Below are 250775 nucleotides of genomic sequence, written 5' to 3'. Positions count from 1 at the left end.
TTTTTGCCATCCCTAGAGTTTATGTTTCATATCATTTCATGGGCACACTTCAATCAGATTGCATCAAAACTCGTGGCCTGATCCAGGGTGTTTTGACTGAAATGAAGATTAAATGTTACTCAAGATGATTTACAGCTCTCCAAAACTAGATCTGGATGGAAGATGAACCATTTGTCTGGCACTTTCCAAGCCTCAGGGGTAGGAAGTTTTGTGCAGATTTATATTTTCTATTTCTATAGTCTTACAACTGCTCACTAATGAGAACAATTTCTCATTTTTCGGTGTACACAGGACACCAGCATCACAGCCCTTAAACAATGGGGCTAGATATGAGGACAGCTGCATCTGTGCACATCCAGGGTAATGGATGGAGCAACCAGAGTCTGAATCAGTCCCGTGCACTCGTCTTTACAGAATCACCTCTCAGCCATGTCCTGTTCTGTGTTATCCAGGCTTGAATCACGCTCTAACACATCAAAGCTTAAAAAAGTTTAGTTCTCAATTCAAGTTTTTCCTGCAGGTTTTAGCATGCTTTTTCCTCTGTTTCCGAGGTGCATTGGAGCACTGTTACTGCAGGAGGAACATTACTGTGAGATCTGATGGGATTCACCAACCAAAATAATCAATAGTTCGGTATTTTGTGCCAGGACAGGATGCAGCACCAGGCATGGTCACTGTATCAGCTGGGTATTCAGATAGCAGAAGAAGCACTTCCTTTGTTCTGTTCATCTCCAAGGAGTTCTGATATTATTTATTCAAAGCAAAAAGGGGATAGACCCTTTGGTGAGTCTGTGGGGATAGGTCAAAGGGATTTGGTATCAAAATAAAAGAGGGGAGATTTAGATTGGATGTAAGGAAAACATTTTTATGATACATTATGAAGCACTGGAATAGTTTGCTGAGAGAGGTGGTGGATACCCCATCCCTGCAGACATTTAAGGTCAGACTGGATCAGACTCTGAGCACCTGATCGAGCTGTATGTGTCCATGTTCATTGAAGGGAAGTTGGAGTAGATGACCTTTAAGGGTCCATACAACTCAAATGACTGTATTGTTCTATGATTTACTTTTTCAGATCTAAGTAATTTTTAGGAACATCCCTTTATCTTTTTACATTTTCTTTCCCTCCCCCCCCCCCCCCCCCCCCCCCCATAGTCCTGATAGCCAAACAAGAGGGATAAAATATTAATTTCCTAAGGATTTGGTGTCTTGAGGTAAAAGTGTCAGCTATTTTTCCTGCTGCAGAATCAGGTGGTGCAGGAAATAGACAGTTTGAGGAGTCATGCTGTCCCACGAGAAGCATCTCCTTCCTTTGCTGTATCTTTGCACAGTACCTAAGCTATGGGACTTCCAAAGCTCTTCCACAGTATGAGCTGGAACCATTCTCAGTATATGCTTCATGAAACCACACCCAAAGAGAGTGCCTCAGTGCACTGCTTGTCTTCACAGTAACTTTAATTACTATTTTTTTTTACATGATTTTATAGTGTTGATTCACATCTCGCAGCACTTTGCTGCTTCTGACTCCCTCTCCTCAGCTGATGAGAACTGGGGTTGTGCATCTGTCTCTCACTGCTGTTGCATAAAGCAAATCCTCTATGTTGCATACAGATGAGACTTGGCTCGTGCTTGAGCGGCAGCCAGAAGGAAATCCGCAGGAATCACAGCTCCCCAGGTGTAAAAGGACGACAAAAAATAACAGGCTCGCAGTTTGCAGAGTGCTGGTGGAAGACACTTACGCCTCTCTATGCCAGCATTTGTGGTTTTGCTGCCAGCCCCACCACATCTAGTAGCGTCTTTAGCGAAAGGATGCTACGTTAAAAAGCAAAGCCTGTGTAATTGCTGCGAAGGAGCAAAGCTAGGACGGGTGAGCCCTCAAGGGTGTGAAAGCAGAGGGCTGTAGAAGAACCCAGATTTCACTTGCTTTTCAAACCCTAAACTGTTTTATTTTCAACTCAGGATCGGCAGTGGTGAGATTAATGGCTGGATCGTGTCTGTGTTCTCCAAAGTTTCTTGCGATAACGTCTGATCCCTGAAGATTATCTCTACATCTTCTTGAAAATCTTTCTATTTAAACATTGCCTTTTACAAAGTCTGCTTTCATTTGAGAGAGAGAAAAAAAATATTAAACTGTTTTGTCAGAGAAGAGACACGTATCAGAAAGGGGCTCTTTCTGCAGCATGTGCTCAGACCTCTCTCACTTCTATTTATGCTGCTTTTGAGCATAGGTACAGTTTACTTTCATCTGTCTGATGGATTTCTGTTGCTGTGATCCTTTATCACCTGGGAAAGGTGTCTGTGGCTCTTTCCACAACCAGAGAAACACAAAAGACCCCATCTCCTTTTGTCAAGGAGCCAGTGTCGAGAATTTCCTGCTTTCTCACTTGGGGGTAGTGACTGACCTGGAAAGAATGTCTCAATTGAATATATATATTTTTTCCCAAATGAAATATCACTTACCCTCTTCTTTGCAGCGCCAGTAATACAAATGGTCTCCAACCACTATAATTGCTTCGCGGCAGATTGAAAGAAGAAGGAGCAGCTTTGGTGATTTGTGGTTTAGAAGAATGTACAATATACGTGTCTCCAACTGATATTAAAGATGACAGATTGAAATCTGAACAACTGAAGATGTGCAGTGCCGATGATAAATTGCCCTCCAACTTTGAGAAGGGTTGGATCATGGCTCAAAGTGCAAGGGAAAAGCATGAAATGAAAGCCAGAGCACCAGCGCATAGTCTCCACAATTAGCATAAACATCCATCCTACATTTGTAGAGTGCTTTCTATTTCCACATGGATGTAAGTGAATTAGTGTGGTGGGGGTTGATAGCCCCATTAGATAGCTTGCTTTCCTTTAATGGTTTGATAAAAGGAAGGTGACAAGAAGATAGATAGAGGTAATACTCTAGGCTTCTTACAGTGGAACCATTATCATTAACAGCATTAATTAGCCTATAATACACTGCAGAGAAACATCAAATACAACCATTCTAAAGGGAAGTAACCTGACAATTGTTAGTAACATGATAGGCTAGCATTAGCTGATACTGATTACTGAATATCTTCCTAACCTGGCCTTTCAAATGGGGAAGAATTCCCACGACTGCCTTGCAGGGAACATTTCTAGCCAAGTCATTAAAAAGACACATGGCTATGGAAATGAGAGCCACAAGGTTGGTAGCAGACTCCAGAACCCTTGGCCATCAAGTCAGTCCTTCCTGTACTAGTCCAGTTTACCCTTTAGAGACTGTTTGCACCTAAGGGCGTGTTAAGATGGACTAAATTGTTTCTGCATCCAACAGTCCTTTCCAGCAGAAATGGGTTGTGCCATTGGAAAGCACCTCAAAGAGTCATGGGAAGTGCAGAAATTAACCCTAAATTTACCCGTAAGAGGAAATATATAGAGAGACATAGATAGAAGTGGAGTATTGCACTACACTGGGGAGTTTCAACATACATGTGCAAGGTTGATAAATTACATTAAAGGGAAATGCAGTTGTGATACTATTATCTCCCTACCCCAAACCCCAGAATTCCTGCTCAGAGGAGAAATTAGCTGTGTAATCAGGATGTCCTTATGGCAATTGTCTTTCTTTCTGAGGAATGTATCAATCCACAGAACCAAATCTGAACCGATGCTGAATCAGGAATTCCTGGTTCATAGATTATGCTCAACAGAAATTTATTCAAATGACTTTGGGGGGGTGGGAGGGGTGGGGGAGGAAAGCCACCCTAATTGAGGAGGTTTTACATCCCCCCCTTTGCTAATCATTTTAGCATTTCGTTTGAACATGACTTCTCTGTCCTAGCATCCAAACTAAATCTTCTTTGCTTAAAATTAAGCTCATTTCTTCCTATTTTTCTCCCAGCAGACCAGAAGAATTGCTCTCATCACATTTTCAAGTATCTTTTGTCTCCTGGACAACTATTATTCTATCTCCACTTGGCTTCTCTCTTCTTGGCTAAAGAAATACAATTCCTTCAACCTATTTTGTTGATTACAAAAGTAATCAAACTACCAGAGAGGATTTCCTTGCTCTTAGCACAAACTCTCACTCAGCAAGGAGTCCCAAGACCGTTTCATCAGGCTTTTTATGCTGCTTCTCCATCCTGTGTGCTTCTTTTCCCCAATAGCATGACTGTGCCGGAAGGAATATTGAGGTTTAATCTAACTGTTCTCAGCATGTCAAGAGTCTGAGCCATGGTGGGCTATGCAAAGCCTCCCTGGGTTCTGGGTAGGTCTTTGGATGCTGATGTCCAAGCTGTTTTATATTGCCTTCCCACCAGCATTTATCACGAGACTCTGAATCAGCTGTTGCTTTGAGTCAACCTTCATGGGGGGTTTCCAGAAAAAGATGGTAGGTTTGCTCATCCTGGACACCCAACAATAGGGAGGCCTACACTGATGAGTTACATGTACTTTATTTTAAGTCAGCTTTCTCGCCAACATCTCACACCCCAGCAGAAGGGAAGGGGTGTTCATTTATTTATCTATTTATTTGGCAATAGCAGCAAGTTTATGTTTCTGATATCTTGGGTGGCAGCACTATCTGTATTGAAACATTCAGTCTCCTGCACATCAGTCCAATCTGAATGAGCAGATCTTCCCTTAAGAATAAGAGAATTAAAAAATGAAACAAAGCGGGTGTTTGGCTGGTCAAAAAGCAAATGTGAGATTTTTGTGAAAATAAAGCGTTTCCAGAGTAAAGCAAGTGAAGGGCAAAATTTATATTAAAGTGGAGGAGAAAATGACAAATTCTGAAGAAGATCCCAAAAGTAAAGTTTATCCCTCAAAGGGATGAGTGTGAAATTGTATTTCATTGGATCCTGAAGTGGGTGCTTTGACCAAACAAATACTTCCAAGCCTCTTCTTGAAATTATCCTGCACCTGGTCTTTGGCAGATTCCAAGCTCAGTGGCCCTGCCCATCCATGCAGCTACAAACAACATTCACAATAAATGTTCATCCTTCAAGGAAGAGGACAAGTGAGATTGGACTGTCCTTCACTGACCAGATCTACAGCCTTCACAATTTCTTTGCAATTTCACTTTCTAGCCCTTCTGTTTCTGTACTGTCTCAAGCTGTCCTTTCAAGTGTGAACAGAAGTCTACTCTGAGTTCATGTCTGAGAAGCTCTCAGAAGTGCATGGATTGAGTACCAGGAGACAAGCTCATTGTGTTGGTGATATGTATTTCATTTTGTGCCTCAACTCTTACAACTATGTGGTACTGGAAGCAGGGAACAGTTCATACCATGGGGCAACATTTTTAAGCTGAGCTCAGAGCTTCATCAGTGAAATGCAAGAAAGAAATGCTGTCCTCTCTGCCTGGTCTAGAATTAAGGCTTGTGGTGGGGGAGAAGGGAAGAAATCTTCCTTGGGGATGCAAAATATGGAAAATGAAATAGAGCAAACAGCAGAGAGATTGACAGACGGAGCCTGATGGATCTATTGCTATTGACTGTAAGCTTGGTTAAGGTGGCAGTTATCAGCTATCATATCATCCCATCTAACAGTGGAAAGGAAATATCAATACTAAAATGTTAAAGGCACAACAACAACAACAAAAAAGCAGAGCAGAGAGAGGATGTGAAATAATGGCACTGCAGTGATTAAGACAGACAGATGGACAGACTGTGATGTTGCTGCAATGACTCTCAGCAGCGCTAGTAATGAAAGTCTACATTTCTCTGGGAGAAAATAAAAAGGAAGATGAATTTGCTCTTGTTCTGCCTGCAGCTCTGGGTAGACTGCAAAACAGATTTCCTGGGCTCTTGAAAGGGACTGCTTAGAGGAAATACCCAAGTCAGGGAGGTTATTCTCCTTTACCCACAAATTAGACCTAGATGTAGTATCTACACCTCCAATTTAGTAGGGAAGGAATGGATTCATACTTTTCCATATACATTATTAAGTCTTAAATGGCTTGAGGTCAGCGATTTCCCAAGAAAAAAAAAAAAATGTGTTTGGTTCTTTCTGCTTTGAACTTGATGATTTTCCATTGCTTGAGGTGAAAATCTTCCCCAAAATGTGTACATGCATGTTTGTGTATGCATGTGTAAGTGGGGGTCAGATGGGCACGTAGCATTGTTATAAATAAAAAGAAAGTAGCTGTCTTCTTGCATTGTGCTTGGAACCAAAGCTTATTTCCCTAGAGGTCCATGTGTCCCATTTTATTTATGATCTCTAATGGCACCATCCCAAATGATGGCTGCTCCACAGATGGGTCTGGTTCCCTGTAGGGGCCTGTCCCACAAGCACAGCTTTTCAGCAGCACCAACCACTTTCTCTTCCAAAAGCCACAGACTTCCATTTTTTCTGTATTTTATTGGCCAACATCTTCTTCTCTCCTCTGCAGTATGGTCTGGGAAAGATGCTTGAGAGACCACAGTGGAAAATGTGGTACTGAAACATCTGGGTAAAAGAGAATTGTTGAGGGACTATGTGTGGTTTGGTTTGGTTTGGTTTGGTTTGGTTTGGTTTGGTTTGGTTTGGTTTGGTTTGGTTTGGTTTGGTCTGGTTGTGTGGAAAACAATTTTTTTAGGGTTATTTTCAGCTGAGCTCACTTCCCATTTCTTTTCAGAATCACCCCTACTCCAAAAACCAAGCTTGTGTTGGAGCAATATCTGAGCCTGAGCCTATTCACCCTTATTCCTCTATTCCCAGATCAGCAACTGCAGTCCCAAAAAGACTATAAAAATTAATGGTGACAGTAAGAAAAAGGGATCTGCCCTGACTCTGCAATTCCCCTTCAAAAGCTGCAGGCAATGCCTGCAGTGCTGCTGATGAGACCAGGAGGAGCCCTCAAGAGAGCATCTTTGCCATCCCCATCCAGCTGAGAAAGCACCCATGTCCCCCTGAGCACCCCCAGAGATCTCTGCTTTATATTTTCCAAAGGAATAGGAGGGAGAAATACAGAGAAAATCTTATTTATACTGATGGTCAGAAGAGAGGCAAGGGGGACTGCATTCATACCCAGACACACGCAGCCTCAGCATCTGAGGCTTCAGCTCGGTTGCCTCCTAACTCATGTCAAGAGGCACTGAGGTGACAGCAGGCAGCTCCAGCCATCCCCCTCCTTCCCCCCACAGGCCTGGCTCTGATTCTTCTTGCTCAGCTTTCAAGGTTCTTTTGGTTTCTAAAGTCGATCCTTTCTGTATCCTACACCTCTTTTCCCTTCATCTTTCACTGGCGCTGGGAGAGAAACATGAAAGTTGGGTTTCCTCTGCAAAGCAAGGCAATAGGGGACCCATGATTGCGATTACAGCCCTTGAACTAATGATGTGTACAGACTCCAGATAACAGCAGTCTCCACTGGTAGGATGGGGATATCCTGTGTTGTCCTAGCTGTGAAAGAAAGAAAATCTGTTTTAACAGGGGCGTATTTCCTCAGCTGGCATAAACCAGCGTACACTCGATGCCTTTCTAAAGGCCAGGATGGATGACGATAGCCCCAGGATGATTTCCCACAAAGCTTCACAGAATCTGAATGAAACGAGCACGATTCATTGCAAGCCCTTAACAAAGCAAGCACACAGCTTGGTGCTTAAATTTCACCACCATCACCGCTATTTTTGTGTACAGCCAGCCAGAGCCATATTTATTTTTCCCAGCATCATCCCCTGCTTGTTTTACAGGAGCAGGACTTGACATACAGGGTGTCTGACAAATAACTTGCCCAGTGCTTCAGCAGCAGAGTCAGGAATCACAGCCTGGTACCGTGCAAATAAACACATCTGTCCTCTGGCTGCGTGGAAAAGTGCAGGCGTGGGATTTAAGGGGTGGTGTTGAACTGGGGATAGGGAGAGAGGTACAAAAAAGGAGCTGAAAACAGAGCCTGTGCGATGAATGTATTTGAGTGGGAGTCAGTGAGTTTATGGTAACTGCATCACATATTCACATTCATCTTTCTTTAAAATATTTTGAGTTTTCTTTACTCACTACCAAGGCAACTAATTCCTGCAGGAAAACAGGGAGAGCTCACACTGAGCAGTTGTAAACAGCAGCGAGCACAGAGCTGTGTGATTTTAGATGCACAGTAGCCAAGTGCCAAGCAGCCAGCAGGTACAGAGAAAACTTCTTGGCATCTGGAAATCTCCTACTGCTGACTCCCAGGCATGTATAACCCACTGACCATGCAACATGGTGTCCATTCATGTGCATGGGATCTCAGATGCCGATGGATTGTTGCTGGATGTGGTCAGTGCTGTTGATGTTGGCAGGCATTAAGCTCCTCACATGCGACTCCAGATTTCTCTTGCCCTGAAAGCAGAGTGAGTTATGTGAAGCATTTCAGCTCCCATCACTAATAGTATTGATCTGACAGTATAGGTTTCAGAGCAGAGGCTTGAACCTTTACAGCCCACACTGAGAAAGGACAGCCTTTGTGCATCCTGTGCCAGGCATCCTGCAGTGATCATAGCAGCACGGGGACAGCTTTTGATGTCAGCTTTCCCTGTGGGGCTCACAGACCTCGGGGAGAGAAGGGATGAAGCTCAGCTGGCTGAGCCTTGGCTTAGTTACAGCATCAATGGTGACCTTGTGGCCTCTGTGAAAAAGCATTCTCAGCCCTCAGGCTGGAAATGTTGGACACCTCTGTCTGATCTATCCACAGGCACTGACACAGACAAACAAGGTCCCAGCTCCGGGAAGTTCATGGAAGATGGATAACACAACACAGATGTTAATGGGCCATAAGGGAAGGCAGAAGAAAATGTGTGGAAGATACCAGTATCTGACACTTTCCTTTCAAATCTAATTGCTCCTTATCTGGTTGATAGAGTGCTTCCAACATCGGAAGCACAAATCTCCATGGTCTGAATGAAGGAGTGAGGACATCACCTGCATGACTGACCTATCTCTAACAATGATGCTTCAGTCTTGAGCTTGCAGCCAAATATTCATGACCAACAATATGCACAGACAAGAGCCACATTAACCATATGAGTAAGTTTAAAGCCACCATTGGCACTGCTCCTTGCCTGCTGTTGTGCTTCAAACCATAAATGTTAAGGGTGAGTTTCCATCCCACCAGTCATATCCTGGCCACTTGGCTCTTCTTTGAGACCAATAAGCATGAATAAGCACAGCTTATCTTAAATACACATGGTGAATACATCACTCAGGTTGAATGCTAGAAAAAGCCTCATCCTTCTCCAATGATCAGAAAATAAAAGAAGGATGGTTCGCTCTCATGCATAATCTGTATCATCCCACAATGAGACTTTACGTCAGATGAAGTAATACTGGAGTTATAGCTCATCAAAATGGAGTCCTAAGCCATTTAGGCACCTCATAAAATCCCACTTTAAAAGAAAAAAAATGTAGAATAGAGATAGTGAGATGATGAGAGAGAGAAGCCCACCACTGACTGCAATATAAACTCCATACCCACACAGATGGAGAGCACTAAGAAATATATTACTCTGCATGGCAGAACAATACCATCTTCAAGCTTTGAACCTTTCAGAAGAAAGTAGCTCTCCAATTATCAAAGGTAGCCAGAGATTTTTTTTGTGTGCTTCCTCTTGACAAGGCTGCTTTCAGATATCTTTAAGGTAATGGAGCTCCAGGACACACAGCTTGACCTTCTGGATGTGTTTTCTCTGAAGTGTTTCCTACCAACACCCAACTATTAAGTCCTCCAGATTCCCTCATCAGTTGAATTGTGGTCTCCATGGTCTAGCTTATGCTTTATTCTTCTGTATGTAGCATCACCTGTAAGGCATGAAAGTTTTCAGGGTTTGTCTGCTATGTCTCAAGTGGAGGTTTTGCAACAGTTTGAGAGCAAAACATAGAGTCATAGAATAGTTTGTGTTGGAAGGGATCTTAAAGACCACCTAACTACTACATGAAGTAGGCTAGAATTAACTCATTGGGCTCCAAAGGGAAAGAAGGAAGAAAATACGAAGAATGACTTGAGAACATCTCCAGAGGATTTGCACAGACGAAGAATGGCACCAGCCCCATACATGTTAAACCTGGCAGCTGCCCTATTTTTGGTATGGGCTCCTCCAGTATTTCTCCAAGGAAACAGGCAACCATCAGTTGATACAGCTTCCTGACATGTTGTAAATTCTCCTTATTATACTGACTGCAGTGGTCATGAGTTCCCTGTCTACTCTTACCCTCTCTGGGGAGCTTAGCACTTTGGGCAAGGTCTGATAGTTCCCCATGCAAAAAACACCTGTCCAGAAGTAGTACCACACTGTTGGTGCCAAGTGTGCAGGACCAAACCCTGCTTATCCCCAGGGAATCCACCTCCAAACAGGTTTTGAACACTCCCCTCCCACCCCATTTTCTGTCAATGCTCTGATTTCTCTTTCCTGACATATGCAATGTTGTGTGATTTCAAATTCTGGATAAACAGTGATAGCAAAGGAGATAAAAAATGCACTTAATTTTCTCTGTTAATAAGATACATGTGTGTAAGCCTGCCTCCCTCCTTCCCTTTCTTCTGAGCTTTCACTGATTCAAGGATCTGTTACTGGGTGCCGGTTGGAAACAGCTCCTCTGTGTTTACTATCTCTGCAGGAGATATTATTGTCTTTCACAGTGTAAAATCGTGTCTGTTTCCAATTCCAGCCTTCCTTCTTTCTCCATTTCCTAGCTAGAGAATGCTTAGATATCCAAATTATTTATTGAGATAAATCTTATTGCTTATCCTTCATATGCAAGGGTAATAAGCATGTGTGCAAGACTGGGGGCTGTGTTTGGATAGCCTACCCTGAGTGCCTTACCTTGATACTGCAATGATGCCAATATATATATATATGGAGGAGCAGGATCCTGGTAGCAGCAGGATCATGGTAGCTTCCCCTAGGGAAAGGTAGAGCTGCCTCAGTGCTGTCAAGACCTCACTATATAGAAGAGATTGGTGTGACAAAGGGAATGAAATGAATAGTTCATTTCATCAATAGAAAACACTGAGGGAAAAGGAGCTGAGGGGAAGGTTGTTGGTTTGCAGCCTTAGCTAATAATCTTTGCCACTATTTTGGGTTAGTTACTATTATCCCTAGCTAAGGAGACTTGCAGTAGTAGATGGAACAGTGAGAGTGTCCCATCTCATTGCAAAGAGCAATGAGGATCAGGGTCACAGCAGAGCTAAACAGTCAGAACCAGGATGGACCATCAGAGCAACTGTTAGTAGAAAACAGGCTGTCACCATCTCCCCAACTCTTTCTGTTTGCTGAGCCAGTGTTGCAGTTTTCATTTCCAGGCAGTAAGCTGGAAATATTTCCTTCTCTGTCTGCAGATGCCAAAGGTGCCTGAGCTGAGACAGAAGCTTTTGGGGGTGGTTCATCACAAAAGGCACCGCAATAAATGCTCTCAGTACGGGAGCAGTTCTGCTCTGAGCATCATGCATGCTTCCTGCCTTCCTCCGCCACACCACGCAGCAGCCTGTCAGGAGTGGGACAGTCATAGCCTTTGCCTGTCAGACTGTGGGATTTCTCTCTCTCTCCCTCTCTCTCTATTCCTTTGGTGCAATGCAGTATTTTCTGCTTTATCTGCTTCACTTGCCGGAGCCCTGTGAGTGCTGGAGAAAAATGAGGGGGTTGCTTTGCAAAGCCTCCCTGCCCACAGCTACTTGTCCTATTGTTGGTGGGTCCATGTTTAGTCCAGCAATTGGGCAGGAGCATGAAGACCATTTCTGCCCCACTTTTGCTGCCTGCTGTTCAAAAACTGAAGGCTGGGAAGAGAGGATCAGTGAAGACATCCGGTGGAGGAGCCCAGTTTCTAGGACATTTGCACCAGCCTGCAGCCCAGAACACATCTAAAAGTGTTTCTTCTTATTTCCTTGAACATTTATCTCAGGAGGGTTTTTTTGCATGGGTAACTATCAGGAGGTGTTCAAGAAAAGGCTAGATGTAGCACTGAGGGACCTGGCTTATTGGCCATAGTGGTGATGGGGTTAGTGGTTGGCTTAGATGATGCGAGTGGTCTTTTCCAACATTAATGACCCTATGATTCCATGAGTCTGTGAATCTGTGATGCTATGTTTGTCGATGTAGGGAGGGATAAGGGAAGTCACCAACAGTATGCAGCTTGTCACATGTAGGATGGAGAAAAAAACAGTTGGGTAAATGCTGATTTTTGCTGGCCAGGGAACGATCCACCTGTACTGATTAGTTCCTTTATGGTGGGCTGACCATGTTATCACCATAGAGAAATGGACCCATGGCTTGACCCTTAGACGTAATTCATAGAATCATAGAATGGTTTGGGTTGGAAAGGATCTCAAAGATCATTGAGCTCCAACATCCCTGCCATGGACAGTGTTACCACCCACCATATCAGGCTACCAAGAGCCACATCCAACCACGAACACCCCCAGGGATGGGGCATCTACAGCTTCTCTGGTCAAAAACATGTTTTGGTGTATTTTACTCTTCAAAATGATTGAAAATTTTAAAGCTACCCCCAAAAGTTATTTGGTCTTTGTCTCGGAGTTACAAGGTTACTAGTTAGGAAGTGGCAGGTGAACATTCACCATGGGACTCTGTGGGTCACTGTGACAGTTAGACTTGGGGATCCTGAATGCCTTTTCCAACCTAAATGATTCTGTGCTTCTGTAATTCTTTTCTAAGACTCTCTGTATATCTTTGGCTTTCTAAGTAGATTGCAAATTCAAAATGCTTGGGTAAACTTTGGGGGGGGGAAAGAGAAATTAAAAAGAACAGGGATTGCTGTTGCAGTTATTTCTGGCGTGTGCCCAGCAATGTATTTAATTGGTTGTACAAGACACAGCAGCAAACAGTGTGTAATTGCCAGCTTTGCACGCTTGGTGGACATGTCCTCAATCACCCTCGCTTCTCAGAGAAAAGGAAAGAAGGGGAGGAAGGAAGCGGATGGATGGCACCAACATTGTGTTTCTCTCCTCCTCGCTCCTGTCCACTCTAATGAGGAGCAGGCAGAATTTCTCCTTCCCCAACAGCCAGGGAGCTTGTTTGAAGCAATTTGGAGGCAATTGAATGAAAAGGAATAAATGAGTGAATATTGCAGTTTATGGATGGCTGAGTCAAACCCACAGGCAGTGATTAGAGGCCCACAGTCCCTCTTATGCTCACAGTAAGAAAATCACTGAATTTCATTCCAATTTAGCTCCAAACAGGAGGCGAACTTATAGTGGGCTGGGTTGTCAGTTATGCCACCTTTTAATATTCATCTGGAGGAAAAACAAAACAGATATATATATATATATATATATATATATTTTATTCTAAACAGTGTCAGTCAATTTAAAGCAGGTTTCCCTGGCTTCCATCCTCTCCTTCTAGCTGAGTTGCAAAGAAATGGGGGTGGAGAGCACACAGCATACACAAGTTCAACTTCCCTACCCTTTCTCCCACCTCCATTTGCCCCACAGATAGATAGTTCTCAACAAGGCTGTTTGCATAGCAGGTCCCTTGTTAGCACTATCTGTGCTGGCTCCTCAGTTTCTTCACCTGTTTACAATCAGCCTGGTGGAACAAAATCAGACTCAAAGAGTGGACAAGATGAGCATGCCATAAAAGAGCTTATCTGAACCTTAATTTCATCACTGCCTCTGCTACAGATTTTCTAAGTGAGCTTAGATAAGCTACCAGAAGGCTTCCCCCCCCCCAAACAAGTTTATGCTTGCTGCATTACCATCAGCAGTGCTGAAATTTACAAGCAGTGGAATAGTCAGACCAAAACACTCAGTGCTTCATTTGCCTTTGTACATGTACATGGAAATCTGGAGTTTCCTCCAGTGTGATACTGGGATGAAGACAGGGCTTGCACTAGGCAGGAAAATGCATCTCCATCTTTAAAGAATGCATGGTCTAAACATAAAAAAAAAAAAGAAAAAGGCAAGAAAAGGAGAGAGATTCACTGAAGGTCACCTGATATGTAAGTGGATTGGGCACTTATTACATCTATCACAGAATCACAGTGTAGATAGGGACCTCTGGAGATCATCCAGTCCAATCATTGTATTCTTAAGCTTGCTTCTCACATCAGTGTTACTCGAAAGATTTTGGTTTATTTATTATCAGGGAAAATATACAGTGAGATTTAAAATGTACTTGTCAAGATACATCTCTCAGAACTGTGTTTCCAGGTCTCATTACACAATGGCTACCATGGCATCCAAATCTGAATCCGCCACATCAATTCTACATCCATTTAGATGGGTAGGATCTTCCACACAGCTAAAAATGGCAAACACAACAGAAAACAAGAAAACAGATCCATGAACTTATTATACAGGAAAAACCCTCTAACAGTTTCTGACAAACCATCCAGGTGAGGAAGTCAAATTTCCCACAGTGTCCAACCTGTGGAAGCTCTCATTTAATACCAGAAAAGCAATAGTCATCAGAAGCTTCCACTGGATTTATACAAGGACTCGACTGTAACTTGCCGCAGTCTTTGTGTTTGCTCCTCTCATTGGGATGCAAGATGTTGTGGTCGGATTTTGGGTGGGTCTGCATCACACATGACGAACCGAAGAGCTTTACTAAGCAACTCCAATCATATGACATGGGCCAGGAGAGCTGAATATTGTCACTGTGCTGCTGCAAGCACCACTACTGCCAACTGCAGTGCATCAGGAGACACTTTCCCACCTCCTCTCTCCTTATGAACAGTTTGGAGATCAGCCATGTCCTGGAAGAGGGCCCAGATATTTACGTTCCTGGACCTTGGCTGATGGCAGGCAGTGTTTGGTTTTGAAAACAACTGCTGATTAAACAAAAATTCCCTGCCGAACAAACAAAAAGAATCCTTTCTTCCCCATTTTTTGACCATCGAGTTATATGCATTTTGCTGGGCAAATCTCTCCACAAACAATTCCAGCAGCAGATGCGCTGCTTTGTCTCATACCTGCACTGACGTTCCCAGAGAAATCATGGAGACAATGAGGGAGAAGTTCTTCAAATGGTTTAACTGACCCTCAATAAAACTTATAGATAAAGAGCCACATAATCATCAGTGCTCTCAGTCTCTGAAAGCTTTTATTTCAGTCCAAAACACCTTTGCTTGCAAAACAGCCTTCGCTGGTAATAGCCAAATATCCATCTTACACAGCCCTTTAGAATACTTTCTTTTCCTCAGTTTAGACCAGTGTCATGATCACTCTCCTGTAAGTTACCAATCTGACACCAAAATAGTTCTGTCCAAGAGGACAGAAACATTCTTTCCAATCCCAGCACAGCATTCTCTTACCCTACAGCAGTGCCATAAACATAGATCATATCTGTACTGCAAGCAACCAACCCCACTGCTTTCAGTTTTAATGCAGACTTTATAGAGTGTGGAGCTGTACATGCCCAAATCATTTAAGTCTAAAAAGAAGACAGTGTTTGGGAGCAAAGATAATTCATTTGGAAAATATCAATTAGACATTGACAGCCCTGTGTCTCTTGAGTAGCCCCTTTGTGCCTGCAGAGTCTTGGACTGCATGGACCATATTTCTCCCACCACGTTCTCTTGTGCTTGACTTTGGATTAAATTTGTGATACTATATTTTCAATGTAATCTGTTGACATAACACCGTATCACATATCTGGGGAGCAACCTAATAGATTTTCCAAGAGGCTTTGCAAACAAAGGTGTATTTTCTGAGTAGATCAGCTGATTACGGAGGTCATCTGAAAATCTGAAAGTTCTCAAGGATCGGGCACTTATTAAAATCAAAATTCTTTGGAAATCTCATACTATAACTTGTTCAATGTGTAGTAGAGACCTATGGCATACCAAGTCCTCGTGTTGCCATCTTCTAAATCCTCCCAGTGCCTTTCCATCCTCTTGTTTTGATGAAGCCCTTGGGTATATGATTATTCTATGCAGCTTTTCATCAAGGCATTTAGAAAGAGCAGCAAATCTACCACCACAAATTATTTTTCAAAGAACTCACATTTCTTTTCCAAACAACATCGTTTTCCAGTAGTATCTTCAATGCCAAAACCAACAGATTAGTGCCTCAAACCTGAAATTTTTGGATGGAAGTGCTGCTCAGCTGCCCTTAGCCCCATTTTCCCACAATGTGATAGCTGCCTGGAATACATTCCTAACAATATACCACCAACTCTTTTCAGGAAGACAAACTAGAAAGTCTAGAAAAATGGAGTAAATGTATCTAGGCACCATAATAATATATTAAAGCTAATTTTCCTATTCCTCAGCTTTTCTTTCCCCAAATTAGTATTTTCACTGAATTCCTTCCAAAGAAGTCTAAAGACAGAGGTAGGAACTTCTTCATGAATACAATGGTATTCCTTTTAAAAACTATTAATAAAACAAACAAACAAACAACTTTTTCCTAGTGTCTTTCTTTTGAAGAACTAACTTTTAGGTTAGCTTTTATGAAGGCTGCTAACTTAGGATCCCAGCTCTGAATGACAGAAAAGATACTGGATAAATTGAGAGAAGCAATTTCTTCTCTTCTTCCACTGTCATTTCTGATCCTCTCTGCTGAGACAGCCGGAAAGAGATCCAATCTGCTTTGGACAAGGGCCCATCTAACCTGATCAGCAGTCCCTGTCATTTTATTCATCCAACAACTGTCAAATATTAATATCCTTCAGTTGATCATTGGTCTAGTTTGGATTGACTTCTAATTCAGTGACCCTGAGGTGAAATCTTTGGTATTTCCTTACTATACATGCCTAAGCCAATGGAACTTGCAAAACATAATTACAGGAAAATACTAGTGGATAGCAATGCATCTGTACAGGTATTTTGGGTCCTCAACACCAAGGAGATGCTAAGTCTATTACCAAGGAGATGCTAAGTCTATTAAGGACACCTCTGAAGATTATGTGTTTTGAAGCAGCTAACAAAAAGAAGCATTATAGTGACATATATCTTGGCAGGCACCATGGAGCATTCTCCCCAAAGGGTTAGTAAATACCCTGTTCACTAGAATTATTTGAAACTGGGTTAGTCACAGTGAGTACAGAAACAATCTTATACTGACCATGAGGTGATTTCATAGGTCTTTCTATCTCTTATTTCTAGCCCTTGCTCCCTTGGGCCATTCATTTCCTCCAATGCAATTGCTTTATTTACTGCTCTAAGGCTGACTCGCTTCACTAATCTACAGAACAATGATGCTATCATTAGTTTTCATTCTAGCCACTTGGCCATGCCTCTCATTACAGAGCAGATGCTCACTATGGTTACCAAGAAAGAAGAGAGCTTCATCTGACGTCTACTGAACGTGATGCTGATCGACCTATCTTACCTTTCAGAAGACCTTCATGATGCATATGGCAGGAGATAGGAGAGCATACTCCCACTCATACCCTTTGCAGAGCATGTCTGATTCCAGTCTGGTCCCTTAAAAGACAACAGAAGCATCTTACAACAATGAAGAGGGAGGTGAGAAGCCCCCAGATGGTCATCCTCATCCACACTTCTTCATATTATTCCACAGAATAATATATAATAAACCTGGCTGTGTTAGGCCAGCCCAGAGATCCTCCCCAAAGTCCAATCTTATTTCCAACTACAGACAGCTAGAGAAATGTCTAGAGAGAAAGAATACAGAACTAAGCAATCACAGAATTCCCTGAATTCTGAATTAATTCCCTGAATTATCCATTCAAGACTCATTTTTCTTTCCATCATGGTTGTGCATCTTCAGTGGGATGGCACATGTGGTGGACAGGTAGCTTTAAGCAGACATATGTTCATATATATTATTCTAACTCAAATTATTCTAGAAAATATGGATACTTCAATTACGATGCCATTGGCTTAATGAACTTGTGTCCTTTTTGGAATAAGTAAAAACTATTCATATTTAGTGAGTGCTTTGGGCAGGACCCATTATTTAGAAATCTTTGTTGTTTCCAGACTCTGCTTTTGAACTGAGGTGATACAACAGAGGTTCAAAGAGTGATCTAGAGAAGTGCTGCCCTTAAACACTTGGGTTCATATGTCTGGTCACTCTGAGTACATAGGAAAATTTTTCCTATCCACTGGGATGAGAACAGGACTGCTTTGCTGCATTCAATTCAAGAAACACAAGGTTCAAAAGCAGCAATGAAGTCAGATAACAAATTGAGAAAAAAAGGAGAGGTGAGGATAAGAGAAATTAGCTCAGTTTGATGATGGGGATCAGGGCAGGTTTGCTCAACTGAAAATCCACACAGCCAGCCCCAATGATTCAACAGTGGAAACAGATAGGGAGACATTTGGGAGACATCTGAGATCTTGAACCTGTCATTTTCTACAATTTCCCCCCAAAATAACATAGGAAACTTCAGTTCCCTCCCTCCCCCTTTTTTTTTCCAAACTAGGATGAAGTTAGAAGCCCTGCCCATGTACGCATCTCAGTGGTGGAGAACAGTTTCCTGTATGAACTTCATGATGTGGATGTTTCAAAGCCAGACAAGATGCCTCTACCCACTTTGTGCCTGCATTTCGGACAAAGAAAAGCAGCTGCCTCAACATTCAAGCCTGCAATGTCGCCCCTAGTTAGACGGCTATTGAACTGCTGTGCCAGCATTTTTTACGGCAGTTTAAAACACTATCAAGGCGGCATCAAACTGCCTTTTACATCCAAACCCAAATGGCTATGGAATGGAGCCCAGAGTGAAATGCTAAATTGGATCCTATCAAATCAGCATCAGATCACACAGGCTAAGCGGTAATGAATGGCTCCTAACGATGGAGTTCATCATTATAAAGTAATGACAAAAGATACATAGCCATTGAGGTCTCCAACAGTGCAACCAGCCGCCACCCATCGCCTATCCCCTCTGCTCTGTCTGCTGCATGCTGACATTTTCCTATTAGGGTGAAGCTCTTTTCTGGGGAGTGTTTTTCTCCCTTTAACTGGCACCAGGTTTCAGGGCTCATTCACAATAAATTATTCAGTCTAAACAGTCACGCAATAAATCTTAAACAGGAAACAATAGATGATTCTCCCTTTAGACACATAGAGCCTACAGAACTAATCTCCTGCTAAGCAGTAGTATGTCCCACCACAGCTGCTGATGGCAAAATTTACAAGGGTAGCATTTGTTTCCTTATGTGCATGTATATTTAGATTGCCCCTGGGCCTCCCCTTCCCAGAGCAACACAAGGTAACTATCACTGCACTTGTGAACTTGTCACCATGGGAGAGGGAAACAGAGAGAAGTTGTGTCATCTCTCTATTTGAAAAAATACTCAGTGATGCAAACTTTCTGTTATTTCACTTACTGAATGAGAGCACTTAGAAGTTGAAGAAAGCGTAGAGTAGCTTTGGTAACTGAACTAGGATTAGCAGTGCTGTATATTCATAGAACCATAGAATCACTTGAGTTGGAAAGGACAATTAAAGGTCATCTACTCCAACCTTCCTGCAATAAACAGGGGCACCTACACCTAGAGCAGGGGCTCAGAGCCTTATCCAGGCTGACCTTGAATGTCTCCAGGAGGAGATCATCCACCACATCTCTGGGCAGCCTGTTTCAGTGCCTCACTGTCCTTATTGTAAAAACTTCTTCCTCATATTCAATCTAAAACTTCCCTCTTTTAGTTTGAAACCATTTCCCCTACAGCTGAGATTCAAGCCTTTCACATAGCTGGTCTTGCATTGATCTTCCTTTAAAATATGGCCTCAGCAAGAAGGCAATGCTACGGAAAGCAATTTTACCCATCTTGAATGTAGAAGTTGCATTTGGAAACAGGTGAAGCTTCAGGCCTACCTGTGGTGCTCAGATCTCTGCACTGTTGCCTAAGCCTATTCCTCCTTTATCCTCCACTGGAATTGAAAGCACAGACTAAGTCGATAGTATCTGGAGAATGGTGCTGCTCCTTAGAGAAGAGAACCAGCTCAAAACACAGAAAATCCCAGCCGTGGATGTTGTGCCAGAAACCAGATGAAATAACACTATGGCTAGCACAAACTTCGGCCATCCAGTGGAAATAGCTGTCAGTGGATCTTCAGCAAGTCGTATTTCCATTGGCTGAGGACTTGGCCTTCTGTGTTTAAATCTTTCATCACATTGCACACCCACTCCTTCCTGCCATCTGCCAGGCGCGCCATGCCCCGGGCCAAGTCTGGTGCCGGCTGCTTCTCCATACACAGCCCTCCCTACCCCAGATATGCCCAAGTGCTTCTGTATGCTCCAACTGCTTTTCTCAACCCAAGCAAAGAGCCAAGTTGGGAGCTCTGCTGTCATTTCCCCTACCCCCACATCAGCTGTAACAGGAGAGAGCAACTGCTTTGGCTTCTCTTACCTTTCAGGCCCATCTGGAAAACCTCAGACCTCATGCTAAGGGAAATGGAGGAGAGCCAACAGCACCTTTGTGATGTCACCCGGGAAGCAATTTATAGCCTGGAAGCAGGAGGTTTATGTGCATTCATGAAATACTCAGGGCTTCCTTGTTCTCCTTTATGGCTGCAGAGTCCTCTGGGAATGGCATGGACTCCTAATGGATGCTGCATTAGCTAATCCAGTGATTCAATTACTTCTAAATACTCTCTGGTGGCAGAGGCTAGTCTTCCTTCTCACTTACTGGAAATAGTTACTTTTCCAGGGGGAGGGGAGCTTCCATTATAAGAAGCATTCCCCTTTCTTTATACAGCATTGACTTTCCATAGGTAGTGCTCAGTCTCCAAGGGCATAGATAGATGCAGACTGACTTGAGATCCAGCACACCTCTCTTCATTGGGCCAGATGCAAATCTATTATTCTATCTCCAGCACCACAAAATCACAAAATCATAGAATCATTAAGGTTGGAAAAGATCATTAAGATCATCCAGTCAAATCATTAACCCATCGCTACCATGCCCACCAAACCATGTCTCTAACAGCTGTGTGAAGAAAGCTGATCATAGCAGCTCAGTACAAGGATGACCTGAATGTCACCAGTTTATGGGAGGTTGCAGACATGTGGCTACTATGGATGAAGAAAGAGATGACACAACTCTAGGCTTGTCAGACCAGAACAGCATCCAGATGACGTTAGAAGCTGACCCATCTATTTCCTACATAGTCATCCCTCAACTGAACACCACTTAGTCAAGGTCTCTAGATGGAATGACAGAACATGGGTATCAGCCTGGACAGACTCTTATCCTAGCAATCATGACTTATTTTGCTGTCCAAATTCCTTCTGCAGTTTTAATTGGGTGTTTATTCATTTCTTGTCCTAAGATCTGCCTTTGATGATGGGTACAATTCAATGGTGCATTCAGAGAGTCACTGTCTTTGGTACAAGCATAGGCAGCAGAAACTGTGTATCATACTGCAAATCCATGCTCTGTTAGCTAGTACTTTGCTGTATAGACAGAGCTTTGTAAGCCTAAGAAGAGCATTAGTCCTAGTTCTTGAAAGCACAAATGAGATGAAAGACAAATTCAGTGTGAATAAGATAATCATGGCAGCGAAGAACAGGACTGACACTGTAATGAAAGAGGGCAGTAACCAGATTCTGGTGAATACACACACAAAATACTGCACCCCTCTGGAAAGTAATCAGCCGGATCACAGGAGGGTCTGCTGTGTCTCAAGTGGTTTTTACATGATGAGGCACTTACTTGTTAGAAAGAGACAGAAAAAATGAGGAAAGATTTGCACAGAATGGGAGTATCAGTTGTGATTCCTTTTGATTTTTCAGGGATGAGCAATCAAAGGAAACCCACTTTTGGCTTTTCTTGCACATTGGAATTGCTATATTCGTTTTTGACCAGGGAAATGTTAGAGGATATACAAAAGACATTGTCTGCATAGCTCAAAAGGAAAATATAAAATCTCTCGAACTTTTACCAAAGCCTTCATATGGTCAAAGGCAAAAGATGTTCATACTTCTTTCACAGTCTCAACGAGCAGAAGTGATATTATATAAAAATACATATATGCACAAACACAAGTATATATGAAATATTCTCAAATCAGTAACACTTTACTGGGGAGAGGAATCAGCATTTCCAACACATTGTTGCAGAGCATGGAGTCAAGTGATGTGGAACTAGTTAATTACAATTTTAGTTAGTGTTTGTCCCAGGCTGGAGCTGTGAGGGAGGAATTGCTATTTGCAAGTGGTTTAATGCCCTGCTGCTGCTGATCCTGAGCTTCCAGCTCAGAGGGGCAGGACAAGAGCTGTTTGCAAGCAGTTAAGCTTGCTGCTGCTGTACAAAAAAAAAAGGTCAGCAGTGAGCATTTGCCTAAGTGTCTTTCCCAGGAGCATTGCATGAGAAGGCAATTCAAATCCTGGTTAATCTTCCCATCCAAACAGCACAGAACAGAAACCCAAGACTCTGGCCTTCAGCACTGTTCCAACACTTTCAGAAAACTCAAGCTCAGATATTAGACTTCTGTTTCCGGAAAATACAAGAAGCCTTTTGTATGAGGAGAACACTCAGGCTCAGTGCATGAAAGACTTTAAGATAAAGGCTGTCTCCAACAGGCTGTTTGGATGGAGTCACTTTGTATTGTAGAAGAACGGTTTTGGGGCTGGCTCTGTTTAATTCTTTACTGATGATCTGGATGAGGGAATTGAATGCCATCTCAGTAAGTCTACAGATGACATCAAGTTGGGAGGATGTGTTCATCTGCCTGAGGGTAGGAAAGCCCTGCAGGGGGATCTGCACAGGACAGATTGATGGGATTGATGAGCTGAGGCCAATGGGATGAGCTTCAACAAGACCAAGTGCTGGGTCCTGCACTTTGGTCACAATAACCCCACATAATGCTACAAGCTCGGAGCAGAGTGGCTGGGAGACTGTGCAGAGGAAAAGGATCTGGAGGTGTGGGTTGATGATCAGCTGAATATGAGCCAGCAGTGTGTCCAAGTAGCCAAGAAGGCCAATGGCATCCTGGCTTGTATCAGCAGTAGTGCAGCCAGCAGGAGCGGGGAGGTGATCATCCCTCTGTACTCAGCCTTGATGAGGTTGCACCTCAAATGCTGTGGCATTTGAAGAGGTATGGGGAGAAAGCACTGCAACACAGGTCAAGCAGAAGATGCCACAGATTCAAGGAGAAACAGCCTGAAAATTCAGAAACAGCCAAAAAAATATATAGTTTTCACTGTAGAACTAGTCTGAAGAGAAGAAATTATGTATGAGGAGTGATGGAATGGTGGGCTCACATTTGGTGGTCAAACATGCAAGATATAAAGAACTGGAAAAGGCTGCCCAGAGAGGTGGTGGATGCTCCATCCCTGGAGACATTCAAGGTCAGACTAAACAAGGCTCTGAGCAACCTGATCTAGCTGTAGATGACTGAGTTCATTGCAGAGGAATTGGCCCAGATAATCTTTAAGGGTCCCTTCCAACTCAAAAAAAGCTGTTGATGACTGAGGTCTGCTAACCCAGAAGCTACAGAGGTCTTGAAGTGTAGATAATCCCATAGTAGTGGAGACTATTCAGCCACAAGAACAGGAAATCAGGCAATGGACATGTCAAAAGGTAATTAAGCTGTTTCCTGTGGCATGTGGGTTTAACTTAGGGCCACAGTGAGGTATTTTAGTTCAAGAGGGGAATGTTTCTGACTTATGCTATCAAGGCTGTAAGACTTTCTTCTCTGCTGTCAATGTAGAGAAGCGAGCAGGCTGTGAACAACCACCCTACTGTACATACTCTGAATATGGAACTTACATTCTTCCCATAACTATAGGGAATCAAGATTTGGTGACCCCATACATCTCCATGGGGAAGCCTTCTGTGTACCACAGCTTATGCCTAAGCCATTCCTATGAATGTCAATGTGAAAATGGCCTTAATTTCATGAAATTTTGGAGGAACTAAATTCTGTGTTCCCACCCTGCAGCCATAAAGTACTTCTTAACACTCCATAGCAAACCTCAGGCACATACAAAGAACCACAGCCATAGAATGTGAGAGGAGGACCAAGGGCATTGCCTAGCACTGCATGTGCACCCTGTTGAAGGCAATGATGGAGTTAATACAGCTCCCATCTACATGTTGAGCAGGCAGCTTGCCAGAGGCTCGAAGTCTGGTAAATAAGCAGGCACATCTTGGCTCACTGGGAACAGATTGTTAACTCAGTTCAGCTCGGGGTGAGACACACTGCCGAGCGGCTGTCATTAGCAGAGAGGATTCAGTGGTCATGACTGCATGTCATTGCTGCAGCCAGAGCTGCATGGGACTGGAGACCTGGTAAGAGGAAATGGATTTGGCTCTTGACCAAGACTGGCGATACTTACTCCATAAGCACTCCCATTCCCTGTTTTGGTGTACCCTGCTGTTCAGTGGGTGTTTCACACTCCTTCCCTGGCAACCAGCCTACTAACAAGCAAGTCTGATACAGTCACTATAATTTCTCAAGGCCTCAAGACCTTCCCTTCTTGCTGATCCCAACACGACGACCACCAGATTTATAAGTATAGCTGTCCTGTGGACTATGGGACAGAGACCCCAAGCATCATCATCTTGGCTGACAAACCACAGCAGAAACAATGTACTGGGTGGTCAAGGTTGAACTGCAGCACAATCAGTTTAACTGAAGAGTTACACAAAAATAGCAAATCTTGTAGAGATGAAGGTGAAAGTAAAGGAGAACATCAACCACCCTCTCTCCAGGCAGTCAGCTCATCATAATGGCCAAGCCCACTCATGGTTACACAGCTTTCAACCTCTGCTCACCAAAGAAACATCTCCGCAAGATAATGGACAAGGTCCATGAGGGAATTGGTTTCTACAGTATCATTTCTGGGACTAAAACACTTGCTGGGTTTGTCTAGTGGAGCCACCTCATCAGCTCCCCTTCTAAAATTCCCCAAATCAGAGAACATGACTGTCAAGAAACGTGATTATTACAGGGGCAAATTCTGGAATACAGTCGGTTTAGAGAAGCAACCAGCAAGCCAACAGCTTGCCCTTGATGTTCTCTTGATCTGGAGCAAAAGCACTGAATTATAGACTTATTATCTGGGTTAAAGAAAAAATCCATCAGAAGTCATTGGCATAGGGCACACAGTGCAATTTGGAGCAGTTTCAGTTCAGTCCAGCAGAAGCCAGTGGGGACTCCATCTGCTCCAGCCAGCTTGTCGCAGTGCCTCGCTTGTAATTTATTTGTGTGTCCTCAGTGCAATTATGAGGATCTACATGGGAACTTTTTCTCCATTTTGTTTGCTCTCGGCATGCCATGAATTCAAAGCTACGCTTCCAACATCACGGAGTGTTAGAACAGCATCGGTTGCAGTGTCACGAAATCAACTGGAAAGTTTGCAGAGCCACAGCAAGACAAGCAGGCTCGTTTTTTGCAGCTGATAAAAAGCCTGAAGAGCATTTTTATTAAATCCATTGAGAGAAACACCAGGATCAGTGACAGAAGGGGAGAAAGGGTTGTTATGGAGAAAAATCCTCTCTTAAACCAGACAGACATCTTGGAGAGAGACTCAGCAGAGGCATGGTGAATTATGAAAAATTACCGACAGCTTCTAAGTAGGAAATGACCACAGCTCTGTAACAAACCATTTGTATAAAAAATACATATACACTAAAGCCCCACTAGGAGATGGAAATCAAACTGTGTAAGAATACGGCTCTATCACCGAGTACACAGTAATCAGCGAACAAGACTTCCTATAACTCAAACAGCAGAGCTTTTGGGGTAGAAAGGTTGTGAATTTTATTTCTGCCAAGCTGTGAGTAGCTATGATGCATAGCAGAGAAACAACTGTACTGAAAGCTTTCTTGGGCAGGATCTGTCTCATACCACACTGGCTATTTAGTTTGCTCTTAGATGATATAGTAAGGTACTGCAATAAGGAGATGAGTCCTTCTGCAGGCAGATAGGCTTTTCTTGCCAGCTAAACCCAAACCAGACCCCACCAGACTGATTTTCAGCAGCCAGCTTAGTCTCTATCCCTGACCAGTTGTAAAATCATAGAATTATAGAATCATTTGAGTTGGAGGGAACCTTTAGAGGTCATCCAGTCCAATTGCCCTGCAATGAACAGGGACACCTACAGTTTGATCAGATGCTCAGAGCCTGTCCAGCTTGACCTTGACCATCACATCTTTGGGCAACCTGTGCCATTATAAAGAACTTTTTCCTCATACCCAATCTAAATCTCCCCTCCTTTAATTTAAAACCATTTTCCCTTTTTCTATCACAATAGTCCCTCCTGAAGAGTCTGCCTCCTTTCTTATAGCCCCTCCTCTCTTATTGTCACCTGAACATGATTCAGCATTGCCCCCTACTTTCTCAAAGCCCTTCCTGAGCATGTTGCCTGATGCCAGCCTCTGCTCCTGCCCTTCTCCTTGATTTTAGTACACAATACCTTGATGGTGTTGTCACCTCCTACCTAAAATCTCAGCCAAATGCAGAGTTTGGTAGAAACATTGCCAAAGAGAGTAATGAGTTAACACTGAAGAAACTAAATGCAACTTGGCCAAGTGACTTTCCCTTAGGGAGCCACTGTGAAAGAAGTCTTCATCACTGCAGAGGATTTGACTGAGGCTCGGTGGAGTTGATCAGATAGAAATGATCTTTCACTCTCAGACCAGCCCTGACCCTCCCTCTCAATTCAGGTGGAGAAAGGGTTTGTAAAGAGAAATCTTTCTCCTTTTGAAATGCATCTTCTTCCATGCTACAAAGTGTTGTTCCCACCTTTACAAAGCCTGTGCAAAGTAGAAACAGGCAGCATAGCACAACATTTCCCTGGGAAACAGACTCCCAAGGAACAAGTTATACCATTTGCTGCAAGTGAGCTTTAAAGGAGAGGAAGCCTTTGTTTCTCAGATCCTTTCAGGTGCTGATCAATAATGAAGCTTCAAACCTCCACAAATACGCCTTTCCCTGAAGTCAAACCAAGCCTTAAGGCTGCCTTTGCTCTTTCTGATGATGGGCAGCCTTTCCTCCAGTCCTGTTCCATCACCTCTTTCAGAGTGGCTCTTTCAGAGGACCCACGGTCAGCACATTCAGTATTCAAGCCAGCAAACAGCAAGCCAATTAGCAAGAAGGGATGGCTGCTGTGGGAGCAATGACTGATCCTAAAAGCAGGTGAGGATGACATGGTGGTGACACAGGGAAGCCCATCTCAATCCCAGCTCCACATCCATCTCATTCATAATGCAACTGGGATGTTCACTTGCTTTTCCCTGTTGCTTTCGATGTCAGATGAACAGGAAAATCATTGATCGTTAGCAACAACAGATAGAAGGATCCCAAGGACAAACTTTATGTTGTATTCATAAAGTCATCTATCTTCTCAGGCCGTCTGTCTTCCTGTGGTGGTCCCACTCCATGTAGCATCTTTAAAAATACAGTTTTGATTTCAACAGTTCCAAAAATCAAGGTCTCCTTGTGCTAGACACAACACAGATTAAGCAGATCCTCTCTGTTCTGTAACGCTTAACATTTATATAGTCAAGACAAGGTGTGAAGGGAACTAGGGACACAGGGAGGTGAACCAACTTTCCAAAACCATGCTGAAAATTACTCTCAGGGATGAGAATACCACCATGGTATTCTCAGCTGTGGTATTCTTCTAAGAAAGAGTGGCCAGCACTGGAACAGGGAGGTGCCCAGGGAGGTGGTGGAGTCATCATCCCTGGGGGTGTTCGAGAAAAGGGTAAATGTGGCACTGAGGGACATAATGTAGTGGGTATGATCATGGTGGGTTGATGGTTGGACTAGGTAATCTTAGTGTTTCTTTCCAAGCTTAATGATTCTATGGTCTTCAGTCAGAGGCAAAATCTCTACAACGTGGTGGAATTGTCTCTCTAGTAGTAATAAGTTTAAATACTCCAAGCACTGAGTGCCTGTCATTCTTCCCATAGACTGTCCTGCACCCTGATCGTTAGGAGCTGATGTATTTAACATCTAGCTTGAAGCATTATTCCCTTTTAGTCATAATCTGGTTTCCTGTACAACAGCTTTCTTTCTTCTCGTTTTTATACACTCCATATATCTTTTCTATCTTAGGATGTGTCCCTGCTCGTCATTGCCTTGGAAAACTGCATATCTACTCCTTGACCCTCTCGTTGTTCCTCCCTGAGCTCACTCTGCTTTGTCAGTCATACAGGTTAATCATAGAATCACTTGAGTTGAAAAGGAACTTAAAGGTCATCTAGTCCAACTCCCCTGCAGTGAGCAGGGACACCTACAGCTTGATCAGGTTGCTCAGAGCCTGCTCCAGCCTGACCTTGGTGATACCATACCAAGGTACCAGTACTGGCACTACAGTCCTTTGGAAGTAGCTACACAGGAGAGAATGTAATTATTTGAAGATAATTGCAGAGAATGGTGCTTTCCATCCCAAAGACACACCAGCACTTCCCTGGTTACTGACCTGCAGTGCAGAGACCTTGCACATCATGGAAATACAATTAAGACTTTGTAAAGTTGGGTCGCCTTAAAGCAAGGCACCAGGCTGACAGCTTTTTCTCATCAAGTACAGTGGGATCAGCAGTGCCTTTCAGATACAGACCATCTCTCACCATGGATTTAGAAGAGTTAAACATCTCTGATCTCATTTACAGGGTTGGAACTATATGATCTTTAAGGCCCCTCCCAACCCAAATCATTCTATGATTTAGAACCTGTAAACACAAAACATAACTCCTGATATCAGTCCAACATTGTCAGTACTTTTGGCCAAAGCTTTATATAATTGCTGAATAAAAGCATACATTTGAAACAAACCTCTTTGACTGCACCATATAGTGATGAGAAAATCCTTCCTTTGGAACCATCCTAAGTACAGCATTGCCCATCTGTGCAGACAGAACCTAAACACAGACATCACTGTATTTTTTCCCCCTTCTTTTTTTAAATCTGGTCTTGTACAAAGGTAGTATGTATGCTCTGCAGAACTGGCAAAGAATTAGATCTCAAAAGGATCTTCATTTAGTCTGCTACCCTGTAATGCTTTTTACTAATGACTCAGACAAGGAAGATCATTGAATTTGCTGGAGATAATGACATAAGGGAAGTGGTTAAGACTCAGATGGACGTAACCATTTTCCAGGCTGATCGTAATAGAGGAGTATACAAAATCTAATGTGGCTAAGCATGAAGTGAAGCACAGGGGTAAGAATGGTCTTCAAGCTAAGTGCATTTGAAATGGTGCTGAATTAGTAATGTGAGCTAGATGTATCAACAGAATCAACTCTTCCCATCTTGCTCCAATGTATAGTGATGCAAAATAACGTCTGAGGGTCAGGCATCCCCAGGAGGTCAACAGGAGAAGCAGGTGAGGGCAACAGCAGGCTCAGCTAATGACCTTTAAGATAGTTAGAGGGAGACTCATTTGCTCCAGCTTTTCCTGATGCCAAGCATCATTCTCAGCTGCTACTTAAGCTGTCAGGCGACTCCGGCTGCTCACACCCTCTTTTCTGATCTTTATTACTTTGCCAAACTTTAATTGGTCCAGCTGATGCTTCCCAAGCTGGGTGTCTGCTGCAGGCAGGCAAGTTGGTTGGTTAGCTGTGTTATTGTGACAGAGGAGGTGGAGGCAGGAAGGAGGAGAAGAAACCCTGGTTTCAGTAAGAACTGAGTGCAACTTGTTCCAAAGCAAAATGCACCAAACAAAGCAATAATAATAAAAAAAAGAATCATACAGCTTTTGGAGGGGGAAAGCATTGCCTCTCCCCTGCTTTGGAGTAAGGATTTGATGTGAGAAAAGATTTTGAGTCATTTTGATTTCTGGGGAATGTTCCCACTCCCTGTGGGTTATACATTTATATATTTGTTAAGCTGAAAACCTCAAAAAACTCTGTTGTTGTTTGTTCCCATTTGGTCCAGAAAATGTTGTTAGTGCTTAGTGTCTGCATCCCCTGAGCAGTTTGTTTTTACTAACTTGCTCATTCCCCTCACCCATACCAGAAAGCAGCTGGATAAACCAGGAACACTTGAATGTTTGCCAACCCACAGAGCTAAGGGCTTCTCCTGCTACAGTCTCCTCTTACTTAGAGCAAAACTACGTCCCCTCTTATTTTGGAGCATAGGAAATTCTCCCCATAAACTCAATAATGCCTCTTCTTGCTTCCCAGGAAACATTTAAAGAAGGAGAAGAAAGACCATTATACAAGCAGAGGTGTTGGACAAGAGGATCTAGGATAAGATGGACAGACATCTGTTGCACTCCAAATCATGCCGAGACATCATTTTGGGGTAGTCCTAGTGAGCTTGGAACAAAAACTCAGCAAGGATTATGATAACATCTTGGTGACCACACACCAGTGCTGCCAGCCCAAGCTCTGGATCATTAGCTCTCCAGCACAGACACAGCCTTGTGATCCCATCTCACGTTTTCTCTGCTGTCAGCAGCCATAAAAAAGGTATTTATCCTTGCATGCCGATCAACAGAGAGTTAACTGTCATCCCACCGGGGTAAGAGCTCTATGAGATGAATCTGAGAGACATATTCTAGTCACAACTGAGAGAGGAGGAGAAGAGTTCTATGGGATTAATCTGAGAGACATGTTCTAGTGACAATGGAGAGAGAAGAGGAGGAGAAATTCATGAAAATTTAGCCTCTTTCCTTAAAAATAACTGGGAGAAAATAAAATGAGGATGCTTCCTACAAGACCAAGATAGAAGAAAACTGAAGTTTTAAAACTGAAACTAGGAAGTTCCAAAAGTACCAAAATACTTACGTAGGCTGCTGTGAAAGTAATGCCTCCTATTTAACTCCATGAAAATTACAACAGATACAATGAGCACCATTACACTATTTGAGAGAGCAAATTCTCAGCTACAAAATGCTGTTTTTCAATGTAGTCGTCATCATTAGCTATTTATTTTTGCCAGTGATGAAAAAGAACCTGCATGCTGTACTAATAATAATCTGCACCAGTGGAGGTAACCCGCTGTTTCACAGCTGCTATGACGGCATCATTGCTGAAATGCACTACCCAGCACTCAATATTTGGTCTCCATAAATGCTCAGCAAGCGCCAATGAGTATCAATGGGCATAATTTTTTTTCAGCAATGGGGGAATTCAATTCCACCCCTTTGTTTCATGCACACATCCATGCCATACACCATTTTGACAGATTGCTCCTCTGCTGCCACTGTCTGACGGCAACAAAATGTAACAGAATATTGGTTGGAAGGTTCAACCTCTACAGCCATCCCAACATCTGTTCCTGATGTCATGGGCCAACATCATAGTACAATAGGAGGCATTACTTTTTGACCAGCCCTTATGCTTTAACTCAACCTCCTTTATATACTCATATATCATAATTTTAATTACGTGGTTGGCTTAGTGTTCTTTCCAGAACTTGGCTTGCAGGATACAATGTGCTTATTGAATTAGGTGCTAAGTTTTCCCCTGCCATTCAGCAGATAACCCTATCCCTTAGTTTTCTGCACGCTATATGAATCTTGTTCCAAGGACAGGCTTATAAATTACAAATCCTTTTCTCTGCTGATCCTCCATGCCAGAAGTTTTGCTAGTGTGAATGAAATTATTTTCAAAACTCTTGTGAAATAAAGCTGTGGTAAAATCCTCACAGTAAATGCTAGGAGGGGAGACAGATAAAAAAACACTTATCCATTATGACTGTTTGATTTCAGCTTGCCATGATCCATTTCTTTTCAATAGGTTAGCTTTTTTTAGAGCTTTCTTTGTTAGATCTCTTAGGTGACATTCATTTTATTTGCAGTTTTAAGTGTTCAACATTTCTACGAAATAGACTGGTTGATCTCAAGGAATGTTCAACAGAGATTTTGCTTTGAATTACTTTCCCTATGTGCATGACTAAGGGATGTGTGTGGAGTCAGGGCTGGAGGAAGACTGGCCACAAAACAAAAACTGCGTGTTGAAGGAGAAGAATAATTAAGGCTGCAGTTAAAAAATAGCTTTAAAAATGAATCTGAGATTATCTTCAACAGATGAGAGGAGAAGAAGAAGAAGAGGAACTCCAAAATAGAACTATAGAATTATAGAATTCTATCTTTGAGGTCCTTTTCAACCCAGGGCATTCTATCCAGTTTCAACCCCCCTGCTATGTGCAGGTTTGCCAGCCACTAACCAGGCTGCCCAGAGCCACATCCAGCCTAGCCTTGAATGCCTCCAGGGATGAGGCATCCACAACCTCCTTGGGTAACTTGTTCCAGTGTGTGTCCACCTTCTGGGTGAAAAACCTCCTTCTAATATCTGACCTAGATATCCCCTGTCTGGGTTTTTATTGTCCTCAACCCCCTTCTGAGTGTTATCATCTTCAAGTGAGCACTCAAACTTTGTTACCAGTCATTCAAAACGCTATCCGAATCTTCAAAAGCCTTCATGCTCCATTTTGTTTTTCTATCAAGAAAAGGTTTTACAACAAAATTTAAAACCAGCTTCATATTTCTCTGTTTGAACCTCAGCACCAGCTTTTCTCCCTTTGGTACCTCAGTCACCTCAATTCTACCTGGTGCCAGTGGGCCCTGCTGCAGACCACATCCTTCATACCTCTACTGTGAAAGAGATAGGACCCTTTTGAAAAAATCAGGCATTAATGAGAGTTTTGCTTCCCTTAATGAGTCTGTAACAGTAAAGATTTGGTAAATCTTCATGTTTTTGGAGAAAATGCAGCAATGTCAACAGAAAAGAAGAAAGTACACAATTGCAGCATAACAGAGCTTGGCAGGGACCTCTGGATGTCCTGGTCCAGCTCTGACTTGGAATCAACTACAAAGTTAGATCCAGCTATGAAATTAAATGGAGTTGCTCAAGGTTGAGCTTTGGCTTTAGCAGAGAAGTAATCCCCATATTGGTGGAGACATTTGAGGTCAGGCTGGATGGGGCTTTGAAAAACCTGATCTAGCTGTAGATGTCCCTGTTCTTTGCAGGAGAGTTGGACTAGATGACCTTTAAAGATCCCTTTCAACTCAAATGATTCTATGTTTCCTGTGCAAAGTCTCACAAGCTATGGGACCCCACGGGCTCTTCTGTTTCTTCTCAGGAGGTCTGTGACTGTAAGCATGCTCCATTTTAACAAGAGCAGTATTTTGCCTTGTCCTCACCTGTGAGCCATGCATGTCTCCACCTATTGCTCTAATTTTTAAAAATGGCCTAGCATTATGAACTGTTACCAAACTTACTCTATGTTGCAAATGAGATAAGTGCAAACATTTACTCCTCTCTCTAAAAAAGTTCACACATTCTCTGTCTAAAACACCAATATTGAATTACATTCATTAGTGCATCCAAGATAATGTGATGCCAGAGAAATAAATAACAAGAGTGTAACCAGCCAGATATATTAGAAAGGGGATTCAGCAGGCCAAGCAAGCATCTCAAGAGATGCAGCCTACATGATAGCCTCTTGTCCTCTACCATTGTGCAATTAGAGCCTTTATCACAATGTGTGCACCCACGTGGGCACTGGCAAACAACATCCTGCCCTTTCCCAATTTCGGAGAGCTCATTTCTGTAGCCCTAATGTCCTTTTAATGTAGAATTTTGGACGTAATTATTTATTTACATGACCGTGTAGCCTGTAGGGTCTCGCTTACAAGAGTTGCGTGAGATGACTGCGATTACTCAGCCTTTGCAGAAGATGATTAAAACAGCGTGACTAAAGTGTTTAAAGTGATCTGTCCTAAAAAGGGCAATGCATAAAGTGCCCTCTTCCTGCACGCTGCAGCTGCTGTCTGTGCTCAGAGACAGATTTGTTAACTACGATGACAAAAGGAAGTTCTTTCTTTCCCTTTTCATCAGCTTGGCAGTAATCACATACAGCACGCGCTGGGTTTTACTCCTTCCAGTGGCCCACTTGGATTGTTGACTCATTTCCAGGCAGCTACACCTTCACCAGCCTCTTGACAGCAGCATGGTGGGAGACAGGTCCCCAAAGGCATAATTTGAAGACAGTATTTTTTACAGAGCTGTCAAGATGTTCTTCATTTGGGCTGCCGAGCCGTTATTACCCGTGACGTGTTGTAAGACAGAGAGGACCCAACTCGCGTCTCAGATTTCAGGATGAGTTTGCAAGACGGATAGAAAAAAAAAGCCAACACAACGCAAACCAAAATAAAAAGAGCTCTTCACATCAGCGTGGAGCTTATCTGAGCTGCAACTTGCCAAGTGAGATAAACGAGGGCCCTCGCAAATCTGATTATCGCCGTCATTTCTGAGGCTTGATACCATCTTTAATCCACGGGCCGCTATGAAATTAAACTGGCTGATCTGTTCAGATAGAGGCACGGGTTGAATAGCTGAAGGATGAAAAGGAAGGATGTAAAAGGGGAAGATGAAGGAATTTCCTTTTATCGCCTGGTTTATACTAAGTTGGCCTGAATATTCCTTGTGGGTGGTAGAGATTGGTAGGAGAGAAAAAACCCACAGAAATAGGAAGTCTCAATTTGGGGTAGAGGAGTCTTTTCCCTAAACAGCTACAATGTTTGTTCACAACCATATCTGAGGCAGCACTTTTAGCATTCACCTGACTTCTTTTTTTCCCCACAGAGGAATTTTGCTGTCTGCCCCAAAATGCTCAAGGAAGAAACAAAGGTGGAATTTAAAAGCATTCCCTGGTGCTTAAGAGCATCTTCCAGCTGGATGAAATGGCTAAAATGTACTTCTAATTTGCAAAATGATTCCTAAAGAGCTGCTCCTACCCCACCTGTGGGTCAGGTTCTAAACATGCTTTGTAAAAGAGTTGCTGTCCTGCAGGAAAAAAGTATCAGCACAACCACAAGACCTTATCCAGGAGAAAATGCCCAGAAAAGGGAGGAAGGGATGAAGCTGCATCTGAACGTGTTCTGCAAGGTGCAGTATTTGCAATTATGCTTATAGAGGGAACTTCATGAAGGGGATAGTTTTCCAGAGAGCAAAATCATATAACCATGATATAATAGAAATACAGAATGGCTTGGCTTGGAAGGGACCTTAAAGATCATCTAACTTTACCCCCCTCTGCCATGGGCCGGTTGCCCCCCATCAGATCAGGTTGTCTGAAACCCCATCCAACCTGACTTGAACTCCTCCAGGGATGAGGCACCCACTTCTCTGGGCAGCCTGTTCCAGTTCTCACCACCCTCTGAGTAAAGAATTTCCTCCTAACATCTAACCTAAATTTCCCTTCTTGTAGTTTAAAACCATTCCCCCTTTGTCCTATCACTATTAGACCATGTAAAAAGTCATTACCCTTCCTTTCTTTTAAACAAAATCCCTCCTTATAAATAATCCCCATCCCATCAACAGTCCCTAGGACGAAGTTTCCCAAGCTGTACCATACAGCAGATTTACCCTTAAAAACAATCTATCTTAAACAGAGAAAGAAAGGATTGTGTTCTTCCCATGTAGCCAAAGTCTGAATTTTCTGGAAGTAATGAACTTCACACGTTTCAGTGGACTTAGTCAGGTTTGCACTGATGTCAGTGAGATCAGAGGTTGGTCTCGGTGACACAGAGCTGGCAGAGCAGTCCTCAAATTGTCCCTAACACTGTGGGCTTCTGGTTTACTTCTGGTTCTGTCTAACTTCCACTGCAGTCCTGCCTGCTCTGCAAAAACAGAAACAGCAGGGGATGCAGGGAGAGGTGCATTGGGTTGGAAAGGCTTTCATGGAGGGAGATGGGTTTTTGTCGTCTCACCTTTGAAGAGATAGTGCAGCAGTCAGGTATTCAAGCTTGGCTTGTGTCTGCTTTTACAAATGGAGCGATGTGAAGAGCTATAAATGGAGGGAGCTTTTAATCTCTGAGCAAGCTACAAATCGAAGGTGAACCTCATTAACTTGGACACTTTGTGTGTTAAAAATGAGAAGCATTTCACCTAATTAGAAGCTCTTAATAGGTGTTGTTCTTTTTTTTTCTTTTTCTTTCTTTCTTTTTTTTTTTTTTTGCTAAATTATCATATTAACCAGCAGATAATTAACAAGCATTTTCTTAATGTGGTTCTCTACTGATAAAATCTCATTGTCTATAAATCATCAAGGCATTATGGGAAAAAAAAAAAAAAAGTGCTTTTAAATCATGCTGGGCATTATAGGCAAAATAGTACAGGACAATTCTAGTTGAGCAACTAGAAGGAAAAGAATCTCTGATCTGCTGGGGGGACACATGGGGTGTCTTAAGGTAAATCAAGCACTTAGGGCTGTTTTTTAGAACACTTTAGAGCACTTATAGGCATTAATATGTCATTACTGAAATGGCTTCCTTGGTGGTACAGTGTGGGAGAAGTTTGAGAGCAAATGCCACATTCAAATGATACTTCAGAAGAGATAGTGGGGTTTCCTCTAAGAAAAAAAAAAATCCAGTGAAAGGGAAGTGAGCCAAGATTAAAGCTTGGAGTTACCTTTTGAAAGTAGCATGGGATCTTTAATAACCATCTGCTGTTGGGACCTTGCACTGTGGGAAGGATGCACGTTCCAGCGGCACTGTGATGGCACATTGGGTTTGTGCTGCCTGAAAGCAGAGCTATTAAGGCTGCTTTCACAGGATAACCTCAAGAGCCAAGTTTGAGGAGCTTCCATAGCACCCAAATCTCGCAATCTCTTCCATCTGTGGTCAGCAGTACACATACATCACCCCATACCTTTCTTACAGTGCAGCCCAGAGTTGCTCAATATCTTCCTCGTTCTTCAGAACAACAGTGGAGTCGCCAGCAGCAATTTCTGAGATGTTCTGGTTGATTCTCAGTTGTATCCCTTGAACTGCTGAATTAATTTCTGCCTGTTCTCATAGCTTTCTAGTTCACAGCTCTGCCTTTTATATCACACTTACCTCTCTGTCTTCAGGGCAACTGGGGTGTGGGAGGTGTTTGCAGGGAGGAGCAGTGGCAGAGGATGAGCTGAGCAGAGTGTATTGCCTGTCTTGGACTTCTCTGTCTAAGTATTTCTGACACCTGGAAGCTGTGCTGGTTTGGAGTGACCCAGCAACAGTTTTCTTCTTGGTATCCAACAGTTCCCATTTCTTGCTGCTTGGGATCGTGGTCTCTAGCCAGCTGGTCTGGGTCAGAGCATGTTGTGTGTGTGGACAGGAAAACAGACTGGTAAGAAAAGTACAAAACTATGTGAACCAATTTAGAAGGAGAATAATAAAACAGAGAGAAAGCCTTCAACCCCTAACTGTTCCAGGGGTTTGGACATAGGATATGAATCCCTTCTTTCTGGTTCATAACCCATCACTATCCAGAAGAACCCAGCTGCCCTCATGAATAGTCATGAGTCTCTGGGCACAGAAACAGACCTCAAAGCCTTTTGCTCTTGTGGAAAGTCATGACTGCTTGAACAAAAAGAGACTCCCTTCCTAGAGCCCACAGTGTTGAAATGATGGTGTACACATTGTTCTGCAGCCCTCATCTCATCCAGCAAACACGCACAAACGTGTGCCTCCAAGGACCTCAGAAAATTAGTTTAGATATCCCAGCACTAGTCATGTGGCCGTGGTCTTAAACTACATAATGCAACAAGCTCAGAAAGGAACACGATGTCCCAGGTACTGTTTCCACCCATCTACAATTAGATGCATGAAAGGGAGAAGCAGAATCTCAATGCAGCCATGCTCAGTAGGTTCAATTGTGTACTGTATCCTAAGAGGAAAATGCTGGAGGTTTCCCAACCAGTGAGGAGACTGGATGGATGCTGGTAACATGGAGCTTGGCTCCTGCAGGCTGGAGCTTGTTTCAGTGTAGGGCTTTTGCATGGGATGCATGTGATGGCAGTTCTCTGGTTTGTCCAATGCTCCAGCTCTGGTGTCACCACAGAATCATGAATTATTTTGGGTTGGAGAAGACCTTCCTGATCATAAAGTCTAAAACATCAGCCTGACCAACTGAATCCCAACATTAAGCCGTGAGACTCTGTGGCACATTTATACATTTCTTGAATACCTCCAGGGATGAGGAATCCACCACTTCCCTGGGCAGACTGTTCCAATGCTTGACCATCCTCTCCATGAAGAAATCCTTCACGATACCCAATCTAAAATCCCTCTTGTACAACATGAGATCATGCCCAGGTCCAGTACTGGGTGGGTCCTTCTCTGCCCCTTCCCAGGGCACTCAGAAGGAGGGACAGATGTGGAGACAGGCTGTGGTGAGAATGGGTGAGCCACCAGCCTTAATATCTAATACATCATCGGGCTGCCCAAGGCCCCATCCAACCTGGCCTTGAATGCCTCCAGGGATGGGGCATCCACAGCCTCTCTGGTCAGCCTGTTCCAGCACCTCACCACTCTCAAAGTAAAGAACTTCACCCTGATACACAACCTAAATCTTCCCTCCTTCAATTTTAAACCATTTCCCTTTGTTCTGTCATTATCTACCCTTGGCTCCCCTCCTGTTTATAGGCTCCCTTTACGTACTGTAAGGCTGCAATGAGGTCACCCTGGAGCCTCCTCCAGGCTCAACATGCTCAGCTCCCTCAGCCTACCTTCATAGGAGAGGTGCTCTGGCCCTCTGATCATCTCAGCAGCCCCCTTCTGGACCCTCTCCAACAGCTCCCTGTCTTTCTTGTGCTGGGGGCCTCAGACCTGGATGCATTACTCCATCACCTCCCTGTCCCTGCTGGCCACAATGCTCCTGTCCTGCCAGCTTCTCTCTTTTTCTTCTCTTTTTCACCTCTGGGTTGCAGACAGCATCTCAACTGGAGTTACCCCAGGCTGCTGCTGAACCAGCTGTGACCTCTGCTACAGATATTTTTGGGGTGTGGGGCTGGCTGTGGAGTCCTGGCTGATCAGTGGGAGCTGCACACCCCCCACACTGCTCCCTCCAGCCAGCGAGGAGGTGGGCTGGGGAGCAGGATGTTGCTTTGGGCTGTTAGAGCAAATTTAGTCCGTGATTTATGAGAAGAGAAAATCCACTTGGAATTTAAAGCTGCTATTAGCTCCTTTCAGTGTGCATGTGCCTGCATGTATATAAAGTATATATTTAATATGAACCCTTATAAAAAAAACCACAACATAATAAGAAGAGGGGGGAGGACCATTTTCAAGCCTCGCGGGCACAAAGTGCTGAAAATGTGCAGCAAGCTTTATAATTACTGTGGCATTTCCCATGCGTTTGGCCACGAAAGCTCTGAATTGAATTACGTAGCATCTCCCCCCTCTGTCTCTGCACTCCTCCTTGAATCACAAAGCTCAGGAGCTCCATTTGAATCTTCAGAAGGAACACTTTTAGCGAGTAAGATTATCAGCACCGACTAACCACCCACGTGTCCCTCACTGTAATCCTTATGCCTCAAGAGTAGGGAACAGAGCCACGTCGACCTAATCCCTGTGTCATACCTTGAAGTGTGCGTTGTGGAAGGGGAGGTGGGGAGGATAGCACTATCAAGAGCAGATTGCATTAGCCAGCACCTTGTGATGCATGATCTCTGGTAACAGATGCTGGGAGCAAGGCAGGAAGACATTCAGGATGCTTGGGTCCCTACGGATGGCATTGCAGAAACCATGCAGGGGTTTCCATAGTCCCCACTGATGGGACTATATGAACACTCCATCTTATCATAGAATCACAGAACCATGGAATGGCTTACCCAAAAGAGTCCAAAATCCAAAACATCCAATATCTCCTTTAGAAAAGGGCTTATCCATCATGTTACATGCTGGCCAAGAGGTGAAGTCACTTTCCAGCCTACAGGGAACACAAGTTCCCCATGCCAAGAGTTGTAGGATGGTGGGAAAGGAAAGATGCAGACACCCAGAGTATTGGTGGGGAAGGAGAGGAGTGATATGGTGATTTGCTGGTGCATTTCTTATATACAGACATGATATCAAGTAAACAGAAACAGAAGCTCTTAAATCCCCTACCTCCCCATTACAATGGAAGGAGTGCATACTGTGTGGGGAACTTGCACTGAGGCTCAGCACTGCCTCATTGAAACAAGCTCCCTTGGCATCCATTCTTGTAATCTAAACTTGCTCCACTGATATTAGATTGCACCTCAATTGCAAAGGCAGAGGGCCTTGTTCTCCTTTCCCCAACCACTTCAAGCTCAGCCCCAGGAAAGAGGAGCTGCTCCAGTCACACTGCAGCCAAAGCAAACCAACAAACCAGCCCTGCTCCCCCCAGACAAGGGAATATCTCTCTCTTGCTGACATGCTCGCATACGCACATACTTATTCCTGCTCTGTGACTCTCCAAAGGGAGTCATCACTCTCCTCAAAACACTCTCCTGTAGTCAGTGGTGATGGGCAATGTAATAATACCTTTTATTGGGTCAATACATCAGCTGGAAAACAGAAGCTATTCCTTTCTTCAGGTGATGGCCAAAGAGTGACCTATGTGAGCACATCGGCCGGTATATTATAGCTGTTAGGCAGGCCCGATAGGCAGGATGGTATATTTACTTCTCTTCGTTTGTCTCTCGGTGCTTTATTGCATTTCCTGTTTTGTGAGCAGCCTTAATAAAACATCTTTCTGAAGGGCTCTCTGCTGCGTAGTAAATATCCTCCCTCATCCACCAACTTAGATAGGGATCAATCAATCAGAGGAGGCCCCCTGGGTCCGAAGGGTGCATCATTCAAGGTTAGGGACCAGACAGGCAGGGGACATCAGAAGGACTGCAGTTTTTCTGCTAGGAATTAACCCTCTCGTTGCTTGCCAAATGAAGAACAGAAAAGAAGATGGGAGAGTCCTGATCAAGCTGTAGGTGTCCCTATTCAGTGCAGGGGAGCTGGACTGGATGACCCTTAACATTCCATTCCAAATCAAACGATTCTATGATTCTATGATCTTTTGTGCTCAGCAGGGTTTCTTTAAGCAGCCTGGAGGATAACAGGCGTCCCTGAAATCGGCCATCTGGGTGGCTTGGTACAAGGAGCTGTAACACAGCAAAACGCCTTGGGCTCTGCTGCCAGTAGACATCAAGATCTAACTATGGATGGAGGGATATCCTGCATGCAAGTAGTTAAGATCCTTCTCATTCTGAGATGGCTCAGGACCAGGGCGTAGTAAAGAAGGCCTGGCATGAAATTTTTGCTTCATGCTGCTTAGGAACCACATTAAATGTCTTTTCTAGCAACAGCCTGGTGGTGCAGAAGCCTCCCAGTGTGAATCCAGCCTGGGTTCTCAGCACTGGACCAGGTGACAAAGTATCTCTCCAGGTATCTCTCTGCAAGGAGTTCTGTTAGTGATGAAACCTTGACAACAAGCGTTTATTGCTGTCTTTGTTTCCCAGCTTTGCAAGCATCTCTCATATTAACTCTTCAGTGCCTTCCAGAAAGCAGAGAACAATGTGAAAGACTAATTTATTGCTGCATTATGAATACATTAAAATTCTGGTATATGGCTTCAGTGCCAGATGGGAATGTGAAAGCTCTCATGTAAGGAAGCTGTAACCTTAAGTAATGATGACCTTTTAAATAGTTCGTTATAGGGTCGGAGCTTGGCCACCACGATGGGAGAGTTCACTAAGCAGTTAATCATCTTAGCGAAGTCCGGATCTATGGACAGGAGGAAAGTGGTGTGGTTGTTGTATAAGTTACACTTGAGAGTCATTAAAAGCTTGCTTTTTGCAGGAAGAGTTGTGTTTTAACAGCATTAGCTCCCAGCTCCACAAGGCAAGCCCTTGTGCATTATCCTTCACTGAAGCTGCAGCTATAGATTTCATCTTATAGTTTCCTATGGATAATAACAGCTCTCAGACATCCTAGAAGAGGGCTTCCAATGGCAAGCAACACACAGGAGCAGGTGATGCAGCCAGACTCGGTAGTGAATTAAAGCTGAGCGCTCTCCAGCTGGATGGAGGACAAGAGGCTGCATGCTGGATAATGTATTCTCCGGCTGCATTTTGTAATTGGGCTCTTTCCATACTGACTGACAACCAGCACAGTCTGCAAGAGTAAATCCAACACATGCTTTCACCTGTAGCTGTTGTGACAGTGTAGCTGGCTTTTTGGTGAACTGATCTATGCTTTTCCATTGCCATATCTGACAGCAAGCTCAAATGCTGGTGTCAGGCTCATGAAGAGTTGTCCTAAGAGGTGGTCAATGTTTGGTCACAGAAGCCCCTGCCTTAAGGTCACAATGTTTGGTCACAGAAGTCCCAGAGTTACATAGCTATGTAACTTTGCCCAGCTCCACTCTTTCTCCCCTGCATGTTCCTATGTCTCTGTGTTTCTTTTCCCCAAAGCAGCTAATCATCAATGCTGCTGTGACCTCCCACCCCAGGCCTCATCTGTATGGCGAACCCAACTTTGATGCTCAGCAGTGGCCCAGATTAGTGGCTTGTAAACAGAAGCATCTTTGTGCCCAAGCCCTGACCTTTGACTCAGCTCCTGATCTCAGTGGATTTGATGTGTCCAGCTATTTGTCTTGCCACTGGCCAGAAGGAAGAATAGGGGAGGAGAGGAGGCACGCGACTGGGAGCTGAAGGACTGGGGCTCTATTCTTGGCTCCACTGCAGACTTCCTCCCCAACCCTCTGCAAAATGAGTTACTCTGTCTATTCCTGGGTTGCCCAGGGTCGTACCCTGCTGTGATGAATATCCACTGGCAGTGCTCAGAGCAGTAGGAGGATCAAAGGGTGGATGATGCAATTTGGAGCTTCTATTGCTATACTGAGCCTAAAATTCTCATCTTGGGGTACATTGGTCTTATTGCTGTCCCTCTATTTATTGCTCTTGCCAACACCCACCATCTCTGCCCATCTCCTGTTCACCTCCCACCCTCCAGCTGGTCCCCTTCCTTCCCTGCCCCATTTCCTCTCCTCTCATCTATGGATTAAGAAGCAGATTTAGTCCATTTCTGAAGTGGTGCCAACTCCCACATTCTTTCCAACCTTTGTCTTCTGTGTGTATCAGCTGTCCCACAGACCTGCAGTCCTCCCATAGTGCAAGTCCATGCAGAAGCCCTCTCTTACAGAAGACCAACATATTGCTTTATCATTACAGTCATTGTTTACAGTACTATAAATTGTGTCATCTGGAAAAGGGACAATTAAAATAATCAATTGATGCGGGGGTGGGGATTCACAGAATCACAGAATTGTAGGGGTTGGAAGGGACCTCTAGAGATCATCGAGTCCAACCCCCCTGCCAAAGCAGGAATCTATCAATTCAATTCAACCATTCAATCAATCTAAAGCAAGAAAAAAAAAGGCATAATGGTGGGATGGGAAACTCACACGGATGACATACACTGGCATAAGGCTGAATGGAAACATGTCAGTCAACCCATCACCACCATGTCTACTAGACCGTGTCCCTTAGTGCCATGAACCATGAACAAACCAAGACGTGCCAAATATACAGTTGGGAAAGCCATTTTAAATTGAAATCTAGGAAGGAACGAATCCTCTCCAACAACAAAAAAATATATAGAGATATCTAAATCAACACAATTTTGGCAGCACTCATGATTCAGACTGCCAAACCCAACAGGTACAACCTCCTGTTCATACAAACCACAGACCCCTCTGACTCCTTTCCCTGGTAGTACAGCTGTTCACTCAAAATCTAGTTGTGTGCAAAAATGGAATGTTGTAGTTATACATTGGTGGGGGGTTATAGTTGTAGTTATACATTGGTGGGGGTTGTCACTGAGCGTTATCACCACCCCGAGGTGGTCCTGCAGGGATGGGAAGGATGCATCCCAACTCTGTAGGACGAGACTGATTAAAGGCACTAACATGAAAAAGGTGTCACAACTGTTGTATCCAAGTTTTGGTCAGACATCCACAAGTGATCTATGGATCCCAGAACAAGAAAGATCCTTTGGGGTACTGACATTAGAGCAGGAGGATGCTTAGGTGCACTGGGACTACTGCCTTGAAGAGACCAGGGCTTGCCAGCTGCTTCATCATCAGGTCCATAATTACCTTTCTTTTGAGATAATCATTCACAACTGTATTCTAAACCATCTGGTTTCAGATCAGGGGAAGAGAGAGCTGATCATAATCCCATCCTGGGAAGGGGTGTTGTCCCCCAGGATGGATACAGGCAATGGTCTGCCTCTACTCTTCAGCCCTCAAAAGGTCAATGTCCATATTATTAGAATGCCTTTCAAGGTCCAGATACAAGAATAATTTAACCAACAAAGGATTAATTGGTTTCAGGACTAATTAAGTACATACACTCGGCTTTGCTTAATCAGTGAAATTTCCAATGGCATTAAAATGTCTAAGAATACAAATCCCCAGAGATTTAAAGCAAATAGTTAAAATCAACTTAGATCCAATTATCATATAAATCACTAATGACCTGTGTAAATTGGAAGCTCTTTGGCTCAGCCTCTAGGGAAGAATAAACCTGATAAAAATGAACATGCTACCTGGATTAATACACAGGCTCTGGGGACTTCACTGCAAATATTCCAATAGGACTTTTTCAGTGACATGACAATTTATTGCAAAATGCCACAATTTCAAAACAAAGAGTTTTCAAGGGAAGGTTGTCAAGGGAAGGTTTTCATGGAACTTTCATCAGGAACTTTCATATCTCTGTGAACAGCGTCCAAAGCTATATTAACCCTAGAAGAGCCAATTATCCATGGCTGGGCACATTCACACTGAATACTTTAACTGGAGGGCAATTACTTATTTCCAGTCCTGTCTTCCCACTCTGCCTTTCAACTCATCATCATGGTCACAGTCTGATATTTATTTTATTAATAAATAATGAAAAGAAATAACTAAGGGCCTGAGTTTTGATCTAATGAGGAAGAACTTGCAAATGTTTACTGCATGCACCGAGATATTCAGGTCTAGTTTTCTTAGTTAATAATTAAATGCAAATGGTGGTAGACTAGCCCATCCATTTTGCCAACCCAATACTCAGCCTTCTTCTCCATTCATGGCAATCCCAGGCCACAATTTAGGAATGGAGGTGTGTGAGAAAAAAATATTGATGAAATATGATACAGTTTTTCTCTATCCATATCCCTATCTATGCTAGTGTTTACATTTGCCAAACCACAATACACATTAAGAAGCACGGCCAATAAATGAGTATTCAAACCCTTCATCCCTGACTCAAATTTAGCCAGCAAATGCTCACAGTTAGAATACCCCCATTTCATACAGATCCAACAGTTTCCCAGATTACTTGCTTTGCTGTGTGATTTTCTAATGATCTACCAAAGAGTTAACCTGAATGAAATGAGGCACAAATAAGATAAAGAATGAGCAGTAAATACCTTATGCACCATGGAATAAAGTGATTATAGAACTGTCCTTGGACCTTTGGCCATGTCTTATGGAACTACAGAAAGTACAATATTACATACCAACCTACATGAACTAAAACCACCCTAAATTATGCCTACTAAAGCAGCAGCCATACAAGAGTTGTGTTTGTATTCATGTTTGGGCTGTGCTCTTTGTTTTCAAGCACTGAGTTCCCCTTCACTCACCCTTTTACTTTTCAGGAATACAAAAAAAAAACCAAACCCTCCAAATGTGGCCTAAGCCTTAGCAGCTTGATGTCCTTCCTCTTCTCTTGGTGCATTAGAGATCATAATACAGTACTTGTGAGGACAAAACAGCTCATGAAAACATAAGCCCATGGCTAAACACAGCTCTGATACAGGCAGTTGCTTAAACTCTTCTGCGGAGGATGTAGGTTGCAGCAGACATCAGAGTAGATGGGAGAGGCTGAGCTAACTAAGGAAAGGAACTCAGGGAAAGATTTAATTGAAAGTCCTTGGGCATGATGACCCAAGGCTGAAGGCTGAGCAGATACCTTCAATGTAATGAAAGCAAAGGGTAGTGTAGACCTAAATCTTCTAGGAGACACTCTATTGGTGGCAGAAAGCCACCAGAGTGTGGACCTCCAGGCTTGCACTATAACAGGTCCTTGCAAAGCCAAAGTTTGCCTTTTGCAAGACAAAAGCAAGGTCTGATGGCAAGCAGGGCTTGAAAAGACTAAGAAAAAAATCAACTGGGCTGCACTGCATGTGTTGCAACGATGATTTCCTCCTGGTTCCTATGGTGAAATGAGACTCCAACATGAGTGTTGATGGGCTGACAGTTGGACTAGATGATCTCAGTGGTCTTTTCCAACCTTAATGATTACCCCAACTTTTACTCATTGCAATGATTACTTCAGATGAGCACCATGCTTTTAGCAGTTGCTCTCTTTCTACTCCCTTATTCCGCACCATCTCACCTAGCAAAATTATCCAACCTCATTTTATATTCGTTTGTGACCATTAGCTCACTGCAGGCAACACACACTGTGCTCACCAACCTGGATATTTGTCACATTAGGGAGTATAGGACAGTCTGAACTGAGGCCAAGCCAGTCCGTGTCTGCTTAATCTGAATTTCAAGATAAGTATATTTACATTTTCACAACCACCAAATCAGCTTCATGCAGTCAGAGATAGACAAGTTTTATACTTCAGGGTAGAAAACCACATCCTCCCCCACGCGACATGTCACATTTGGCCTGGAAAATGTGCTTTTCTCTGGGGAATCAAGTATTCATCTGTAGTCAGTTTCTGAGATAAAAATAGGTCAGACCTTGTTTTCCCCTAGGGCTTAGGGGGAAGGTTCTCTTTATGCTGGAAAATCCCTCAGTTGTATCCCAGGAAGCTGAATCTGGGGTTTCCTTGCATGTATTGCAAGTTGAGCATCTACCTGTACACACTTTCTGTGCCTGCCAGCTTTCCCAGGCTGTTTGTCTGAGGTATTTGGCTGTACCCCTTGATCAGGCAAGAATTTGCTCTGCTGGCTGCAATACTGCCAGCAAAACCCATAATTTCCAGGGGTAGTGTCCACAGGCAGGGCATCTCTTTGCCCATGCACACAATGAATCTTCACCGTAGTCAGGAGGCTGAGCCTTCCCCATCTCCTCAGCAGCCTATAAACACTGGGAAAGGAGGATTTCAGGAGGATTTGACGGTTGCTAAGCTACATGGTGCTGATCATTGCAAAGGTGAACATGGGTTTGTGCATGATAGGGTCCTGTACCCATGGCTGTCTGTCAGAAGAGCAGCATCAAATGCTCTGCTCTCAGCAAACACCGAACACTACATCCCATTGCTGGGTGAAAGAGCCGGCATTGCCTGGGGACAGGCATTATAATGCAAGCAAGGATGCTGGAAGATGCATCTTTAAAGAAGGCAAGGTCTTTATAGAGCTTATCCTCTTGCTGTAAGAAAAACCAAATGAAATGCCATTACATAAGACCAAACCCTTCTAAACCTTCAAACCTTTCCTTAAATTAAAAGAAAAAGAAAGATTTTAATCTGGAAAACCCCTCAACCGTCAAATTAATTCACCTTATAACAAACAAACATTCAAAAAACAACAAAGCAGAATTTCAAGACGAAGTGAACACAAAACACACCCTGAATGGAGGCGATGTGCATTAACTACAGCAGAGCTGAGACCCTGCACCTCCAACCCCTCACCCATCCCCAAAGGCAGCAGATGGAAGCCCACCAACATCGGGGCAGACCCATAAGTGAGCTCTGTCTGCAGGTTCCTCTTGTAGGTCCTTTCCAACCTTGTGATTCTATGATTCCTCCAAGTGGAGGCTGTTTCTTGGCTTTTGCTTTTTCCACCACTGGTACTTAATAAATAAAGCCAAATCAATACTCGTAATAAAGCTTCCTAGGCAGTAAGAAGGAAAGAGACAACTCAAAATTATCACTGTAATGGGAGGATTGATTATCCCTCCACTAACTGAGCTCTGAGATCTGTGGTCTTCAGCTCACAGATCTGACCTTTTCTTTAACTCCATCTGCTTATGGCCTTGCTGGCGTGGACATGTGTCTCACAGCTCACATTCCTCATCATGCAGACACCATCCAGGCACAAACAGGACACAAACAGGCAGACAGCCCCAGGACGTTGCCAGCTGCAACCTGAACAAGTTCTCCAACACACTGGTGCTTTTTCAATGCCCCAAGCCAGGAGATGCTCAAGGGTTGGATGGTGCCATGGGCTGCTTGATCTGATGAGTGGCAACCCTGCCCATGGCATGGGGTTGGAACTGGATGGACTTTAAATTCTTTTCCCACTTAACCCATTCTGTGATTCTGTTATTAGTGGTTACATAAAGCTGTACCATCTCTTGGCAGATGTTTCCAAAATCACACCAAGAGATGTCATACTGGCTTAATGGGGGAAAGTTTATGCCTGGGGTTAATTCTCACTGGAGATCCTTTTCATCTTACAACCATTTACAAAAAGTGTTTTCCATCTCCAGAGCAACACTGATACGTTAGCGGAGATCACAACAGCCTCAGAGCATCGCCACAGGGGAAGGAAAAAATTGAGCTCCTGCCTCTTCTGCAACAGCTCCCAACACAGGGAGCAATTAGTGCCCCTGTGCAAATTGCTCTCGGTTGGATCCAGAATGATAAAACCAAGAAGAGGTCTGCTGGTTTTTGTACTCAGACAAGTGATGGTATTTGAATAGCACTGTGTTTGATGAGGATTGGTGCTGGATGGTGATCCAGACATGTGCACATATGCTCCAGTATGGCTGCAGTCAGATTTGTTTCTAAGTTCAGTTTTTCAATACACCATCACTGGTCTGAGGTGGTGTTATGGCTCTTGCTTGCCAGACTGAGCTGGGAGCAGCTTTGGGTACCTTGAGTACTGTATTGTCACAAGGCATTCTCTATTGGGCATCTCTCTCTGTACTGTTGATGCAGAAGTTGGTGGGGGCTGTTCAAAAATATGTCAGGGCTGGATATGAATCTTGTTTTATGTGCAATGGATGCAGAACATGACCATCTCTATGCATGCAAGGGCAGTATTGGGTACTGATTTCCTAAGCTGGGCACAAAGTGTGCAGAAGTTTTGGCACGTGTGATGGACACCACGAACCTTCTGCCAAAGAATGAGAATTTGACATTAACTTTGGTTTTTGAACACTGGAGTATTTCCTTTTTTTGGTTGAAATGCCCACATAACCCAGAAAGTTATTGGAACAATGAGAAAAATAGCATTGAATGAGCACCAAGTGCTCCAGGTTCCTTGTCTGGGTTTCTTGAGAAAAGAAAGGAACAAAACCAAGCTCATAGGAGAAAACCAACATCATCTTCAAAGGTCAGGTACCAGCCAAGAAGGTAAGGACGGTGATTGTTTGCCCAAACAAATTTGGTGAGGCATTGGAACAAACTGCTTAGAGATGTGGTGGATGCCCCATCCTTGGAGACATTCAAGGTCAGGTTGGATGGGGCTCTGAGCACCTGATTGAGATGTAGGTGTCCCTGTTTGTTGTAGGGGAGTTGGGATGGATGGCCATTAAGGGTGCCTTCCAACTCAAATGATTCTTGGATTCTATGAAATTCCCACCCCAGTAATTCATCCTTCTAGGCCAGTTATTGGAGGATGTGCACCATCATTTGCTGCCTGTTTAGTGGGGATGGGGACAACCAGGGATCACAAGCTGCAGAGCACAGCAGAACAAAAGAGAGAAGAGGTGAATTTCTTTGTATTCAGGCTACAAAGAACTGATCAAAATGCAGCTGCGTTGCACCATTCACACGCCCAATGGAGATCACCCACCAGCCTGCAAGGGAGACAAGCTGTCCCAACATCCCCAGGTAAGCAAAGGGTTTGTTTTAACAATGTATTTTTGCGAGCCTAAACTGTTCCCAGCAGCCGATTTAGACCCACCACTGTCTGGCAGAAGCCCGGCCACAAGACCACAAAGGAGCAGCCAAGTCAAAATGAAGACAAAGCACTTGGGGGGTTTGATGGACGACAGGCAGCGCTGACTCCAGCCTGAGCTTCTCATGCAATATACAAACAAAGACACAAATCAATGCAAAGCATCTGAACTGCAGAAAGAAAGAAAATATCAACACATCTATCACACTCAGACATACGTTTGAGTCCAAATGCTGGCAGCACTTTTTATCAATGGCAACAGCTGGATTAATACAATCGTGGATGTAGGTGCGTCAAGATGTGGGGTCTCTCTCTGTTCCCTAAGATGCAAATAGGTGTCTCAAATAGATGCCTTCAGCATCATCACTGAGCAGCTCTCCATTTGGGACAATGCCCCACTTTACAGAAGGGAAAACAGGGTGATAACCACCCCTAAGGTTTGAAGGGGATGACAAAGTCAAAGGTGGATAATTGAAGCAATCAGTTGGGTATTGATTAGAAAAAAAGAAAACATTAAGCAGTGCTACATAGATAAAACAGCACAAGGTTACACCAAAATCTGCCAGGGATGAGCTCAGCTCTTAGCTGCTATGGGGGATCACTTCCCAGCCTGCTTCCTGCCATCCAGAAATGGGTCCTTCTGGGGACTGTGATCAAACAAGCACCCCAAGTCTTCAAATATTCCCTTATATGCGAGGATGGAGAACAGGTAGTGAACCCACAGGTAACCATACACCCTCACTTTCCTTCTAGCTCTGATGGGATGCAGGAGGAGATGCTTAGGGACCTTCTGTCCATCTCTCTGTGTGACCACATTATTAATGAGGTGGACTGCTCTGTGGTCTGTGTGACTGTTAAGGCAAGAGTCACGGGTTTATTAGGCACTGCTTATAATTGATTCTTTCTCAAGTTGTCCTGTTTTGTGATTAGCAGATTTGCATACAAATGAAGCATTACCTGGAGTCAACAAGGTTGGGTGTTTAGTTTGACCTGATAGTGAGCACTTCTTTTCCACTGTTCACAGCAAAACAGAATAATAGAATGGCTTGGGTTGGAAGGGACCTCAATGATCACCAAGTTCCAATCCCCCTACCACAAGCAGGGTTGCCATCAACTATGTTAAGTACTAGAAAAAACTCTATCCACTGACGTTCATCAATACTAACAATGTCTGTAGAAACCAAACTGGATGTGAGAACAGTGAGGTGGTGGGTGGTGTATTTCAGCAGTGGTGACAATGACAGTGGGTCACCTTGTAGCTGACATTTTGCTCTAACTGTGTTGTGCCCTTTGTATGTCGTTTCCATTGAAATAAATAGGCAGCATTACTTTTGGAGTGACCTACGTATATGTTGCCCAAGACACTTCCTCTTCACTCAGTGCACACAGGCAAACCAATAGGTCAGACAGCCATGCCTTTATATCTTGTCCAAGCTTATCCACCCCTCTCTTAGGGAAAATTCACAAAGAATAGTTCAGTGATGCTGGAGAGAAGGGCACCTGGACCAGCTGCTCTAAATCTTCACCAGAACCACAGAAGGAGACATACTTTACAATAATATGCCAGATCCCAAGCATCCCCAAGGCTTTCCAGAGTCAGATGAGGAGCTCAGAATCAACTCCAGTCTAAGGCTACAAACTCCTTCTAGTTTTGCAGCTCCTTAAGATCATTTCCCAAGCTCATCAGGAACAGAAGAGCTGAAGCAGGACCTCCTCAAAAGCCTGTGAGAATCAGCACAAGGATTAAACCTGATGTTCACCCCATGGGCATTCCCATGTATCATACAGATAAGTATCGAGGAGCACTAGTTCCTTACATGTTGTTTCCTTTCAACATGGTTTAGTGGGCATGGTGGTGATGGGTTGATGATCTTAGCTGTCTTCTCTAACCTCACTGATTCTATCCTTCTTACTGCTCCCGTCTGCAGCTTGTGTATGCCAGGACCAGGTTATTTCAAGTCCATCCCTTCCAGTGATGGGGACCCTATAATTGACTGACCTTCCACTATAAGCAACTGAAAGGCTGTGGACCAGTCCATCGGCTGCAAACCACAAAAGTACAAGAGATGCTTTGATAATAGCAAATAATTCACCTTTAATGGACGAAGTCAGAGCCTCAGCAGAGGCTGAACATCTGTCAGGAAAGAGTGAGGAGGGTTTCATCCTGTCCTAGGATGAGGAAGGACATGACATTCCTTTATTTCTGTGCATTTGTTCCATCTCTTCCTCATATACAAACACCCAAAGCAGCATCTCTTTCCACCACGTCTAGGTTCATTTGCTAGTATTTCCTTTCCACTGGCACAATGCTGACTAGGAAGGAGAAGGAAAACAGCGCACAACAGTTACCAGGCTCCAACACCTCAAAACTCCCACAGAGTTTTTTACCTGTGCTGCCCACCTCACCCAAAATCCGACATCTGATCCATCAGCTTTCCCTTGTTCTGCACCTTCACTATGGGAGACCCTCAGTACCACCTGATATATATTCAAATCGTAAATCTTTTTTTTCCCTCTAGAATAACTAGAATAAATATTTGCCTTTTCCATAAGAGCACAAATGAGGATTCACCGCTGGGGAGAGCCCAGCGGCTGAGAACAGATTTGTCCTTAGGTCAATGTAAACCCCATTGTCATTCAGCACCGTGACCCACCGCTGCCCTGACAGGAACAGATATATGAACCTACATCTATTATAGTAAACCAGACAAGGTCAGGGCACAGGATCAAACTCCAGCACAAAATTACGCATACTTTTAAGCTGCCGGCGGGCTATTTGTCACAGCTCAGACCACAACTAACAGCCTCCCAGGTTTGGAGGTCTGCATTGGCCAAGAACTCTTCCCAGAATATAAAATGGGTTTGGCCACTCTGTCTCAGAGCAAAGGGAAATTTAGGTATGTGGACACAGCTATGCTGCGTCTCAGGTCTGGGGAATGACCTCTGGGTCCAGAGGAGATGCACTAAGATAATCAGAGGACTGGAGCACCTCTCCTATGAAGACAGGCTGAAGGAGCTGGGCTTGTTAAGCCTGGAGAAGAGAAGGTTGCCCCTGTGGCAGAGAGGTTGGAACATGATGATCTCTGAGGTCCCTTCCAACCCAAACCATTCTATGATTCTATCATTCTGTGTCTCTGTGGAGTGGGACTGCTGCCTGGCAGCCCACAGTGGGGTGAATGGGCAGATGGGATGGCGGGGTGTGCATGGAGGGGGCTGTGTCTGTATACTGTCTCTCATATCTTCTGCCATTCAAGCTGGCCAGACTGGGGAAAAGAACATGCTGAGAAATTTTCAGTGTGCTGCCTGTCACCATGGAAACCCATTCCCCATCATCCCTGTGCTGCCTGAGGGAACACTCACATCACGGGGTGGCTGTAGGGCCCCAAGAAAGGAGCAGTGAATCCAATGCCTACAAAATATCCTTCTTAAGCACCACATAAACCCACTTCATCTAAGCATCACGGTGCCCATCCAAGGGCAGCTGGACTCTTTGTGCCACCACAAGCCTGGTCATAGAAAAGACCCAAAATTTAAAGGTAAGTCAGAGGCAGCAGCGTAAATCCCATTTTATGTCTTTGAGGAAGGAGGTGAAGGAAGAATGGGTCCAAATCTCATGTTTACTTCTTCCCCATCTATCACTTAAATCCCCTGACATCAGTCCTTGCAGGGCTGGAATGGCATGGAATGGGTTCTTTGGAGCAACACCGTTGTCTCTCCTTGAGTCGCTTCATAAATGCTTGGAAATAGTAGCAAACACCTGGAACCATGTATGTACGTTCAGATTAATACTCAATGGTCCTCAAGGGGAACTGAGCCCATGTTTGATGAGGATTCACATTTCGTAGGTGTTCTGCTGTCTTTTCAACATATTTCAGGGTTTTTGTTTTGTTTGTTTCGTTCTGCACTGTATTTATTGTGTATTTGCTGCTGTTTTACCAACTGCAAGAAATATGTAAACAGCGAATGATCAAAGCAATATATCTTTTATATCTAAAAGCAGGCAAGCCAGATGGAGTTAATTAATGAAGATGTTTAGCAAGACTAGAATTTAGCTCATATGCAAACAGGTTGTTCCCAGAAGCATCAATCTAATCCAATAAACAGTTTGTGGGGGTGTAAGAACTGCTGCTTTGTTCCTTCCTTTCCATAACAAAGAGCTGAGCAAAACTTGTGTTGTTGCTATTTAATCCCAATGAGAGGTTCTCAGCAAACAGCACCAAAAGGTAATTCTCAGCCCCTCCTGGAAATGTCATTTACTGTGTGCCTTGCTCCTGATGCTGGTGTTAGAGCAGTCGAGTGTTCACAGTGAATTCAATGCCTACCCTCTTTTCTGAGATTGCCAACAAGGGAGTTAATTATGGCCAATAGTAATGACATGGACATCGCTGCATAGCAGACTGCATCCAGCCAAGAATTCTGTTCTCAATCAGATGATAATTTAGGATGTTATGTCAGATTTTATCTTTATTCTACAGGATATTACCAGACATAAACTGTTATAATGCCCCAAGTGACAACCTGCTCAATCACTCTGAGCTGTGATCCACCCCATAACTCAGATTTACAGGCCAGCTTTACGCCACAGGTGATCGATCAATTATCCAGCTCAGGTTGCAGCACTCTGTGATGCCCACTTCTACTCAGACAGCAAGGAAAGAGGAGCTGGGAGCCAGGACACATAAATGTATGCAGACCTGTGTGCCATTCCTAAAAGCTCTCAATAAAGAGGTTATTGCTTTGGAGGTCTTATTAAATAGGTCAAACATCATTTCTACATATGAAATCATGAGTGGGGGGGGGAGCAACTCCAGCTTTTCCAGGGTGGGTTGCCATGCCAGGGCATCTCTGCTAGGCAGTGCCTTTACCGTAGCCATGTTTTGGAGACGATCCTCATGGGTAGAGGCTATTATAAAACTGTTTGTTTTGAGGGATGACTGCCCAGTAACCCCAGTATACCACCATCTTTCAGCTACCGCGGTCACAGCAGGCTACTGAGAGACAGCAGAGACCCAGATACCAACAAAGAGACTTTGCAAGAAATGAAAACATCAGGATCATTCTGTTTTATGGGTGTAACACTCCCACTTAACTCCTATAGTCGGGAGCCCAATAGCCAATGCTGCTTCTTCCTCCAATCCCCACTCCATCCCATAGAATCATAGACTTGCCCAGGTTGGAAATGACCTTCAAGCAAGTCCTTGTTATCCTCACATCCATCATGGCTATGAAAGGTCAAAAGTGTTCATCTTGCCCTCACTGCAGAGCAGACACCTGCCCAACTTCCTCGAGCTACAGCAAGCTTTCAAATCAAATGAGTCAATAATAGCTTTTAAAAATTATCATCAAGAAATGAAAGGCTTGGCATGCACATCCACTTAGGTAGCTGTAACTACAGCAAATTAACATGAAACTGAAGTCGGTCCCAAATGAAAGCTTCACTCTGAGACACTGGAGCCTGAAATGGCCTTTATGATGTAAATTTCTATTAAGTACCAGCAATCTTTTGTGCTTCCTTCTTTAGCATTTTACTTTCAGTTGGCTTTTTTCCGAGTCTATTTCAGCAGGAGATTTCCTAGACATGGGGACAAAGTCGCTGTCAGTCATGTTTCTATTTATGCTTTCTGAGGATATTGATGGTCAGATGAACTACAGACTGGGGCTATTTAAGAGAAGCGCGTGTGCTCAAGGCTTGGGTTGGAGATATCTCTGCTCTGATTTCCTAGGCTGGATAGTGTGGTTTCTTCTGTAAGTGTGTAGTGTGACCCAGAAGGGATCTGATGAGCTTCTAGTCCAGCCATCAACCCATCCCCACCAGACCCACTAACCATGTACCTCAGTGCCATGTCTGCCCTTTTCTTGAACACCTCCAGGGATGGGATGGTCCCATGGTAACATCCAGACCATTTTAGTCCCTGCTGCAGAATCTCAAGCACTCTGCAGGGATAGGTGATATTTTGGCATAATGGAGTCCTTGGGCAGTTGGTCAGAAGGTTCCTACATCACCACCTTTTTTAGGACAGGAGTTTCTTCCTTTTTTCCTCAGCAAAGAGAAAGGCATGAAATGAAAGCAGGTTAGAAAGAATTTCCTGGTGATATTTCATGCTGCCCCGCTCCGTTCTTTCCTACCCAAGCATTCCCAGCCTGAATATTGAGTAATCCGAGCTTCAAATCGCACATGGAGGTGATGGATTGCTGCTGAATGCAGGCTGAAGTTTTAAGTCAACAATTACTTTTCTCTGAAGACTTTTTCCCCACCAGGAACTGGGGAACAAAATACTTCTGAATTGTTTTCATGAACAATGCTCTCTTCTGCTCCATAACTAGAATCTTTAAAGGAAGCCGGGTTACGAATAGCTCTTAATACTGGGGGAAAAAAATGCCTGGTACCATGTTGGCATTTTCTGTTCATGCACCTCCTATATGTGCAGGGGATTAATCACCACTTCTAAGGAGGGCCAGAGCTGAATTATTAACCTCCAAGCACAAACCCAATTTAAAAATGAAAGAGCCCACTTAGAGGCTGCCTGGGAGCCCAGAGCCTTCTCCTTCCCCCCTCCTCTCCTGCAGTGGGGAGGAAATGAGCCCTCCCCAGAGACAGCTGAGATGGACCTGGGCAAAATGAACATCTCTGTAATCCCATAAATCAAGTGGAGAGGAACTCCTGTCTGGGGGAAGGGATTGCTTAAAGACGGGAGGCAGAGCCAAGGAGTGAATGTTAGGGGAGAGCACAGAGTGGCTGCTAACCCAAGGTGGGGCACAATATCAGAAACTGGATGTTTGGATCTTTGGCTTTTTAGCAACTTACTGTAGGGATCCTGCTTTTAGCAGGGGGAGGTTGGACTACGGTGATCCCTAGAGGTCCCTTCCAACCACTTAATAAAAGTTTGTTTTTACTTCACAGACATGGATTACCTATATACATCTTTCAGGGCTTTCATATGGGAGTCCGTTGGCATCTTGCAATCCTGAACAAGAGAATTACCATATTATGAGCTGTGGTCTGGAAACAATATGGGTGGCATGTGGTGCCACTGGGTATTGAGGACTGCAATGAGAACTGATATACACACAATGTGAGAGTAATATACACACAACACATTATTGGTGGATAGATTTAAAAGTGCCCCAAAATCATCTGCCCCAGTGCCTATGAAGCATCTTCCAACTTAACAGAGTATTTTCACAAGGCAGGGGAAATAAAAGCACCAAAAAGCTGAATGATGCCCAGCAATACTCAGAATAGAAATCTCAGTGAACCTGTTATGAAGCACTCAGAATGCCTTATGTGGACCAAAAATGATGCTCAGGTTGGTACAACCTGTGCCCTCTTGGAGAAGAAATGAGAGTGAGGCCATCTCCAAGCCTCCAGGCCTTGAGGTCATCCATCATCACTGTATGGTTGTGATGGGTTGATGGTTGAACAAGATGATCTTAGTGATCATTTCCAACCTCACCGACTGGGGATGTGATAAAGGTTTATAAATATCTAAAAGGGAGATGGGAGGGAAATGGATGAAGCCAGGCTTTTCTCAGTGGTGCGTAGCAACAGGACAAGGAGTAATGGCCTAAAACTTGAACATAGGAAGTTCTGTCCTAACATGCAGAAGAACTTCTTTATGGTAAGGATGACAAAGCACTGGAAGAGGCTGCCCAGAGCAGTTGTGGAGTCTTCTTCTTTGGAGACATTCAAGACCAATCCCTGTGTGACCTATTGTAGGGAACCTACCATATCTGGGGGCTTGGACTTGATGATCTCTTGAAGTCCCTCCAAACACTTGTAATTCTGTGATTCTGTGGTCTCATACTGTGTACTGGGTCCCATTGGATCAGTCAGAACCTCCAACCCAGCTAGAAAGAGTAAGGAAGGGGACATGAAAGGCCACAAAGCCCAAGAGGCTGACCCCAATATCAGGAGGTTCAATACAGCAAAAGGCACTGCCTCTCCAGGGAACCCTGAGTCACCACCATGCTTTGCAACACACAGTTTCGCGACGATATTTGGTTTCTTGGTAACAGCAGACCAAGCTGCAACAGCAGCAATCAGCTTCATTCTAAACACCCAAAAAGCTCCACGACGTCAGATTAAAAAGCTTCCACTTAAAGGGGAAAAAAACAAACCAACAACCCAACAACACAAGGCAAGACTTGATAGTGATTCATAATGACGCTGTTTTCCAGGCTCCCTAATGGGTGCACTCTCCATTGAAGGAAAATGCAGCGTGCATTGAGTGAATGATTTTGCTAGACTCTGTGCCACAAAGGCAGCACGCCCAGGTCGATAGGCAGATCCCAGAACACACTCTGCTTCCCGTAACATCATCAGCAGCCGCACATTACCCATTCTGAGAGCCTGGAGTGGATTCACGACGACCGTCTCTTGTTTTCCTGGAGGCTATTTAATATTCTCTTGCTGTTGACACCCTGCCTCTCCCCCGCCTCTTCTCTTCTGCTGCTTTCCCCCAAACCTGCAAGAGCAAACAACATCTGCATGTGTTTGCTATGGCAATCCCTTGAGATGGCAAATTGGGACCAAGGAATGGGAGCGGAGAGATTTCCTTCCTACTTTGTGCTATAGAACAAGCAGGCATTGCCTGCTGAGCAATGTTACCATCTGCCTGCTCTGACCTCAGTCCCCATGTCCCGTTCCCAGCATTTCTGCAGCCATTTGCAATAGTCCTGATAATAGAAGGGATTCACTTCTAAGCTGTAAATCCACAAAATACATACATGCTCTGCTCCTTTTGCCTTTTCTATGCTCCTGGAGGTATATGTGGATATCATTTCATTTTCAGGCAGATTTTCACTTGTTCACCTGATTCTAGGCATGGGAGCCTTAAGTAAAGCAGTGAATTGAAGAGAAAATGAGACCTTTCCCTGTCCAAAACCACTCACTCAGAGTATTTCCTGAGTATTTTTAGAGTATTACAGAGTACCTCCCTAATGGACCCGACTCAGCAGCTCCTCACCTCTGCACACACCTCCTTTATAAAACAACAGCCTCTGCTCCATAAAGAAGTGGAATATAGATTTCTTGTTTGCTTGTTTTTTAAGGAGAGTCGGATTTGAAGACATTCAAGCTGACTTTGACCTTTTCAAAGCTGCCCAAGTGTTAACAATATTAAAACTGAGAGGGGAAAAAAAAAATCCCCTCTATTTAATGTGAGAAGTGGGAGAGATGCAGTACATTCTCATGGGCAGTCTGGTAAAAAATGGGTTCCAATCCATTAAAGGGTCCCCAGCAGTTCATCTCCTTGACCCTCCCACCACACTTCTCCCACTAACCCCTTTGTAGAGCCAAACTCCTACACTACAATGAAATAAACTTCCAAACATCTTTGCAAGGAGAAGGCAATGTGGACTTCAAGGAATGCGAGAACAACTTTTTGATATCGAGTTTTATGGAATAGCAGAGGAGTGGGCTCTAAGTCCTTTCCAGCTCTGCTATTTTTATACAAGCAATAGATTAACATCAAGTAGAGCCTGCCTGGCTTGCAGTTTATTAGTGAATTTGATCCTCTTGCAGCCCCAACACCATCAGTGCAGTCACCCCTGCTCAGGAACAGCTGCTTTGCCCCTGACCGCCCTCGGGACCTGCAAGGGAAGAAGGTTTTCCTGTGTAGGGCAGTTAGAAAATAACCAAAGTTTCATATGACAGCTAAACAGAAAACCCTTCCAGCTGCACCCCGAGCTGGTAGAAATGCCTCTGTTAAAGCAGCAAGGCAGCCCACAAGCAAAAGGGTGTACAGAATCTGATACAAAGGGTGAGATAACTCAGTGACAGCAATGTTATGGGGACACTTAGAAATGGTTACCCAAAAGGTGCACCCAGCAACATGTAAAACCTTGGTAATAAATTCTGCATCACTCCCACACGTTACATCTGCTGCCTCAGTCTCCTGGCTGTGGCACAAGAACTTTCAGATCTCACTGCAAGGTGCTTCAAAAGCTTTTGGACATGAAGCAAACATAGTGTTTAAGGTTATTTTTCCTCCTGACCATCCCGTTTTTAGCAGCGCCATGCACTGCTTCCCACAGCAGACAAAGACGGGTTAACTCAGCAGGGCTGCAGTTCAAGGTGCTCGCTCCCTCCAGCACAAGGCTCAATGTGCTCCTCTTTCCAGCAGCTACTGGCTTGAGAAAGAATCGAACTAATTACCTCAGTAATTACTAAACTAATTACCTCTCTAATTACCCAGCGTCTTTGTTCACAGGGAGCAGACATTCTTGCAGAGGAGCCCTGGCTCAGCACCTCGTGCTCTTGGGAACCTGCCTGGCTTTTTCACCATGACTTGAAGACCAGGTCCTGCTCAGACCACATTCAGGATGTCTCTCTGTGCTTTGGGAAGGGATGGATGCTGATGATGCTCCTCTGCTGGTGTAGGTAAGTTTGCTTTGCAGTGTTTTGCAGCCAGGAAGCCTTAGGAAAGGCACGGAACCTTTGCTGCACAGAATTTTCTCCAGTGGGAATACCCTGAGCATGGTGCTATGGGATTACCACCACCCTGATGATCAAACCAGAGATGCAGTTGCCTCCGGGCCCTGTGTGATAATAAGATAAGAACAGCAACTGAGAGCAAACAGGAAGGTGACTTGAGATGACAGACATTCCTCACTAACACAGAGTTGAAAACAGCAGGGTGTTCACTCAGCAAAACCCAACATGAACGCTGCTGTCAAGTTGCCTTACCTCCCCAATTTCCTACTCATTTTCCAGACCTCCACTCCAATCTTGCCTTGGGCTCTTACGAGCTGGGGTCTGGAAGTGACTCACTGCTCTGCTGAACTTCAGTGTGACAGTGGGTGCTCAGCCCTGAAAAGAGCCCTCAGCTCTTTTAAGGAAGAATCATGGTTCTCATAGCACGGACATAAATGGTTTCATTAATTCCAATCACGATGAGGGGATGGTTTCAAATGTAGAGATATCAGAGGCTGAACACAGAAAGGACTTTCGTGCTGTAGGATGGACATGCACCTGCCGTGCCTTCTTCTCTCTCCTTGGATTACAAGGCTAACATTTCTCCATCTCTCGGTGATTCCCATCTACTGTGATGAAAAGCTGATTTCCAGGTGCTAATAGAACAGAAAGATACATATAAAGAAAGCACAAGAAATAATCAGTTTGCCTTGCCCAATCCTGAGCAGAATTAGCAGGTGGAGCAGCAGACTGCAGAGAAGAATAATGGCTAGAATTTCTGTTATTTCGGAAAGGGAAAACAACAATGATAGAAGAGGGAAGGGCTCCCTCTCCTATCAGGAATTCAGACAATGTAGGAGGTATAAATATCACTCAGACTGAACCAAGGGGTAGGAGAAATAACCCCCAGAAGCTGTTCTGTGAATGATCATTAGCGTGTGTGACAAAATGCCAGCCGGAGACTGAATTGTGCCAGCCAGCAAACTTCACAGTGGTAAATAGTTTTCTTGAGCACCACGGATTGACAGTGTGACAAAGACTCAGGGCTTCAGCTGTGGCTCACAACACCAGGAGCCGCCTGCTTTATAGATCTGACAGAAAGGACAGCAGGTGGATGGGGCAGATTTCTGAATTTCATTCACAGGTGTGTTTGTGTGAAGGACAAGAAGAAAAAAAAGATTCAATAAAGGCAAGGGTCTCTTCTCCAGTAGGAGACTTCAGCTTGAGAGATGCCATGGATCCATCAGATGGAGTCCACCTGAGACTACACTCCCCTCTTTTAGCTCCCTCAAAAAGCAGCACAGGACCTAAAAAAGAACAAAGCAGCAAATCTGTGCTGCAAAATGTATCCCATCCTCCACAGTCTTTGTGTGTTAAAGCTTGTTCCAAGTATCTGTTTAAAACTGTAATGCAGGGATATCTTAACAAGTGAAAAACAAAACAAAAAGCAAAAATGACTTTGTAAAGCTATGTGATGTCTCAGACACACATGACTCCTGAGGGAAGGAAGTCTAGTACCTAAGAGTCTAACACTGCTAAATTAGATGAGATAGCAGTGATCAATTTGACACTATTGAAAGAATTGTGACTTGTCCATAGAAACTGAGTAAAGAACAATGAAAAGCTTTAATTTAGCTCCTACCATACTGGTTTTCCATTTAAAACCTTCTGGGTACAACTGATTTTGTAAATGACCAACAGGAATATCTGCAATTATTCTTTACCATGGGTACGGCGCATCATCTCCTTCATCATCTCAATATAAGTGGTGCCAGAAGAGTTTAGCATTGGATATTAGGAAAAATTTGTTCTCAGGAGTGATGAGAGATTGGCACAGGCTGCCCAGGGAGGTGGTGGAGTCACCATCCATGGAGGTGTTTAAGAAACGTGGAGATATGGCACTGAGGGACGTGGTTATTGGGCATGGTGGGGATGGGCTGATAGTTGAACTGGATCATCTTAATGGTCTTTTCCAACCTTAATGATTCTATGACCTACCCTTCCTACAGAATATTACTCATATAGTTAATCCAAAAGATGGGAAGTGTCCCCATCCCAGGGAGATATACTGTTTCCTAGATATATCCAACACCACATCTCAAGTGTTTTCAAAGTCTGACTTGTGCACCAGCAAGTGAGAAGAAGGGAGGGAGGAAGAAGCTGAAGACTAAAGGGATTAGAATGCAGACATGCAGAAGGAGTGATGGCACAGGCAGAAGAGGTGGCAAACCAAAACTAACTCCAGAAACACTCAGTATCACTGCTCTACTTTAAAGGCAAAAGTTGCCCACAAAACAGACTATTTTAAGGACTACGCCCTATTTGCTGCAACCAGCATCCTCCAAGCTCCAGCAAAACATGCTAGAGATGACACTACTGACGATACAGAAGATGTTTAAAGAACACATCATCTCAAATGAAGCCTGAAACACAGTTGGAAGAAACCAAGCAAGCAAGACCGACTCCCATTGCTCAAGGCTGTCAGTATGGGGAACCAATAAACATTTGGCAATAACAGAGACCTTCCTTCCCGACATAGCTCTTCTCCTGATTTTACAGCATCATCTGGCCTTATAAACGTCTGCTTTTCCTCTATGCTATATTTTGCTGCCAACTTTAAGTCTGGCAAGGATGGATCTGCCAACTTCTTGGCTCTCTGTTACAAAAGAGAACATTATAAAGGAGAATTTGTGAGTTAGCTGATTTGTAAACACTGCAGCAAGTCACCATGTAAACATGTCGCTTATGTCCCTATTATTTCTCTCAAGCAGTTTACCTGGCACCTGGCACTGAATGCCAGGATTTTCACTTCCTTGTGCTATTACTGTTCTTTCCCAAGTAAAAAAACCCAATAACCTAGTTTTTTTTTTTTGTTTTTTTTTTTTTTGGAACGTTAAAAACAAAGAAGAACCCCTTAATTAAACAGTACTCAACAAGCGTCTCAATAATTAGGATAGGAGAAACACTAGCAGTATTCTGAATACAAATGAGATCCGCAGGTGCACTTGCAGTTGTACAGTAGGATGCAGTTCAAACGTAGCCAATTAGAGAAACAGAACAGGTAAATAGACAGCAGAAGGCTCGAGACACATTGCTCATTTGAAACTATTACCACGATGTAAAAGCCTTTTCTAAGATTGCTTGGTAAGATGAATACTGCAATAATTATCTGAACAGACATGATAAAATGAAACCAACCCCCTCCACATTAAAAGCATATGATTTAGCCCACCCAAAAATGTTACTTGTATTAAGAAGGCTTGCAGTTTCGGGTGCTGAATGCCCTTCCATTCCCAAGTACTTCCCAAGAAAAGCAACTGTGGTGGTACATGAACATCAACACGCTATCACATGGCATTGTTTTAGGCTGCTTTCATAGAAAACAGTAAGATGTAAGTAGTGTTCCTGAAACCAAGGCTGGTTTATGCATAAAATTCTATGCTGTAAAGCTTCTGTAATAACATCTGCTGGAAAAACATGAACAGCACAGCAACGGGAACATCATCAGCCTCTGAGAACTGGGAAGAGAGACAGAGTGAAACATTAATTTTGTTCATAAAATATATTTATTGTTGGTACAGAATGAGGCATATTCATCAGTACTTTATCAGAGTGAAGAGCACAACAGAATCATTTCACGAAGGCCGTGTTAAATCGTAAGCGTTGGATCATTAACATCATTCCAGCAGAAGGCCTGATGAGAGACTTCATTAGACTACATCATTTGCAAAATAAGTTAAAGTAAAATTTATGCCATTATCCACCATAAGAAAAACTTTATATAAGCAACAAATACAGTGAGGAGCAGCAGCTGACTTAGTCACAATGCACTGCCACATCCCGGCACACCAAGTGTTACATACCCATGCCTTTGACAGTGAGAAGTTTTGAGGAGATTCTGCAGAGAAATAGCAGCATTTGAAGGATATTTCCCCTTTCTAAGGTCAGTGAGAGGTTCTTTTCTTTTCCTTTCTTCAATCACCAATAAGTGGATTTTACTAAGACTGAACAGTGTCTTCGGATGTATGATTTCTGATGTAATAAGATATAGGTCTTGGCTTTTCAAATGGTCACACTGATTGAGCCGTGATGGCTGCTGCTCTTGAAATGGCTCTTCCAGTTCTTCTCTTTATTGGTCTGCCCTGTAAATGGGCTGTCATATCATTCTTGGGAAAAAATGCTCTTCTGCTGAAATTAGAGTTGATGGTCTTGTGCTTGATTTGGACAATGCCTTTATCCTCCTCTCCCAAGCATGCTCTGCTAAGAAAATGGTCAGAGGGGAGGGAAGAGAGAGAGAGAAACACATGTTTCAATAACTCCAAGTTATTCCAGAGACACACTGAATTTTGGTGACATTTCCTTCCCAGAATTTGCTTTTTTTTTTTTTTTTCCTTTTCTTTTCAATTAAAATATAGAAAAAGAAACATTGTCAACATGCACGTCATCGCAGGGACAGGTCACAGAGGCAGAACGGAGCTATTTGAGGGCTCAACATGCCAGACATTTGGAGGACTGAAGAGCTGCAGGAACGACTCCTATTCATCCATCTTAATGCTATCATAGCTCCAGTCATGCTATGGCTATTAAGGAAATTAAAATGTCTGACCTTACAATAAGATAAATCCTGTTCCCAGCAGTTACATACTGGAGGAAATATATCCCGAAGTCACACAGCACTAAGTATGTCCCCTACCTACAGCCTTCCTATATTCCAAGTCATCATCATAATCTTGATAGTCTGAACATGTCGCACTGAACTTACACTTCATTATTCACCTCCTGTGCACAGTCAGGCCACCCAGAGCTAAAAGGACAGATCTGTCAAGTACTCCAAGAATTATTCCTACTGCCACACCAGCAAGCTCTGCTACAGGGTCTTGACTTTATTCAGAGGTCCTGGCCTCTACCATGAAAATGCAGACTTGCAGGGATAATATGCAGAGCTCTGTTAAGAGCTTCCTACTGTCATGAACCTTAAATGAAGGGTCATTAGAAATGAGCAGATGTAAAGATACTACATCTCTAGAACAGAACTGAAAGCAAGATCTAGCATGCTAGAGATCATCTATCTGCACTCACTGGTGGGCTATGAAGTTGACCGAAGCAATCTATTGTTCTTGCTTTCAATATCCAGAAAGTAGGAAAGAAATTATTAATATCCTTGTAAAAAAAACATATGAAGGGGTCTGACAGTGTTTTTGGCTTATGTCAGGAGCACACCCAAATGTGACCCTTGAAATCTCACAGGAGACCTACAACAGCTGACTACTGGAACACTATTGGACCAGACTGGGAACTGCAGACCTGGCCAGAACAGAGTCATAGAATCATAGAATTACACAGATTGGAAAAGACCTTGAAGATCATCAAGTCCAACCGCAGCCTAACCATAGTACCCTAACTCTAAAAACTCTCTGCTAAATCATATCCCTTAGGGCTCAGGAAAATCAGCAATAAAGAGAATGGAAATCTGTTGTCTTTTCAGGATGAGAAGCAATGGGTTTAAGTTGCACCAGAGGAAGTTCAGGCTGGATATTATGAAATGTTTCTTCCCAGAAAGAGTGGTAATGTATTTGATCAGGCAGCCCAAGAGGTGGTGGAGTCATCATCCCTGGAGGTGCTCAAGAAAAGGGTGGATGTGGTGATTGAGGTGATGGTGGGTGGGCATGGGTCAATGGTTGGATTGGATGATCTTAGTTGTCTTTTGCAACCTTAATCATTCTATGATTTAAATTCTCACAGCCTTTCCAAAAATCATCTGGTGAAACACTCAACGATATCAAGCCGTGTTTCTGCAAGAAGGATTAAGATACATCCCAAGGAGTCGACAGTGAGCTCATGCAAAGATGCTGAATGTCTCTGTGATCACAAACAATATCCATAAGTTGTGATAGAGAGGTTCAGACTAACAGAATAAAAGGAATCAGTTTTATGTTTCCTCGCTGCTTTTATAAACAAAGACAGGGGAAAATTGTATTAATTAAGAAAACCACCCATCTCAGTTTACTGACAGGATCCCCTCAGAGATTTCTGTAGACCTGTTGAAGGCTATTTCTACTGGAAGTCTCCTTTTGCAGAGGTAATGCAGAAACTTGCTCCAAGCCATGGCTGGGCTGAACATCAACTTGGGGTAAATTTAGCACTGCATAAATTAACTCTGGAAATTCCCAAAAGAGAGGAGAAAAATGCTGTTACTTCTCTTCCATTTAGTGTCCTAGGGAAAGAAATCACAGGTATTTGTTCACTAAGTGCCTATTTCTACCCACAACATTTAATTACTTCACATATTTATATTATTTCCTTGATTTACTTATTTTTTTTTTCATGACATCAATGCAGGTGCGAAGCGAATGTGGTCTGAACCTCTCATAATTAACTTTCTTTAATCCAGGTAAGTGCTAAATGGTGGCCATAAAAGACAGTGTCTTTTTATTGCGTTTCAGTTCACAGCCGCACTAATTTAACATATTCTTCCATGATTCAGTGAGACAGTATCTAGTGAAAATACTGGAGAATGAGGCTGAATAAAATGGTTACTCTGACAAGGATGCATGATTGAGGACCACTCTGTCCTACAATTTACAATAATGGTTACAAGGCTGAAGGGGCTGAAGGACAGCATTTTGTAGCCAGGCTGTCAGACAACAGCAGCTGTTGCTATCATTCCATCGAGTACATTTCAGACCTAACCTGCCTGCAGACTCTTACACCCCTGTGAAATAAGAGGTCTAATAGGAAAATACTGCATAGATGTCATTAAGGCTGCGCTGCGGTTGTGTTTCCACACAGGAATTAGGACTCCCTGTAGCACAAGGAAAAATAAAACTGGGTATTTCAACAGCCACATTGTCCACATCAGTGAGCAGTAGATTAGGACAAGCAATACTAATGCCAGTGGCTGGTCCGTATTATTGCAGCTGCTGCAATAGCTGGAGATCCTTCAGCAGTGGGAACACAAATCCATAGTACAGGCAATCCCAATGTCTTCCCTTTAATGGCTCCATTAAGCAGTTTTTCTCTCTGCTTCTATTATAATAAAATACAAACATTAATAATAGAGCTTAATTTATATCGCTAGCTTCTCATGACTTTGGGAGAAGATTTAAACTGAAGATACAGCAATGTGTCAAACTCCTCTGAATTAACAGCTCTCTGGGACTTTCTAACAAGGGGAGAAAAGGACAGATAGAGACATGAGATTACAGACAAGATGAGAAATAAGGAGCATACAGAAGAGAGGGTGAGATAATTATAAGCAAGATAGGAAAGAAAGAGGAGTCAATAAATTCAATTTATGAAAAGCACAGAGTGTGCTCAGCCTGAGCACAAGTGCCCAGACTCACCGCCAGGAAATCGGATTAGTTAACTTATTTGGTTTTCAATATCTCGGTCTATTCCCTCTAGCAAATTTTCTTCTTTGTTTGTTTCTTGTAGCCAATGTCAGTTAACTTTTTCATTTCTGAATCCGCTATTTATCCTGCTCTTCTGTCTTCCGACCAAGCAGACATAATAGGTAATTCTGCAGTATTTTATAGCGGTGTTTGGCAATTATTTCAAAGTAACTGCTTGTCTGGACTTCCAGGCAATCAGCGAGTAAAAATAATTACAATTACAGCTGCAACATGCGGAGGATGAGCTCTAGAGGACTGATGTTCGTTATGAAAAACAATCATTCCTGCTTGCAAATATTTCCATCATAAAAGGCTTCTCTTTCTCTGTTATCATAAGAGAGAAACCTCTGAATTCTCATCTTGAAGCACGTGTGAAAGAGAATAAGAAGCATTCGGGAAACACTTTTAACTACTTGACAGGCTTGGCTGAAGATCTTCAACACAAAAATGTGTTTAAAAGGGCTCCGAAACTTAATGCTCATATTTATGCAATTTCCTTTCCCTGCACCTTCTGAACATGAATTAATTCGCCCTCATCGTAGCCTTCTGAAAACATTCCTACAAGATATAAACTTCAGTTATAGCTTAAATACGTATAATTAATTAAGATAAAATTTGCAGTTCCTGTTAAAATAACACAGAATTATAAATACGGTAAATGACTTTTCCAGATGACGCAAGCAGCAGTGATGCCAAATACACAACGACCTAATATAATTTACTAGCCCTTAATTTCTTCTTCTAAGAAAAGGGTAGGACTGTTTATGAGGATGGACAGTGATAGGACAAGGGGGAATGGTTTTAAACTAAGACAGGGGAGGTTTAGCTTAGAGATAAGGAGGAAATTTTTCACCCAGAGGGTGGTGATTCACTGGAACAGGTTGCCCAAGGAGGCTGTGGATGCCCCAGCCCTGTAGGCATTCAAGGCCAGGCTGGATGTGGCTCTGGGCAGCCTGGTCTGGTGGTTGGTGACCCTGCACATAACAGGGGGTTGGAACTGGATGGTCATTGTGGTCCTTTTAGGTCATTCTATGATTCTGTGATTCTACAGTGCCTCAAAAACATTCTTTTTTTTGGAAGCATCACACCGGATTTTGGAATACAAAAATCAGACTACGTGAAAGCTTCAAAAAAACTTCACATACACACCAATTCTTGTTTGCTATGGTAGGAAGGGACCTGGGCAAAACCCCCACCTCTCACACCTGGGTGTGTGAGCATGGAGCTTTAGAAAGGAGACCCTCAGGTATGATATCAGGAAAGATTTTTCATGAGCAGAGAGATGTGCGGTTCTAAAGGCAGCGAAGGAACACAGGACCTGAGCGCAGTAACAAGTGTGCAGGAGAAATATCCAAGGGTGTAACGAAAGAGGTAAATCTGAAAGGGACAGGTTGATCTCATTGATTTTTATACTTCGTTGTGGGTATCCTCTTGGGTCAAAGTTTTTACTGATGATAACAAGGTTTAATATCACGAGGTGATTTCAGAGCTGCCTGGACAGCCCCACAAATTGTCCTTGTCCTGCACTGCAGCACATTCACAGAACAAGCTGCAGCTGCTGAGCTTGTCATCCAGCACTGCCAAGCTGCCCATTCAGACAGGAGCAAACTAACTATATAAACAAAGAATTACAATAATAGCACCCCACAAATGAATTAAGTGCTGCGGAGTGCAGAAAACCCGTTAGCACTGCAACTGGCTCCCACAAAAATTTACAGAGCACTTAAACCGAGAGAAGCATTAACTCCTGGAAGATCTTGAGCAGTACAGGAGCAAGACTGCACCAGTTTAACTGCAGAAAGGTCAGGGTGAAAGATGATAGCCAAACTCTTTCCAGCGAGATGGGGGTCGGCCTCTTTTCACAGGTAACAGCAGTAAGACAAGAGGGAATAACCTTATGCTCTGTCAGGGGAGGTTCAGGTTGGATATTAGGAAAACTTTCATTTCATAAAGAGTGGTGAGGCACTGGCACAGCTGCCCAGGAAGGTGAAGGAGCCCCCTGGAGGCGTTCAAGAATGTGGAGAAGAGGCACTGAGGGACATGGTTAGTGGGCATGGTGGGGATGGGTTGACAGTTGGACTGGATCATCTCAGTGGTCTTTCTCCAACCTTAATGATTCTTAAAATTTATGATTTTCACATGATCAAATATTAACTCATAGATTTTAGCACAAACAAAGATTAAAAGACTTCTTCAAATACTTTCTACACACAGGGGGAATGGTTTAGGTTAGATAATAGGAGGAAGTTTTTCACTCAGAGGGTGGTGATGCACTGGAACAGGTTGCCCAAGGAGGTTGTGGATGCCCCATCCCTGCAGGCATTCAAGGCCAGGTTGCATGTGGCTCTGGGCAGCCTGGTCTGGTGGTTGGTGATCCTGCACATAGCAGGGGGGTTGGAACTGGATGATCTTTGAGGTCCTTTTCAACCCAGGCCGTTCTATGATTCTATGGTTATATGATTATATATGTAGCCTATAGGCATGTTTCCAAATGGCTTCTTTAAGAACACAACTGAGATCAACACACCTATGTATTTGAAAAAATCAAGCTGATGAAAAGGAATAATCTTTAGAACTTTTAGCTTCTTTTCAGAGGAACATTTATATAGTACTGTAATTTCCCTACTGCTGCCCTAACAAAGCATATATGTTTATAATCTAACCTAGCAACACGTAGAGTAGCAAACTGAATGTAGAGGAGGAGAGAGCAGGTAAATGTCTGTTAGAGCCGCTGAATACTTACAAGAAATCAAGACTTCCAGCTGGTGAGCAATCTAGTTTGAGACATCCATTCATTTGTTACTGAAAGTGGTGGTATTTATGACATGTAGTACCACTTACTTTAATCCCCTTGTTTGACTGCTAAATCTGCAGATACCAGGAAACATCTGCCAACAGTGTAAGCTCCTACCCTAAACAATGGTTTCCCAAGGGAAGAGATGGAAACCCTATCATTTAAGTAAATTGAAAGTGGACACCACAGAGCTTGTGAGAACAAATGCGCAGGGAACAGTGCTGCTTAACGTGTACAAGGGACTAATTGGATAATCTGACTGTTTCCTCTTATTTTTTTTTCCCTTCTACAATTACTCTAGTAGAAAGATTCCTACACTCACCTGTTTGGCATGATTGACACAATGCAGGTACTGGCTGGCCAGCGCAGAGCAGCTGAGGGTCTCCTGAGCATGTTGCTTGTAACACTGCAGAATTTTGTCCTGCAGATCAGCACAGACTGGTTGAGTCTCGTATCGCCTGAGGAAAGAAAGAAAAAGATGTTGGTTTCCTTCTCAAAAACGTTTTGGGAGAGAAGCAACTTTAAATAACAAAAGTGAGGGAGAACACTTTAAAATCACAAAAGGAAGACTGGCGTTTAGAGCAGGTTGGGTTTTAATCCAGATAACATCAGACCAAATGTGACCTGCTAGGACCGCAGTTGTCATCCTGATCCAGTTCTTGGTTCTAGCTGGCAGAGAAAATCAACATCCAACTTCATTTGAGGATGTGCTTTTTCTTTTCCAGTGGTGAAGCACTGCAACAGGTTGCCCAAGGAGGTTGTGGATGCCCCATCTCTGGAGTCATTCAAGACCAGGCTGGATGTGGCTCTGGGCAGCCTGGTCTGGTGGTTGGCGACCCTGCCCATGGCAGGGGGTTGAAACTGGATGATCATTGTGGTCTTTTTTAACCAAGGCCATTCTGTGATTTGAACTGAAGATCATACTAAGCATGTCTGATCTCACCTACGTTAAGAAAAATAGAGAAATGCAGGACTCATTAAGCTTCATAGCTGTCTAGTCCTGTGGCCATACAGTCTCACCTCTTATTAAATATTGCTGCTGCAGAAGACAGAAAGCGCCCACTGGGCTGACCTACAGAATGCAGAGAACCTGCTGCCATCAGCAAATCACACAATCTGCTTTTGCTGATCTGATGATAGCCTCTATTTTCAGCACATCCTCCTCCCCTTCTCTTCTACCCATCACCTCCATTGTAACCCTGCTGCCAGATGTGCAAGTTATTTAGGAATTTTGTCTGTTTTCTTTACTGTTTGAATTAATTACTCTTGCCATCTTTTTGGCTGATGTAATACACAAAGGAATGGAAACTATTCTGCAAAACCAAACCTTTTTTGGACAAAAATCATGTCATTTGTATTTATCTATATATTGTCACCCACGCAGTGACACAGAATTTACACAGGAATACAACTCCTATTTTAGAAGCAAGATGTTGGCAAAACGATAAAAAATGCAATGTAATTTTAAGCTAATCAGATATTTATTTTATAAACAGCTTTTGAGGTACTCATAATCTAAAATCACAGAATGACCAGGGCTGGAAAAGACCTCCAAGACCACCACTAAAACTTCCCCTCTAAACAACGTCCTTACTCACTGTTATACCTGTTTTACACCGAAAGAATTTCACTAGTAGGAAAAAAAAAAAGCACAACAACAACACATGAAACTTCATAGAAAAACAGCAGCTAAGGTTTATATAATACCATTTGTTTTATGTGTGAGAACTGCATACTTAAATACACTTTCCCATTTAACCTACTGGGAAAGCCAGATTGTTCTAACATCCATTGCAGCCCACATTATTTTTAGTCCAATGAGGTCGTAAAAAGAACAGGACTTATCAGCAGCTGCGTCCTCAGATGAATATTCTGTTCTTTCTTATTTTGCTGATTGGCCCGGGCAGATCTCTGCTTTAGTACAGTGAGAAAATGAAACATGAAGCACAATGTCGTTCTCCTTGGGGGAACTGACTTCTTGGCAATGACTCAAGATGTAGTACCAAAGAAGAAATGCAAAGTCTCCTTGATTTTACAGTATATACTGGTATAAAACAGCTCTCTTTACTCCTTTCATTCATTACCGTGCATTTGTGAAATACCTAAAACAGAATTTAAACGCAGTCCCCAGAGCTTAAAACGCTTCATGATCTGGAAGTTCAAACTTCTGTAGGCTCTTGCAGATGAGGATTTTCCCTTAATCCCTCCCTCTTCTGCTATCAGCGAGCATTTCAAAAGCGTGTCAGGCATCAAAATGTATGACCACAAAATGCTGAATGCTGACTGACTTCAGCAGAGTCTGTGGCTGTAATGGGGTGAAATAGGAGTAAGAGAGGAAGCACCGTGCATGCTCTTTGTAGATGTGTGACTCAGCTCTCACCCTCTGTTGATTGATTTTCCCTTAAGCCATGCCATCAGCGCCCATTCAAAGCCCACTTACTACTCCTTATTGGAATGCTCCAATGGACACTTTACAGTGCCCACAGTACCGGAGCACCATAAGATATGTTGACTTATTTTCATACCATCATTTCCCATTGGTGATGTTTCCAACCGTGCCCTCAGCCCACTCCTGCAACGCAGTCCCAGTGCTGGTCAGTGTAGCAAACAGGGCCACTTTCTTGAAGTCAACAAAGTCCATTTTCTTGGATTAATCTGTTCAAGGCGAGCACCAGCTCTGTATTGATCTGCTGTGCTTGTTACGCTCCCCTAATGCACTATTTGCACTTTTGGGAAAACACTAAATGAGATTACTATCTAACATTAGATGGCCATAAAGCATGCGGAGCAGGATCTCCTTTGCAGGAAAGAAGGCTGCAGTGTGCATTATGGTAAAGCAAGCAAAAGGTCTGTGATTGATTTCTGGCGGGTGATGGATGGCAGGACTCTCAGACAGTCGGTCAGAAACAGCCAACAGCAAGGAAACTCCTCAAAAGGGAAATGAAACATCTCCCTCACTGATAGCTTCTCCAGTGTTCCCGTAAATAATGATAATTTTACAGAATTTAAGAGTCTGGTGGGGTTTGACTGAAGATTTAGCTGGTAAGGAAAGGTAAGCAGTACAGAAACAGCAGTTATGAAGAATCTGCAGGGAAAACATAAAGATTTTTAAGACTTGAATGGATCGAGCAACGTGCTCAGGTTCCAGACCTGGCCTCACTGAAGCAGAAGGTTCCTTCTCTGGACTGCTTTAAGTCCTGATATGTGTATTTTGGAATATATAGCAGGGAAGTTTGTACTGATTTTTTTTATCATTTAGGAATTTCACAGTGATATTAAAGAAAACAATCAGAAAAATACATACTGTAGTGGTCAACGGGGGCTGAAGGACACTCTGACAGACCTCCATCCTCATTCAGTGCAACTCAATAACTACTTCCCAGAGTCAATACAGGTGAAATTTAAAATACCTTTCTCCTCCAGAGTCAATATGAACAGCAGCTTGCTCTGCGCCCCGCACCACACGGCATGCTTTTATTAACGTGTTTTTATTAAGTTTACAATTACTCGATCTGCTTTCCCTTTCCCAGCTGCTCCTCAAGCATCTCATCTGCCAGCAAAATATTTCTGTGTGCTCCGAGGCAGCCGCGCGCCCACCTTTTCCATCAAGCTGATGCACCGCAATCTCATAAAGGTAATGGGATGAAGACACAAAAGAAAATAAGAGAGAGCTTTAAAAAGAAATATTCTATGCTAAAGCACGGAGAGAAAATTTAATGAGAGTAACTTTGTGCTCATCTAGCCTCTCTCAAAGAGCATAGCTTATCATATTCCCGGGGGCTCCGAGAAAAGGAGCCCCTTCATGGCATTCAAACAAAATGTCTACTGAAGAGGAAATGTGAAATCACCCTGGTAAGTTTCGTGATAAAACTGACATTCTGACTGAAGGAATCTGAATGGCTGATGAGTTTCCAACTGTGCAGGTATCTGGCATAATCCCACCAGATCAGGACTTCAGGCAATTGTCATAAAATATAGAAAAAAAAAAATAGCAACAAAACCCAGCATGGATTACGAAAAAATCGTGCACTAAATGGCCAGAAGTATCCAGGGCTCAATTTGATTCCTCATTAAAATGCTGACACTCATCAGAAGCATCTGTTCTTCTCTGTGTAACCCTTGGCATCCAGTGCTAGCCCTGTGCTGCTCAATAAAATGCCTTGGGTCTGAGGTCAGGCAGCAAAGCACAGCACAACCCAAAACTATGTGCAAACTCTTTGCCTACAAATCAGCATGTGTGTGGCCAAATTAGAACTCAGGGACACTTTCCACCACGTGCACTATGCTGGGTGCCATCCAGGGAAGTGCTAGCTTCAAAATCCAGCCTTGCAAAGGAGTGTGCTACCTGGTAGACCCGATGCAGCAGCGCAGGAGAGAGCTGAACCCAATGTCCCGACCTGCTTTACTTGCTCCTGCTGCTGCTATCAGAGCCCAACAGTGCTGGGCAGCACACACAGTAAGGGAAAAGTCTGTTTCTGTCCTCAAGTTGCTTACAATGCACATAAAGAAGCAATGCACTGATGCATGGGAGTGCACAGGGGATGGAAGTTAGCATCATGGATCATTCGACATCAAACAGCAAACTGGAAATAACAGCAAAGAACTAGTAGAGCTTCAAAAGTGAAGACTCTCCTTCACCCACTGGAAGGAGGTTGTGGTGTGGTTGGCCTCTTATCTCAAGTAACAGCAATAGAATGAGAAGTAACAGCATTACCATCCTCTTCTAAGATTACCTCATCCCAGAAGAGTGAATTGCACAGGCCCACTGCTCAGTGAATTCACTGAACAGTATAGAGAACAGTTGCAAAACAGATAGCAGGGGGAAAAAAAACACATGAAAGGGCACATGGTAATGAAGGTCCTTTCTGCTGCACCATTATTTTTAGCTCTTCAATTAATTTACTCTTTATATTAAATAATCTTTTAAAGCTCTCTTCACACGTTAAATGAGTGATGACTTGCAAGTGAGTTATGAAACATGTAAAGCACAAACCAAACGGGTTTGCTCTTCTAAAGATCATTTGGAAGGAATACCACAATCTGATTTCTGAGTATCTGTAACTGATGTTATGAAGCAGTCCATAATCAAACTGTGCCCACACAAAGCCCTCCAAATTACCATGTGGGAAGCGCTGCCAGCATAAGATCAAGTACTGTGGAGTTGATTCTTGCTTTTATTTACTCTTGACAACATAGTGTGACTTTTCCAAAAGCTGCAAAGGAAAGAATCTTCCTAACAAATCTCTGTGGCGAAAGGGAAGTACAGTTGTTCCTGCTCTGTTAACATTCAATAAATGCCAAATGTGGATGGTACCACTCAACAAATGACTTCTGTAGAAGTCTGAGTACAACCTGAAGTTGGACTCTGATCCCTTCCAACTTGGGATATTCTGGTCCTACAAACTCTGCCCCCAGTATAAGCATTTTTGGTGCTATCAGGGATCAGCTCCTGTGTTAATGCTGCCCATGTTATTTTTAGACCCTCTGGCCTAAAATTCCAGCACCGATAAAAGCTCTGGCAAATGTTTGCCATCGTCTCATTTATTTCATCTCTATTAAGAGCAAATAAAAGTCTATTTTCAGCAGTCTGACCTCTGAAATTTAGGGATGGAGATGAGGAGGAAAGACAGATTCCAGCATATTCATATACATGCACCTCTTGAAAACAGATGATTAATTATGTCTAGAGTGCACTGAGTCAAGTTTAATATGCTGATGAAAACTTGGTTTAACAAGAGGACTGGTAGTCGGCACTTCGGCCTTTTTGGATGCTTTTTTCTTTGCCTGGTGAAGCTTAAGGAGGGAAGGTTTAGGTTGGATATCAGGGGGAAGTTCTTTACTATGAGAGTGGTGAGGTGCTGGAACAGTTGCCCAGAGAGGCTGTGGAAGCTGGTGGTGTTCAAGGCCAGGTTGGATGGGGCCCTGGGCAGCCTGGGCTGGTATTAAATGTGGAGGTTGATGGCCCTGCCTGTGGTGGAGGGGTTGGAGCTTCATGATTCTTGAGGTACCGTTCAACGTGGGCCATTCTACGATTCCCCACCTGGTAGGATAAGATAGCAGTTCAGCTTTTACAATAGGCAAAGTGGAAATGGTTCCTTGTAATGCAACAATTTATTTCTTGCATGCAGGGAGGAAGCAGCATCACAGATTAACAGAGAGAATTTACAATCTCAAATCTGGCAAAGTGCATAAATACAAGAACAACTTCAAAAAGTGATTAATTTCACATTTGCATGTGCAGTTACACACATTCTTACACCCCTTGTTGGGCTGGGACTTCCAGTAGGATTAAATCAGAATGGGATTCAGAAAAGATTTCCTGGTTGTGAATCCTAATTAAGCTGATGAACCAACTCTTCAACACTGTAGGACATTACATTAAGTAGACTAGGATCTCTCCAGCCTAGGTAAAGAATTGCAAATGAACATAAGGCACGTGTATGAAACCATCATTGGTGTAGGGAACAATTATTCGTAGAGGTGGCCAATGAAGTACTCTAGCAGCAGGTTTACAACTCAGGAGACAACTCAAGCCTTTTCTAAACAACACATAATGAAAAGCTGAAGTCACTGCAAGGGGATACTGGGGTATCATAAGCGCAGTTGGGTTCAGAAGCCAATTGTAAGGTACTGCCCATCAAAGGATTAAGAGCAAAAATGCAATGTTAGGCTCAGGAATGCCACACTGCACTACTTGTTTGGCACCCCTGTGTAATTCCCCTATTTTGTTCAGTTTTCCTGAGGTATCCACTCCTAGCAGCTGCCGATCAGCCAGAAGGACCTCTGATCTGACCTACTGAGACTGTGTATGCTCTGAACACCTTCATCAAAGAAATGAGGCTGCTGTCCATCCTGACAGACACCATTAATTGGAACGCTTTTATTTAAATTGATATTCCTTGAATTTTATTATCTCAAATAACTCCTTAATAAAATTCCCCTCCCTGAAGAAAACAAGCAAACCAGTAGCCTTAAAATACAAACACCACCCAATACACCAACAAATTATTATACAAAGGTACCTTACACACAGCTGGTCCTTGCAGCTGCAAGGGGAACCACATGCTGGAATTACCCAAATTGGGATGCACATGTTTAACCCTAGAGCTTGAAGAACAGTTTTCACTGAATACTAGGATATAAGCTCTAAATGCTAAAACAAACAACTACATGGATGACAGCAATGCAATTTTTAGACTTCTAAATGGGCATACACGCCTTTGTACTATAAAGATAATATAGCAAGTATAATCTTGAATAAAAATCAGCTTGGAAAGGCACAGTTTAATCTAAATGGAATACACTGTACCCATGTAATGTGAATACACGAGATAAATACAATAGAAAGAACTTCTTGATCTTGCACTGATCAAAACCAGCTTCTATTTTGGTAAATTAGGAGAGAATGATCATCTTGGATGCATGTAAGCCTGTCCAAGAACAAGGCAGAATGGGAAACAAAGAAATCGAACCATAAATCTGCTCAGTCTGATTTAAGCATAACCCCGTCCATCCACGCACACACAATCAGCATTGTGACGCCTGCGTTTCAAACCTCATTTTGAGTTTGCATGTAGCATCACTTGAGATCTGTCTCGTTACTCCTCCCAAGAAGTGATCTAATGAAGACTGGCAACATTTCACTCTCTCAGCTGTTTGTGAGCAGAGAAGTCAAAGACCACCACGGCCAGCAACACCAGGTGGTGCCATTTCTTAGAGTTATGAGTTTTGGGGTGCATCCTGGCACCGTACAGGTCTGGGTAGTGCATCTTCCAAAAGGAGCTACAGCAAACAGCAGGGAATTATTGCTCTCCTCAGATCCAGCCTGAGCTGATCGCAAAGCAGATTCAGTCTTTGTGAAATTTAATTGATGCTTTGGCTGACATTTCTGATAGATGCGTGATGCCAGTGGTCTGCAGCCACTGCTGTTCCAGGGCTATGTGGGTGTATTGACTAGCATTGCATACTATGTAAAAATACAACAAAATCTCTCTAGCTTTTAAAGAAAAAGAACATTTTGCAATAGTTTGAAATCTGTTTCTATACAAAAGCGGCGAAACAACACCATGGTAAACTATCCATTAAAGTGGACAAAACTATGACTTTAATTTTATTCATGTCCCCGTGTTCAATTTTCCACAGTAATGTAACATCACAGAGTGCGTGTGAAAGCGCATACACACAAAGAGAAGAACACAGACAGATCTGAGTAAAGACTAGCCAACCAAATGAGCAGCATAAACCAAATACACAACTGTGGATTTATTATTGCTGCGTATTTCCCAAGGGCTATACAATTCACTTCAGGCTTTGTAAACTCACGAGTAACATCATCATCCTAAACTCGTGATAATAAAATCTTCACAGCACCTTACACTACTCCACTAAAAAACAGCTTTCCTCTTATATAGGTGGTATAAAGTGTGTTGTAATAAGGAGACACATTTCTTATCTATAGCAAAGGTCAACTGCTGCACTAAATATGAAGCACCACAAGACACCAACTCGTGGCACATTATTATCCAAATATTACTCTCTTGAGCAATATATGTTTAACTATTTTATTCAGCCATAAGAGGCCTGAAAGCCTGCTACTGACCACAAACATAAGACATTTTATGAGGCAAAGCAGTGTGCAGAAAAAGCAATCAACAGTTAAACACTTCAAGCATCACTGCTCCCGTGGGCGATGATTACTGGAGGGAACTGAAGGTTGCAATCTTAAAAGTTAAGAGAGAGTAAAATAAATGCCTATTTTTCATTTGGGCATGAAGTTTTTAAACTAAAAGAGGGCTTGGATTCACTCTTATAAGATATGAAGACTATTTGTGCTTCCCCAGGTCTTGCACCAGGCTGTGGCGAGTCAATCTTTTTAGAAAATATCATCAGCTGTGCTGCAAAAACAATAATGTGTTAACAAACAAAGAGGAATAATCACCCTGTAAACATGCTGCTAAGTGGGTACTGGACCTTGTTGTAACATATCTTAGCTTTAATGTGTTTGTCTAATGCACTATTTAGAAATAAGGGAAAATATAATGAACTCAACATCCTTTCTAGCATCCCAGCGGGGAAAATGCACTGTGAACAAACCATGAACTGCGCTTTGAGAGAAGAGCTGTGAAGCACAGTGTTCAAGTTTCATTCTGTTATTTCTCCTGCTATGGTTCCACTGGACTGTTTTAAGACATGACAGTATTGGAAAAGCAGTTCAACACCAGAACGGTTTGGAGGGGGTATTGCCATTGCTATCTCAGATCTTACAAAGGTCTCCCCTAATGCATTTAGTGTGCACTAGCAGCATTAACTGGGCACTGAGTTACATGACTGAACTTTTATCTAATCTAAGGAAGTCATTTTAACGCTTGATGTTTTATAATCTTATTGTGTATGATTTCTAAGTAAGTTCCTATTTTTCACCAAAGTTTCATTTAGTTGGGCAGAGCAATGCTTTTATGTTTTATTACACTGGTATCATCTGCAAACTGGTTGAAGGTTCACTTGATCCCACTGTCATTAATGTCATTGATGAAGATATTAAAGAGCATCATCTTCAGCACTGACCCCTTAGGGACACCACCACCAGGTGTCACTGATCTCCATGCGGACACTGAGCCACTGACCATCATTCTCTAGGTATGATCTCACAACCAGTTCCTCATCCATTGAACAGTCCACCCAACAAATCCTTATCTTTCCAATTGGGAGAGAAGGGTGTTGTGGAGGACCATGTCAAAGGCCTTACTGAAGTCCAGATTGAAGGCATCAGTTGCTCTTCCCTTCGTCTGGTAAGGCAGTTATGCTATTACAGAAGGCCATTAAGTTGGTCAGGCAGTACCTGCCCTCAGCTGAGCCATGCTGGTTATCCTGTATTGCCTCCATCTCTTCCATGTGCCTTAGCATAGCTTCCCGGAGCATCTGCTCCATGATCTTTGGGGCTGACAGGCCAGTAGTGCCCTGGGTCATCCTTTCTATGATTTTCACTAGTTTTACTGCTAATTGCTACTATCTGATTCCACATGCTCCTGTTGTGACACACCTCCTTACAGAAGGAAAGAGAAATGAAGTAATTCTCCTTGTAATTCTCTACAGCTCGAAACTAGCAACCTCCACCATTACGCTGGGGGTATGGGTTTGGATTTTAAGGGCTCTAAATGTATCACAATCTGAAATAACCCATTCTGGAGAATGGGTAATTTCCAGTAAAATACCTCACTGATGGAAACTGTAACAGAAGAAGCAATTTTTTTTTCTGAACATCTTTCGTCTTCCTCCCAGTACCACCCCTGGAAGGCAGAAGTAGGTGAAACTGGAATCATCTCCTTCATTTTGTGGATTGAAGATGGTACGAAGAAGAAAAGGTCTTCTTTGGGGTATTGCCTATCTGAAACAGTAGGATTTTATCATCCTTATATACTTGATGGGAACGGTTGGTCCACTTTAACATGGTAGTGAGTGAAAGCATCCTAGCAAAGGTAAATAGAGCTCAGAGAGACAATAATGAAGATAATTATAGTTAGTTATTGTTTGGTCTACTTACAACCCTATTTTATAACGCTACTGCCAGCAGAGCTATTTTATGTGATGTCTTTTTCATGTAGCAACCTTTTCATAAATCAAAGGAAAAGCAATACGAGGCAGTTTCTCCTGCAGCCTGTTTGACAATAAAAGTTAACACTGAACCCTGGCTGTTATCAATCTTCATAAACGTGTCCATGATACGGTAAGCCTGTTCCATATTACACTGAGTTTGTTACTAATGCATGCAGAGGAACAACCCAGTGGCTCAATGTATCTCTTAAATGCCTGGAAACTGGGACCCGTGCTAAATGGCAAGGAAAGTTTTGAAGATTTAACCGTTTCTCTCAATTTCTTTAATATTCGATAAAATGATTGTCCTTTTCAGTGACCCAGAGTGTTTTACAACTAAGCACCTAACCCAAAGTTTTACAGAATCACACTAACTTGATTCAGTAGTACACACAACCTATTAAGGAGAGGAAGGGGTTATGCATGATATAAGATGCATATGGGTATTACCTGAAAAACTCACTTTGCTTATACAGAACAAGAGGCTAATGGTGGAGTCTGACCTTCACATACCCATGCTGCAAATGCTAAGAAAGAAGCAATAAAACTTTACTTGCCTGAACATAAGAGTTACCACGTACTTGAAGACTGCTCATGTCTGATGAGGAATTACATTATGCAGAGGGAAGGACCAACAGGTGTCCAGGTTTCACAGAATCACAGAATGGCCATGGACCATAGAAAGGACCACAATGATCATCTAGCTTCAACCCCCCTGCTATGTGCAGGGTCGCCAACCACCAGACCAGGCTGCCCAGAGCCACATCCAGCCTGGCCTTGAATGCCTGCAGGGATGGGGCATCCACAGCCTTCTTGGGCAACCTGTTCCAGTGAGTCACCACCCTCTATGTTTCAAATAAAGGCAAACTGCCATAATGCCATTACATAGATTTGCTCTACCATCAATGAATTCTCTTTAAGAGCCACCAAAACCTCCTTTGTAGACTATCCAGAAGAATATTTGCAATGTCTCTACCTAAAGAATATAAATATTTAGTGGAGGAAAGGTCTGAGCTAGATTTGTTCAGCACTGGAATTACCTGAAAAGCATTAAAATTCTATACTGGTTCCACAGACTACATATTCTTACTGAAAGGGTTCAGACAATTTCTTTGCTAAAGTACTGCATCAAGTTGAGGCAAAGAGAAAAGAACATATGTGATGGAACAAAAGGGGCTGCATTTCACCAGCCCAGCAAGAGTGAGATTTCATTAACAGTGTAGACAGAGAAGCAGTCTATTACACACAGATCTATAAAGGCTGTCTCACAAAATCTTTCGATCCTGATCTTCTTGTGCTTCCAGTAATGCATATGGCACAGCGCAGAAATTGCTACGCAATATTATCCAACTTAACACACCTCTGACAAAAAGGCTGTATCTATATAACATTTTTAGCCACAGACACAGAACTCTGATATTCTTAAAGATACACGTGTTAGCTTTATCTGTTTTGTTCAGCCCCATCCCCCGAGGCTTAATGTGTGATTTTGGACCCTACTTTGATTTTATATTGCAGGCATATTAATGGAGAGGCAGAGGTGAGAGGTGAGAGAGTACATTTTTATGACAATCATGACTATTTCTTTTTAAATATTAACAGGTTTTCCAATTTCAGTTATAGATCCTCCATAGAGGCACACAGTACTTGAATTAGCAAAAGCTACTAATTCTTAACTGTTCCATAAGCATTAAGAGGGAAAAATCTCCTTTGTGCTTTCTCATGTTTATTTAGGCTGAGAGGGTGGTGTGCTTTTCAAGCTTTCAAATGTGTGCCATGAAACATCAGTATCAGGCCTTATCTGGGCAACCTGATGGAGCTGTGGTGTCCCTGTGCCTTGCAGGGGAGTCAGACTAGATGGCCTTCAGAGGTCCCTCCCAGCTCTAAGGATTCTACGATTCTATAATTATATTCTTCAAAACCAAATTATTTTATATATATATATATATATTATTATTTTATGGTGGGATCAACAAAGAAAAGACAAAACGTCAGTACTTTTTGCTAGCTATAGATGGAAAAGTTTGGGGACTTCTGACCTCCTACCTGTAAATGAGGCCCAAATCAATGAGGTCAACAAAAAAAGATACACTATGTTATACAGAACAGCTTATAACGTTTATGTGAAAAAATGTCAATTGATGACCTTTTAATTCTAGACTCAGCTTTGGCTCATTTTACCTCTCTGATCTCAGTCCAGCCCCTTAAACTTAAGGATGACTGGATGCACTTAGGTGACACATATGATCTCCTTTCGTTATTTTTATTACAGTAGCACCTAGATGCATTAATTAAGGTAAAACTGAAAGTATGAAGTAATTTACTAGGCATTCTAGTACATAAAAAAGCACCAGTACTACACTGAGATATAAAGGCTTCTCTGTGGCGCAGTATCCATGTAGTAAACCTGCTGCCAACTGCCTGCTGCACTGTTTTCTTCTATTGCACAACAAATCAAACTGAGCACAACCTGGCAAACTTGTATTTAATTGTTTGAGCCCATCAGCAGCACAGAACAGCAGCAGACACAAACTTCCTCCTCCATCCAAACAGAAAAGTGACACCCACCACACAGCAATACGGTGCCACCCTTTTAGCTGCCTACAGCTGCAGCATCCCCAGCTCCAGGTGCTGACAGCTGCAGCTCTGCACTGCATGTACTATAGCACAAACGCAGGACCAGCTTCTCGAATGCTCCAGGTCTGATGGCTACTTTATGCTGAAGCTCCAACCACTCACTAAGGCTGAAATCTTCACTGTACTCTCCATGCTCTGAGATTCATTGTGATTTGGATTGCTGTAAGCAAACAGGAAGACAAAGAGCAATAATGGAAGATACAGTGCAATTAAAAGTGTAGCTCTTCTCAGAGAAAGAGCTATTAAAGCATCTCCATTCTCCACATGCCCAGTGTCAACTTCCAGTACAGGAAACATAAATAACACATCTGCCATTTAGCTTTCCATAATTACAGAGTAAGAAGGTGACTGGAAGATACTTGCTAGACCCCAAAGAAACTGTCCAATTTTCAAGTCCAGGTAATAATTTTTACTACAGGCAATTAAAGAGGGAAGTTTTACTTTTGAACTTAACCGCAAGTGAACCTGAAGCCAACAGTACAGCTTAAATCCATCGTAAGTCATCTTGATTCTATTTTTACAGATGTTATTTTCTGCGTATAACCACAGTCGGTCGCAAAGCATATGATTTGTTATTATCTCCCAAAATGTTTAATGCATACTTTGGCTTGACAATTTTGATTTCACTTAGATGGAGTCTAAACAGAATGCCTGTGGTCTGTTTTTTTCTCTACTGCCCAACAGTACAGGAAGGGCAAAGATGAAGGGGGGGGGGGAAGAAGTGCTTAATTACAAGTAGCAACAAATGAGAAGTAATGGAGGTGTTGTGAATGCAAATCAGCATCGCCTGATGCAGCAACAGCAGCACCAGTACGTGCAGCTTACAGAGTAATGAGATCGTGCTGATGTGCTGGCATCCTGCTTTGATCACTTCATCTTGTTCAAGAGCTCTGCTGGGAAAACAAAGGTCAGTGGCAGTGACCTGGCTTCCCACAGCTTGCACATGCACAAATATTAGTGACCGATGGAAGGTTGCTATCTTTCCACCCCACCGTTTCGGAACGGCTGGTTACATAGCTGGGGGCCTTTGCTGAGCAGGTAGCACACGCTCCTGCAATATGAAGTGTCGTGTTGGAACATGTAGAAGTAATTGGCAATTCATTCTTCACCCTCTAAGAGGAAAAACAGGTGTATGAGTCTTAAAAAAATAGAGCCGTGCCATCAACTCTGCAAAACCCGCTGCCTTCCAGAAAGAGAGGCTGCTGTGTGCTCAGAAGTGGGGGCTGTGAGATTTGTAGGCTTTGGTTCTGCAGATGGCTTAGACTCATAAAAACGTCCTTAAAAAGGTACTGGCAAATCTCAGCAACACGAGATTATAAAACAGAGAACAAATTAATAACAAAGGGAAGAGACTGTGGATTTTAACCTTCCCCGGTTTAATGCCCTAAGTGGGAAATCATTTATTTGTGTGCACACAAAATCCCAACAAAGGATGCTTAACGTATTAAAACAAGAGGCTTTAGTCCTTGAAAGGGAGTGGGGAGCCAGATGTACTGCATGGAGCACAATGTGCTAACTGCGCCGCGAACCGTCAGCGCTCGCCGGCTCCGAGAGGCTCAGGAAACTGCAGCCAGCAGCAAGAACTGCCCTTAATGAGTGCATCCATCAATTTTCAGGGGACTTGCTTGATTACCAGCACACAAAAGTAGGGAGCGTGCCAATTTAACTGTTGGCCACTGATGCATGAAGGAAGAGTTTCACTTGCTCGCTTTCATGAGAAGTCTATAAAATTACTTAACGCGGCTGTGTAAGCAAATAGAGAAAGCCCATGGTGTGCTGAAACACAGGCATGTGCTTTCTTCTCCTAACACACCAACCTGATGCACCTGAGGAGGAAAAGGACATTTGGATAAACAAGTGTAGTTTGCCCACATCTGTTAGAAATCTTATCCTACTATGATTGCTTTACCAAAAACTTTTTGTTATTTTAAGTACTAATTCATATCAAATAAAATTGTTAGTTATAGAATCATAGAATCATAGAATGGCCTGGGTTGAAATGGACCACAATGATCATCCAGTTTCAACCCCCCTGCTGTGTGCAGGGTCACCAACCACCAGACCAGGCTGCCCAGAGCCACATCCAGCCTGGCCTTGAATGCTTCCAGGGCATCCACAGCCTCCTTGGGCAACCTGTTCCAGTGTGACACCACCTTCTGAGTGAAAAACTTCCTTCTAATGTCTAACCAGAACCCTCCCTGTCTCAGTTTAAAACCATTCCCCCTTGTCCTATCACTGTCCACCCTCACAAACAGCCGTTCCCCCTCCTGCTTATACGCTCCCTTCAAATACTGCAAGGCCACAGTGAGGTCTCCCCGGAGCCTTCTCTTCTCCAAAGACTTTGTGCTGTACTGAAATTAATGTAATGATTGGTTTCTCAATTACAGAACATAAAATATCTAACTGTGTGAAAAGCCTGCGATGAGATGAGGAGAGCTTTAATGAATGTAGCCAGGATTTCCAAAAGGGAGACCAGGGAAAAAAGGATTAGGGCAAACACGGAAAGAATTGGCTTGAGCCTCTTAGCTAATGCCCTACCTACATTTTCAATCAAGGATTAAAAAAAGAAAAAAAAAAAAGAAGAAAAAAAAAGAAAAAAGTTAATCTAACTCTCAAAAATGGCATTGAATGCTTCTGAACTATCTCCAGCACAAATAAGAGCATTTAAAGTCGACATCGCAGTTCAAACATCGCAATGAAAACACGCACCCGTGCAAACAGACTCATGGTTCTGAGTTCTTTTACCACATAAATGCACAGATATTATGCCAGAATCCCCTGCTCCCACCTTTCTCAGGATGAATCTGCATCCAGCCAAAAAGCACGCAATTAATATTTCATCCAGCTCTGTCGAGTACTCTCATTCCTAATGGGTTCTATCGATCAAAGGGAGAAAGTTAAATATCTGTGTTGCTGCAGGGAAAACTGAAGTTGTCATTTATGAAGCGATCATTTTGTAGGTAAATGTACTGGATAAGGGGTTTATAGAATTTTGATATTCTAAAGCTGTTCAAAGGAAATTCTCCTATGCATGTGCATGGGTCGGATGAAAGCTGAGAGAGGGATAACTGCTGACCGAAGTCCTTCACCAAGCCATTTCAGCAACAGGCAAATCTATCCAAAGGCAGAAATTCATGACTCAATGAGTTGCAATCATAATATTAGATAATAATCATAGAATGGTTTGGGATGGAAGGCACCTCAAAGGTCATCTAGTTCTAACGCCCTTGCCATGGGCAGGGTTGCCAACCACTAAATTAGGCACCAGACCATGCTGATGGGGCTCCATCCAACCTGGTCTTGAATGCCCCCAGGGATGGGGTATCCACAGCCTCCCTGGGCAGCCCGTGCCAGCACCTCATCACCCCCTCTGAGAAGAACTTCCTCCTGACATCTACTCTAAGTCTCCTCTCTTTTAGCTTAAAACCAATTGTCCCATCACTATGCACTCGTTAAACAGTCATTCCCCACTCCTCCCTTCAAGGGAACCTTGAGACAAGTACATTAGCACCAAGTTCTGGCTGAAAGAGGTGAGCCAAAAAATTTGGTTTTACTCCTTTTACATTCAAAAGGAACAGGATTTGGGATGTACTAAATAAATAACAGAGGCAAAAAAGATTTGTAGTCTCTTTATCAACTTCTCTTTCCACCTGAAGCAGCTTAATGAATCCAAGCTGCTAGAAAACTAGGAAGGGTGACAGAGCCACATCCACTCCACAAAACACCATTTACACTTCTCTCATTAAGTGCAGTGCTCTGCAATGCTATCAGCCAACAGCACTGCTTAAATCTACCTAAGCAACTCACTGTGTCACCCTCTGTGTGGTGTGAACACAACTGTTGGTGCAGATACAGTGAAGCAGCCTTGGGGCACCACGGCTCCCAAAAAGCAGACAGAGCAGTGGAGCAGAAAGAAGGAATTCTAAGCTACTACAAAAAGCTGAGTTAACACTATTTAATGCTCCTAGCATAACCTAGACACACACAAGCCCTGTGCTCATCTGAGGGATGTTTTGGGTAACTCAGGACCATCGTCCCCAGCTGTGACTGATGGCATTGTTTCCAAACAGCACTGCGCTGAGCTGTGCTTCTCTTACTGACTTGCTGAATCAGATCTGACTAAGTCTGGTTGTGGGTTCTTTTCAGCTTGCTCTTGTTTCTTCAGTGTGAGACGAGGACACGACAAGTGCTTATGTTACAAAGATGATCACGTTATATTAAGAATGAATACTGAAATAATCGGTTATACATAAAGACACACACACAGAAAAGTCAATCCTGTTGCCATTTCTTTTACATAGTAAGGAAAAGGAATTTAAGAACGTGGTCAGCAACAGTATCACCACCAACACTACAACAACTGCTTTGTAACAAAGCACTCCAACGCTTTCTACACTTCTGAGGGAAGAAATGAATTCAGGATGCTTCTATTCAGAGTCCTGTCTTTGTGGTTGGACTTCATGCTCTTTGGTTGGACTTGATGATCTTTAAGGTCTTTTCCAACCTGAGCAATTCCATGATGCTTTTTGGCTGAGCAAAGGGACTCCACTCGAAGGCAAGAGTGAAGGCTCTGTCCAAGGATTTCTACATAGAGTTCTATATTTTCTATTGCTGGGTATTATGTAATATTTAGTAAATAATTAATACTCGGTGCTTATAATCTTAGCTTTCAAATGTAACTAATTCTAATTAAGGTGGCAGAAAAAGCTGTTTCTCAGCATCAGATCTGCACATGTAGATGGAGCAGCATCAACTATTTTCATGGGTACCAAGGATGGATTTCTGCGTTACAGCTTTGTGTCACATCATAGTTATGGAAGACATATACACTAAGGTACCATCAATATTCCTAATTTACAGATAGCAAAGAAGAGCCCATGAAAAATCACCATGTGTGCCCTGAAATGACCCAACATTCACAGTGCTTGGTCCAAAGTTGTCATTACAAACCTTATCTTCTCTCTGAACTGTTCCATTTTTATTTCTAGTGTTTATCACTGCTTTGTGAGACTGTGTCACTGTTCCTCATTTTATTTGGCTTCATCAAAACCTCGTCAGCTATGGTTTCTATTGTGAATTTTGGCAAAAACACAACTTAAAGGAATATTTTGTATATATTTATGTATACAACATAACAGTGCTTTATTTTTTATATCTTCAGCAATCATTAGCAAATCAAACTTCAAGACACAGCAGATAGTAACTAAAGGAAGGCATGATATTGAAGTTTTACCTAATAATCCTGCTCATAGAATCACAGAATGGCCTGGGTTGAAATGGACCACAATGATCATCCAGTTTCAACCCCACTGCTATGTGCAGGATCGCCAACCACCAGACCAGGCTGCCCAAAGCCACATCCAGCCTGGCCTTGAATGCCTGCAGGGATGGGGCATCCACAGCCTCCTTGGGCAACCTGTTCCAATGCGTCACCACCCTCTGAGTTCTCCATGTCCCAAATCATCCCACAATGAACTACATTCAAGGCCACTACAGCCTATTAGATCTGGTGGTTGTTGACCCTGCGCATAGCAGGGGGTTGAAACTTGCTCATCATTGTGGTCCATTTCAACCCAGCTCATTGTATGATTCATTTCAGGGACATAACCTAGTGGGCATTGTGAAGATGGGTTGACCGTCGGACTAGATGGTCCAATCTTTTCCAACCTTATTGATTCTGTGATTCTGTGTGATTCATGCTTTGCTTTGTACAATCACCACCAAGGCAGTGCAAATCCAAACAAACAGCCATGGAACACTGTTTTGCCAAGGAACCTGCAGCCAGAAGCAACTTTATGCTGGCTAAGAGAGAGCAGGACGGGAACAGCTAAATATTTTGAACAAGCGTTAGTGCGCAGTTATGAAGTGTAATCTACTGCAAGGAATCAAAAAACACAGGAAATAAAGGAGAAATATTTATTTTAGGCAGGATTTGAGCTCTCCGCTTACTCTGTTCCTAAATGAGTAATCAAGACGTTACTTGGCTCTAAACACCACGGGGGAATAAAATGTCACCATTGCAGCTGCCAAATTTCCCGCTACCAGCCCTTCAAATTAAGGGGGAAAAAAAATTATATGAATGTACAATTTCATTAGTGAAAAGTCCAAATCTTTGCCCAAAGCCTGGTTCTTCCTGTAACATCACATTCTTTTCTTCTTGTGTAAACTTCTCATTATAACAGAGACATCTTCATAATATAATAATTCTGGTTATAATGTAACTGCGGGTAACATAACTCCTACATTAGAAAAGGCAGCATGCCCTAGTAATGTTGTTTTAATGTAATTTGTGTACTGCAGGAACTGGCTGAACCTGGTCATTTAGAATTTGATCAATGTGAATTAGTGTCTTAAAGAGATGAACCATTTGATAATTCAGAATTTGATCAATGTGTATCAGGACCCCACGGAGATAAAACATTTATCATGAACATTTGGAATATCAGTCTAATCTAGGCAGCGCTGCAGAAGGTAATAAACAGGCATCAATAAGGTCTGCAGACAAAGTACAGAAGAGCTGTCAGTTCTCGGATACAAAACCTATATGGGATATTTGGTTATTCCCCTTCAATGGGCTAAACTATCCCTGTAGACTGAGGAAGCCACAGCTGACGTAATTTCAAGGACTAAATGGAGGAAGGAAAAGAAAATCCAGGAAATATTTAAGTAATTAACCACAACACTTTGCTCTTGAAAGAGATACAGCTTAAATAGTTGTAGTAATACAAGTTATCTCAATAACAGTTAGTAACTCACTGCATTGTAGATGCTTAAAATTGAGACTTTTATAATAATTCCACAATTAGATCTATTAGTCTCTCACTTAGAACCTGAAATCACACTGACACGCAGCACACTGGTTTATGCATTAACAAAATTCAGCAGTTCAACCTTATTTAATTCTCCTTTTACAGCCAATTAAACAAGCTCTTTAAACACCCCTGCTTGAAACTCTGTCCACAATCCTCACGTGCAATTAAACTGAACATGAGAAGTGCCTGGCGACGCCAAAAGAGCATCATCTTCAGGTCTCACTAAATCATTCATAATTTATCCATCAAGCTACACACAAAAGGCAGTGCTAAAATTACGTCTGCTGAATTTAAACCCTCAGTAAAAAAGACGTGCCATTTAAAAGGATTTTACATAAGCAAGAGTTTAAAATGGTACAGTAACATGGAGATTTTACGCCCTTCATCAAACCTATTCTGATTTATGTCCATATTTTAGACATCTTTTCTTTCTGTTAACGTTTTCCTTTTGCATTTAATGCAATGGATCAAAATCAGATCCACTCATCTGAAAGCTCCAAATAATTTTCAAGAAAAACTGGCCTGAAGTACAGAGAAAGCACTGCACTTCCAGTACTGAGGATGCAATGAAGTCTGGTCAAACAGCTGAGACCTATTATGTTCAATAAATGCCTGGATGCTGTACTGATGGCCATAGATTAGTGGGAGATACTGGTGATAGGTGGATGGTTGGACTGGGTGATCCTGGAGGTCTTTTCAAACCTTGGTGATTCTATGATAAATACTAAATATTTATCTATAAATAATAATCTATAAATACTATAATAAATCTATAAATACTAAATAAATATCTAAATACTAAATACTCTAGTATTTAGAAAATGAAGAACTGACCAATCTGCTCTACTGAAAGGAACCTCCAATTACCAAAGTCCTCTTTGTTAAATGCTCTTTCTTTTATACACACAGCCTGAAGCATCCTTCAAATGGCTTTCTTAAAATATGTAGCTGTTGTTTGACGCTGACTGGTCCATGAGCCAGCTCTTTGTATGCAAAAAGAACCCAGCAGCATTTGATTAATTCAGCAAATCGATTACATACCAGGGGAAAAAAAAAAAACAGATTTCAAAAAGTTTCCTACCTCTGGCCATAACAACACAAACCTATCAACTACCATTTCAAATAACAATAACGTCTCATTTTGAAATAGTACAAGCTAGATTAGGCAATAATGATGATTTAAAAACACGAAAGTAAGCAGCCACAACAAGGGAAGGAAAAATACCCCCCTTGATGGGGTTCTTACACAGTGGAAAATAATGACAATGAATGACAGCATACCAGGCTTCCCATCTGTAACAGAAAGACCTCCAAATTATGTTAAAATCGCACCAATGTCAATGGTCATTCTGTCCCTCTGACTTAAGGGACATAAAAATTCAGTCCACAGTTATATAAACTCTGCATCATTAACCAGCACAAAGATTTCACATACACACTTGAGAATATTAGCAACTCCTCACATTAAAATGATTTTATCTTACAGTTAAGTAGTTTCCATCACTATCAGCAGCTCAAGAAAAACCTTTTCTCCTCTTTCTCATCAAAGAGAGAAACAAAACAAAATAGAAAGCACAACAAAAAGCCTTCAGAAACCTAAAAACAGGAACAAAAATAATTCCCTTTGCACAGCATTTCTTGGTTACCGCTGAAACTATAAGGTTGTATGAAGTTCTCTTTGTATCCTCATTGAAATGATAAATGGTACCTTCTACCTAATGGATGAACTAGCAAAAAGGGAAGAGTCCAAGGCTAAGGGTCAGAGTCACTTTGATACATCAATTACTGCATCTTCATTTACCCATCCTCAGGACTAATAAAATTTATTTAATTTGACCTTCATCGGTAGGGGCAAAGTGAAGTTGCTAATTTAAATCCTTTCACGTCATGCAAGCACAGGATGAACGCTATTGTAATGCAAAGTTGGAATGACATTTTTGTTGTCCCAGCAGAGGAAAAAAAAATTGTTAAAGAATATATTTTTAGGATACTTCACACATCTTATCAAATACAGATTAATTAGGACATTACTGACTGCGCATCTAATTTCCATGAAGCTTATGGTTACTATGCACTGGCCTCCAAATTCTTCAAAATTCTCTCATCTGAACAACCAGTATTTTTTCCAAGACAGATTGATAGGATCTGTGATAGCAGAAATGGGAGTTAATATGCATTTTAAAATGGATAAGAATTCATTTACCTGCCAGGCTCAAAAACAAAGGTAGAAAAGACTTACTTGAACCGGGCTGACACTTCATCGGCAGCTTTTTGGTATTGCTCTGTGGTTACTTTGTAGAATTGGGCACTCTGTAAAGTTAAAAATAGAGGAAAAAAAGTCTAAGAGTTAATAATATGGTTTTCACATAATAGCTGTTAATATATGTGTGAACACCTGGTAAGTAACATTAATTTAGATATTTCACACATTTCAGTTGCTTAAAACCAAACCACCAACAAAAAGGAAACAAACACGCAAAGACAACAACCCAAGAGCCCTCATCTCTGCTATACTACAAAGCTTCACAGACATTTTTGTTAAGTAAGTAAGTGTGTCCTGCTGGCCCTGGAAGGTTCTGCAAAAGAGATGACTCACAAGAAGGAAACTGCAAAGAGAGACAGGGTACAATTCACACAGTTAAGCACTAGGAAATATTGCAACCTGTGAAGCTTCTCCACTAGGAAAAAAAAATCCAAATATTGAATCCTTACTTCTTTGTTTGAGTCTCTTTGTGTTACTTACACACACATCCCCAACTATTCTGCACACGATACTGATGTCAGGCTCCGAGAATGAACAATAAATTAACCACAGCTTGACTCTTCCTTTTGCTCTTTGCCTCAGCAACGCTGCTTGCAGACATTTAGTTTAATTTCCAACACTTCCAAGTTGCTTCAACCACTTCTGAGAATCACAGAGTGGCCTGGGTAGGAAGGGACCTCAAAGATCATGAAACTCCAACCCCCCCACAACACCAACCTCCACACTGAATACTAGCCCAGGCTGCCCATGGCCCCATCCAACCTGGCCTTGAACACCTCCAGGGATGGACGGGGCATCCACAACCTCTCTGTGCAGCTGCTCCAGCACCTCACCACTCTTATAGTAAAGAACTTCCCTCTGATATCCAACCTAAATCTTCCCTCCTTCAAATCATTTCCCTTTCTCCTGATATTATCTATCTTTTCATAGAGTTGACTCCTCCCCTGTTTGTAGGCTCCCTTTAGGAACTGAAAAGCTGCAATGAGGTCACCCCTCAGCCTTCTCTTCTCCAGGATGAACAAGCCCAGCTCCCTCAATCTGCCTTCCTTTGAAGGAGGCAGTGCTCCAGCCCTCTGATCATCTTTGTGGCCTCCTCTGGACTCTCTCCACCAGCTCCTTGTCTTTCTTGTATTGGGTGCCCCAGACTTGGATGCGATACTCCAGATGGGGCCTCACAAGGGCAGAGCAGAGAGGGACAATCCCCTCCCTGTCCCTGCTGGCCACTCCTCTGCTGATGGAACCCAGCTTGCCATTTGCTTTCTGAGATGCAAAAGAACAGTGCTGGCTCATGTTAAGTTTTTCATCCCTCTTCTGCAGGGCTACTTGCAGAGATTGTTCCTTCCAGCCTGTATATATGCCTGCGATTCCTCTGGCTGAAGTGTAAGACCGTGCACGTGCATATGATCAATTTCCAAAATGCAGGTCAGACAAGACTGAGTCATCAAGCAGTAAAACTTTTCTATACACGAAAATGGCAAAATTTCTCAGTGGGACATAGAATATTCAAAGACAAATCACTATAATGTTGTGATGCTTCATGTCCGGATAATATATACCTGGCATTTTTAAAGAGATTTTTATAGTCCTAGCACAGTTGGACTTAAGACGTAATAGCAATGGCACCTGGCTTCACAGTTGGAGGAATAATGAAAAGTTAAAGCAGTTCAAAAGTTCTCTGAAACATTATTTTTCCATGAATGGAGGAGCCAATAGGAGAAACAACACTGTGGAGAAGCACCAAGGTGTTCTTGGCACTTGCAGGATCCCCTTCTTAGTGTTGCAACTCTCGAGTCATCTGGCATCCCAGGAAGGCATGTTAACATGGCAACAAAACTCTTACAATTACATGCTGTGTGACTGCTGAAAAAGCCTTTTGAATCTTTATTTTAACAACCTACCTATTAATGCTACGGTTTAAGGTTATTCATTCCGTAACACAATTTTGCTTCTTTGGAGCATTTAGTATACATGCATGGAACAATACAGTACAGGGAAGTGTCATTCCAGTTCTATTTTGGGTAAAGCAAGTGCTTTAAGATATTTACTGAAGACACTGAAAAAGCAATGTGACCAAAACACTGCCAGAAAATAAGCAAAAGAGCCCTTAAAATGGAAAGCTCACTCTTTTGCAAGTGCTGAAGATGACAGTATCCTCGATCAGTGAGTTAGCAAACACGTCCTGAACAAAATGTACCTGTGTCAAATTGGGTAATGAGAAATGCAGGGAAGAAAGCTCGCTATGGTAGAAACATCTGATGGAAACTCCAAAGCATGCAGCGCTATCTAAAAAAATAAAAACATTTTCCCTTTCCATTTGAGGAAATCACCTTCCAAGGTCCTTCCATGTGAATTATGGACTTGATACATACAGAAATCACTGACAATAACACCAACTCTGAACACGGCTCCAATTGCATCGCCAGGCCAATATTTTACTGCAAATGATAACAAATAGTGCAGCGACTCCCATGGTCAAAGGGCACACACAGATCACAAAGAGCGCGGTGGTCTGCTGCAGCCTTGCTTCTGAGCTTCAGACCTAATCATTCACTTGTACCGAAATCAAGGCTTCCACGCATGCGACTCGGGGTCATTTATTTTTTCATAAATCACTGCTGGCCGGTAAGAAAATGAAAATGAAATCCTCCTCACACCAGTGACCCCCTCACGTCCCGCAATCCCAGCTGCCCAATGACAGCCGCGTCCAGGTTCCTCGGACATAGATGCAATCAATAGGGATGTGATTAGACAGCAGGCTGACTGCGGGGCGAGTGCGGACAGGTCACCATTTGAGATGATGAATAGCTCTCTATCATCCTACAGTCCCCTACGACGCTAACATTTACTATAATCTTATTTGGGTTGCGATTTGTCTTTCTTTGGCCTGATCAATAAAGATGAACACAACAGTTGTAAGGATCGATTGCAATTTTTTATCATTTTCAAGCATGAAGGAGCGTTTTTGACACAAAAACAATATTCTGAGCGTACTTCTTCTACTTTTTAATTGCAGTTCAAGTGATCAGCTGAGCTTCTATATATGCCAAGAAGTTTTAATCCTACAATAGACTCAAGCTATTGAGAAATCATTTGTTATTTTAGATAAAGTGTGCCATGTTTCTCAGATCAGATCTTCATTTGAAAGTCATTCAGTCTCTCTTTCAGAGAGATATTCTCTATAAACCAGAGAGGAAATATCATTTCAGAAGTCCTCTCAAATCCTCCTGATAAGAATGCAGTGGGCATTCCTCTAAACACAGAAAACACGGTGGTATAACACAGCACTGCTAACACAGGTATTTCCCCTGGTCTCTGTATTTATGTTGTGTATGTAGTCCAAATATGCATGGATTGCTTAGCCCCAAGCACAAGATAAAACTGTGGTCCAATACAGAGATTAGAAGCAGTGGCAGATTATCAGAGTAATTCTGGATTAGGATCACAGAATCACAGAATTGTAGAATAGCCCAGGTTGAAAAGGACCACAATGATCATCCAGTTTCAACCCCCCTGCTATGTGCAGGGTCACCAACCACCAGACCAGGCTGCCCAGAGCCACATCCAGCCTGGCCTTGAATGCCTCCAGGGATGGGGCATCCACAACCTCCTTGGGCAATCTGTTCCAGTGCATCACCACCCTCTGAGTGAAAAACTTCCTCCTAATCTCTAACCTAAACTTCCTCTGTCTCAGTTTAAAACCATTCCCCCTTGTCCTATCACTATCCACCCTCACAAACAACTGTACCCTCCTCCTGTTTATACACTCCCTTCAAATATTGGAAGGCCACGGTGAGGTCTCCCTGGAGCCTTCTCTTCTCCAAGCTTCATTTCACTTATATAGATAGATATCTAAAAAATATCTCTATAAATATCTAAAACCATGTAAGATGTTTAAGGTAATAAATGTGCCTTTCTTAAACATATGGAATCTACCTATATGTATATTTCAAGGATTCTCTTCATGGTGCTACTAAAATGGTAGCAAACAGTACAGCTGAGTTCCTTTTATCTTTGATTCAGGTCCCCTCGGAGCACACATTATAAAACAATCCTTGCTTACAGGCTTATGCAGCATCTTCCTCTCATTTATACTCTTCTCTTCAGCTGTATAATAGAACCATGGCTTTCTGCAGACCTTTATTATGGCCTTCTTTGTTGAAAGAAGTATGAAAAGTGCAGGAATTATGTTATGAAAGAGCCGAGGATCTTCCAGAAGGGAAGAAGAAATGTCAGGGTTATGGCAATTAATCATCATCCCAGATTATCTGGAAGACGCTATTTCTGCATCTGCTATGGAGTTCTTACACAATGTGGGTGTGTTGCTTGACTTTAATATCAACACAAAGTGGCAAATGTGGTTCTTGATGACTAAACTTCAGCTTGTTCAAAGAATCTAGTCTGATCACTGAGGATTCAGGCCAGCAGATCTCACACCTTACAGAATATGGAGAATAGTTTGAATTTCACTATCATTGCTCACACAAAAGGGGGCTCAGTAAGTAGCTCAACATAGAGATTTAAGATTTAAGCTGCTGAAATAGAGGGAAATTAACCTAAGAATCCAAGCCACCAGTGCCTTACCTCCCTCTTACAAGCAAAAATAGAACCTGGAGTAATTTTGATTTTAGCCACTGTGCATTTGTTATGTGTACAAAATAAAAGGTTTAGACTTAGGAATTAAGACATTTATTTTCAGTTCTATAATATTATAGAAATGGCAAAGCAGAAGGGCCTACCTCAATCTTGTGAAGTTTGAATGCTGTCAAATAAATAATGGATGCCACGCACACCGAGCACCATGTGTACTGAATAAGTGGGATCATATGGGGGATTCACAGCAATTACATGAGCAGGTGTGGTTACGCATTAGAGATTTGCATCAACTGCAGAAGCCCACTGCCTTCTATGCCAAAGTTTCCCAACTTGCAAGCGGATAAATACAATGTAGGAAACACAGTTTTGCTCCTCTGCTTATCCACCTGGGTTTGTATGGCCAAGGGTTCTTGCTATGATAACAAAAATCTAAGACAGAGAAGGGAGAACACTGCTTTAATAAATGCATAGATGGATACTTTTATAGTAATATCATTTCTGCTTAACTGGAACAGGAAAAGTTTAGGCACAAAGAACCAAAAAATGAACAAAAAAAAAAAACCCAAAAACACAAAAATGATCCAAAGAGGGCACAATTCTTGCTTCTGGGCACAAAATCCTTAGCCTTTAGGTCCAATATTAACAAATCAGCCATATTCAAAACACTGTCACTTTGTGTAACCCGGTGTTATTTACAGTGCAGGCAGTATGCAATTACAGGAGTTCTGTTGAAAAGCCTACAAAAACTCACAGCAGTGACTAATTTTACATGGGACTGTAATCCAATTAGCCTGAATAGCACCACCACATGTTAAGTAAGTTACTTCAGTGTTTATGGCTTGAAGACTGAGCAGATAACACAGGATGCAACCAAATTAAAACGACTGATAATCAGCGTTTGCTGCGCATCTCATTTAATATCCTTCCTCAAAAGAAAGGTCGGGATTTTGGTAAAAGCTTTAGAAAAGCCACCTCCAAAGTGTGGGAACAGAGGGAGATGTAGGCTGGCATTATGGAAGAGAAGCCAAAGGAAAGAGGCTTGCAATTTAACTTTAAATCTATCCAATTTCCCCTGATAAATACACAGAGCCTTAGCAAGGATAAGGCGTGCTGTAGCTCAGGTGGAACAAAATATGCTCTACAAAAAGAAGTATTCTCCTTGTGTTTGCCCTCAAAGAAAAAAAAACTTCCCTGAAGAAAAGTAAGAGCAGACGCTTCTTAAAGAGCATATTGTGGAGGAACAGGAGTATGATTATTTAACTAGACGGCTCTGATTTCAAAAGTCTGTGTAAGGAAATAAAGTCCCATAGAACTCGAGGAGGTCACCTGTTTTGTCTGCATGCGGGACCTCAAAGCAGAAGTGCATCTTTTACTCTCGGCTGAAAATCTTCAGATATCCTGGATGATCAAGTTCTGACAGATCTTGTGTCATCCGAGCTGATAAAAGGTTGTCAAAAAGAACCAAGAGAACTTGAGAGTCCTCATTTAATTTCACTAAAGATACATAACCTATATGCACTATTTTATAACAAATGTGTTGAAGCTGTTTTCACTGCAGATGTACCGCGACTTCTTTTTTTGCCACTGAAGTTTTCCTTTTAAGCCTCTTGGCTCTTAATGCCCTGATCCAATTCAATATGAACATAACATTCATGCATTCTATCTAAGGGTAGGTATTCTTTTTTTAATTTTTAATCTAATAGTTTTGTAGTTAACAGTTTATTTGACAAAGGAAATGTCGTGTGACTTCCACACAAAGGAGACAAATGTGGCCTTTGCTTCAAGTCAGTGCTTGAGAAAGACAAAAATGAGCACAGCTTGACTTCAGAGCAGCTCAGCACCTGCTCCACCCACCAGAGGAATGAAGAGCTTGGGCTGTTTGGCACCTTTGAGAATCAGGGGAGAATTTTTTAATTTAAAGACTTCTTTTTCCTTGTCATCCTCCCCCACCGAAGGACTCAAAGCATCGGCAGGCAAAGATTACCATGCTCCTTAAATGGCAAATTGGAAAGTTTTCTCTGCTTCTTTTTAATCCATTGCTGCTGAAGCTGGGCTGTCTTTTATCCCATAATTGAACTTCTGGCCATTTCATCTCAGTATCCTTTATGAACTCACTTGTGGATAACATGAAGTTTTGTTTTATTCATTCTGTTGACACACAGCCTGAGACCTATATGGCCTTCAATGAAAAGATTTCCAAAGCCCTTAGGAAGAAACTGTTCCTAAGCTTCATAGATATCAACCCAGCCTCAAGGCTGCCACAGTCCCCACTCTGTTTTTGCACCACAAAGTGGGGACCAGCAGCCAAGCACAGCCACACGTGCCCAAAGTGAAACATTACAGCAAAGAAAACCCATAGAGAACTGTGGCTCGGGTAGCAGGAGTCACTGCATAAGATGCATGATCACTAGTTCATGCCCCACTGTTAGGCACATAAAGTTGACCGCATGGATTATAAAGAAAAAGGCAAGAAATACTGCTGAAAGAAATGCCCTTACAACACGGTCATGCTTAATCTCTGATGCTGCCAATAAAACCAACGAACATGCAAAAAAAGAGGAAGAACTGGGGAAGAGGGAATGACAGTAAGACAATAAGACTGTCTATTGCAGTGCTAAACAGCGTCCATATATCTAAGTTTCAAATGATATTAACTTACTGCTTTATAAATATATGGCCATTTTTATTGCATCTTTATTTGGATTAAAAACCTCTATTTGTCTCTGAATTTATTTTAATAAGCCAGGGAAAGCCAAGCATGTAACATCATACAGATTCTCAAATAATACTGCATCTTTATTCCACCACAAATGCTATTAAAATGATACATGAAGGAAGTAATTTCTCCTGAAATCTCATCAAAACAGGCCTTTGCTTCAATTTTTAAACAAGTTATTTTCATAGAAGTTATGACCACTCTCATTCAGCCCAGCTGCACACTGAAGCCAACTGTTGCATTTTTCAGCTCCAGAGATGAAACAAGAAAGGTCCAACTCCCTATTTAGGGAATCTACCACATCTTATGCTTTCTGCTCTTGTTGGGCTTTTTAATGTGCTATTCTAAACCCATTCTGAATGAATGGCTGAACATGTTTGGTGCTGTTTTGCCTTCATCACAAGACCTAACTGGATGGACCAAGAAAGTTCTCCGTAACTGGTTATAGGGCTGAAAACACGAGTTATTCAGCTTTTGTGGAAATCTATGCAAACTGAACATATGAGAATGGCTGCTCTCCAAAGCAAACCGGTTTTCTAATTCGAGCTCCAGCATAAAGATAACTTCCAGAGTTTTGGGACTTACAGAAAAACAGCCAAGAGATTCCTTGATGGGAGACCACAACCACGGTATGAGGATGCTCAGGACTATTTAGAAACACTGACATAAACAAAAGAGATATGCACAAATCAGGGGACATGCTTTCAAAGCAGAAAGTAATGATAACCGCAAGAAAGAGGAGAAGTAGATGTAAGGTAGGGAGAGAGAAGACAAACTGTCAGAGAAGCTCTGTAATTCAGTAGAGCTCAGGTAAGGATCTGGGATTCTGGACTTACCCTATGGAGGACATTCAAACAACAAAGCCAAGACTTGTTTTCAGGGGTTTAATTTAGAATGCCTTGAGGTAAGTACATTCTACACTGGCTCAAATTCAAGTGCAAATTCCCCTCTCCTCTGCCCTTTACTCTCACGCCTTTGTAGAACTAGTATGGTCATCCTCCTCTTAGACCTGAAAGAAATTGGCTCTGGACCACAGTGCTCCACTGACAGATTGCGTGTCTGAACTACTAGAGACTGTAGGAAGGACTAAGGGCACCATCTCCATCAAATAACTTTCTACAGAGGGATTCAAAGTCAAACAGGTACCCCAAATAGAGCTGAAGATGTCAGAGACACTACTGCAACCTACCCAAACAAAGGAAAGAAACTATGGCATCTTGGCAACTGTCCTGCCAGCAGACAATTCACTTCCAAACGTGATTTCCTTTATCTCATTACATGTCAAAGACTATACATTCTGTTTGAAAAAGAGTATCCAAATGGTGTACAACACCTATCTCATTTATCAGCAGAAAATGGGCAAAACAGCTTTTGCTTCAACCTTTTCTTTTGAATTTCCAATCCTGTTTTTCAGGCACCGCTAATACCTTTAGCTGCAATTATTAATGCCTCTAAAGTTTTTTCCAAGATATGCTGCACTTCACGTTTCTGCCCTAGTAGAGCATTGATCTCTAATTTGTTAACACTCAGAACTGCCAAAGAAAATGAAAACCTTTGTGAAAAGGACAAATCTATTCAAAATTCTTACAGCTATTCAGCCAAGCATCTAATCTGCATGTAATTGTAGTACAGTCTTTAATACAAATGTTCTCAATCTTAGAGATGCATGTGTAAATGCACAACTATATTTACATCTCCTGCTGATGACAAGATGCCTAATCTAAATCATTCTTATTTACAACTTTTCTTCTAGTCTCACCCCTTTCCCTCTCACACATTATAAATTACATTCTCCCTAAGGGTATCTGTTGGATATTATTTTTACACAACCAAAAGCAGATTTTCCACCCACCTCCATCCCCAAAATGAAAGAAACTCAGAATGGCTGAGGTGGAAAGGGACCCCTGGGTCCATGTGGTCCAACCACATACTGTCCAAGGGGGCTGTGGATGCCCCATCCCAGGAGGCATTCAAGGCCAGGCTGGCAAACGCCATGTTACAGGGAACAACACCAGCTCACAGGCATATGAGGATGACCATGAGCCTTGAATGGCTGTCTATGTTGGAGAACTCAGTACTTTATTTCAATGTATAGAGTATAAATATGTTTCTTTCTCCCCAACTCCCCACCCCCACTAGCTGGATACAGTTATTTCAAATACGGTTATACAGAACTGCAATCCAGCACTGCAGATAGTTTTCATCATCAGTATGGACACACAGAGCATCCCATATCTAGTGCAGCACAAAGTCAGCTTAGCATAAGTCTTCTGTTATATTCATACACAGATGTAGCTCATCTGCTGCATGGATAACTCCTAGAAAATCCAGTGGTGTTACATGCAGGGGAAGTAAACTTGAGCTTCCCCAAGAAGCTGTTACTGCAAACTTATTACAAAGCTCCAAAGCCAATGCAGCCCCTCCAATGGACTACAGCAGCCATGATTTTGAGATCATGTTGCTCAGTCTCCATAGTCAGAGGAGCGGTGTGGGAAAATCACTCATTTCCAATGTTTCAACTCATTTAGTTATCTCATTAAAGTGCCCAATAAAAGAAAATTTCTTCTGTGAATTGCAGGTGAAAATCTGGCTGGATCATCAGTCTCCCCCTAAGAGTCAGTTACATACAGAGTTTCTCAAGTGTCCATTCCACAACATTCCCTAATGCTTCAACTAATGGCACAGAGATGAAACACACGCTCACCAAGTTTGCAAATAACACCAGAATGGAGGCACACACCCTATAGGAAAGGGGAATGAAATATAAACCGTTCAGTCTGGAAGAGAGCAAGACTTGGAGGGATCAGCTGGAGCACATTGGACCTGATGGGGCATGTCCAGAAGAGAGTGACAAAAATGATCCAAAGGAAAGAAGAATTCTCCTAATGAGGACAGGTTGAGGGAGCTGAGGCTGAAGAGAAGGCACTGAGAAGATCTAAGGAGTTTTCAGTATATAAAGGTGGCCTATGAGAAAGAAGGTGACAGGCTCCTTAGCAGGGTGATGTGATAAAACAAGGAGAAATGATTTCAAACTAAAAGAAAAGAGATTTAGATTGAATAAAAAGCTTTTCTTAAATACATGTGTAAGTAGTGAAGCACTAGAAAGAGCTTGTTCAAAGAGCTGGTGGATACCCTGTTCCTGGAGACACCCAATGTCAGACCAGACAGGGATCTGAGCTGATCGAGCTGTTCATTTCCCTGTTCATTTCAAGGGAGCTGGACTAAACCACTTTCAAAGGTCCCTTCCAGCTCAAACGATTCTATGATTCTATGACCTAGCAGCCTTAAAAGCCTGAAGAGGAGCTCATCATCAAGAAAGAAATGGGCTCCTATAGTGAGAAAACAAGAGCTACAGCTGCAAATAAAATCAACTGAGTTTCTGAATGGGCATGAGGAAAAATGCTTTCTTCCAGGTATAATTAAGAAGAGGGACAGGGACCCTTAGAGGCTGTGGAATCTCCAGCCTTTGTGGCTGACAAAGATCTGATGACAGAAAGCCCTGATCAACCTTGTCTGTCTTCAGTGGTGATTCTCCTTGGAGCAGAAGGTTGGACTTCCCATGGCCCCTTCCAAACTGAATAATGATATGGATATGCATACGTACACCCAGTTATGTTTCTGATACTGGAATGAAAATCTCCTTCAGTTAGTAGGTATTAGCAGCTGTGCATGAAATTCATTTTGTGGCTGAAGCCAAACATACAGAATTAAGGATTGGCTACATCTTCTTTCAAATAAATGAAAAATAGATGAAAATCAAAGTGAAAGCTCTGAATCCCAAAAACATCAACTGACTGGCAGCTGATGTATAACTAAAGCTAAGCAAAAGTCACAAAACTATGTACCAGTAACAGCTTTTGGTGATTATGAAGCGAATAAAGTACTTCAAGGATAGCCTCTTGTAGCTGCTTTAGACTGGTTTGAGCAGTGTGAAAAGATCAGGATTGCTGCAGTACAAATGCTGAGGATCACACGGATTTGTTTGGTAATGATGAGACTCCTACAAAATTATGTTTCCGATTCAGTCTACATTGAGAGCTATGCTGATAATTAGGTTAGCAAGAAATGAAATGAGGTATGAGCAAATTTAAATCAAACTAATGCGAGGCTTTTTCAGTGCTCTTACAGTGATGTATCCCAGAAGACCCATTTTGTTTGGAAACAGCCTTCTGAAAGAAACACAGCCAAAACTAAGGCAGGTGGCCTTCTCACTCAAAAAAAAAAGGCTAAATAAAAATTCCAGGACCTACGAGAAAGAAAACGCTTAAGTTCTCTCAGCATACCACAGTGTGATCATTAGCACCATATACACTGCTTCAGAAGTGAAAAACACAGTTCTGTTGCTCTCAATAGCACCACAAAATTCCTACAGCTGGAAGTTATACCATGGCAAATAATTCAGATGCAGACCTGGAAAACATTTGCAATTTATAGCTCTGTTTCATGACCTCCGAGGACTATTCTCACTACTTAGCAGCCTTCTTTTTCCTGTGTTTTTTTTGGTGTGTGCAGGTTCTGTATATTCTTACCATCAATTTCAATTCTCCCTCCCACAGTGCTCTGTCCATTTTTCAAGCCAGAGCTGTTATTCTGCCTTTCAGCCTTCCCAAAGTTATTTAGTGAATGTTCTCTCCTACATATGTATATTCTTCTACTGGTTTCTTTATTTATCTTCTCCATTCAAAGCCATCACTTGTGCTTTACTATCTCTATTTTGCTAGACATCCACAGCCCTTCAAAGAAACCTCTTCCTCATTAGTCTGAATGGATTTTTAGATGCTTTTTAGGAACACACTCTCTATTCTATGCATATTCCCCTGCACAGCATCCATCTATTTTGGCAAATGAACTCCTTTGTCTCTGTAGGGCATTGATGGCATTACAGAGCAGGTCTGCTCATCCTCTGTGCGCAATGACAGTGGTCCACAGCACTTGTCTCTATGGGATTCATCATGAAAAACCTCAGCTGCCCATAGGTAGATGTTTAAACTGTGATACCTTGATAATCAATAGCAAAACACACAGACAGAATGGAGTAAAGTCATTCTCTTGCCAAACTGAGGGGATGGATTGATAACCATTCAATGGCACCTATCATCTCTCATCAGCAACTGCTGATTGACCCCAGATATTTAATGTAGGCTAGATGTTGCCACCTTAAATGTGTGACAACCACACAGTCTTACCAAGGACATACTCTTCCTTTTACTACTCTGAAAGAGTGATCAGGCACTGGAATGGGCTGCCCAGGGAGGTGTCCAAGGAAAGTTTGGATGTTGTGTTGAGGGACATGGTTTAGTGAGAGCTATTGGTGATGGGTGGATGGTTGGACTGGGTGATCCTGTGGATCATTTCCAACCTCGGGGATTCTATGATTCTATGGTCTTCCCACATGAAGCTCATGAAATCTCCCATGCGCCCTCATAGCCAGCTAACTTAAACCTACTACGGGAGAAACATCCATTTGGTTACTGCGAGACGTGGCATTGCCTTGTAGGATCAGCATCATTGAAAGCTTACCACACACTAAAGAAACTTTCTGCACTGCTGATTGCATTAATGTAATAGAAGGTATCTATTCTCTAGAAGTAAGAAGCATCAAGTTAAATCATCTCAATCAGCAAGCTTCATTTTATAGCGAAAACTCACAGAACATTTAAAATGAACCTTCAGAGGCCATCTAACCCAAATTAGGCTCAACTAGAAGCAGGTGCCCAGGACACTGGAAAATCATGTCTTGAACACTTACAAGGGTGATGATATTCCTTACATCTGTGTCTTAGGGATCATGCCACCAGGAATTGCATTTATGCTACATGCACACGGAAGCTTTCTACCTATTTCCTCTCTTCTCAAACTATTCCTTAAAGCCCGACCAAGAAGAGAAGTAAAAAATTGCCAGTAAATTCAGATATCTGAAAAACATCCACGTTCCCAAAAATTTCCTTGAATTGTATCAACTGCTCAAATAGAAAGGTATCATTCACCCCTACAGGTATTATCACAGAATCAAGGAGTCATTAATGTTGGAAAATATCACTAAGATCACTTGGTCCAGCCACCAACCCATCCCCACCATGCCCTTAAACTCCTAACAAGGAAGGAAGCTCATGGAAGTTGTTTGAAATGTGTAATGAATACAATACGATTCATGTTTGTTTCAAATTTCATGCGAGCAATGCATTATTTGGTAGGGTTAAGTTAAAAAAAAAAAAAAAAAAGCAACAGTTCACTTGTTTCTGGCAGTACAGGGAACAAGACAGCAAAAGCCTCTACTCATCAAATTGAACAGATTCAACTACAGGAAGCAGAAAACTATGAGTAAGGATGGGTAGAGCTGCTGAATGATCCACACAGTACAACAGTATCCCCTGAAAAAGGAGTGCCTAGAGTCCTGATTTAAGACAGTGTCACTTCTTCCAAAACACTATTTTCTCTTCATGCTTCACTCAACAATACACAGATTCTAAGAAAGGACATTTTGGCATGCTGTGCTTGTTACCAGCAAAACCTGCTGAATAAACTAACCATGAAGCATGCTTTAAAAGCCTGTTAAACAAGTTGAGAAAGCAATGAGTAAATAGTAACATAGAATAAAACAGAATCACAGAATGGCCTGGGTTGAAAAGGACCACAATGATCATCAAGTTCCAACCCCCTGCTATGTGCAGGGTCGCCAACCACCAGACCAGGCTGCCCAGAGCCACATCCAGCCTGGCCTTGAATGCCTGCAGGGATGGGGCATCCACAACCTCCTTGGGCAACCTGTTCCAGTGCGTCACCACCCTCTGGGTGAAAAACTTCCTTCTAATATCTCACCTAAACCTCCCCTGACTCAGTTTAGAACCTCAACCTTTCCTCATAGGAGAGCTGCTCCAGCCATCTGATCATCTTAGTGGCCTCCTGTGGACCTGCTCCAAGAGCTCCACATCTTTCTTGTGCTGCGGGACCCAGGCCTGGATGCGGTTAATTCAAAACATTATATAGGTTAAATTCTATGAAATGTGCTATTTCTTATTTATTGCCTAGAAAAGCGAGCAAGTTATCAGAAAATTCACTCCTGATGTGGTATTTTAATGACTGCACTGTTCTGATGATGATGATCAAAGAAACTGAGGCAAAGAAAAAAAAAATTGGTGAATTTTCCATGGCGTAAAGCAGACATGGGATTATCACACTCTCTTTTCAAATTGTTCCTCAATACTTTTCATTTTTTTTCTCAAAAAATAAAAATAAAAAAAAATTGAGGTAGTTCCTCTAACACAGGTCATTTACACCATCAAAATTAGCAGTTATTGTTTGGGACGTTAACCACTGCAGAACACCAATAGGATTTCACTTCTGAAAACTACAGGCCAGGAGGATTAAGCACTGAAATCAGGGGCAAGCCTGGCACAAACAGACATGTGAGCTGGTATGCAGCAACAATTATCTGCAATGCTTTGAAAAAGACATATGGCATCATCAACAAAAAACATACTCTGTGTCATTGCTATAGTTGTTTTAGGAACAAGGGCTATTTGATTGGGGGGTTTTATGTTTAATATATAGGCAAAAAGGCAACCAATTTGGTTGCAGGAAGAATTTCCAACTGGATTACACCAGATAGAAAAAACAGTGAAATGTTAAGGTGAGACATTAAAAAAAAAAGGTAATTCTTCCCTGAGAATTAGACACACGTTTGAACTCTTCTGCTGTGGTTCATTTGAATTTGCTTCATAATTACCGCAATGTTTTTGTATTTTAGTGTGCATAAATACATATTCCTAGATGATTATGGCCCACAGTAGAGCAAACAGTTAAACTCTCTGACAAGGGGGAAAAAAATAAAGATTTCAAAAGTGGCAGGAGAGTATCTACTTATTTCAAACACACGATTATCTTTCCATATTTCAAAAGGAAAGGCCTTTTGAGGCACAGCAATATGCATGTGAATAGAAACATATTGAAAAGTCTCGACTTTCAGGTATAATGCTTTTCAGTTAGAAAGGCATAAGATGGAAGAACTTTCAATTCCCTGTGACACACTTGAAGAGCACTGAACACACCACCAGCCTTGCATTATCGCTGCCAACCCCTATCCCCACTGATGGCTCACCACTATTTCTAAGCTGCCTGGAAATACCAATTAAAAGCAACACGAGCAACATGAGCCCCTCCGCAGCTCAACTGGACCCACAGCATACTGAGCACGTTGCCAACCACAGAATCCATCCGCAGGCTGAAAAACAGCTCTGTAAAAGAGAATACACGAAAGAAGAAATCTTCACCTTTGAAATATCAGTGTAAAGATCACACATTTTTCTAGGAGCGATCTCACAAATACGGTGCCTCTGCTACAGAAGTGCAATGCCAGCTGTCTGTTCTTTCTTTATTGAAGGAACGGAGAGTTGGAGATTTTAAAGGCATCTGGGTAATGCACAAGACAAATTGGTTTTGCTCTCTTCAAAGCAAAAACTTCAGCTGAAAAGAAGTTGTCAGTAGGCTTGTCACCAAGTCCATTACTGTGATTTTCTCCTTGTCTGTTCTCCCCAGGTTTCTTCCTACAGCCCTCCTGCTCATCTTGAACTCCTTCTCCCACCTTTAAAGCTGGAGCACTGGCTTCAGGGAGCTTCATGGGTAATACAACAGAGAAAAAATGTACTTAACCTTTGACTTCTGCAACAGAGCCTGGACAAAGCTGAGATCCATATCAGAACATTGCACAAAATCTGGTACATTTATCTTCCCCTCTCTATTTGCAGCAGGCTTAAACTGTGGTCACATCCTAAGGTTTTGGTTCAGCTCTTCCTGCGGCTGGACTCTCCCAGATGTTAAGAATATCGCCACAAGCACAGCTAGGTAGGACTTAATCCCTTGCACATGAAGGGCACAATAAACTCAGATGACAAGGACAAAATAAACCTGCAGTAGGGGCAGAATACAGGGCAGAGCACTGTTTTTGCCAGATATTGTGGAACTGTACCCTTTCCCAACATTTGTCCTGAAGAACAACTGGATGCTTACAGCGAGGAATTAGAAATGAGGATTAGATTTTGCTAACAGTCCCTTTTCCCTATAGGCCCGTACAGACAAATGGCAAACCATCCCAACTTTGCATGAGAAAGGCCGTGTGTGAATCATGGCTTATTGTTCGGTGAAGCTAAAACAACCTCACAAAATCTATCAGCCGCCAGATGGAAAAGGCCCTTCTACTCTATGCTGAGCACAGCCCTCTCTCCAACCGAAGGCCAAGTTATTAAGAAATTGTTTGTCGACTTAGATTGGATTGATCATTTATTTCCCAAATTCCTTTTCCCATCATTTACTCATTATACGCCTCCTTCTGATGTAAGAGGACATTTATTAGCTTCTGCATTTATTGTGCTGGCAAATAGAAACATTCTGCAGCATTTCCTGGGGATTCTCTCATTTATCTATCTGTTACAGGACTCAAGTATTTTTAGGGGCAGAAAAATTAAAATATCACTCAGAATGACAGCAATGGAAATGAAGCCGGTATGTGCTTGGGAAGGCTGTTTCAGCCTTCGGGTTTACAAGATGATTTACAAAAACGTAGGGAAGCATTTCACATAATTATTATTGCTTTGTAATGAGAAAAATTACTAACTACTGCCTTGGAAGAAAAGGGAACTTTATAATATGAAAAGGTGCTCAGAAAATGTTTTAATGCACATCTTGTCACTGATACCTCTTTAAATGGAAGGTGTATATAAACTGGGTCCTTCTTGTTTTCAAATACGAGTGCACAAAAGGTCGGGAACAGAAAACAAGTGAAAACAGACTGGCCTGTAGTGTGGTTCTTCTCATTTGTTGCTCAGTTTGTCCAAAAATAAAGTAATTGGACCATTGAAAAACAGTGCACAATATATATTTTAAAGATAAATAACTTTAAGGGAATACATATCCATCAGATTCCCAGGAAAGTGCAAGAGCTTAAAGAATTACTGCAATTCAGATACCCTAACATTCTGTGGCTCACGTGGTTCTATATGGAGTTGGGTATTTTCTAAGTGATACTTTGGCAAAGAACTCCAAGCAAACCACCTCACTGAGGGTTGCTTTAAACGCAGTATTAACTTAATACAGCTTTTGTACCAAAACTTCTACAAAGGAAAAAAGGTGGGAGGAGAGCACAGACATGGGAGGAAGGAAAGCTGCTTATTCATTGACCACACATATGTTAAAACACTTTGCTATATCCTATGAAATGAGATAAACACCACCTTCTGACATTTAAATGACAGATTTCTTTGGTTTATTCAATTTTCCCTATTAGAAATTTTTCTCATGGTATTTTTCGTTGCTTCTCAGGAAGGGGAAGGGAAATAGTGCAGCTGAAGCTATCAAGGAAAACAGATGCAGACACAATCACTAAGGGTGACTTAGGCAACGCTGACATGTTTATGTTTAATTGTATGCATCCACTGATTTGTTTTCATTAAACCAAGCAGTGCTGGATGAACAACTTATCCTAACAAGCGCCCAGCAATGGTTTCATACATGAGAATAAAGCAGAGGGGGACTGCAGGAGCTGTCCAACGTGCTGCTTTGTTTTTTTTGCTATTGCTCCATGCATTCCCTCTTGTCTCACAGTTTATCCCCACCTGCAATATTTATTCATGGGATGAACGTGCATATGTGCTCAGACTTCACAAATATCAAGACTGAAGAATCTTTAACAGAAACTGAAACCATAGCAGAGAAAACCAGCGGTTAGCAGTGCCCAGTTATCATGGGAACATGATTAAATTCCTACTGTTAAAATACAGTTGGAAGTCAGTAAATGATGAAAAGTGGTGATAATTGTGTAAGCAAGGAAGAGTTAGGAAGAAAGTAAGATTCAAGCGGTGAGGACTTGCAAGCTGCAGGACTAGGAATGGGCTTATGAAAAAAATCACCTTTGCAAAGCAACACGACAGTTAGGAAAACAGGGCATGACATAAATAGCCATACAACATAAACAGCCATTTCCTGAAAAACAGTATTTATCTCACTGTCTCCTGGGTCAGTGAATCATAGAATCGTAGAATCACTGAATGGCTTGGGTTGAAAGGGATGACAAGGATCATGAAGCTCCAAGCCCCTTGACATAGGCAGGGCCACCAACCTCCAGATCTGGGACTAGACTGGGCTGCCCAGGGTGCCTTCCAACCCGGCCTTGAACACCTTCAGGGACAGAACATCCACAGCCTCTCTGGGCAGCCTATCCCAGGACCTCACCACTCCCTTTGCGGAGAACTTCCCCTGTTAGAGCATAGATCTGCTTAACACACACTGTGTTTGGTTTTACCAAGATAGTGGAATTTCACATAAATAAAAGTCACCATCCTCCCCATCTGAGGAAATGCCAGTGCATAAATTCTTCAGGAAACAACACTGGGGTATCCTGTAGGCTGAGAAAGAAACTTTGGGATGATTTTAAAGGAACATTTTAGGCCAATAAAGCACAATGAAATAAAGCAGAAAGAGCAAAAACTTGAGGTTGCCTATAAAAACAAACAGCATCAGAAGAAAAGCTGGCAACCCTGTGTGGTTAGCTCTGGTTGAGGCTCATGGTACAACACCAAAGCCAAATGATGCACAAAAAGGTAGCAGGCCAGAAAAAGAAAGTTGCAAGAATGATGATGGATCAAAGAGATGCATCAATGAAGTTTAAAATAAAGAAAAAAGCACAACTACATAACAAAAAGCAGTGTGCAATTTAATAAAGTCTTGAAAGCTCATTTAAACACACTTCCACTCCTGGTACTATTTTGCATCCAAAATACCATTACCCCTTGGTCTTCTGCAAATATTAACAAAATGTGAACATGAAATTACCCATCTTTTGCTCCAAACTGAAATTACAAAACAAACAAACAAACAAACAACTATCTGAAAACAAGGTAATATATATGTATTGGATAAGTAAGAAAAAAGGATTGCAAACAACCTATACGGAACTATCTGCTACATGCTAGCAGCCATCAAGTGTCTCACTGCAGGGAGAGAAAAGCCTGGAATATTACTTATCACACTTTGGTTTTTTGTCTCCGTTTATATAAAGACATACACACAGGATGGAAAAATAATCTATAAGCAAACATTTAGAGAAACATCAATACCTACTATTCAGTGTGGAACAATTCGTTATTTTGTTATTAAGCAGCGTTTCAGCACTGCTATTGATTGGATATGTGATAGTGAAAGGGCTATTTTAATAAGAAAATGTCTCAGAATAAACATTTTCAGTAGTTTTATGCAAAAACATATGGGTGGGTGTGTATTTAATAACTGATATACATATTAGCGACTTAGCAAATAAAAGATTACGAGCTAAAAAACTAAACTAAACAAAAAAGGCTTAAAAACAATTATTTGGAATAGTGATTGTGGCTCAGCAAGATATGGAGGTAGTGCATTAATGTAGCACTCCAGTCAGAAGGCTACAGCTCTGTCTGTCTTTGTCAATCAGGTTGAGGTTTCAGATATTGTAATTGGTAGCAAGTTTCCTAATCTCAACCTGCCAGGCAAGAAGAGCTCAACAAAAGCTCTATCCCCAAAATATAATGAAATTTGAAGAGAGAAATTTTCTAATATTGGCAACATGAAGCAAGATCACAGGTTGGGCTGACAGCTTTATTATGTTAAACTGACAAAAACATTATGCTCTGGTCAATAGTAAAAAGGGCGTGGGGGGGGGGGGGTAGGGATTCATGAGCAGTATGGAAATACAAAGCATTGGGAAACTATCATGAACTTCTACTTTTATCTCTCTGGTGCAGCACGTGAGCTCTGACATTGCAAAGTCTCTTGGTCCAAGTACAGAATGAGAAATTAATGTGTCTTGATTTTATATTCAGGTTTCTTCCTGCACTGATTTGGGCAAATCTGCAAGAATTCTCTGTTGAGGTTGAATATCATCCAACCGGTAGCCTTACATAGATAAGAATGGTATGGTGTATGGCTCCAGTGGAAGCCATAATATATTTTACTGCTTCTATTAAAAAAAAATATGTTTAAAAATAAGCGTTGTCTGACATTTTATTTTCTCCTTATTATGGCTAAATTCAGCTGAGTAGACTGAACCTGATGCTGTTAGACTAATGTAGTGCTTGGGTTGGTTTGATACACAGACAGAACCATGACCTAAATCTGTTCAAATGTAGTTCAAGGAAGAAACGATAATGTAGTTTCAACATCTACAAATCTCTCCCTCCCAGTCCGTCTCAGTATACTTCTGTACATAAAACCTCTCTCTCTACAAATGTGAAGAGATACATGGCAAAATACATGTATTTAGAATCACAGAATTGCTCAGATTGGAAAAGACCTTAAAGATCATCAAGTCCAACCACAACCTGACCATACTACCCTAACTCTAACAGCCCTCCACTAAATCATGCCCCTGAGCACCACATCCCAACAGTTTTTAAACACATCCAGGGATGGTGACTCAACCACCTCCATGGGGAACCTATTCCAGAGCTTAACAACCCCTTCTGTAAGTAAGTTTTTTCTGATATCCAACCTAAACTTACCCTGGCATAACCTGAGTCCATTTCCCCTCATCCTGTCACCTGTCACCAGTGAGAAGAGTCCAACCCCACTCTCGCTGTAAGCACCTTTCAGATATTGGAAGAGAGCAATAAGGTCTCCCCTCAGCCTCCTCTTCCCCAGACTTGAACAGCCCCAGTTCCTTCAGTCACTCCTCATAGGGCATATTGATCAATTTAATCTGTTTACATAGACAAATATGAAGAAATAAAACAAAGAAGATCTTCTTATATAGAAGAAACAAACTGAGAACATCTCATAAAAATGTGAGGGTAATAAGAAAGATGGAACTGTTTTCTTTTAAAACGCTGACAGATACTGCTGCTCTAAGCTCTGGTTGAAGTTCAAATGTGTTAAGTAATACAACATTGGCGTACCCACTTCAAGTATAAAGAGAAGAAAGGTCTGTAAAATGTCAACCAACAAGACTTTTCTGAAACTCAGGAGTTCAGTTAGTAAAGCTAAGACAGATATTAGTGGAAGCATCAGTTTAAATAGAGCAGAAGTAAAAAAAAGGATCAGGCATTTTTAGCTGGACTGCATTCACCAGTCATCTCTCTGAACTGAAGACTAGGAAGTGTCTCTATAAGGGTAAACTGGAGAAATTGGAAGTCATAAAAGATTCCTTTACGGAAAATATAAAATGTTGGCATCCTATATAAGGCCTGTACTGAGAGGTTATTTCCCTGACCTGCGTGGTATGAAAGATGTCAAATATGAACCAAGTGCGAAAGACAGTGGTTATACAGCTATGCGTTATGTTTAGGAAAGAAATATATACGATTGGGTATTGTGTTGAGGAACGTGGTTTAGTGGGAGCTTTTGGTGATAGGGGAACAGTTGGACTGGATGATCTCTTAGGTCTTTTCTAACCTTGGTGATTCTGTGATTCTATGATTCTATAAAGGGCCAATGTTTTGAATTGCAGTGGAGAATTTGGAAAAACCTACTGGTGTTATGTGCATCCAACGAAGAAAGCACGCATTGCACACAAGCAACAACTGCAACTTAGTCCATCAGCAGTGTGCTAGAGGGAATTCCTTTTCTTCATAGGAACGATGACAAAAGGTTTGATGAGCTTTCTCCCTCCGTGCCTTCCCCAAATGCTCAGAACACATCATCATCAGCCAAAACTGTTTTCTGCTTTGCTAGATGCATCTACAAGCCTTAAAACACTGTACCTACATCACTGCTATTTGATTTTGAAAGACATGAAAGAATACGGTACAAATGTGTGGAGTGTAAACATGTTTGTTCTGCCGAATACAAACTTCCCTAAACACAAGAGGTGAGAACAGAATCTTCTTCTGGTTATGAAATTCTCACCGATACAGTCATGTGAGATCAAAGACAGTCAACAGCCTGATAATTTGAAACAAAGAGAAACAGAAAACATCTAAACTGCTAAAATACATCACAGGGAATTAAAATGACTGTTGTTACAATAGTGCCTTATAATAGTTCCTCTCTGTTATCCGCATCTTGCAAACCACAGTTTACAAAAAAACACAGCAAACAGATTCTGATTATTTGGTTGTTTAGACTTTGAAAAGGTAAACAAGATTCTGAAGAATCTGAACAAATGTGGAACTCGCATTGTTTGCATCCTAGCACTTACGTTCATTATAATCACATACAAAAAGCCAATACTTGGCTGTGAAGCTGAGCTGTATGTTATCTCCTTTCTGAGCACTGGCTCTATCACTGCAGAGCACACTGGTCCATTCTAAGACTTGAATAGAAAAAAGGAAGAGATCATTAAATTATAATTTCCCCTTACAATTGGTATAAGCATTTCCTACCAACAGGATTAGCATGAACACAAGATCCCAGAATAAAGCTGCTCAGCAGTGAGAATGGCAGTTTAGTGTCTAGCAAATTTGATTTCTCTGAAAATCCTGACACATCATAATAGTGAAATCCTATTTACTGTAGCAAGCAGGATGGATAATACTATTTAACACCTGGTATAGTATGTGCCATCAGCTCACAGCTTCGTGCTCTGTGTGCTCATCTTACCTTAAGGTTAATGCTCCTTGACAGCCTACATGGTAAGAAGAATCCCCAAATTAAGTGCTGAACCTCTGATTTGCAAATCCTTCCTAAAAATGTAAGCCGTCAAAGAAATGGATGCAGATAAGAGGATCACATTTGCAGAACTTATGTCTATATTCTCAGGCTCTGATCTGCCAGTAAGCCTCGTGCAGTGCAGGAAGCTCCCTGCATAAAGGCCATTGAAGCCTGCAAGGGATTGCAAAGAAATCAGAGAACCCCCAAGAACCACAGGGAGCAGTGACTTGCTGACTGCAGGGAAGTACCTTACACTGCATGCGTATCCACATGCATACTAAACAATACTCACGCAAAGTATTTCTAGGAAATTTGCAAGCACAGAAGCTTAGCTTGAAAGAGAAATATCCTGATTAATATTGGGATACGCATCTTGCTCATTCACATAGATCAACTAAGTAGTTGTGTCACACAGCAGTCTATTAAAATTAATTTCCTTCTGCTCCCATGACTAGGGGGCATGATTCTTGCAACGACGCTTAACAGTATTACAAAGCAGCGTAATGTAAATGAAAATAGCTGGATTTGTTGAGGAAAACTTGATCTAAAGAGAGTTGAATCACTTTCTATAAGCTGCAGAAGCACTCACAGACACACCTCATTGTGTTTGGTGCCAGAATTCCAGGCAGAAGAGAAAAGCATGCATTAAAAATATTCTAAAGCAAAGGCAACTGGATGAAGGAGTGATAGGACGTCAGCTGCTCTGTAGACAAAATTAATGAAACTGCTGATGTTGGCTGTAACCTATGTGTCAAAGTTATAGTAGGGATGTAAAAGTAGTTATGAAGTCTATAACCACCAGGGCTTTCAATTTACATGCAGTCCAGGGGCAAAATGGAAGGATGATGGACGCAGAGAAGCTGAACAGAAGTGTGTGAGAATATGTGCGTGTCTATCTGTGTAGATGCACATGGAACAACGTTACAGAGAGGCCACAGTCTTCAAGGTCCCAAGCTGCAGAATCTGAGATTCTCGTTTTCCTATTTCTTGCTGCTCTGCCTTTTAAAAGAAAAAACAGATGGCTAAAAATACCACTAGGACCAGCTTATTGTATTAAGCAATTGAGATAATGTAGGATATACACACACTCACCATTTGAATGCTGCTATCTGACCCTCTGCTTGTTTGCTATACTCAAGAAGCATCATTAGGTTGTAAACACATAATGAAGAATGCAGACAGATTTTACTCAAAGCTTGATGTGTGAACTCTTAAATAACAGCCTTACACTCTAGTTACATACACAGTACGAGAAGGTTATTCTTTAACTCCTTTGTTAAACGATCTCATTTTGCTTTGCTGCTGTGGAGCATGTAATAACTCATCACTTATGGGCTATCTTTGACCTAGAAGCACTGGCAGCTGTTAGGGGAATCGTTGGGTTTTTGGAAAGTATCAAAAGGTTTTTAGCACATAAACTAAATTTATGAACAGATATTGCCCCGGAGAATGGAATTGTTTATGTTTTAGCATCACAGCTGTCACTGGTGCACGGTTATTTTGCCCTGTATTAATCTCCTCAAAAGGCTGAGCATCTTCACTCAGTCACTGAAATATTTTATAATTGACAGACTTCATCTGGCACTGAATATGTATAATAATTTTCTCCATAAGGAGCACCCCGTGCTGACACTAATCTGTTCTGTTGTCGTCTCCCTTTATTATCAACATCTGCATTGTTTTTTCAGCAGCACTGAGGAACACAAATATGAAGCTTTTAATTGAAAAAGCTAGGTAATCAAAAAGCCAATTAATCATACAGATGAGCTCTGACATTCAGTGATGCAACAGACAGAAATACCACATATGCGCAGCTGAAGTATTTTTAAAGTGTGTTTATTTGATGTAAGAATGATCTGAGAATGTAATTAGCATTCTTTGTCACAAATGACAGCCCAATATTGTACATTTCCTCATGCTGTCATTATCCCTCGGAGCTCCACTCGCTCCACTCCCATCTTACCTTCCGCTCTCAGCTTTTCTCTGTTGAACAGCACACACTCAAACTCTGTGTACCTTCCACTGAAATCAGGACAAGCTTAGGAGCAAACAAACAGCCTATTACTGTGCTCTGTAATTTCCAGCATGTTAGGCCTTTACAGACCTTCCTTTTTTTTCTTAAAGCTCTATTTCCATCCGAGTGCTCAAAAAATGAGCAATAGTGAAACTCACAAATGAACTTAATAACGGCTGCAGGCATCAGCCTCAGTGAAGCTTGGATTGTGAGATACACGACCTCTCTGCTTTTGTAGGTTTTCATTCTGTAATCTCTACATCTCTGAAAAAGTTCAAAGCCTGATTTGGAGCACAGAGTTCACCTCCTCCCAGAGCTTGAACATCTGTTTTGTTTTTTTGTGTAGAAGAGATATGTACATGTACTTTGAAAACAAACCTGACGGCAGCTTAGCAAAGCAAAGCTTCTTTACCTTACAAATAGAAAGTCATAGAATCACAGAATGGCCTGGGTTGAAAAGGACCACAGTGATCACCCATTTCCAACCCCCCTGCTATGTTCAGGGTGGCCAACCACCAGACCAGGCTGCTCAGAGCCACATCCAGCCTGGCCTTGAATGCCTCCAGGGATGGGGCATCCACAGCCTCCTTGGGCAACCTGTTCCAGTGTGTCACAAAAGTCAGAAAGTAAAGACTTGCCTCAGTACCACAGGAACTCAACTCTGAAGACAGAGGAAATGTCACCCACAGAACAAGAGTCAAATCAGAACTGTCTGCTGTAGTCTTGGAGACCTTAAGTTCAAGACATGGAACAACAGCTGGCAAAGATCACCCATGTGATATGAAGGGACAACACTACAACAGTATAAAACACAGGTGTTCATAGTGCACTACACCATTTGTATGCACCAATGTTATATTCACATGCTTCTTAAAATGAAATTCCATGCTGGAAGTGACCACCTGCAGCAACTGACGGCACTGTATCAGTGACCTAATTTAAGATTAAAAACAGGGAAGAATAAAAACCTTATTTGCTGCATAGCACCTTAAGAAGGTAAAACAGAAGCTTTCAAGCAAAGAATCATGGCTGTTTTTGTTTTGTTTTGTTTTGTTTATTCATGTCCTTTGCCATCAGTTACTCCATAGAATCACAGAATGGCTTGGGTTGGAAGGGACCTCAAGGATCATGAAGCTACAACCCTCCCCCCATGCAGGGCAACCAGCTTCCACATTTAATACGAGACCAGGCTGCCCAGGGGCCCATCCAACCTGGCCTATTCCAACACTACTCGTACCTTAACAATGGAATAGAAGACCAATAACTAAGTGAAGAGGTACAACCATGCTTGAATCTAGCTTGGATGAGCTACTACAGATGCTTTTAGCCCTATCATCAGCCAGCTACTTGAGAACTAGGTAGGTGTTCTGTGGGGATTTTGCATGAGGGATCTTCATTTGTGACTGTTTAAATAACACACTTTTAGAATCATTAAAATAATTTAACCTCATCCTTTCAAACTGCTCTTCATTGCCAAGAACGTGTCCTTATTAATGCAATATTCAAAAAGGTTGATCAAAATAATGAGATGGAATCTGGTATGCCCTCCATTTAAAATATTCATTAAGATCAATTAAACAGACTGATAATTCAGGCAACACACTCTTCTTTTTAATCCATAAAAAAACAAGCATTCTTCTTCTCTCTATCCTGCTAAGCTGCATAAATTAATATATATCATATTAACACTGTTTTCCAAGCTAACAAAAAATCCAAGTTAAACAATAAATAGGCTCAGAAAGAACGAAGGAGAAAGAGGAAAACATATTCAGGCCGAAGGTTGCAACAAACCTGGGATCTAGAACATGATGGTAATAACAATTAGTTTGAAAATAGCATCCTATAGAATAGTACTCTATTAATAAATAACAGTAATATGTTGAAACACTTCCCATGAAGTACACTGTAAGCTCTTCACACTATACCAAACTGTTCTGTATAGTTTAGTCTCAATTCTATTGCAAAAGAGAGACAGAAGGGCATTTTTAAACATGTACTAAACAACCCGCAGTTAACATGGGTGGGTTTGGTGGAACCACCAGCTGCCCAGCGGGAGTAATGGTGGATCACAATGCAAGTAATGAAATTCAGTAAGTATCTTCCCACTTCATATGGGATTTTCTAACTGGTTGGTGATGCCCATTTACTTGCACTGATTCTTCATCTGTACTGGTAGGGAGGTAATGATTCTCTATACGTAATTGCTCTGACAGACAAAATCTCACTGAAACGTGAGAACTTAGCTAATAAGGAAAAGAACACCCTCAACTTTAAAGCCTCCATCTCGTCAATATTAGACCAGAAACAGTAACAGTTAATACCAAAAAAACCCCTCTAGCCACAGCTTTAATCTTTATCTCCTTAGAAAAGTCATCTTGCTTAACAATAAAACATAACCAGAAAGTCAGTAGCAGAAACAAACAGAAAACTCTTCATTAAGAAGGAAGAAAGGCTTACCCTTTCTTCCAGTCGAGCCAGCTGCTCTTTGTAGTAGGCATCATGCTTCTTTAGTTCTCTGTCTTTCTCTTCCAGCTGCCTGGCCTAAAAAAAGAAATAGAAAGATAAAACTGGATCAGGAAAGAGCATCACTCACAAAGCAAAACATCTACCATAAATTGTACCAGTAAGGGATATACAGCGATTGAAAACTGCAGTCTATTAGTTTTTGCCAAACAGTGCATTAATAAGATGATGATTGCTGCATTGAAAATGGAGAGAGATTGTCTATTGTACTGTTCTTCCCTTGCCTCCTCAACAGCTGTGCCATGGTTTGTTCAAATGTAGTTGGCCACGTCACAAAGGCAGAACCAAGTGTTCTGTGCTGAGACAAAATTTGTTATTAACTTTGCAGATCACTTCTCAACTTAGGGAAATGTGCTCAAGCTAACAAAGAGAGTACATGGAGAGACTCGTTACTTAACTTGTACTTGCAAATTGTTACTGAGTGGGCATTTTGACATGAGAATAGCTAAACTTGCATCCATACATTTGCAGGCTGTGGTAAAAAAAGGTGGGTTTTTTTTTTGTAGTAGTAGTGCTTTTTCTCTACAATCCTAGTTGTGTTTAGCATGCGCTTTATTTTGAACACATGAATGTTTCAGAAGAACCAAATGCTTGCACATCTGCAAAAGCAGATCTAAGAAGCGTATCTAAAACTGATGTCTTCTTTAATTATTCTTCTTCTGGAAACTCCTAGTTCACTTAAAGTACCCAGCTAAGCTGAAACCCTTTAACTTATGGTCATTTGCATGTTCAGTACCTTAAAATAATGCTGAGTATTCATGTCAAGATGTTTTCAGCACTACTGAGCAAATTGATTTTTTTTCCCCTTCTCATCTGTAGTAAGCTCTACTATGCACTATTACAGGGACTTATTAAGAATTATAGAATACATTAATACATTCTCTGGGCAACCTGAGTTAGTGCCTGATCTAGCAGTTGGAATCCCAGCTTGCAGCAGGGGGTTAGAAATAGATGATTCTTAAGGTCCTTTCCAACCCAAGCTATTCTATGATTCTGTGATTGAAAGTACACACATGCACACCAAATATATATACACACCTCAGCTATGAATGCAAACTCATTTCAGGCAAATATTCTTTTAATAAAATCACAGAATCATAGAACTGTTCAGGTCGGAAAAGACCTTAAAGATCATCAAGTCCATCCACAAACCTAACCATACCACCCTACCTAATGATAAAGCATCCTTAGCAACAATAATTAACTACCAGTGGCCATTACCACAACTGTCTACTTAAAATTAGTCATTCATAACTAACATTTTCATTCAGGTACTGATAACACAGAGTTAACTGCAAACAGTCCCCCTTTCTAACTGCATCATGAAGAACAAGAAATGTAAACTCATCCTACCAAGAGTTTACAGGTCACGCTCACAGAAGCATGTCAGAAAACTTCCTTATACCACACATTGTGCTGTACTTCTTGTATAGAAACAGGGCTTAATTCTCTTCCTCGAGGTTCACCTTGGCAGTTAGACAATAAATAAAACAAAATGTTTGAGGTTTTGGTTGGACTTTCCTTTAAGTGCTTACCTTTTTTTCTATCTCCTGAAGCATGAAAAAAAATCAAAACATTCAAGTTAAATAAATTAGGTAACAGTGAAGAGAAGGAATGCATAAAAACATATACCTGTCAGGCACATCTGTAATCCAGAGCAATGCTGAAAACCACACGCAAACTTAGAATCATCACAGAATCATAGAACGGCTTGGGTTAGAAGGGACCCCAAGGATCATGAAGCTCCAACCTTCCCCCCACCCCCCCTCCCACTGCAGACAGGGCCACCAGCCTCCACATTTAATACCAGCCCAGGCTGCCCAGGGCTCCATCCAACCAGGCCTTGAACACCTCCAGGAATGGACGGGGCATCCACAGCCTCTCCGGGCAGCTGTTCCAGCACCTCAGCACTCCCATAGTAAAGAACTTCCCCCTGGCATCCAATCTCAATCTTCTCTCCATGAGCATAAAACCATTTCCCCTGTCACTATCTATGCTAGTAAAAAGTTGATTCCCCTCCTGTTTATAATCCCCTTTTAAGTACTGGGAGGCTACAATGAGGTTTCCTTACAGCCTTCTTCAGATTGAACAAGCTCAGCTCCTGTCTCCATAGGGAAGGTGCTCCCTTACAAAGATGACATGACTTCTTCTTATGCGACTTCACCAAAAACATCCCTACTCATACAGAAAGCATGCATCCAAGTTTAACTTCTACTTGGTTTAACCAAAACTTGTTCTTCCACTGCCACCCTACATTCAGTATAGAATCATGGAGCACATGCTACAGCTTTGTCCGCCATCATTTAAATCAGCCTCTGTACATTAAAGAAAACTGATTACAGGTTTTTCCAAAGCTGATTAGGCTAAAACAATCTAACTACCACACTTTGTATTGATCAAGGTTTTGCTTTTCCCAGATAATCCCCGTATCACCTCTCAAACCTGCCTTTTGTCCTGGTCATAGGAAATCAAAATTCACTGCAGACTGTGCCTCCCAGAACCACCCCCTTCCCAGCATTTAATACTACACTTCAGTGCATTATCATAGCTTCCCATATGCAATCATTTTATGCATAACCACCTCATGATCCCTCAAATATTTGCAAACTCATGCCTTTTGTTCGAGTGCAGTTAAATAGACCAGTGACAAAGCAATGGTAAAAATTAATGTTCCATTACTCTCACAAGAACTTAGTTAAGCTTTACTTCTTAGAATTCAAAAGTGTTTCACACAATTCTACCAATATCCTGAAGATAAGGAATAAAATCGTTGGAAAACTAATAAGATATATTTTAAGAAATGCAAGATTTACTGCATTTGCCACACTTATGGCAACAACAAGTAAAGGGTACACACTGCAGTGATGGAGGAAATGAAAAAAGGCTTCGTATCAAAAACTCATCCTCTCCTCCAAGTCCAGCTGATCAATCAGAATCAATTCTTTTCATCTCACAGAAAGAAAACAATAGTAAGAGATTAACGGAACCTTTCTCTCACAGATAAAGATGAGGAGTGAAAGAATGAGAAGCAACGTTCACAATTGAATATTCACAATGCACATTTTATGAAGCAGACAAATCCTAGTAGGTTCAATCAAAAAACCCAGACATCTTGTACAGCAATGCTAAAACCATTGATTATGTTCTAACACGATGCCATCAAAGCGTAGCTGTAGGCTGCACCATGATACAGTCCCATTTCTCATTTGTAGAAGAACCTGTAGCATTTCTGCGCAGCTTCTGCATCTTTCGTAAATGCAAAGTTATGTTTTATCTACATTATCTACTGTTTTCAATTCCCAATATTTTGCAGGTTATTCCTCAAGAGTGCTGAGGGATTTAAGACCCACTCATCTTAAAAGTTCTGGATCAAAGCTCTCTGTTACTGATGTCTGGGCAAATAACCACATTCCTAGGAAAATGCCCCCTCCAAAAAAAACTTTTACAGAACAACAGAAGTTGCCCATTTTTATCTATACTTCATAAAACAAAAATACAGAGCATGTAAGACATGAAAGCTGAAGAAAAAGAACTAATAAAAAGCTTCCAGATCACAGTATGTTGCTCTGGATATCTTTATAATGGAAGAATCCAAGTAGAAAGCATGAATATAAAAAATTACTTCAAAAACTATAGTGTTGATTTTAACTAAATTACCACAAGACACACTTGACAGTAAAGTATGCTTCAGCTCTCACACCACAGACAAGCATGTTCAAGATGGATCATTTAAGACGCTGCATCTGCAGTTCCTATGCTTGTATTATCCTATTACATGGGTCAGAAGAAATGAAGTAAGAGAATGATGAAAAATGGATTTGACAGAATTAGACTGCCATTGACCACTCCTATTTAAACAAGGATTAAGAGTACGTACAGGTGAAAACTAAAGTTCTGTTCAAAAAGACTGCTTTTGAGGTTCACATCTACTGAACTGTAGTTTTGTCTTATATAGATACATAGAATCATAGAATCACCAAGGTTGGAAAAGACCTAAAAGATCATCCAGTCCAACAATTCACCTATTACCAATAGCTCCCACTAAACCACGTCCCTCAACACAACATCCAGTCGTTCCTTGAACACCCCCAGGGTTGGTGACTCCACCACCTCCCTGGGCAGTCCATTCCAATGCCTGCAATTAACTCTAAAACAAGTCTAAAAAGCTTGCAAGGAGACTTCCACAGGGCCCACACCTTAACCCACATTCTTCCCATTTGGGTCGGTCTTGCTGATCAAAAACCATTAAAATAGAAAAATTTATTTGTTGCACACTATCTGATCACTAAATGTATCCAAAAGACAGTTCAACCAGGGGAATGGAAACAGCATTTATTCAGGAGATACTCATCTGAATGAGAAATTCTGCCCTATTTTTTTGTTTACTCTCCTTTTCCCTCAAAGATAATTAGTGATCAAAACAGCTGTATTTTATTGCTGTAAGGACATGGGGTCAAGCAGCAAATTATATTCACAGTGCTTTTTGCCTTGAACCTACCCAAGCTTTTGTATCACTATCAAGTAGAAATATTAGATTATAAGAACACTAAATAATACATTAAGCCAAATGTTTAGTTCCCTCTGTAGTGAAAGTAACTGAAGATTTGGTAGGCCAGTAAAAATGCCCAGTATAACAGTATTCCATATAGCTAATGCCTCTGGTATTTGTACAACAATACAGACACAGCAAAATGAATATATATACATATATATTCATACATACAAACACATTTACACAGAAGACTATATAAATATCCCAACACAAGAGATTTCACTGAAGAAATAAAAACTTTAAGGTAATATTATATTTATGGGACCGCAGCAACATGATCCCAGTGAATACCAATTAGCCGTAACAAAATAATTAACAGTAGCCATGTATTCAATTAGCTGAATGCTGCACTTTAGTTGTAAATGAGATATTGTAACAGGTTCATTGCTTCTTCACAAAGTAACTCTAATAAACAAAGCAGTTTCTTGGGTATTATTTAGAAAAGAGCTCCAGAAGGTCACCTTTGAGAAGCGGCCCAACTTGCCAAGGCAGCCCAAAATTAAAAGCGAAACCCAGCTCTCTATTATTCATTATTCTTCAGAATCACTGGAAAGTTGGACCAAGTTTTAAAGGCCAACTTGAGTTTCATTTTCAGAAGTAGCATCTGGATCTGGCACAGCACAGGCATGAGATTCCATCAATGGATAAATGGATGCCTACAAAAAAACCCCTGCATATCACTCTGTATATAGATGCAGGGAAATTCATTCTGCACAGGGAATCATAGACTGTGGGATCTCCTCCTTGGGGATCTCCAAATTACTCCACCTGGATGTGGGGCTGGGCACAGCCCTGGTGGCCCTGTTGGGCAGAGGGGGGACCAGATGGATCTGATGTGCCTCCAGCCTCAATTAGTCTGTGGTTACAACACATATAGACTTGGTTTGTCCTTTGTAGGACTGAGCAAACAAGCAGACAATCAAAAACAAATGACTAATAGTTATCTTTAAAGAAAAAGAACAAAGGAATCCAGGCAGCTGGATGCAGAAAGGTTGGAGACATGCAAAGTCTGTTATTATTGCTTTCCTTTACAGAGTTGCAATGGATAAAGCAATACCAGGTAGTTGAGGAGAAGAGTTTTATATGCAGATTTCAAAATGAACTCTTGAAGTCCCCAGGTTACAGCTGCCCCTCAGTAAAGACTCCAAGCCCCAAATTCATTAACATCCATGCAGTTTACAGAAGTACGCCCCTGAGAACACTTCAGTTTGCCTTTTTCTGAAAAATAACGTGCTTCAAAATATGAGTTCAATGCTAAACTTATATGAAGTATCAACCGCCATCGGAAAGGGACAGAGTGCTCTGCTTAGGCCCTGCCAAGCTGCTTCATGATGATTTCCTCAGCACCACATCAAATGGCAAAGGGGCAAGTGGACAACCAACCAACCAGGTGCCAAAAATGGTGAAGGAAGAACAAGAATCACAGAATCATAGAATGGCCTGGGTTGAAAAGGAACACAGTGATCATCCAGTTCCAACCCCCTTGCTATGTGCAGGGTCGCCAACCACCAGACCAGGCTGCCCAGAGCCACATCCAGCCTGGCCCCGAATGCCTGCAGGGATGGGGCATCCACAACCTCCTTGGGCAACCTGTTCCAGTGCATCACCACCCTCCGGGTGAAAAACTTCCTTCTAGTATCTAACCTAAACCTCCCCTGTCTTAGTTTAAATCCTTTCCCCCTTGTCCTATCATTATCCACCCTTGTACAGTGGACAGCCAAGGGACGAGGCCACAACTATGGCCATCACTCGTGTACAAACTGTGATGGTGACGGCACAAAACAGGCATTCAGCTTTTGGTGGCTACCAAGATGCTTTGCATGGAAACACTTTTGCAACAGATGACATTCACCTACCATGTATAGTGTGATGAATTCACATATGTGTGCTGATAAACTCTAAGATAAAAAGGATTGGTTTCTTATATATATTATTATGGTCACCAAAACTTCAGTCTTCATTAACTGTGCATGGCATCCCAATTTCCACACTTCAAGGTATTTGAATTTTAACCCTCTAACTCAATCTATCTGTCTATATTACCTATATATACATATACAGGTATGTATATATACACAGAAACACACACATCATCTTGAATGGGTACTAGAAGTAACTTATGGATATTATTAGGAGCATATGGTTCTCCCTTACCCCCCCAATGTGACTTCTTTTGAAGATATCACAACTCATAAAATCATTCCCAACCACAAAAAAATGATCCAAACACATTACTTACAAAAAAGCCCTGCTAATTTCCACTTGTAAAGGTGGAAAATAGTTACAAATTAGAAACAGCAGCAACAATAATGCATCATAAAACATATTCTTTGACAACTGTAATTAAAACAAGCTTTTGTAATTACCAGTAAATGTGCTACAGTACATTTTCTAAAAATAATGAAGTCCTAGAAGAATGAATAGTAGAAAAGATCACATTAAGAGTAAGCTAATGGAGAAAATTAAAAAATTGAATTTATGAACAAGTTAGGATCTATTTCATCCAGAACACACGACATTAAGCTTCATTTGCTAAATCCAGTTATAGACCAGAAGAACAACAACAAAAAAAAGAACAAAAAAAGAGACCAAATAGACCAAAAAACGCCCACCAAACATAAAAAAAAACCACACACAAAAAACCCCTGCATACTGCATTAAACAAAAAAGCTTCAGATTCTTTGATTCTATGAGATTCTAATTTCTTATGCAAGCCTTGGGAATATGCAACTGAAATTCATCGTCAAGTTGCTATCCAGCAAGACAGACATTCACGGACGTTTTGTCTCAGCTAAAAGAGCAACTCTGACTACTTTAGAAAGGGCTGAACAAGGAACATATGGACAAGTGCTGAATGAGGTGGATGATTTTTGGTGAGTAGTCATACGGCTGCAGTATCAGTGAGACCAGTGGATAACCTCAGCTGGAAGGGATGTCAGGAAGCCACATAGTACAAGCTCCTGATCAAAGCAGGACCAACAAAGGGGCCAGACTCAAAGCAGGACCAACAAAGAGGCCAGACTGAGTTTCTTAGAGCTGCATCCAGCTAGGTTTAGAAAATCTCTAAGCATGGAGAATGAATAACTCAACCTATGCCATGTCTTCTTCCTTCGCAAGGTCTCTGTCTACAGATAAGTCCATGAAGGAAAAGAATCAATAGCAATGGAAACAGTTTGAGTCAGCAACACTTGAGAGACTCTAGGTTCCTCTCAGCCTGAATTATTTTATGTTTCTGCCCCAAAACAAGGGGCAGAATGATCATGCAGCTGTACCAAGCTACCATGAAAGGAGCAATGGGAGCAAATCAGGAGTACCACAGAAAAGCTGCAGTTATCAGACACTGCTCCTTGCTGGATGAAACACCTGGATTGCTCAGCACAAAGTAACATGTTTTGAAGATTTCACTTTCTTGAAGATTCTACTTCCTTGAAAATGAAAATTAAAATACATTAAGGACTATTATATTAATTAGCAATTTGCAGAAAAGCCTCCAGTTTCCATCCAGTCACGGTTCAAAGAAACAACAGACACTAACCAAATCTGTATTACATACATGCGTGCCAGTGGGAATAAAGGAAAAGCATGACTTCTTTCTAAAACTATATACATTCTTTTCATTTAACTAAAGTAGTCTTAAAAGATCAAACATATTAAAGATTATCTGTACTGCTGCCAGGTATTTGTAGTAATTCAAGTAATGTGTACAACCTTCTCTGACAGCTTCTGATGTTTCAGTCGTATGTCAAACATTTACAGTTTTCCACTAATCTTAAAGAAGCAGCCATAGACTGTTCTGCGTGTGCCAAACTGGATTTCTCTCTATATAAACAGAGTAAAAGAATTATTAGTCTGTAACATTTAGAAAGAACTGTCTGTAAACAGATGTAGGACGGCGTTCCACTGCCAGCTGCATCATCGTATCACTATTCCAGGCACTCCTAATATTTGTGTCTTTTCTTTTTTAATTTTTACAGTTTAAAAATGATTTAATCATAATTTCATAGAAGCACTTTGAAATTCCTAGATGAATCAAACAGCAGAAAGGCAAAGAAGAGCTATAAGCAAGCACTGGGAGCCAATATTGGACGCACTGTAAAACAGTGAGTCGTGTAAAACAAAGGATCATAAAATCACAAGGACTGAACACTCTTAAAGAAGAGATTCTCAGGCCATATCACAGCCCTAAAACCACCAAAACAAAATCTCAGCTTCCTAATGGCTACCTATTCAGACTAGAGATAGTTGTGAAACTATTTATGCTGCCTGTCAAGGAACATTTTATTCCTGTTACAGGAACCCAACATCTTTTGTTAACATTTTCATACTACAACATTACGTGGTTTTTTCAGCCATAATTAAATTATTTGCTTGGTAAACTGAAGATTCAGTAGACTGAAGGTAAACAGTGAAATAACTCTCACAGGTAGTGCACTAAATCTCAATGAAGCCCGCTTCAAAGTCAGTCTCCTAAAATCCCACTGAAAACTTGCTCTATTTTCTGTACTATGGTTCTACTTTCCAGAATCCTGGCGGATTCAGGGATCAACCACTCATTCCCCAGCATCAATTTTCATCTCCAAATATCCTAATTCTTGTAGCAGGTAATCACAACTATGCTTAAACTGATGTAATTTCCTTCAAACAGAAGTTGCACTACTGGAACCGCCTGTTTGATCTGTTACCCCAGGAACCAGTTTTCACTAAAGCGAGGAATGCTGACGCTCTAGAAGGTAAATGTTGAAAACAGAAAAAGGGAATATTTAATTTTTCTCAACTATTCAAGTCATTGATTTCTGGTTAAGACACAAAAGTGAATCACTTAAAGCTACATCCAGTGTTTCTCCAATTCAAAGATATAATATAAACAGACCTTCATTTATGGACATTCAAGAAAACGCGACTGAAAAATATCTTTAAGATAATGGAAATAATCTTTTGGAATTCATTCAGAGGGTGGTGACGCACTGGAACAGGTTGCCTAAGGAGGTTGTGGATGTCCCATCCCTGCAGGCATTAAAGGCCAGGTTGGATGTGACTCTGGGCAGCCTGGTCTGGTGGTTGGTGACCCTGCACATGGCAGGGGATTGGAACTGGATGATCATTGTGGTCCTTTTCAACCCAGGCCATTCTATGACTCTGATTCTGTGCAATTAAATCTTGTTAAGTTGACCTCTTATTAGCAAACAATCAAATCACATTGTCTCTAAGATAATTAAGCCATCCTGCTTACCATTATCTCAAAAGAGAGATTTTCCTAATCAGCCTGATAAAAAACCTGCAAACTAGAGATAATTTAAGATAGAAGTTGCAACTCAGCAACAAGCTGATCTTTTCAGAGGTGCACGTGAATTGATTAATCTAAAACTAAAATATTTTGGTGCTCACCATCAGCACTGCTGAGGGAATAGCAGTTTGGTGAGTTCTGTGAGAGCTACAGCTTTCAGAAAAGATCATTTTCCCTCAAAACAAAGAAAAATTGACACAGTGAAAAAAAGACTTATAGTTATTTGATATGCCATATTTATCAGGGTTATAGAACAATGTCATCCCATGGACAACTTTCTAACACTTAACGACCTCAATGTAAGCACCATATAGGATTGACACACAGATCTTTCCATCATTTCCCTAGGGCTGAAAATTCCGTGTTGTAAGAAAAGCTGCTGTATATGTTCGAAAAGTTAAATATTAATTAGTATTTAGCAAAACGAGAAAGCAAAGTCTTAGGAAGCAAAGGGGAGAAATGCAGGAAGCATGTATACAGCATGAATCCTTCCTTTTCCCTTTAAACCAGCGTATTACAACCTTGATCTTTCAGAATTTTCCTTAAAGTTTAAGCAAATTATTCTGAGATAAGCCCATGAGAGAATTACTGCCCTGAGCTGCTAGAACGAGCGAGGATTGATTTATATATTGATTATTGGTGAACATCTTCCTTTTATAAAATCCTATAACATGTCATCGAATTTCTGCATCCAACTTCCATTCACTGCACTTTTATTTCTCCTCTCATTTGATTGCGAAGTCTCTAGGGCAGAGCCTGGAACTCACCATACATCTGTGTAATGTTTAACATAATTATACTTCAAGCTCTGCTGGCGGCATTATCCTATCAGATATGAACAATATTCTAAGCATGGAAAAAAAAGTACAAAAATGTTTAGAAAATCTGATTTACAAAGGCAGATTTAATACAGAACAGTAAGGAAGACCAGCACCTGATTTTTCTCATGTACATGCTGGACAAATATAAAAATATATAGATTTTTTTTAATTTAAAACCCAGCTCAGTTCAGATGGTGCATGTCTATGTATGCATGTAATTTGGAACCGAGCAACTAAAAAGACTTACAGATATCAATTACTAATTGGAGACAGAACATATATGTTAAAGATGGCCTGATGCTAACATTTGTATTCCTTATTTTGACTTCCTTGTCATGTCAATTTGTTGACAGAGCATTTAGAGAGAGAAACACAAAAGGGCAGAGACTGGCTGTAACAGAAACGTGGTGCTACACTCTTTTGGGCAATAAGAATCCATTAAACAGCCAATGAACATGATATTCACAAACAATTCAGCAATATCTTACAGGAAAAAGAAAAAGAAAAGCGAACAATCATAAAATCCAATGAAATTATCCAAGGCTCAGTGAAAATTACTGGATTGAAATGGCCAAAAAGACCAAATCAAAGCAGCTTGTGTGGTCAACGTCCCGTCTTTCAGTCAGTTTACAATTCCAGTGATTTCAATCATCTAGAAAAAGGGAAATGTTGAAACAACTGAAACTGGAGACCATCTTTATTCATATAGTGTTACCAGAGATCAGGGAAGACCATGCAGAATAAAACCAAAGCTATCTAAGTGACAAGGAGCAGGCAGCCTGAAGAAAGGGAGGATTCAATGAGGAAGAAGACAAAACAAGACAAGCTTGGAAACAAAAGCCTGTTCTGATCACATGAAACATTTTTAATCTGATTGTGAAGCCCAAGAGAAAGATTTTATATTCCTGCAGGCAAGCCAGTAAAAACTTGTCCAATGCATAACAATAGTGGAGTAAGGACAGAGAGAGATATACGAACAAACAGGGAAAGAGAAGGCAGCACCACACTGTGATCACATTACTCAGGGCAGACTAAAAGCAGATCTTCCCCAGGCTCTGGTCACTACACTCAAAAGCTTCATAAATAAGAAGCTGGAGATGCCCAATGATCAAAACCACCAGCAGTGACTTGTGTGCACAGAAGGGTACAAGACAGGTACACGCTCAGAGAAGGTAAGCTGGGCTCTCTTATTTACTCCTTCTCATCATACAAGACTGAAGAGATATTCAGTGAACAGTGAAATTGAAAAGCAACAAATTTGAAACCAATTAAATGCATAATTAACCTGCAGAACTCATTGCCATGAGTTATCAGTGAAGTCAATCGCTTAGCAAAATAAAATAAAGAAAAGGTTGAGATGTTTGTATTAACTCTTAAAAACAATCACATTCATATGCAGTTATACCTACCAGGTATAACTGAGAGTGGAGTCCTTTGTAAGCCTCATCATTTGGAGAACAATTAAAAATACTGAAGTTTGTCAAGCATGAATTATTAGAGATCAGGATGAAACTCTCCATGTTGCAGAGAGTCTCCAGACTACTCCTTTCCTTGCTTGAGTCTTTCAAAGAGTTTCAACTCTTTGAAAGTGTGGATAACAGCAGGACAAGGGGAAATGGTTTTAAGATGAAGGAGGGAAGATTTAGGCTGGATATCAGGGCGAAGTTCTTTACAGAGAGAGTGTTGAGGTGCTGGAACAGCTGCCAAGAGAGTCTGTGGATGCCCCGTCCATCTCTGGAGGTGTTCAAGGCCAGGTTGGATGGGGCCCTGGGCAGCCTGGGCTGGTATTAAATGTGGAGGTTGGTGGCCCTGCCTGTGGTGGTGGGGTTGGAGCTTCATGATCCTTGAGGTCCCTTCCAACCCAAGCAATTTTATGACTCTGTGATTGATTCTAATTCAAGTGCAGCCACTTCAGAAAGCTGCTGTAACACTCTACTTAGAAAACCAAAAAATAAAAATAATTAAAAAAATACATCCTGATGATTCAGGATTGCTATCCATACAGGGATTCTGCAGACCTATCCAGAAAGCTCCAGGAAGTCTTCTTGCAGAGCTGCCCCTCATCTGTGTTCGTAATGGCCAAATTGGTATAAGGAACTACTCTACTGTTAAATGAAACTCAGAGTGTAAAGTGAAACAAAGCACTTCTTCAGCAGGGAAAAAAAAAACAGCTAACAAGTAAATTTAAATAGGGTTGAAACAAGAATACTAAGCTGGTTCCAATGGCTTTTGCAGGAAAAAAAAAAAGAAAAGACTGCTGAGTTCTCAGCTCAGCAAATTTCCTACCATTAAGCTTATTGTTCTTAAGACAGAGAAATCCACGCTGCAAAAAGCACAATTTTTTAGACTGAAGAAGAAAGCACAAAAGTGCTGAGGAATACAGTGAAGACAAGGACAGTGTGTCCATGCTCTGAGTTTACTGAACCAAAGCAATGCTGACTGTGGCTCCTCCATTGCCCTCCTTCCCCTCTCTGCTTCCTCCCTCCTCTTCCTAGAATCATAGAATGGCCTGGGTTGAAAAGGACCACAATGATCATCCAGTTTCAACCCACTGCTATGTGCAGGGTCACCAACCACCAGACCAGGCTGCCCAGAGCCACATCCAGCCTGGCCTTGAATGCCTGCAGGGATGGGGCATCCACAACCTCCTTGGGCAACCTGTTCCAGTGTGTCACCACCCTCTGGGTGAATTCCAAAAGATTATTTCCAGTATCATAAAGATATTTTTCAGTTGTGTTTTCTTGAATGTCCATAAATGAAGGTCTGTTTATATTATATCTTTGAATTTGAGAAACACTGGATGTAGCTTTAAGTGATTCACTTTTGTGTCGTAACCAGAAATCAATAACTTGAATAGTTGAGAAAAAGCTTCTCTAGCCTAAACAATCCCAGTTTCCTCAACCTTTCCTCATAGTAGAGGTGCTCCAGCCCCCCAGATCATCCCCCTGATCAGCCTCCTCTGGACCCATCCTAGAAGCTCTGCCCTCATAAGATAAAGGTGTAATTGTTATTGCTGCTCTGCTTTGTTACTTTAGCTGCTTAAATGTCTATCTATGCAGAGTATAAATTAGGCCAGGAATTTCAAGAGAAATAGTAATGAGTCAATCACTTGAAAATCAAATATTATCAGTGCAAAGGATGGGTAAAAATGGATGAGGATGTCCCATTATGCTCCACCGCTAGAGAAACTATTAATTACTATGTTGGTTTTTCATATTGCTTATTGCTGTACCACAAATAGAGCAGCTCAACCTTAGACATCGATTAGGATTCTGCTGCATTCAGCACTACACAAATGCAATGTGGACAATTAGTGGAAGGAAGAACACCTGCAAAACTTAATGTAATAGATATTAGAGAGACAAGAGGGTTAAAAAAAGACAGCAGACAATAATTAACATCCAATAAGCCATTCCTTGAGGTACATCTGGAACTTTTCCATTCTTAGAGAACAGGAATGCTAAAGGGAATAGTAACAAATAAGCGAAACATGTGCTAACCTTCGCTGTAACTTCCAAAGCTGTGAATGTTTCTATCCTCACACTGATGACTTTTTGTTTGCTTGTAGTTTTAAGCAGAAGAGAATTAGGACTCCAATGCAAACAGCTTCTGCCTCAAGGGCTTTCCATTTAAATGACATCCAACACAGAGCCCTTACTGCCTGCCAAGCATCACGTCCCTAAAATGGAATAAGCACAGATCTGGGGTGCAGCAGTGTGAGCTGCGCCTTAAGCACAAGTCAGCGTGTAACCCCAGGAAAGGTTTCTTTCCTCCTGGATATTGGTGATGCTTGCAAGGACCCCAAGGCTGTACATTCAGTGCTCAGAGAATCCACAATCCCAACGTATTTAATACAGGAATACTATTCTTCTAACACGTCCATTTCATGTTGTGGGTGAGAAAGTTTGTGAGTGAAAGCAAGCACTTACAAGAGCTTTACAGAAAAGCGGTTTCATCCCAGTCAATAGACTGCTTCAGGAAAATATAAGCTGTCAAGTACTTTTATAATAACAGCCAAAAAGAAAAACCTCCTGCATCTTGGGAGTTGCTAAAACATGTCAATTTTACACAGTCTTTTGTGTACTGCCCGGCATTTTAGAGCGCTAGAAAGCAAAGCTCTTCTCTGAATTTCTGAAGGTTTTTTATTATTATTATTATTACATGCTTAAACCTTATTGTACCTGCAATACAAACTGTTCCAGGCCACAGTGAGAATTAGTGCTTAATTTTCTAAATGTGGAGACACATCCTAACTACTTGCAGAAGGAACATCTCTGGCACTTGCATGAAACAGAGAAGAGCAAAGAATTGTTAAAATTGGATTAATTCAGAAATGGGAGAAAAGTAACGATTTCCTTCTGTACTTGAAGAGGAGGAAAAAGGATTCTGCAGAACAAAACACAACCTATCATAAATAGGAAAAAAGATTAATAAAATGTTGATTCATCCCTCGTGAATCCAGAGTGCTATACACCCCGATTCAGGTTATTAAACAGGGTCTGGTCCTGCAATGAAACAATCTGAAGAGTAATTGAAGGACGTCCTCTGTTTCCCAAGTGCTTTGGTCTGATGTCAAACAAGTACAGAAATTATGGGGACACAACCAGATGGACTAGAAGACTGATTGAAAATGTCAGGAAAGAGCTGAACTTCTTTTATCCACTTCTTTCTTCCCACATATAGTCTTGTGAATTGCAAGGTGAGCCAGATCATGGAAAGGAAATATATAATTGACTTTTCTAGACACTCTTGTTGGAATCCTCGTGTGAAAACTCTTTGTTTGCAACAGAATACTCACATGCACTCTCTCATACGTTTATGACTATGTAGTAGTGTAATCCTGCTACATTTTGCAGACTGGAAACATCAAGTTATTTACTGAGACAGACAAGACAAGCAAGTCATAGAATCATAGAATGTCCTGGGTTGAAAAGGACCACAGCTCCACATCTTTCTTGTGCTGAGGACACCAGGCCTGGATGCAATATACTTAGAAAGAAAAGCTGCTATAACAATACGGCTACATTATAAGAGGTGAAGTCAAATTACAGAAATTATAATTATCACTTTACAAGAAAAGTCCACTTTGACCATTATAGATATCAGTACAGTTTCATTTAAGATATTACTGAATTTGTGCCTCAAAAAATGCTAAGGAAAAACAAGGATATTCTCAAATGGAACACAGCATCGGCGTCCTAACAACCTGCAAGTAAAATTTACAAAGGTTTCCCATGAAAACTGGGTTCCCTCATTGCCATAACTGTACATCAGCTTCACTAACTTTAATCTACCGACCAAAATGCAATAGTATCCACAATGATTATATTTTACTTCTTTCTTTATGCTACTGAGCACTATTAGACGTCTGCCACGTTCACAGCCTCGATTTATAGGTGGAGGGAACAATGTATTTACAGGCAGAAGTTAAAATGTATTCTGGACTGAAATACCGACACGGTAACTGTTGAAGAAGCACAAATGTTATTGCCACCAATGATATACAGTCCCAGCTCAGAGCAGACACACTCCGAAGGAGAGATGAACAGATGAGCATGAATCTCCATTATGCCAAGGATCAGCACAGATGCATAAATTCTGCTCCTATAAACTAAAATTAAAGTGAGTCTTATTTGCTTTTATGAAATCTTAATATGTACCACGCAGCAAGCAGTATTTTTTTAATGGTGGGGAAACAGCTTCATATCTCCTCTCACTTAACTGGAGTCAGTAAAAAGAAAGCAAAACATCCTAAGTAGTTTACCTGGGAATTTACACTGCAAGGATTTACTATAGCAGAAAAGGCCCACTGTTTTAAGATCAACCTGCAGGCAGTTGTGTAAGAACATGATTCAAACACACCTCGTCAGTGGCCGATGCAAATTGGGTTGCTTTGTATATTGAGACTAAAAACAAACAAACAAAAGATAGATAAAATAAAGGCAGCAATTATCAGATTGTAATCTGTCTGATCAAACCAAACTTGTCCCTGTACATTTCTGGCTATGCATTCCTTCCTCCTGCCCTGTACACTTGGGACAGGAATGGGACCAGAAGGGAGAGAGCGGTGATTATCCCCACTCTACCCAGCTCTTGTGAGGCTCAATCTGCAGTACTGCATCCAGGCCTGGGGCCCCCAGCACAGGAGGGACGTGGAGCTCTTAAAGCAGGTCCAGAGGAGGGCCACTAGGATGATCAGAGGGCTGGAACACCTCTCATATGAAGAAAGGTTGAGGGGAACTGGGACTATTTAGCTGGGGGAAGAGAAGGCTCTGGGGAGACCTCATTGTGGCCTTGCAGTACTTGAACAGAGCATATAAACAGGGAGGGGGAATGGCTGTTTACGAGGGTGAATAGTGACAGGACAAAAGGGTTTAAATGGTTTTAAACTGAGACAGGGGAGGTTTAGGTTAGAGATAAGGATGAAGTTTTTCACTCAGAGGGTGGTGATGCACTGGAACAGGTTGCCCAAGGAGGTTGTGGATGCCACATCCCTGCAGGCATTCAAGGCCAGGCTGGATGTGGCCCTGGGCAGCCTGGTCTGGTGGTTGGTGACCCTGCATGTAGCAGGGGATTAGAACTGGATGATCATTGTGGTCAAGAACTATAAGAACAAGAAAGAAAACATACTTTTACTCTAAAATAAATATTCTACTAGCAAGCAAGTATATTTTCAGGGAATATTGTAATTACTTAACATTCAGAATGCTCCAGTTAAAATAGAGCTAGTGTTGTAGCTGTGGCTAAATTACATAACAAAGTAAGTCAGGAATTTGGACTTCTTAATTGCATTAAATCTTACAGCTCAAAAAATAGTACACCAGCATTGGGCAAACAAGCTTTTTCTCCCCAAAACAAATAGATTACTTCAGACACATTTGTGTGTGTATACATACATAAGTATAGTTTTCCTGTATATACATAAAAATTTTCCTCCTTCTTATCATGACATCAAAAATTACAATATTTAATGAGGACCATACATATTTACAAGAAGTAAATGTACATGTCTGCAAATAGTGATAGGACAAGGGGGAATGGTTTTAAACTGAGACAAGGGGAGATGTAGGTTAGAGATTAGGAGGAAGTTTTTCACTCAGAGGGTGGAGATGCGCTGGAGCAGGTTGCCCAAGGAGGTTGTGGATGCCCCATCCCTGGAGGCATTCAAGGCCAGGCTGGATGTGGCTCTGGGCAGCCTGGTCTGGTGGTTGGTGACACTGCACACAGCAGGGGGTTGGAGCTGGATGATCATTGTGGCCCTTTTCAACCCAGGTCATTCTGTGATGGGGCACCTACAACATCCTTGGGCAACCTGTTTCTGAGCATCACCACCCTCTGGGTGAAAAACTTCCTCCTCATATCTAACCTAAACCTCCCCTGTCTCAGTTTAAAACCATTCCCTTTTGTCCTATCACTATCCGCCCTTGTAAACAGCCATTCCCCTCCGGTTTATATACTCTGTTCAAGTACTGCAAGGCCACAATGAGGTCTTCCCAGAGCCTTCTCTTCCCCAAGTTAAACAAGTGCAATTCCCTTAATCTTTCTTGATGCATCCCCCTGAGATGATTTTTTGCACAAACAACAAAAAAATAGAAACCCAAAGTCCTACAGACAAAGACCTACCCCAGTAGTTACAAGTTCAAAAGGATAAGGTGCAGAGAAATAGTACAAACCAATAGATCAGGGAGCGTAAGCACAGATACACCCAAGGTCTTTTGAGCTACAAAAGAGCAATAGCTTTTATCATTATATTTCCCTTCACATAAGTTCAGATTTTCTGTCGAAAATTTATGGGAGGAATAATTCTGACAAATATTTTATTCCTCTGTCTGCTCAAAGACATTTACAGGCTTAACAAGCAAAAAAAGCCGAGGCTGAGCACAAGGGAAGACTTGGGTAAAAGTGCAGTCACAGCTCATCTGCTGCTCCGGGCTACCCGAGCTGAGCGTGCTCAGACTGTGATAAATTATGAAGACACAGAAAGGCCAGAGAAATGGAAATATTTATTAAGGGCAAAACAGAAAAACAGAGAGCTCCTGCAGCACGATGTGGAGGTTTGGGATAACCTTCTCCCATAAGACCATAGAAAGAAAATTGTGCTAAGGAATTGAGGTTCAAACGTTATTGACTTAATTCTCATCAGCACAGATTTTTACTCTTCAAATATTTTTTCTTGGAAGGAGCATATCCATATTTAAAGCTGAAATAAACTGCAACACACTCAGCATGCAACAATAACCAACCATCCCGGTGCCACGTGCCTCAAGAGAGATCTAAGACAGGAACAAATTAACTTAATCCCATTACTTTAAGGTCTTGGACTGAAAGAGCTGCTCAACACTTGTGGTGAACCTGTGTCACTTTGATCTTCATTGTAACAGAAAAAGCAAAATGACACGCTCAAATGAAAATCATTTATAATAGATGAAAGCCGGGCTGAGCAATGCATGGATTAAATACTATTTTCTCCAGCACTCTCTCCTCATCGTGGATGCTCTTCTCAATTCAAGTTCAGCTCCCACTTCCAAATATTATTTTTAATTATTGCACATATGAAAATCACAGTGGAAAGAAGAATGTGAATTAAAATACTCATTGTACCCAATATGTCATTCTGTACTGACTCAAAACGCAACTGTGATTAAAAAAGTAAATCAAAGTAGAAAGAGAAGCATGATTTTTTATGTTGCTAAATTAAAAATGGAAGGACAAGAGTTCCATCTTTCCACCCCTCCATTAGTGCTGCAGCACGGACTTAGATCCATTCTTCCATATTTCAATCTTTCTTTCTAGAAAAACAAAAATATTTTAATGGAGTATTTGACAGGCTGCTACAAAAGGATGCTATGAATGCAAAGCAACACTCACTCATATATAAGCAAGATCACATGGCACGCATTAAAATGAATCAGTATTGAAAATTTGACCTGAGGGTACTTCACAGAGTTTATATTTTTTGCTCAGTTATGTGTGCTTCAAGTAATATCTCGGTGATGATTATGTTAAGATCTCCATCATAAGTCAGTATAAAAAAAACCCCTGTAAGTCCAAATATGGTACTTAATTTACTTATTTTTTTAATTAAGTTGTTGATTGTTCTGATCTTAAAAACATTTTTGCTAAGGAGAAATACTAAGGAAGGAAAGCAGCCTGATCTAGCAGAGCCAGCTTGTAGCAGTGTGGTTGCACTACATCACCTCCAGAGGTCACAGAATCATAGAACCACAAAGCTGGAAAGGACCTACAAGATTGTCTACTCCAACCGTCCTCCCATCACCACCACAGGCTCTAAACTATCTCTCATAGCTCCTCATCCAGACACCTCTTGAACACTGCCAAGGACAGCAACTCCACCACCTCCCTGGGCAGCCATTCCAGAGCCTGACCACTCTCCGAGGGAAAAGGTTTTTCCTTATATCTAATCCAAATCTCTCCTTGGACAGGAGGTCCCATCCAGTCCCAGCTGTTCTGTGACTGCATAACAGTATTTATGGGTTTTTTTCTGAGTAACTCCTAGCTGCTAAAAAGTTGGCAGCCCTACCAACGATGTTTTTATTCGCTTCTGGCAGATTAGAAGTTGTCAGCACCGAGCTGCATATATTGCTTTGTTAACCACAGACCCTTTGGGCAGCCTTGGTACAGAGAGCGGCAGCTGCCAAACTATGAGTTTCTGCAGAAAAACCATTTATCAGCTGCTTCTATCATAGAAGAGAATGTGCTACAGTACCATTACATGTAATGATTTCCCTCCTAATATTTGCACAGGCTTTACCTGCTTAAACGATGTCACAGCAACCTTCAGAATCTTCCATTCCAGTTTGCTGCAGTTAACATTTAGGAGCAGAGCGCACGCATTAAGCTGCACTCCGAACCTCAAGTTCATGGCTCATTTACTGAGAAACAAAGTAATGGGCAGTCTGAAGCTATCTGCTTCAGTAGCCATCCCTTGATATGTACCCCTCACACACACTGAGCAGCCCAAAGCTGAGGCACTTCAATCCCCATTTGTTTCTCCACCCACAGTGCAATAAAAGTGTGTGGCTCCAGCCCTACAGGTTGCAGAGTCTCCTTTGGAGACATTCAAGACCTGTGTGACCTATTGCAGCATACCTGCTTTAGCAGAGGTTTGGACTTGATCTCTTGAGGTCCCTTCCAACAGCTGCAGTTCTATGATTCTTCCCTTGGGTGCACTGCTAAATTCATGTTTAAATATCATTAGGGTGGACCAACTGAAGGGAGAATAAAATATGCATTATTTGAGGCTCAACTGAGACGTAGCATTTAGTTATCCCAACAACAGTTTTTCTGCATCTGTTAATTTAGAACATTCTCATGTGAATGCTGTAGTTAGGACACGGTAACTCAGTGGTTTCCTAATGAAAAAGCATTTCACAAGGGTGATGATGATGGGTTGAACGGGCTTTTTGATGCCCTTTTGTGAGTATGATTCCACTATCCACCAAAGATCACATCTAGAAAAGTGAAACCCCTCTATCATCTTGCAAGCTTTTGTTTACTCATCTCACCGATGGTTTGGAGGTATTGGGAGAAGTCCAGGGCTCCACCTGCATGGAGGAACTTAACAAGCAGCTTTAGCAATCAAATTCAATTAGGAGCTTTTACCAATCAGTACAACAATGACTATATTTGGGAGGGTAAGACTACCTTTCCCTATAGTAGAATTTTGGCACTTAAGAAACCTCTGACAACTCACAGTTAAATCTGAGGTTCCCTTCTCTCTTCTCCATCTCATTACTCAACAAAGTTGAAGATGTATGGAAACTTTTAAGCTGAGCCCAGAGAACTTTTGACTTCAAGATAACATGGAATTTCCTCATGTTTATTTGATTCTCCTCCGAACGAAAAGAACTACTGATGAAATTTCCCAAGCTCACAACTGTATTTGTTACTTCTGTACAAAAAAGTATTGCAGAATTCAGTGGAAAGCAACAGGCTGTAAGAAGTCCGATATATACAGAAAATAGTAATTTGTCTCTTATTATTCCAAAACACTGAAGTTGGTGTTAGATGATTATCTCTCACACAGACAACTGTTATATGGATTATACCTAAATGATAATGGAAGGTCATGTAAACGGAAATTAAATACAAGAGACGTGATTACAGAAGGAAGGCTCAGTTTGCTGAAGCTTAGTCTTTGAAAATTACTTGCTATCTGAGCTATCATTTGCACTCACCATTTTAAGGTCACAGACTAGTTTCTCAAAGAAATCTTTAATATCAAATACAGCCCTTAATATTAATTTAGTTGAGCTAATAAACAAGATTTGAAAGACGCTGAAAAAAAGCTCTTAAAATGGAATTGTCATTACACATAATGCTGAATAATAAAGGAAATGATAGAAGTTCTGTGTACACAACGTTGTTCTCAACCACTGAGTCAACAAGCCCGAGAAAAGCCAATTATAGGCAATACTGAAAAGTACTAGAAGAGAAGTAATGAGAGAAAGAACTCCAGACTCACCAAATAAACATGCATGTAGGCAGAGTTCTTCATGGGCATATTACAAGAGTCAGTAGAAAATAAAACACCTGTACAGAAGAAAAGTGATACTACAGAACTATTATCACAGGACTGAGATTAATAAACTCAGTGCCTTGCACACGCTTTAGTTCTCCACGGTGCCAGACAAAATTACTTCTGCTGTTAAAAGCTTCCTTTTCTTTGGAAGTACAAGCTATTGTTTGTCTAAGTCACTTTCACTCCGTTTTTCTAGCAACCAAGTTGAATTTCCCAAGGAAACAAAAATGCATTTTGCACCACAGTGAATGTCTAAAATACTTTGATTTGTAAACCCTTATTATACCTAAAAATACAAGTGTTGGCATTTTGCATATTATCACACCCTCCAGCTTTACAATAACTTCTCCCGTCTCAACTAGAAGAAATAAAAAATAACTAATAGGAAAAGGACAAAACATTCCGTATTTGCCTTCCATACTATTCTCCTCTCAAAGTAAAGCCTGTCAGTTCACATCTCCTCAAGCCCTTCTCATTGCCATTTCTGACAAAAGATATTAGCAATGAATTCTACAAATTAAAGCAGCCTGGCTGCTGCACTGCAGGGAATTGCCACATGGGGGATTCCAAGCTGACAGCAGCTACATAGCAAAGTCAGAGAAAACAAAAAGAGAACATGACATAAGAGAACCCGAAAATACAGCTGTTACTCTTTAGAATGACAGTTCAAACAATACGTGCTCATAGAGAGGTCCTGTGTATTTCACACCAACCTTCTGCTCTAGAAAATGAGATTTTAATCTCCCCCCGAAACCAAATCTGTACCTCCATAATGCCTGAGGAAGGGAAAAACACTAAAGTTGTAATAGTATATGTTTTCAGAATTTGAAACTTCCTTATTTTACAAACTGGCCAATAATAATAATAATAATAATAATAATAATAATAATAATAATAATAATAATAATAATAATAATAATAATAATAATAATAATAAAATTACACACATGTAAGTACACACTTTTACATGCATTTTAGCATACAGTACAAATACATACCTGCTACTTCTGACATTAACCCAAGAACTTGCACACATCACACCTAGCAGTTAAGTCTGAGGTCTGAATTAAATGATGCTTGTGACAAAGCTCATCCTTTAAGCAAAAGAAGATTTGTTTCACTAGATCAGGTTGCCGTTGGATGTGCCTGATCTTGTGGTCAGCAGCCTTGTCCACGGCAGAGGGGTTGGAACTGGATGATCTTTGAGGTCTCTTCCAACCCAACCAATCCTATGACTCTAACTGCTGTTAGGAACTGTTAGGGCTGGAACAGAGCAATTACCATTAGGACAAAGAATTTGGATATTAGTTTGTACGCTTTGTCCCACTTTCTTTACCTTTCACTGTTTCCACTTCTTTTACTACTCACACAGACCAACCATTTAAAAAGAGAGCAACGTTCCAAACCATTTGCTGAACAAATGGATGGAAGACACTGAGAGAGCCACCATTTTTTTTCCATCTTGCTGTATCAATGGCCACTTATTTCATTATTTTACCAATTATGAAGTCGAATTTTATGAAGGCCAGAGCTTGATAAAGCACGCACATCAACATGCTATTTGAAACAGCATTGTAGATCCAAGCCTCACCACAATAACACCAATTATCCACAGTAACAACCCAGCAATTAAATATGGAGCATAAGAACTACCTCCTGTTTTTAGAAAGCTATTTCACCCAGCACAACATAATTCAGTAACAAGAAACCTCTCTTCTCACAGTCACTAAGATACTGCATTAATGACGACAACGTGAGAAGCTCAGATGCAGACACCTATACACTAAGGCATCCACGTTAAACCACTTTAGCATGTTTCAAAGCAAAATTCCTACTGAGCAAGTAGGTGTTGTGAGAAAAGAAGCCAATTTCCCACTGTGTAAGGAGTCGTGAAAACAACCAGCTGAAGGCTTAAAGAGCACAAAAAATCATTGGGCTTCAGGGAAAAAAAAGCTTTATTTTTCACATTCGAAATAGTTTCCAATGAAATTGTTTCACTGTAGAAATACACACTATGTTTTCAGTATATTTTAAATAAGCTCTACCTTTGTTTTGTTAGGTGTTTCCAGGAAAAATGCTCTTGGCATCAACCCACGGCATTTCTCCTGTTATATTTTGCTGCTCCCCAAGAAATAAAAGCAAACCTCCTGCTGCCATACCTGGACTGTCCCATCAACCCCACAGTGGGCTGGCAAGATGAATTTAGTGGGCTTTTCCAACCTTAATTATTCTGTGATTCTAAGTGTTAGAGCAACTCATAGGGAAGAAGAGGGAGAGGAAGCAGATAAAGGTGATATAGCTGACATCAGTGCTGAGCTCTATCCTGATGGGCCACTTGGCAGGTTGGCATCATGTGGTCATCAAGTTTATTGGAAAGCCCATGGAATCATCAGGCAGAGAGATAGGACCTAATTAAATCAGTCCATTTACAAGTCCTATTATTACCTTCTATGAGGAGATGTAAGTGGAAGGGTACTAAAGATGATCCATATTCTTTCACTTATTCCACACACTGTACCAGAGTAGTACTACACTACTTCACAGACTGTACTACATTACCCATTCTTATACCAGCTTTCAACACTAAGTCTTGAATACACGAAGATGGAGCAGACCATGTTTGAAGGACATTTCATTTTACTTCTATTCTGAAGCAACTTCAGCTTGCTGCTGGAAGCAGATCCACTCTGCTCCATCCATCATCAGCTTGAAATTAATGCTTCAAAATGAAGTTAAGGCCCCAGAAAGAAGGCATTAAGAATGTATGCAAATTGTATGTCATAATAGATATTAAAGCAATGCCCTGTCCAGTATTTGCCTTGCCTATCTGAACCCAAGCTGCTGATTGGTTTTAGGCTGAGCTTATTTCCATCCGCCTCCTTCTCTTTCTCTAGCACTAAATCAACTTAGTATCACTGAATTTCAACAATTCCAGTATTATATTCTTCACGTGTAAAGGAAACTTCTCATAGTATGTCTACACGCAGTAAATTGCTACTGTGCTCTATCACGCACCAAAAAATTGTATCTATGAATAGCATGAGATAATGCAGTTAATTATATATTTAACTTGTAAAAGCCCTTAGAGAGCCCCCAAGATAGAATTCATTCTATGCAAGCTCTCTTTATTAATAAAAGTACTTATAGCAATTACTTTGAACTTCCGGAGACAGTGCCTTATTTCAACCCATTTTAATCAATCCTCACCAAATCTCTTGGCAACAGCATGCAGGAAGTATACAGAGAGAAGGGAGTCAAGCTACCAATTCTTTTTGTTTATCATTCATCCTCACCATGCTTTTTAATTAACGAAACAAAATAAAACCAAATGTGCTTTGCCAGCCTCAAAGTTCTCATTTATTAAAAAAGTGATTACATGCAGTAATCTGGAGTTAATATCAGAAAACCTCATAGAGTTTTCCAGCCTGTACTACTAACAAAGTATCTAATCATTGGAAGAGATTTAAATTAATTTGGGTCAAATGAGACTCAACATCATCTTCCAGGTGCAGCTGCTCCCACTGCAAAGGTTACTGATCCCACTGATGTGCCTGCAGTGCAGAGCTGTGCATGTGAATCTGGCAGAGAGAGAAACAGTTTAGCTCAGACCATTCATTTGAACTATTTCAGCACATAGATTCTGCCCAGAGCAAATTAGGGAAGAGTTTGCCTGAACTACTACTAGGCCAGCTGGTGAGGGACACACACCTCTAGCAAGGGGAAATGGTGAGGAGCTGCTGAAGCCTGTAGCATTCTCCATTAATACCACTGGACCTAGAAGAGTGTTTGCCAAAGAGAGCAAAGTCCGTGTAGGTAAGAAAGGACAGAGGTGAGATGTACACACAGCTCCCAGTTTCAGCTTCAGTCCTCTGACATCCCAGCTGCCAACTGGAATTATGGGCAATGACATGTGAATTATATTCCACGGGCTTATTGAATTATTTGTCACAAGAAGAAATTACACGTCTTTAAAGGGTGAAGCCATTGATCCAAAAGAAGCTTAATTATTTTACATCTCATAAATTCAAAAGCAGCATAATTCTTGCAAACACTAGTTTTATCATCTACTGAGATGCAGTGAGTCTCACCACAGACACAAGGATTGCTAAGAGTTCTTTATTACATCTTCGGGCCAAAATACATGCTGAGATACACTACTGATGTCTTTCCAACTGGTAATGGATGTTGGGCCAAGCATAGGCTGGTGGTGATGACCAAGGAAAATGGAATTGCTCAGGCATGGCTGCAGTTGCTGATGTTACTTCTTTGGGAGCTTCTTGATTCAGGGAAGTCACAACTGTTTAGCAGGTAATTAAATGATAAAGGTAAGACCTGTGATTTTCGGTCTTTCAAAAGGAATAATCATCAGAATTCCCAGCAGCATTTAAATGATTTCCAGCTAAGATCACTGGCACCATTTGTGTCATCATTCATTCCTTTTATATGCCCAAGCTAGCAGTTTAATCCAAAGCACACCGCACTGCTGGCTGTTTTACTAAACAATCACTATAAAGGTCTGTCAACAGAGTTGGACTGGTTTCTTTATCTTCATATGGGTGTAAGACTTCAGAATCTCTGTTTATTCATTCCAGTCCAGAGTTTCATTTGCATACAAAAAAATACTTAAAATCAAATAAACTTTGAAAGACTGGACAGCTGTTTTCCTCACATTTTTTAAACCAAAGACGGCTTTATATAAATTTCACGATTCCCCTTAAGTGCCTTCAAAATTACAAGCAATTTAGACCATGATTCACTTTCATGCAGGCTCTGACTGCATGCAATTTTTCCCCCTCCCATCTCAATTATATCTTAATATTATGGGGGCTGAAATGCATTAAATAAATCATATTTCGCAGTAAAGCAATAATACTTACATGCATTTTAGAAGAAATTGTCCTGCATTATAAATGTATTTATAATGTCATTACCTTATTTTCCACATTGACTGAAATACTAGGCAGCAGCAATGCTCCAAGCTACGGATGGAAGCTTTTAACAAACCTTATGTTTATTCTGCTGCTGGTAATTAGCTGTTTTAGTTAATATAATACAACATTTGCAAACAGCAATTTATCCAATATATAAACTCGCTCCTGTAATTAGTGAAACATTGTTATTGATTAAGATTTAATATGGCTGTTCCTGTTTCTGAATGTACTACAGAAAGAGAACGATCACTAATTTGTCAGAGGACAGTCCTTAGTCAAAGTAAGCTATTGGCAGAGTACCATGGATTTAATTCTTTGTGAACTATTTTCTGCAATAGTTCATCTAATCTGAAAAGTCTAAAATATTATAAGGGAACAGGAAATAACGGGCAAAAATACATATATTAAAAGGCAATTATGTACCTATTCTTTCTCAAAGAAAGGAAACTGCTTGATTAGTTTTCTAAAGCTAAATCAGTCGAAGGTGATGCATGTGAGACTAAAAGCAACTAATCCCCATTCAACAGTAAATACACTGAGCATTACATATACATATCAGTGTTCTATCAGGAGTTCTGGTGATGGATCAGACGCTGTAAGTTCTCTAGACATATAAACAACAATGAAAGTTAATTGTCAGAAAGAATATTCTTTCCAAAGATATTTCAGTTATTATGTTCAAGAACACTGAAAAGTAGATTTGAAGGCACTGCACAGGATACAAAAATGGGGAAAGAGTTGATGGTATTTGAATAGAAAGTTTAAAGAGGAATTCACGCTATCAAAATGTGAACCTGAATAGCAATTTCTACTAACAGCACTCTCTGGATTCACACTTAAATTTAGCAGTGATGCTGAAAGCCAAGTACGAGTCCCTGTCTCCTCTACTGAATCACTCACCTGACCAGATTGCTACCTGCTAGGAATATCACATTTTACACTTTCATTATCAAAAGCAAATGAGGCAATGCTAAGTGAAGTACAATTTCAGCTATTTAGACTTTCAGAACATCGAGCACATTTCTCTGGAAGACACAAGCAGAACACTCAGAAGCATCAAACACCACACAAAAGATAGATGGACAGAAATGTCTGTATATAAAGCTAACTGTCAATACTTCTGGAAACTTCATCTGAACCTGACTGTAAAATTCTACATAGCACACACACAAAAACACCCCAATCCCAACAACTAAGGGAAAATATCTGTATTATTGTACAAACCAGACCAACTACTAACATTCCAATTGGAATATTCCAATCTCACAATATTGCAGAGAGGTGTTTGCACACTTTTGGGAATGACAGAAATAACTCATATACACTTTCCTGTTGTAAGTAACATGAAGAAAGCTACACAAAACTTGGATCCACTCCTAGATACCTGTGGAATTCAGAGTACGACAGAACAGCTCATTTTAAAACGTATTCCCATAATTTAACCCACGTACATACATGTAACAACCAGGGTTTCGGTTTCAAAGAAAGTCAAGAAAACTATTATATTCATTAAAATGCTCCTAAAATGACTGGTTTATCGTCTTTGCTGCAGAACAGAGCAAGGTGAGCATAAATTATTTATGATGCGTAACAGTTTAATGGAGTATAAAATAGGGTTGTTTTTTTTTTCTCCTTGCTGGTAGTACAAGTTCTGATTTTTGTTGTGGTTGTCAGCTCTGCGCTCAGAATCATTCCTGACTCATTTACAATCATGACAGATGCAGCCATTTTAAAAATTGTTCTTTATGAACTCTAACTTTGAGGTATTACTTATATAACCTATACGTTATTATCTTCAAGTGTTATTGTAGTACCCTACAGAGAATGCACTGTTGAACCGTGTGAACTTCAAATAAGTCATAAGACTTAGTTCCTTCATAAATACAGGTAAAGCCTTATATTTTACATGTGGGCCAACACTGTAGCATCAAAACCACTGCTATGGGAAGGTGCACTAAGATCAATTTTCATTTCCCCCTGTGACTGCAGTCACCAAGTCATGAGGAATGTGCTCCAATCTCCTGGAACATGTGAATGAGTAGGAATTTGTTCTTACCCACAGCGAAAACCGAAAGGATTTAAGCACTTAATGGTTAAAACCTTCAAACGATGCAACTACAGAACATACCGTGCACTGTAAGAGAAACAAGAAGCCAGTACAAAACCAGTAGCTGCCACCAGTTCTTCACAAATGATTATGAAGAAGTGATTTATTCTGGTATATGTGCATTAGACAAAGCTTTCAAAAAAAAAAATTAAGGACAAAAAAGAGGTCATAATAAAAACAAGGCTCATGGGAGTAATTTTCATTATGACTCACTGTCTGATTTACTCTTAAGTGCATTTAGTTTGATGTGGCTGCAGGGATCGTTACAATATTTACGTGTTTCAGGTCCAAATAACCTTATAACCTGAATAATCTGTACAATAAGACATACACATCTGAATAATCTTTACAGTAAGACATACACATTTAAGCTAGCATCCCAGGTCATATGCAGAGAAATACATGCTTTTACAAGGCAATCAACATCATCATCAAGTTGATATCTGAAACATGCCAAAATCACACCTCAAAAATACTCATTTCTCCTCAGTTATAAAGAGATCCCAGGGTGCAAAGTTCTGGCACAGCTGATCAGACCCACGCCTTGTTGAAAATGTAGGCAGAGAAAACCTACCTCTGCTTGCAAATGGGCTGTGCAGCAATTCTTGGGAGGACAGCCAACAGTAAGACTGGAAAATCTAAATACTCAGCATCTAAGGCAGCACAGATTGGAGATGTCCCTGCTTCAATTTGTTCACCTTGTACACTCTCAAAAGTAAACCTGAGCTTATAATACAAGCTCTGTGAATTGTGAAGCTTTCTCCTTACTTTTGTACCACCTATATCATCCTCCCCGCAAAAAAAGATTACTTTCCATTCAGTTCCAGCTCCATAGACCTCAAGCTGCAGACTTTCAGAAGCAAGAGAAAAAGAGTTAAAGATGTTACGTGTCACCTCCAACTTTTCTGAAGGCCTAGGCCAGGTGCATTCCATTCACTCAGAGATGACACTCTCTACTAGCAATAAATGACATTTCTTTAGGTTCCAGCATTCACACAGCTTCCAAAGGAATCGCTATCTGCCAGGAAAGAAGTTCAGATCACACCAAGGCACTTTTATTCTTCCACCTCCAATAAAACAAAATTAAACCTCACCGTATCCATAAGCCTCTGGAGGAAAAAGCAAATTAAAAAAAGCACAGCTCAGGTTGGATAATTTTTGTCAAAGCGTGGCAATATGGTTCTGTATAATTTCATCCATCGTGTGCACGCTTCCACAATCCAATATGTATAGCCTGACTACCTGTATGAATCCTGCAAGGACTGCAGGCGTTAAAGCAGATTTCTCCTGCAATTTTTCTTTCCACTATGTCCAAAATACTGTAACATCAGGCAGCAGAAGTGAAGGGTACAATTAACTCCCAGACATCAGAGAAACAAAGTGGTACTTCGTCCTGAAACTGACAGACCTGGGAGTTTGTAGAGGGAAAGAAGAAAGGAAGAAAGAAGGTGGTGAGAAGAGGAGAAGAATAAAATGAAAAGAAGGATATGAAAATGAAGAATGGAGTGGCTGGATGAACATGGAGGCATGGGACAAAGCAGAAGACTTAAGAAAGAAATGAGGATATTGAAATTCATTATACAGAAACGTTTCTATGAAAAAAAAAAAGAATAGAATTTGCAGAAGATACATTCATAGCAAAAAGAAAACAGAAAACAGAATACAGAAGCAATTGAAATCAAAGACAGTGCTACAAAAATATGGATTAACTCAGAATTTCCAACTGTCAAGATTTCTTCTTGTGTTTAGCACAGATTGTCAAGCGCATAGAAGCAGTAATAAAATTAATGTCCAGAGTCTCTCCTGAAATATACATGAAATAATAGAATCATGGAATGGTTTGGGTTGGAAGGAACATCAAAGTTCATAGAGATCCAACTGCTCTGCCATGGACAGGTCTGTCAGCCACCAGATCAGGTAAGATCAGGCCCCTTCCAACCTGGCCTAGAGCTCCAACTCCCTAAACCTTTCCTCAAAGCAGATGTGCTTCAGCCCTCTGAACTTTCTCATGACCGTCCTCCGGACCCACTCCAACAGCTTCACATCCTTCCTGTACTCCAAACCTGAATGCAGTACTGCAGATGGGACCTCACAAGGGCAAAGCAGAGGGGGACAATCACCTCCATCTTCCTTCTGGCCACCCCTTCTTTAATGCAGCCCAAGATACTGCTGGCCCCCTGTGCTGCAAGCACACACTGCTGCCTCATGTCCAGCTCATCAGAACCTCCAAATTTATCTCTGCAGGGTTGCTCTCAATAAGTTCTCTCAGTCTGTACTCTTATGAGCCTGAGATGGCTGCAACTTGGTCTTGTTGAACCTCATTTGGTTCATAGGGGCCCACTTTTGAAGCTTGTAATACAATTATATACCTCTCCCCAGTAACTAAATCGTAGGTGAAATTAAAGGTCTTTTCTTATTTGTGATTTTGAAAAGATAAAGAGGAAAAAAAAATAGATTTTTTAAGAAGTTTTTTTTTATTTATTATTTTTTAATAGAGAAATTTACCATCTAGTAAGCTACATCAAAACAACAGTAACAGCCAAATTATGATTTCAAAAGCTATTTTATCTGGCATTCCTTATCTGCTGAACTTCAGCTCCAAACACTGTGTTTATGTAATCTTTAAATCTAAGATATTTACCACCTTTACACTTCCTTGTGGTACTGTCAGTGCTTTCTGGTTAATAATTACACCCAGGTTTTTCTATTATAGATCGCAGAATCATAAAATTGCTTGGTTGGAAAAGGCCTTAAAGATCATCAGATCCAACTGCAACCTAACCATGCTACCCTAAGAAACAACCCTCTGCTAAATCACATCCTTGAGCACTGCATTGTCCACATACATTGTGTGCTACAGGCCACTACAGTGAGACACACCAACCCAAATGATATTATCGATTAAAAAACAGTTCACAGTGCTTTCAGATAAACTAATGCTTCAGATTACATGCCTTCAGCGTGAGGCTAGAGCACAGAAATGAAGACCATTAAGATCGCACAGTTCACCAGTTCTGCATATCTGACTGAAAAACATTAATGCCTTAACTTTCACAACACTTATGGGGTTTTATTGGAAATGAATGGTAAGCATCACTAAGAGAGTGAAACATTTAACTTCTAAAGCACTGATTCTGCAGTCTTAATAATCCTAGCCAACTGATAGATTTGCTTCTTGGGGTAGCCAGAATTATGGTCGAGAATGTCAGATAAACTCAGCAAAAATCAAAGAGTCAACTAAAAGTTGCCAAGTGTTTTAGCACACTGCAACTACCCAGTTTTTAAATGGGGCAGCTATGACACAACGTAAATTCATCCTATCTGTGCTAATTCTGACCAACATTTCTATTAATCTGTATCATGCCAGTTTTCAGCCTCTGCAGGATACTCCTTGCTCATCTTCCAACACAAGATCTCTTACTCTTAAGGCTACATGGACTTTCTTTCCCTAACATACCAGGACTGACCATCAGAACAACTGATTTTTCAATCATATGGCAGACCCTGAAAGACCTGCCAAGGGTTGTGACCTCACTCTAAGGCAAATGCACACCCCTGACATAGAATCTTAGAATTACCCAGGTTGGAGAAGACCTCAAAGATCAAGTCCAACCACAGCCTAACCACAGTGCCCTAACACTAACAACCCTCTGCTAAATTGTATCTCTGAGCACCACATCCAAACAACTCTTATACACATCTAGGGATAGCGACTCAACCACCTCCCTGGGGAGCCTAATCCAATGTTTAACTACCCTTTCTTTAAAGAAGTGTTTCCAACCTAAACTTACCTTGGCATAACTTGAGGCCATAATGGCTAATAATAATTATGTGGTCATCCTCCTCTCCTGCTTCAACTTATTCACCACACTCATAGTCGATGGGTCTAAATCAGCTGCTAATTATTTAGGGCAGTAAGACAAATGAATTTTTCCGTGGACCTCCCAAATGAATGTGAACGTGGAAATAAAACTGGCAGCACTGGAAAGGTGCTGAAAAGTAAGAAAATCCGCCTCAGGAGAATGAAAGTTTACCTTCATTGCTCCTTATTTTTTGTTAAGGTCAAATCTGATCACATACAAGTTTTAAATGACCTTTTAGACACAGCAAATTAGAAGGGAAAATAACAGGCACTCCTTCTGCTTGCTTGGAGGTAGCACATTCAAAGCAAGATTTTCTCAAGCTCAGTATCTTCCAACATCATTGCTTTCAAAAGAAATAACTGTGATTTTTCTTTTCATGCTTTAAAAAGACAGATAAAAGTGAGAAAGAAAATTAAAACATTACATGAGTTATTACAATGTAAAACAAAAATCCATCTGACCTATTTATCAGAGTACTTCTTAGAAGATCCCCTGTCGCTGAGGTAGATGTGGCACCCACTCATTACCCCTCCTCCCATCGTTCTTCTTGCCTATCTTCAAAAGCCTTCAAAAAACCTCATTAATAGATATTAGACGCACGTATTTCTTCTCTTACATCAAAATAGCAGATACATCAAGCTGGTGCTGTGATGTCTGCCATCATGACTTTGTTTTGAACATTTGGTAGCCCTTCAGTTCTGCCTTGCATGCTAGAAATGACTTGGTATCAACTGTCGCACAAAACTACACCCTTCCCACCGAAACAAAGATTTCAGAACAGTCTTTCTGCACATCTAAATGCAAGAAGCACCCAGTAAAACAGCACAGAAGGTTCTGGCTGTTCACGGGCTTAAAGGTAGACTCCTGGTCACAAACAGGCCTTGAAGGTTGTTTGCTATCTTACCTGCAAAATTAATTATTTTCAATTCACTCTGACACCCTCTGAATGCATGCACTCCAAAATTACACTTAGTCTAAAGAGTTCACCTACACCTAGAACTCCTTTCTCAATGTCACGGCTTTTTCCCTTTATGTATGCTAAATGCTCTGGCAGAAATTATTTTGAAATGTAACCATTAAAGGTATGCTAATGACTATGAATTGTGACAGCTGCTGCGGAAACAAGCCTGTTGGCTCAGGCGCAGCACCATTAACTATCTATCATAAAGTACTCTGGACTTGCTCATTTATTACTGCTGCATAGCCCAAGGGGGGGAAAGGGAGAACTGCACAAGCTTCTTTATCCAAGGGAAAATCATAAGACGCTTATCCTAATGTCATGAACCCCACTGTTTATCTGCATGATAATTAAGAAAATGAGAAGGAAGGAAATTTTGTTATTTATTTATTTACAAACCTGACTTGAATTCAAACATCTGAGAAAAAGACAACGTGGTTTCTCACTTCATGGACAGGCTGCGGAATCTGCCAAAATCGCAACTAAGTTAGAAGTATCTGCCCTATTAACCAAAAAGAAATGCAACAAGTTCATCTTTTACCATGGCTTCCCAAAAATGAGCGTTGACGCTTTTCTACTACATCATTCTTACAAAGTTGCTTAAACAGCAGACTTAACAACTGAAACCAGTTTTTGCTTTCAAATCTCCTGCAAGATAAGAAAAATGCTCTGTAGGCCATGTGTTGGAGTCAGTATATTTTTAAGTAGCAGCTACTTCATGAAAAGAGAGTGGTTTGGCTTCAACTCACTATGTTATGTTACATGCACACATGCATGCAATATCCATATGAAAACTATCATTATTACTTGAAAGAAGACTGAATTTCCAGCTAAAAGCTCAACTCCACTTTGCTGGACAGAAATGACACACTGTGCTACTGGGAACCGTGAAATTAAACAGTTTCCACTCTTGAGAGGATAGGACTGTCAAGAGAATAATTTTTATTACTTAAATAAAATGGTATATTAACATTCCCAATTTATCAACCCTTCCACTTCAATGTCTTTCCTCCTTTAAAAAATCCATGAGGCAAACTATTTTCTTCCATGCACATGCTAGCAAACCTATTGCAGAATACATCATCAGACGTCGTGTTAAGGGACATGGCTGAGAGAGAACCATTGGTGACAGGTGGACAGTTGGACTGGATGATCTTGCAGGTCTTTTTCAGTCTTGGTGATTCTATGATTCGATGACCATACAAGCAATACTTGATAGGATAGGGGAAAAAAAATCTTAATAAAAACCTATAGACTTAATTATGATGTCATTCTCTCTCTTCAACATCTAATAGGTTATTTTAAATTGGATTTCATAGAATCATAGAACAGCCTGGGTTGAAAAGGACCACAATGATCATCCAGTTCCAACCCCCTGCTATGTGTAGGGTCGCCAACCAGCAGACCAGGCTGCCCAGAGCCACATCCAGCCTGGCCTTGAATGCCTGCAGGGATGGGGCATTCACAACCTCCTTGGGCAACCTGTTCCAGTGCATCACCACCCTCCAGGTGATAAACTTCCTTCTAATCTCTAACCTAAAACTCCCCTCTCTCAGCTAATAGTTTTGCGTACATCTACTTTGGATACATTAGCACCTACTTCTACAATACTTAAGTACCTCACCATATGCTACACAGCCAGTGGGACTCTGGTATAAAACTGCTTAGAAAAGCCAAAGATGAAGGACTGTGACATATCAGTAATGTCAACAGACATGTCACATTCTGCTTAAACCAAAGGACAAATTACATCAAAATTACAAATCAGAACTGATGAAATTCCATCAAAAAGTAAGAAAGTTTTCAATTTGTGACTTTTTTCCCCCAAAATATCATTCCCTGTCACTATGTATTTTCTAGAATTTATCATCAACTCTACCAGGATAATTATTGATTCACTAGAAGTAGCTTAAAGCACACAGCAACAACAGCAACAATAGCAACTGTGACCAAAGAGTGCCATCTAATACACAAAATTGTATCTCTTGATAAACTGATAAAGTGATGTATTTGGTGGGAGGTTAAATCTTTTCTTCCTTGAAGACTACATGTCATTTACTGCAGGCTTGCTTCTAACCAAAGCTGGTAACTCAGATCACAAACCAACTGATTAGGAGATGCAACAGAACCTCCCTCTTCAACCTTGAAAACCATTTTTGAACTACAAGAATAAAATAAACAGGGCATATAACAGTATTTCACAGTCACTATTTACTCCAGCTACAGAAACACTGCAGTTGTACTCTTTCAATAACTCGGAGCAGAAAAACAGGTCAACCAATTTTGTACTAATAAATAAAGAAATGTCAAAGTGCACAAAGAGCAGAGAAAGTTTTTAAACAAACAAACAAAACGAAAAAACAAAACAGAAAACAATAAAACCTTTTCCAGCATCACTTCTGTTTGTGTTTTGATATAAGCAGAATCTGACATCTCTGCTGAAAACGCTGATACATGGACAGTCCTTTCACTCTGGCCTTTCTAACATTAATGTTTAAGGGTTCGTTTGTTTGTTTGAAGATATATAACAGAGTATTCCTAAAATGCACTTTATTTCTTTCCCTCATACAAACACAGCACCAGACTTAGGCTTTCAGAAATGCGTAACGGGGGAGATACTTCATTAACACTGCCCCGCTTATACCAGGATTGGAAGGTCATTCGCATGCCTTACAGCCTGCAAAAGGGGCCAATCCCTAATTGAGAGTACTACAGAATAAGCATTTGGTGGGAAAGCAAAACAAAACAGAATAAAAACAAACTGTTTTTCCTCTTATAGAAAAGTCATTGCTTTTCTAAATGGGAAACAGATGTAAAAGAATACATCAGTGAATGAAAAAAGAGTTTCCATCAAACATGAAAGTGGAAACTCAACTTTTCCTAAAAAGGACAATGTAAACTTAATTAACTATTAACCTATCAGTCTCTCACCCTTAATTATGTTCAAGTTTGAAACGTAATCTTGGGCACAGTTGTAAATACAAATACTGGAAGGACTTATGCTAACAATTTCCTCAGAAACCACCCAATTCAAGGTTTTAAACAATCACAGAATATTTTGCATTAGAAGAGACCTTTAAAGGCCATCTAGTCCAACTCCCCTGCAATGAACACGGACATCATCTATAGCTTCATAAGGTGGCCAGAGCCCGCTCCAGCTTGACCTTGAATGTTGCCAAGGATGGGACTTCCACCACCCCTCTGGACAACCCGTTCCATTGCCTCATCACACTTCTTGTCTTCTTCTAGCTTAATTCTAGTATTCTCTACTTAAAAGCGAATGGCTTTTGTCTCAGAGCTTGCTTATAACAGAATACATAGAGATTATAGGAAAAAACTCTAAGAGTACAGAGTGAACACCACTGAATAGCAACACCAACACCACTAATCAAACTACTGATTTTTCTTATTACTGTTTTCAAGATACAGGCTGCTGGATATCTTCCAAATTATACTCTTTCAGGGGTTTGCTTCCCTTCTCTCAGATGGTGCTCTCAAACAAAATACCCATGTTGTGCAGTGCAAAGAGTCTTGGGATTAGTTAAAGGCAGGTCACTAGTATAACAAATTACTCTTCGTTTCTCCTCCGTTTCTTCTCTTAAGTCCTCTAATTCATCCCAAAGAAAGGAAGGTAACTAAAGCATTCTAAAGGAGACATAACAGGAATATCTGCCCAGTCAAAATTAGCTTAAATCGAGAGTAAATAGATATTAAATAAAAGTCAGAAAGAGAACCTTAAGAGCTGGCAAATCCTTTTGAAGAAATGAAGGGCTGTATGTGTGCTATGTTTCAAGTCTTTTGTGGTTTCTGTTGCGTCATACAGCAGCAGTGCATACATGCCCTCAAATGGAGGTTGGATAGGAATACTTATACAGATGCATTGTGCCAAAACCTTCATAAGAACGTTATTTAAAACATCCCTTTCATGATATCTTGAGGGCAGAAGTGGCTATTCTCTCTGGAAGAAGCAAATGTATATGCAAAAAGGATGCATATGCTTACTTTTTGCCCATGCATGACAAGGAATGATGACATTCATTTGAAAAGATAGCATAGCAATTCTGTTAGCTGCTCAATAAAAAGGGAGTAGCAAGAACAAATTGGTTAATGAATGAGGGAGGAGAGAGGAGAGTATAATGCGGCGAATCTATAAAAATGAACTCAATTTGAATTCAACCAAAAGAACAAATTGATGGAGCAGCAGGCTTTGTAAAGCACTAGATCTTCATCTGGATGCTGAGATAACACAGTGATTAATTTTGCTTCTGTCAAGTATCTTGGGTTTTGCTATATATGAATTTAAGAATAAAAAAAAGCAAGCTCTTAAATGCTGTTTGGATAACAAAACACATTTCTCTCACTATTCAAACAGAAACTTCGAGGAGGATAAATATTCGCTTTGTGCACTTTCCTTGCCTTCAAAATTTTCTGTTCTGTGTTTATTTTTTTCTTGTATGTCTAACTTTGAGGGAAAAAATGATTGCTAGAAATAAGAATAAAAAATTATAGGTCTACAACACCGTCAAGTCAAAAACTGGAGGAAGGAGAAAATTCTTTGTATTGTTCCATTGAAACAAATATTTTAAATGTCAAAATAGGTGTTATAAAGGGGCAGAAAAGAGATAGAGGTAAGCAATTTCTTATTCTAGTTTGCGGGCATTTAATGGCAGTTTCAGAGATGAAACATTGCTTAACTGTTGACGTGACGGAGGTCATACTGGGATCACAACCTACAGCAACAACAGTACGATCACCCACAGGCTATTTTAAATTATTTTTACTGTTTAACTACATCAAGGGGGAAAAAGATTGTTCACTCATTAATAAAGTAATTTTAGACATGCAAATGGGCCTTTGCCATTTCCTTAAGGCACATACATCTGGACAGATAAGAAAACCACTCATGGTTTGCAAATATTTGGTAGTAAGTCCCATTTTTTCCATTGCTGGAAACCAACATTACTGATCTCTATTTGCATAGTAGCACCTTCTTGTTCGTGCAGTAGTTTCATATCATCTATGCAGCATCCCAGAACAGACAGAATGCCAGATTCCTATCCTACACACCTTACAGCTGCATCAGAAATGCCAATGAGGAGAGTCAGTGAGAGAATAAATGTGTGCCAAGAGAGGCATAAGCCATATCCATAACATCGTGTTTATTCAAATGAAGATAAGCATGTAAAGTGCAATGGAGTTTAATATTTTCAAAGTGTAAATGATTTTTTCAGTGTTTTCTGCTTCTCTAAAAAAGCAACCAAACCCGTCTCCCCCCAAAACAAAGCCAATAAAAAACCCATAGATCTCATCCTCAGCATTCAAAAGCAACCTCTTCCTCCTTGTTTTAATTTTAATCTGTCTCCCACATCATGAGCACGAAGGCAAGGGGATCATTTGCAGCAACAAAACAGCTATTTCTAAATGGCAAGGGGAAAAGCACTTGGCAACAAAGTACCACGTACATAAAACTGAATTAAATCTTACCAGTAGATCTGAAAAAACACAGCATTCAAAGAGTACAAATACTTTTACATTATAAAACTGAAGAACAAGAGACAAAATAAATGTCACCGCGTTTAGCTTTGCACCGCGTTGTTCTCAAATCTTAAGTCTAATTTTCAAACGTGAGCCTTTAGTATTTTCACTGTCATAAATTGTAAATTATAGTCACCAATCATACCGTACTTCCCAGAAACAGCTTCGTCCTCTCTGCAGTAAGCAATCATGTTTTGCCTCGGGCTATGTAGTTTACCTCGAATTATTTCAGAATCATCTAAAAAGATTCATTTTTCTATTAAAATGATGAATGAGCTAAATGAGGTATGTAATAAATACTGCAGGTTTGTAAACAGACTTCTTTTCTCTTGAGAACTAATGCTTTAACTCGTTTAGTAATTCTTCCCCCTGGTATTTTCTAGTGAAGTCATCCTTAAAATACGGTTAGCACAGGACTGTTTGCAAAGAGCAGGAAGAGTCAGCACATAATCTGCTTAGAGAAAATAGAGGACCTCCTCTGGAAAAAGCTAATGAATTGGGGACAGGAAAAATAAATGCAACACTATAAAGGAAAGGCTGCACAGCACATGTACGCAGTGATATGGACATTGCCATCCAAGGATGACAGGGAAAATATCCTAACAGTTGAGACAGAGAAGAGGGAAACACTCCATTTTAGCAGTATGTATTCAATTACGACAACAGGTCAAACTCACTCCTACCATAACTCAAAGTGCTTCGGCTCTGACATATCAAGGAATGTATTTTGTCTATTGATTTCAGTGCTCAGCAAAGTCAAAAACGAATTCTGCACCTCAGAAATCCAATAGTTCGATTACCACATACACCTGAAGTGCAGAAACTGCTTTCTCAAGTAAGGATACTTCTGCCAATTTGACTTTTTGAGCACGGAGCTTATTAATAGACTCTCTCACACAGCAAATAATTTACACAACAGGAAAATACTTCAGCAACAGCAGACTTCATTCTCTAACAGGTACTTCTGTGAAAGCCTGGAACAATACTTGGGGAAATATATATAATTATATTAGTATGGATACAGATTTCTAATGATAGCAGTAATCAAATTTTAATGTTATGGTTACAGCAAATGAACAGAACAATATTTCTGTGCCTCTTCAAAGGGAAATGAGACTTTAATGTCATTGGCAGCTCAATAAAACCATTTTCTAACATATAGGGTCTTAATGACAGCTTGCTTCAGTCCAGACAGTGAAGCGAACATGTTAACAGTAAACTCCAGGTCATTACAAGGAGATGGAAATACAACAGGTCCTCTGCACTTTGGATAACTATTGATCTTTTCCTTCATGTTCTCTGTGTCTCACCATGGCTCTCATCATGATGGAACATCAATATGCTGTTTATGGCAAAGCTACTGCATTTAAAGGCACTCAACAACACTGTGCCCAGCTCAACCATCCACAATGCTTAGTGAAGGTCTGCAGTCACAGTGAAAAGGAACATAGGTCTGCTGCCTGCATAACACAATATAAGTATTCTTGGAGTAGTCAGAAGTATGAAACACTGGCTGGTAACCCATCAGCCAATTCCCCACCTTATACTGAGAGAGTTTCCCCTAAGAGCTTACACGGCATGTAAGTAGCTCAGCGATCATTAGCTCATCTATCATCAAGTTTCTTTCAAAGCCTTGATGAATACCACCCAGGCTTGAAGAGCTGTAGCTGGTAAAACCATCAATTTTCCCTAATGTTTTCTACTGAATCTTCAGATCAATGGCTTTGTCTGACGAAATCTCTGCAAAGAAAACTTGTGGTATGGCAGCTTCCAGAGTTCCTTCTCTTTAAAGGCACATGTGAAAGAATTAATTCAGAATTGTTTTGCTGCTGTGGGTTCATCTATCCTGATCACAGATCCCATTCCCCAGTGATATTCTGACTCTACAGTCCTTGCTGGGATTTCAGTTCCATGAACTCTGGGCTTGCAAACACACATTCTGCTCTCTGGTGACGTTCCCCCCATTCAAGGGGGAATGGTTTTAAGCTAAGACAGGAGAGGTTTAGCTTAAATATTAGGAGGAATTTTTTTACACAGAGGGTGGTGACGCACTGGAACAGGTTGCTCAGGGAGGCTGAGAATGCCCCATCCCTGCAGGCATTCAAGGCCAGGCTGGATGTGGCTCTGGGCAGCCTGGAATGGTGGTTGATGACCCTGCATATGGCGGAGGGTGTTGAAACTGGATGACCATTGTGGTCCTTTTCAACCCAGGCCATTCTATGATTCTATGATAGGGCCCGAAGTGTTAGGGATAGGTCCTGCATCAGAAGGCAGTGGGCATGAAACAGGTTGCCCAGAGCTTCAAGAAGCATTTGGACAACACGCTCAGATGTAGGGTTTGGGTTTGGGTTGGTTCTGTGTGGAGCCAGGAACTGAACTCCATGATTCTTGTGTGTCCATTCCAATTTGGGACAGTCAATGATTCTGTGACAGAACCCTTCTAGTCATACTTAATATTTTGATAAGAGATATGATTTAGCAGAGGGCTGTTAGAGTTAGGGTACTATGGTTAGGCTGCGGTTGGACTTCATGATCTTTGAGGTCTTTAACAACCCGAGTAATTCCATGATTCTTTGATTCTGGGAGGTTTGCTTTTTAACATTTAGCCTGACATGTGCTCATTCTGCTCACTTAAAATTATCTCCAGGTTTCTTAAGGGTGCACTCCTTTGCTTTACTTGCTGTCCAAGCTCAGCTGGATTCCTTTAGACGTCTTTGTTGAAAATTGGAATACTTCTGCTTAAAAAGACAAATGACATCTTTCTCTACTTCTTATCACCTGAAAAGCTTCTACTCCTTTAGCTGTCAGCTTCAGCTTCGTCTTAACAATTTTCTTCATCTGTATGAAGAGTCAATGCCCATTTTTGGTGTTCTAATACTTAAAAGTTTCCTGTCTGAATCTAAGCACCAGCTGGTTTTAAATGGTTTAAGACTAGGAAATATTACTCCAATATCTAACAATTTAATGTCTGCTTGTTAAAGCTGAATTAGCAGCCTTTATATAAAAATATTCTTCCTGTCTTACCGTATCTTTTCCTGCTCACCATTTAAACAGTTTAGCAGCAAAGGAATTAACATTGAAGATAATGCTATTGACATTTCCTAAACACCAGTTCTTTTTCCAAAAAAGAATCTGACAGATGTGATCAAATCCGGGCTAAATAAAAAAATCAAGCAGCTCTCACAGTTAGCCAGCAAATGGGATCCTTCACCCCACCTGACAAATGGAGCACATAGACATATCCTCGTGTTGCAAATCTTATAAATACAACGTGGATACATTAGACGAATAAACAATAACAAACTATGGTGGAAACAAACACACAAAAAATTGCAGTAGTTTCATCAAAATTATATAGAGAACTTCACCAGAGAACTTCAAGACCTTTTAAGACCTCACAGGTGATTCCTTCAGGTAGGCAGTTCTACCTTAAAAATTCAGCAATAAGTGAAAATTGATGATACAATTAACTTAATAGCGAAATACACCCATTTCATATCATAATTAGATGTCTCTCAGGCATCTGGATGATGAGAAAGGCATCACACACTACTCAAAAACAGAGCACTAAGTCAAAGATGCAAAGCTCGAGATAAGTCACGCAAATATTAAACCACAATATAACTCTTCGGTTCTCCTTTAGGCTGAGACCTCAAAACTTTTATCCATTCCTCACATTAACAGCCCAAGGTTTAAAGGCATAAGGCTAAAGCTATATCTTAGACATAATTCCCCTCCATTTTCCTTTTTCCCCCCAAATATAAAAATAACAAAATATTAAGCATTAATCTAATAATTTTTATTGTTTGTTTTTAGTTTGTTTAAATTTTAAACCACAAATGGTTTGGAAAGACAGCAGAGGCAATAGATTTGTATTTGCACGGCATAGATAAAGCTACTGAAGTGACTGGTTGCCTCTCTTACCCACCAATAGTTCTTAGAAAGCTCTGAATTCATCTTTGATGCAGAGAGTTAAACATATATTTATGTCAAACATATGTTGGTATAACTAATCCTCCTTATTTTAAAATGAATGCTCACTTAAGTGATTTGAAACTTTTGTTCTTGAAAACACCTATCTGTTAATCATTTATACTCTGGCAACCTTAAAAGAAATCCTAAGTGATATTCATATCTCAGAGCATAACAATTATTGTTACTTGGAAAGCTCAATACAGACTCAATATAGAAAGGAAATGTTAGATAGGAAGCTATGAATTTGACAGACATTTGAAATGGCCTGAAATATACAGTTGTCAGTTTTCAAAAGAAAACAGGCAGCTGCATTTTATAACTTCTTTGTCCAGAAGCTTTTGTACAACAGCTCTATTAAAATAAGATTATTTGATACGCCATTTCTCACTAAACCAGTACCAAGTTTGAGGCAATCAACAAGAGTTAGACAATTCTTTTTGTTTTCTAGCATGAACGAGACTTCAAAATTACACTTTTCGATTCCTTGCTGACAGCCAGTTTTCAACTGAGGAATATTATGGACTTCCTTGAAATATGAAAGTAATTAACTTATGGAAGAGGGTCTTGTATTCTGCAACTCTGTGATAATCCAAGTTAGTAAACAGGCTAATAGAATCATATCATAGAATGGCTTGGGTTGGAAGGGACCTCGAGGATCATGAAGCTCCAACCCCCCTGCTGTATGCAGTGCCACCAACCTCCATATTTAACACTAGCGCAGGCTGTCCAGGGCCGCATCCAACCTGGCCTTGAACACCTCCAGGGATGGATGGGGCATCCACAGCCTCTCTGTGCAGCTATTCCAACACCTCACCACTCTCACAGTAAAGAACTTCCCTTTAACCTAAACTACCATACTATTCTTCAATCATATTCTATTATTACTCTGCTAGTCTTCTACCATACTATTCTTCTCCCTCTGAAAAGAGAAGGATATTCATATTATCCCAGGCACAAGGAGGCAAAGTACACTTGTAACCTTCAGTAGAGTTTGGCTCTTTTTGTCCTTAAGACAGGGAAAATTTAGAATAAAATGAAATGACAATATTTACCAGTAAAAAAAAGCCATCACAAGACAACATAAGCTTTCAGCTTGTATTGATAGTTTGAAACAAGTGTGAAGAGATGGATGTTCAGAAATCCAAGCACTCTACAAGACCCTGGACTTACAAAGCGCTGTGCCTTCTGACGCTCCTCTTCTGTCGCAGCTCTCTCACGAATGATGGCTCGAGTCAAATGCTCATTGGAAGAAATCCTTTCTCGTTCCAGGATCTTGCCAAACTCATCACGTACATACGCTTGTTCTTGTTTCAGTCTATGGAAGACAGAGGGAGATTTACATCAAAAGCTTATTATCTAAGTTCATTTTAAGAGATGTAAACATGATCACTTTGAGAGAAATCCCTGTACCAAATTATTACAGGCTTCTTAAAACAGCTGAGCACGAATTCACCTAAAATTCCAAATTATTTCAGATTCAAGCTTCGAAACCCAAATACACAAATTCCACAAGTCTTAGGGACACTACTTCATAGATCACATCCAGCACAGATCATTCATGAAGTAAGAAGCATCATTGAGCACTATGGGTATACACAGAGCTCTGTCTGTTTCTTGAGAACTCAGTTTGTTGTTTTTAAGGAACATTTTTTCAAGGAAACTCTTCCCTGCCCCACCATCCAACTTCCTCATAAAACAACATTTCTTTTCTGTAGTGGGATCATGTTTGTTGGTCTCCAGACATACCATAAACTCAAATGTGGTCCCCACTTACAGAGATGGAAAACAGATGAAACAATCAGAATAAACCTTTCCCAGAAATTTGAGAGGAGATGAGAAGAGCTATCAAACCTATTGCAACAGAGTTAACACAGTTACTACCAGCCCCAGAAAACCATAGAATCATAGGATGGCCTGGGGTTATAAAGGATCATCATAATCATCTAGTTTCAACCCCCTGCTTTGTGCAGGGTTGCCAGCCAACATCCCAGGCTACCCAGATCCACATCCAGCCTGGCCTTGAATGCCTGCAGGGATGGGGCATCCACAACCTCCTTGGGCAACCTGTTCCACTGTGACACCACCCTCTGGGTGAAAAGCATCCACCTAAAATCTAACCTTCCCTGTCTCAGTTTAAAACCATTCTCCCTTGTCCTATCAATATCCACCCTCATAAACAGCCATTCCCCCTCCTATTTATATGCTCCTTTCAAGTAGTGGAATGCTACAATAAGGTCTCAACATTCACACACTGCAAAACATAACTTTACTCAAAACCTTTCCCAAGTTACTCTATGTAAGCACACTGCACCTATTTTTTAATGAAAATGTGCAGGTATAAACAGGATAGCTATTAAAATACATCTGATGAGCATGCACTGTGACATGTGCCGACACTGGGGAACTCAGAGCTGTAATAGCAGAATTATACACAACTTTTCAAATAATAGATTTTTTTTCCAGGAGTAGAGGAGACAAAGCTTAAGGATTCTCAGTGCATTTATATGTTGTCAAGGGAGCTTCAGAGAACAAACTGTAATGAGTGGGGTCACTTTGTAAAAGGTACGAGCATTACAGTACATTAGATTCTTCCCCAGGGAAAACATCTAAGTGGGGTGGGGGGGAAAAAGACAATTACAAGATGTATTACTTCGGTGCTCAGACAACCCTCTGAAATGCAGCAACCAACTGGGAGTCTTTATAAAAAGTTTATTAAGCGGCATCTTCAATTACTCTAGCAAAAGTCAGATTATGCAGACATGGACCAAATTCCATTAAGTGATTTCCCAAGGTCCCCCAAATTATTTCAGAAGCATTGGTATATCAAATCGTTCATACAATCAATGCTTCAGTCAAAACATTCTGGTCGTCTTTTCCATTGGAGAAATAATGTTTTGTTTAAAAAGTGTCAAAATAGACATCTCAGCAGCTTTTTCTGAGGAGAAACAACAGAGAAAGCACTTAGCACTCCCAGAGATTGAAGTAAACTCTTTCCTTGCCCTTTATAGATTTTACTTCCCGTACATGCTTTTCTCCTGCTTCCTTATGCATATTAGACCTAGCAGCAAAGTAATTAAAGTATCTGAAGTCAGACAATATCTGAAAAGGCTGCTAGAGGACCAAGGCCATTCTCAGTGAAGAGCCCAAGGAGCTGGGAGGAAACAGAATTAGGACAGCTGACCTAAACTGGCCAAAGGGATGTTCCATTCTTCCTCACCTCCTTTGTCACCACTGCAGATGTAAAATCAAGAAGACATTATTACACAGACAAGTGATATGTTCTTTCCAAGTATCTGATGAATAAAAGAATGTTAAGTATTAGCTTGCTCATTAAGACCAATAAAAATGATACGAGATGCTCACATCAAAAACAGACAGACCTTATCTGTGGTGAGGTGTTTATAACAGCTCACGTGAAACCAGCTTTCTGTACAACAGAGCACCCTTCCACCTTAAAAATGTGATTTCCCCATTTCTTTAAAAAAAGGCATATATAATGGTATAAAGGTACAACATCATCAGCATAAACATCCAGCCACAAAACTATAAGCATCTCCTGGGTCCTCACAGGCATTATAATATATTAAATAAAAAAAAAAAAAGAAAAAATGCATACTATTTGATTATGCACTGGCTTGCTCATAACAGCACCCTAACACAAAAAGTCATTCCTGTCTATCTATCCAATGTAGTGATTGGCAACCCAACCCATGGCAGATGGGTTGGAACTAAATGATCATAGAATCATAGAATGGCCGGGGTTGAAAAGGACTACAATGATCATCCAGTTCCAACCCCCCTGCTTTGTGCAGGGTCACCAACCACCAGACCAGGCTGCCCAGAGCCACATCCAGCCTGGCCTTGAATGCCTCCAGGGATGGGGCATCCACAGCCTCCTTGGGCAACCTGTTCCACTGCATCAACACCCTCTGATCTCTGAGCTTCCTTCCAACTAAAACCATTCTGTGATTCTACCCTAATCCTCATTCATGCAGTCACAGAATCATAGAATGGTGTGAATTGTAAAGGACCACGGTGATCATCCAGATTCACATCCCCTGCTACGTGCAGTGCTGCCAACCACTACATGAGAAATGTATGTCATCATATCTACAGAACAAAACACAACTAGTTAACTTCCTAAAGCATCCCCTAGACTTTTTCACTTAGGGCAACTTTTATCCACCAAAAATGTCCTAGATGCCCATCACAACTGATTTAAATTCATCAGAGTTTTAAAACAAGTAGTAGGATTTTGAAGTAATTTGCATTTATTTGAGTTGCGTAATTGGGAAGCTTGTAGGAGCTTAATGAAACAAACAGAAGGCAGCTACATTCTGATCTCAAACATTTGCTTGCATCAACTTACAGTAGTTTCCTTCCTTGACATTACAAATTCATTTTATTGGCGTTCAACGTGTAGTGCTGCTGAATGAAAGCAAACATCAGCTAAATCTACAATAATAAATCATATTATTACTTAGCCAAAAGTGAAATAAATAAATATGTCAATATCTGCAGTTGATAAGCAATTAAATAGCACAGTTTGACAGTAAAGTCCACTACTCCAAGAATGCCATAGAAACAGACCACTTGAAACGGCATTTTTAATTGCAACACAATTGAAGGCTCAGTATAAGGAGCTCTTGTGTTTAAGCTGAAAGCTTTAGTTAACAGACAAAAGACATTATGCATTACACTGATCATTTATACGGAAAGTGCTTTAAAAAAGCTGCTGAAACAGCAGAGAAGGCTGCTTGCTATACATTTTTCTACAAAGTTGATAGCTGGAATAAAATATTTCTAAATAATTACAAAATACTTTCAAGAAGCACACGGCCATGTAGTTACAGCAGTCGATTTAATGAAATAAAGGATGCAAACCTACCACTTTTCCACAGTGCTATTGGAAAGTACAACCAAAACCCTACTCATACTAAAGTCTGGATGAACGCCTCACAGCATTTCATACTCTCAACTGTTCTACAGCATACAATCATACATACAGAAACCAAAATTTCCTGCCTTTCTACTGGCTTTAAGAACTTCAGAACTCTGAGTAATGACACAAAGAGCATTTAGTCCTGCACTACACTATTAAGTCAGTTATCTTGTTATTACCTCTAGGTCTCCTAACACTCATAAATTCTATATGGTAACTTCAAGTTCAACCTCTGGACCTGTTCAGTGTTAATTCAACCTTGTTTTTATCATAGAGCACAACTGTGCAGCCAGTGACCAACACAATTAACCTATTGAACATCTCATAACTATGATACTTCAAAATAGCATGTTCCTATCAGCTCCCATCCTTCTGGAAATATGCTTTCAGTAAATCCAAACTTGTGAACACTGGATAGAAAAGCACATCGGTGCATACCTATAAACCTTCATGATGCTCTTTGTGTTAAGGCATTTAAACCCTTTTGTTAAATATATTTTAAATAACAGCATAATTTACAAGCATGGAGTTGGACTAGAGGACCCCTCAAGGTCCCTTCCAATTCAAACAATGGTGTGATTCTAAGATAAGTAGAAAGCCAACCTGTCTCAAAACACAGATATTTCAAATATAAAAACATATGACCATTAAGGAAAATGGAGAAAAGTTGAAATGCCCAACTGGTTCCACTCTCTAATCACTTGTGAAGCAGAATTAGAAGTCCAAGGGAAAAATATAGCAAAGCCTCTCTAATGTGACAAGCGTGTTTGCTATAATCTCTTTTTAAGAAACATAAGTATGTTTTCCAGGAAAGGAAAAAAAACAACAACAACTTCATTGCACCATGAAGAAAACCTTCCATGCTTTTCAGATCCATTTTTTAAAACGAGTTCAAGGAAGGGGAATTGTTAATGAAACCACATGAAATTACAACGTGGGACTGTAATCTTGCACAGCATGAACCATGTAAGCCACACTAACAAGATGAATAATTTAATTCTCAATCCAGGAGAAATCACTCTATTGTTTACTCCAGAATATCCACTTCTGTCATTCTTGAGAAGACGCCTGCAGATGGTAAAGGTTGTCATTAACAAAAAAAGCACCCTTTAATTCATGAAAAACAGCAACACAGAGAAATGCTAAAAATCTAAATGACGAACAAACAAAATAACACCAACAGTCTTACGAGCTTTGAGCTTCGATGGCCACAAAACACTTTAAACTATTCCACAATCCACAGGAAACCCAGAACTGGTAAACACTACAGTATTAAAAGCAAATATAGTGATGTATCATTTTCGGCCCTTTTTGTTTCCAGATATTGAAGATTTATTACACTATCGAAGCTTAAACATATCCTTTCTGTTATTTTCCAGGGAAATGATTACTTGCCAGTTGTTGCATCTTTATTACAGTCTCCAAGTTACACAATCTGATGGATTTCTGGTGATCCAAGATAAACTCATTCAAGTTTAGAGTGTGAACTGTCACTTTTTGCTACCTCCAACAACCAAAACGAAGTTTTTCCTGTTTCAAAGCCCACAATCAAGAAAATCATCTTATTTTCTAGAAAACACAGAAAAATTTAAAGATATTTTGGGCTTAAATACTGGAAGTGATCTTGAAGAATGAAGCCCATGTAAGAAGACACAAAACAAGAACATTTCATCACTGAAGCAGAACATCTGTATGCTTTCTAAATTACTGTTAATTTAATCCAGCATCCTTCATCTTTCGTGATCTCTGAGCATTTTCCTTTCTATATGGCATCTCCTCAACCCTGAAAGCTTCCAATAATTAAAAATAAAAGTGCAACACGTTCACAGTAGAAACTGCATGTCGTGGTTTTTTTGCCTAGTTTGATGCAACAAAGTTTGTTAATGCATTCTGACAGACTTGCATAACATCCAAAAGTGTTTTGAACAATGTAGTTTAGGCTACGATGCAATATTAATGAATGAATAATGTTTCCGAGTACTGAGTTTCAATATTTAATGAACGCATACAGAATGTGCCATAGAAAGATGTGGTTGAAAATCACTGGAGCTAACAAGGGACTTGAAAAGATGCTAGAAACACCAGGAAAACCTTTAACCTAAACTTAAACTGGAGTCTGAGAAGCGTGAAATGGATCTCTCTCCTGCTCAAATTCTAGTATTCACCTGACTGCCAAGTCTGCTACATTATATGATCCTCAGGGGTCCCTTCCAAGTTGGAATATTCAATGATTATCGATCTAATGCTTATCTGCTTCTGCAAAACATGGCATCCACAACCTCCTTGGGCAACCTGTTCCAGTGTATCACCACCCTTTGGGTGAAAAACTTCCTCCTAAAAAACAAAAACATGAAAAACTTGTTTTCAATTCATGTAGGGCATTGCATACTACAGGCGAAAGAGGCTACTTCTAACTGAAATAGCAACCCTTCTCTTTAAAAATCCATCCTGAAGTTTGATTTCTGGAAAAGTTAAGAGAAAATATCATCCACAGGAGAGCAGAAACCTCTTCTCAATTTAAGACTAGAATACAACTTTTATGTAACTGTGTTCTACCCAATTGGCTTCTGAAACAGTTCTAAACTGGAAGAGGGTAGATTCAGACCACATATTAGGAAGAAAGAAGACACTGGAACAAGTTGCCCAGTGAAGCTGTGGATGCCCCCTCCCTAGAAGCATTCAAGGCCAGGCTGGATGGAGCTGTGAGCAACCTGGTCTGGCGGGAGGCATCCCTGCCTCTAGTGGGGGGGTCCCTTCCAGCCCAAACCATTCTATGATTCTGTGATTCTATGATCTACATGTTGAGCAGATCTCATTAACTAAGGCAGAATCAGAACTAGTAAAATAGAAAAGCAGGAAGGCAAAGTAAAAATGCTGAAGTTTTAAAAACATCATTAAAAGCTCCAAATTAAAATACAGGAACAAATGAGAAGAAAGAAAATGAGAGCAGTCAATTTATGTGTTTAGAATATGGGTTAGGGAAGCCTTCTCATCATCTAATGAGAGCTGGCAGCTGCCCTGGATCTTGTGAGTTAATATAAAGAAATATTCGTCATCACCTGTTTCATGTATCTTTATAGAGATTCCAGTATGGACTGAAATTCAGCAGACCACACAAATCCATCAAATTTGTGAATTGTTATTTAGAAATATTAGTGAAAATGTGAACTCTACTAATGTCAATTTCTCTCTCCAGTTCATCCCATTATGATCTCATCTTTGGTCAGTTGCAAATCATTCTTCTTGCATTTTCATATCCAGTAGTAACAGGATCCAAGAGAGCAAAATATCAATTTGGTTGCTTTACCAGGAAGTCTGGGTTGCTGACTCTCTGTTTTTGGGTTGTGTAATACACCGACCATAATCTACACAATTTATCTTGGGTAAAACATAAGTTCCACCTTACCCACTTAACCATTTATTTCCATTCTCTCAATTATCCTCTGTTCCACACGCTGCAGTTCCAAAATCACCCATAACACTACGTCCAACTTAACTTCAGTTGAATGTTCCATTAATTTCCTTTTTCCAGCCACCCTTCAGTCTCAGCATAACTGTCAAATGAAAATCTTTGCTAATGGCCATGTTCTTTTACATGCCAGTCCTTGATTAAGAGATCAAAGACACTCATTTCAAAACCAGTCATTATACACAGCTCTTCAACTTATAAACATGAGTTCAATGGACAGTGTGGCAATACCTGGTGCAATATGGATGCTAGCTACTCTTGGTCTGTTGATCCCTTCCAGAAGTTGGCTGAGTTGAATTTCCTTATTAGGGTTCTTTGTGTTTTGTGGGTTCTCTTTCTTTCGGCGGGGGGAAAAGCAGTGATTGAGCAGAGGGAGAGTGAGTAGGAGAGAGGGGAGATTGTTCAAGTGTGTGTGGGGAGGGGTGTAATTATACAACTTAAATCTACCATTTTTAAAATATGTGCATATAAATCACTATTATGTAAAGACAGAACATATGAACAAATTTCTACCTTTATGCCAGAGGCATGCAAGGAACATAAGTCAGAATAGTAAAGCTGTTTTGCATAATTTGTATAAGTATTTAGCTGAGACTTTCCTGATATCCTCATAACTCCAGCTGAAATTACTTTCCATTTTAATATCTCTCCTCTTGGGATCTGCAAAGGCAGTCGTGAAATTATGACAACATTAATTCTTCATTAAAGTGAAGGGACGGTTACCACATTTTATTATTGTTATTATTTTAAGTGTTTCTTTGCTTTGTCTGCTCATTTGCTACTCTTCAAAACGAAAGAGCTCAGCAATTTGAAAGCAAAGACTTGTTTTAAAATGCCAGGGGGGAATATTTGCCCTCCTCCCTACTTGAATCTGAAACTACGAAGCGATGTTATTTTTGTTGATGCTCTCTCCAAATAAACTCACTGGCTTCAAGTCATTTTCCAATCTCCCTGAGAAATAAACTTATCAAGATGAAGCTTCATATAGAAGTTGTCAGTTGAGATGCCAAGTTTTAAAATCAGAGTGAAAAAATATACCCTTGAAAATGGGGGTTTATAAAGATAGGAGTGAATTATAGCACTGTTTTTTCCTATTTCCATCCCCGGTCTCCAAAATTCATCTCTGCATATACTGAGAACTAAACATAATGATATTAATGGAGAATCAGACCAATAACAGAATCATGGAGAGTAACTCTACCATCACCAAATACTTTTTTTTTTCCTTCCTAGAAAATAACAAAGAAAACCAGCCAGGTATTTCCAAACTCTCACTACCATCAGCATTTTTATTCCCTTCACATTTTGCAGGTGGGATCACGTGCTATGCTTTTAGTGTTATAAAAAGCAGAAGGTACAACGCAGTCCCATTCAGAAGTTGACCTGGCCTCCATCATAATAATAATTTCCAATAATCAACATAATCATTTCCAACAGTTGGCTGGTGACAGTGGGATGAGTTACAATACCTCACCTGATCACAGTACTTGTTTGTCAGCCAAAATTGTGCTCAGATCTCACATCTTCATGTTAAATCTTGGCTTCTTCTTGCACCTGAAAAGTTTTAACCCAGCCTGACCTTGCTAATCCCTTCCTTTCCTCTGGCATGGCAGTTATTCCATAATCCTCTGGACCTCAGTAATATTACAGAAAAACTTCACATCTAAACCTTCTGCTGGATGTGACAGGACAGGGCTTCTTCTGTTGTGAAAAGGAGAAAGAGGTGTAACTAGAAAGGGAGAACAGGAGAAATTCAATTAGTGGAATCAGTGCAAAATGCATTCTTTTCTCCACGAGTGTTCCCCAGTCCTGAGGCTGAACTGGCCCATTCTGCAGGCAAACCAAGGAGGTTTTACTTTATTATCATTTTATTTTTATGATTGCAGTTGCACATCAAACTTGAATATTCTGTTCTGGGAAACAAATAGTTGTCACCAAACCCCTATGCATCTCTTCTTGCACTTCAGAAAAGCTTATTCAACAATCTTACTGAGTGCTGTTTAAAGTCCTCTCTCTGCTGTGTAATCAGCTGAGAATCTTTAAATGTTGAACAAGAGTCACACAAACTTACATGTGAAGTTCAGAGATAGGAGTCCCTTATTAGATGTCACATTAGCCTTTCACTTCAGTTCATGTGCAGTCTACGTCCTCTTTTCCAAAGTCCCGTTTGTCATTATAAATATCCAAGTTTTGCTCTCTCAAACCAGTAGTCAGTTATTTTCCCCCAGTATACTGAATATTCTATTAGGAAAAGGTTAATCTTCTCAGCATTCATGGAAGACAAATTATACTGTATGAAAGTGAATGAACACAGAATAAGTTTTCAGCAGCTGTGGCAGCACTGACAGCAGAACTCAATGTGACACATATACCTTCTCACAGAATCACAGAATTATCAAGGTTGGAAAAGACCTAGAAGAACATCCAGTCCAACCATTACCAATACTTCCCAGTTAAATCATATCCCTCAAAGCTAAATCATATCCCTCAAACCTCAAACAAAATATTCTCACACCAGTGTGCAACACTTTCTATCTCAGGAATGGCAACAGTCATCAAGGAACCTTCCTCTAAAAGCAGTTTCTCCCAATTGTATTTGAACATTACTCAAATCTCTGCAGTACTTCATGGGGATGACTGTCCCCCTCTACTCAGATCTTGTGAGGCTCCATCTGCAGTACTGTGCCCAGGTCTGTGGCCCCCAGAACAAGAAAGACATGGAGCTGGTGGAATGGGTACAGAGGAGAGCCACAGAGGTGGTCAGAGGGCTGGAGCACCTATGCTATGAAGAAAAGTAGAGGGAAACTGGGCTTGTTTAGCTTGGAGAAGAGAAGGCTCTGGGGAGACCTCATTGCAGCCTTCCAGTACTTGGAAGGGAGCGTATAAATAGGAGGGGGAATGGCTGTTTACGAGGTTGGATAGTGAGAGGACAAGGGGGAATGGTTTTAAACTGAGACAGGGGAGGTTTAGATATTAGGAGGAAGTTTTTCATACAGAGGGTGGTGCCACACTGGAACAGGTTGCCCAAGGAGGCTGTGGATGCCCCATCCCTGGAGGCATTCAAGGCCAGGCTGGATGTTGCTCTGGCTGGTTGGCAACCCTGCACATAGCAGGGGGGTTGGAACTGGATGATCATTGCGGTCCTTTTCAACCCAGGCCCTTTCTGTGATTCTATGAATGCTTGTCAGAAAAGGAGGCAATCCTCTGGTGTGAGTCTGCTGTGACAATGCTTGCACTCCCAAATCTGATTACCAACTAAGTAAAATTCTTCAGCTGCTTTTTAAAAACAGAACAGTCATTTGGGTAAGGAAATAGAAAATTCTTATTCCTGACCTACCAGGAGTTGAAATAAATGCATTCACTTTTGCAGTCCAGTGTATTTCCGTGGAAGTATTCTATCCTAAAGTCAGCAGTAGAGATGATGCAATTTTTCTGACTGTTTTCACACAACTGAGAGGTCTGTCTGATATAATACCAGATTATAACACTTTTTTAACTAACAAAGAAGCTTTTTGTCCCTAATAGAAAAAAATACTGGGAGAAAAGGCCAGCTATGTCAAACTGAGTATCTAATTACCTTGGAAAATAGAATCAATTAGGAAGGGGAAAAAAAAATCTATTCAAAAGATTTTTCAATGTATTTAATGCACAACCCATATAAAATGAAATAAGTTAAAATGTTCTTCAGTAAAATATAAAATGAATATTCTAAAGAAATCAATCATTTCACTTTTTCTTACATTCTCCGGACCAATGCCAGTAAACTAAAATAAACATGTTATTAAAACAGAAATCAATAGTAAGCTTTAAAATACACGGTACTGCAAAAAGGTCAAGCTCCAGTATTGATTTTAATATAACATTTTTGGTGTGTAGTTTCCCAAAGGGTTCTTCTCTAATATTGCTCTTCATTCCTCTTTCACTTTACATTTGCTCTGGTGAATTTGTTGTTCTTTTCTGCAAAAGCTGCCCACTGCATGAAGTTTACTATGAGCATGTCATGTATGCAATGTACTGCTGAGACACGACAAAATAAGGCCAGGAGGAGGCACTCAGACACATCAGAGTATCAATTAAACTGTAAAGTGAATCACAGTTATACAGAGACCCTTCCAAAACACAATAAGAATAAAAAGGAGTAAGAAATGAATGGCTGCAATCTACTAACCTACCACTGAGAGCCACCTTTGTGGACTGCCATGTACATGTTTTTAAAAGATGATTTCGGTTTGAGAAAGATCTTTAAGCCCAGACAAGTATGTAGAGAAATACAGAGGCTGTAATAATTCATCCTGCTAATGACAGATAAAATACCACACCATATGGAGCCCAGCAGACTTCAGCAAGTCATTAGCATGGAATGTTTGGAAATCCATGGTCTGTCTTTTCAGGAAAGCATTTTTCCTGTAGCTTTTCAAGGCAAAAGTTTACCAAAGAACTCACCGGAGATGAGCCGGTCAAAGCATAGCAAAGTTTAAGAGCTATCAAAAGCCATTCCCAGCTAATTATCTCTTTCCTTGACAGAAACAGAAGCCAGTCCAGCCAAGGAATAACAGGGATTGTATCTGTAACTGTACCAAAAGGTGGTTAGGAGACACAAAAGTCCTCTTCCTGCTGCAGCTTCTAGTTCTCTTCCTGAACAGCAGGTTGAAATTGCTGATGTTCAGACAACCACCATTTCTCACCTACTGATAGTCACCATCCACTCAACTCCCTTTTCAAGGGATCACAGGAATCTTTCTTACTCTGCTTCACAGGAAATCACACAGAGAAGCTCAAGTATGTTTTTTGGATCTTTAAGTGAACCCCACTGGACCTTGGATGAAGAACAATGGGATATTACCCTTCCACCTGTTTACCTGCTGAGCAGATAGAGAAGTATTTGGGTTTGGTAATGGCTACACTAGAAATGTTTGTCTGTAGAACACACGTGACCGTGACCCTTAATTAAGTATAAGTAAAATTCCAAGGTTGAGACCGTCTGAACAGAGATTTTAAAACAGATTTAAGATATAATATCGTAACTCCCACAATGACCTGTGTTGAAAAGGACCTGGGTTAAAAAGGACCACAGAGACTTCGCATATTCTGATTAAAGAATAGCTTTATGAGTCTTAGAAGGAGCAGCTCAGGGAACCAGAATTTAGCCTATAGAAGAGAAGGCTCAGAGGAGAACTTACCAGTCTCTACGTAAAAGGGGGTGTAGCAAGGTGGGAGTTGGCCTCTTCTCCAAGGTAAAAGCAACAAGAGAGGTATTAGAGGAAATGGCATCAAGTTGTCCCAGGGGAGGTTAGGGGAGGTTCAGGAGGCACTGGAACGTATTCAAAGAAGGGCAACAAAGCTGCTTTCTGGGTCTCTGTGGGGGATCTCAGCCTCACCACAGGCTGGGGAAGCAAGGACTGAGTGCCAGAAATGCATTGTGCCAGGCACTCCCTGGCTTGGCTCACTTGGTCCTCACAGCCACAACCCCTTTGGTTCCCCAGGCCCCGGCAGCTGATCCTGTGCAGCTCCTGTGCTGCTGAGGGCACCCACCAACATTGCTCCCACTTTAATAACTCAGCAGCCACGTGGGAGTGCAACAGCAGTGCTGGCCTGGGAACCAGTAAAAGGCAATCAACCACGTGGCACCTTCCTCCCCTTAAAGCCTCCAGTGCCAGCACTGAGCTCGCCAGTCCCAGCATTGCCAGTCAGAGGGCTCTGGAGCCACCCAGCAGCTCCATGCCTTCCATCCTGGAAGCACTGGTGATATCACAGAGTTCCCAGCTGCCCAGGCTGCACTGGCAGTGAACCGGTGTACACTGATGTAGTAGTTAGGGGCATGGTTTAGTGGACAAGATTGGTGTGAGGTGGATAGTAGGACTAGATTATCTTAGAGGTCTTTTCCAACACCTCAATGATTCCATCAGTTCATATTCAAGAACAAAGTGTATATATTGGATTAGTATCTCTTCAGTTCATACATTAACAATCAGAAAAGTCATGTACCTCCCCCAGACTTGCTCTGCAAAGTCACAATGCTTCAAGGTTTCATATATCAGCTTTTTTATTCACCTAATCAGAGAAATTAGGAAGTACACTGACTACTTGCTGAGCTTGTCCAGAATAAGCAGAGAAAATGCAAAAGGAAACTTATTACCTATTTCAGCTATTCGGGTTAGTAGGGAAAGTATACCAAGTTCTATATCGTGTTCTGGCAGTGAGAGTCAAACTAGAGCAAGTCAGGGAGAAACTAGGGCACAACAATAGGAAAACTGGGAAAACCCCATGACTGATAAACTTTATTTCTTGCTATTAATTGTCATGTCTTATTTCTTGCAGAAGTGCAATTTGTTATCCCTAGTGCTACCTTATTACTGTCATCCTGTCCCAGAAAATAGCCACTGGTTCACCGAGCTGTACAGACCTCTCTGCAAACCCTGATGGAACAGATGCATCTTGCTGACCAGAAGCAGCTTCTTGTGGCTGAAGTTCATGGGATACATCAGCATTTTGTATAGTATAAAACACTGGAACAGGCTTCCATTCAAGGAAGTTGATGCCCCATGCTTGTGAAAGTTGTTCAAGACGCATTTGTTCAAGAGGCACCCTTAGTGTTACACTTTTGGTTAGCCCTGTAACAATATTCCTATGTTCCTTTTAACTGAGCTATTCTATATTATTCTAAATGCTTCTAATGACTTCAAAGTCTTCTGACACAACAAAGTTATTTCAGACTCTCTCATCACCAAATTTATTCCAACAAAAAAGTCCAACAGCTGTGACAAGTTATAGTGCAACAATCTGTATCTGTAAGACTGTACTTCAGGATGAAATCCAAACAGCTGAAGGAATCAGAAATTTCTATGTCATATTTTGCATCATTTCATGTCACTGCAAACATCTAGTTTCACAAATCTGTTAGTTAAGAACTTTTTGGAAAAGAAACCATGCCAACAACTATCTCTTCCTGGTTGACACTACTGTAAAACTCAGGTTCTCATCTTTATTCACAAGTCCACGGGACCAGATGGGCTCCACCCTTGGGTGCTAAGGGAGCTGGTGGGGGTAACTGCCGAGCAGCTCTCCTCCATCACCAGCGCTCCTGGCTATCTGGAGAGGTCCCAGCGAATTGGATGGCTGCTGATGTGACTCCCACCTACAAGAAGAGCCATAAGGAAGATCAAACTACAGGCCTGACCTCAGTACCAGGGAAAGTTATGGAGCAAATCATCTTGGGCAAGATCATACAGCATGCTTGTGGCATTCAGGCCCAGCCAGCACAGGTTCATGAAAGGCAGGTTGTACTTGACCAACCTCATCTCCTTCTACGACTGGGAGAACAGACTGGCAGGTGACATAATGGCTGTTGATGCAGTCTACCTAGATTCCAGCAAAGCCTTTGGCATGGTCTCTCACAGTATTCTCCTGGGGAAACTGGTTCCCCATGGCCTGGACAGATATACCCTCCTTTGGGTAAGGAACTGGCTAGAGGGCTGTGCCCAGTGGGTACTGGTTAATGGAGTTAAAGTCCAGCTAGTGACTTGTTACAAGTGGTGTCCCCCCAGGCATTGGTTCTAGGGCTCATCTTGTTTAATATCTTCATTGATGACCTAATGAGGGCATTGAGTGTACCCTCAGTAAATTTGCAGATGACACCAAGTTGAGAGGTGGTGTTGACCTGCCTGTGGGTAGGGAGGCCCTTCAGAGGGATTTAGATAAGCTGGATCGCTGGGCTGATGTTAATGGGATGAAGTTCAACAAGGCCAAGTGCCGGGTCCTGCACTTCAGCCACAATAACCCCATGCAGCACTACAGGCTTGGTGTTGAGTGGTTGGATGACTGTGAAGAGGAAAGGGACCTGGGGGTGTTGGTCCATGTTCGATGCTTAGGGGAGACCTTGTTGCACTCTATAACTTCCTGAAGGGAGGCTGTGATGAGGAAGGGCTTGGTCTCTTCTCCCACTCAACAAACAGAACCCAAGGAAATGGCTGCAGGTTGTACCAGTGGAGGTTTAGATTAGACATCAGGAAAAACTTTTTCACTCAGAGAGTGGTCAGGCACTGGAACGGCTGCCCAGGGAGGTGGTGGAATCACCATCCCTGGCAGTGTTCAAGAGGCGTCTGGATGAGGAGTTACGAGTGATGGTTTAGTGGCTTCTGATAGTAAATGGTAGTGGGAGGACAGGTGGACTAGATGATCTTGTAGGTCCTTTCCAACCTTGTGAATATGTGATTCTCTCTTTTAGGCTTCTCTTCCAGAACTGTGTAACAGAAGCTATGGCAGGTATTTAACAGGGGGACAAAAGCTTACTTTTTCAGCTGTTCTGAAGCACCCATATATACCAGAGGCAGTAACAAAGTCATACCAGAAAGCCATTAAACATGCCCAAGTAATTGTTCAATAAGCCACAAATACATCATTAAGTCACTGGCTAGGACTGTTTTCATTAAATAATAAATGCTATAAAGAGCAGTGTATTATTGCAAGCTAATGGTAGGTACTGACATGAACTGGAAACAGACTTTGAAAATATTAATGCTATACTTAATCTAGGGGAAAGAACACACGTTATTCTTTCCTATTCTGTTCAAAATATAAAGCTCTCTAGTAATTATAATTGTAATAATAGTATTATTTCTATATTATTGTTCTTAATGCTAATAGTATTACAACCTGTATATTACCTTGAGCATTATTATAAGACTGTAGCTCCTACACATTAACTGGTCACATCTACTAATGCAGTCTCAAGTTCCATTGCAATTGAATAAAAATCAGTTTAACTTTTCTAAAAGAAAAGACTCTTGAGAGGAAACTTTCTTAATGTTCAAAAGCCACAGTAAGAGACAACAGCTGATTCGAGTAAAAGAACAAACAAGTTAGTATAAACTTTGAGTCTTCAGTGGGGTTTGTGGTCAATATGTTATTATTACAAAATTCTGGACAGCTAACACAGTCTCCAGAACTGATTAGAGGGCACAGGAACACCTCCTGGTCAGACTCAAGATCTAAATACCCAATCTCCAACACAAGGAAGATCCACCACATGCAGCTCTGCCTATTTCGGAGAGGATAAACATTGCTTTCACTTAAGAAGATGGAAATAAAAAATACATTGATAGATAGAGACTGTATTCATCAGTCTATCAGAATAAGTAGAGAAACTCCCAGGGGAAATTCAGCCAGAAGGCAGCTTTATTAAAGCATTTCCAGGAATGTTTGTCCATTAGTTGGCCTCTGAAAACAATATGCAAGATGAGGTGGTGTTCTGGCCCAGAATGGTTAAACATGAGGGAATTCAGCCACTGGCAGTACTTCAATTTCCATCAACAGATTACAAGCCACATATGTTCTCATGATGGTAGTTATTAACTTTTGCATTAATTTATGACGCTTCCACAACCACTACAAACTTTCAGATTCTGAGAGAAGAAAATCCTGGACAGACTGATCTTAATTTGGGGGAAATTTAAACCATTTGTACTGTGTATGTACCTATGTATGAATAAACAAATTACATAGCAAGTTAATAGAAATCTTCTTTCCCAGTCTTACATGGATATACTACACTGCAATCAGATCAGAATGTGGTGATCCGATGCATACAGAAACGGTACTGAAATTATCCATTAGAAAGATAGTTAAGAAAAAAGTAGTAGGTTATCGATTTGATCATTTTTTGTAATGTATTGAGACTGCAAAGCAAAATAGATTTTAATGCTACCGTACCCATTAAATTCACTAATTATGGGCTTATGCCCTTACCATAACTGTTCCAAAAAATTTTAACACTAGAAGTACAGCATTCCAAGTTGTTTTTCACCAGATAAAAGTAGATAAAATGCAGAGGTCTGCCTTCATTCTGCTCACTTACCTACAGAAGAGCCTGAAATACAAGCTGAAAGAGTTACTGAATCATCATTTTACGTGATGCTGTCAGCACAGACATCAGACACCATCCTCCTCAATCCAACCAGCCTTAAACAAAACTGGTGCATTTGTACCCTGCATCCTCCGTATAGGTTACGAAGCCTGCATTTCACTTCCTTTTTTCATGTGTTCAAGTATTAACTTGATTCACAGAATCACAGAATGGGTTGGGTTGCAAGGGATCCCAAAGACCATCAAGTTCCAATCCTCCCCCACCACAGGCAGGGCCACCAACCTCAGATGTGATACCCTTACCTGGAAAACAATGTGCTTGGTGAACACATGTTTGATACAATGAACAAAGTGCTCTGTTTCTGCTTCCGTGAGCTGCACTCATTCTGAAGACTTCAATAATGGCCCCAAGCTCTTGAACTCCATAATGGCTGCCAGCTGCTCTTGAACATACCCTATGAATGCTAACAACTGTTCTCTGTAACAGTTTTATTCCAATATATGTTTTAAGCACCATACAGTTGGGAATTCAGGTTTTGTTCTATCTTCCAACGTTGCATCAACGTGCTTTCCTGTTTACTGTATATAACTAAATGTCAAAAGAGTCTTTTTAGATTTTTCTTGTTTGTGTTACCTAGAAGTCTCTGCATTACACCAACGTGAAAGGTATAAAATGTTCCGTCTGAACAGTGTACAGCGAGCTCTTAAGTTTCTGCTTCAAAATTGAAGACCAGTAATGATGAAAAATTATACCGGCTCTAAAAGTATGTGAGTGTCCAGAAGACTGATAGATACCTGAGGCTGTACAGAAAATTGCAGGCTTTTTTCGCCTGAAAGTATGGATCTTGACTTAAAATAAAAAAAAAAAAAAGAACTGCACAGACATTCCCTATGTCCCTGAATTCAGAAGAGATTGCTTTCTCAATTCGAATAGAACAGGAGGGGTAAGTATGCTGAACCTGAACCACATAAATCTGTTCTTCATGAGGTCGACGTAGCAGCAGTCACTTCACCCTCAGAAGAACATGTTCTGAAGGAGAACAGCTCCACATTTGCTACAGTGCTTCTCCAGTGTTTTTAACAACACAAACTTCAACCAGAATTTAGTCCATAAAACACCTCAAGTAACAGCTAAGTAAACACTTCCATCTTTTAAAACTATTTTATGAGACACCACAAGAGCCTTTACACTCCAGACAAATATTTATCTTTAATTCCTTGCAGCATGTAAAAAGTAAAATAAGAAATTCTTAATTATTTCTAAAAAAAATAAAATAAAATAAACAACCTAGAAAAGATGTAAAAGCTGCTAACAGGACCTTCAACAAGTTATTTTCACGTTGTTATTTTTGTTTTAGATTTCATTTGATAGTTTCTATTTCAAAAGCACAGATTCTTCTAACCAATTTTAAAAGAAAAAAGATTTTACACGACCCTTTAAATAAAACACATTCCTTGGCCACACTAAGGAAGGCAGCCAGCAATAACCCCTGCAAAGTATCAGGTGCGTGAAAAGCCAGCCTGCTCCCTACCTTTCACAGGCCAATGCATAACCAACAGAAACTGAGTTATGGAATACCTGATGAAAATCACTGAGAAGCGTCAAGGGACAAAACATTTAAGTAACAAACCAAACATTTCCATGCTATAAACATGTTTAGATGAACTCTAAGCAGCCAACATTCAGCTCAAATACAACACAAGCTTTCCTGTCAAAGTCCAGTTCAAAGAGGAGAGATTTTTCTATTACATATTGATTTCCTTTACTGCTGATTAAGAAAAAGCCCGATTCATTTTCCTGGGCATTTATATAGTCCTAGCTAATTACATACTCCATCAGCCTAACACAATTAAATAACAATATAATGATGTGTAGAAAACAACTGCTATATATGCAGACAGTTTAAGTAGCACTAATTACATCCTAATTTTTAAAATCCATCATAATGAGTCTTTCTTCCCACTCTCAGAGGGGAAGCCAATGAGTAGGTTAGTATTTGTAATGTGTGCTGTGTTATCTTTTTAACAAAAAAATCACTGAATGAAACTACGAATTACCACACAAATCCAAGTTCACTGTGCAGCCAAAACGATGTCCAGTTCAAAGTGGAAGTTTTTAATTGCTAATCACTTCCAGCATCAAACTCAACAGAGGGAATATATTCTTAAAATGCTGCACTCCAGTTCTGCAGCTACATTCTGTGTGTTTCTATCAAGCCTCTCACAGTAATTATGATTTTACATACAAAAGGGATATAAAAGAGGTTTTTTGTAGGTAAACTATCTTAACTACCGTACTTTGTGTCTTCAAAGCGCTAAGACATTAAGTATTAAAGCAGATGAAAACATTCTGGGGCACAGAGAAATCTAGAATTCACAGAAATAACAAGAACTACCATTTCTACCGCTGTTTAAAATGTACCTTTTGATCAAACAGAAGACTTAAAACACAGGGGTTATAAGTAACCCACCTTTACGATGCTTCCTATTCCTATCTCTCCACTGTGATTTTTTAGAATCAAGACAAGGAAGGTTCATTTTAAAAGACAAAAGAAGTTGGGTAAAATGGCAGTGTCAGCTGATTTGCTGTTTTTAACCTATATTTAATACCAAAATTGCTTATACAGCCCAAGGGTCTTACCTACCATTTGTCTCGAGGGCACAAAATGTAACTGTTTATAATAAATAGATAAATAGCAGTAACAAAAGCATTAAGTACGTTTGTTTCAAATACTGTTATTAACAAACAAACCTTCTCTTTTGGGCTTCAGAGTCTCTCCTGGCTCGTTCTAATGCCAATTCTTCTGCTATTCTTTTCTTTAGTTCTTCGTCATTAACTACAATTAAAAGAAAATTAAACGAAGTGTTAACAGAACACAATATATTCCTAATTACAGAAACAACTGCATAATACATTATTTTATTTTTTCTACAAAGCAAAGTGCTTCCTTGTGATTTAACTGCCTTTCAAATTTTAATGTACAACGCTAGAGAGCCATTAAAAATTATACTTATTAAACAACTTTTCAATTAACAGTATATTCTGAAAATTATGAAAAAGCACGCAGTTGAATTAATGATGATATAGTTAAATTAAGGACATTTTTCTTAAAAAAATACGCTGTTACAAAGTAAAATCAGGGCAAACATCTGAGCTTTAAGTAGTAAAGGCAAACATGCTTTTTACTTGTATGAAACAGGGCAATAAATTCTAATGTAATTGTTTTTATACACATATCTTTCCCCAGCTACAGAGAATTTATAACATCTTACGTGCTAATCAAGGATCATGAAGCCCCCAGCCCCCCTGCTGCAGTCAGGGCCACCAACCTCCACATTTAGTACCAGACCAGGCAGCTCCATCTAACCTGGCCTCGAACACCTGCAGGGGCAGAGCACCCACAACCTCCCTCCATCAAGCTTTGATCACAGAATAACAAAGGTTGGATAAGTCCACTAAGATCATCCAGTCTGTCAGCTCGTCCTCACCATTCCCACTAAACCACATCCATCCCTCAGTGCCACATTTACACGTTTCTTGAACAGCTCCACAGACAGTGACTCCACCACCTCCCTGGGCAGCCTGTTTCAATGCATCACCACTCTTTCTGAGAAGAAATTTTTCCTAATATCCTATCTGAATTGATATTCAAGTGCTCGGACAATGTTGATCTGCAGCAGTAATTAAGAGTGACCTCTCCTATACATCAAGATACTAAAAGTAACTCTACAGTACTTCTATATTCCAGTACAGGCATCAGGAAAGTTTCCATACTCATATGAAGCAGCTGGCTCAAGTTCCATTCTCTGGACCCACAGAGCATCAAAACATTTATTCTCACTCCAAAACTCCAAAACCCAAGATACAGGCAATGGAAACAAAAACACTAGCTTAAGTAGCTGTAAGACAACAACTGTATTTTAAGGCAGGAATCAATTGGAAGTTAACATTTATAAAGCAGTCCCCTATAGGTTGTATTTGCACTACGTATTTATGCATAGAGACAGCACTCAACAATTGTCAGCAGTCAGAAACTAGTGGTGATACAGGGGCAAATGAGAATGAGACATCTGCCTTTCAAGGTAACATTAGGGTTTGGGTTCTTTGGGATACATTTCTCAGTTAAAGAAGTGTTTTAAAGGATGCCTATTGACCACAACACAAATCAGGGCAGTCTTCAATTCTGGTATCTCCTTTGTGGAACCAGCTTTTTGTTTTACATTAGGCAGCAATCAGATTTTGTGAACCAAAAGGATGCACCAAAAAAGCCAATGAGAGGCAGACATATCTGTGATACTGCCTTCAGGAGTCGGTTTGATCTTCAAACATTATCCAACATCATTAGCCCACATTCCTCTTACAGTTAAAAGAGCCCAGTGTGCAATTGTCTCATTGAAAGAAAAGCAAATGCCCATCTTATTGGGACCATCTCTACTGACTGTAATCACTGTTCCCCTATTATCTGACCTGAGGCTATACAAGTTTATGCTCATAACCTCTATTTGAGAAGATACTGAGCTGCTGCACCACACCTGTACATTCCCAAACAAGGATCAGATAGAATCCTCACCCACAGAGACAAAAAATGTAGCCGAATATCAGGCAATCACAAGGATGCTGGTTTCATACTGAGGCGCGCATTAATCTCCCCTGCACCTCAGTAAGCATCATGAACCAAAATGAAAGCTGCTAAGGTTCTGCATTTGTACACTTAGAAATGATTAAGCTGTCGTAAAAGCAAAGAATTTCTTTCAAATCACAGCTACCTTATTCACAGAACAATCTGAAGACTCACAATCAAGTGTTTCTTACTGCTGTTTTGCTCAACTCAGATACCTCAATATTTCACATTCTTTTAATACAAGAAACGTTGGGTAAGAATGTTGCTCACCAGCAGTTACATCATGAGTTTCATTGCTTTGGTGTACAAAAACAAATGCAGGAACTTCAACAGACCATAAAACAGTCTTTAAAGTCATAATAAGAAGAGATTCAGCCATCAGCCAATAAAGACATTTGACCTCAACAATCAATTAGGTTGCCCATCGATCTGCCAAATCCTAATAGGGAATAAAAGCGGAGCCATAGATCACTCAATAGAATTATTGTAAGGTATAATTAGGTAGCTCCCCAATGGGAAGTTTATGATGTTTCAGTAAAAAAAATTGCAGTTTTATAAGTAGGAGAGATTTATTCTGGAGGAAGAAGCTTTTAGAAAGGAAAAAAAAGTTAATTTATTACAAGGGGAGATGAGGGAAAAAAAAATGGAACTGTTCTAGGTAAAAACAGTACCATTTCCTGCAATGGGAATCTCTGCTCAGATTAACTATAGGATGTTAAAACCAGACAGCTGACAAGCTAGTAGAGAATATAACAATGTGGTAGATGTTCTATAAAAATAAGCATAATCAGGACACAATAAGCATACAACAGCTGCCAAAAATTACTTAGTTATTCCCATCCCTTTAGTATCTCAAGTTCGTCAGGACACTGTAATCAGTGTCAAACTCGTTTTTAAGTGCAACCCAGAGAAGAGAAACTTGGAAGATTTTCAGACAACTATATTTAGGAAGGTCACACTTTAACTTAGTGCTTCCTTATGCTCCTACAAGAGCGTAAAATGCAGCTCTACCTTTCACCAAGTCTGAATGTGCTAATGCACAGTTCACATCACAAAACAATTTAGATAGATGGTCAGAAATGAGAACTATACTCTGAAAGCCATACCCAGAAATAACTATGTCCTCTTAGCATGCGAGTTGTGGATGCTGATAGGTGTCTGATAAGCTGTATTCTCTCTGGGATAATGGAAATCGAGTACCACCAGCCGCACTGCCAATAGGCTCATTACCCTGCTCAGCTCTAGCAGCAGGTTGCACAGAGCTGACAGACTGACCAACCAGCTCTGTGTAACATCACCAAAGATGTGAATACTGATGTACGCTACGAGTTAAAACAAAGAGCTCTTGCCTGGAGCTTCACAGACCAAGCAATGATTGTCAGAGAACGCTTTGCCATTTGGATGCCTTCAGGATGCATTTCCTCCCCTTCACACACAGAATTTAACTGGAAGGTAGGCAAAGGTAAGTTCACCGATTTTAAAACAAACCATGTCTACGTACTTCAGCCACACGCCAATACGTGCATTTGGTACATTCAGCTTCTTTAGCATTCAAAACATAGACTTGAGAGATCTGAAGATACTATAAACTATGGCCAATATCTACCTAACGGCTAAAACCCATGGCCACGCCCAACTGAAAGGAGAGAAAACTTCCATTAGTACCCTCCATCATGGAACACTCAAAAGCCATTTGCCAGCACCATGAGCCCAAAGCCAAGAACCTTGCAACAAGCAAAAATGTTGAGAAGACAACAGCAACCATAATAAGTCTACTATAGACAGCGTGTTACTACTATATCCCGCTGTGTTAGGATACATGCAAGACATGCATTTGGACAATATTTTCCTCCATTTGCTTTGTCCTTTTGAATCAAAAGATCTTCATAACTACTTCTCTTAAAGCTGTTTTATAGGAAAAAAAAACAAACTCAGGATAGTGGAATATAGCAAGGCGGCAGCACCCAAAGCTGCAAACAATGCACATTAGTTAAAGCAGATACCTGCAACTTGGAAAAGGTTAGATGGGGAAATGACAAATGTGATGCGGAGAAATTAATCAAATAACCTCTAGCTTGCCTGTTAGTCTTGGGATTTCAAAAAAAATCATTAATGGAAATAGCATTTACCATCAGGCACCTTAACTAAATCCTCTTGAGAGGGCAGGTGCATTAAGTTATTAAGAGACACTTAGGCTTGATACAAACATGTTTTAGAGAATGCTTAGGAAAACAATATTGAGAGACTGAATTTACAAAATAAATTTAAAAAAAAAGAAAAGGAAAATAACCAGATCTACTTATCTTTTTCATTCAGCTTTGCTAACAACACAAAGATGGGCAGTGAACAAGACAAAGGCCTCTGTTATACTGTCTCTTTTCAACACAGCCCTTGACTTATCTAAACTTACAGAAACATCAGGGCGTTGTGCTCCCATTAGATTTAGTTGAAATAAGGATAATATACTCAGAAGTTACCAGAAGACAACGGGCAGACATATGGCACTACCATACAGCCCTTTGCCATTGGAAAAGCAGTAGCTTCTCCAACTCTGGCGGAGAGACTGGACTAGGTGATCCTTCAAAGTACCTTCCAATCCCAATATTCTGTGAAATGATAGAAGGAAAACCCGAAATAACTCAGAGAAGACACAAGGCCAGATACTAAAACAAAACAGGCAGCTCAGGAGTTCTATTCACTCTTCCATAAGACGGTGTTGAAAAGACACACAGGAAAGTTGATAGGGCAGTACTTAAAAGACAGATTTTGTATTACTTGAAATGTACGATATGCAGCTCTTTCTTCAAATTGTTGAAACCAAACTAAAAATCAAGTAAAACCAAAGGTGAGAAAAACACCAAAGAACACCAACAGGCTACAAAATACTTGAAGTGGAGATCTGCATTCAAAAGATTTGAATTTAAAACCAGAAACACCTTTTTTTTTTTCCTCCTAGAAAAAAAAAAAAATATATATATATATATATAAATAATATATATATATATTCCCTAATCACTATAGAATCTCTTGTGTTCACCACTCTAGCACCTGGTATTGACAACAGAGCATCAGGCCATTGAAACCATCGATCTGCTCCAACAAAGCAATTCTTATGTCCCTGAGTGCATTAAGGACGAGCATTAACCACCTCACCTGGGACAAGGCACCCTAGGGATGGCTTCCACCCCATCATCTAGCTCAGGAGCTGGCAGGGCAACCACGGCTTTGTAGACGTTAAAGTTAATGAAGATGTCACAAGGAAGCTTCCTAACAGCACACTAACAGCCATAAATATTGAATCAGAAAGCACAGTGGCAATCTGATGGATTCATGACATCAAGCTATGAGCTTATAAATAAGTTATGAGTCTTTTGCAATTAAAACGTTTTCCCACCCATCCTCCAATCAAATCTGTAACCATACAGAGATAATATGCATATACTCTCAAATTATTCTTTCCACTTAATAAGTATTCCAGTTTTGACCGTATCTAAATTCCATACATCACACAAGAAAACATCAATATCAACAGCAGCTGTCTAAGTAGGACAGCAGAGACAAAATATTTAATCTGTGAATCCATTTCTCACCAGGAGAAATCTAAATAAGGAACACGCACTTGAGCAGCATACAATAACTTCTGGGCTGAAATAAGTGTTTATATTATTTCTTACTCATTTAATCAAAACACTGTAGCCATTACTGGCATTCTCAATGTTAACTCAAGTGACTGACTAACCACGGACACTAAATTCATCTCATTCCCAAGACAGGCTACGTGAGACCCTGGTTAAAGAGGAATGGTGAATCAGTGCAAGGCAGCTCCATTCACACCTCTGCATGCAACTGTGTGTACACAAAAGCTTCAGCTCAGAGCCATCAATCTCTGGGGGACATAAAGTTCACTGGTAGAATTATATATTTTAGTTTGCTTTGCCTATCGATAACACTGTCAAGAAAATCTTACCTACAAACATAAGTTCTGAAGGAAGTCATATAAATATTCATCGCACACTGAATAGAAAGATTTTTGGTTTTAAAACCAGTATTTATGATTTCCATGACAATTTAGGCAGCAGCAAATATATTTTGTGTGCTAAACTTTGGTGGAATAACAATGACAGCATTTAAAGGAAAAAGATAGTATTTTTGTGAGTGCCTTGCTGATAGCAAACAAGGTTACAAGAGGTAACACGTAATTGTTGTAAACAGTGCAGTGGTCTTCCTACCATACAACGTTATTTTAAAGAACAATATACTTAAGTATAAACTCTGTTCTCAGACTCGCACAAATTTAGCTACCAACACATACAGCAGCTCTTCCATTTCAATTGAGAATTAGAGCCACTTCCAGCAATCAGGGATTCAGTACAAACACAAAGTGCGCCTCCAAGGACAGGATTTTGTATTAACTGTTAAATATTGCTAATGTGCAGTGATACCTAAGCAAGCTCATAGGATAATTAAATACAAAAAACAATGCAATTAAGTGTGCATAATTTAAAATTATTTAATATTTTAGTTTCCAAAGGCGCTCTTGCATATATTACAGTATCTATTTTACAATGTAAATCTGGATATCAATCAATTTATACTCATTTAAATTAGCAATAAGCTGGTACATGATCTAGAAATAACGAAGCAAAGCTAGTTATGCTCTATTCGGAACATCTTCTTCTCAGTATTCCATTATTGTAACTTCAGCAGTAAATCCCAATAGTGAATCGATGTGGATTTAAGAAGGGTGGTCTGAAAAAACAGGAGAGAGCTGAACTAAAAGGATTTGCTTTATGTTTTTTTCAATAGGTTTCTATCTGTTTGTGTTTACCAGATCTATCTACCAGTAACTCATTCCCATTGGCCGAGCTCTTCTACGACATGATTTTGTGTTGGTGCAATTCTTCCATAAGACTTTATGATTACTCAAAAAAAAGAAACGAAATACCAAAACATACATATGTATGTGTGGGTTTGCATGGAAAAATAACTTCAATGCAGTGTTGAGAACCCTCAAAAATCTGGAAGGGGATGTTTCATAGAACCCTAGAATAGTTTGGGTTGGAAGGGATCCTACAGATCATCAAGTTCCAACTCCCTGCTGTAGGTAGGGACACCTCCCACCAGACCAGGTTGCTCACAGCTCCATCCAGCCTGGCTTTGAATGATGTTTGTGCTTAGAATTTTCTTCTAACTTAAATTTATTTGCAGGGAAAAAAGAAAAAAATCATTATGACAAAAGATTTCCTGTCTTAGAGAGCTTAAATTACACAGAACAGGTGGACAGAGAGAGAGAAATACTGCAAGAATAGAAACATGAAGTATGGAGTATGCATCTAGAAACAGCCAGGAGCTAATACAATAAATTACTTACCACCACTAAGACTTAAAAAAGGCAGTTAAAAATTAGTTACAAGTGTGTGTTTTCACTAAGAATTCATGCTTTGTCGATTACAATAAATCTTCATGTAGTGATATAAATTCAAGCCATAATCTTTACAAAGTTATGATTCTTTTCAACCAAGTTTTCTTAATAACCCACATTGCCCATCCACCTCTCCGCAAACACCCCAATTGGTTTCATCAGCTATTTAGCCATAAGCCAGTTTGTCATTCTCTACATTTAACATATATTTCTGTATATATTAAGTACAGAAGAATGACATGCCTTTATGAGACTATCACTAGCAGCACATCCTTAGATTTCAAGCAACAGGTGACTTGCTATTTCAGCTGTCTGCACTGGTACTTCTTACTATACATCAGCTGCAAGTGTTTTGTAGCTGAATACAACGGATAAAAGCATCAGGTTCCCATAACTCACCATTTAAAATATAAACAAACACGTTGCAGATGATGACAGGAAGGATTTTATCAGACTGCCTTCAATTGGATTAAACATATAGTGCTCTTTCAAGACAATTTAAGCTGTCTGGTTTCTGATCTTCATGGCTCATAAGTTTACTGTAAACTTATTTTATCTGACCATATGGGGAATATACTGGTACTTCTATTTTCTTGGAGAAAAAAATAAAATAAAAATCACATCTAACTCTGTGTACAAAGAACAATGTGAAATCTGAAAAGATCTGTTTCATTTTTAATAAACTGCAGTGTTTTCTGAATATGTATTTCATAGTATCACAGAGTGGTTTGGGCTGGAATGGACCTTTCAGACCATCTGGTTCCAAGCCCCTGCTATAGGCAGGGCCATCTCCCACCAAACCAGGCTGCTCACAGTCCCATCCAGCCTGGTCTTGAATGCTTCCAGGGAGGGGGCATCCACAGCCTGTCTGGGCAGCTTGTTCCAGTCTTACCACTCTCACAGTAAAACATTTCTTCCCAGTATCTGGTCTATATCTACCCTCCTCCAGTTTAAAGCCATTTCCCCACATCCTGTAGGTACCTGCCCTTATAAGAAGTCCCTCCCCAGCTTTCCTGTAGGTCCCCTACAGGTACTAGAATGCCACTAAATACCACTTCAACACCACTTAATTTGCAATGGAGACCATAATTTTTGTTAACACAGATAATAAACTTGAAGATTATTGCTTAAAGCTAAGTAATATCACAAAAACTTATATAAAAACAATCCTGTTTCACTAAAGTAATAAGATGGAATCAAGTGAACGATACAGAAGCTGTAGTAGCCTCATCCGAGTTCTTACTTGGACAGGTTGGGGAAAAATAAAACACCTAAAACTATGTTATTTTATCACACGTATTTCAATGGACATCCCCTACCCCTACATGGGACAGTGCACTATCAGGTATAACTATGTGTAACAGTTGAGTAAAAAGGACAAACTAAAACATCTCTCTAGTTTAACATTTAGAAGTCACCACTAACTGCAAAGAATTATAACTACTATTGCTCAGGCCAGCATTCCAGAATAGGACTGTCTGTACTGCCAAGGCTACATAAATAGCACATTTTCATGTTCCATCTACTACCATTGTCTTTAAAGATCCTCCATCTGTGATTGCACACTATCAGTAGCATTGAAAAGTCAATTTTAGCCAATTCCAGCTCTGGATTGCAGTAGCTTTCAACAGGAATAAGATTCACAAAGTCATTCATCACTAAGACAAAAAGCCCTCTGTTGAGAATAATTTCACATACCGTTCCAGTGGTGGGAACACCAGCTCACGGCAGCTCTTGCCATTGGATTTTATTGCCAACTGTCTGAGTGGCAGAGGAGCCCCTGCTTTTATATATATATGTGGATATATGTGGAAACTATCAGTTTCACTATCAGCTGCACAATACATTACAGAAGCATTTTGCCTACCTGTCCTGTAGTATGGCACACACCACAGGTCACCCAGTCTCCTGAGGGGGTCACATACAGTAAGTAACGCCATAAAACTGGTTCCAAAGGACTATCCCATACCAACACCATCACTCATTGATGCCTGTGCCCATGACTAACTTGTAACTACTCTGCTACTTAAAGCTAACAAAGCAAGTTTAAGAATTCCTCATTTTATTAAGAGCAGAGTAACTGCTTATTTGTCCCATCCCGCAGCTGTGTTCGAAGAATGGCATCTTTCTGCACCTAGCTCCTTCCAGATACTAAATTTCAGATGTGTGCAACAGCCAGGCACCAGGAAACACATACAGAGCAGTATCAGATCCCAAAACCCCACATGGTACATTGACGGCCCTAAAGAATCTCCCCTTTCCTATTTACCCAAGCTCTCCCAAATCCTCCCCCCAGCTCACTGATACACGGGCTCTTCTGCAGCCTTCCAACACTCCAGAACATCCCTGGCTCTGCCGTTCAATACGCATCAGGAAGCCTCCATGCCACATAGAGCTCCAAGTTTTTCCAGACACGGGTAGACATCAGAGAACACTGCAGCATTCATGGTCAAAATAAAGTAAGGCAGAACATGCTGTCTGTAAGAAACTGTAGGACAGTGGTTATTTTTCATCTTGCAAACCTGTTCAACAGTATGAAAGCCGCCTATAATACATAATGCTGATCAGTAATCTTATCGGGAATCTCTGTGGTTGAACCATTTGTCACCAAATGACTTCTAAATTCCCAGGAAGCATGTAAATAAAATCATCACTCTTTAGAAAAATCTCTCTGAGAAGTTTGGATAAAACCGGTCAACAGCTTTGAAAATGATTGTGGGAAAGAGAGGAGATAAAACCAAGTTATATGAAAGGCCTTAAGGCTATCACAGCGCAGGAGAGAGGGGGGGAACACCCAGAGAAAGTAGGTCATTACCTATAAAGGTTAATGAAAGGATAAAGAGGTAAAAAGAAAGTGTTTTACCCAAAGATAACACTCATCAATATACCTGCTGATCCCGTTAACGTGATTTCTCAGTGGTTGGAGTTGTGTACAAATATAAAGCAAGATGCCAAACTTCTATCTCGCACATTTAAAGCGATTTAACAACTTATCACTAAGTTTTAAAGAGTATAAAATAAAAATCCAGTAGAAGCCAGTATTCAGAAAAGAAACTATAACCACGTCAAATGGTTTTAATCAATGAGATGGGTGCTGAATCTGTGTACAAAGTCTGAAAGCAATCACTTTACTTAAAATTAGATACAAAGGGAAGCCTGCAGTGATAAATAAGTGGATCTTTAACAGCTGTTGTGGTCCTCTCACACCTAATCTCCAATTGATTCATTCAAGTTACAATAACAGACTGATAACATTGATGTTTTCTATCTGTGCAGAGAAAACAGTCATTCCAGGGTTTATTTATTCAGCTCAGATGAAAACTACAGAGCACTCAGTCTCATCGCCAGGATGCTGAGACTAGAACCAGATGACAACCAGAATATACAAAGAATCTAAATCCATACCTAAAGTAAAAGAACATTTAATCAGTGTTTGTTAGCAGGTCTTGTCAACCAGAATCACTGACTTACATAGTGAAGTGTAGAATGTCAAAGCACTTTGGCTATGGAGGGTGTTAGGGTTGTACACAGGAGTAAGGATTCATCTCTGCTGAGGAAAATGGAAGAGAACTACAAAACACTGTAATGTGTCTTATAAAGCCAGTTTTGCTGAAGCCAGTACATTTATCATCAAGTACTACAGAATTGTTAATCTTGAAGTGTGGGAGCTGAAATAGTCTCAATCCAGCATTTAGCACTATATTGCTGCTCGTAATAATAAATGAAAACTATATACAAAACTATGACACTTGCAATCATTTCTGAACGGTGAGAATAGTCATAAATGAAAATATATTAGAATGGTTTGATTGGAAGGGACCTTTCAGACCATCTGGTTCCTACCCCCTGCTATAGGTAGGGACACCTCCCTCTAGACCAGGCTGCTCACAGCTCCATCCAGCTTGGCCTTGAATGCTCCCAGGGAGGAGGCAACACACAACCTCCCTGGGTTCCAGTGTCTCACCACCCTCACAGTAACGCATTACTTCCTAATATCTAGTCTAAATCTACCCTCTTTCAGTTTAAAGCCATCACCTCTCCTACTATCACAATATGCCCTTACTAAAGTCCCTCCCCAGCCTTCCTGTATGCCCCCTTCAGGTACTGGAAGGCCACGCCGAAATGTTTTAAGTTGTTGCAACCATAATCTACTTGTTATTAAAAATGTGCTAATGAGATACGTTAACAAAAACAACTTTTCAAAATGACTGATCTTTAAATTGATGCACCAGCCCTCCTCACTGACAGCTTTTTAACAGTGCTGTTTGTCCTAACGAAAAAGAATAATTTGATTGTCAGCAGAGATGCATCCCATTAATTCAGGAATGCATGAGGTTCATTTTTTCCCTTCCATTATAACACTCTGTCCCCTCTTCTGCAAATAACAGAGCAGAATAAAAGTAAACTGGGCGCAGCCATAATAGTCAGTTGGACAAAACATAGTTAACAGAGACACGAGGCACCATCCAGGGCTTCTCCTCCAAAAATCACCTTTAGGTGCCTGATTGAGGTCACTCTTAAACAATAATTGTTGCCTTTCTAATTGTCTCAGCCCATTTCTGCACAGATTGCTTTTCCTGCTTAGACTGCAGAACACTCAGTGGCATCTCTGCATGTTGAGAAGCGTCATAGAATCATAGAATCACCAAGGTTGGAAAAGACCTAAAAGATCATTCAGTCCAACCATTCACCTATTACCAATAGCACCTACTAAACCATGTCCCTCAACACAACATCCAGTCCTTCCTTGAACACCCCCAGGGTCGGTGACTCCAATGCTTCACCCACACTAAATGGCTACCTTAGATTTGATGCTTACTTTACAGGTGATATCACACAGTTAGAAAGCTAAAAATGAGAATCCAATTAATTGACTTTATGGAAAGCTGCCAGATAATAAAACAAATACACAGATGCTAAAATAGAGGGAAGATTTAGGTTGGATATCAAAGGGAAGTACTTTACAGAGAGAGTGGAGAGGAGAAGAGGCTGCCCTGAGAGGCTGTGGAAGCTCCATCCATCCCTGGAAGTGTTCAAGGGCAGGTTGGATGGGGCCCTGGGCAGCCTGGGCTGGTATTATATGGGCAGGCTAGTGGGCCTGCATGCAGCAGGGGGGCTGGAGCTTCATCATCTATGAGGTCCCTTCCAACCCAAGCTATTCTATGATTCTATGATGAAGGAATATTCTTCATCTATTTCCTAGTTTTAATACAACAGTAGCAATACCTGAAAACTGAAATATCCAGTCTGGTCTTCTTCAAAACTTCAGGAATATATCTGAACATCAGCTCAAGGAATTCGGTATAATGCAAACATGCAAAAGTCTGAGTAAAAAAATGAAACCGCAGCAGTAAATGAAACTGCCAACAGCTCCCCCGAGGTAGGAGAAATGTCTCTAAGTGGTTACCTCCTGTTTAACTAAAAAAACAAGTAGTAGAAAGCTTTCAGAAAAAAAAACCCACTATACAATATATTTAACTTGTCTGATCTGACAAGTGATGAAGAGGTTTAGTAACACTTGGCTGCAGCTGGAAGATGAAAGAATAAAACAAAGCTTCTCTTTTCATCTTAATGTGATAAACCATACCTCTAAAGTATTCTTTAATATCACATCGAAGATCTCCTGTATATAAAGCATGATGGAAAGAAAAGCAGCGTGATCTATTAAAACCACCAAGTCTTATTATTTACACAGGATAAGGAGACCTCTGAGTAACATTACACCTAACAAGTGGCATTTTTAAACAAGATAAAAAAACGCACTCAGAACCCACACCCCCCTTCATGTGATTTACAATGATTTCTTACCAGTTCATCGAAGACTTGGTAAAGAAATATTTTGAAGCATTCTTCCCTTATAACAGTTCCTCACTTATTTTCCTTTTATTGACAGTTGTAATCAGTGGAGAATTGGGCTAGAATATATTTTCCTATAAAACTGGAGAGGATGCAGAATGACAATTCCTTTGCATAGGGCTATCAGGACAAGGGCTGGTAAAAGCAAATATTCTAATTTACTTCTCAGCTTTACTCCATTAAAACTATCAATATTTTTGATTTTATTCTTTAAGATAGCAGAACTATTCAAGCCGCTCCAAATGACTTTTACTCTAACAAGCCTTTCAATTACACACCCTTTTATCTCAGCCAGCTATCTGGTCTTTCTGACCTCTAATCCCAGGAAAGGTCTCTGAAGGACAAAGGAGAAATAGCTGGGTTTTGTTCTGGTGCCTCGACACAGCACGGACTGGAGAAGTCAAAGGCTGAAATTTCACAGGAAATATTAAATTGTTCAGAGCACTTCTACTATGGGTAATCTCCAGCACATTCAACTCCCAGTACGAACCAAGTATTTCAGCATGTGTGAACTGTGATTTCTGTCTCTTCCCCAAGACTGCCTTATAAACATGTGATGGATTCCGGCAGCGTTTTCCCCAAGTTCAGCCTAAGACTACGTTCAAAGACCAAAATCCTTGTCAGGAGTTCGCTCCCAAACCATTCAGTGCTCAGCACAAGTAAAAGGCAATAGCACCAATTCCATGCATAAATGCATAACCATTTACACACTACAACTCATCACTGCATTCCCTTTTGTACGCATTTCATGGAGCCCATTGCAATCTCTTTTTCGAGGTCTTCACTGGTTCTCTTAATCCAGCTTGTTGTAGCACCAGAAATTAATATGAGATTCACATGCCATAACAAATGGCTGATTTTCATAGAATCATAGAATGGGCTGGGCTGAAAAGGACCACAATGATCATCCAGTTTCAATCCCCCTCCTATGTGCAGGGTCGCCAACCACCAGACCAAGCTGCCCAGAGCCACATCCAGCCTGGCCTTGAATGCCTCCACAGATTTCTCCCTAAGTACTACTTGTGCTTTTAACATTAACAAGCAGACAGTTCCATCCTAGAAGCCATTTCCAAGCAAATTCTTCGGCTATGCTTTTTGCACTACTTATGACAAAACTGCATTACGTGTGCACTGCACAACCCCTCACGAATACTTTGTTGGAGCAAACGCCTGCACTCAGTAAACCCTAATAGAGCACACGGCAGCCTTAAGCAGAATAGCATGAAATTTAATTTTGACAAATCCACTTGAGACCAAAAAATAAAGCACACAGTGTTCAGTACACAAGAATTACCCGTTTCAAAGAATATATGGAAACAAAAAAAAATGACACTTCTAAATGAGTGCCAATTGAAAGCTAAATTCTGCCTATCTGCTAAAAGCCACAAAACACAGAAAACCATTTGTAACAGAAAAAGCTAGAAAAGAAGCTGGCTGTCATCAAATGAATCCACTTTGGTCTAAGACCTACGTTTTTATGCACACAGGTAGGGAAGGACTTGACACAGACCACTTTAAATTTAATTCGGAATAGCAATAGTTCTTTATCAGTTGTAATATTAGAGCTTCTAATTACATCAGATGCCCACCTAATACTTGACAAGATCTCGTGGTAGATTTGCATTCTCACTCTGACTTACACGTAGAAGAAGAAAAAACAACTCAGTGCCCTAAGCTCTCAAAAATTCAATTCCTACGCTTGCAGAACAGCTGAAAGCTTCAAAATTGGCTTTTTTAGCTCCTTTTACAACGCTGAACAACAACAAATAAAGCAAGAGCAGGAGGAGAAAAGCAGGGGGAGCGATTACTCCAATTCCAGCCTTAAATGCCTCCCACACATGGACCACTTTTTCATACAAAGTTCAACACGATCATTACATTACAATGAGAAACAGAGAGAAATACAGAGAGACATCTTCTGCATTTGGCCCTTCCAATTGCAGAATCATACAGGTCAAATTAGCACTGTGCCAAACAGATAATAATGCAGATGCCATTCTTGGAGCATATTTATGTGTATATATATGTATCACACAGCCCACTACAGAGGTGAATAAGGTTTTTCAGGGGCTAACCAGGTTTTGGGGGTATTTTGGTTAAAGAAAAAACAGTGAATCATTCCTTGAATAGCATATTACTTCTTTATTAGGAATAAAAATCTAGTCTATGAAAAGTTATGGGTTATTTCAAGATGATTATTATGAGCAGCAACACAAACTACCTTACAACAAACAATCCCAACCAGTTTTTTGGACTATTACACAGTGAGTTAAGTGTACTTCTGAGAAAACACTGACAAAGTTAATACCTGGAAAAGTAAGGACTGTTGTACTGAATGTAGCAATTATAACATCTCCAGCACTCAATGATACCATTCCAAGAATTTCCACATAATATTTTCATATACAAACCTGTGCTACAAATCATCCCAAGTTCAGCTTTTCCCTTTACTCATGGTGTAGTTCCCAGAGTTGAAATGCACAAGACTTGGTGCTCTCCCCAAAGCCTTAAAATACATTATATTAGCTTGAGAAGTTTCAACAGCTCCTGCTTAAGAAGACCGTTGCAGTCCAGGATGTGTCAGCACTCAAAACTCAATTGAAGTGGTCATCACAGCTGTACCTTTAGGCTGCCATCTCGGAGACAGTATGTCAGTGAAGAATCAGATCCTCATTATGACCCTTCATATAGGTAAGTATCACATTAACAAGTCTGTACATACGGACTCTTGCATTCTCACCATAAGAAATCAGCCAGGTTCTAGGCACTTCTCCCATTCAACTGAGTAACCTTTCCACATTCAACAAGCCCAGTCTTTTAAACAATTAAATGAGGATCTTCCCCTGCTCTCTAACATGCTCATCACATCTACTCAACTCTTTGCATCATTTCTGATGCAGCTACTACAATACTTTCACGACTCGGAGTGAACTAAGCCCTCCCACAGTTTCCATCTTCCAAGTACTATTGGTGAAAACCAAACCAGAAGCACAGGTTGCATTAATTAGTCGTTTATCCTTCTCATTTTAGTACTGTTTTACAAGGACATATCCAGCCATCTGAAAGCATTCGCAGAACACCTTGTATGTCACACCGACAGCGAGAACTTAAATTTATGCAATACTTACTTCATCTCCCATGTATAATTCTACATTCCCCATACTCCTGCGATCCAGTGACATGAATGTCAGGCTCAGCTAAAGATTTGCTGTTAGAGTGACAGCACTAAAAGTTAGGCATCTTTAGCAGGCGAGTGAGTTACAAGACGTTTCACCTTTTGATAATAAAATACTTCCATCAATAGCGAACCTTTAACCCAAAGAATATCAATATACATCACTGAAAATAATGTTATCTCTAAGAAACTCGGTGACAACTAAGTGGCAATATACCAAGCCACGTGAAAGCATGAGTGAGCACTACAGCATCACATCCAAGAATACCCAAGACAGTTTGCTTAGCTTTAAATCAAGCACCAAAAAATACATAACCTGAGCAGACAGTAGCCTGGGAGTGAGAAGAAATAATGATCAGATGAAGCGATGAGTTTTATACCACGTCCCTCATAAGGAGCAGAAGGATGTGCCTTAATAAGCCTGCAGAATGTTGTTTGAAATATCACAGAACTGTAAATTCTTACTATATATTCTTGTCATGATAGCATGATTAGAGGCTTCCAGGACTGGGGGTTCTCACAAACCTCTCTAAACTCAGTGAAAAAAATGAAAGTCACAGGGAAAAATCAACACAAAACTACAAATGTGGTTTCTGTAAGATGCAAATCTGGGCCATCCTGGCTACTCGTGGTCCATAGGTTAATTCAGTTTGTTACCTGGGGATTCCTACCCAATTGATTTTACATCTAAAAACTACTAAAGAATATCCAGAGCTGTAAACAGAGCAGGGCAGAATAAGTATCAGCAAATGGAGAGACCAGGCTTTCTTGATTATTGCTAAAGGAAGAATTAATGCCAGTGGCTGAAAGAAACAGCTGTACAGATATCTCATAGTAAGACCAACAACAAAGCATCAAAGATATCTTGCTTTCTTTCCTAAAGTTGTTTACTTTCTTTTCTAGAAATAAGAGTCAATATTATACAATAGCATCACAGAAATGTCAATTTACTTAATCTTCCACTTTACATGGGAAAAAAAAAAAGTGTTAGTGCAAGAAAAAATAGATGGAAATAGAAAATGCATTAAAGGGCACAGAACTAACATCCTGTTCTTAAACACTGAAATAAGATTTTCCTAAATGCTGGACCAAGAACAAGGGCACCAGCTCCAGTGTAAAACCTCCATCCCTGGCACTTCAGCACAGGCCTCACAGTATTTCAATAAGCTATGGGAAAGATGCTACTACGTCTCCAAAATCTTACTTTTCTGCAAGCTGAAGAAGCCAAGCTTCCTCTCCTCATAGGGAAGACATTTCAGCAGCTAATCATTACTGACCTCAAGCCAGCTGATCAATGCCTTGTACTGATGGGTCTAAAACTGCATGCAGTAATCTAGAAGTGATCAGAAAAGTGCTGTACAGAAGAGGAAAACCTCTCGCCATACTAGATTAGCTTCTGTTTGTACAGCCCAGGATGCTGTTAGCTTACTCTAGCTCCTGGACTCAGAGCTAACTCATATGAAATATGCTGCCTTCCAGCATCCAGTTCCTTTTCAGCAGAGCTGTTCCCTAGAGGGCAACCCCAGCCTGCACTGTAGCAACTGACTGCTTCTTACCTGGTGCAGGACTTCACATTTATCCTTGTTACGTTTCACAAGGCTCCTGTTGGCTCACTCCTCCAGCCTGCCTAGGCTCCTCTGGATGGCAGCCCTGCCCTTGAGCATATTGACAGCGCCAATCTAACTGGAGTCATCTGCATTGAGGAATATGTGCTCCACCTTCATATAATCTGGAAGATTAAATCTTTTATATGAGACAAACTCCAGCTGTAATTCATTTCTTACCAGCCTCCAGGCAGGGGAGATCCATTAACCACAACTTGCTGACCCTGACCAAAGTTTTCAGTCCAGCCTGTCTTTAGGCCATCCATACTCTAAAATCCTAATATGGATGCAGTAATATTGTAAGAGCACTGAAAGTCTTGCTGAAGTTGAACTATGTGACACTTACTGTCCTTACTTCATAGACAGATTCCATCTTTTCGTAGTCAATCTCTGCTTCTGTCTCCTGCTGAAGCTCCTCCTAAGCTCTCTCATGAGTTCCCCATTTAATGAGACCACTCTCAGGATAGATCTGTTAATTCCCTTGAGGATGGACTGCTCTTGCACTAGGGTTGCCCTTAAAGACCTGAAGCTTTCCTCAACTCATTCTTCAGAGCTGCCTCCCATGGGATCCTACTAACAAGCCTGAGGAAGCTTAAAGTTGGCTCTACTAAAGCACTGAGTGACACAGGTCCTTTACTGCCTTTTCATAAGGACATTAAGGTAACAACAGCAAACATACAGTTAAAAATAAATAAAACAATCCTCTGCATCCACAGCGTAATTTGCTTCTGTAATAACAACCAAAAAACCCAAAAAGCCGAGTTGCAGAAACTTGATAATGTAATCACTTCTTTTTTTTTTAACTCATTCATAATAGACCACCATCTTCCCAGATATCCACCATACTAAAACGAATTAAACCATTCCCTTTGTCTGTTCCAACTGAAGCTTTAGGTATAATGAATCCAAATAAATAAATAAATAAAAGCACTCTCATCTGACCAAATTACTTTGCATCAATATTGCTTTAGGAATTACAGACGTACTTTAAAGATTTTACTCTTGTTAAATATTTTAGTGCATTCAATACTACTCAACGGTCATAAAATGATCCGAGCAAGCAGGGATGTTTTAAGACGCAGTATTTAGATGTCAGGTTTCATTGTAAATGTATGCAATTTCATTTTCTAACCCGAAACTGAAGTCAATAAATACATCATATACCAGCAAGCAGCAAGATACTCACTTATACACATAATCCAATCAATTATTCCTCAACCAAAAGCTATCAAAGACTTGAGTTAAGGATTGTTTCTATTGTCTACATAAATTAGAAATTCTAGAGGGAGAAACAAGTGTTGTTTATCTAGAATACATCGTGATATAAATGTCGGCTAAGAAACTGCCAAGTTCTGAAGTCAGCCAGCTGGGAATCCAGAAGTCTTCGAACAACACCAATCTTTAATAACTCTCTTCAAAAGCTATGAGGGATCCACCCAGATGCAAACATAAGTCACTCTAACTAGATTCATATGCAGAAGAGGAGGAGCCATGCGATACACATCTCATTATCAGCACCAGAGGGTTTAATGAAGAAACCAATACCAAGCACAACTGCATCACAGTAGAAGATCTCCAGATTTGGGACCCAGTCTCCAAAGCCAGAGTAGTTCAATACTAAGTCATCAGAGCACTGGCTTTGATACGAGTGTCCTTCTTGTAATGACACCTTATCAGACAAGTGCAGACCCTGACAAGTTAAGACAGAGTTAGAAAATAAATAGCTTGACTGTTCTTACGGCATCAAAGAAATTCAATAGTTTGTAATTCTTCATCAAAAATCATTCAGTGACAGAGGAACAGACGATATGGCAACATGCACTTAAGTATAATTTAATCTTCTTAAATACAAATCACTTGAGCAACAGAGGTATAACCTTGATTATCCCGTGTAAATACAAGCACTTCACCTAAATTACTAGCTCTTAAAGCAAAACTACAAGTAACATCTCCCAAGCTTGCAAAGGGTTGAGTGACTCATTAAGCCTTTCAATAAAGGCGAAAAAAGAAAAGCATGATTTCCAGCACACACAAAGAGAAACAGGAGACTGAGCAATGTGTAAATTGTGAATTAGTAAAGACTTTCAGAGGCATTCCAGCCTTCATCTCTGCAACCACATCCCAAAAATCCCACTTTCTTTTTCACAAGGCTATTTCCATAACTCAATTTTGAGGATAAAAATGTAGCAGGTATCACAAGGAAAACAGCTAGGATGCACAAATATTATTTCACATAAATCATTTGCTTAGAATAAATTCTCCACTGCAGTAAAACACATCATCATCATCATAGGGATGCTATTCAAACAAAAGAAGATGGACAACCTGGCAGTTCAGGCACAAAACTTCAGCCCTATTCCATCCAAACCTTACTTAGTCAAGCTCCAAATTCTAAGTAATTCTATTGAGCAATCTACATTTCAGCAGCCACGTGACAACTTGAGCTTTTTTCAGCACTGATATTTTATCAGCTTTCAGTATGTCACAGTTCCACCACTTACAAAGCTGAAAAATAATCTCTAGAGCAGCAACATTTGGGAGCATCATTATTTATAAAGCATTCTGGAGTGGGTTCACCTGAAGCCCATAGGCTCAGACACCTGAACTATTCACCCTGGTATTCCTGGAGGGCAGTTAGTCTCATTCTCAAGTAATCATTTCAGATAAAACACATAAATTAGCTCCCAAAATATCTTTTTCTTTCTGCTGACCACAGAGAGAACCCAGCTATGATAAAGCCACATACTCCATAAATAACTTCAGTTAAGCAATAGAAAACCAACTTTCTGTGCTTAAGCTGAAAGAAAGATGACACTCATTCAAGGTCCATTTCTGACACACTTCTTATCAGGAGGTGAGATTTGGGGTTTTTGCTTTGTAAATAGCAGGGCAGAAGGCCCCTCAGGAGTACTGATATCATGAATACTTCTAGAGAACTCGTAAGAAGCCTTCCCTGAACCTTAAAGGCTCCTCACAGTCAGCAAACATAAATCACAAGCTCCAATTCTCTGCTACTCATTTTCATTTTCATGTTCACTGTGCTGAACTATTTGAAATTAGACTACATGCAACCGAGCAGACCTCAATAATGAAATAAAAATGTTAGGAAAGCCATCATTTTCAGACAGCTGAAACTGTACACAACTCATTTTCGCTCTTCCTCGATAGGGAAATAACATATCATTCTTTTATCATTTGCTTAAGTATATTTCAACCACAACTCGCTATAAAGGAAACTCAAATGTTGATTAAATACAAAAGAGTTTTCACTTCAGAACTCAGTGCATACTTCAGTATATGGGTTTTTTTCAGTTAAAAAAATAATTTATAAAAGAGCCTTTAACAGCAGATAATAACTTAGGAAACCAAGTCCATAGAACAGTTATGTTTTAGATTTTATTGTTAGAAGAAAACGAAGAGTAATTTAACTCATCTAAAAGCCCATCAAACTGCTTCTTTCTCCGAAAGGAAAAATGTTAGATGTCAGATAAAAATCAGATCAACGAAATGGCAATGAGTTCATTACAATAATCTGAACGACATGTTCCATGTTTTTCCCCCCACTAATACATAGAAAATAAATGCATACCTGCACCAGGTGGTCGGCGCTGAGACTGCGATCTTCCACTGGGTGAAGAAGGTTCCTTCATACGATCAATGACACTATCAGACAGCTGAAAAACATAACCACCAGTTAGACTGTATCTCCTCCTTCATCTCTACTACCCCCACTCCAACAAAAACAAAATAAAACTTATTTAAAAACATAGGATAGAGCTTCAAAAATAAGACATAAGAACAAAAATGTTATCGACAGTATAAAATAAACTATTTAAACCATCTCTGCCCTCCTTTGTGGGGTGAACAGTTCACTGTGAGGACAAAGACTGAACATTTTGCTTCTCACAGGACACAAGAAAGTGGTACAGTCAAATAGAGGACACAACACCATCCCCCAGCAAATCATTTCTTCTATTAATTCAGACTTCTTGCCTTTCTCAATTGATTATCTATTGGATGATGGTCAAACACCATGCTGTGCAGTTACAGAACTTCATTCTAATAGAGCTCCCAAAGCACTGGAGCAACAGCAGTCATAGCAAGGACTGTTATCCACAGAGTTCAGCCTACTGCTGGCATGTGCACACCCAAAAACACTCACAAATTACAAACAATCAAACAGAGAGTAAGAGTAGTGCCCAGTATCAGACCTACCGTACCCCAAGGTAGAGCACAAGGGCTGCCCTTGAGGTAATGCCTATTGGTCCACAGCGTCAAAGGTGGATGTTGGTGGTATGGCAGTATATGTTGAACCCTCCCCTCCAATATCTATTACATTTTGTTGCTGTGCAACAGAGGCAGAAGAGGGACAGTCTGACAAAGTGGCATCTGACACAGGAATGTGTGGAACTGAACTCCTCCATGTGGCAAAAATCGCATCCACTGACATTCATCAACTCTTGCTGAATGTTTATGGAGACCAAACAGTGGATGTGAGCTCAGTGAGGTGGTACTGCCTATCACTAGTGATATCAATCAGTTTTTGTTGCCAGTATTTCAAATTACAGGATACTTTAAAGAAGTATCATAGGATACTACACAGAAAATTCAACAGCACTTCCTAGTTACTCTGGTGTAACTTAAAAGTGGCAGTAATTTAACAGTAACTTAAGTTATCGTCTCTTATTTAACCAAGACCATTACACGACCAGACAAGGGAAATATTAATATGACAAAAGAAAAAGCCAGGAATTAACATCACTTTTTGTTATGCAACACTCCTCTCTACCAGCAGCAATAAAAGACACCTTATCATTCCTGCTATGAACTGCAGTATCTTCTGTTGACAAACTTCTGCACTGCACGATTTTGCAGCGTCTTGTGCCACAAGTTATCCATCCTTTGCTACGTTACAGGCAACAGCATGCCACGAGTTAGAAAAGAACGTGAATGTTTCTGTAGAGTGAACTGAAAACCAGATATACAGAACCACAGAATCACAAAATGGATTGAGTTGCAAAATGGATCGAGTTGAGTGGGATTTCGAAGCTCATTGAGCTCCAACCCCCCTGCCATAGTCAGGGTTGCCACCTGCCCAGGGCCCCATCCAGCATGACATTAAACTCCTTCAGAGATGGGGCATCCCCAACTTCCCCAAGAAGCCTGTGCCAGCACCTCAACATCTTCTCAGTGGAAAATTCCCCCCTGACATCTACTCTGAATCTCCCCTCCTTTAGTTTTAAATCTAAGCCCTATCACTACCTATCTAAAAGTTGATTTCCCTCTTGTTCTTAAACTCCTTTTAAATATTAGAAGGCTGCAATGAGGTGTCCCCCCAGTCTCAGAGACCCAATGAGGTGTTCCCAGGCTGAACAAGCCCAGCTCCCTCAGTGTGTTGTGTCTTCACAAGAAAGGTGCTCCAAACCCTCTGATCATCCTTGTGCCCTTTTCTGAACCCACTCCAACAGTTCCACATCTCTTCTATAATGAGGGCCCCAGATCTTGACACAGCTCACAGAATCACAGAATTATCAAGGTTGGAAAAGACCTAGAAGATCATCTAGTCCAACCATTACCAATACTTCCCAGCTAAATCATATTCATCAACACAACATCCAAACATTTCTTGAACACTCCCATGGTTGGTAACTCCACCACCTCCCTGGGCAGTGCATTCCAATGCCTGACTACCCTTTCCGAGAAGTAATACTTCCTGATGTCCAGCCTGAATCTCCCCTGGCTCAGCTTAAAACCATTCCCTCTAGTTCTGTCATCGATCACACGAGAGAAGAGGCCCCAGCTCACTACAACCCCCCTTCAGGAAGTTATAGAGAGCAATAAGGTCTCCCCTGAGCCTCCTCTTCTCCAGGCTGAAGTTCTCCAAACGAGGCCTCACATGAGCAGAGCACACAGTGCCATTCACCTCCCTCCCTGCTGCTCTGTTGATGCAGCTTAGGATACTGTTGGCTTTCTGAGCTGTAAGAGCACGATGCTGGCTCACATGGCTTGTAAAAGAACCTGGGAACATCACAGAATCACACAGAATGACCCGGGTTGGAAGGGACCTCAAGGATCATGTAGTTCCAACCCCCCTGACTAGCAGGGCCACCAAACATACACCTTTACTAGATCAGGTTGCCCAGGGCCCCGTCCAACCTGGCCTTGAACACGTCTAAGGACGGGGCATCCACAACCTCCCTGGGCAGCCTGTTCCAGGACCTAACCACTCTCCTAGTAAAGAACTTCCCCCTAACATCCAACCTAAATCTTCCCTCTTTTAACTTAAAACCATTTCCCCGTGTCCTGCTATTGTCAGCACTTTTGAAGAGTTTACTCCCCTCCTGGGAGTAAGTTCCCTTCAGGTATTGAAAGGCTGCAATGAGGTCACCCCGCAACCTTCTCTTCTCCAGGCTGAACAAACCCAACTCCCTCAGCCTGTCCTCATAGGGGAGGTGCTCCAGCCCCCTGATCATCTTTGTGGCCCTCCTCTGGACCCTTTCCAAAATCTCCATGTCTTTTTTGTACTGAGGGCTCCACACCTGGACATAGTACCCCAGATGGAGTAACATGAGCAGCTCTGAGACGTGGAGATCAGAGGAGGCAGAGAACAAGTTCTTCCAGTCAACACATCTCTCTTAGCACAGCGTTAGCTCTGCCCTTGGAGACCAGCTGCACTGTGACAGGAAGCTTCGTGCCAAAGAAGAAAGCGATTATCCTGAGGATAATAACGAGTGAGGGGAAAAAACGGGCAAAACTCAACAAGAAAAGAGAACAAGAGACAGACACCGGCAGCATAATGGCACAAAATAGGGAGAAATACGAGATAGACTCTGGGTTAGCCAGGCCCCACGTGTCCCTCAGATTAGAATGTGTCCCGTTACAGACCCCCCAGGCCCGGTGGAGCCCCGCTCTCACCCTCACACCCTTCACCACCGTGATGTTCTCATTCTCATCCGCCTCGAAGGTGACTCTCCTTGTGCTGCCGCTGCCGCCCATCTTCACCCGGCGCTACAGGCCGCAGCCAGGGACAGCCCCAAGGAGACTCTCCGCGCCCGCTGCCAGCTCGCCTCACAACAACGCCGCCTCTCATTGGGCCGCCTTTCGCTTAACCCCGCCTTCCTCGCCTAGAAACCTTTTTTCTATTGGCTGCGGGGCCGTAGACATGGAAACCGCGCACACCCGGAAAAGCTGGGGAAACTTTTTCAGTTCAAACTTCCCGAGGTTGGGGGGGGGGGGGGGGCAGACTACAACTCCCAGAATCCTTAGCGCTGAGAGGAGGGGGGGGTGGAGCGCGGTGTTCACGCGCATGGCCCGCTGGGTAATGTAGTTCTTCCCTCAGCCTGGGTCATCCCAAAGATGTAATAGTTAATAGTACCTCAAGACAAGCCCCTGTGCAAAGTGTCCCTCGGAGCTGTGCTGGAACCCACAGGCTGATCATAGAATGAGTTGGAAGAGGGACCTTTGAAGGTCATTTAGTTCAAATTAGCACCTCAATCCATTTTTATAACGTTATAAAATTACCATTAACCCCCTTGGGCCATTAACTCCTTTCTTTAATTACCATTACCCCCCCTTTGGATGTATAATCTTCGTTCCAAGAGCTGAATAATGTTAATAACACAGAATATATTTTCTCTTCAGCCTAAAATAAAAAGTTCACTTGGCTGCTCTGCAGGTAACATCTGTTCTGTAGGTAGGATGGGGCTGGTAGCCTGCCTGGATTGCCAGATATAGAGAACTAAAGAGATTTGTGCTGGGGAGAGGCCTGAGAGGAGAATGAGATGTTTTCTAGTGTATAAACCTCAGAAAACATATTGCATTTTGGATGCCACCAACGTCAGAAGCATCTCTGAATTTCTCTGTCGTAAATGTGAGGCGAGAAAGGCATTTACATAGTAAGTATATATCACAGAATGCTAGAATCATTTCAGTTGGAAGGGAAATTTAAAGGTCATCTGCTCCAACTCCTTGCAATGAACAGGGGCACCTACAGCTCCATCATGTTGCTCAGAGCCACATCCAGCCTGACCTTGAGTGTCTCCAGGGATGGGACCTCTCTGGGCAACTGGTGCCTCACCACTATTACTGTAAAATCTCTTCTCTTTTAGATTGAAACCTTTTCCCTTTATCCTGTCATAACAGACCCTACTGAAGAGTCTGTCCCCTTCTTTCTTATACCCCTTCTTTAGGTCCTGAAATGCTGCTCTCAAGTCTCCCAGGAGCCTCCTCTTCTCCAGGCTGAACAACCCCAACTTGCTCAGCCTATCCTCAAAAGGAAGGTGTTCCATCCCTTGGATCATTTTTATGGCCTTCCACTGGACACACCGACAGGTCTATACCTCTGCTTTGCACCGGTGAAGAATAATAATAACCATAACAATTTGCAAAGTCTTTTTGTCACAGAATCACATATTTGTACAGGTTGGAAAGGACCAGTGAGAGTCATCAAGTCCAAGCCTCTGATAAAGCAGGTTTACTATAGTAAGTTGAAGCTGATACAGAAGATTTTTTGGCCCCCCTTCCAAGTCCACTTCCTGGCTTGAGGAAGGCAGTCCTATTTGACTGAGTGACACTGATTCCTTCCACTCCCTTGCAAGACATCTGTCCCAGTGTGTTTGCTGCTGATCACAATGGATTACTGCAGCCTGTGTCAACTGACTCATTTCATTTCTCTGAGTAGATATAAACATCATGTTGGTTGTATCAACAGCACTGATCACATGTTCTCAATATATTTTCAAGCAATTTTTATTTGGATTTAAAGTGCTTGTCAGCGGGCATTTCAGCAGTATCTGCCTTCCTCGGGGCTTAAGATATTGCTGAAGCATTGGCCAATAGCCACTTTACTACCAAATAAAAATAGCTTGAAAATATATCAAGGACAGATGAGCTGTTCCCTTGATGTATGTGACGTAATGTTGATGCCTGTTTTTATAAATGTTAAACTAGTTCTTATGAGGGGTGAATATTAGAAATTCAACACTCATGTAGCTGTAAACTTCTAAGGGAATAAATGGAGTGTGTATCTATTTGGCTTGGCACTTTGTGAGCACCAACAAACTGAGAGTATACTTGTTTTTTTTTCTGCATCAGGGTCAAATTGTATTTATTCAGTTAGCTATGGAACTGTAGTGGGAATGCCTTCTCCAGTCCTGAATATATGTTTTCTAATATATTTGTCCTCTCCTCTGCTTGGAGAGTTCTGAGAAAATACTCGTGTCTCACTGAGAAGAAAGATTTATATTTAGGAATTAAGGTTTTAACAACAGCTATTTCCTACTGTGGGTTTTTATGTTTGCTTTGAATGACTTGGAATTACAGAACACTGAAATATATGCATAGATCGTGGGCAAGGGGAGAGATCATTCTTAAAGAACAAATGGTCAGAAATTACAACCCCAAATTGCTTTGGGTCATTTTAATGTGTCCATAAGGTTCAGTCACTGTAGAAAAATCAGGACTGAGGTACCCCAGAATTTATGGCTCCCCCATAATAGGTGGAAATGAAAGACTGTTTGCTGCAGGCCAGAGCGATCTATATGTCAAAAGCTTTTCTGGTGGACTGTTAAACATGTCTGAGAGCTCTTTCAAGGACATTGCTAGATGAAAACTATTACAAATCAGTGGTAGAAAAATCTACTTTGCATTTGCAGACAAAAAAAACGTTCATTGACAACTGCCAAATACACTCATGTTTATTTTGCAACTCTCACAAGTGATCTGCAAATAGAAGGAGAAGTTGCTCTGTGTATAACTTCAAAAGGTTTACATGTTCTCAAAAGTAGCATGCATATTTTAAGACTAGTATTTAGCAATGTGGTATATAGATTTGGCTGCATCGTGGCATAGAAAAAAACAACAACCTAGTTTAGACTAACTAGTGCAAGCTGCAGACATAAGTAAAACATCAAAAAGGAGCTCAGCGTAGAATAATTTCTTTTACCACTCAGCAGTGTTAATCCATCTACAGGAGTTCTATGCAGCTAAGTCAGGCCTATTTTGATGTGTGTGTTACCTCAAATGACTGCATCCCAATCTTCAGTCATAGGAAAACTTTTCTGAGGTATATATGATTAAGTGACATGACCAAGGTCATTCAGTAGGTCAGCGCCAAAGTAGAACATTGGTCTTTCGTATCAGTTCTCTTTAGTGCTTACTGGAGAATACTTTTCTACTAAGAAGAAAAGATAAAGCAAGAGCAAAGTGACACATAAAAATATAGCAATCGATACAAGCTCATTAACTGCTGCTGATTCTTGTTTGATCTGAAAGTATTTATGAATTGTGTAAGCTGAAAATCCATCTCGAACTGGTAGGCTTCAAATATTTCATCGCACAGCTGAAAAACAAGCAGTATTTTACTAGATTAAAAACATTGACTTCTCATGGTGCTGTGCTCTTTTCCACATACTCCACACATTTCTATGCACAGATAATAACTGATACTTCATTAAAAAGCGGTGCTCTTGTCCAGTCTGGATTTGTTCTTTCCTGAACATATTCCTTTGTGGTAGAAATAGTTATCATACCACTTAATACTCAAAATGTTAGCTATAAAGTGAAGCCATAGAATAGTGAAGAACAATGTTGCCAGACATTCACTAACAAATAAATCCCAATGAACCCAGGCATATGTCAGTATTAAATTTCAGACTGTTGTCTCATGGCTTATAAAATGCCACGAAAACACTTGATAGGTGAGATGACATATAAAGGCTCATTGCACACATGCTGTGAGTTTTTATTCTGCAGAGGGTCATCCTGGTCAGTCCCTGCCATGGTGAGTGTGTTGTACTGTATGACTCAAAGTGGTTGTCCCTTGTTGGTAATCTAGTCCTTAGAAACTTTCAGCCTAAAAAAGGACTTTGATGGTTCCTAGGTTCCTCCTGTCAGCAATGGCCAGAATAGCAAAGTCTGCGAGATCTCCAGGTTTCCTGTTGGATACAACATCCCACAGTGCTTTCTGCTCTAAGGTGAAATTTCATCTGTAAATAATGTTATCATCAGTGCATTCCTGGTGTATCAGATCCTGCCTTCCTTGGTATTATTGGCACAACTTTTGGTACCTGTTACAGCTGAAGGACGCGTTAAGCTAAACCATCAAATTCTTCTAAATGAGTTTTTCATACATATTTAAGAACTTATAGAGTTATATAGAGGGCAGAATACATTCCCTTTCAGCTCTAGTTCAGCTCTTCCAGAGACTGAATGTCCATGGCCTGACTTAGAATCGATGCTGCAATCATTGTTTCATTTTTCACAGTGTTTTACTCTCATTAGTTTAAGACAGGGACATTTAACCACATGCTCAGTAGCACCCTATCTGCAATAGTTACCAGTTGGTATGACAGGAAGAACCACTTCCATAAGGTTTGTTTTCCTGTGCAATGCAAGTTAACAACCTTATCAATAAATAATAGCTGCTTCTTATTATTTATTCTGAGCAAAAAAAAAAGTCAAATTCTACTCATCATACTCGTTGCAGGCATGAGACTGGATTTCTAGTAGGTGTCTGAGACCTCCACGTGATGAGTGCCAGCTGCAGAATACCACTGCTTCCTCAAGATCACTTCTAGAGTGCCTGGGCTATTGTATTGTTCTTAACTACCCGTTGGCTACTAAGCCACTGTATACTGGATTATGATTATACACAAATCACCCCAGAGATCTCTGTACTTTCCACAGAGGGCAGCCTGGTTTCCATGTCTTGCAGCACTATCCACATTAAGCTGTTGCAAAGCTTGTTTAGTTAATGCATATTGTGCAGTTCAGGACCCTCGGATTTGTCTGTGGGCTTCCAAGCTTACTATATTAATATTATGTCATATTAATGTGTGATTATTTATGTTGATATACTTTTATCTGACTAATGTGGTTCACATCAGTAGCAAGTGAGCTGCAGAAGTTGTAGCCAGCCTGTCATTTCCAAGACCAGATTTGATTCATGGTCTCATTTCCTGTTTTTCCTCCCACTGCTCACAGCTCTTTTTTTTTTTTCCTTCTCCACGGTCCATTTATTAAATGTAGAGTTAGAAACACAATTAGAATTTATTCAAGTCTATAATATCTGAATACGAAATCTTTGGAACAATAAAAATTCTTTCCCAAACCTGTCTTATCTTGCTTGCCTGTTCAGATGATGAGCTCGGCCTTCCTTACTGACTGAATGGATGAAAAAGAAGCATCAATTCCAAGCAATGATGGTATGAGAAAATCTGAAACTTCCGAGCGCTGCTATAAGGCCTGCAAGCACAAAAACACCATGTCAGGTAAATAATATTTACATGGCTTTCTGTATACACTTATGTGTGAAATGAACACCTGAAGTGTTGTGGTGCCAGGCATTGATACAGCAAAAGTAATTGGTGAAGTCCCAAATAGAAGTGAGGAAGAACGGTTGAACAGGAAGCAGATCCAACTGGGGTTCCATCTGAAAGCATTTCTGCAAGTAAAGAGTGCTCCTGAGTAAGCAATTAAATTTAGTTTTCAAAGGTACCAGAGGTGTATATGGTGCCCTCACCCTTCCTTCACCTGTGCCACTTCAGGAGTTCCTGAGTTGCAATTTACACAAGGCGCAAGAGCAGGGGCAGATACAAGGAATGAGCTAAGAATACTTCCCTTTCTTCCCCTATTAGCATACCACAGGTGTACTTATAAAGGGAAACTAACACCAGAGGGGAAAAAATCAAACTATCATTTGCAGAACTGATCATAAGAACTTTTGTTACAAGGAAACATCTGCGGTCCAGGCACAGCCAAGTACATTGTACAGGGAGCTGAATTCACACTCTGACAGTATATTTCTTAAGCTACGGTTTGCTTTCAGGTTGCACTGTGTGCATTCATGCATTCCTCTGTGTCTGGTCAGATGAGTCAGATGAAAGCACTTCTATTCTAGGTAATATTTTGAGTTTCATAGAGCACATTTTCCAATTGGAGAGCATCTGAAAACATTTCAGAGTGTCTGGTGTATCTCGTACAAATAGGTTTCTCAAACTATTTCAAAAGAGGCACAGTACAAAGCTTGTGGTCTGTCTCTTGGGGTGGTTCATCCAGTTTGTGACAACAATCTCCTGCTGCTTTTAGGCAACAGAATTACTCGGCTGGCCAAGCGTGAGGTGTCTGCAGTACTGCCCAGAAGAGCGCTGGTAAATGAGCTCTGCAGTTGAGTGTATGATCACAAACAGCACAGGTCGTGGCCCTACCACAGCTGATATCTCCCTCTAGAGGTTGGTCCCCTTAAACTCAAATGAGCATCTTAATTAAGGCACCTATTCTCGAACTACGTTTAGAGATAACAACGCGATGCAACTGTTTTCCTAGGGAACGAATACATGCCTAATGTAAGAGGTCTAACAGCCAAGCACATGTTTGCACTGATGAAATCAGGCTTAACTCCTTCAGACAGCTCAGGTATTTGGCACAATGCCCTGCATCCGTGATACTATATGTGAAGACACTTACAAAGAAAAGCCTCAGCATCTCTCTGTGGTGTGAGAAGCTCAGAACATTGTTGCACTGAAATGTATGCTATGAAGTAGAACAACGAATTTGTTAGACCAGATAATACTGTAACATTATAGTAGTGCAAACAAGTAAATATTTTTTGAAGACTCATCAATAATGCGGTTTGAACTGTTATACAGAAATGCCTTTTTACTCCATTCCCTTTATCTTTGGCATGATGCTCATCCTGCCAACATCCCTCTGCATTCCAGGGCTGACAGGTTCAGTCTCCCTTGAGCCAAGTCAGGGACAGGCTTACAAGTCATCTCCACCCTGAGGCCTTCCTTGGAAAGACTGTGATGCCAGTGGTGAGGTTTCTACCTCCTCATTCTTGGGTCCCCAAAGCCATCTTCATCATCCTCTCCCACCTCCTGCCCCCTTCCCCTGGCCTTCAAGGGCAGAACTACCCAGTGTCAGAGCTGCCCCATTTCCCAGCCCTTGGCCACTGAGCTCATCCTTGTGTCCCGTGGGCATGGGACATTTGTGATCATGAGGACACCCAGCTTAGCTCACAGCAAGCTTAGACCTATCCTGAGATGCTGCAGTGCTGGGTCAGCACAAAGCCTATGGGCTTCAACTGATGGTAAAAATCACATTTACTCCACATTTGTAGGCTACGTTATCAATGTGACAAGGTCTGCAGGACAGAGAATTAGAACAGTGAAAATAGTTGGAAGAAACAAACATATTTGGACATCCAGAATGGTCTTCAAGTCTGGCACAGAAACTGAAGCCTCACTTCAATTTCTAAAAGCCTTGTAGAAAACAAAGAATGATAATTCAGTTTTATCTCCTATACATATACATATATATTAATAAATTAAGATGCTTCTGGCAGTGCAGGACAAAGAGCAAAGCTTTTTGTTTTCATCTTTTGGATTGTTGTTTTTCCTTTAATACACAGGAAGGTCTAAGGGACTATAGAAAATAATTTCTTAGTAGAGGAAGTTTATAACTGGATTGTACTGGATGTCACAAAGAGATTCATGGATCCAGGTGATTGCCGAAGAGGGGGTTTGGCTGTCAGAGGTGGTCTTCTGTGCCAGCTTCATTGCACTTGCCTTCATAAACAGACAAGTGGCTGGGACTGCAGCACAGAGCTGGGTTCAAGCTGCTTTGGTACAAAAGCAGAAGGATTTAGTATTTAACATCAATGTCAGCAGAAACGTTTCATGACCTTCAACAGGCCTCTGCCCCCTATGGAGTTATTCATCAGAAAACTTGGCTGGGCTGTAGCATCATCTTAGACACATTCAAGTGCCTCCTGCAGAGAGCATCAAGGGCTCGAGGACTCAGCATTGATAGTCTCTGTGGCCTCGCTCCACTGGGGCTTCAGTCACAAGGGCTGGGAGCTGCATTTTCAGAAGCAGTTTTTTGATCATTATCTATTCTTTCTGCTCTGCCTGAAGAGAGAGAGATTTGAAGTAATCTCAGTTAATATTCGCTGCTTCTTCCATCGTATCATTAGATGCTTCCTTTACTACTTCAACTTTTTGAGGCTGAAATGTACAATTCCTCTCTGGAAAACAGTTGTCTGATACTTCTGCTTAATATTCATGCTTCCTCACCACCAAGAAAGGTACCTAGTCACAGAACAGGCCTGCACAGTGGGCAGAGTGAGCAAGTAGCAACGAGAGGATGATTGTGGTGAGCTTTGCAGAGACGCACAACACTACAGACTGAGGGGACAGACTCTCCATGAGGACCTGGAGTCTGCTTCTCCAAGCACCCCAAGTGATGCGTAAACTTTCCACTGCTGAAGAACTCAGCCTTAGCCCAAAACCTTAACATGAACAGCCGTGCATTCCCCATGCATATTCTAAGCCCGGTTGGATGGGGCCCTGGATGACCCGATTTAGTGCCTTGATTTAGTAGTTGGCCACCCTGGCCATGGTAGATAGGCTGGAACCAAGTGATCTTTGAGGTCTCTTCCAACCCAAGTCATTCTATGATTCCGTGATCCCCAGTCCCTTCAGCAAGCATCAGAGGAGTCATCATGTGTTGGAACATCATCAACACAGCTACTAAAAGGATTGTTTCTTCCTTTTTAAAAGCTTATTCAGCATGCCTATTATATTGTTTGACATAGTCTGAAATAACAGTCTCATATGTAAAGTATGAGACATAAGATGCATGCAGAACTGTTCCAAAATGGAAGGTCATTATTAGTAGCTTGGTGTCCAAGAAAAAAAGCAATACTCAGCAGTCCTGAATACTAACTTCACTGAAACTCTTCATATGGTCTTTTCCATAGGGAAACTCATCCCAAGTGAACTAACCTTGGTCTTATAGTTAATATTTGGGAGAAAAGTAAATCTTTGCTTAAATCTAATACCCTGAGTGATACTGGAGGAAAAAGGATCAACATCACTTAGGTAGAAATTGCCTGAAGCTGGATATATTTTGTTCTTCAAGCGATCTTAATTTCACATATCCAAAAAGAAAATGGAGTAGCATTAGATTGTTTCTTCACACAATCGTCTTGAAGAATTTCCCCCAGGGTGATCATTTTTATTTAATTGAAAAGTACCTGCATTCCCTTTATCTCATTACAGTAGCTTTAAACAAGACATAGTCCATGGGAATCAATGGGGAAAAGTCCTCTATTTGCCATCCAGGGTATTGCATTTACACTGTTTACTTTTCCAGTAGTAAATCTTCAAAGAGACTGTCAGCTAAGTTAGTGAAATGCCATAATAATTAACAAGAGATTAAGCAATTCGTGAGTAGTGTAACTAATGCAAGGAAGTGAATTTACCTCTGCATTTAACATGAGTAACACAAATAATGGCATTCTGCCCCCTGAATTTAGAAGTATTCTAGAATTAGAGGCAGTACAGATGAGAGTCCAGGAAACAATTAAAAAGTTAAAACAAAGCTTGAAAATGAATCAGAGAGTTTGATGTTTTTGTCTTGACATGAAGATTGATGGGTAATTTGATTGTAGTGCTTAAGCACTTTCACAAAGAGAAAATATTGAAGCTTTTCAATCCAAGAGAATAGAGTATAATAGCAGGTGGATGTTAAAAGAAGAGCCATGCATTTTGCAGAACAGATCTACAAGGAACTGAGACTATCCCACAGGAGGGGGTAAACCTTCTGGCCCCTACCTGAGCATCCACCACAGGTTCTTCATCATAAAGGCAGAAGTTATTTGTTAGTGGTTGAAACCGAATGAATGGCATCTGTGAATGGCTCAGGTCAAAGCAGGTGATCTAATGACTTGGAAATAAAAAACTATGCCTGTGTCTGCTAGGATTTCTCTATCAACTTATTCGCCTATAGCAGGCATATGGAAGACTAAGACAAGGAACAAACTCTCACACTGCTTTGGAAAGTGAGGTATCTACTCAGATCTGTGTGGGGTCATCCTATGCAAACAAGAGAGTGTAAGTCAGGAAACCATACCCTGATATTGCCATTGTTAAGCCCCTCAGCCTGTGCTGAAAGTGTGACTTTCAGAAATGCAAGCTGGCTGAGGCTCACATGCCTCAAAGCAACCTGTCACACCAATTTCTGTCAGCATTATTCCTTCTGACAGAGGCCAGAGCATCCAGTATGGGCAGTTATCAGTACAATAAGTCTGGTCCATCACTGAGATTGACTCAATCTAGCAGAGGGAACAGTGGTCACACATTGTCCCTTTCGCTCATACACCCCGGTAGACTCCAGTTTGTGCTGACATTTCTCTACCTCCTCCAAAGAGTCATTCTGCTAAGTTTTTTGCAGCAGAGACAACCACAACAAAACGTAAAACACCGTATTGTTTGCCAGGATGGACGGGAATGGTTGAATCCTCTGTGAAACTGCAGATTGATTAATTATACATGACCCAAGCAGATTATTTACTCAGTAAGCGACTACCACAGGATCTTTTGTCTTGTTTTGAGTCTTGCTTGTTAATCTGTTTGATTAGGCAGTTTGTAAATAACAGGTAAATAATAATTGGGATTATTAAACATGACTGGTGAGTAAAGGGCAGCCAGTGCTCACATAAAAGAACAGTGAAAGAGTAAGATTTTTTTTTAATCAATTAAAATGGTAAATAAGGAACAAAGCAGGGAGAGAGAAACAAAAATGGGCATCTAAAATGTAGATTGCTATTTTGAAAAATCCTGAATTACCTTATAACTGCATCTGTATAACATACTGAGCTTTAAGATCTTCCTACCCATTACTCACAAAGACATTTGGAAGGTTAAGATTACCCCTATTTCACAGATAGAAAAGCTGAGCTGCAGAGCCAAAGAGTGTCTTGCTCAAGATCACATTGCATGCTTTTGTCAGAGGACCTTGGTGTTTTCACTGTGGGAAGATGCCCTGTGGAGCATCCTGTTCATCCAGGCTGGTGCACATCTTCATCCCAGCCCTGCTCCACTTTTGTCCCCGGCTCCATTGTGTGCTCCACAAGGTTTCCTACTCAAAATGCCAAGGGGAGCAGAACCAGAGCCCCACAAGTTGCTTACCTGCCTTGCAGTGAAGATATTACCTAAATCTTCAGCTTTCTGTAGTCTGAACATTGCCCTCCTTCCACTGTAAATGGGGACCCTTGGGCTGAAATGAAGCGGTATGAACTAGCACAAATCTTCTGTCAGTGCACATCTTTTCTAGGAGAAATGAATGCAGACTTTCCATTCAATCACAACTGCTTAAAAGAACCGAGCTTTCATAGTCAAGCGCTCAAATGTTCAGAGATGCCAGCAAGCTCTCTGAACATTCGCCGTGCATATGCATGATGTAGAATGTTAATTACGTGATCCCATACTGTTCCTTTTCACAGGACACCTACCTTCAGCGTACAGGATAATGGTACTCCTCTAATGAGCAGCTATGTGATATTTTGCTTTCACATTGTGGTTCCGTGTGTGGCCACATGCTTTCTTTTTCTATGTACTATTCAATCCTAGCTCTCAAGGCAGTGATTAATGTTCTCAAGGACTTCTCCATGGCAACAATCAATCTGTCATTCCCTAATTTTCAAGTGCTTTACTTTGAGACATGAACAGGGTTTTCCGTTAAACTGATATGTGTTGTGCCCTATATTTTTAATACTAGGCTTTGCTCTGGGATGGAAACCTTAACTGTGTGCATCTTCTTTGGTTTCAAAGATTGCTCAGGTAGTAGTAGCAGAACACTTTCCACTCCATATGATGTGGTTGCCTGTGATAATTGGGAGACACATCTGCTGATGGAAAAGGGACGTTTCTGTCCCATACTTCTACTTAGGATTAGTAATAAATGATTGTATACAACAAAAATGTGGTAATTTACAAGACTGTTGGGGAAAAGAAGCCAAGATATTCACACAGAAATAAATGGGAGCGCTATGAAGCAGTTGCCCTTTAAATAATAAAGTCTATGCCCAGCCGTGTGTCCTCAGCCAGAGTCCTGGATTACTCCATCATCAACCACTGTGTAAGTTTGGTTTCTATTTTCATTGCTTAGAGGTAACCATCAACAGATGGTGTTTTGAAACACTCGTGGTTTCGGCTAGTAGAGTTGCTGTTGCCAACTGTCCTGTCCTCCAAGTAGTGATTAGATTTACTATTATTAATAAATAATACATAATAATGATACAAACAGTCCAAACCCCGAAGTCCTCAGTCCTAAGCAACTCCTACACCCTTCGGTACTTCGTACTCATATCTTCAGATGACTAAGTGTTTTATTGAACAGAGCCAAGTCCTCCTTTCTGATCTCTGTTAGCAATCGCTATCTTTTTAATACAGATTCTCATGGCATCCTCCGCATAAGCTCTCACCAATGGGAATTCCATATGGTGGTTAGAACAGAATTTGCTCATGCAGGACTCAGCCATAGAAACTTTAATCAAAACTTTCATTAAATACCGAGAGCAGAGGAGACAAAAACTCTGGCCTGCTTCACACATTCATATCTAGTTGGCCCCTTCCAATTCCACAGAACTCAAGTGTTCATTTGAAAGGAAAAGTGAAATCCCATTCTTTACAGTTATTTTGATAACCTTCAGTACATGCCTGGAAGGCGAGCCAATGACTTTTGCCTGAGCACATATGTGCAGTATAAGGCCAATCCTTGACAATAAATGAATTTCTTGTACTACTGACTGCTGGGAAACAGTACAGGGTACACTGAGAAAACAGCAGAAGGTGAGAGAAAATCCAATTTAAGGCCAGACTTCAAAAAGGAGAAGGGCCTAACCCTGAGAGTCACTATTCTGTAAGAGCAACTCCTACACTCAGTGAAATTAAGGGCAATACTGCAAGGAAAGAAATGCACTCAGTGTTGCCCTGGAGAATCAGGGAACAGCAAAGGAAAGGGGAAATATATGAGACAGGAGTGACAGGTGCAATCCGAGAGTATAATTAAGGAAATCATATTTCAGGACTAGAGTATGATATTATTCCAAGTTGAGAGACTGAGCTGAGGAAAAGTACAGATGACTTGCAAGGTTGTGAAGGTCCTAAGAGAGTGTGAAGCTCCTCATAATCAGCAACACGATGCAACCAGGACATATCATCCCTCTCCCACAGAAAGCAATGCAATTTAAATCCTATCATATTTAGCATATAAAATACTTCTAGGCAACTGCTTAAATAAAGACCTGCCTGCTATTACACACCCTGATTGCTCTTGGTGACCGGGTTAGGCATGCTGCTGTTTCCTATAACACTGCTTCTACTTAAATTCTGACTTTAATTGTACAGACCAACCTCACCAGCAGCTTTGCCAGAGAAAGGTCTGATGATTTCAAAACTTGGCCCAAAGCTTCAGAGTAGAAGTGGCAGTAAACATTAGTCACAGAAGCAAACTAATTTGTTTTCCATATGGCATTTCCAATGGAGTGTGGAAGATTCACAAGCGAAATAATAATTACAAATGAGGAATACTTTAAAAAAAAAAGATCCCTGTGCATCACTTAAAAGGATTTTTTAATTAAGTCAACAATGGATACGTTGGAGATGACATTGGCAGCCAACTTATGTTTCGTGGGGTTTTGTTCTCAGGGACAGAGCGTTGTCAGGGGCAGGGAAATTCCTGCATGTCTTCAGCCCTGGGTGCTGCTGAGATGGAAGAGAGGAGAGTTTGATTCCCTTTGGAAAATAAGGACAATAACGTGGTGAATATTTTCTTAATGACGTTGTTGTCTGTAAAAGAAAATTTTGCTCTGCAAGATGAAGGATCAATATTACCAGTAAAGCCAAGTCAAAGACAGATGCTTTAAGACACCCTCAGAGCCGTACCTGGCTGAGCTCAAAGCCAGCTCAGGGCTGGAAATTATGCTGCAGGGCAAAACAGAATCAACTTCATGAGATCTCAGCCCTAAGGGAATGAAGCCATTCCAAACTATTGTTATGGAAAAAGAGGGTGGAAAAAAAAGGGAGAAGGATACATAGAGAAATATATATACAATAAGGATGGAGCCAATAATTTGTTAGCAGATTAATATTGTGAAAGCTGAGAATCTGTTAGTCCAATTAATATTTTGAAAGCCTAATGTTCCAAAATTACGAATTAATGTTAATTATTGACTCATCAATGAGGCAATTTGAATTACTATACAAAAAATAAGCTTTCCTAGACATGACTCCTTTTCTCTGGTGTGATGCGACTTTCTGCACTTAAGATGGGAAGAAATATGAGACTTGTTTGCTCGTACTCACTTGCAAGCAAGTTATTTGACAACTTTCACTCAATCATTCATGTTCTATCTCACAAATCAGCCTAAGGACAATACTCCTGTCTGATTTTCACTGCCAGTCAATCACAGGGAACTTTCAGAAGTGAATGGTTCTACTTCCACAGACAGCTGAGTGTGTGGAAAGACTTAGACTTCATGAGTTATATTTTGATTTCTAGTAGAAATGCTGATTGTACGTTTATTTTTTGGGTCCTGACTGTTCAGATCTTCATACAAATTTGGATTACTCTTCTTATCTCTTAATGGCTGTCTAGAATAAGCACAGAGCCCTGTTCTGAAAGCAGAAAATCTTGAGTGTGGCAGAGTGAGGCTGAATTAATGAAATGACCCTCACTGAAAGACAGCTCAGGCCTAAAGCATCACATCCCGTGGGGAAATGTCCACTTCTATCACATTTGCTGTTCAGGGAACTCAAAACATTTTAAGGGTATGATTTTCCTGAAGAGCCTCCAGAGAATATAATTCTTCCTTCTCTCACTCAAGTTCTTTTGGGAAATGCACAAGTCAGACAAATAGAACTTTTTGCCAAGATTGTTACAGAAAAGGCCATAGGCCACACTTTGTTGAATATGGAAGAACAGGCTGTTTGTGCAGATATGCCCACTTGGTTGGCAGGTCTGAGAGATGCCCAAGTGTCTTCCTACAAGATTTCATGTGATTTCTGTATTGGATCTTCTACTGAGATAGTATCAATTCACATCACTTTTTCCTGCATGCTGCTTTTCGACGTTAAGAGACCCAAGGCAGACACTAGGAAGACATGACATTGCTTATCATGGAATCATTAAGGTTAGAAAAAGACACTAAGATCATCAAGTCCAACCATCAGTCCACCCCCACCATACCCACTAACCATGTCCCTCAGTGCCACATCTCCTGGTTTTTGAGTACTTCCAGGGATGGTGACTCCACCACCTCCCTGGGCAGCCTGTTCCAGTGCCCAACCATTCTTTCTGAGAAGAAAATTTTCCTAATATTCAACCTGAACCTCTTCTGGCGCAACTTGAGTCCATTCCCTTCCATCCTATTCCTATTACTTGGGAGAAGAGGCTGACTTTCAGGCAGTTGTAGAGAGGGATAAGGTCTCCCCTGAGCCTCCTCTTACTCCAGACTGAGCAATCCCAGTTCCCTCATCTGCTCCCCATAAGCCTTGATTTTCATGGAACTCTGGGATTGTCAGTGCTGGAGAAGGAGAGATTTTGGTTTTGATCTTCTTGTCTTGAATCCACACATCAGGTTTTGTTGGTAGATGGAATTCCAGGCCCTCATGAAACTTGCTGTAAAACTCACTACACAGCCCCCCAACATGCCTATCAGAGATATTACCAATAAGGCGTTCCAATCTGCCATCTCCAACCTTTCCCTCCCCAGGATTATGCTGCACATGGCATTTTTAGTGCAGAGAATACCTGAAGTGCTGCCTGCTGTAGGGAGGAGGACAAGAGCCCTCGTCAGACTACATGACTGTGAGCAGACAGAGGAAAAACCTTGCCCTCAGGACCCCTAGAGAAAGAGATGTAATAAAATTAATTTACATATCAAGATCCTCACTTAAAACACAAAAAGGCTCCCATCTGACTCAAAAGATGTTATAAGAGGATTCGATTGTATCACTGTGAATTTGATATCCTTAAAGAACCTTGCAAGTACTGTTAAGACTCTCTACATCCATGAATGTTAATTAAGAAAGATAATGCAGACAGCCTTATGGAAATGCTTAGGTTATACCAGGACTCTGGCTTGAAATGATCCATGACTGCTGCAGAAGACTCTGCCAAATCTTGCCCTGGGCACAAAATTTTATGCAACGTTTGTTTTCAGGTCAAAGGGTTGCAAAAACCCTTTGTTTTTAGGTTGCTTTGTACTATTTCTTGGGAGCATGGGAAATGACCCACCTACAAAACACTGTTGCCCCCGTGCCATCCAAGCAACTGCTGAACTCTTTGCACCAACAGCTCCCCATAACGACAGAGCACAGGGTGGGAAGGGGATTGAGTCACGCAAGAAACTGCAGGAGGGGATTTGAAATAGAGAATAGTGGAGCTGGAATCTGGCCGGGTCACTGGGGTTAACCCCCTTGCTGCTGTGAAATGCCATGGGATTTTTAATGGCTGCAAGTGTTGAGGAGCTTGTCTTTCACATCTCGTCTGAAGGCAGGAGAGCGGGGAATTAGTTTACTCTTTTTAACGCCGGGTTTCTGTACTGCAAGTGTCACAAAGGATATTTCTTTGCAGGCAGATGTCGGCTGCCAGTGGGAAGCTGAGAAATGCCAGTTTTAATTAAAAGCTTTATTTTCAAATACAATTCAGAGATTATAAGCAGTAAGAAGGACTTGTCCGCTGGGAGGCTTCAGTGTGCGGCCCTAAGCAAAACAGCAGTAATTGAAAGACAAGGCCTAATTCCCCTTCTCCCAGCTGGGTCTAACCACGAGGCAGGGACATCAATCCAGCCCTTCAAGGAGGGCTGGGAGCACCTCAGGTTTGTCATTGCCTCTGCTGTTGGAGGGAAGGAAGCCAAAGCAAAGCTTTTAGATTTTCCTATCCCTTTGCTCTAATGTTGGCTTATGAAGGGAAAACAAAACAGAGAGGCAAAGCTGTGAGAGAGGGTTGAAAGGCAGCTGCGTGATACATTTTCATCACATGCTCAAATTCTCATTATAAACTTGTGTTTTCACATCAATACCCTGATCTTTAGCACCTGTACCTATGCTAATCTACTCCAGTATGGTTCTGGACCACAGGAAAGCTTACATGGACTCAGCTGGCTATGGTAACTTCACAAGCTTCCCATCTGATACAAAAGGAAAGCTGAAAATGGGACAACATGAGACACGAGTGTTCTGTGCTAACTTTACCTAGCTGACTATAGCTCCAGCTGTTAAAAGCTCCAGGGGTTTTATTGACCACTTTTAAATAATCCACTGATTTTAAACAAACAAACAAAACAAAACTAGAAAAAATAAACAGCCCAAGAGCTCATACCAGCAATTCCATCTATTTTATGACTGCACTTTTATGATGCATCTATTTTTATGTAGCACTGAGGGACATGTTCAGAGGGTGTAATGGGGATGAGTTGGGTTTGGACCTGATGATCTCAATGGTCTTTTCCAACCTTAATGATTCTGTGATTCCATGAAAATCAAATCACATTATCCATCACATTCCATTGTTATTTAAGGACCTGTCTTTATAACAACAAAAGCATAATGATGATGCAGTTTTTTACAGGATTGATAAGGAAATTGGGGTTTGCTTTTAAGATATTGTATTCCAACCAACATGTCAGGGATTAAGTATTAAAGTATGAACTGCAAGCACTTCTGTAAGCCTTAAGAATCAGATGAGGCTGTAACAGATGTGCCATGGATTTCACACTTGCACACACGTCCCCATGTGGTGCTTGCACTACAAGCACACAGGAGGTGTTTGCAGTGTCTTCCTTTGGAGCATCAGACCAAGTTCTTCAGTTATAATGTGAAGTAGGACAGACCTGAAGGGCTTACCTTCATGTATAAAAGAAATATTATGTATTCCCCTTTCTTTTTCTCCTCCTTCCTGCCCATTTTTCCTTGTCGCCTTCCGTCCCCACTCCTTCTGTACTATATCAGGTTCTGTACATATATTTAAATGTAATAAGATACATTACAAGAACTGATTTTCCCCAGGGTCAGGTTGATAAGACTGTATAAGCAGGGAATCTACAATAGTTCAAAAAGAGCAAGCTGTAGTAGATTAATTAATGATATGCAGTATAGAAACATCCGAGTAACCGTAGCTCTTCTCAGCTCACCTGAGCTATTAGTTGAATCTTGCAAAGTTGAGTGGCTCACTGCCAACCTAACAATATACAAATTTCTCTTGGAGAAATCACAGCAGTGCCAGAGCTATTGAAGATGCAAAGGTTACTCTGCCCTTACTTTGTAGAGGAGAAATCTCAGTGTGAGGTAAATAAACTTTTGAACAGCACAGCACTGACCTGCCTAATCCGTATTGCAATCTAATAGGGGAAATAAAAGCCCTGCTGTAAATTCATACACACTTTTTATTTCCCATAGATATTCAGCTTTTGGAAACAACAGGGAAAAAAAAAAAAAAAAAAGACACTGCTTTTTGGAGCTTTTGGAAGAAAAATGTACTGAATCATCAGTATGAAATAATATATTTTTATTGAAGTGGCTTGATGGTTAGGGGAGAACTGGGAGATATGAGTCCTGTCCTGCCTTCCCAGCTCTAGGACATACACATCACTTACCATTGGAATCCAGTGGAGGAAGGAGAGGAAGGAGAGGAAGAAGAGGAAGGCGGGCTGCGTGCTGCTTCCCTGTCTCTTGTTCAGTTTCAAAGGTGGTGCTTTTTTGAGGACCAAAGCACTCTTGTTGAAGAAATTGCTAACTTCACCAATATAAATGGTCTACAAGTTTTGCCAGCTCTTCCACATTGAAATTGGGCAGATCAAACACAAATGAAGCCCAAAGCTCTAATTCTGGGTTTCCCCACTGGCTGTGATTCAGTAGCCTCATTCACTGAACAGCGTCTTTCTAACAGGTTTCTCAACCTTTTCGTTACTATTATTTATGGGCCTGTAATGTTCAGCATCTTTTAAACTCTTACATGAGCACGGCTGGGTGAAAGGTTGGTATTTTAAGGGAACTTTCTTCTGCTTAAAGTTTATTATCACCAAATGTAATGCTGTCAACATCTGACATTTATGTAGTATGTTTAACCTCTGCTAATCCCTGAACATTTTGCAAATGAACAAGCCAGATGCTCTGCTGCAAAGTTTTCAGACATTTATGGATATCGCTGGATCTAATTCACACCAATGGTGAGGCAAGGTGTGTGGCAAGGTGAAGCTGTAGCCTCGACCAAAATGGGTGACTTTTCAGAGTTGTACTTTATGGGTGTCTATGGGGCTGTCTGTTGTGAACTCTTTACTTAATCATGGAGATACGCTCCAAATTCTAACATATCAAGCTCCTAGAAGCATTTCTAGGCTTCCAAATAAGTTGAAGCCAGTCTTCAAATCGGAACAAAGAAATAGGAAGGATGGGGAATGATTGCTGTGTTTTCATCTCTCGATCTTTCTTTCACTCCTGTGCCCAAGGATCACATCCTCCCTTTGAGCAATAGCACCATGCTGTGAGCTCACCTCCAGGTGAGACTCTGTCATTGCCTCATGGCCCCTTCAGAAAGTATTTACAGTCTCCAGTTTTTGAGTCATCTGCAAATGTGATTTGCAGAGTCACTTCACAGTGAAGTCCCAGCAGTTACAGGCATAGTTATTTGATGCCAAGGGAAGTCATTAGATCATAGAATGTCTTGGGTTGGGAGTGACCTTAATGGCCACGATCAGGCTGACTGGGATCTCATGCAACCTGGCTTTGAACATCTCCAGGGATGGATAATGGTGCGGCATGAACTTTTACCAGTCCTCTAGAGCTTTCCCAGTGGTATTAGATTTATGAAAAATCCACACTTAAAGGTTTAGAGAGCCTTTCAGTTATTTCTTTAATACTCTTAGGAGCTAGTTATATGGCCTGCTAATATAAGTATGTTTAACTTTAATAGTTGCTGTTTAATATGCCTCCTAGTCACTCTTAAAATCAAAAGTATTTCCTCATTACACTAAGACATGAATATAAAATCTGACTTCTTTCTATTAAAAATGAATATTTATGAAACTTTTCATATTTTCCTAAACCACAATCACCAATTTTATTAGCTTTATTTCGTATCATGCATATCCTAAAGGTTTCATTTGTTTCTTATATTTTTACACTGGCCTTGTTATTAGGACATCTTACTGTCCGTACTTCCCTCAAGCCATCGATTTGCTGTTGATATCCTTAAGTTCTCTTACTAGTTGCCAATATTTCCTAGCTGTTAATATCAGCCATAAACTCAGCTTCCTCATACTGCTGCTCCAAATCCCCAACAAGGCCTGGTAGAATTCAGCACAAAGGATTTTGTGTAGCTCCTTGCTCTTGCTCTGTTCTGCTTTTCCACTTGCACATTGCCAATGTACGTTCTCCCTTAGGCACTTGTGAAGATGCAGCAGAGCATCACAGCATTGCTGAAAATATCCCCAGTGTGCCATGAACATGGCATAGCACTGGATTTCCATTATGGGAAAGGATAATGTGGAGCTAGAAAGGGCTGAGAGAAAGGTGACAAGCAGTGGAGTGGTTTTCATGGCTGGAATGTTTGTAAGGGCTACACGGCTTTTCTGTATGGGGAAATGGGGATAAGATAATGGGAAGGGAGTGATATAATAGAGATCTGTAAAAAGTTCAAAGGGTGTGGAGCCCATGAAGAGGGGTCTCTTGTTCACTGGTTGTTTAATAGAATCATAGAATGGTTTGAGTTGGAAGAGATCTTCAAAGGTCATCCAGTCAAGTTTCCTTGCAGTGAACAGGGACAACTACAGCTCCATCAGGTGCTTGGAGCCCAGTTCAGCCTGACCTTGAGTGTCTCCATGGGCAGAGCATCTGCCACATCTCCAGGCTGTGTTAGTGCTTCACTACCCTTATCACCATTATTTTTTTTCCTTATATCCAGTCTAAATCTCCTTTTTTTCCAATTGAAACCATTCCCCTTGTCCTGTCACAACAGTCCCTGCTAAAGAGGGGACTCATAGCCCTTTAGAAGCACCTTTAGTTTGAGTTGGGATATTTTGGTCTTTAGATCCTTTCTATGCACTTGCAAAATTCAGGTCTTTGCATAAGTAGGAAGAAACTGCACCTTTATATATATATATTTACATATATATTTATTTTATATATTTTATTTTATTTTTATGCACATTTATATTTCAGCGAAACAACCCATTTTTTCCCTGTTTCTCTGAGTCTCTTTACAACAGACACCTGACAATAGAGATGCATTTTGTATCAAAGGGGTTGTCCACTTTGTTCTGACTAAATTAATTATTCCCCACTTGTAACTGCAGATAGATAGGAAAATACAAATAACAAAGCAACAAAACTAAAACCAAACCAAGTCACAACGAAAAACACTCTGTTGCTAAGACGCCAGGAGAAGAGCTCCCTTTTGTTTTATTTATTTTATTGCTTTGTCTGACTAAGTGCACTGACATACTGCTGCGTGTTTTCTGCATGTAACATTAGAGTAGTACAGCCTGGTAGGTTGGATCGCATCAGCTTGGGTCCTAATGATATCGAACATGACACTTCACAACAAGGAGCACTTCATTATGCACTGGTGTGTTTAACTTTGCACACAAACACATCTCTATTTAGACCCAGAACACTCTTACAGTGGTACTATCAGCAGGTCCTCCCTATCTGTACTTCCACATTAAATCAGACAAGCTGGGAAACTAATCTTATCATTTTTTATTTCTGTGAAGGAGCAGAAGTTTCTCAGCTCAAAGCACTCAACTCCTCAGCACCACCCTTGGGGAACCAGCCTGTCCCTACTGCCTGCAGAGATGGGCAGACAGGTTGGCTGAGGTAAATACCCACCTCACTGGGCTCTTTGGTATTTAGATACACATATAAGAACAGTGCTATTCAAAATAACATCTAAATAATACTGCTCTGACTCAGAATCTGTGCAGCAAACAGGAATGCTGTTTTTCCCCCTCCTCCTCCTCATTTCATTTGTACAACTGCCATCCTGGGTATAGTAACTGCTTGGTTACTACTGAAAGTTTAGGTGATGTCTACGTACATCTCCAGCTGCTTTGATGAGTATGTCAAGCATGTCCACAAAGATTACCCCTACTGTGTCGGCCTAATGGCAGTAGGGTACCACTGACACTTCTGATCCACTCCAGCTGCTCTTGGCATAACACCAAGAGAGATGTCTATAACAGAGAGGCATGTTAGAGACGCTGAACAAAAGGAAAGGCGCTGGCATCTTCTTATCAAAGTGTGTCGTGCTCATTCCAGCTGACACTTCAGCATTGCTTAGGTTATAGCGCTATTATTTAAATTACCCACTCATGGAAGCATCAAATACAGTTCTGTGAACAACGTGGTCCAGGTGGAATTAAGTGTGAAACACCTCCTACACTGAGAGATGCCTGCCTCTGGCTGCATGGCTTGCATGTGGGAGATATCATTTCACATGTGAAATTGTGATTACTCTTTGTCACTCTTTCAGTCATAAAACAAGTTGCTGAACATTTTGCAGTAAAGAGATGCACCTTGTCCCAAATAGATGCGCTTGGGATGCGTACAATGAAGTCCGCAATCTATTACATGATCGCCTTTCCCTGGCTGAGAATACCAACCAGATCCTGTGTTGTAAAATTAAGTACATCATAACCTGCTCTAGAGCATCTGACCTCCTCAGAAGTCATTAAAATCAAGTGAAGCATTTCAGCATGTCTAGTGGGTCCACGTAGTGCAGGATACAGACTGGGAATCTCACAGCCCCAACCATCATCAGTCTCTCAGCCCCAGCTGTGCATCCCAGCATACTTTGTTCCAAGAGAAGTGAGTGCCTTGCCATCAGTGCTGCAATAGCAAATCTTTAGGGCCTGATGAAGCAAAGATAGACAGTGGCATATTGCTTTAGGAAAGGTGGGAAGGTAATTTAGCTGTCAGGACAAATAAGGTGGGGGGAGGTTTGTAGCATTAAGTGGAATAGATGAGAAAAGGGAAGTCAAACATGATCTTGATTTTAATCAGGCAGAAGGAAAGAGGAAAAAAAATGGTGTTGTTAGATGTATTAGTTAACGGAGGTAATAGCAAGAGTTTAGAGCAAAGTGACTGCTTTGGGAAGCTCAACCTGAAAAGTGCAGTTTCTGAACTGCCCGAGTGGAAATTCAAATAACATTGCAAACAACTGCAAACAGATGAAAGGCAAAAATGAATGGTAGAGATGGAGCTATAGCAGGAAAGGCAGATGAACCTCAAAGAACGTATTTCATGAAGACAAGGGCGTTACTGAAACTGGAATTAAGGTGGGTGAGGAAGAAGAAAATGTTTGTGGATCGGACCAGTGAAACTTGAAGAAGCTGGAGCTGGTTTTGAGGCCTGAAACGAGGAGCACGATAAGTTAATTCAAACTAACTTAAGAATTGCACAAATTCAGAAAGAGCTGAAGAAATAGGAAGATCTACATTTGCACTTAGATGAGTTCTTCAACCAGAATGTTTTCAGGTTAATTCCTATCTGATGTCCACTCTGCATTAAGCTGACCATGGCAGCATCTTATTGCTGGCAGCTAAGGATCTTTCTGAATCCCTCAATGCTAAAGTGGTCCAAATTTTATTTGGAGAGCCTAGAGTATATGGATATATGTATTATACATAAGGTCCAGACACAAAAAGTAGCTCTCCTCTTCTGCGTGCATCTAAAATCTGGGCAGTGGTTTGGTAGCGTGGTAGTCAAGGAGAAACAATGTGCTCAGGACCTTGAGCAGAGAGATAAAAAATATAATGCACGATGGAGAGCAGAACTCATGGAAGGCTTGTGGAAACCAGCAGACAAAGCGCTTCTTAGGGACTGGGAAAGCCAGCGGAGTGGCCATCAGCTCCAACTCACAGGACTAGATTGCCAGAGATGTTATACATCAGCTTCCAATGGACAACAGCCAAGTCCCCACACTCCCCAACCAGCATTTCCCTGCTTTATTCCACTAAGGACACCATGTAGCAGCCAGTAAGGGAAATATCCATCTGACCTTACTCCTTCCAAACACCAGTGCACAGATAGTGACTCAAAGTGCCTCTTGGTGGCTTCCAGCTGGAGAGCTCCATGCTGGGGCACAGCCAGGATGAGGATGCAAAAGGAAAACTGTGCCACTCGTAAATCCCATTATACGGTCTGCAATCAGCCCCAAGTGCCAACAGTCAGCAGCCCGAATGTACCACCGTGCTGGTGCTGCTGTGACAAAAGCAAGGTGCTAAATTGCTCTGATTTAGCAGAAATCACTGATATATCTGACTAAAAAAAATACATGATTATAACTGCTCCTTTGTGTGCCTTTCCATGTTCACTTGAAAGAGGTACGGCAGAGTATAAAACACAGCAACATCCCCTAAGCCCAGAGGGTTTAATGAAGAATTAAGGAGATTGTAACTGCATAGCTGAAATAATAAGGAGGAAATTGAATTATTCCACCCATATTAAATGCATATATTCTTGAGCGTTTCTGCCAAAATTACTCTGCTAACCCGTGGTGTGAAATACAGTCTGTTTTCACATGGGTGCATTAAACAAAGATGCCTGCTACAGTACAACAGCTTTGAAGAGAATGGAAAGGCATCAGGATGAAAAAGCACTCCCGACGTATGGTTATATCAGCTCTAAATTGTCTCACAGCTGTTTCTAGCTCCATTAGATGGAAGACTGGGTAATTTATAGAAGTCATTTTTAACAATTTGATTGTTGGTATATATCTGCTGAATTGATTGGCTGGGGAGACAGATCTTTATTTTTATAATAGCAATAACATCCTTTGCAGATTACTGCTCAATTTATCCCTGATATTAACAGTGCTAGCCATCAACTGTTCATTTATATTATGCTGTTATTTCTTAATTATCAGTCTAATTGTAGAGGAGAGCTCAGGATGCATGAGATTAGCTGGGACGGACAAGAAACCACAGAGGCTGGGGCTCCTTCCCTTCTGATATGCTCACAGCTCTGGCTGAGATCAACAGGAATCACACACTCAGGCTTGGAGTTTTGTTTGGAAGTTTGCTAATCCTCTGTGAGCTGGAGTGGTATTTCCCACTGAAGCCAATGAGAATTCTGTTCAGATGAGAATGACATCTGTGATGTATCCCGTTCTACATCTAACGATGCTGAAGGTAATTGTTGTGGAATAGAATGAGCTTCCTATTCAAATCAGAAGTCTGTGATAGGCACATAGGAACACTCATCAATGACCAGACCATCAGGCTGTGTAACTCTTGCTGCTGTCTTTGAGGGTAGCCAGTGGTGGTTGGCTCCCATGGGGCTCAGCTGTGACCTACTATACATCTTGGGAAGAGTTTGTTCCCAGCCTCTCAGAGTAAGGACATGGCTTATACACTAAAGCTTAAATATAAATATTCTTTTCTGAGTTCTGCTGGTGGAGACAGATAGGAAATACTGTTAATAAATGGAATGAGAACAACTTTGATGTTTGATGATGGTTGGACTGGATGACCTTATTGGCCTCCTCCAACCTTAAGGGTTCTGTGATTCTAACTTTTATCCTCATTTCGAGCACTGGAAATATTGAATCAAGAAGGAAGAGCTACTAGGAGAGTGTCAATCATTCCCAGCTTGCTCAAATGAATTAGTTAATATTAGCATCGTAGCAAACACTTGAAAATATGGGAGTCCTCTACCTTCTGTGCTATTTCTAGTGAGGTCTTCTCCCTCCCATTTCATGTCACACCCGAGTTCCTTCCACTGAGACAACCAGTGACTCTTGCTAATTTATGTCATGCGCTCTTCATTCTCTTTCATCTTTTCCTCCAAGGGTGAGCTGTTACATGTCATGAAGTATTTAGTTTTCAGAGGTTTTTATTAACCCTTAGGTTGTTTGGGCATGGTCGGGAGCAGGATCTGAGACTTGGGTTTATTTACAAGCATGTGTTCTGCTTGTATTAAAAGAATAGCTTCCACATAACTTAAATGTCACCAAGCGCAGCAGGTTTATAGTAGCCTCAAAGGTTTGAATACATACAAGGGCAAGCTCCCCCGGAGTTTATCAGAGCAAATCAAAACAGCCTCCACTCAGCTGGTAATCTACGTCTTATAAGTGATACTCAAATCCAATTTATTAAGAACACATTAGTTTTTCAAGCACACCAGATTCCTGATTAATTTCCAGTGCTGTGTGTTATTTAATGCTGTAGGTTCCATTGTCATTTTTTATTTTCCACAGAGTGCTTGATTGATAGAAGCTATTGTGAGCCTGTTCTTTGAGCACATTGTTCTTGTCAAATAACAATACAAATCTTATTGATGAAAGGTCAGTGTGTCTTTTATGTATGGGAAAATCATCGTGCAAGCTTTGGGACCATGCACTGAGCATAAGCACAAATGAATGAGGGATGGTAAATGATGCCAGAAAAGTTTAATATTACAGAGGAGACATCATGCCAGTTGAATAGCTAAATTCAGCTGGTGTAACACAGCCCAGAAGTCCACGACTCAGATATTAATCAGTGTTAGATGCTCTTTTTATTTTTATGCTGCTAATCATTGTTACAAAATCAAGTGTCTGTTAGCAAGAGTGCAAATCCATTTTAAATTGAATTAGCCTTTCATTCAGAGGGCACTTGGGATTTGCTTGGGGTTTGATGGCTGACCCCAGCAATGGCTCTGTACATCACAGGTGGTGGAGGTGACAATAAACCCCCGTCTTCTGGTTCACCCATAGGATCACACCTCACACAAACCAATACTCTGTGCACCTCAGAGAGCCAAATCCTCCCCCTATGCTCTCCCCTCTGCACTGAGGTGTTGCAAGTGAAGGGAGTGCAAATTGCATCTTACGGGAGCGGTGAGATTCTCGAGCATGAAGAACAGAACTGACAGTGGCTCTGCACCTCTGTCAAAGGAGCCTCACAGCTCCACGGGCTGGTGACACTGATTTAACTCATCAAGCTGCAGAGATAAAGGTCAGACAATTTGGAAGCAGAACTCCAGTCTAGAGGAAGAGGTTTTTCACCATCAGAGCTGTGATGCTTTTAACAGTAGGTGACCTGTGAATATCAATAGGCACCTATACAAATCTTTCAGCTAATGAAGTCCTAAGAGCTACAGAACTATTTTCCTGTTCTCTTCCTGTTAAGGATAAGTACTGATGTATTTCTGAAAAGCCTGTTGTAAACTTTTTGTCTGTAAACATGAAGGGAGACCCAGGTGCAACTGAGAGCACTATCTCCTCTCTGTCTGTCTGAGGCTGAGGTTTCTTCATGTCCAAGACCACAATACTTGCTGAGTATGGAAATAGCCAGAACCTATTATAGAAAAGTAGTCAACAACAGCCACATGGGATGGCATTGCCAAAGCCTCCTCAGTTATTTCATCAAGAAATAACCAAATGGAATAGTTTGTAGACAAATGCTAATGTATGTGTTTAATATGTTCATGTGCTTTATGTCTTCAAAGGGCCTAAAAACTCTTCTAACCCCATGTGATCAAATGTAGGACAGACATCAAATTAAATGTAAGGACAGCCTAAAAAGAAAGAGAATTAGACTTCCTTCCATTAAAGCTGATCACATCCATCTTTAGTTATATTCATATTATGTTGCTCTGCTTTTGCATGTCCAAGACTAAGAAATAAGTAGCTGTTGGTCTGCCCTTGGAGTACTGTGATAAGAGATATGTCTGTCAGTGATTGCTGCAGGTGTGGGAATCTCCAACACCTGAATCCTCAACCTTGTGTCACTGCAAATGCAATTCATAGGTACTTTTCCATGTTGAGTTCCATTTCATGAGTGGATCTATCTGAGGTTGGCATTTGCAGTTCTTAATTTCCTACCTCCAAGATGGAATTTTCTCAGCTAATAAAGGTATCCAATGAGATGACAAAAAAATATCTACTGCTTCCACCGCTGTCAGCCAGGGCAGGTGTGTGTTTTTGGAGCTGTAAAGCAGGGTTCACTTCCCTCTGTTTGGGTAAACAAGGGATTTACTGCATCTATTTTCCAAACACAGGTTTGTTAGGAGGGTGTCTGACTCAGAATAAGAAAAACAGCTTAAGCAATTCAATGCACATGGAAGAAAATGGCTTCAACCTCAACAGCTACAACTCAGCATCCTTGACTCAGAACTCAGCTCCTGCACCAGATTCTGAGCTTTCTCTTATGAATCACCCTCTTTCCGCAGCTTCAAGTTTTGACATGAAGTCAAAAGAAGAAGAGAAGAAATCTCCTGCTAACATCCACGATTTTCCCAGTGCTGATAAAGGAAGAGCATTAATTACCTGAAATTGTCTCTGCTCCGCCGAGGCACAGCATTTGCCTACAGCATAGCTGATTTTCCAATATGAAAGCAATTGCAGCAGATGCTTTCCTTTCCTTTTTCATACTACTAAAAAATCCCCCCTGCATCCCTTAGCATACAACCCCCACATTTTTAGATTAATCAAGACATAAATTACACTCCTGGGAGAGAAAAGTATCTCTGTGTCTCAAAAAAAACTCCACACATGCTACTGTGCTGCAGTCCAGTGCCAAGGTTTCAACAGGCATGCAATGAACTAAGACCCAGATTGCCTCCTTTTAAACTGAGACACAGCACTGCATCAAACATGCAAATCTGGGCTGTTGCTGCTGCTCCTTATAGGATATTTGCCCAAGGGAACAGAGCAGCTGCTTGTCAGAGCCTTTGATAGTTTTAGCACAGAAAAATCTATTATTCACAAACACACACACACAAACTTGAACCAAGGATTAACTTAGATTCTAAGTTATGCAAGGATATCCCCATACTATTCTAAATAGCAGTGGGATCATCAGCTTAAGTAACAAGAAATGGTCAGGGTCAGCTTTTGAGACAGGTAAGGCTCACTGTCCACCAGGTCCTGAAATGTGACATTCCCCTCTGGATTAACATCTTAACATGGAATCATAGAAACACAAAATAATTAAGGTTTTAAAGCACTGCTAAGATCACCCAGTCCAACCATCAACCCCTCCCCACCATACCCACCAAACCATCTCTTTCAGTTCCACATCTACCCTTTCCTTGAACACCACAAGGGACAGTGAACCCACCGCCTCCCTGGGCAGCCTGCTCCAATGCCCAACCATTCTTTCTGGAAACAGTTTTTTTCTATTAAGCAACCTGAATGTAAGCATGCCCACTACTCTTCATTAGTGCTTCAGCTGAATACATCAAAGAGCCTCACTCTCCTTCCAACCCTCCATGTTCATGTCTCCTCTTGATATCACCAATCTATCTGTGTCTTTTCTCACCTAAGGTACCTTCAGGAGTGCCTCAGTCCCTTAGAAGAAGTACATCTTCACACCAACAACCAGGTTGAATGCAGGTTTTGCTGCAGAATTTGTATATAGACAGGATATTTTGCAATCTCTGTGGCTACTATACTTGATTAACTCCATATGAATAATATATGAATATATATAATATAATATATATAATATATATATGAATAAAGTGCCTTTTCATTGCAGTTCCTCTTATAATTACATCTATTTTACAATCAGGCTCTAATGAAATAGAAGAAATTAGAGAATCACAGGTTGACTGAAGCTGAAACAAACCAGTGGAAGTCATCTGGGCTGACCCCAGTATCTGAAGTGGTGAGTTGGAAGTCTTTGGCTGAGCAGATGGCTGCATCCCTGTGTCCTGAGTAACGCTGACACAAAGGGACAGTGAAGAGAAGCACATTTCCTTATAAAACAGGTAGATGAGACTCCTGGATTTCTGTAAAAGGCTCTTGACATTCTGATGCATCCCATTTTGTTCAGCAATGTAACCTTATTTAATCATATGAACATCACTGAAATCCCGATTGCCCCACTGCGTCTTTGAAGAGTGAAAAGAACAAAAGGAAATAGGGGAGAAAGCAAAGTTTTTCCCCTATAATAATCTTTGATTTCCCCTATATAATCTTTGATTCCATGGAATCAAAGAAAGGTCTGGGTTAAAAAGTATATAAAAAAATCTTACAGTTTTAACCCCCTTGTTTTGTGCAGGGTAGCCAGTTACCAGACCAGTCTGCCAAGAACCACATATAGCCTGGCCTTGAATGCATCCAGGGATGGGGCATCCACAGCCTCAATGGGAAACATGATCCAGTGCGTCACCACACTCTGGGTGAAAAACTTCCTCCTTATATCCAACCTGATCATCTGAATGGCTTCATCCTCTAGGCAGCCACCACTGAAGTAATAATAAGCATTGATAAGATCCCCTGTCAGACTCCTGCAAGCTAAACAGCAGTAGATGTATCAGCCCTTCCTGCTGAGGCAGGTGCTCCTCCAGGACCCTCATCATCTTTGCAATCCATTGCTGGACTCTCCAGCAGTTCCATGCCGTTCTCGAACAGCGGAGCCGACACCTGGACACAGGACTGGAAATGTAGCCTTACTGGGGCAGAGTAGAGGGAGAGGAGAACTCCATTTGCCCAGCTGGCCAGGCTCCTTTGAATGCAGTCCATGCTGCCACGGGTCTTCTTGCCCACAAGGGCACTCTGATGGCTCCAGAACACCCCACTGGCCTCCAGGGACCCCAGATCCTTCCCCTCAGAGCTCCTTTCCAGCTGCTCAGCTCCTAATTTTACAGAAGTGTGTGATTCTTCCTCCCCAGGTGCACTGCCCTGCACTTAGCCTAGCTGAATCTCATCTAGTTCTGCTCTACCCAATTCCCCAGGCTGCCCATGGGCTACCCAGCAGCCTTCGCACAAACACTGGTCTGGTTTTGGGAGAATATAACCCTGTGATCCCAGAGCCCAAGTTTGCCCATCTGAGCACAAGCAAAGAAGAAACAGCAGACAAAGAAATATGGGTGGGGGGGTTGGGTTTGTTTTGTTGGACAGTTGGGATTAGAGCCAGCACATTGTGCTGGGGGGGGGGAAGGGAAGGGTGATGATGATCTTTGATATTGGATCCAGGAGTGACTTCATTCCCGGGATAGCCCCTGCTGCTGGAAGTGACTCCTGCAGCCTCCTCAGTGCCAGCTGTGGGCATTTGGGGCTCGATGTGCCGCTGAGGAACGGCTTCTCCTGCGGGCCTCCCGTGGCTGCCTGGGCCGTTCCACGGTGTTTGATGGCAGGGAAACCGTCGAGGACCTCCTTGTCACCGCTCTGGTGGTGCTGCGGGATCTTCTCTGAGCAGCTGGAGATGATGTTCGCCTGCTGCCTTGAGGTCTTCTGGAGCGGCTTTGGGAAGCTGAGGCCCGACCATGCAGCGGGGAGCGGCTTCGTGTCCGCTGCCTGGGACGCCTTCTGCGTGCAGCTGCAGTGGCTGCTCTGGAGGATCCCAGTGTGCCCCGTCTGGTGGATGGCTGTGAGCTGCTTTCAGTGCTTGTACTGCCATGTTCTTGGTGCAGCTCAGATGCTTCCTGATGGACAGGAACCTGTATCTGGGTTGTTCTTCGTTCTGGCCCTGGCTCACCGGACTGATTGTTGAGCTCTGGCAGCAGGGAACTGTGTGATGGCCCCGCTGCTGCCTGGCTGGTCGGGCCAGAACTCCTGTCCTCTGGTTCCTGGTGGTTGCGGGATGGCCCCAAGCCCTCCTGGCTGGCAGTGCTGGGCCCTGGGAGCTCCAAGATGGTGCTGGAGGCTGTAAGGGAAGGCGGGAAGGTCAGCAGGAGAAAGCTGTATCCCCAGGTAGGGACAGGCTGCCATCCCCCCTGGGGCAGACAGAGTCTGTCAAAGCTGCCCCGAGTGCATGCTGCCAGGTCCTGCCTGGTCCCAACGCGGTGCCACGCAACTCATTGCCTCTTACCGGTTCCCAGGCCAGCACAGCTGTCGCACTCCCACTTGGCTGTTGTATTGCTCAAGTGGGAGCAGCGTCTGTGGGTCCCCTCAGCAGCACAGGAGCTGCACAGCATCAACTGCCAGGGCCTGGGGAAGGAAAGAGGTTGTGGTCGTGAGGACCAAGTGAGCCAAGGCAGGGAGTGCAGGGCACAGCACATCTCTGGTGCTCAGTCCTTGCTCCCCCAGCCTGTGGTGAGGCTGAGATCCCTCGCAGAGCCTCAGAGAGCTGCTGTGGTAACTCACCCCCTTGTAGCTGCCTGCCGTCTGCCTCTGGGGCAAAGGCACTTGATGGCATCGCAGTTCCGGTGCCTCTGTCGAAGTCCTGCGTATTCACCATTGTCCTCCCATGAGGGTCTTCTACAAGAGAATGGAGGGAATGTGATGAGTCCCCAGCATCCCCAGCGTGAGATCCAAGGTCATCCCATCTCATCCACCCCAACGGCATTTCCAGCTTCTCCACGAAGCTGAGGCACGTGCTCCTGCGACAGCCAAGGTCAGGCCTGCCGAGACACTCAGTGGGCCGGCCCAGCATTCACGCCTTCTCATCTGGATGATTTGGCAGAAGGACACCAACCTGTCTGGGACGTGGATCCCCATGGTGGACATTTCGGTGCAGAAGACAGTGTTGTCTCTACAGGCAGGGCACCGGAAGCAGTCCATGCCAGCATTCAAAGCCTGTTTCTGCAGGAGAAGCGCAAGAAGCAGAGTGAGTGTGAGCGGTGCCTGGTGCTGCTGGGCAGGCAACGTGTGTGCAGGGTGAGGGGAGGGCTCCTACCTGGATGCATCCGCGGTGAAACCAGTTTTGTGTGCACGCTGGGCACACCATGGTGTAATAGGACAAGCTGTCCCCCACGGTCTCCTGGCAGATGACGCAGTTGGTGTCTTCTGCTGGAGCTCTGACAGGTGTCTGTCGAGGACGGTGCTCCCAACAGAAGGACCTGGGGGAAGATGGAAGGGATGGGCACGCTGAGAAGTGCTGTGAGGAGGGCAGAGGGGCAGGAATGCACCCCCAGGCCTTGGCCGTGGCAGGCTGCTGGCAGGTGACCTTGTGGGTTCCTCCGTGGCTTGGCTGCTGCTGACAGCCCTTACCTGTGCTCTCCAAAGTATTGGGTGATGCATTGCCCGTCCTCAGCGCAGGGCAGATGGAAGCTGCGTGTACAGCCGCTCTCTGCGCATGTGATGGCAGCCCCCCTCTCACCGCAAACAAAGCATTGCTGTAAAGATCACAAGAGCCCCATCAGCGGCAGGCTCAGGGCCTGTATGGCCAGCCTCACAGCTGTGGGCAGGGCACAGGTGTGGACGCTGCTGGGTGATGCTCTACAAAGCAGCCTGGCAAACAGGGCAGGATTAGCATTGGAGGTGGTTGGAAGGGCTGTGATTGCTCTCTTTGGGTCAAGACCATGCTGGTGTGAGAGCCCCTCCTGGCAGAAATGTGCCTGCTGTGATCAGGTGCTCACCTTGTGGTTTGCCTGCTTGACCTTGCACATGAGGGGAGCAAAGTCAATGCCCATGTCTTCCTCATCAGGGGGTGTTTCTTCCAAAACGACGTGGGCAAAAGCCTGGAGGAGAGAAAAGAGCAGGGTCTCATGAGGCCAGGAAGGAAGGGAGCATCCTGTCAGGAAGCGGTCAGGATCAGCTGGGGGAACTCACCATGCAGAATTCATGGACAGAAATGAAATAGTCACCAATCATGTGGCCGACGATGTCCGGGTCACACTCTGCCCGGCCACACAGCACACACACTGCAGAGGAGAAATCAAATGTGAGCAGCAGTGAGCACCTGGTGGGGCCAGGTGTCCCCAGTCAGACCCTCACTGCTGCTCTGTGCCTGCCGTGCTGGCTGGAGTTGGTGGAGGGGAAGGGGCCGTGGCAGGCCCACCCAAGGCAGCCACACGCCAATGTGTGCCTGTCTGGGAGCTCCTGCCTGCCCCTTCCTCCCCTCTCAGCTCTCAGCCGCAGGCAGAGCCCCAGCACCCCTCTGCCCAGTGTTGGGAGCTGTGCACAGGGATGTTGTGGCCTCACCTGGTTCCTCCGAGCTGGAGGCCTTTCTCTTTCTATCAGCCATGATATGCGATAACAGCGAGCACTGCAAGAGTCACTGCTCTCACTTCACCTCACCAAACCGCACTGGTGCTCGGCCTGAGCCCGGCAGCCTTAGCTCTGCTCCAAGCATCACGTCACAATGGCCGCTCCCTGACACCCACTGTGACATCACGGTCACCGCCCCATGGCAGCTGTGGGCGCGGGCCCCTGGCTCCCAGGCAAGATGGTGGCAGCCCCACAGCTTCTCTGGGCAACCTAGGAAAGGATTTCCTCCCAACATGCTGTGTTGATCGCCCCTCTTTCTGTCAAAGCTGTGGCCACTATTATCTCAGATGAGGCTAAGTCATAAAATGTACCACTCAATAAAGAAACACGTTTCCAAGTGAAACAAACAACAAAAAAAAGACATCGAGATCAAGGCTGATGTTTCTGTTTCTCTTCAAACACTTGAAATGAGCACAGCTCATTTCTTCCTTTGCTCAACACCCTTCTCCATGGTTGTCCGCTTGCCAATGAAACAGACCACGTCTTCTTTGGAAGGATACCTCTCCTTCAAGGCTGACCAGGATCACCTCCAGTAGGTGGAAATGGACAGCCTGGTGTCCACCAGGACACCCAGGTCCTTCCGTGCAGAGCTCTTCTCCAGCCCCTGTCCCGCACTGACGTGTGCGCTTCTTCCCCTGCCCCGGGTTACCAGCTTGCACTTGGATTTTGTCTACCCCACCAGGTTCCTCTCTGTCCAGCTCTCACCGTGGCTAACTGTCTGTAAATGTCAGCACTGCATTATGGCATGCCCACCACTTCCAGACACATGCCAGGGGTACGCTTTGTCCCTTCATCCAGGTCCTTCGTGAAGCTGTGAATATCCTTCCACGTTTCACACAGAATCACAGATTCATGGAATTGTAGGGGTTGGAAGGGACCTCTAGAGATCATCGAGTCCAACCCCCTGCCAAAGCAGGCTCCCTACACCACGTCGCACAGGTAGGTGTCCAGGCGGGTCTTGAGTATCTCCAGAGAAGGAGACTCCACCACCTCCCTGGGCAGCTTGTTCCAGTGCTCCGTCACCCTCACTGTAAAGAAGTTCTTCTGCACATTCGTGCGGAACTTCCTATGCTGCACTTTCATCCCATTACCCCTAGTCCTGTCTCCACGCACTACCGAAAAGAGACCAGCCTCGCCACTATGGCCCCCACACCTCAGGTATTTATAAACCCGGATCAAATACCCTCTCAGCCTTCTTTTCTCAAGGCTAAACAGACCCAGTTTGCTAAGTCTCTCCTCATAGGGGAGATGCTCCAGGCCCTTCATCATCTTCGTGGCCCTGTGCTAGACTCTTTCCAAGAGATCCCTGTCTTTTTTGTACTGCGGAGACCAGAACTGGACACAATATTCCAGATGAGGCCTCAACAGGGCAGAGTAGAGGGGGAGGATCACCTCCCTCGACCTGCTGGACACGCTCTTTTTAATGTACCCCATTATGCCATTGGCCTTCTTGGCTACAAGGGCACACTGCTGGCTCATGGTCAATCTGTTGTCCAGCAGGATGCCCAGGTCCCTCTCAGCAGAGCTCCTCTCCAGCAGGCCTTCCCCCAGCCTGTACTGGTGCATGCAATTCTTTCTACCCAAGTGCAAGACTCTACACTTGCTTTTGTTAAACCTCATCCGGTTTCTTACTGCCCAGCTCTCCAGCCTGACCAGGTCCTGCTGAATGCCTGCACAGCCTTCAGGCATGACAGCCAATCCTCCCAACTTCATGTCATCACAAACTTTCTGAGGGTGGTCACTATCCCCTCATCAAGGTTGTTGATGAAGATGTTGAACAAGACCGGACCCAGCACAGACCCCTGGGGGACGCCGCTGATTATCCTTTATCTCCTTAGCTAGATTCAGCTCCAGGTAATTCAACTCCTCACTGGGCAGTCGCTTGAACGTGTGGCGTCCCAGCCCTCCGAAAGGCCTTTTCTAGGCAGAGGCCGTGGAGGCAGAGCCATTGCCGTGGCAGTGCCCGCCCCGTGCCAGCCGCAATGGTGAGGGCCGCCAGGCTGCTCCGATATCCCAGCGTATCCCTTGATAAAGGAACCAGCCAAAACCACTCTGTGCCTCGCGATCAGTCACTGAGGATCAGGACGGGAATGCTCCAAAGCAGCTCATCGCGGCCATCGGGGATTTCTTAGGGGTTTCTGCCCGTTCAATCCCCACCGCCTCAGCCACTCAGGCAGAGGCCTGATGTAGGCTGCACCCACAGCTGTACTTTCCTGGATGGATCCTTCATTTTGACCCATTTAAGTCCCTCCCCAGCTTTGCTGTAGGCACCATTCTGGGACTGTAATGTGGCCACCAGTCTCCTTTGAGCATTCTCTTGTCCATGCTGAAGAGCCCCAGCTCACTGAGACTGTCCTTGCAGGCGATGGATGTGCTCCAGCCCTCTGGCAGTCTTTGTGGCCCTCCTCTGGCTGTGCTCTGACAGCTCCACGTTGGGGACTCCAGCAGTCTGCACTAAAAAGCATCCAGGCGTCTTTTGAATATCTCAGGAATAAGGAGAGTCCACAACTTCTCTGAACAGCTTGTCCCAGTGTTGGGTCACCCTGACTGTAAAGAAGTGTTTGGTCACGTTCCTATGGAAGAGTTAGTGCCTAATACTCCTTGGTGCTGTTGCAGGGCAGCAAGGAAGAAAGTTTGGTCTGATCCTCTTGGGAGCCACCACTGAAGTAATGAAAAGAATTGATAAGATCCCCTGTCAGACTCCTGCAAGCTAAACAGCAGTAGATGTATCAGCCCTTCCTGCTGAGGCAGGTGCTCCTCCAGGACCCTCATCGTCTTTGCAATCCATTGCTGGACTCTCCAGCAGTTCCCTGCCGTTCTCGAGATGCAGAGCCCAGACCTGGACACAGGACTCCAGATGTGGCCTCGCTGGGCAAAGTAGAGGGAGAAGAGAACTACTTTTGCCCAGGTGGCCACGCTCCTTTGAACGCAGCCCAGGTTGCCACAGGTCTTCTTGGCTACAAGGGAACCCTGACATCTCCCGACCACCCTACTGGCCTCCTGAGAACTCAGAACCTTCCCCACAGAGCTCCTGTCCAGCAGCTCAGCTCTGAACTTTATAGAAGCGTGCGCTTCATCCTCCCCAGGTGTAGTGCCCTGCAGTTAGACTAGTTGAACGTCATCTAGTTCTGCTGCAGCCAATTGTCCAGGCTGTGCAGGGGCTGCCCAGCAGCCTTTGCACAACCACAGGGAAGCTGCTTAGGAGGAGAAAACCCTATGATCCCAGAACCTAAGTTTGCCCACATCAGGACAAGCACAGAAAAGGAAGCTGACAAAGAAATGTAAGGGGGATGGTTGGGTTTATTGTGTTGGATTCTTGTTTGTTGTGGTGGACTGGAGCCAGCACATAGTACTGGCCCACGGCTGGTTCCTTCCCACATATTTTAGGGATGATTTTAGGGGGGGGACATCGGATGTTGGACTGATGTTGAACCAAGCAGTGTCTTCCTGCTTGGACAGACAGCACTGTTGGAACCATTTCCCTGATGTAATTTTGGGGATGGCTGGTGGATTCGGGATGCTGCCTTGATGCTGGATCTAGGCTGGATGCTAGCTTCGATGTTGGATTCATTCCTGGGACAGCCTTTGCCGTCTCCTGCAGCCTCTTCTCAGCCGGCTTTGGGCATATGGACATAGACGTGCCGCTGAGGAAAGGCTTTGCATGCGGGCCTCCCGTGGCTGCCTGGACCATTCTACAGCATCTGAACGCAGGGAAGCCCTGAAGGACCTCCCTGTCACCGGTCTGGTGGTGCTACGGGCTCTGCTCAGAGCAGCTGGAGCTGGTGTGTGCCTGCTGCCTTGAGGTCTTCTAGTCGGGCTCTGGGAACCTGGGGCCCGACCTTGCAGCGGGGAGCGGCTTCGTGTCCGGCTCGTTCGCCACTGCCTGGGACGCGTTCTGCGTGCAGCGGCAGTGGCTGTTCTGGAGGCTCTTGATGTGTCCTGTCTAGTGGAATGCGGGAGCTGCCTTCAGTGCCCAGATGTAGCCTCACTGGGGCAGAGTAGAGGGAGAGGAGAACTCCATTTGCCCAGCTGGCCAGGCTCCTTCGAATGCAGTCCATGCTGACACAGGTCTTCTTGCCCACAAGGGCACTCTGATGGTTCCCGACAACCCCACTGGTCTCCAGGGACCCCAGATCCTTCCCCTCAGAGCTCCTTTCCAGCTGCTCAGCTCCTAATTTTACAGAAGTGTGTGTTTCTTCCTCCCCAGGTGCACTGCCCTGCACTTAGCCTAGCTGAACCTCATCTAGTTCTGCTCTACCCAATTCCCCAGGCTGCCCATCGGCTACCCTGCCTTCGCACAAACACTGGGCTGGTTTTGGGAGGATATAACCCCGTGATCTGAGCACCTATGTTGGCCAAGCTGAGCACAAGCAAAGAAGAAACAGCAGACAAAGAAATATGGGTGGGGGGGTTGGGTTTATTTTGTTGGACAGTTGGGATTAGAGCCAGCACATTGTGCTGGCACATGGATGGTTTGATGTCATAGTTTTTGGGGTGTCTGTGTTTGGGGTGAGGGGGGGGGAAGGGAAGGGTGATGATGATCTTTGATATTGGATCCAGGAGTGACTTCATTCCCGGGATAGCCCCCGCTGTTGGAAGTGACTCCTGCAGCCTCCTCAGTGCCAGCTGTGGGCATTTGGGGCTCGATGTGCCGCTGAGGAACGGCTTCTCCTGCGGGCCTCCCGTGGCTGCCTGGGCCGTTCCACGGTGTTTGATGGCAGGGAAACCGTCGAGGACCTCCTTGTCACCGCTCTGGTGGTGCTGCGGGATCTTCTCTGAGCAGCTGGAGATGATGTTCGCCTGCTGCCTTGAGGTCTTCTGGAGCGGCTTTGGGAAGCTGGGGCCTGACCATGCAGCGGGGAGCGGCTTCGTGTCCGCTGCCTGGGATGCCTTCTGCGTGCAGCCGCAGTGGCTGCTCTGGAGGATCCCAGTGTGCCCCGTCTGGTGGATGGCTGTGAGCTGCTTTCAGTGCTTCTGCTGCCATGTTCTTGGTGCAGCTCAGATGCTTCCTGATGGACAGGAACCTGTATGTGGGCTGTTCTTCGTTCTGGCCCTGGCTCACCGGACTGATTGTTGAGCTCTGGCAGCAGGGAACTGTGTGATGGCCCCTCTGCTGCCTGGCTGGTCGGGCCAGAACTCCTGTCCTCTGGTTCCTGGTGGTTGCGGGATGGCCCCAAGCCCTCCTGGCTGGCAGTGCTGGGCCCTGGGAGCTCCAAGATGGTGCTGGAGGCTGTAAGGGAAGGCGGGAAGGTCAGCAGGAGAAAGCTGTATCCCCAGGTAGGGACAGGCTGCCATCCCCCCTGGGGCAGACAGACCCTGTCAAAGCTGCCCCGAGTGCATGCTGCCAGGTCCTTCCTGGTCCCAACGCGGTGCCACGCAACTCATTGCCTCTTACCGGTTCCCAGGCCAGCACAGCTGTCGCACTCCCACTTGGCTGTTGTATTGCTCAAGTGGGAGCAGCGTCTGTGGGTCCCCTCAGCAGCACAGGAGCTGCACAGCATCAACTGCCAGGGCCTGGGGAAGGAAAGAGGTTGTGGTCGTGAGGACCAAGTGAGCCAAGGCAGGGAGTGCCGGGCACAGCACATCTCTGGTGCTCAGTCCTTGCTCCCCCAGCCTGTGGTGAGGCTGAGATCCCTCGCAGAGCCTCAGAGAGCTGCTGTGGTAACTCACCCCCTTGTAGCTGCCTGCCGTCTGCCTCTAGGGCAAAGGCACTTGATGGCATCGCAGTTCCGGTGCCTCTGTCGAAGTCCTTCGTATTCACCATTGTCCTCCCATGAGGGTCTTCTACAAGAGAATGGAGGGAATGTGATGAGTCCCCAGCATCCCCAGCGTGAGATCCAAGGTCATCCCATCTCATCCACCCCAACGGCATTTCCAGCTTCTCCACGAAGCTGAGGCACGTGCTCCTGCGACAGCCAAGGGTCAGGCCTGCCAAGACACTCATTGGGCCAGCCCAGCATTCACGCCTTCTCATCTGGATGATTTGGCAGAAGGACACCAACCTGTCTGGGACGTGGATCCCCATGGTGGACATTTCGGTGCAGAACACAGTGTTGTCTCTACAGGCAGGGCACCGGAAGCAGTCCATGCCAGCATTCAAAGCCTGTTTCTGCAGGAGAAGCGCAAGAAGCAGAGTGAGCGTGAGCGGTGCCTGGTGCTGCTGGGCAGGCAACGTGTGTGCAGGGTGAGGGGAGGGCTCCTACCTGGATGCATCCGCGGTGGAACCAGTTTTGTGTGCACGCTGGGCACACCATGGTGTAGTAGGACAAGCTGTCCCCCACGGTCTCCTGGCAGATGACGCAGTTGGTGTCTTCTGCTGGAGCTCTGACAGGTGTCTGTCGAGGACGGTGCTCCCAACAGAAGGACCTGGGGGAAGATGGAAGGGATGGGCACGCTGAGAAGTGCTGTGAGGAGGGCAGAGGGGCAGGAATGCACCCCCAGGCCTTGGTCTTGGCAGGCTGCTGACAGATGACCTTGTGGGTTCCTCCATGGCTTGGCTGCTGCTGACAGCCCTTACCTGTGCTCTCCAAAGTATTGGGTGATGCATTGCCCGTCCTCAGCGCAGGGCAGATGGAAGCTGCGTGTACAGCCGCTCTCTGCGCATGTGATGGCAGCCCCCCTCTCACCGCAAACAAAGCATTGCTGTAAAGATCACAAGAGCCCCATCAGCGGCAGGCTCAGGGCCTGCATGGCCAGCCTCACAGCTGTGGGCAGGGCACAGGTGTGGACGCTGCTGGGACACGCTGTACAAAGCAGCCTGGCAAACAGGGCAGGATTAGCGTTGGAGGTGGTTGGAAGGGCTGCGATTGCTCTCTTTGGGTCAAGGCTAAGCTGGTGTGAGAGCCCCTCCTGGCAGAAATGTGCCTGCTGTGGTCAGCTGCTCACCTTGTGGTTTGCCTGCTTGACCTTGCACATGAGGGGAGCAAAGTCAATGCCCATGTCTTCCTCATCGGGGGGTGTTTCTTCCAAAACGACGTGGGCAAAAGCCTGGAGGAGAGAAAAGAGCAGGGTCTCATGAGGCCAGGAAGGAAGGGAGCATCCTGTCAGGAAGCGGTCAGGATCAGCTGGGGGAACTCACCATGCAGAACTCATGGACAGAAATGAAATAGTCACCAATCATGTGGCCGACGATGTCCGGGTCAAAGTCTGCCCGGCCACACAGCACACACTCTGCAGAGGAGAAATCAAATGTGAGCAGCAGTGAGCACCTGGTGGGGCCAGGTGTCCCCAGTCAGACCCTCACTGCTGCTCTGTGCCTGCCGTGCTGGCTGGAGTTGGTGGAGGGGAAGGGGCCGTGGCAGGCCCACCCAAGGCAGCCACACGCCAATGTGTGCCCGTCTGGGAGCTCCTGCCTGCCCCTTCCTCCCCTCTCAGCTCTCAGCCGCAGGCAGAGCCCCAGCACCCCTCTGCCCAGTACTGGGAGCTGTGCACAGGGATGTTGTGGCCTCACCTGGTTCCTCCGAGCTGGAGGCCTTTCTCTTTCTATCAGCCATGATATGCGATAACAGCGAGCACTGCAAGAGTCACTGCTCTCACTTCACCTCACCAAACCGCACTGGTGCTCGGCCTGTGCCCGGCAGCCTTAGCTCTGCTCCAAGCATCACGTCACAATGGCCGCTCCCTGACACCCACTGTGACATCACGGTCACCGCCCCATGGCAGGTGTGGGCGCGGGCCCTTGGCTCCCAGGCAAGATGGTGGCAGCCCCACAGCTTCTCTGGGCAACCTTGGAAAGGATTTCCTCCCAACATGCTGTGTTGATCGCCCCTCTTTCTGTTTGAACTATGACTAGTATTATCTCAGATGAGGCTAACTC

The 250775-nt window shown here is 41.8% G+C and overlaps 3 protein-coding genes and 3 long non-coding RNA genes across 10 annotated transcripts; all 6 read right to left on the bottom strand.

The window, feature by feature from the left end:
• Positions 1-7853: 7853 nt before the first annotated feature.
• On the bottom strand, positions 7854-18174 carry LOC107313081 (uncharacterized). Of its 2 annotated transcripts, none has more exons than XR_001554807.3 (2): positions 17210-18174; positions 7854-8262 (listed from the first exon to the last, which is right to left on the bottom strand). It is a non-coding gene; the product is annotated as an uncharacterized LOC107313081 (long non-coding RNA). The 2 variants fall into 2 exon arrangements; XR_014945435.1 differs by lacking the exon at positions 7854-8262 and adding an exon at positions 13986-14174.
• A 45167-nt stretch (positions 18175-63341) lies between these two features.
• On the bottom strand, positions 63342-209325 carry CHCHD3 (coiled-coil-helix-coiled-coil-helix domain containing 3). 2 transcript variants are annotated; one of them, XM_015861656.3, is made up of 8 exons: positions 209171-209325; positions 205845-205929; positions 184329-184413; positions 164475-164619; positions 119671-119754; positions 92258-92328; positions 70302-70437; positions 63342-64054 (listed from the first exon to the last, which is right to left on the bottom strand). In XM_015861656.3, the coding sequence occupies exons 1-8, from the start codon at positions 209249-209251 to the stop codon at positions 64028-64030; spliced, it is 714 nt and encodes a 237-aa protein (XP_015717142.2). In that variant the 5' UTR covers positions 209252-209325; the 3' UTR covers positions 63342-64027. The 2 variants fall into 2 exon arrangements, with proteins under 2 accessions (XP_015717142.2, XP_015717238.2); XM_015861752.3 differs by having other exon boundaries at positions 63342-64051.
• LOC146762227 (uncharacterized) lies at positions 178432-179655 on the bottom strand. Its single transcript, XR_014945410.1, has 2 exons — positions 179305-179655; positions 178432-179013 (listed from the first exon to the last, which is right to left on the bottom strand). It is a non-coding gene; the product is annotated as an uncharacterized LOC146762227 (long non-coding RNA).
• Positions 209326-239964: 30639 nt separating the features above from the next.
• Positions 239965-241266, bottom strand: LOC146762226 (uncharacterized). The gene is made up of 2 exons (XM_085511703.1): positions 240840-241266; positions 239965-240674 (listed from the first exon to the last, which is right to left on the bottom strand). The coding sequence occupies exons 1-2, from the start codon at positions 241027-241029 to the stop codon at positions 240061-240063; spliced, it is 804 nt and encodes a 267-aa protein (XP_085367829.1). The 5' UTR covers positions 241030-241266; the 3' UTR covers positions 239965-240060.
• A 456-nt stretch (positions 241267-241722) lies between these two features.
• Positions 241723-242552, bottom strand: LOC146762225 (uncharacterized). Its single transcript, XR_014932840.1, has 3 exons — positions 242329-242552; positions 241961-242085; positions 241723-241809 (listed from the first exon to the last, which is right to left on the bottom strand). It is a non-coding gene; the product is annotated as an uncharacterized LOC146762225 (long non-coding RNA).
• Positions 242553-247380: 4828 nt separating this feature from the next.
• On the bottom strand, positions 247381-250286 carry LOC116653176 (E3 ubiquitin-protein ligase PHF7-like). 3 transcript variants are annotated; one of them, XM_085536739.1, is made up of 8 exons: positions 250038-250286; positions 249845-249946; positions 249477-249601; positions 249163-249325; positions 248962-249068; positions 248630-248743; positions 248355-248473; positions 247381-248189 (listed from the first exon to the last, which is right to left on the bottom strand). In XM_085536739.1, the coding sequence occupies exons 1-8, from the start codon at positions 250077-250079 to the stop codon at positions 247576-247578; spliced, it is 1386 nt and encodes a 461-aa protein (XP_085392865.1). In that variant the 5' UTR covers positions 250080-250286; the 3' UTR covers positions 247381-247575. The 3 variants fall into 3 exon arrangements, with proteins under 3 accessions (XP_085392865.1, XP_085392864.1, XP_085392863.1); XM_085536738.1 differs by having other exon boundaries at positions 249163-249601; XM_085536737.1 differs by having other exon boundaries at positions 249163-249601; positions 249845-250286.
• Between the last annotated feature and the right edge of the window lie 489 nt (positions 250287-250775).

The sequence above is a fragment of the Coturnix japonica genome, chromosome 1 (genome assembly GCF_054131305.1).
Source record: "Coturnix japonica strain WE chromosome 1, WE-NBRP24, whole genome shotgun sequence".
Taxonomy (NCBI): domain Eukaryota; kingdom Metazoa; phylum Chordata; class Aves; order Galliformes; family Phasianidae; genus Coturnix; species Coturnix japonica.
The sequence above is the reverse complement of the archived record's forward strand: the minus strand, read 5'-3'. Positions and strand labels throughout refer to the sequence as shown.

Coding starts and splice junctions, on each gene's coding strand:
- LOC116653176 (XM_085536737.1), bottom strand. CDS start 249,975: ATGAGACCCTGCTCTTTTCTCTCCTCCAGGCTTTTGCCCACGTCGTTT. Junction 248,744..248,961: donor GGGATCCACGTCCCAGACAG/GTTGGTGTCCTT, acceptor ATTCTCTTGTAG/AAGACCCTCATGGGAGGACA. Junction 248,190..248,354: donor CTGTGCTGGCCTGGGAACCG/GTAAGAGGCAAT, acceptor CTTCCCTTACAG/CCTCCAGCACCATCTTGGAG.
- LOC146762226 (XM_085511703.1), bottom strand. CDS start 241,029: ATGTGCTGTGCCCTGCACTCCCTGCCTTGGCTCACTTGGTCCTCACGA. Junction 240,675..240,839: donor CTGTGCTGGCCTGGGAACCG/GTAAGAGGCAAT, acceptor CTTCCCTTACAG/CCTCCAGCACCATCTTGGAG.
- CHCHD3 (XM_015861656.3), bottom strand. CDS start 209,251: ATGGGCGGCAGCGGCAGCACAAGGAGAGTCACCTTCGAGGCGGATGAG. Junction 184,414..205,844: donor GCGCCGACCACCTGGTGCAG/GTATGCATTTAT, acceptor TTTTAATTGTAG/TTAATGACGAAGAACTAAAG. Junction 164,620..184,328: donor TCTGAAGCCCAAAAGAGAAG/GTTTGTTTGTTA, acceptor TGTCTTCCATAG/ACTGAAACAAGAACAAGCGT.